This window comes from Mastigoproctus giganteus, chromosome 2, assembly GCF_048544385.1.
Source record: "Mastigoproctus giganteus isolate SK-2022 chromosome 2, ASM4854438v1, whole genome shotgun sequence".
NCBI lineage: Eukaryota > Metazoa > Arthropoda > Arachnida > Uropygi > Thelyphonidae > Mastigoproctus > Mastigoproctus giganteus.
Window position 1 is genome coordinate 181,768,529 of NC_143576.1, and position 270,034 is coordinate 182,038,562.

Consider the following 270,034-nt stretch of genomic DNA (forward strand, 5'->3'; position numbering starts at 1 on the left):
CTCAACTTTGGAGTTTTTATCAGGTCTAGAGAAGTAAAGATTTAAAATTATTGGTTTGAGAATTCAAGTATTCGTATAACTCAAGGTGCTTATACCAAAGTAAAATTTTTTGCCAAAAGGTATAATAATTGATTTTGATTTAGGACTTTTTGAATGCAAAAAACATATCAAATTGTACTCTAATGAATTGTAAACTGGTACTTGAGAGAGTTGAAATTTATTTGCTGATAAGAATATATTCAAAATAATTCCAAAATTGCAGAGTTACAAAATTAATTAAGGTTTATTGATTTATTTTATTAATTAATTAATTAATAAAGAGATTTCAACACAGTTGTAAAACTGCATTATGACAAGCATAATGCAGTTTTACAACTGTGTTGAAATCTCTTTATCAGCAAATATATTTAAACTATATCAAGTGCCAGTGTGCAGTTTTATTATAGTATGATTTTATGAGGGTCCCCCTCCCGATTTCAAAAAAACCCTAATTGTATTTTTGATATAAGCATCTTGAATTATGCAAACATGACAACACTCAAATTATTCTCAGACTATAATTTTAATTCTTCATTTTTTCATTTCTATACTTGATAGCAAACTCCAAAGTTTAGTTTAAAACTGTTTTGGAACAAGACTGAAAAAGTGTATAGAGAATGCCTTATTTATTCATTAAGCATAATAGAAATCACACATTGCCCAATAAATCTCACAATTTAAGCTAAAACCTTATATATCAATTACTTTGTAATTTTAATTTAAGTGATCTAGAAACTTTTTGTAATTTTTTTTTTTAAATTGACAGACTTCTGAGAATTCTGATTTTAAAGTCTTAGCAGTATTTAACAGTTTTTTCATTGAATGGCAATACTTTTGAAATTTATTTCACATCCTTATCAATAAGACAAAGTTTCATTGAATTTTACAGTTTGATAATTGAGTCAAGTGCCACAGGTCATAATTTATAAAGATCATTTGGCTCTTATTTTACCTATTGGTCTTTATTTTAAAATTTCTAGAAATTTCAAAAATAGCAATAAATATATGGTATTAGTGAATAGCATTAACTTAAATAGCAAGAACTGATTAAATATTGAACTTCTTTATGGCTAAAATGTAGCCAACTAAGTGGTGTATATTTTTAATGTTACACAATTGGTTTTCTGCCAATTCTTAAACATCTCATAGTGATATGATATTTAAAATTCCAAAACTGCCTGAGATAACTTCAGTGTACGATAAAGATGTGCCAAATAATTTGAAATAAATATTAGAGTTAAGCTATTACTCTATAATTACCTCATAATGTTTCTAACAAAACTTCCAGAACCTAGTGAAACAGTGTTGAAAAATACCTAGTAAATGACATTAATTGGAGTTTGCATATTAAAAATAAGACATGGTTTCCAGATTTTCAACTCAATCGATTTAATTAGAGAAGCAATAACAGGTAAGTAAGAACTAATTTTTTACAAAAAGTTGTCAGTAATTGAAAAAATAAATTAAAATTGTAGTTCAGAACAAGGATAGAAGAATTATTGGTAACCCTTTTCTTCTATACTTTTATTTTTTCATAATTTTATGTAATTATATTTGGTATCATTCAGACACCTCATATATACTGAAAACATTCCTAAGTAGTATATGAAAAACTACATATCAAGTAGAGGTATGTGCAGTTTAAACATTTTGTGGAATGGCATGCATGCATAAATTGCAGAGATATTTACAATTATGTTACCGAATTGCTGTTTAATCTTAGTTTATTCGATCAATGACTTAAATAAGAATATGACAAATAATAAAAAGGCTGCAGACATGGCATAATATCAGTGAATTTCAGCTGCTATAGTTAATATTCCAAATATTAGTACTAATTTTGTACTAATGATATATTGGTAAAAATATATTAATTGTAATGGTTGTAATGAAAATTTAATTTCAATTAAAATACATCTCAGTAGTGTATAATTGTTAATAATGATGTCTGGAGTCATGTTATTTGATCCATGAATATTTCAGCTGCTATAGTTAATGTACCAAATATTAGTACTAATTTTGCACTAATGATATATTGGTAAAAATATATTAATTATAATTATTGTAATGAAAATTTAATTTCAACTAAAATACATCTCAATGGATATAGGGAATAATTTTGACATTGTTTATTTAGATTTCAACAAAGCTTTTGACTCAGTCCCACATGAGCGGTTGCTTTATAAGCTGGAACAAGTTGGAATCACTGGGAAAATCCTTAGATGGATATCAGGATGGCTTCAGGCAGGAGGCAGAGGGTTGTGATAAATGGCTATTCCTCAGATTGGGTTGATGTAAGAAGAGGGGTTCCCCAAGGATCAGTATTAGGACCACTGTTGTTTTTAATTTTCATAAACGACATTGATTAAGGGATAGAGGGCTTGATGTTAAAATTGGTAATGATCACTGTCAAGCTGAGCTTCTTCAGAGAGATCTAGATAGACTTCAGGAATGGTCAGAAAAATGGCAACTATGCTTTAATCCAACAAAGTGTAAGGTATTACACCTGGGAAACAGTAATCCCAAAATAACTTATTCACTTGGTGGAGTTCAACTAAACCCAGTACTGGAGGAAAGGGACTTGGGTGCTACGATATGGTCAGACATAAAATTCTCTGAGCATTGTAAACAGGTGGCAAGGAAGGCCCATGGTGTCCTTTCGATGATCTATCGAACTTTTGCAAGTAGAGATAGGGACGTGATAATCCCATTATATAAGGCTTTTGTTAGACCACACTTGGAATACTGTATTCAAGTATGGAGACCACACCTAAGGAAAGACATCGAGCTTCTTGAAAGGGTGCAAAGATGGGTAACTCGCCTGGTGAGATCGGCAAAAGGGAGTCCTTATGAAGAAAGACTTCGAATATATGGGTTGCAGGATTTGGAAACTAGACACCTTAGAAGAGATTTGATTGAGGTGTTTAAGGCTCTGATAGGCATCAGTAAAATGAATGAGAACAAAATTTTCAAGATTATATCAATGATGCTAGAACTAGAGGACATAAATTTAACTTACCGTGGGGGGGATGTTTAGATTGGACTGCAGGAAGTTTTATTTTAGCCAGCGAGTTATAAATTACTGGAATAAGTTGCCTACATGGGTGGTAGAGGCTGACAGTTTGGAGAAATTCAAAGATCATCTGGATAGTACCTTCGGGTGAGGGAAATGCATAGGATGATAGGTTTAATTTCTTTTTCTTTTATTAATTATTAGGTTTTTTGTTTTTTTTTTTGTCTTGTGCAGCATAAGCCATAGGCTTTCTTGCACCATGCAGCCAATACTAATACTATTTTCCATTTTGCTTTTCTATTTATATAAAACTGCTACGTTTTGATGCATCTATTTTTCTAAATATGTTTGATATAAATTTTTAGAGTAAATGGCTGATACCTATATAGTTTAAATGTAGTTGAAAGTGTTTGAGAAACTTTCCTACCTCACTTTTTACTATTGTTTGCATTAGCATCATCTTAAATAACCACATTGACTTCCAAGTGAATGATTCCTCCTTTTTAGCCAAAATTTTATTAATAGAGTCATTGTTTAAATTTCTGCGTTGCCATAACTAATTAATTTTATTGCTTTTATTTTTAATAATGGTTTGTTTTCATTAATTAAACAGTGAATATCTTTTGGCAGTAGTTATGATTAGATCCTATACTTAATGGTTTAAATTTCTATTAAAAATATTGCAAATATTTTTAATGAATTGAATTGATCTGTATTTGAATTATTTTTATTTTTATACAGTATATTGAAAGCTGTTTGGCTTTTAAGTTTTGCACTTGTACTTAATCTGCATTTACATTTAATATTTGGAGATAAAATTCTTATTTTGTTGATAAGTTTAAGTTGTCATGTTGTTATTATTTAAATCATTCAGCTTTCAGATGAATTCAGTTTACAGTTCATTTTATCTTTTAATCTGCATTTAGATAAGTATCAGTAGTTCTAGTTATTAATGTTACTTGAAGAATTTTTAATAAATTTTAATGGCAAAAAATGTTATAGATTATAATACAGAGAACTTCTTGGAGATATTTAAATTAACATTGTACTTTATTTATCCATATTGTTAATTCCTGTACAATTTTTGCTTTACCTTCCCAAGACTAGATATCGTTCCTAGAAAATTCACAGATGGATCAGTCGTATTTCCCATATCAAAATAAGTTTCACTAAAAATACTATACTTTCCTTGCTGATCATTGAAGATTAATCATTTATCTGTCAAGTGTTTATTTCTCTTTTTATTATGTTCACAGATTGAGTTTATGGCATATTATTAATGTCCAGATTAATTGTAAATGTGTAAATGAAAAAATTTAATTTGTGCTTATTAAATTTTGAGATTTTTAATATTTATTATAATAGTCCTTCATCCCTTCTAATAACATCAGAAATCATATATGGTATTGAAGTTATATATGATACTAAAATCATATATGGTACTAAACATTAATGAATAAGTACATAAATAATTAAATAGTGAAGTGAAACTGCTTTGCTTACACAAATGTAACCACTATGATAAATGCAAATGACTAAAATCCATTTCAACTGAAAACTGTTATTGAATACAAATTATTATATTTTGGAAATTTGGAAATGTTGTTATACTTTTAAAATTATTGGTTGTAAATGGTAATTATAATTATTTAACATATTTAAATCTTACAACCCTAAAAGGATTTAAATTATAAACAAACAATTTTTAATAGCTTAATTTTAATCTATGTTTGACTAGTTTTATTTAAATAAGTTCAGAATATTTTCAAACAGCACAGTGGTCACAGCAAATTTTTTATTGTCATTTTTACACACACACACTTCATTTTGTAAAATTATATGGCAGTATAATTTTACATAATGACGTGGTAAACTGGTTCTCTGAATGGACAAGCATAAAATGGGTCCAGATTGAAATTTACTTTAATGAACACCATATATATATATATATATATATATATATATATATATATATATATATATACCCACATGGTGTGGCCTAATGATATAAACTGGACGAAGAAGAAAACTTATTATTAATTGCAGTTCTGCGTGACCATGTAGAACTCTAATTTTGAGAATAGTAATCTGAATAGATTATGCAATGTAAAATAAGAATACCAGCACTCAATGTGCTAAAAAATACTCAATAAGAAAAAAGTTTATTTTATTTTTATAACCTACAATATCTAAAAAAGTTTTTTATAGTTTTGATTGTGTGTACCAAAAGTTTAATTTTGTCATTGGCAAAATTTTATACTGTTTTTTTTTTTTTTTTTTTAATTGCTTTATTGAACAAAAGATTTTCATAAATTTTTCCTTTTTTTTAAATAAATCAGCCGGGGAAACTGTGGAAATGATCATCAAAGCATATAGTGAAAAAGTTCTATCAAGAGGTAGGATACCTGAGTGGTATAAGCACTTCAAAGATGGATGCACTATCATTGAGAAATATGGGTGTGAGAAATCTAGTGTGAGCAAATAATGAATTTGTCACCCACATTAGAAGTACCATTTGGGCAAGTCATCAAATAACTCAAGAAATAGCCTCTCAAATTGGAATATCACAGCATAGTTACCAAGTCATATCTGTTAAACATTATGTAAGGTTTGGGAGACCTTGCATAAACAAATGAACTTTTATCCTTCATTTGGACACACTATTCAAGACAGACATCAGGTAAGAATTGAAGACGTAGCCTCTTGACTTTGAATATAATATGGTAGCTGAGAAATCATATATGATATTTTGAACACAAAGTTTTTAACAACAATCAGGTGGAAAGAGCAATTTAATTTTCAAAAGAATTGGTTAAAATTTGTGATCATGAAGCAGAATGACTAAAAATAATAACAGATGAAACATGATATTATCCTTACAATGCAGGCAAAATACTGATTCACTGAACAGATGTGTCTCCAGGGGAAAAAATGGATTTGACAGTTCTAGAGGTAAAGAATTAGTTTTTATTGCAAAGGCATAATTCATTAAGAATATGTTATCAGGTCATACTGGTATTAAGACTGTACTACCAGTTACTTAGAAATCATTAAGTGCATGAAAGAGATCCATCACAATGCTTCTGCTCATCGTGCAACAATTTCCGAACACTAACTGTAACACCATCCTTATTTCCAAAACTGAAGAACTTATTAAAGGGACAACAGTTGGACTGGTAAAGAAAATTTATGTAACAAACAGTTGAGGAACTTTTGAAAAATTACTAGAATTCTTTACCATCCTTTTGCTGCAAGTATGCTGTTTTGACTATTCATTATAAAATATTTTGTGGTGATGCTATTCAATTTAAAATAGGAACAGATAGGTTTGCAGATTGTCAGAACTCCTAAAGGTTTTCTTTGCTGACCACTCAAAAATACCACTTGTCATTTGCTTACATATGCAAATGACATATCGCAAACACACACACCTATGTATGTATAGAGAGAGAGAGAGAGAGACCATATGATGTAGCTGAGGGCTGCAGCACATGTTTGAGCCCATGTTACTACTAAATACATTAGTGATTGTAATTTTGTCAAAATGACTTGTAAACTCCTCTGACCTAGTGGATGTGCCAGAGTATAAACAGAACAGTTTTTTTTATATTCTTGTGGCTGTTTCATCTGTGTATTAAATTCAAAAAAATTCATCTGGAACTTCATGAACTGTTTATTAATACTTGAGTGGGCATATTTTTTTTTTTAAACAAAAGGCAAGGTATTGTTAATATTAAAATAAAGAATGACATTACTATAGGAACAAGTAGTACAAACAGGACTTTTTATCTACCACAACGTGCCAAAATGGTGTTCTCAAAGTTAAAAAGAAATAAAAATAAACCATATATTTAAATTTAAAATATTTATTTTAAAATAAAATTATTTATTATTACTAATGCTGCTGGTGCCATGATATTCTAAAAATTTTCCCAGGGGAGGAACTCCTCTAAAATATTTTACAAAAAAAGCCCTTAGTACACATAATAAACTTTTCGCTATGTAATGTTGCTTCACTCTTTGAATGAAATAATAGAATTTACTTACATGAAAACATTTATCTAATAAAACTCTGGCCACTGGTCTTAAGTTCTGATACAATCAGTAATGCATGTCAAAGGTCAAAAACATACTAAATTTGATATTGACATTCTTTCTAATAGCTTTCTAATATATCTCCACTTTATTATTTGTTTGGTGCAGCATGCTATTGCTTTATATAATTTTTGTAAAGCTTTATAATGGAGGTATTTTAACAGTATGCTTTGTTTTAATAGAATACCTATTTTAGGGTTAAAAACACTAGTATATTTAAAAATAATTTTCATTTTAAAATAAATTCGTATTCCTTTTTATGCAGTAACATGTCAGAACATACTAAAATTTTAAAATATAGTTTGCGAAGTTTTTTTGAATATGAGTACTTTCTATTATTATTATCACATACGGATTACCAAAGGACCATGAATTGATGAATGTTTTGCATGGGGGAAGGCAGGTGCATCAAAACCCAACTGAAACTGTGGCTGTTCAGAAAATTGAACAGCCACAGTTTTTTTTAGCCAGTGCCAAACTATTGCCAATGCGGCACATATTCGGAGTGGTAACAGCACTTTACTTTTAGTATTGATAATATTGGATTGAATTCCACCGTGGCAACCCCCCCCCCTGTTTTCTTATCGATTTTTTATAATCAATTATAAAAATGCTATAATCAGTTATCTCAGCTGTTGATCATAAAAAAATATTTCAGTTAGAAATAATTTTTTATGATATATAGAATTATTTCAAATAACATAGAATGTCACAGCATATAAAAGGAATAAAAAAATCATTATACTGTTCACTTAAAAACCAAAAATTTTTCGTTCACTGGGAATGAGTAAACAAATATACAGCCCATTCCGGTTATTTGGGACACATCGGGACTAGTGCATTTTGGCCCGATTAAGCAGCTGCCTCAATTATCCGAAGTTTCACGTAAATAGTTAAAAATACAATGTACCCCCCCCCCCCTTTACAATTGGTTCACTGTACAATCAAATCACGTTACGACGAACTGAACATAGTAAAGTACCGTTCACTATACAATGTGCAGTAAGTGCCAGTCATTGTGATCACATTTGTGAATTGAATTTTAATTCTATTAAACAGCGATTCTAATTAGCAAAAATATGAGGAATATTATCCACAAGCTATAAAAGCAAAGATATATTAAGCACAAATTTACCCTTTATTACCTTACCGATTAAAAAATTAAATGATACGTGAAAATCGGAATAATTAACAAGTACTGTAATATGTACATATGAACTAGTTGACATTTCTGTTCACTGACATTTGTGGAATGGGGTTAAAATTTAAAACAGTAAAAAGATAAGCAATCAATAACAAAGAACACGGCACACACAAATTGCAAGTAACACGATACGCGTAAGTGAGAATGGAGTGACAAGTTACGAAGCTTTAAAAATAGGAATGAAGAGAAGGTTCTGAAAATTAATTTTTTTTATATGATTGAAGATTTCATGGAAGTGTAAACACATTTCACCATAATAACCCACAGAATTCCAGCTGTCGGTATTATCGCAAATTCAGTAAGATCGAGTTTACTGTCCGTTTATGATAGATTTCACTAACAGACAGGTGACTGCTAATTTATTTTTATTGTTTTATGGTTGTGACCTCCAGAACAATTGTAGAGTAATCTCCAGTGCTGCGGTCTCCTGCCCCGATTAAATGGCATGCTGTCCCAATTAAGCGAAGTAAATCCTGGCTATTTTCTCAATTGGTTTCTTTTTTTTTTTTAAGATTTGCCCCAAATAAACGGCTGCCCTGATTAACCGGTAGCCCAAATAACCGGAATCCACTGTATTTGACAAATCCTACACGTTATATTGGCATTTTATAACGGAAATATAACAGCAACTCAAAAGAACGATAACATTATTTTTCTGCTTTTATGCAATTAGGGCATTAGTTACATTATTCCGAATAGTTCTGAATTAAAATGTTCCGTTATTGGAGAAGAAAATACCTCATTAATTATTCAAGTGTGACTAATAAATGTGGGATATCACTGAAAAGCAGTTTAAATGTACTTAGTCTGTTTTCATTAATAATTTCTCTTATGTACATTGTGCATTATATGATATAGCGGTGTGTCATTTTGAAAGGTTTATTAATATTGCTTCTGGATAAAATATGTTTAGTTGAGTGTTCACTATTATTATATTTTAAATATATAACTTCTTTATAGAAAGATGTCTTACTAAGATTAGACCGTGGTTCGAGCCTGCGAGCCACCAGATACGGAGGATGCGGAAAAGTCAGGGAATGACCACCGCATATACCCGGAGCAATATTTTGATCTTGCTTATACATGTCAGATTAACAATGCTTATAATAATAATAATATATATAACTTTTTTAAAGAATTTAATGGTATAAAATATTATTAATTAATGGTTTATGGACTGGGACACTGCTAAATTTATGCAGAAAGCACCCAACGACTTTGATTTTGACCCCGGATGAAGGCAATGAAATCATAAGACACAATTAAGTATTTCTAATTACTTATTATTATCATCTTTCTCTTCTTTGTTCTCCATAATTACAATTTCAGTTATGTTAGCACTTTGACACTATCTACCTATCTTTTTTGCTCTCCACCTATATATATATATATATATATATACTATACAACATGCCCATAAGATTAGCATTAGTAAAGGATATGATGCAAGAAAGCAAGCTTATATAGCATCAGCCAAAAAAAAAAAAAAACCTTCCTGTTTCACCCATCCATTCACTCCAAAAGTTTGTCTAGTTCAGCTTTGAATTTATTTAAGCTGTCAACTTACACAACAACAGATGTAAGTTTGTTCCAGCAGTCAGCCACCTGCTGGCTAAAGGCAAATTTCCGCACATCTATCCTACAACTCTTTCCTCAATTATTCAACTAAATTTTCTCAACTAAAAATATTAGATAAAGAATGAATAATAGCACTGTTTTACGTGCAGGTTTTTTTTTTTTTTTTTGTTTTTTTTGAAAAATGCAGTCAGTAACAGTGCAAAATTTATATCTACACATCAAGATGACAGATGAGTATGCATTTGATAAAATTGGGTTATGCTCTTAATTTATTGAAAAGGGAATGGAGTAAAGATAGTCAAATTTAAAGGATTTTCTATATTTGCTTTAAATTAGAAAAATTTGTAAAAAGTAAAATTATTATTATTTTTTTTTTTCATGCCATGGACATACACCCCATTGGTATATTAGTTGTAATTAAGTTTTTGAGATGTGGATTTATCTCTTAAGAAATTAGGACAATGTTGATTCAGATAAATTTGTTATACTACAAGAAAGAGGTCCATATTTATTTACTAGCAAATTATAAATTTCTTAATTATAAAAAGCTTTAATATAGCATTACAAAATAGTGCCTTTCTTATAGAGTTATAAAAAATTGTTAATAGCAAAAGAAAAAAGGCTTTAGTTTTTAAGTGTAAAGTCTTTTATTTATAGTATAAATGAATATTGTATATTATGAAAATTTCTAAAATCAATAGAATTTAATAATGATGACCATATTCTTCATCCAATACGCGATTCTCATAAAATATGTGCAAAAGAATTTAATAAAACTGGAGAAACTTTATGATGCTATTATGAAAAGCTTGCATACTTATCACTTTTCTATTACTGTTATGTAATTTAAATTCTGTAATTTTTGATATTGTCTATCATAATCTCCCAGTCTCCACATTTGAGAAGCAGGTTCTAAAAAATATTTCTTGTTTCTTATTTTTCTTTGCACTCATATCATTCTTGCTAAAACTTTTAATTGATTTGTCCAGTCATTCTCATTTCTTAACCATCTAATGATTACTGGCAGTGCTTGAATAGAGATTTGTTTTATAAATATTTATGAATAGCATTTGAATATGCATGCATATTTTATAATTGCATGCCCAGGTAGAATCTGCAATTGATATAGATTTTTTGCATATATGCATGTATTGTCTGTTTCATCACTAAAATCACCAAATTGCAGTTTTAAATAAATTTTAATTAGATTTTGTGGATTCAAAATCTAATTAAAAATCATGGTTAATTATTACACCACATACAGAAATCAGCTGTTCTTGTAAAATTATTAATATACTGATTGATATACTGTATATATAGACTGTAAATCTCCTTTATTTTGTAATCTGCATACTTCAATGTTTCACCACTGATTAGAGTGCTTCACATATTAGCAAACTTGGTGAGTGTAATCAAAACTGCTTGATGCATTAATTCTGCTTCCCTAGTCTAACAGTTAAAATATTGGTAAGATCTATTGATTAGCCATATTATCCTGTAATAAAAGTAGATAATACAAATGAAAGAATTTCATTGCTGCATAAACATGATATTTTCATTTTAATCAGATAAAACAATGCAGCTTTTATTAGAGATGGAGGACTCATACATAACACATATATTCTATAACAATTTAGTTATCAGAAATTCGTAAAATTTTCAAGGATTTTAATTAGTTCCAAAATATTTTGAATGTGTGCGTGATGAAAGAAACTTTTGTTGCTCAATTTTTGATGTTAGTATAAACGGTTGATCAAATAGTTTGTATTTTGGAGGCAAAACGTATTCTTAGCTGACAACAATCACTGGAGGGACCAGATGTGATGATTAGCACCTGTGGTAAGTAGTTTAATCATCTATTTCTGATGAAAGCAACTAATACCTGTTGCAAACCTGCTACTTTAATGAACCACATCTTTTATGATGCTTACCACTCTCCAACTTTCCACCTTTTGCTTTGATTTTCTGGCATGTTGTAATTAACTGTGAATAGTGCATTACTTTTGTTAGTAGCTTTTGGCAACACCTTATCAGCAAGTATAACCTATTAGCATCACAGAAAATGAATGGCAAGACTTTGTATATCTGCCAATTAATATAAACTTTTTTGGGAATTAAAGTGAATTTGGTCTTTGGGATGAAATATCTCTGAAAAATAAAGTGGGGAGGCAGTCCGGTGGCAACTATTTGATATATTGCACTATTATATGTTATACTAAAGGCATTGTAAATTTCAAGTGATATATATTCCTTTTAGGTCAAAATACAAACTTTTCGATTAACTCCCTTAGCATTAATAGTATTGTAGATTTTTTTAACAGTGAATAAGTTTGAAACTACAACTAGGGCTTCCATGGGGCATGAGTTCAACCTAAATCTTAGTTTCATTGTAATTTGATAATACATGATTGTATATATATATTTTGTGTAGTGTATGCAGGGAACAGTGTGCATAAGGAACCCACAAATTCTTCTGTTTAACAGTGTATCCACTTGGATTTTCATGCTTTTTACTATGGAATTTTAATGTTGCCAACAAATGCCTTGTACAAATAATTGTAGTCACTTCAGTTATTGCCTTAGCTGTAGTAAAATAAAAACAAAACCTTTTTGTTTCTTCTGATTCAAGGGGAACATGCATTTACTGTACATAAAGAAGTCAGAGGAGTCAGAAGGGTTTGTTTGCTGTAGGAACATTTTTATCTTACGGTAATTCATCTCATATTAACTGTAGAAGATCATCACCACTGTATATTGTGAAGAAGAAATCTGTTAGCAAGTTCTTTTTTTTTTTTTTTTTTTGTTGTTTATTTTGTCATATATTTCTAAAGTGTTTGTGATCTTGATAAAAAATAATAAAATTGTACTATAGATGTTGCCTAAAATATATCATCATGAAAAAAATCATATGTACATAATATGCATTCACTTAAACCTGTTGTCATTTGTGTAGTGGTTTAGAATTGTCTGATATAATTTTACTAGTATTAGCAACTCACTTCGTTAACATAGTGTATTAAATGTCCATATAACCATAGTAGTCACTGTCTCTTGACTTGTTTAGAGTCACTTTACTGTGTTTTTGATTTTTATTCACATTTAAAAATTTGTCAATACTTAACACCCTTCAAGTAATTTTGAGTAAGTGCCTCTAAGTTGACACTGTCCATTGATATTTCCATCAAGTAATACAACTTTTATGTACTTAGAAAAAATATGCAATGGTGCTTCTGCAAATATTCAAAATTTTTTTTTTTTTTTTTATAATGCAAACATGAGTTGAGTGTGCATGAAAATTTAATACTTGAAAGAAGTTTCATTTTTTTTTTTTTTTTTTTTTTTTCCCTGCCTGGTCAGAGTTTATTTTTAATCCTTATAGAAATGTTGACCTCATTAATGTAATTTTGTTCATCTACTTGGAAAACTCAGGAAGTTTTATTATTGTCTCAAATTATGTTTTGACATCTCAGTGTTGTGCATTATACTCTGTAGATTAAAAACAAATAAATGTTTCAAGTCAATTATTTTTTTCAGTCTCTTTGTAATTACTCAGCTGTTTCGTTGAATTAAATCTAATTTCACTTGAATAGTGAGTGAAATTTATTTTTATATATCAAGTGTTAATTTTTATTTTAACCAGATAAAACAATGCAACTTTTATAAAATATAAAACCTTTACATAAATTGTATAATAACTTGCTTCCATGGAGCTTTTCAGTCCTGTAACTGCATTATATTGTCTTTCTGTCTTTTGAAATCTTTCATTTACTGGCTCTAATACAACCAAATGTTTAACTAGGTTGCAAAATATGAGTTCATTACAGGCAAGGTAACTCAGGATGCTGTAGTCGAAGATATTGGCAAGCTGAGTGATGGGAATTTTTCTTAGACTCTACGACAGCCTTTGCTGGTGTCTCTCAATACTAAGTCAAGTTATCAAGTTAGGTCAAATGCTGAAAATAATTACGAGACTGATTGTTTATAAATTTTCTTAAAACACAAGAAAAGTGACTAGAGGATGTCAGGCATCTGTCCTCTAACTGCACGTTTTGAAATTAAATTTTGGATGACCTTGAGAATGAAAACTTTTTGCAAGATGATTTCCTCATTTTAGTTTAGAAAGAAACAGGAGAGGTTTCTTGTTTCCTCTTAAACTAAAAGGAAAGGAGGTTTTGGAAATGTAAGTCAAAAAAGTTATACAAAAAATTATAAGTTGGAATGATGTAAATTGACTGCTACAAAATTGGCAAAAGCACTCACAAAAAGGAAAAAAAAGGAGAGCCGAGTGTCCCATCAGCCAGCTTTATATAAAAGCTTAGTAGATTCCTTATATTACTGTGAATGTGGAAGACAGTTTCCTAGATCATGTCAAATATTTTAAGGAGAAAATTCTTAACTGTCATTTAAAATAAAGAAAATTACAAGAGGAATTAGGGCCTTAGTCCTTGAGATTTTCTGTTCAGTGATTACTTATACTTCAACAACTTAGACTTTTGGAGTCACTAAGTCATTGATGAATAAACCTCTATTGTGCATGACAATATGCTGTACTAACTCTTACAATGATATGTAGAACTGCCCCGGAGACCTTGAAAGTTATATTTGGTAAGGTATTCTGAGACTTGGTAATTATCAAAAGAGCTCTAATTTTACTAAGATTGAATGGATTACTTATACTTCAACAACTTGAACTTTTGGAGTCACTAAGTCATTGATGAATAAACCCCTATTCTGCATAGTAATATGCTGTACTAACTCAGATTAAGAACCTGAGAGGGTATAGATTCAAATTGAGGAAAGACAGTTGTAGAATAGATGTGCAGAAGTTTGCCTTTAGCCAGTGGGTAGTTGATTGCTGGAACAGACTTCCATCTGTTGTTGTTGAAGTTTGATAGTTTAAATAAATTTAAGGCTGAACTAGACAAACATCTGGATTGACTGGAGGGGAAGGGTTTCTTTTTTTTTTTTTTTTGGCTGGTGCTGTATATGCTTGCTTACTTGCATCATATGCCTCAATTAATGCTAATGCTAACTCTTACAAATATATGTAGAACTTCCTCAGAGGCCTTGAAAGTTATATTTGGTAAGGTATTCTGGGACTTGGTAATTATCAAAAGAGCTCTACTTTTACTAAGATTAAATGGAGAGAGCTGTTAGCCATGTCATCGTTCAAAGGTGTGGAATAAGGAGTTCATGAAGTTGAAAAGCCAAATATATAGTTCAAGTGCAATGGTAATAGAACTAGATTGGAGAAGGGGAGAATCACATACAATTCAATATGGTAATGAATTTCATAAGCAGACATTCAGGACATGGTCCCTTCAAAAATAAATTGTCTTCAAACAAGCCTACGGGGCTGGGAAATTCCATACTATAATAATTAATGATAAACACCAGCCAGGAACTGAAAATTTACAATAAAATAAAATAAAATGATATACAGTAAAATGTAATCAAAATAAAATAAAATACAATAAAGATTAAATTATAGTTACAATATAGTTAAAAGCAGTAAAATTATCTAAAATAAACTGGGTTAAAAGCGATAAAACAATGAAACCTGGAGCTTTCAGAGATTGCCGTCTCCTTCAACAGCATACTACTAGTGCTAAGACACATCCTTAAGTAGCATGTCCATGGCACTCATGCACGTAATCATCAGACACATGATCTACATTCTCCATGCGCGTATCGGAAACGGAAGTGGCTCTGGAGTGTGTCAAACAGAACCGGTCATCCCTTCTGAGGACAACTGCCTCAAACGGGGTGTGTAAACGGGTTCCCCTGTCCCTATTAATAGTATTGTGACTGGATGAACCGATTCGCAAGCTCTCGAGCCACTTGCGTTCCCAAAATCAATGGGCGCGGTCAATAATGACCGCGTCTTCAGGGGAGATCCGATGCTGCTTTTCCCAGAAATGCTCTGCCACAGCAGACCTCGCATAGTTAGCGGTCGTGTGCTCCCCCAGACGGTCCTTTAAACGTCGCCCCGTTTCCCCCACATAACACTCCTCACAATCCAGGCACTTAATCTCGTAGACCACATTGCTAGTATGGTCCTGGGCTACGGGATCTTTAACTTGAGATATCACTGTGTGCAACCTCCGACCCGGAAGTTGCACACAGCGGGTCTGGCACTCCCGCAGTGCCCGTACAATGCGTTCTGAAAGGCCCGGATAGTAAGGAATGTATGCAGTAGCCACAGGGGCAGGCGACTCCCTACGATTGGACTCAGCCCTATAAATATATTTGTCCAAGACCCTCTGGGGGTATCCACATTTCCTGAGGTCTGCTGCCGTGACTGCAAATTTCCATTTCCTTTTCTTCAGGGGTACTACAGTGGGTCCCCACCCTATTCAACAATGCCCTGGCTACACTGTTTGATGATAAGCCTGTGCTGAGCTGTAATGAACAAATTGGCCACGGCACATAGGCTTTCTATAGATCGTTTTTAATCTAGATCCATCTCTGCTAACCAAGACATCCAGAAACGGGAGGAACCCAGCTTCTTCCACCTCCAAGGCAAATTGTATAAATGTGGAAAAGCTATTGAGTAAATTGAGCACCTCATCTTCCTTTCCCTTTTTTTTAAATAGTGAACGTATCGTCCACATATCTCCTCCACTCGCGCATGGGGAAATCCAACTGATGAAAAACCCTAGTTTCCAGTTCCTCCATTGTCAAATTGGCCACAATGACACTGATGGGGGCCGTGCCATGGACCTGCTTATACATAACTTTTTGAAACACCATGGTAGTGCTTGCGAGACAAAATTCAATACCTTTACAAATATCATCAATGCTTAGTGAAGATCTAGCACTAAAGCAGTCATCCCGTTCCAAGGCCAATCTTACACAATGCATCCCATGTTCAATGGGGATACATGTGAACAGAGATACCACGTCAAACGAAATCATAAGTTCATCTTCACCTATAGATTGGCTTCTTATAAAGTTCACAAATTCCTTGCTATTCCTGATTACTAAACTGGAGCGTCCCACTATAGGAGAAATGACTCAAGCTAAAAATCCAGATAAAGCATAAGTAGGGCTACCCACAAATGATACTATAGGTCTCAACGGAATGCCCACCTTGTGCATCTTTGGGAGGCCATAGAACCGGGGTAATCGACAACCTGAGGCATGAAGAGACCAATAAACTTCTTTAGTTATTTTACCAGCCTTATGCCATTCCTGTATGATGTTGTTGACTTGTCTCTCCAAACCAGCTAACGGATTTCGATGGGTAACTTTATATATGTTGCTATCCTGTAAAAGATCCAGAGCTTTTGCACAATAATCATCCTTATTCAGTACCACTGTGAATCTGCCTTTGTCGGCAGGTAACATGATATCCTCATCTTTTCTAAGTTGTCTTAATGATCTTTCACATCTGTGACTGAGATTAGAATGTGCTGTCCTGGAACGGGATGACTGCTTTAGTGCTAGATCTTCACTAAGCATTGATGATATTTGTAAAGGTGTTGAATTTTGCCTCGCAAGCACTACCATGGTGTTTCAAAAAGTTATGTATAAGCAGGTCCATGGCACGGCCATGAGTTCCCCCATCAGTGCCATGGTGGCCAATTTGGCAATGGAGGAACTGGAAACTAGGGTTTTTCATCAGTTGGATTTCCCCATGCACGAGTGGAGGAGATATGTGGACGATACGTTCACCATTTTAAAAAAGGGAAAGGAAGATGAGGTGCTCAATTTACTCAACAGCTTTTCCACATTTATACAATTTACCTCGGAGGTGGAAGAAGCTGGGTCCCTCCCGTTTCTGGATGTCTTGGTTAGCAGAGATGGGTCTAGATTAAAAACAACGATCTATAGAAAGCCTATGTGCCGTGGCCAATTTGTTCATTACAGCTCAGCACAGGCTTATCATCATAAGAACAGTGTAGCCAGGGCATTGTTGAATAGGGGTAGAATTTTTTTCAGCCTGGACTGTTCTTGTTAACAGGAGAGATTGCTTCTACAGGGATGGGATACACTTAAATAGAAAGGGTGCAAGAATATTTGCTGATGCTATCGAGGCAGTGTTAGGTTGGTCGGAAAACTGCTAGCTTGGGGGGAGACAAAGACGAATAGATTAACAGTAGCCACCGGCAGAGGTGAAAGAGATTCTTGCACTGCTTCTATTGGAATGAGCAGAAGCCTGAAAAACAAGATGCAGGATATTTCAGAGACTGCTGGGAGTCATTGCGGTACAAGTAAACACATGGGTTGTGTTAGGGTAGCTAAGAATAGAAATAGGTGCATGTATACTTGTGTGTACACCAATGCTAGGAGTTTAGTAAATAAACTTGATGAATTTGAGGTATTGCTCAAAACATCAAAGGCAGATACTGTTGGGATATCAGAGACATGGTGTCACATAGATATAAGGAAGGCAGAACTGGAATTTGGGGAGTACAACGTCTACAGAAAGGATAGACTGGATAGGAAGGGAGGAGGGGTTAGGCTATTAGTTAAGAAATACATAAAATCCAAGGAAGTGAAGCCAGTGGACATTGCTGGACAGGGCAGTGTCGAGTCAGTTTGGTGTGACATAAGCATTGGGATATCAAAATTGAGAGTAGGAGTGTGCTATAGGGCTAATGACTCTGATGAGTACAATAAGAAACTGTACAGGGAAATAGAGTGGGCCAGTAAATCAGAGAGTCTTATAATGGGAGATTTTAATTTCCCAGATATTGACTGGAATTTAGGGGCTGGTCACTCACACACTAGCAAGGCTTTTGTGGATTTATTGGATGATTGTTTTCTACATCAGCATGTTCGGGAGACAACTAGAGGGAGGAATACTCTTGATTTGATTATCAGCAGTGATTCTTCATGCATTAGGAATCTGCAGATAAATGAACCACTAGGTGGCAGTGATCACAGTGTGCTGAAGTGGGATCTACTCAAAGAGGTAACTACCATAAGGGGTAAAGGGAAGGGTTATTGCTTTCGTAAAGGCGACTACGATGGACTGAGACAGTATTTAAATTCTATACAGTGGGACCAACTGATGATGTTACCAACAGCAAATGCAAAATGGGAAGCATTCAAAGAACTTATCTTGGAAGCTACTAGGCTTTACATACCAACTAAGAAATATTGTTCAAGGTTTAGGCCTAAATGGATGTCAGATGAACTGATGAGGCATATGGCAGAGAAGAAACATGCATGGGATACATACAAATTAACACATGACACAGAAGCCTGATAGATACAAGTTGATCTGTTACCAAGTTACAAAGGAGGTTAGGCAGGCGAAGGCAGATTACGAGAACTCTGGCAAGGGATGCAAAGAAAAACAGCAAAGAGTTCTTTACTTATGTAAACTCTAGAAGGAAGGGGATGAATCAGATTGGTCCACTTGATATCGATAGGTCAACTGTTGATGATCCTGCTCAGGTAGCTAACAAACTAAATGAATATTTTGCATTGACATTCACACATGAGGAGTTATTTAGCGAGGGGAAAGCCAGAGGTGTATTCAACTCTAGCACCTAAAAGTGTCAAGCAAAAACTCTTTTTGCCTGGCCGTCTAAATGAACACCTGCATATGAGAGGGAAAAGCAGAAAGGGGACAAACTTATATATAGAGATGGAGAACAAAGGAGAGAGGTCGAGGGAGTGGTCCAGTTGGTTGGTCAGAGAGAGTTGTCGAGTCGTGGTCCAGGGGTCGTAGTCTAGTTGATTGGAGAGCAGTAAGAAGAAAGAGGCAGAGAGCGGTATTTTCCCGATTAGAAGTGAGACGAGATGATGCCAGAGATAATGAAGTCCTCACTCCGACGTGGCTCGGAACTTTGCGGTAAGTTCATCCCATTTTAATCAATAGAATTGTATATGATAGTAAGTCATACTATACCCACCTTTCTTCTCATTAAAGTAAGCTTCAAGATGTGTTTGATGTGATTGTAACAGTAAAGTAACATTATCCAGTGATACTATATTGTTTTTCTATTATTACCTTGGTTACTCATTTAACACGAAGATAGGAGAATATCTATGTCATCATTTAAAGGAAAGGAATCGTTGTTAGCCTAACTACATGAAGATACACAGACTTAATGTACCAACCAAATTTCCCTTAAACTAACTTAACAATTATCTTGATAATAGATACTATTATATTGAGTTTATTGTACGTTTATATGTAATGTTGTTGTTTAATAAACCATGTTTGTTTGCTAACTTTGCCTCATGACATTCTCTGGTTACACACGGACCACGGAATCCGAATTAAGAAAGAACCTTTATTTGCGGCCACTCTCGAGTCTCTGTTATTTCAATAGGGAATCGGAGTGGAGAACACACCGCCCTCTGTTGTTGCCAATTTTATTCCACGAATAAGATTGAAGAACACGTGAGGTTTATGTCCTAATTCAAACTGGTAGACGAACACATTAAAACCCGACTCTCTGGATATTCATTTTAGTGTTGAGCATGCTCGAAAGTTGTATGGATATTGGTGAAAGTTACACAGCATGCCCGCGCTATAACGGAGAGAAAAGGCGGCGTTACATACCTAAACACCATAATACAATCAATTTTACATTATCCGTTACGTTTGTAGTTTTAAATTAGTTTAATTAAATTTCGCTAAAAAAATGCATGGCAGCCTACGTGGTCAGAATTTTCGAGCCATTTATTTACCACAATTAAAACTCACTACCATGCGCTACGCTACTAGTAACGTGTACTGTTTATACTCGGCCCAAATCACCAATAAAAAGCTCAACGTAAATTAAGTAGTAACCTACAAAATCTCTAGCTAAATTTAAAAATAAGCTAACAAATGTGACGAGGACTGTTAACCTATTTATTGAACAGAATTTAAGGACTCAAAATTCTTTGCCTGCACACTTCATACAATCGAACCAAACAATCAAAATGATTACTAGCAGAAGATTTTTTTTTTGAGAACCTTTTGCAGTCTTCAAGACAAGACCAGATTAAAAGGATCACAAACCCCACACACACAGCTGGTTTAGGGGGTTAGTAAATTGCCAAAAGAACTGTTAGGAAATTAAAAATTTATTTTTTTAGTGCATTTTACTTTCAACACTTAATTGCAACTCATAAAACAATACATTAAAAAAAAATAACATTTTCTTTTTTTAGTAAAAAAAAAAAAAAATCTTTTTTTTTTTTTTTTACTAATTCACAGACTCAGAAGTCTGTGGCACTGAAGATTCTTTAATTCTTCTTGAACCCACTATCCAATTAAGATAATGCATGCACCATTCAAACCTCTTTGGTAGACAACAAAGATTTTGATACCTATGGCCAAATGTCAGAATGCACCTCTGCTTTCACAAATATAATTAAATTAAAATTATAGTTATATTGTAATGTTAATGAGTATTTGGAATTATATATAACATTAATTAAATTATAAAAATGATTATTATCCATAAGATGGTATTTATATATTTATATATATAGTAACAAATAATGGTATTAAGAAGCTAAACAAATAAAATCTCCTTCACGCATTCTACTATATACAGGGTGATTCACTACCAGTGTGACAAACTTGCAGGAGGTGTAGGGGGCACAAAGACGAATAGGAATCACATAGCATTGCAGGGCCCGACATGCCTTCGTCATGCGGTAGAGGATGTTGAACGGGTGGTCGCGTGAACAGCGATCCTGCTGGATGTCAGCATTTGCGAACCGGTTCCCGAGGCAGTAGGATGGACAAGTATTCAAATGTTGAACTGGCCGACATGCACCTCGCATATGGAGCTGCGGACTGTAATGGGCACGCCGCTCAGTGCTTGTACCAGGAACGTTTCCCGTACAGGCGTGCTCCTCATCATACGATTTTCCCACGTGTGCACAGAAGGTTACATGAGACTGGTTGTTTCATGAGAGGTACCATGAATTGAGAGCGAACGACAAGGACACCAGACAATGAGGAGAATGTCCTACATCTTGCAGAAGGCAATCCGAGTACGAGTACTCGAGCGATAGGCCAACGATTGGGTATTTCCCAATCCACTGTATGAAGGATACTGTCAACAAACCAAATGAGTTCATACCATCTGCAACGCATCCAATCATTGGAGCCTGCGGATTATCCACTCTGGAGGACTTTTGCTACTTGGTTTCTTCAACAGAAACGGTTCGCAAATGCTGACTTCCAGCGGGATCGCTGTTCACGCAACCTCCCGTTCAACGTTCTCTATCGCATGACGAAGGCATTTCGGGCCCTGCAATGCTATGTGATTCCAATTCGTCTTCGTGCCCCCTACACCTCCTGCAAGTTTGTCGCACTGGTAGTGAATCACCCTGTATATACATAAAAGACTTTTATAATGATTGATTTGGATAATAACAGTTGTCATGTTTTTAAAATAAATTATGAATTCAGTTAGCTGATAAAAGTTAGTTAGCTGAATTTAAGGCTCCAAATGGCTAAAGAATTCTAAAGTGGTGAATTCTTTAGTCATTTGGCGCCTTGATGAATCGACGCCTGTGGCAATGAACACACTCCGATACGCTAGTTATTTTGGAATAAGTTTCAAAACAGTGTTTTTTTTTTTTTTGTATATGTAACTTTACATGATGGCTGCTGCAAACTGATCAATTATTTCATCTTGTCCAAATTTTAGATGAGACGTTAGCTTCAACACTATGCATTGCAAGGTTTGAGAGTCTGTTTTCTGCCATAAAAAAAACAAAAAAACTGCAGCCATTTTCAACCCAATGCAGGATGGAAACCTCCTCAACAATTCATGGTGAGGGAAATGGACCATAATCTGCCACGCTGGTCCAGTGCGGGTTGGCAGATCGACCATATTTAGCAGTCAGGAGCTTGAACCCTGGTCTACTCAAAGAATGTGTGCTACTGCACTCCTGCTCCTGACCACTCAGCTACTGAGGCCCTAGTTGTTCTTAAATAATTCTTTATTAATTTCAGTTTTGAAAATAGTTTCTCTTCATCTCCATTACAGGCAATGGGATAATATGAATATATTCGTAAGGCAATCCCAATACATATTTGGAAATAATTGTGTTTCTGTGAGATTAACTAACAAAGAAATGAAGTTAAATTTATTGACTGGAAACAATATATCCTTGTACCAATCAAACTGCACTAAATCTTCTTTCAAATGTTCAGTTTTCATCAACATTTCCCCATAAACTGGAACGAAATCGACTACTGAAGCTTAATTGTGCCACAGAAAAGCGAACACATTAATTAATGTTTTGTATTCTTTGAGCCATACACTCCAATTATCTAACATTTTATAGAAAATGTTTTCTCAGAAAGCAGAATACACATTTCCCAAAAAATCAACATAATTTCTATACATTTAGCTTCATTAAAGAACTTACTTTTTTGACTGTTTTCACTTTCCTTTGCCTCTAAGTGCTGGTTCAAAATCTATTCTATAGAATTCTTTTAAAATTGATACAGTAATTCCTTTCTCAATTTACCACAACTCTTGAAAATCTCTTTAATAAGTTTACCCAATTCATATTCATTAAAGTCACTATAACACTGATCCAGGTTAATTTTTGTATTTTGTGCAGAAGTGCTGACTGCATCAGTCGTTTTCAGAATCCTTTTAATAGCAGAAAGCGCTACTGTGTATTAGTTATTTCTTTGAGATTTAGCTTCTCTTTTTCTGTTTGTTTCAGATATTCCAGCAAATCTCTATATCCTTCCTAAAATTATGCTGACAATGAGAATAATTAATTAATATACCATTAAATTGTATGGATGTGAAAGATGTCACCGTAAAAAAAAAAAAAAAAAAGGATTAAAGCTGCCTAATCAAATTCAAATTACAAGTTGTAGTTTATTTTGAATACAGTTTACTGTATTCCAAATAAATTTACTGCAACACATTCTAGAGAAATTAAGTAGGTGGCTGAGAAGTGGCAGTTGAAGTTTATCATCAACAAATTGTAAGGTATTGAACATCGGTAGCAGTAATCCTAGATTAACTTATGAATTGTGTGGGACCACACCCAAGGTAGTGGAGAATGAAAAAGATCTAGAGATAACTGTACAGTCAAAAATATTCTCTGCGCAGTACAGTGCCAAGACATCTCATGGCGTTCTATCAATGATATTCAGGAATTTTTCCGTTGTATATGGCAATGGTCAGGTCACATTTTGAATAGTGCATATAGATATGGAGGCCTCATTTCAAGTTGTTGAAATGAGTGTGGGAGAAGAGAAACGAGATTAGTGAGAGGAACAAAAGGGTGCTCTTATAAGGCAAAGCTTCATTTCTGCAGATTGCAGTCTGAAGATTGGCACCAGTGAGGAGATCTGATCTGATTGAGGGCATTTCAGGCTTTGAATGGATTGAAGTAAGGTCAGTGCATACATAATCATTCTTCACGTTTAGACTGCACAAACTGAAATTGAGGAAGCATAGTTGGAAAACAGATGTGCAAAAGTTTACCTTCAACCAGCAGGTGGTTGATTGTTGGAACAAACTTCCATCTGATGTTGTTGGAGGTGGGTAGTTTGAATAAATTCAAGAAAGAACTAGATCAACTATTAGAAGGGATGAACAGGTGATATTGGATTTTTTTTTTTTTTTTTGGGTGATGTACAATCTACATTCATTCATTGTTTTCCACTATGAATTCTACTATTATTATTATTATTATTATTATTATTATTTACATATACGGTCAGTTCTGCTATAACGCAGTACATATGTTTCTAAAAATCTCCACGTTATGATATTTTGTGCATTAAACACAACAGGGCTTATGGGAAAGATAGGGATAGGGGCAGAGCACTCAAAAAAAAAAAAAAAAAAGAGTCTAATAAGTAAAACACTAAAAAAAAATTAGAAACCCATCAAAATTGCTAACATAGGTTTTTGCTGTCATTAACGGCCCTGCCGGCCTTTGTCTCGTCTGCGAGCTTGGACATTGAACATGATATACCTTCATCAATATCATTGATAAATATACAAAACTACAATGGGCCCAAAACCGAACCTTGGGGAACTCCACCAATAACATTCGTCCACGAAGAGCAGCGTCCATTGATTACCACTCTCTGTCGTCTCCCACTCAACCATCCCTTTATCCATTGTAGCAACTTACCCTTAATGCCATACCTCTCCAATTTGTACAGCAGTCTTACATGTCCAACAGTATTAAAAGCTTTCCTGTAATACAAGTATATGATATCAAAATTGTTTTTGGCATTCAGTTCCTTTGTAACCACATCATAGTATCCAATCAAATTGGTCAGACAAGACCTCCCTGTAACAAACCCATGCTGTGTCTGAATTATTGCTGCAGTCTTGTCTAGATGATCCTGCAATGCTTCTTTAATCAGTGATTCCATTATTTTCCGTGGAACACAAGTTAAACTAACAGGTCTGTAGTTACTTGTGTCGCCTTTTGAGAACGCCCTTGTGAATTGGTGATACAGTTGCACACCTCCAGTCCATGGGGACCTCCCCTAAGTCCAAGGAAGCTTTCATAATTATGGATAAGGGTTTGCTTACTTTCTTTGCTGCCTCCTTTAATATAACTGGATAGATCCCGTCCACCCCAGGAGCCTTCCATAGGTTAAACTTCAACAATTTCTCCTCTACTTTGCTCTCAGTTATTACGAAATCACTTAGCTCCCTGTTAGCATTTCATAAACTTCTGGCACTCCCCTCATTGAATAACTCCTCATTTGTGAATGTAGATGCAAAATACTCATTCAGTTGATCAGCTACTGAGCATGATCATCAATAGTCAACCCATCTATGTTAATTGGTCCAATCTGATTCATCCCTTTCCTTCTAGAGTTTACATAAGTAAAGAACTCTTTGCTGTTTTTCTTTGCATCCTTTACCAAAGATTTCTCGTAATCTGCCTAACTTCCTTTGTGACTTGATTACAGACCTGCCATAGGCTGTTGTGTCACCTGATACTTTATATGCATCCCATACATTTTCTTGTTTGCCATGAGCCTCAATAATTCATCTGACATCCATTTAGGCCTTGAAAAGTATTTTTTAGTTGGAATGAAAAGCCTAGTAGCATCCAAAATTAAGGCCCTGAAGGCTTCCCATTTAGAATTCAATGTTGGTAACATCATCAGTTGATTCCACTGTACAGAATTTAAAAACTGTCTGAGACCTCTGTAGTCACCTTTGCAAAAGCAAAAGCCCTTTCCTTTAGCCTTGATGGTAGTTACATCTTTAAATAATTCCCACATCAGTACATTGTGATCACTGTCACCCTGTGGTTCCTTTATCTACAAATTCTTAATGCATGAATAATAGGTGGTAGATGACTCTCATCGACCGGTGCAATACCACCACTTTGCGTATTGGAGGCTTGAAGCGGTGAAACCCATGTTTAGTCTCTAGAGCAAAGTTTCCGGCATTCCCCCCATACTTCTCTTTCAACCCATGTACGGTACTAAGTACTATAGGTTTTGATACCTTTCGTGTTTGGGTTTCCATAAAAAAAAAAAAAAAAAAAAAAACACATCTTAAATTTCTAATAAATAAATATTTTGATGTTTCTGTTCACTAACGTTTTCTTTTTTTTTGGAATGTAAAAATCAAGTTTACTACCCATTTATAATTAGATTGCACTAACTGAAAAGCCCAATAAACCAGGAACTGCAAATTGTTTTATGGTACTGATCTCCAGAAATGTGCTCCTCTGCTCACACTATCACACCTCACAATATTTCTGTTCGAACTCCTGAAAACATGAGTCGGCCTACAATATCACGTGTTATCATGTGAATACAGCGAATGACAACAGTGTCTTTGACCAATACAACTACAGTAAACAGGAAATATCTCTCTTACACATTTGACGTTTGACATTTTTTAAGCTTCATAAACTTATATATATCATTGGCATCGGTAGAGGCATACGATGCAAGAAAGCAAACTTATGCAGCATCAGCCAAAAAAAACCCCTCCCATTTCACCCCTCCATTCGTTCCAAATCCCTGTCCAGCTCAGCCTTAAATTTATTTCGGCTATCAACTTCCACAACAAAAGATGGAAGTCTGTTCCACCAATCAACTACTCACTTGCTAAAGGCAAATTTATGCACATCTATTCTACAACTGTCTTTTCTCAATCTGAATCTATGTCCCCTCAGGTTCTTAATCTGAGAAAGAGGAAGAATCTCATCAGTATTCAGCTTGCTCAACCCATTCAAAGCCTTATATACTTCAATCAGATAACCTCACATGTGCCTACTCTCACAAATGTGAACATAGGTGATACGTAGTGCACGTCGCTACTTTCAGCTTGGTGCCGAGTTTTCGCAACGCGACTGATATATTAGGGAACAATGTGAGCATAACTTGATGTTCGTGTTATACTCACATTGTTTCCTAATATATCAGTCGTGTTGTGAAAATGCATGTTATAGCAGAAGTGATTGTATATACACTGAGTGATCACTGAATTATGACCACCCCTACGAAAACTGAAAGCGACCTGTTGACCACGTGAGGTACGAGAGTGCAGAGTTAGTCGACCTATGTAGCATAGATGAGGTGTCAGTGGTTCAGTAGGTAGTAAAATTCCGAGCGTGATGGTAAAAGGAAGGATTTATCGGACTTTGATAAAGGACAGATTGTGGGTGCTCTACGAGCTGGTGCCTCGATTTCCCAAACGGCTGAACTGGTGGGGTGTTTGAGAGCCACCATAGTTAAAGTGTACCAGGACTGGCATCAAAGTGGTCAAACAACGACCCGACAGCAAAACTGCAAAGGTCAGCGAAAGGTTGATGTTAGAGGTGAGTGCAGTGTCAGACGACTTGTACAGGCAAACAGGGTTTTTTTTTTTTTTTTTTTATGAAAACCCCAAACACGAAAGGTATCAAAACCTATAGTACTTAGTACCGTGCATGGGTTGAAGGAGAAGTATGGGGGGGGAGGGGGATGCCGGAAACTTTGCTCTAGAGACTAAACATGGGTTTCACCACTTCAAGCCTCCAATAAGCAAAGTGGTGGTATTTCACCGGTTGATGAAAGTCATCTACCACCTACTGTTGAAGAGTTGACTACCCAATACATGGGCCAACTCTGAACAATTTCTGGCATGACCATGCATCGTACGCTTGCTCATATGGGCTATACCAGCAGACGATCCCTACATCATCCTCTCCTAATGAAGGTTCATCGGCGTAAAAGACTTGCCTGGTGCAAATAGCATGCAAGTTAGATGTTAGAAGATTAGAAGGTGTGCTGGTTGGATGAGTCACGTTATTTACTCCCCATCGTGGATGCTCATGTATGGATTTGCCATCAACAACATGAGGCTCTTCATCCATCATGCATGGTATAAAAAGTGCAGGCCAGGGGAGGCAGTTGTATGGTGTGGAGCGTGCTTCACTGGCAGGAACTTGGACCCCTGGTGCATGTGGAACAACGTATCAGTGGTCTCCACTATTCAACTGCTTGCCAACTGTGTACACCCCGCTATATTACACTTTTTCCCAAATGGCGATGGTGTCTTCCAAGATGACAATGCGCCGAGCCATCAGGCACTCATTGTGCAGGAATGTTTGAGGAACACAGCTCTGACTTCCAGCATATTGACTGGCATCCGAACTCCACTGATATCAATCCCATAGAGCACTTGGGACACTATGGAAAGCCATATCAGGCATTTGGATATGCCAATCACCTCCATACCTGCATCGCTGACTGCATTACACACAGCTTGGTTGGCTATACCTCCCAACATCTTGTTGAATCAATGCCACGTCGAATAGCTGCTGTACTGAGGGAAAAAGGAGGACCTATGAAGTATTAGGTAGGTGGTCATAATTCAGTGATCACTCAGTGTATATTACTAGTGCTGTATACCATATATTGGAAAAAATAAAAATCAATTGGCCGTTTTTCTCTTTACTCTTTGCCAGACCTAAGATTTTGCTTCAGAGCAATAAAATTGTTAAGGCATGCTCAAATCAGTTTTAAATCTTTAAAGTCTAATTAGCAACGATTTTGTTGTTAATTAGTGACAAAATGTATCTCAACCCAGCGGTTCTTCCGTGAAGCATAAAATGACAGTTCTGTAACGATGTAAACAATATCAATACAACTTTTACACCTTTGTGAGTAGCACAGTTGGTATAATCACCATCTTCCTCTCACATTGTGTGGAAAAGACACGACTCTGAATCTGGTCAATGAAGTGAGGAAATTTTGTGGGCTTTTTTTACGTGGCTGAGTTAGTTGGTTTCAAGCGGGGGTAGCATGATTATTTCTCCAGGAACTCTGAAACCGACCACAGAACACACACAATATTCGGACATTATATACAGTGTAAATATGGCCTTAGTTGCTCATGCAGCTAAAACCCTACAACAAGAACAAAAATTTTCCCTCATTTGTATTTGATTAGAAAAAAATCAGACTACTGCAATAAAATATTATATTATGCAACTTATATGTAACTTGGTGAGTGCTCATGTTCCTCTACATAAGGATAAATTTGATGCACTAGGCTTGGTGTAGTTGAACCCATTGCACAAAACTTACTGTTACTGTGGGCCAAGGGTCGGTTAACTGTGGGCCATCTTTTTCATCTGGGCCACACACGCTTTGTTTGTTTAGTGGTTAATTAGGCACAGGCAACAACCAGTGTAGTCCTCAGATTTTTAACAAGCATAACTTGCAGTTACCTATATTAATCTACCTTTGACTCTTGATTTTTAAGGAGTCCTTATGTGCTGTATTGTAATAACTAGATCGTATGTATAGCTTAGCTTAATTTTCTCACGGAGGTGAGTGCTGAAAATTAAGCTAAGCTATACATACGATCTACCTTTGACTCCATGAATGGGTCAGCTCTTCTCAAGTTGCTGCCATGGTACTATTACATTGGAGGTGATGTGCTAAGTTTTCTTGACTCTTTTACAGTACAAAACAATCATACATCAGGTTATTCTGGTGGTGTCCAATCTGCAGTTTGGGCACATTGAATGAGTGAATCCTCTAGTAGGTATCCAGGGGTTGTCAGAAAGAGAGATATGAAGATTCAACCAAGACAAGGCAGGTGTCCAGTATTATCAAGGAAGATCCTGCCCTGCACTATGCAGGGCCAGCAAGGAATGGAAAGTATGTGCTGAGGTAATCTCACCCTAGGTATCCTTTAGATTAGCAAGGGAGGTGAAGATTTCAAAAGACAAGCAGGTGTCCAGTATAATTTAAGAGAATTCCACTATTGAAAATGCGAGGCCAGATAGAATGTAGAGTGAATTCCAATGTACTTTGTCCTATACTCTGTGTAGGATTCCAGGGTCAGCATTACACACCTGTTTTCTAGGATCTGTAAATAATTATTTTGACTGATAGTACAAGTGATGTAGAGGACAGCAGCAATGAGAGTAGTTAGAACTGCATAAAGTAAGATCCATTACTAGGGGTTTCCTGCATGTGAGGACAGCATCTTCAAGATTATAGAAAGCAGTGCTTTGTTATCGATTGCAGAAGAAAGGAAGTGTGATCACTGGCGAGTAAATCTACAGTGACTTCCAGAAGGTCATATGTCTGTACAGTGGACAGTCAAATTGCAGATGTATCCGGTCTTCATCCATGACACATGAACGTGAGGTTTTCTTGCAAATTTTGTTCATCCTGGAATGGCATGCAGGCTGTGTGTGAAAGGAGATATTGATTCAGGAGTTAACATTAACATTAGTAGTAGTATATGATGCAAGAACGCAAAGCTTATACAGCATCAGCCAAAAAAAAACCCTTCCCATTTCACCTATCCATTCACTCCAAAAGTTTGTCTGGTTCTTCCTTGAATTTATTCAAGTTATCAACTTCAAAACAATAGATGGAAGCGTTCCAGCAGTCAACCACCCACTGGCTAAAGGCAAATTTCTGCACATCTATTCTGCAACTGTCTTTCCTCAATTTCAATTTATGCCTCAAGTGCATAATCTGAGAAAGTGGAAGAATCCCATCAGCATTAAGCTCAAACCATTCAAAGCCCTATACACTTCAATCAGATCACCTCACTGGTGCCTAGTCTCCAGACACTGCAATTTGCAGAACTTAAGCCTTTCTTTGTAAGAGCAACCCTTTGTTACCTACCAATCTCATTGCCCTTCTCTGCACTCTTTCCAGCAGCTCTATATCCTTCCTAAAATGAAGCCTCCAGACCTGTATGCAGTACTCAAGGTGTGGCCTGACTATTGCCTTATACAAAGGGATAATCACCTCCTTATCCCTGCTAGCAAAATTCCTGTATATCATTGACAAGACCTCATGAGCTGCCTGGTAGCACTGCTCAGAAAACTCCATATCTGACTGCACAATTACCCCAAGGTCATTTTCCTTCTCCACTATCCGAATGTAGTACCACACAGTTGGTACGTTACTGATTACGTATTGATTCAGGAGTTAACATTAACATTAGTAGTAGTATATGATGCAAGAACGCATCATATACTACTACTAATGTTAACAATGACATTAATGTTAACAATGACAAATGCAAAGTACTGCATAAGTACCCTTATGCAGTACTTTGCATTTGTCATTGTTAAACTTCAATTGCCATATTTTAGCCCATATGCCTAACTTTTCTAGATCCTGTTGCAGTAGCGTACTGCCTTTACTGTCATTAACAACCCCACCAATCTTTGCATCATCTGCAAACTTGGACATTAAGCGTGATGTACCTTCATCAATATCATTGATAAATATAGAAAATAACAATGGGCCCAACAAGGAATCCTGGTGAACTCCACTAATAAAATTAGTCCACAAAGAACAATGTCCATTGATTACCACTCTGTTGTTGCTAATCAATGATGAAGGTTTTTGCATTTTCTCCCACTCAATCATCCCTTTATCCATAGCAGAAATTTTTCCTTAATGCCATACTGCTCTGATTTGTACAGCAGTCTTTTATGTGCGAAATTATCAAAAGCTTTCTTGAAATCCAAGTAAAGGTAGTTCCTGCTTTAAGAGTTTTCACTTTACAAGTTCCCGGGTTTACGAGTTCTTTTTTTCAATTATTAAGTATGGACAAAATCGAAAATATGAACACTAATTTTAATAAATAAATGGTAAACATTCATAAATATGACATTTCAAACCACACGCATAGCTATGCAATACATTACTACTGTGCATGCATTTATTTGTTCAGGAAGGAGGTCCAACTCTTAAAGAATTTTGAAAATTCCATATTTTAGATGCAATCAAAATAATAAAATGAGCCTGGGACAAAATTACAGAGAAAAACATGGTGTTTGGAATAAACTCTGTCATCATTTTATTGATAATTTTGAAGGATTTCAAGAACCAGCAGAGATCATACAAAATGAAATATAAGTGGTTGTTAATATTGCTAACCAATTGCACTTGAGGTTTATACAACTAACGTCACTGATCTGCTTCAAACACACACAATTGAGACCTCACAAATCAAGACCTCCTTGAAATGGCAAAATGTGAAGAAGCTGAGGAAAAAGATTTAACAGATGAAACTCCTGTTTGTTCCTATACTCTTGAGGGGCTTGATGAAGCTTTTCAACACAGAAAAAGCAATTGAGGTTTTCGAGTCACAAGACTCAAATTTCGAGCACACTAGAAAAATTGCTACAGATTTTTAAAAAATGCTTATGCATGCTATGATGAAATTTTGACTGAAAAGAGAAGACTGTCTTGGTAACGCACAACCCTTGAAGCATTTCCAAAGAAGAAAAAGACTTTTTGTGCTTCCAACAAACCAATGAAGAACCATCAACGAGTGCGCATTTAGTCTATGATAATGAAGGATAAACATTCTTTAACATTTTTATGATATAATTTCTTTATTATTACAATTTGCTTGATTTTAAAGGTTATGTTTTCATTTCTTTGGATAAATAAATCATTGTTTAAGCATAAACTATTGTTTTGTTGACCTTTATTTAACATTACTGTGGTCAAATTTCATTGTTGAAAATGTAAACCCTGTTTTTAACATCACATCTATGGGAAAAAAATTCCCACTTTACGAACTTGCACTAGGAACGAATTAACTCATAAAGTCAGGAACTACCTGTATATGATAACAAAATTATTTTTTGCATCCAGTTCCTTTGTGACTACATCGTATTATCCAATCAAATTGGTCAGACAAGGTTTCCCCTTACAAACCCATGTTGTGTCTGAACTATAACTGCAGTCTTATCTAGATGAGCCTGCATTGTTTCTTTAACCAGCAACTCCATAAAATAATGGAATTTACATAAAGGTCAACTTGGGATGAAGATTTTTGTTAATAAGCTTTGAGGAGATTCGTTCCATCATACTTGCTAGAAGTATATAATTTCAGCATGAATCATTTCCTTCTCAGGGTTCATAGTGGCTTTAAAATCCAGTTTAAAATCTCATCCAGTAGGAATGCTATATTCTACTGCACAATGTAGTCCAGCATGCTTTACCTCCAACTCAACATGACATTTGTCTATGACCAGCAGGGAAGTAGTTAACACAGTTAAATAAGTACAATAAAATATATTCACAATCCAGCTACACAGGCTAATTTACGTAAAAAAAAAAAAAGTAAACTGCAGCCATTACCAATCTACTGGAGGATGAAAGCCTCCTCAACAATTCATGTTGAGGGAAAGGGACCATAATCTTCATGCTAGTCCAGTGTGGGTTGGCAGGTTGACCATATTTAGAAATCAGGGGATTGAACCCTGGTATACTCAAAGAGCGTGTGCTACTGCACTCCCGCTGCTCCTGACCACTCAGCTATGGTGGGACAAATATGGCAAAAAAAAGTTCTGGAAATGGCGCACTATGGCCATAGTTGCTGATGTGCCTAATAAATTCCTAAACCAACAACAACTTCTAGAAAAGTTTACAGGCAAATAAAAATGATTACAGAATTAAATCAAACAGAATGAAAAAAGTAATGATTTTTTAAACAGGAACTTTTAGACTAACAAGTTAGTGCAAAGCATCATTTTATTTCATAGTAAATCACCGAAGTAGGTGATTTACTATGGTGGTGAAATGGCATCGTTTTTGTTACATCCTCGTATTGTGGATGCCTTCAGATGTTGCTTGTTAGTGTGCAGCTTTGATTCTGTATAAATTAATTAGAATTTCATCCTTATTTAATAGCTTTTTCTGTATACTTACTGTTGTACTCTGCTTTACTTCATTCCCACTTGAAGTCCAGTTTCAAACGGCACTTTTTATGCTATAATTAGCATTAGCATTAGTAGAGGCATATGATGCAAGAAAGCAAGCTTATTTAGCATCAGCCAAAACAAAAAAAAAAAAAAAAAAAAAAACCACTCCCATTTCACCCCTCTGTTCGTTCGAAATACCTGTCCAGTTGAGCTTTAAATTTGTTTAGGCTATCAACTTCAACAACAAGTGATGGAAGTCGGTTCCACCAGCCAACCACCCGCTGGCCAAAGGCAAATTTCCGCACATCTATCCGACATCCGTCCTTCCTCAATTTGAATTTATTCCCTCTGAGGTGATTATTCTGAGCAAGATGAAGAATCCCATTGGCATTGACCATTCAAAACCTTATACACCTCTATCAGATCACCTCGCCGGTGCCTAGTCTCCAGACTCTGTAATTTGCAAAACTTAAGCCTTTCTTCGTAAGAGCAACCCTTTGTTCCATTCACTAATCTTGTTGCCCTTCTCTGTACCCATTCCAACAGTTCTACATCCTTCTTGAAATGAGGCCTCCAGACCTGTATACAGTACTCAAGATGTGGCCTAACCATTGCCTTATACAAGGGAATAATCACCTCCTTATCCCTGCTAGAAAAATTCCTGTATATCATTGACAAGACACCATGAGCTACTCTTGCAGCTCGTCTGCACTGCTCAGAGAACTTCATATCTGCCTGCACAATTACCCCCAGGTCCTTTTCATTCTCCACCACTGTCAGTGTAGTACCGCAGAGTTGATACGTTGCTCTGGGGTTACTGTTTCCCATATGTAGTACTTTACATTTGTCAATGTTAAACTTCATTTGCCACCTCTCAGCCCATCTGTTCAACCTTTCCAGATCCTGTTGCAGCAGCATAGCGTCAGTAGTGTCCTTAACGACCCTGCCAACCTTTGTATCATCTGCAAACTTGGACATTAAACTTGATATCCCATCATCAATATCATTCATAAACACCGAAAACAACAACGGACCCAACACTGAACCTTGAGGAACTCCACTAATAACATTAGTCCACGTTGAGCAGTGTCCATTGATTACCACTCTCTGTCTTCTGCCACTCAACCAACCCCTTATCCATAGCAGCAATTTGCCTCCAATGCCACACTGCTCCAATTTGTGCAGCAGTCTTCCATGTGCAACAGTATCAAAAGCCTTTCTAAGATCCAAATATATAATATCAAAGTTATTCCCTGCATCCAGTTCTTTTGTGACTACATCATAGTATCCAATCAAGTTGGTCAGGCAAGACTTGCCCTTAACAAAACCATGCTGCGTCTGAGCTATAACTGAATTCTTGTCTAGATGATCCTGCAGTGCTTCTTTAACCAGTGCCTCCATTAATTTACCTGGAACAGAAGTTAAACTAACAGGTCTATAATTACTTGTGTCAGCCTTTGATCCTCCTTTGTGAATTGGGGTTACATTTGCACGTCTCCAGTCTATGGGTACCTCCCCTGAGTCCAAAGAAGCTCTCATAATTATGGCTAGGGGTTTGCATACTTCCTTTGCTGCCTCCTTTAATATAACTGGATAGATCCCATCCACCCCAGGTGCCTTTTTTATGTTTATCCTCAACAATCTCTCCTCCACTTTCCTCTCAGTTATTACAAAATAACTGAGAGGAAAGTCCAGCTCACTGCCAATGTTTACTTTACCTACATCATTCTCCTTCCTGAATAACTCCTCATGCGTGAATGTAGATGCAAAATACTCGTTTAGATTGTTAGCCACCTGAGCAGGATCCTCAACTGTTGAACCATCAATATCCAGTGGACCAATCTGATTCATCCCTTTCCTTCTTGAGTTCAAATATGTAAAGAACTCTTTTCTGTTTTTCTTTGCATCCTTTGCCAAGGATTTTTCATAGTCTGCCTTTGCCTGCCTAATCTCCTTTGTGACTTGGTTACAGACCAACTTATATCTATCATAGGCTTCCATGTCACCCATTAATTTGTATGTATCCCATGCATTTTTCTTCTCTGCCACATGTCTCATTAATTCATCTGACAACCATTTAGGCCTAAACCTTGAACAATATTTCTTAGTTGGTATGTAAAGCCTGGTAGCCTCCAAGATTAGTTCCTTGAATGCTTCCCATTTTGAGTTTGCTGTTGGTGACATCATCAGTTGGTCCCACTGTATAGAATTTAAATACTGTCTCAGACCATCATAGTCGCCTTTACGAAAACAAAAACCCTTCCCTTTACCTCTGATGGTAGTTACCTCCTTGAGTAAATCCCACTTCAACACACTGTGATCACTGCCACCTAGTGGTTCATTTATCTGCAGATTCTTAATGCATGAAGAATCACTACTGATAATCAGATCAAGAGTATTGCTCCCTCTTGTTGCCTCACGAACATGCTGATGTAGAAAACAATCATCCAATAAATCCACAAAAGCCTTGCTAGTGTGCGAGTGACCAACCCACAAATTCCAGTCAATATCTGGGAAATTAAAATCCCCCATTATAAGACTCTCTGATTTACTGGCCCACTCTATTTCCCTGTACAATATCTTATTATACTCATCAGAGTCATTAGGCCTATAGCACACTCCTACTCTCAATTTTGATTTCCCTATGCTTATCTCACACCAAACTGACTCGACACTGCCCTGTCCACCGATGTCGACTGGCTTCACTTCCTTGGACTTTATGTTTCTTAATAAATAGCATAACCCCTCCTCCCCTCCTGTCCTGTCTATCCTTTCTATACACATTGTATTCCCCAAATTCCAGTTCCGCATTACTTATATCTGTGTGACACCACGTCTCTGATATCCCAACAATATCTGCCTTTGATGTTTTGAGCAATATCTCAAATTCATCAAATTTATTTACCAAACTCCTAGCATTGGTGTACACGCAGGTATACATGCACCTGTTTCTATTCTTAGCTACCCTAACACAACCCATGTTTTTACTTGTACCGCAATGACTACCAGCAGTCTCTGAAATATCCTGCATCTTGTTTTCCAGGCTTCTGCTCATTTCAATAGAAGCAGTGCAAGAATCACTTCCACCTCTGCCAGTGGCTACTGTTAATCTATTAGTCCTTGTATCGGCGTCTCCGTAGCCAGGTGGGAAGGAGCAGCAGTGCGTAGCACACGCTTCTTGATTAGACCGGGGTTCGAGCCCGTCACCACCAAATACGGAGGATGCGGAAAGGTCAAGGGAATGACCACCGCATATTCCCGGAGCAATATGGCCTTAGTTGCTAATGCTCCTAAAAACCAAATAACAACAACAACAACAATAGTCCTTGTATCCCCCCCAACTAGCAGTTTTCCGACCCACCTAACACTGCCTCGACAGCATCAGCAAAAATTCTTGCACCCTTTCTATTTAAGTGTATCCCATCCCTGTAGAAGCAATCTCTCCTGTTAACAAGTACAGTCCAGGCTGAAAAAAATTCTACCCCTTGAGCCTTGCACAATCCCTCCAGGGCCGAATTGATCGACAAGGCTCTCATCATATACTCCCTCCTATCGTGTCTGGGCAGAATTGCAGACACTTTCAAGTTCAACCCTAATTCACGGCTTTTTTTCAACAGTGACCTGTACTTGCTAAGTAATTCCGCCGGTCTCCTACTCTTAATATCATTAGTGCCAACGTGTACAACTATATCACCTTTTGTGCCCTTAAAAGATGATATCCGCTCTACAACATCATCAACCTTTGCCTCTAGCAGACATACCCTGGTCCTATTCCACCTATCCTTTTTACAAAGCATGTTCCCCGTTTCCCTGACAATAGAGTCACCAACAACTACTAGTTCCTGTGGGACCAGCGCATTCTGCCTAGGGGGCTGCCTCTGTGTTGCCTGATGACCAAGTGCAAGCTCTGGCGTTGATGTGGGCAGCTGAGAGCTTGATGGGCCCCTCAATTTATTTCCTTCGAGGGCATCCACCCTGTCCTTCAAGCTCTCATAAAGGCCCATAACAACGCTGAGTTGTCGCCTGATTTCCTTGCACTCCTTACATCGTGCCCACACAAAGACATCCCCCTTGGCAGTATCATGTCCCGTACCCGACTGCTCCGCAAACATCAAGCAAACAGTGCATTTTAAAAGACTGTGATTCAGAGGGCAACTGCCCCCCTCAGTTCTCCCCTGAACCACAGCACTCCCATTAGCTTGAGCCTTTTGCTTTGCTGCTCTGGTCAGAGTCATGATTCCGATTTAATTCAGTAAAATTCAAAACAAAAATTAAATCCTTAAGTCATATCCCAAAACAGTTATGTTATATATATATTTTTTTGGTATCTAGTGTTTTCTACGAGTTCCTTTATACAACTTCCGTATCACGTGTACCACTATAGTTATGTATTAATTATTTGTTACGATTAAGTCGTTATATATATATAGAGTTAAAAATACAATTTAATTGACAATAAAGTTTATCAAGATTAATAGATTTACTGATTAATTGACAATATTATATTATGCACTATACTACACTAAGCTTATGCTATCGTGTAAAAATGGCGGGAATTCACGAACGGTATTTCTACGGACTCGTAAGTATTGATTAGCTTCCAAATCTCGCTATCTCAATTTAGAATAAACTAAGGATCCTAACTAGGTCTATAATCTACTTATAGAAGATAATTTGATATAACAATTGGTTAATAAATCGACTAAATTTGGTTAAAAAAAAAAAAAAAGACCTCTCGTTCAATTTGTGACACGTGGATTTGATACCGTTACCGATACTAAGTAATATCTACAAAATCTCTGTCTAAGTTAAACTTTAAACTAAGTATCGTAACTAGGAATATAAAGCTACTCTAGAAAATAAGTTAATATGACAATTTAAACTAATAAAGCAGAAAATAAATCAGGAAAAACTTCTCTGTTTCAAGAGCTTTAAGGAGCAACGCCCGCACAGGCTAATCTCGCACCCAGCAATATTGGCTGCTGTCTTGTCTTCTGCACACTGTCACAATCAAAGAAATAAAATTTTTCAACTTTCTTTCTAGAGAAACATTTACAGCTAAGTATGACTCCCTGATCCACAAATTCTGTAAGGGTAGGTAGGTAACAAAAGGTACTTGATACTGCCATTTATTTCTACATAAAATTCAACAGAAAGACATACAGATGCATTATCTTACAATGCTTTGATGTTTTCATTTGCATTTAATTTTTCTCTTTAAATGTTTAGCCCACACCAGGAGAGAGAAAAATATATATATATAAATAAATAAATAAAATAATATAAAAATAATTACTTCTTTTACAAAGTGCTTGCGAAACCATTATGAAGAAATGTTTCAGAATTGTATCAAATCTGAACTCAGATTCAACTCTACATGTAATCAAACTCAATAACACAGCTGGTATTTATGTCTCAATGACTGGATAATTTGAAATATACATTGAATAATTCATAATAAATTTTCAAAGGTCAGATATTTAAATACTTTTGGGTGTGTCATTCTGATAGTTTAATGAAAGTGTGACTCATTTTGGATCACCCTTTCATTAAATATATCTCTCTATCTTACCAATGATCACTATCATTGCACATACTGTTGGAAGAAACTCCCATCTGGTGTTGTGGAGGTGAGTAATTTTAATTCAAGGAAGAACTAGAGAGGATGTTAGAGAGGATGGACAAGTGAAATGAGAAGTGTTGGGTTTTTTTTTTTTTTTTTTTTACTATTGCATTATAAGCTTGTTTTCTTGCATCATTTGCCACTACTACTAATAATAACTTGAATTAAAATCCCTCAAATTCCATTTCTAGATGAAATGCAACTAGAATACAAAATGTAACTAGTGAATAATTTCCAGTAATGATGGTTTGTCATGGAAATAGGTCATAATAGATCAGTAATACTCAATACATTCAAGTGTGTATTTATCTTTTTTATTACTTTTTCATTAGTACTATACAGGTTTACTTGTCAAGTTCCTTTATTTTTTCCATTAGGGTTTATACAAGTGCTGCAACTTTTCCATAAGGAATAAAGTATGTAAAAATTCTATTGAAAAACTAAAGGCTGGAAGGATTATGCATCATTATACAGATTTCAGACAGGGTCTGTTTGAATTCTTATAAAGTGTTTCATGCACTCCCACAAGATACTCTATATCACCAAGAAAATGTATATCACAAATTGAGAACCACTACTTCACCTGACAATTAAGAATCACTACTCCACATGATAACTGAGAACCACTGCTCCACATGATAATTGTGATGCTAACCACTGTGGTGAAAATTATTATGATGAGTAATGAGTGCTCTTTATAAAAGTGGATTTTTACTGTGGTGATTAGTGTGCAAAATAAATTTTACTAAAAATCTGAGTAGTGGGATGAATAGAATATATTAATATCATATTCAAATATTATAACTAAATTTTGCATCATTATACAGATTTCAGACAGGGTCTGTTTGAATTCTTATAAAGTGTTTCATGCACTCCCACAAGATACTCTATATCACCAAGAAAATGTATATCACAAATTGAGAACCACTACTTCACCTGACAATTAAGAATCACTACTCCACATGATAACTGAGAACCACTGCTCCACATGATAATTGTGATGCTAACCACTGTGGTGAAAATTATTATGATGAGTAATGAGTGCTCTTTATAAAAGTGGATTTTTACTGTGGTGATTAGTGTGCAAAATAAATTTTACTAAAAATCTGAGTAGTGGGATGAATAGAATATATTAATATCATATTCAAATATTATAACTAAATTTTGCATCATTATACAGATTTCAGACAGGGTCTGTTTGAATTCTTATAAAGTGTTTCATGCACTCCCACAAGATACTCTATATCACCAAGAAAATGTATATCACAAATTGAGAACCACTACTTCACCTGACAATTAAGAATCACTACTCCACATGATAACTGAGAACCACTGCTCCACATGATAATTGTGATGCTAACCACTGTGGTGAAAATTATTATGATGAGTAATGAGTGCTCTTTATAAAAGTGGATTTTTACTGTGGTGATTAGTGTGCAAAATAAATTTTACTAAAAATCTGAGTAGTGGGATGAATAGAATATATTAATATCATATTCAAATATTATAACTAAATTTTGCATCATTATACAGATTTCAGACAGGGTCTGTTTGAATTCTTATAAAGTGTTTCATGCACTCCCACAAGATACTCTATATCACCAAGAAAATGTATATCACAAATTGAGAACCACTACTTCACCTGACAATTAAGAATCACTACTCCACATGATAACTGAGAACCACTGCTCCACATGATAATTGTGATGCTAACCACTGTGGTGAAAATTATTATGATGAGTAATGAGTGCTCTTTATAAAAGTGGATTTTTACTGTGGTGATTAGTGTGCAAAATAAATTTTACTAAAAATCTGAGTAGTGGGATGAATAGAATATATTAATATCATATTCAAATATTATAACTAAATTTTGCATCATTATACAGATTTCAGACAGGGTCTGTTTGAATTCTTATAAAGTGTTTCATGCACTCCCACAAGATACTCTATATCACCAAGAAAATGTATATCACAAATTGAGAACCACTACTTCACCTGACAATTAAGAATCACTACTCCACATGATAACTGAGAACCACTGCTCCACATGATAATTGTGATGCTAACCACTGTGGTGAAAATTATTATGATGAGTAATGAGTGCTCTTTATAAAAGTGGATTTTTACTGTGGTGATTAGTGTGCAAAATAAATTTTACTAAAAATCTGAGTAGTGGGATGAATAGAATATATTAATATCATATTGTTTGTTATTTGGTTTTTAGGAGCATTAGCAACTAAGGCCATATTGCTCCGGGATATGCAGTGGTCATTCCCTGAATGACCTTTCCGCATCCTCCGTATTTGGTGGTGACGGGCTCGGACCCCGGTCTAATATCATATTCAAATATTATATTAACAGCTGGAATATTCTAACATCATACTGTAATTTGATATGTTGATTAAATCTAGAAGTGATTTTTTTTTTAATGTAGTACCAGAAAAGTTTAAGTCGTATTCAGTGATAAAAAAAAAATTATATATATATATTTATTATTTTTTTTTCTCACTCTCTCATGAAAACTAAACTTTTTTTGGGGTTCCCTTTTACTGTATGGCTATCTTGAAATTTAAATAAATTTCAGTATTTTTGATGTATTAGTTACCTAATACATGTACACAAATAATATCTAAAACTGCGCACACAAGGGTGCTTTGGTTGACAGGTCATCTTTTAGTTGATTAAAAACTGGCAGGAGGGGGGGGAGGAGAGGGAAAGAAAGATGATGGTATTTGTTGTGCATAATGTTCCTTCACCATTCAGCGCTAGATAGATCTGTTCTGCACAAAGAAAACAGTGAAGGGGATTTCTGTGAAAATGGCTATAATCCAAAATGTGCAATCACAGGCAAAGAAACATTTAAAAGAAATATGTATTACACAATTGTCCCAGGTGTGGTAAGTAAGCCAAAATGTCTTCCATCATTAACTGTTTCATCAACTTAGCATGTACTTCAAGTCACGTTCATAAATAGCAATGAGGAGCATAATAGTTATTCCTGTAGAGATGCCTAGAAGTTGAACTATTATATGATGAGAATTGGGCTTCCCTGGTTCAGATACAACAGATCCCAGCTCTGGTAACTGAAAAGAGATATAAAGAGAAACACTTAAGAAATACATCATTCCAGCAATCCTTGAAATGAAATTCTAATGTACAGAAATGTTTCCAAGAATATATGATATGATATGATATTATTATTATTAGCCGTATGGTGCAAGGAAGTCTGAGGCTTATGCTGCACCAGCCAGTGGCGTAGGAATGCCTTGGCATTGGGGCAGGTGCCAAGAACACCAACAGAAGAAGGGTGCCACATCAGTACAGCGCCAAGCTATCTCGACACCCGAGGCTAGCTGATGAAATGGCGCCGCTCGATGATGTCGAATCAAGATGACAGCACAGGACAGGGTGAAAATTAATTTTCACATGGCGATTCAAGCCTGCATGCATCCTTAGATCTGAGTACATACTGCATAGCATCATAGATCTATTTGCTGTCCAGAATTTAACTTTGAAGGGACCAATCAGGTGATCGTTTTGTCAGCGCATGCTCGAATGCATAGTAGTTCACAATTCACACATTGTGTACAAACTGAATAAGTTATAGGTTATAGTGTTTTTGCGATTGCTATATAAACAGGTAATTGTGAATACTGTGATTTATAATTTAAATAAAATAATAAAGGCCAAATTAATTTTAGACATGCCACCAAAGGAAAAAAGTGGACATTAGTACCGCGTAGAAAGACTGCATAAAGAGGAAATTAGAAAAAAACATTCCGCTACTTTACAAAACTGGCTTATAATAAGCCACTCCAAATCTGAAAGTGACAAAGAAAATGAACATGATTCGAATGAAGATGAAACAAATGATGATGCCACTGAAATGGAAGTCCAAGAAAAAGCTCAAACAGTTGAAGTTATTTTAAAAGAATTAGAAAGTGCGGACAATAACTAACAGAAGTTGGCAGAAGAAAATGATGGCAGCAATAATATTAACATGGAATATGTAAGTCTGAATTTTAATGATCCGAGCACATGCAACTTTAATACCCACAAAAACACATCTCTTATGGTGCAAAACAGTCCTGAATATATAGTCTTAAATACGTATCCTGTCACTAATGGCCGATGTTTCAATAATTTGTGGAAATACAAAAATGAAAGGTATTGAAAAAAAAGAGAGGAAATGGTTATTTTATTGCAAAAACAAAGATGTAATATATTGTTTTCCATGCCTCTTATTTGTATCTGGCACAAATAATGTTCCATTTTGCAGCTCAGATGGATTTAAGGATTGGAAACATTCTTTTTCATGAGAATTTCACAAAATGGAAATTATTAGAAAAGGGTCTTCAAAAAGGTGGACTAATTGACAACGCTGCACAAGCAGCACTAAGAAGTGAAATTTCGAAATGTCATCATATATTGAAAATAATATTGAAATGTATATTGTTCTGTGCTGAAAATAATTTGATACCAAAGAAAAAAATTGTGGCAAATTTTTAAACTTGATAAAATTTGTCAGCCAATTTGATGTTGGTATGAAAAATGCTCTGGAATCACATATTAAACACCACACTAGTTATTTATCTCCAGAAATTCAGAATGAAGTTATTAATTTGTTAGCAACAAAAGTATGAAGCGAAATAATAAAAGAAATCAAAATGGCTAAATATTATAGTATATTATTTGATAGCACTCCAGATGTATCACACAAAGACCAATTTGCAGAAATTATTACGTATGTAAAAATATTCAGACGATAAATATACAATTGAAGAAAGGTTCATTGCTTTCATAAACACAATAGAAAAAACGGGAGAGGAAACTGCATCAGGCCATCTTGAATTAAGATAACTAATTCAAGATAGCCTGTTAATTGAAAATATACATGGTCGAGGCTACGATAATGGTGCCAATATGTCGGGAAAGTACAAAGATGTCCAAGCTATATTTCAAAAGGAGAATTCCCTTGCTCGGTATATTGCATGTTGTGCACATAATCTTAATTTGGTAGGCACACATGCAGCCAACATTAATGCAGATGTCACATTTTTCGGAACTATACAGTCATTGTACAATTTCTTCTCTTCGTCCACTAGCAGATGGGGAAAACTATCATCGGTCATAAAAATCAGCCTAAAGAGACATACTGATACAAGATGGTGTTCAAAAGTAAATGCCATATGTGCCATATATGGACAACTCAAAGAAATTATTTTAATATTAGACCAAATGAAAGATGATTATTTACTTGGTGATGCATTATCTCTTGCCAAATCATTGCACTGTCAAATGAGTAATTAGAAGTTTATTGCATTTTTAAGCCTGTGGAATTTGATACTGGAAAGGATAAATAGAGTCAACAGCATATCACTGCAAAAAAAGATCAGGATATTTAGTGATCATCCGCATTAATTAAAGGACTTGTAGATTATTTTAAAGATCTAAGAAATAACAAAATGTATGTTTTTATTGAAATTGAGGAAACTTTCAAAAAAATGAAAATAGTACAAGTTAAAAAGAGGAAGGCAAAATGAAAGAAAATTTCAAATGTGTATGCTGAAGATGAATCATCGAACTTCGATAGAATAAAAATTTCTTGTTTTTCAATAACTGATTCCATTATAATGCAGTTAAATGAAAGATTTCAATCTCTGAAAAAGATAGCAGAAGACTTTCATTTTTTGACTGGTGAAGCATTCCATTCAATGACAAGTGAAGATTTAGAAACTAAAGCTATTTTATTGTCAGAAAAATACCCTGAAATTAACCAAGACCAATTTAAAATTGAAATTAAATGCTTTAAACACCAAATAATTGAAATATTAGAAAACAAAAAATCCCTGTACAATATATCACTTATATATTTTGAATGTATTGACTAAATGGGAGTTGCAAGAAACCTATCCAAATATTTAAAGGGCTCTTAAAATATTCCTTACAGTGCCAACAACAGTAGGCACTGTGGAAAGGAGTTTTAGCAAGTTAAAACTTGTTAAGAATTTGAGATCGACATCAGGACAAGAACGCACATCACATCTATGTCTCCTTTCAATTGAACATGAACTTGCTAGCAAAATAGACTTCAATGAAATTATCACAAATTTTGCTAACACTAAAGCAAGAAAAATTAAGCTTTGATGCAAGTTAATAATTTTATGTTCCTATATAATAACTTTATGTACCTATCCATATAAATCTGTGATTTTATGTATTTCTTCTGTATTATGTTCTTATTAAATAAGAGAAGTTTATTTGTTTTACATTATATATGTATACACATATAACCAATGATATTGTTTACGTTTCAACTCAATAAAACAATGATCAAAATTCAGTCAGACCTCTATATAATTAAATCGATGTTCGCTTGCAAAAATTCATTAAACAGAAATTTCAATATAAAGAAATATGACCTTTTCAACAATTAAAAATAATTCAACATTCAAAAATACGGTACAATCAGAAAAAAGTGGAATAAATAAATTTTCTAACATTTTAAAACAATTAATTTGTTAATACATGCATGCATATTAAGAAATGATTTTTTCATTCATACATGCACTCTCTACTTAGCAATTATTTTGTGAAATATTTGGCTATCTTTTGTTGTACACTGTATTTTATTGTACATCGATCATTAAAAAATATTCATATTTGTTTTATGTTCAGGATCATTTTCTCCACGCTGAAGGCCTTAACAAAATTTCAGAAGTTGCCAACATTTCATGTTTAAGTTGATATTCAACTATTCACTACTGTGACCATGTAAACAGGGGAAATATAGGGCAATGTGTGGATGATTCACTTCCATGAAACAACAGATGACCACTTGTCGGGATAAAGGAAAACCACTCTCTTCTAAATCTCTAACAGGGTGCTTACGATAGAAGGTTGACCAGAGCCTATTGTCCAAATATTTAATACACCTTCGTCTGCCCAATGACTATGGATACACAGAAAGTAGTTAACCAGCTTGACTTCTCGGTATGTGGAACAGGTAGTCGGATAGGTTTTACGGGTCCCACTGAGTTGCAGATGGTAATCTCTTTATCTCTTAATTTGAGCACAACAACAGCACTACTGCTTGCTTGAAGGCCATGAGTGCGAACAATGTGTACCCAGTTAAGTCTCGTAATGCAGTCGTTATGTGGAAAATTGTTTCCATAAAACAAAGAAATAAAAAAATTCTAAAAAAATTTAGTAAAGAATAAAATTCTATTTAGTGAATTCTAAAGAAATTTGGTAAAAAGAAAACATTTATCTCTAAACAGAAAAATTTGCTATAAAGAAGTTTGTTAAACAGAGGTCCGACTGTACTTATTATTTATTATGATTTTTCCAATTATCGAAAAAAGGTGCATAGCCACGAATTTGCCAAAGGCGCCGAAAACCTAACTATGCCTCGGGCACCAGCCAAAAAAAAAAAAAAAAAAAATTCTCACGTTACCCTTAGAGAGAGAGAGAGAGAGAGAGAGAGAGGAGTCAGAAGTAGAAGGGAATCACCAAGAAAGAAAAGAATGATGATATCCAGCTCAGGACCCTGAGTTTGCCAAGCCCATACTCACCAGATGTGAGCCCCTGGGGTCAAAGTGTACAAGGAATGAAGCATTTAATGCTCGGTGCTTAGCACTCCATTAATAGCTATTAATGCTGAATAGGAAGAAATACTTAAGTCACTATAAAGATATCAGTAATATATATTATTTTTCTAATAAAGACTAATGTTGCAAGTGCGAGGTGCAAAGTTTTCTAGCACAAAATGGTTATTACATATCTTAAAAAATTATCACTTCTTTGTAGGCTACAGCAAAATGTGACTGATGAAATCAAGTGCTAATATACAGTTTTCCACGCAGAACACATATATATATCACTTTGATGAACAGCAGGAATGCTATACTCTACTGCACAATGCAGTCCAGCATGCTTTACCTCCAACTCAACAGGACATTTGTCTATGACCAGCAAGGGAAGTAGTCAACATAGTTCAATAAGTACAATAAAATATATTCACAATCCAGCTACATAGGCTTAATTTAGGTAAAAAAAAAAAAAAGAAAAAAGTACACTGCAGCCATTACCAATCCACTGGAGGATGAAAGCCTCCTCAACAATTCATGTTGAGGGAAATGGAACATAATCTTCTATGCTAGTCCAGTGTGGGTTGGCAAGTCGACCATATTTAGCAGTCAGGGGATTGAACCCTGGTCCACTCAAAGAGTGTGTGCTACTGCACTCCTGACCACTCAGCTATGGTATTAGGAGAAATATGGCAAAAAAAAAGTTCTGAAAAACGTTTACTTCCTTCTAGAAATGGTGCATTATGGCCATAGTTGCTAATGTGCCTAATAAATCCCTAAACCAACAATCATAACCCTCTGTCATCAGAGGAAGATAGAGGATTATGATTCTTCAGATTGGACTGTCATAAGAAGCGGGGTTCTGCAAGGATTAGTACTGGGACCACTATCGCTTTTAATTTTCTTAAGCACCAGAGTTGTTAATTACTATTACAATAATCTTTTATAAGTTGCTTTCATGGGTGGTTGAGGCTAATAGCCTGGAGAAATTTGAAGGTCAGATGGATAAATACGACTTAACTAAAAAATAAACTATATATTTGACTCTCTCCTGTAGCAAAAGCCTAAGGCTTCCTTGCACCACATGGCTAATACACTACACTGCACTGCATTATGGTTTCAAAGTAATTTGGAATAAATTAACTGAAATTTCCATGCCAAATGTTTTGGAATTCTATGGTTCTCTCATCACTGACTATAATACTAGATAAACAAACAAACCTTATTTATATTGCACTAGCAAGAATGCCAAAACAATTAAGTCAAAAGTTCCCCTATTCACTTAATTGTGAAAAGGGGAACTTTCCCTATTTTATAAAAAAATTATGAACACCAACATTTGGAATATTATATTCAGGTCTGGAGGCCTTATTCAAAAAAGCAGAGAACTATTAGGAATGATCCAAAGAAAGGCACCTAGCTTATGAGTACTAAGGGTTGTCCCCATGAGAAGCATCTTAGAAAATGTGGACTGCAGTGCCTGGAAACTAGACACTTTAGGAGTGAAATGACCAAGGTATTTAAGGCCCTTAAAGGAATAAGCAAATTAAAATAACCAGGCATGAATAATATAAAATTTGGGAAGTAACAGAAGATTAAATCTCATGAAGTTCACCTTCAGGCAGCCTATTGTTGATCACTGGAATGTACTGATGCTTGGAGTTGAGGGACAGAGGGTGAACTATTTGACATTGTTTAGCCTGATTAATACTTATACTAATAAGATATGAGTTGTGGCAATAAAGTTCCTGGACCAGTGAAATAAAAAGAATGCAAAGAGCTCAAAAATGGATTTATTTCTATTCCAAGTAATCGCCACCTGATTGAATGCAATTATTACGGCATTCTAAAATTTTTTGAAAAGAGTCAGCTAAGGCATCCAAAGAGATGACATTTAGTTCAGTGGTTACATTTTTCTTTATGTCCTCAACATCCTGAAATCTTTCCTTTGAGGGCAGTTTCCACCTTAGAAAAGAGGAAAAAATCCCCTGGTGCTAGATCAGGAGAGTAGGGTGGATGATTGATTTGTATAATTCCATGTTTTATCAGAAAAGTTTTCACAACAAGTACAGAATGGGTAGGAGCATTGTCCTGCAACAAGAAACCAGCTGCCTGTCTGTTGAAATTGCAGCCTCATCTGGGAAATGCACTTCAATAGGCTTTGAAGCAGTATATAGAACAGAGCATTGAATTTCTCCCATTCAGGCAAAATCCTTGTGAATTACACAGTTTGTAAAAAAACATGGTCAGCATCATCTTGATTCTGGCCTTTAATATTTGAAATTGCTGATGCCATGGCCCTTATGGGTAGCACAGTTGGTAGAATCATCCTCCTCCCAATGAGAGGAATTTTGATGGGCCTTTTACACAATGTGGCTGGGTTAGTCGATCTCAGACAAGGGTAATATCATTTTTTCTCCCAGAAACTTTGGTTTTGAATCCAGCAAACAGAAAATTGACCACAGAACAAACACGAAATTTACAGACAGTATACATGGAGCAATATGTCCTTAGCCACTGATGTTCTCAAAATCCGACAACAACTGACCATGCCTGGCATAAATGGAACCATTGTTTCAGCATTAAGCCACATTTTAACAATGGTGAGATGAACTGGTTTTTCATAATCAATAACAATACTTTGAAGCATAAACACTGTAACCTAATATCCTTAAATTAACTGGAAAGCAATTTACACGTCAAATCCATTTACTCATTTTTGTTCGGAAGTAAAGCATTATTGATACAATGTCCAATTTTTTAAACAATGGACTTTAAGAAACTAATAGAACTTGACACAAAACTGAAACATACTATCCATATAAATGCCATCAGCAATTTTAAAAAATAAAAACATTAACAAAGTATTACCTTAGTCTCTTTATTATTAATAAAAAAAAGTCTAACTCTGTTTTTACACATTCCATTTTGGCCAAACACTGAGATAAATCTTGATTTTTAGGAAGAAATGAAAAAAATAGATTGGCAAGCACTATACATATTGTTCCTGGCAGGTTGAATGTTGCACTTTGTGAAATTTGAAGCAAATTCATTACTTATGAGTTCTTGATAAAATAAGTTTTAATGGTCCCTCTGACATATCACCAACAACTTTTTTCGTGAAACTGTTTTAAAACACTGGAGCATTCACTTTTTCTGAATTACATTTATGACTTAAAATAAATGACTTGTAATATGGTTATAATTCAAGTTGTTTTGAAGTTGATTCCATGTATAATTTGTGAGGAAAAATTCCCACAATTAGACTGTAGGATTAAAAACACCTAGGGGCAATGAGAAGGATATTATAATCTAATTCTGACCACGTTTATTTAATTTTTGGAACAGATTATTTTAGCACTGAAGAATTCAAATGAAGTATCAGCATGGCAACAGATTATGCAGAAAGACTGGCTCAATTTGGATGCTCCAATTCTGATGATGTTTATTTTGATGGAATTATTATTTTACATAGGTTTTGACACATTAATATTTCTAAAAATTTCTATCAACAGGAAATAATTCAAAATTGTTCATATTTTAACATTATCCTACATTTCAATCTATTACAATTTCAATTTATTTCAATCAGTGGATTTTCCACAATTGTGAACATACATGTATATATATTTTTTTATATTTAAAGCATATATTTTTAATTAATTTTTTAAAATAACACCATCAAGACATGCATGTTTTCCTTTTATTCAAACTCACCCCCCCCTTCTTTACGCATGGCATAATTTGTCTCTGTGATAAGAAGCCTTGCATTGCTAAGATTAGTTGTGAACAGCACTTGTGAATATAAAACTAACATATTCTTCATAAATTGTGCTGGAGTTGTTTATGCTGGCACTTTTATTATTTTCACAAGTGAACACGAAGCTCTTGTGCTCTTTGGCACTGGTGCTCCTGCTGTTTATGCAGCCCTGAGTGCTTCAACAATTCCAGCTACTCCAAAAGCACGACAATATCATGCAGCCATGGACAGAAAGATCCACTAATTTAAAATTCATATATTTTATGATTGCATATGTCAGGCTTAATTTTATTTGTTTATTTCTTGTATTTGTTTATGTTTTGTTAATGAAAAAGTTTATGCCAAACTTTTTCATTAACAAAACAATTAATGATGCAGATCATTAATTGTAATAACTGAGAAATTACTAAAACTGTTGGCGCACTATGGCCATTGATGCGGATGCACCTAAAAAATTCCCAAATAAACAAAAAAACTAAAACTGTCATTTTCGTGGTTCTGATAAAGTTTGTTTTGTTTTGTTTTCTTTTTTTTTTCTTAATAACAAGCCACATTGCCACCCAATGCAGGCTTCAGCCAGCTGGTGGAGAATGATGGTTGCTTATGAAAGCTCTTCCCAGTCCATTTTTACTACAAAAAACTATAGTGACTTAATATATAGAATTCACTTGTATCACATTAAAAAATAGAATTCCTTCATATCACATTCAAGAAAGAAGCAAAAACATGCTGATGAACTTTTGGTATTGAACATGTTCACCAATTGTGTTCACCTCATGAAAAAACTGCCCCAATGTATTATCAGACCCTCTTGATGAAGATATAAGAGTTCTGGATGTCACTGTAGAGCAGACCTACTTCTCCTTTCAAGGAGAATATTATGCATAAATAAGAGGACCTAGCATGGAGAACCCTCCCTCTCATAGCTACTGTGTCCACCACCACCATGCCCCTCCTCCAAACCACCCCCAGTATGTCAATGAAATTCTAGAGTCAGTGTGATAGTAGTGAAGTAAGTTAAGGAGAATTACATTTCTTTCACAATAACTTAAATAACAACAATCATATTAAATTCTCTTTTAATATTACTCCTTTTAGCCATAAATATCAATTACACAGAAAATAAATTAAATGCTTTTTAAAAAATTCATACTACCCCACCTACAAAAAATCAGCCAATACCTTGTTTGTCATCAGTTATCCCACAAAACACCTGATCTTAGTCAACTCAGGGATTGTGTCTAAAAGGTACGAAACTGAGAGTTATTACGATAGGTACCCTTCTCCCATCAAAACAATCTCCTCCATAAAATTTGCCTTTCAAGCATGAAAGGCAAAGTATCTGGATCGTGAAAAGGCACTCTTGGAATGGCTAATGATGAGGCATGCAAAAAACGTTCCTGTACATGGTATTCATTTAAAGGTAAGGCTGAATCATTTGTGCATCAAATGGATATTAAAGAATTTAAAAGTTCAGAAATTTAAGACTCATCACAGCCTGTTTTTCAAAGAAGTGTGGTGAAACTGCAGCTGTGGACATTGACACCACAAAGAAATGGAAGGAAAATTGTTTAAAAAATGTTTTTCTGACATACAATCACAGCAACATCTTCAATTCTGATGAAACTGGACTCTTTTTAAATAAAACACTTACATTTAAAGGTGAGAAATGTAGTGATGGAAAAAAGGGCAAACAATGGGTTACCATTCTCCTAGCAGCAAATATGTCTAGCACAGAGAAGCTCTCTTTTTTAATCATTAGGAAAGTCCAGAAGCCTTGATGCTTTAAAGGTTTGACGACATGTATCGAGCAAACCAAAAGGCATGGATGACATCGCAAATCTATGAAGAATATATCAGCGACTTAGATCACAGGATGAGTGGGAAGAATAGAAAAAAATTGCTGTTTATGGATAACTGCACCCCTCATTGTCAAGTGAACGGTCTATGTGCAATCACTGTTGAATACCTACCACCAAATATGATGTTGGTTCTTCAGCCACTTGATCAAGGTGTAATCCAGTGTTTTAATAAAAAATATTGAAGAATGCTATTAAACAAAATTGTGTTATCTTGAAAGCAGAATTCAATGTAAAATCGACATTCTACAGGCAATGTATTTATGTGTTTCATCATGGGAAGTATGAAAAAAGTGAACACCAACTACTTCACACATGCTGGATTTACCGCCTTGAATAATGCAATGTGTGAAGTTTTGCATGCCCCTTCCTCTATTAATTGTGAAGAACAGTCTGATAACAACAAAGAAATCTTTGAGCATGTGTGTCATCTTCATCCACTTCTGCAGATTATGCAGAAGTGGATGAAGACATTGAAGACATGCATTTCGGGATATGCATGAATTAAGAGGAATTCATTGCAGACATAATGGAATTTTCTAAAATTTGTAGTGATGAAGATGAGGAACCTACTGTGGTTGAACAAGAAGTTTCAGTGAAAGATGCTCATCAAGGATTAGAACTTGTACATCGATTTTTTCAAGCACAGCTTAACTGTGAAATAACTGCTATCGTGCACCTTCATAATTCTCTTTTAAAACATGCTCTACCATTGAAAGAGCATGTTTTGACAGATTATCTTAAAGTATCAAACAATTCTCTTGATATGTAGCCTATGTAGTGAAATTTACAATTTAATGATAACCTTGCTGCACTCTACAATCAATGCAGAATTTACAATCATAATTTCCATGTTTAATACTGTAGTACATATAAATAAGATTATACCATATTGAATTGGTACAATTACATTAAATATTCAAGCTTTTACTTGTTTTGTTGCTGATTTTATGAATGATCGATATAATGTCTTTCTGATATAATGACTGTTTTTCTCATTCTCGGGGGGTTGTTGTATACAGCTTTGACTGTATTATGATTTATAATTATGCTGTTATGTATAATTATAAAATTTTAAACTTATGTGAAATAATTATCTCCTTACCATATCCACCAGTGCTATGTAAAGAAACATCCCAGCTGTTCCAGCAAAAACCCACATGGTAGCACTACTGAGATTGCCAAGGGCAACTCCTATAGTCATTCCAATAAAACATAATACTGATGACAGTCCATTGTACATCAGAGCCTGCTTTGCTTTCATACCAGTTTTCAAAAGCATGGCAAAGTCACCTGAAATGGATTCATAAATAAATTAGCTTAGTCATTATAATACATTATGTTTCACTCATAAAGCTAAATAGAAGTGATTTTAAGTGATTATCTGTTATGGTAACACTATCAAAACAAGGCCAAAAGGAAAGTTAAGTAAACCAAATTAATTCTAAAATAGAATATAACAAAGATATCTCACAATGTGAATAAACAAACAAACCTGTAACTTGTGAAAAAATAATAATAATAAACAAACAAACCTATGATAAATGACAACATATAACCTGGATATTCGTTCATAATCAACATAACTATAATATTTAGAATTAAAATAGTTTACAGATTGTAAAAAAAAATAACAACAATAAAATAAATGAATAAATGTGTAATAAAAGACTGAAATCTGGATTACAGAACCAGTCTATCTAGAAAATGAAGTAATGCTAAAAATTATTATACAAAAATAAAGTGAGAGAACAATGGCAACAGTAAGGAGAACGTTGAACCAAGAATAGTGCATTTATCCATATCTCTAAAGCTACTATTGTCATTCAGTTGAACAAATCTAAAATCTTACAAATCATTTAGATAAGATACAGATAGTTCCCAACTTTACGAGTTAATTCGTTCCTAGTGCATGCTCATAAAGGAAAAACTTGTAAAGTGAGAATTAATTACTAATAGACAATGGGTAATTAATTAGGGGTTACATTCTCAACAATGAAATTAGTTAGCTAACTAGTTTGTGGTTGAACAATGATTGATTTATCCAAAGAAATGAAAATGTAGCCTGTAAAATCAAGCAAATTATAATAATAAAGAAATTATTTATGACTTACGAATGTTAAAGAATGTTTATTCATCATCATCGACTAAATGCACACTCATTATTGGCTCGGAACTCGCTGGTTTGTTGCATAAGGCATCTTCTTCAGAAATGTTTCAAGACGCGTTTGTTTCCAAGATAATCTTCTCTTTTCTTTATAAATTTCAATAGCATGCATAAGCATTTTTTAACGGAATGCACAAATTGCAACTAACACAATTTGTATGAAGTGACAAGTTTATGAAGCTTAATAAAAAGGAATGAAGAGAAGATTCTGAAAATTTATTGATGTTTTTTATACAATTGAAGATTTCAGTAAAGGAGAAACACATTTCACCATAATAACGTAAAAAACCACACAATTCCAACTATTGGTATTTTCGCAAATGCAGGAAGATCAAGTTTACTACTCATTTATAATAGATTGCACTAACAGAAAAGCCCAATAAACCGGAAAGGGCAAATGGTTTTTATTGTTTTATAGTCATGACCTCCAGAAATGTGCTTTAGAAAAATATCACAAAGCCGTTCAAAATTGGTTCTTATAACAGAACATATGATAACGATGAAAGTGTAGTGCATTTTAATGATTTGAATTGGTAGCTAATACAATTTACACTATAAAAACAACCTTTTAGAGAGTTATATAGCAAAAATTTCAACTTCTGAGTTCGTAGAATGAATTACCAAAAAACGATGTGTTATTGGGCTCACATTATGATATTTTCGCGATATGATGGTCTCTGGAACGGATTAATACCATAAAGTGGGGTACACTTTATTGTATAGCTACCGGCGTGGTTTGAAATGCAGTATTTATGAATGTTTAACATTCATTTTTTGCAATTAATGTTCATATTTTTGATTTTGTTGATATTTGATACTTGAAAAAAAAAAAAAAACTCGTAAACCTGGGAACTCACAAAGCGAAAACTCGTAAAGCGGGAACTGCCTGTATATCCATGTGGTGATTAGGCATTGTTTAATATTTAAAATGTATCACTCTTTTGCCACGTGGATCACAATTTTGGCCAGAAGATGCTTAAATTCAAAATCACATGGGTAATGCAAAATTAGTTAATTAAAGTGCTTTGACCTAATTTCTAAACTTATTACAAAGGTAATAAATTCAGAATTATATAGGTATCCTTTAGTAATATGTATATGCTGAATTCAAAAATGAAGTCAGTATACATTGATCAGTATCGTGTCTAGTATCGTGAATTTATACCCCCACATGTGTATAATCAATATCAAATCTTGTTCAGTGGTAAAATAACATTCTGATTCCACAAAGAATACAGAATGCTCAAACATGTATCCCTCAGTACAAATTATTCTGTAGTTTGACACTACTCATTATTTTCACCATCAGTTCTTCAGAATAAAGCAGAGGTATGAAGATTGAGCATCATATCCACTATATTTGGTGATCAGTTATAAGCCAATCATCATTAAAGCTTTTATCAGTATCATCTGCACTAATTCTAAAAAGATTAATAAATCCGCATGAAATAAGGAATTGAGAAGGTGAAATGTCTGTAACAAGTTCAGGCAAAAATGGCCTAAATTAAAAAAATTTGTTTTGTATTTTTTTTTTTTTTAATGCATCTTTGTTTAAGATGTTTTACAGTTTTTATATAATCTGTTTGTTCAGATTCATCTTTAGTGCTATGCAATTTACAAATTTAAAGTAATCTAATAAAAAAAAAAAAGTAATTATATTATTGGCATATGTGAAGGAAAAAAATTTGATTGAAGGCTTGTTATTATGTTAAAATATTACTACTGAAACAGTGGAGGTGTAGGCTATAGGATAAACTGGATTTAAAGTAATTTTATCAATCGCCATCCAGCTTAGGGAAAGTTTTCTTTAGCTCTCTACTGAGCACATTAATGGTAAACATCCATTCATTAAACTTAAAAATTAAAATATCTGTTAAAGCGACATCAATTTGATGCAAATTATCATCCCATTGCAATCGCCTCTACTCTTTCCAAAGTAATGGAGAAAACAATTAACCACCAACTCTTAAACTATCTACAAACCTTCCATCTGATCAACGATCGCCAGTATTGATTCCGTCAATGACGATCCACTGGTGATATTCTGGCTTATGTTACCCATCTTTGGACAAATTCAATGGGAAAGTTTGATGAAACTCAAGCAGCTGCTCTTGACATTTCAAAGGCTTTTGATTATGTTTGGCATAAAGGTCTTCTAAATAAGCTTCCATCTTATGGTTTGCCAACTGTTTTTTGTAATTTGGTATCCAGTTTTCTCTCTGACCTGGGTGTTACCCAAGGTTCAGTTCTTTCTCCCACTCTTTTCCTCCAGTATATTAATGACCTTCTTCCATTGACCAGAAATCCTATTCATAGTTTTGCTGATGATAGCACATTGCATTCCACTTTCCAGTTTGAGAAATCTTGCTCTGCTCAAACAGCTTCAACTTCTTGAATATCCACTACCAATTCCTTAAATGCCAATCTCCAGGTAATTCTCCAGTGGGGAAATAATAACTTAGTTGATTTCAATCCTCCTCTCAGTCCTGTCTTATATCTCACAAAAAGGATTCTTCTGCTTCTATGCCCATCTTTGATGATACTCCGATTTCTAGGCAATATCATATATCTCTATTGGGGATTACCCTGACTTCTAATCTCTCTTGCCATGAGCACATTGCAAATATTGCTTCCTCTACATCTAAAAAACTGGGTTTTCTCTTTCGCTCTCTGCGTTACTTTTCTTCCAAACAGCTGTTCACTCTGTACAAATCTCAAATCAGCCGTACCATGGAATATTGTTCCCACATCTGGGGCATGTCCTTAAAACCTCTCCCAGGCTTCTAGATTCCATTCAAAAGAGAGCAATTAGATTAATTAATGACTGATCTCTAACAGAGTGTCTCCACTCTCTGTCTCATACACATTCTGTTTCTGCTGCATGCCTTTTCTATAGATACTTTCATGGGCACTGTTCTTCTAAACTGGCTTCTGTAAATCCCGTTCTCTCTTCCATGGCAGTCCGAACATGTGCCGCAACCGGTCAACATTCTTTTACTGTCCAACTTGAAACTCACAGAACCAACTTGAAACTCACAGAACCAACTTTTCATCTTCCTCATTTATTCATTCAACTGCTGTTTTCTGGAACAACCTTCCTTCATACGTATTTCCTGAAAATTACAATTTACAGAAGTTTAATGTCAACAAGTATCTTCTTTCACCTTCAAACCCATGCACAGTACTAAGTATTATAGGTTTTAATACCTCTTGTGTTTGGGGGTTTCATTAAAAAAAAAAAAAAAAAACTTGAACTCTAGTTTTCATTCACTATTGTTTTAACTTTCAATCTACATTATTAATTGTTCTGTAATTGAAGGAGTTTGGCAATATAAAAAAAATAAAACAGCATGTTTTCTTAAGCTAATTAATGCAATTATTGTAAAGTGAGAATTTAAAATTAGCAGCATCTCTGACATACAATTATTGAAGCATGTTTTCCAAGTGTTTAATGATGGTAATGGTTTTGTGTTTAATGATGGTGATGGTTTTGTGTTTTACAGTAGTCTGATTGGTGTCCAATTTATATTCAACTTATATTCACTCTTATATCTCAACTTATATACAAACAAAAAAAATATTCACGGTTAGCAATACATTCTTCTCCACAGTAATACCATCTGTAGCAACTGTGAAGACAATAACTAATACAGGCAAGATAAATAAACGTGGTTAGAGCATATATATCTAAAGCATACCAAAAGAGGATGTATTTTAAAAATTAATTAAAAGTATACATTTTCAATATAAAGAATGGATTTTCACAGTTGCGTTCATAATAGATTGAAAATAAAGGTGTCATCGAAAAGTAAATAATTTTGAATTTTTTCTTGCTGATTTTTAAATTTTATAAAATGGGGTATTTTTTCTGAGTGCAACTGCATTGTGAAAAAATTTACACACCTGCTGCAAGGTTAACAGTAAATAAAAGGATTAACAAAAACAAAGCTCTTACCAAGTTCATGAGGGAGCTCATGGCAAAAGACTGCAACAGTAGTGCTTAAACCTCCTGCTATTCCACTGCCAAATGCAGCACCTACACAAAATTTAAATTGTACATCATTAACAATAATCACTTTGCAGATATGTTATTAAAGCTATTCAATTGTAATGTAGCCCACCCTTGTAAAACCTTAAGATATCCAAAACAAGAGTGCTTAAGGTATGTTGGTTATGCCTTTATGTTGGTCTCAGATACCTTAAATACTTTTTCAACTGAAATTATTTAAAAAAAATAATACAGGTAACCACCGCATAACGCTGATAATTTGTTCTGGAAAAACAGAGCGCTAAGTGAATCCGTGCTAAGCGAGCACCGCATTCCCATAAGGTAATATCATCATCATCATCAGCCATTTTAAATCCACTGCAGGATGAATGCCTCTCTAGCAACTTTCTGGTTCCTTCTGTTTTGAGCACTGGCCATTCATTTACTACCCACAAACTCATGAATTTTATCTATCCATCTCCGCCTTTGTATTCCAGGTTTTCTTCTAGCTCCTCTTGGGTACCATTCTGTTTCTTAGTCCATCTGTCATCATGTCTTTGAGCTATGTGTGCTGCCCAAGACCATTTTAGTTCTTTAGTTTTGATAAGAATGTCCTTTACTTGAGTTTGCTGCCTAATCCATGTGTTTCTCTTCTTATCTAACAGTCTGATTCCTAATATAATTCGTTGCATTCTTCGCTGTGTAGTTCTCAGCTTCTCTTCCATTCTTTTGGTGAGAGCCCAAGTTTCACTTCCATAAGTCATGGTGGGGAGTATACATTGGTTCATTATTTTACGTTTCAGACAAACTGGGATATTGCTCTTCAGTATGTGACTATATTTCCTGAATGCTATCCATCCAAAATTTATTCTTCTCTTGACTTCCAGCCATTTATCATTATTACAGCTAATAACTTGTCCCAGATAAGTATACGACTCCACCTTTTCAATTACTGCTCCTTCAATCGTAATTTCCCTTTCTGTGGCATACTTGTTCATCATTACTTTAAACGTGTGCATAACTGATTAAGATTTTCCTCTAATTCTTTGGGATCGTGGCTTATGACCACAATGTCATCTGCAAATTGTAAATGGTTTAGGTACTCTCCGTTCACATTGACTCCTTTCTGCGACCAGTCTGAAAGTTTTCTCAAGGGCAGCAGTAAACAGCTTCAGAGATATTGTGTCTCCTTGTCGAACTCCTTTCTAGATTTTAAATTTCCTACTGTCTTTGTCTAGTCTAACAAAGGAGGTAGCATTCTTATTCTTATTTTCTTCAAAATCATAATATGTGGGGTATCTATGCCTTGTCTTTCCAGTGCCCGAAACATTGCCTTATGCTGTATGGAGTCAAATGCCTTTTCATAATCCACAAATGCCAGGCATAATGGTGTTTTATATTCATTTGCTTTCTCCATTAGCTGTGATGTTATGTGAAGGTGATCCATAGTTGAGAATCCTGTCCAAAAGCCAGCTTGCTCTTTCGGTTGATTCTCATCAAGTATTCTTTCTAATCTGTTAGTAATGACCCTTGTGAACAACTTGTATATGTGGGATAACAAGCTAATTGGTCTATAATTTCCAATTTCTGATTCATCTCCTTTCTTATGCAGCAAAACTATGATTTCATTATTCCACTGCTTAGGCGTCACACCTTTTCTAATGCACTTTGTGAAGAGCCTTGCCAGTTTTTGTGTTATGTCTCTTCCTCCCAATTTTAACAACTCTACAGTAACTTCATCTTCCCCCGGGGCTTTCTGATTCTTCATTTTCTTCAATGCAAGTTCTACCTCATCAGGAAGAATATCGGGTATGTTGTATGTGTTGCTACTTTGCAATCCATCTTCCCCACTGCTGGCATCATTCCCCTGCTCCTTGTATAATTCTCTATAGTAGTCTTCTGCTATTTGAATTATGCCTTCTCTGCTGTTTATAAGTACACCATCGCTATTCTTCAGTTTCAGTATCATTTGTCTTTCTTTATTACTGCTCATGGCTGCTGATTTAAATCCTTTGTTTTCCCTTAATGCTTGTTCTACTTTTCTTGTGTTAAATCTTCTTATGTCCTCTCTGAGTCTCTTTCTAATGGCTTTGCATAACTCAGTATACTCAATTTTCTCCCTGTCAGTGTTTTTCTTGCTTTTCATTTGTCGTCTTCGGTTCATCATGACAAGTGTTTCTTGACTAATTTTTTCTTCTTTGGATTTCTTTTTCCCTATAGTTTTCTTGGGCTTTATCACTTTCAGAAAGTTGTAATATTCCTAGTCAATATCTTGGTCCTGAGCAGTCTGCAGAAGCTCAAACTTGTTCTTAAGTTCCAGTACATACTGCTTTTTCTTCTCTTCTGTTATCTCAAAGACTTTTGTATTATTTACTCGAGTCAGTTTTTTTCTTTCCTTTCCTACATCTATATCAAGTGTACATCTTACCATTCTGTGATCACTTCCAACATTTACCTTATTCAGGACGGTAACATCATTCACAATATATCTTCTGTTAGTGAAGATGAAGTTGATTTCATTAGTAGTTAATCCATTTGGACTCTTCCATGTCCACTTTCTGTTCACCCTTTTCTTGAAAAAAAAGTGTTCATTACTGACAGTCCTTGAGATTCTGCAAATTCCACAAGTCTTTCACCTCTTTCATTTCTTTCACCAATTCCAAAATTTCCTTCCTAGTGAAGATGAAGTCGATTTCATTAGTAGTTAATCCATTTGGACTCTTCCATGTCCACTTTCTGTTCACCCTTTTCTTGAAAAAAAAGTGTTCATTACTGAAAGTCCTTGAGATTCTGAAAATTCCACAAGTCTTTCACCTCTTTCATTTCTTTCACAAATTCCAAAATTTCCTATAGTTCCCCTTTCTGCACTGTTTTGTCTTTTTTCAACCTTAGCATTGAAGTCCCCCATAATAATAGTGTAGTGGGTTTCTGCTCATCTAGAAGACTCTCAATTTCGGTGTACATTTCTTCAACCTCTTCATCATCATGGCTCGATGTTGGTGCATAAATCATTATAATCTTTAGCTTGTACCTCTTAGAAATCTTGAGTATTAGTCTTGTCACCCTTGGTGATGTACTTTTGAATTCTAAAATGTTGTTTTTAAAATCTTTATGGACCAGAAACCCAACTCCACCTTCACTCCTTTCACTGTTTCCATTGGTGTACAGCAGATTTCCACTTGATAAACTTATAAGTGATTCATTTCTTCTTCTTGTTTCAGCCAAACCGATGATATTCCAATTCACATTTTCTAATTCCTTTTCCAGCTCTAATATCCTGTCTTCACCGATGAGTGATCTTACGTTATAACAGGCCAAGTTCAGTTTCCGTGCATGGCAGCCTGGTCGTACCCAGAGATTCTTAGCACCCTCTGCTTCCACTCTGATCCTTTCGCTGCCGTAAGAGGGAGAGTGAAAGCTGCTGGGGACTGAGGGCCATTTGTATTGTTGTGCTGTCATATGCTGGAGGGTTTGGTCTTTTCCTCTTCACACTGACCAGGCGTCTTGAAGTTGATAGCCTAAATAAATTTAAGCCTGAGCTGGATAGGTGTTTGGTACGAATGGAGGGGTGAAATGGGAGCAGTTTTTTTTTTTTTTTGGCTGATGCTGCATAAGCTTGCTTTCTTGCATCATATGCTTCTACTAATGCTAATGTTAACTGCAATTTTTGCAGTTAGCATTAGCATTAGTATTATTGTTTCTATATATTCGGTTTTTGTAATTGCTTTCGGCATCTCAAAGGCTTTTGATCATGTTTGGCATAAAGGTCTTCTAAACAAGCTTCCGTCTTATGGTTTGCCTACTGTTTTTTGTTATTGGTTATCCAGTTTTCTCTCTGATTGCTCACTGAGGGTGATGGTAGATGGCTCTCTGTCTTCTAACTTCTCCACTAATGCCGGTTTCCCCCAAGGTTCAGTTCTTTCCACCACTCTTTTCCTCATTATATTAATGACCTTCTTCCATTGACTGGAAATCCTATCCATAGTTTTGCCGATGATAGCACATTGCATTCCACCTTCCATTTTGAGAAACCTTGCCCTGCTCAATCAGCTTCAACTTTTCGAAAATCTGCTACCAATTCCTTAAATGCCGATCTCCAGGTAATTCTCCTGTGGGGCAAAGACAACTTAGTTGATTTCAATCCTTCTAAAACTCAGTCTTGTCTTATATCTCGCAAAAAGGATTCTTCTGCTCCTATGCTTATCTTTTGTGACACTCCAATTTCTAGGCAAAATGATATATCTCTTTTGGGAATTACCCTGACTTCTAATCTCTCTTGGCACAAGCACATTACAAATATTGCTTCCTCTGCATCTAAAAAACTTGTTTTTCTGTTTTGCTCTCGGCGTTACTTTTTTTCCAAACAGCTGTTCACTCTGTACAAATCGCAAATCCACCCTATCATGGAATATTGTTCCCACATCTGGAGTGGTGCCTCCAAAATCTCTCTCAGGCTTCTTGATTCCATTCAGAAAAGGGCAGTTAGGTTAATTAATGATTCATCTTTAACAGGGTCTCTCTACTCGCTGTCCCATAGACATACTGTTTCTGCTGCATGCCTCTTCTACAGATACTTCCATGGGCACTGTTCTTCTGAATTGGCTTCTACAATTCCCACTCTCTCTTTCAAAACAGTCCAAACACATGCCACCACCAGCCAACATCCATTTACTGTCCAACTTCAAACTCACAGAACCAACTTTTCATCTTCCTCGTTTATTCATTCAACTGCCATTTTCTGGAACAACCTTCCTTCATACGTATTTCCTGAAAATTACAGTCTACAGAAGTTCAAGTCCAATGTCAACAAATATCTTCTTTCATCTTCCCAACCTCCAACCCAAGCAGGGTACTAAGTACTATAGGTTCTAATACCTCTTGTGTTTGGGGTTTACATAAAAAAAAAAAAGAAAAAAAAACTACTTTTCTTTCCAAGGAATTGTAATATTAATATCATTTGGTTAAAAAATACTTTTTTTAAATTCTGAATGTGAAATTTATATATCTTTCAGCTATATGTTTTGCAAATGCAAAAGACAGTTTTCCTCAGTAAAATACACGTCAATTTATGCAGAATCACTTTACTGAAGAGCAATATTTATTTTTTGTATAGTCTTTGTAATGTGTCTGTTAATACCTTGCAATTCTGAATGCATTGTTTTAAAGGTCATTTCCAAATTGCAAAAGTGCTTGTGCAGCTAACATTTCCTTCAGATTTTGAGATTTACAAGCAAATGAAAAATATTGAATACGTCTAATGAGATACTAATACCATGGGAACTCGTGCCTTCTTTCTGCTCCTCATTGTTGAGCATTCCATAGTGCTTTTCCAGCTCATTTTGTTGCTTCAGTAATGCTTTATTCTTTTCCTCTTCTGCTTTATATTTCAATTTGTTCCTTTCTTGTTTCTGTTTTTATCCTCTCTTCTTCTTCCATTCCATTTCTCCAGTTCTAAACTTTCATTTTTATATGCATGATATTCTAGAATTGTTGATGTACAAAAAAATAATAATAATAAAATAAAAGAAACAAATTGTATATTTGTTTACATCCTTAAAATTTCGTTGAAGTTTTAGAGTAACTGGTACATTGGTAGAAGAACTTCCTGACAACGTGTAATGTTTAACAACATTCTGAATAGTTCTTAAGCACTGACTGTTTTTATATTTAATGAACATGTCATTTGAGATAATAATGATTTATTTTTTGAAATTCCTCTTTCTACATCTTCTTGCTCATGTGAGAATGTCAGTACTACAATATAACAAACACGGTAGAGTGTTCACCTACTCAGTTCACTCACACTATAACTGTGGGAAAGTGAAAAAAAATAAAAATTCCACAACTATGCCAAGTAAAAATTTATCTATATATTATGAAAGTACAGAAAAATCAGAGACCTGTCTCTAACTGACAGTTAACACGAAATCATTATTTTTAAGATGTCCCTCACAGTTATAGGTGCCATTGCTACAAGGTTAAAAATGCAAATCTAATATCAAAAAATATATATTTTTTATTGTTTATCAAGTTAAAAAATTACAGATTGTTATATTTACCAATAGCCAATCCATCACAGAAATTGTGAAGACCATCTCCCATAATAACCATCCAAGCAACAGCACTAACTGATTTTGGCACGTCATGACTATGACTATGACTATGATGACCATGGTCGGATACTGTAACCACGTAACTATGCTCATCATCAATATTTTTGTATGTTACAGTTTCTTGTTCTTCAGTGATACTGGGCAGAAAAATAACATCTGATGGAACCTGAGAAGTAGCCAACAGCAACTTGTAATCACCTTTAGTGGAATCCTGAGAAATAATCTTTGTTTTCATTACATCAGATGTGGATAAATGAACTTCGTTTTCTGGAGAAGACACATTTAGTTCTAAAAAAATTAATAATAATTTTTTTATTATTAAATAAAAAAGACACATTTAGTTCTAAAAAAATTAATAATAAAATAAAATAAAATAAAAAAATTTAAATATAAAAGCATAGACATTATACACACATTATTAATACCCTTCCCATTCTCCCTCTTCCTACCAGAGAAATATTTTGGCTACATATTTTTTACACAGGGTCATGTTAATGTGGATGCCTGGAAGCAGTTGCCCACTCTCAGAAGCAGCAAAATGATCACAGACCTTTTTTATTTCTGGGATGGAGGGAGGAAGGGAGGGATACCAAACTGAGCACTGATACTCAGCCATGTTGGGAAGGTGGGGGGGTAGCATTTTGTTGTTTGCATTGAATCACTTAAATTTTAACATGGCCCTGCCTACAAATGTAACAAGCAAAATAAAAACACCTTTTATTAAACTCATTACAGTTATTGACTTTTATTTTTTATTCAGTTCACTTTTTTTTAATAAGCCATTTTCAACCGTGTTCTTGGTTATGTTGTTATTTGGTTTTTTAGGAGCATTAGCAACTAAGGCCATATTGCCTTAGTTGCTAATGCAGAAATGGAGGATGCGGAAAGGTCAGATTCCCTGACCTTTCCGCATCCTCCGTATTTGGTGGTGATGGGTTCGAACCCATGTCTAATCAAGAAGCGTGTGCTACGCACTGCTGCTCCTTCCCACCTGGCTACGGAGGCACCCATGTTCTTGGTAAGGTTCACAAATTAGACACATACACATTCATCATACTCGTATGATGAATGTGTATATGGAAACTTGCCACTAATAAGGAATTAATTAGGAGCAATTATAATTTCAGAACAATATACTGCACATTTTGTGAAGATTGACAAATAATTAGCAGGGATTTTTTTTTAATTATATGAAATTATGAGTTTTCAGTTATTGTTGTTGTTATTGTTATTTGGTTTTTAGGGGCATTAGCAACTAAGGCCATATTGCTCCGTGAATATGCAGTGGTCATTCCCTGACCTTTCCGCATCCTCCGTATTTGGTGGTGACGGGCTCGAACCCCGGTCTAATCAAGAAGCGTGTGCTGCGCACTGCTGCTCCTTCCCACCTGGCTACGGAGGCGCCTATGAGTTTTCAGAGGCTGGAAACTAATAGTTTCCTAAAAAATAAGAGCAAATCCTAAGTATGACTGAAAAGAAATGAGGTGGCTAACAAATAAATAACACCCAAAACTGGAAGAAACAACAAAATGCTGGCATATATACCATTATCTTTTCTTATATAATTAATCTGAATGCTCATCTGAATCATGAAACTTATTGCAATTATTTGAAAATTTTAATAACTATTGAAATTATTAAACCCATTACAATTCTGAGTATAAAATAAAAATAACAATAAGTAAGTAATTTTCCAAAAAATACAACTTCTTTCTTAAGATTACATTACTTATTACTTACTGTTTAAGACATCTTGGCTCTCTTTTCCAAGGACACTTTCATAAGAATTTGCTTTGTAATGAGACAGTTTTTCTCCTACTGTAATCATACTTTTATCTGTGTCCAATGTAACTGACTTTGAGGATTGGCTAACCTAGAGTAATTCCATATTATAAATATAAAAAAGTAGATAACAGTACAGATTTAAAAAAAAAAAAAACTATAAATTATTTATATGTAACATGATATATTACTAAGAGGAAATTTAGAAGTTCTGTAATGTATACAGAATCACACTGTGTATCCTGAAAATGGGTAAGTGGAAAAGAATAGGAGAGACTGTACATATAGGGTGTTATCAAAATAAATGAAACCCCTATCAATATGATTCCTATGTGCATTTACAAATCTATATATAAATTGTAAATGCACATATACAAATATATATACACTATATTGTCAAAAATATTCAAATACTCCTCAGATTTGGGAAAAATACTTACCATTCACATGCGAGGAATAGTATAAAAACAACTGTGTTCACACTAAAGTAAGCAGATGAATGAAATGTAGTAGATTTCATTCATGGGAAATCATCACAGGAGCCACATTAGCAACCAACCTGTTTGTGTCATTACAGCAAAATTGCAATGCCCTAGGATCAGCAATGGCTGACAAGCAATGAATGGAAATGCTGTGGTGCTACTAGAGCTAGGAAATAAATATTAGCCGTATAATGTGGCAAAGCCTGGGGCTTTTGCTGAACTGGCCAAAAAAAAAATTAATAAACAACCTATTTGACTCCCTCCTCATGTAGGCATCTATGCAGCTGAGCTTTGAATTTCCCCAACCTATCAGCCTCAACCACCCATGCAGAAAATTTATTCCAATAATTAACACCTCACTGGCTAAAAGAAAACTTCCTACAATCCAGTTGAGACTGCTTTCCTGTAATTTGAATTTATGGCCCATAGTTCTGAAATCACTTATAACAGTGAAAATTTCACCCTCATTTATTTTACTTTCATCTCTCAAAGCCTCATATACCTCAAACAAAACTCCTCTAAGGTGTCTAGTTTCCAAGCTCTGCAGCCCACATATTTTAAGTCTCAGGGTGCACTTTCACTTATTTTACCAGACATGTCGTATGTCTCTAGACTCTTTGAAGAATCTTGATGTATTTTTTTTAAAGTATAGTCTCCATACCTGGATACAGTATTCCAAATGCGATCTTATACAGGGGTATTATGACCTCCTTATCTCTGAAAGAAATATTCTGCAGAAATTCACAGAAAGGGACTGGAGGGCACTCAGGAGAGTAGTGCATAGATCCTATCACTCCTCATCAGTAGTGTCACCCAGAGGCAGACTGGGTCAAAAATTCTTATCGGGGAAAACAAATAGAATATATCAGCAGTCATAATGTAATATTGAAAATCACACTGATCTCCATCGGCCTCCAACACACTGGGGTTGCCCTGGTAAGCCTTATGGCCAGTCTGCCCCTGCTGTCACCCAATAGTTCAGGGAGTCTACAGGAATTGATAATTGTACAAAGAAGAGAGCTGCATAACATTAGATATTAAAGAAAAGCTTCAGCACACAACTCCAACATCACAGCATGCAATGCACAGTGCTGACATGCCTAGTGCACTACCCATTACAATTGATCCTGGGAACCTCAGAGACCTGTACTGTGGAGTGAAAAATCACAATATACTGTTTTCTGATGTGATGGCTGTATTTGGATCTGGGAGATGCCTAGAAAACATTATTTACCAGTGTATTATTCCACTGTGAAATTTATCAAAAGTGCTCTCATCTTTGTCTGAGGTTGTTCCTTGTAGTTTGGGATTGGGCCACTGGTCACCATTCCTGTAACAATGAATGCCATGTGGTATATTCACATTCTGGATAATTTGCCCAAATTATCTAGCTCCTATTGCAGTAGCACACTGCCATTACTGTCATTAACAACCCCTGCCAACCTTTGTATCATCTGCAAACTTCGACACTAAGCCTGATATACCTTCATCAATATCATTGATAAATATACAAAACAACAGTGGACCCAACACTGAACCCTGTGGGACTCCACTAATAACATTAGTCCACGAAGAGCAGCACCCATTGATTACCACACTCTGTCTTCTCCCTTCTCTGTACATGCTTAAGCAAATCTACATCCTTCCTAAAATGAGGCCTCCAGACCTGTATGCAGTACTCAAGGCATGGCCTGACCATTGCCTTATACAGAGGGACAATCACCTCTTTTTCCCTGCTAGCAAAATTTCTATATATCATTGACAAACAGTGGGAAGCATTCCTTGAATGCTTCCCATTTAGAATTTACTGTTGGTAACATCATCAGTTGATTCCACTGTACAGAATTTAAAAACTGTCTGAGACCACTGTTTTTTTGTAAATCATCCCTTTTTTAATTTTTAAAAAATATATTTTCCAGACTTCTATAATATTATCTTTGGGCTTGACTGTTGGAAAAAAAAAAACAACTTAATGAAAACAGTACTTATTGCTTGTCTCTCTTGCTTTTCTCTTGCCCTTTTGAAGCTTTTATTTGCATTCAGTGTTAAGCTCAGTACAATAATCAACTGTGAGTAAATATTCTTTCCAGTATCGCGTGCACATTTTAAGTAACTGAAATGACACTAAAATGTATTTTAGTATACTGCCTGCTTACTTTTTAAAGGCAAATAGTAAAATTATGACATGTGTTATAATGTTTTTTGCATCAGTGCTTATGCTTTAATCATAGTAATTATGAAATAATAGCTTGAAAAGCTTGTAAACAAACAGGATCATTTCATTTTTGGTAAAAGCACAGTAAGACCACAGTGAAAATACTATCACCATGGTCCTGCCCTCTTGGGTATATGTTTGGGTATTTAGAGGCACAAGGGTGAGTATGGTGAAATTGTGACTTTCCCTGTGCTCCTCATGTAGTGAAAATATAAAATAAAGTGAACTACAAACAAATAAAAGATAAGGATTTATGCAGAATACTGTAAATGTTCTTCTATTCTAATTTTACTATTCTAAACATGTGAAAAAATTTTTTTTTTTCATATGGAGCCATATATCTGTAAATGGCTCCATATGTGGAAACTCATTGAAAACTGTAAGTTGTGTACTTCTGAGAGAAGTAAAAATGTATCTATCTCTTTTGCACATCTAGAATAGTTCCGTAAAACAGTAATGTTTTTGTAACATCATACAATTACATTTTTATAAGCATTATTTCTTACTTCACAAAAACAAATAAATGAATAAAAATGAATGCATTTCTGAAAATTTCACTACATTCACTTTTTGCATTATTTCCTTATGTGAGCCTGATGGCAATAGATCAAATTTTGTAAACATCAGCATAGTGCTATGCTAATATTTCATGCTTGTCAAATGGTTAAAATTTGGTACACCATATTCATCTGATATGGAAGAATTTATTTATAATTGTTTAAATATTTTCACATTTTTATGGTCAGATCAAGTAAGATATTAAAAACTCTTGATTAGAAGCACATAACACTGCACTGTTAAACTTCTTCATAGAAAAACAATTGCAGAATAAATAAAATGATATATTCTTCTTCTTCTTCTTTGGTCCTTAGCTGGCAGCTGGGGGAGGCGGTTGGCCACGCAACCAGTATGCTGCTGTAGGTGACGCAGGGTTTCGGACTTGCTCTGTGATGTTCTTCCATACCTTACGATCCATGGCTTCAGTCCTGGCCTGGTTAAGGTCGAGATGTCGGCTCTTCAAGTCATCTTCCACTTGCTTGGCCCACGTTTTCCTAGGCGCGGTCCGTTGGATGCTCCATTGGGTGGGTCGTTGTCTCCAAAGGAGTGTGGATGGTATTCTGTTCATGCCCATTCTACATACGTGGCCAAACCATCTGAGCCTTCGCTTCTGGATTTGGTCGGCAATGGTTGGTTGCTGTTGGTATCTGGCGCGGATGGTATCATTAGTGATGCGGTCGCGAAGAGAGATGCCCAAGATCTGCCGCAGGCATCGCATTTGGAATACCTCAAGTTTGTTCAAATCTAACTTGAGACAAATCCATGTTTCCGATCCGTAAAGAAGAATGGGCAGGATCAAAGTCCGGAAGAGTCGGATTTTAGTCTTTGTGGAAATGTTGGTCCTCTTCCACAGACACCATTTGAGCGAGGCGAACGCAGTGGCCGCCTGTCCAATTCTGCTGTGGATTTCCATGGTGGATGCAACTTTCTTCTCCTGGACCAGCGACCCAAGGTATTTAAAGTCCTGCACTTGCTCGATCTGGACGCCTTCGAGATAGATGGTGGCTTGCGACCCATCTGTTGTCAGGGCCTTTGTCTTACCAGCATTGATCTTCAAACCGTATGGCCGGGCAATGCGGGCAATGTCGTAGAGGATGTCCGTGGCTTCAGCGTCGTTACCGGCAAGGATAGCACTATCATCAGCAAACATCAGGTCAGTCACATAGTGATCCTTGTCATATTGTATGCCCTGTCTGTTTCTGAATGCTTGCCTCATAATGGCGTCGACCACGATGTTGAAAAGCAACGGGGAGGCTACATCCCCTTGGCGGACTCCAGTTTGGATGGTAAATTCCTCAGATAAATCATTCTGGATGCGCACCTGGCTGGTTAAACCGTTGTATGCAGTTTGGAGGAGTGTGATGACTTTTCGAGGTACATGTTCAACCTCTAGTAGTTTCCATAAGGCAGGCCGGTGGACACAGTCGAAAGCAGACTTAAAGTCAATGAAAACAATGACGGTTCGCTGTCCACACTGGATCCTCTCCTCCATCAGCTGACGAATGGCAAAGATTTGATCACAGCATCCTCGCCCGGGTCTAAATCCTGCCTGTTCTTCTCGACTGGTTTGCTCGCGATGTTTTTGCAGTCTTGACTGGATGATCTTCATAAAGACCTTTCCGATGATGGAAAGGAGGCTGATGCCACGGTAGTTCTTGCAGTCCCGGTTATCACCTTTCTTGTGGATCGGTACAATAATAGCTTTCCTCCATGTTAACGGAATTTGTTCAGTGCACCAGATGGTTTTGAGGAGTGAGTGTAGTCGGCGAAGCAGTACATCTCCCCCGGCTTTGATCGCTTCTGTGGTGACTTGGTCCACTCCTGGTGCCCTGCCATTCTTCAGGGATTGTATGGCTGCTTTCACTTCTTCTACTGTAGGCTCAACATCGACCATGGAGACCTCAGGGGGGTCGATCGAGAGTGCTGTTGCTGGCGGTCCCTGAGGTGGGTCGTGATTATACAGAGCTTTGAAGAATTCACTCCACCGTTGCAGGCGTTCGGATGGTGATCGCACGAAGGTCCCATCAGCATTCTTGATGTTGTCACTAGTCAATTTGGTCTTTCCACTCAGACATCTGAGGGTGCGGTAGAGAGTGCGGTACTCGTTTTTGGATGCCGCCACTTCAAGGTCGTCTGCCACTTGGTTCCAGTATGCTTCTCTTTCTGCTGTCATTCTTTGTCGGACTTCTCGGTTTAGCTGCCGGTACCGTTCAAAGTCGACCAACTTTGCCTGTTTCCGTTTGTCCACGAGGTCGAGGCACTCGTCTGATATCCATGGTTGCGTTCGACGTCGGGCAGGTGGACATAGGGGCTTGGCACATTCGAGGATGGCATCAGAGATCTGCTTTTCTTCTTCATTTATATCCTCGGGCACAGCCAGCATCTCGAAGCGGTTGGATAGGGCGATCTGATATGCCTGTTTGTTGGCAGCATTCATTAGCTGCCTCCAGTCCAGCTTGGCTGACCGAGATGATCTTTTTGCATGCCGTAATTTGAGCTGCACCTTAGCCCGGATGAGGTAGTGATCAGATCCGCAATCAATGATATATTGGCTCTGGTTTATAATGAAATATAAATGAATGCAAACTATATGCCTATGGCATTTATACACAGGCATCAGACAGTCATAAAAAATATAACTATTGTCATTATAACATATTTAATTATTTTTGCATTCAGATTGCTGTTCATCAGCACTATATATGTGCTCTTTTGTACCTAGAGTGCTGTTCATAGCTAAATTATAAGAATTATCCTTTAATTTTTTTATAAAAAATTAAAGGATAATTTTTTTATAAAAAATAAGTACTACAGCTATGAATATGATATCATATTTAATTTTTATAATGATACAGTATTGCTGTCTATGAGAAATGCCTACTCATGGCTTCCATTAAAGTTTCTGAAAGCAGAGTAAAAACTGTCTCACTCAGCTAATAAAAAATACACTTAGGTTAATAAATTGTTTTTAAAAAATAGCTATATATTTCATTTTTAGAAGCCATCTGATACTGTTGATTAATAGGAAAACAAGTAATGAAACTTAATCAAATATATTTATAAACAGCCAAGCTATAAACAACCAAGAAGAAAAATGCATGGGATACATATAAATTAACACGTGACACAGAAGCCTATAATAGATATAAGTTGATCTGTAACCAAGTTACAAAGGAGGTTAGGCAGGCAAAGGCAGATTGCGAGAAATCTTTGGCAAGGGATGCAAAGAAAAACAGCAAAGAGTTCTTTACTTATGTAAACTCTAGAAGGAAGGGGATGAATCAGATTGGTCCACTTGATATCGATGGTTCAATTGTTGATGATCCTGCTCAGGTAGCTAACAAACTAAATGAATATTTTGCATCGACATTCACACATGAGGAGTTATTCAGCGAGGGGAATGCAAGAGGTGTATGTATTCAACTCTATCAGTAAGCTAGATAATTTTGTAATAACTGAGAGTAAAGTGGAGGAGAAATTGTTGAAGATAAACACAAGAAAGGCACCTGGGGTGGATGGGATCTATCAAGTTATATTAAAGGAGGCAGCAAAGGAAGTAAGCAAACCCTTAGCCATAATTATGAGAGCTTCCTTGGACTCAGGAGAGGTACCCATAATGTGCAAATGTGACCCCAATTCACAAAGGAGGATCAAAGGCTGACACAAGTAATTATAGACCTGTGAGTTTAACTTCTGTTCCAGGAAAATTAATGGAGGCACTGGTTAAAGAAGCAATGCAGAATCATCTAGACAAAACTTCAGTTATAGCTCGGGCACAGCATGGTTTTGTTAAGGGGAAGTCTTGCCTGACCAATTTGATTGGATACTATGATGCAGTCACAAAAGAACTGGATGCAGGGAATAACTTTGATATTCTATACTTGGATCTTAGAAAGGCTTTTGATACTGTTGCACATGGAAGACTGCTGCACAAATTGGAGCAGTGTGGCATTGGAGGCAAATTGCTGTTATGGATAAAGGGGTGGTTGAGGGGGAGAAGACAAAGAGTGGACACTGCTCATTCTTTTTTTTTTTTTGGCTGATGCTGCATAAGCTTGCTTTCTTGCATCATATGCCTCTACTAATGCTAATGCTAATTTAAAGAAAAATGGCACAAAGTCAGAGAACAGCATGCCAGGAATTACTATAACTACAGTATTACATGCATATAACAGATATGATGCTTACCTTTTTGCTTTTATACCTTCTCTTGTAGCTAGTAAGTATGTTTAGAGCTCGTTCAGCCAGGAAAAAAAAATAAATACCTCCCAGTGCAGCCATTCCTCTCCATACCATATCAGCTTCATTAGTCTCATGATCTACATTCCCTGCATTTCCTTCTTCATGACTGTGCTCTTTTCCTGATATCATTGCCTAAAAAATATGAGAACTATATAAATACAAATGCCATATTTCTGCTTCATCTTGTAATCATTCATGTTAAGTTTAACTGGAATATCTTAAAAAAGGTATTAGTATAATAATATATAATAATATTAGTATAATAAAAAAGGTATTAGTATACTTTTTTTGGTAAAGGGCATATTTGGTAATACTAATATCTTTTAAAAAAGGTATTAGTATTACCAAAAAAAAAAAGAAAAACATGTACTGAAAAAAAAAAAAAAAAAACATCCAATTCCACCTGTTACTTCACCCTGGCCATATTGGGACATAATTTATTCTAACGTTCTACTGCATAAAGGTAAATGATGAGAGATACAGAATCCAGTTTCTCTTACTTGATAAGATTTTATACGTATTCCCTAGATCTTGTTTCACTCATTAGTGAGAACATATCCCCACTTCCTCAATTTGTTTTATTTATCCCCCTCAGGGCCTTATACACCTCTACCAAGTGTTCCCTATGACAATTAATTTCTAAGCTTTCTAGACTGCATTTTCTAAGTTATTCTTCATATGGACATCGATTAAAACTCCTTGTCAATCAGTGACTTACACTTCTTTGAGTCTTCCTAGAAGTCCTATGTCTCAACATCCAGATCTGAATACATGTTCCAAATGTGATCTCACTAGCATCTCATACAGAGGGACAGTTGACATCCTTCTCCCTAACTGAAAAGGTCCTAAAAATTACAGGTCCTATTTGAAAAGGTCCTACAAATATCTTACACAATGGTAAATTTTATATTTGATTATATCATAACTCCCTAAGTACTTTTTGTCTTTAACTACCTTATTCGACCCCCCTCTCCCCGCTTTAACTTACAAGTAATTCCTGGATTTCTGTACTCCAAGTAATTAAATTCTTCAAAATGTAAGCATTATTTACCATTACTTATCATTAGAAAACTTTTAACAGCTTCCCTTGCACTCCCTCATCAGTGTTATTAAGGAAGTCACAAAAAGGTGAGATATCAGCACTAGTCCTCGAGGGACATCACTTGCTACAATGTTCTATCACGAAGAACATCCATTTATGATTACCCTCTGTCTCTTACGTTTTAGCCAGGCCATGAACCAACAAGGAATTTCACTAGTAATTTTAATTTGTTCTTTATACAGGGTTCTTTATATTTGTTCTTTATAAAGTATGTGTAAAAAATGTATTTGAAAACTATTTTATTTCAATTATTACATTAAAATTTCAAAAGGGCATATAGTCACAATTACTAACATCATCCTTGCACACAAATGCAACGATGATGTCACTGAGTTAGTGACTGCTAAACACACTCAAACATTCCTACAGTGGCACATATTGTTTTACAGTCACATTCTTACAGTGGTACAGATTATTCTACAGCCACATTCTATAAGTTTCTGCAGTTAGGCAATATCTACATGTTGCTTCTTGCTTCGAGAAAAATATCTTCCATAAAGTGTTGGCAAGCTTGGCTGATCAATAATTAACCATGATTAATTAATCATCAACAGAACTACAGCAAATGTTAATAGAGTTGTTCTTGATGGGCCCCTTACCATTATAAGGTAGGGGATTAGGCAAGTGAAGGCAGATTACAAGAAATATTTGGCAAAGGATGCTAAGAAAAACAGCAAGAACTTCTTTACTTATATAAACCGTAAAATGAAGGGGATGAATCGGATTGGTCCACTTGATATCGATGGTTCAACTGTTGATGATCCTGCTCAGATAGCAAACAAACTGAATGAGTATTTTGAATCTACATTCATATGGAGTCATTAAGGGAGGAAAATGCCAGAAGTTTATCAAACTGTAACGGTGCTTAATGATTTTGTAATAACTAAGAGCAAAGTGGAGGAGAAATTGTTGAAGTTAAACATAATAAAAGCTCCTTGTGTGGATGGGATCTATCCAGTTATATTAAAGGAGGTGGCAGAGGAACTAAGCAAACCCTTAGCCATAATTTATGAGAGCATCCTTGGACTCGGGGGAAGTCCCCACTGGCTGGAGATGTGCAAATGTATCCCCAATTCACAAAGAGTGATCGAAGGGTGACACGAGTAATTAAAAATCAGTTAGTTTAACTTCTGTTCTAGGTAAAATAATGGAGTCGCTGGTTAAAGATGCATTGCAGGATCATCTAGACAAGGCTGCAGCAATAATTCACACACAGCATGAGTTTGTTATGGGAAAGTCTTGTCTGACAAATTTGAATGGATATTATGATGTGGTTACAAAGGAACTGGATGCAAAAAATAATTTTGATATCATATACTTGGATTTCAGGAAAGATTTTTACACTGTTGCACATGGACGACTACTGTACAAATTGGAGCAGAATGGTATTAAGGGTAAGTTGCTACAATGGATAAAAGGGTGGTTGAGTGGGAGAAGACAGAGAGTGGTAATCAATGGATGCTGCTCTTCGTGGACTAATGTTATTAGTGGAGTTCCACAGGGTTCGGTATTGAGCCCACTGTTGTTTTGTATATTTATCAATGATATTGATGAAGGTATATCAGGCTTAGTGTCGAAGTTTGCAGATGATACAAAGGTTGGCAGGGTTGTTAATGACAGTAATGGCAGTGTGCTACTGCAACAGGATCTAGAAAATTTGGGCAGATGGGTTGAGAAGTGGCAACTGAAGTTTAACATTGACAAATGCAAAGTACTGCATACGTGTAAAAGTAACCCCAGAGAAACGTACCAACTGTGTGGTACTACACTTAAGGTGGTAGAAAATGAAAAAGTCCTGGGTGCAGTCAGATATGAAGTTTTCTGACCAATGCAGACAGGCTGCCAGAACAGATCATGGGGTTTTGTCAATGATATACAGGAATTTTTCTAGTAGGGAAAAGGAGGTGATTATCCCTTTGTATAAGGCAATGGTCAGGCCATGCCTTGAGTACTGCGTACAGTTCTGGAGGCCTCATTTTAGGAAGGATATAGATTTGCTTGAGCATGTACAGAGAAGGGCAACAAGATTGGTGAGAGGAGCGGAGGGGTCCTCTTACCAAGAGAGGCTAAAGTTCTGCAAATTGCAGAGGCTGGAGACTAGGCACCCACAAGGTGATCTGATTGAGGTGTACAAGTCCTTGAATGGGTTGAACATGCTGAATTCTAATGGGATCCTTCCACTTGCTCAGATTACAAATCTAAGGGGGCATATATTCAAATTGAGAAAAGACAGCTGTAGAATAAATGTGCAGAAATTTGCCTTTAGTCAGCAGGTGGTTAATTGCTGGAACAAACTTCCATCTGTCTTTGTGGAAATTGATAGCTTAAATAAATTCAAGGAGGAACTGGACAAACTTTTAGAAGGAATGGTAAAAGTAACTCTCGGCATTACTTTTCTCTAAACAACTACTCACTCTATACAAATCTCAAATCTGGCCTACCATGGAATATTGTTCCCACATTTGAGGTAGTGCCCACAAAACTTCTCTCAAGCTTCTTGACTGCAATCATAAGAGGATAGTCAGGTTAATTAATGAACCCTCTCTTACAAAATCTCTCCACCCTCTAAACTCATAGATGTTCAGTTTCTACTGCATGCCTTTTCCATAGATAATGTTCTTCTGTGAATTGGCATCTAATTTATCCCACTCTATTCATGCCCAATACACCCAACCAGTCTAAATGTGTGCCACAAATAGTTAGCATCCATTCAATTCCAACTCCAAACTCACAGAACCAACTTTTCCTTTTTCTCATTTATCCCCCTCTACTGCTGTTTTCTGGAACAACCTTCCTTTCCATATATTTCCCAAAAACTACAAGCTACCAAATTCAAGTACAATGTCAACAAATATATTCTGTCTTCTCAGTCATCAGTCTATTCATGGTGCAGATTCTATTATCTTTTGTGTTTGGGGTTTTCATAAAAAATAAATAAATAAACAGAAATAATAATACTAAAAATTGAGACAAGCAACCACTTTATATAATAATTAAACAAAAAACAAAGAGTACCTAATTTATGTAGCAGTAGAGGTAACTGTTTGGCAAAGAATATATTTGTTTGAATTACTATGCAAAAGGTGGACATGCTTGCTAATGGGAAATATACCCAAACTGTGAAGAGCAATTTATAAATTCCTGCTAACTAACTAGCATAAGAGATATATAGCTTTTTACTTTTTGTTCTCTTTACAGTGCAATTCCTTCTCTCCCTCCCTCCCTCCCTCCAGGTCATTGGTCAAATTCTGTGTGATGCTTTTTTGGTTTTGGTTTTTTTTTTTTTTAGGAGCATTAGCAACTAAGGCCATATTGCTCCGGGATATGCGGTGGTCATTCCCTGACCTTTCCGCATCCTCCGTATTTGGTGGTGACGGGCTCGAACCCCGGTCTAATCAAGAAGCGGGTGCTACGCACTGCTGCTCCTTCCCACCTGGCTACGGAGGCACCATTCTATTGATGCATCAGACTGTAATTTCAACTGCAGCTGTATTTTATCCAAAAATCAGTTGTGCTTACCCATCCATGGCTGATATTGCTACATTCTTACACCAGCAAATTTTCACCAACAGTTTCAAGAGGAGCCCTAGCAAAATAAATTTAGTCTTTTCCCTCAAGAATGAGTTTTTTCCTTTTTTAGTGAAATTTCCCAACAAACTCTAAGAAAAAAGTGTTTGCTAAAGTGTTTTGAACAGCATCAACAAAACATTGACCCACAAACCTGATGAACAGGTGGGCAGAACAACAAAAGCAACTGGGTCCAATGAATTCTTGGCAGGAACTGAAGTTGATGTAGTATGCAGAAGCATCACATTTTACCAATCTTTTTTTTCTTATTTTAGAACCTTAAATAAATTCCTAAATTTTTTGCATATACTTTGACACACACACACGCACCGTATGCCTTTCATGTGGAACCATATCAGAAGCTTTACTAAAATCAAGGTAAATAATGTAAAAGTTGTTTCTCACCTCAAAGATGACCACTGTCACCTTTGAGGTAGTCCCCTTGAGAGGGTAAACACTGAATCTAGAGCTTCTCCTGTGATTTGAATGCATCCTGAAAGTCCTTCTTTGTCATAGTGTTAAGCACCGCCTGTGATTCAGTTTGGATATCTTCTATGCCCTGGGTTCCTAACCTGTGGGTCGCGACGCCCAGAGCACAGCAGCAGCAGCAGTGCAAGCATTATATGAAGTTGCATTGGAAATTGCCAAACAAAAAAAAAAACCTTACATTATTGGAGAAACGGCCATCAAACCTTACATTATTGGAGAAACCACCATCTGATGGTTGAAGATGGTGAAGATGCAACAAATATCTCTGTCCAATAACACTATTCAGAGGTACATTCGGATATGTCCTAGACGTGAAAGAGCAGTCACGTAAGTTCAACAGACGTAAGTTCATGTTCTCAGTTGCTTGTCTTCGTGAAATATATTCATTCAGACAACATCAAAGAAGAGTTCTTGTTTTGTAGTGCACTTGAAACTACTACAAAAGGTGAAGATATTATGGAGAAGATAAATACCTTTTTTGAAACTGGAGGACTACAGTGGAAAAACATCTGTGGGGTTTGTACAGATGGAGCACCAGCTATGCTAGGGTCAAAGTCGGGCTTTCAGAGAAAAGTGAAAGAACTTGCTCCCCAAGTAAAGGGCATTCACTGCATGATTCACCGATATGTCTTGCCAATAACACTCTTCCAGCTCCTCTGCAAGAGGTACTTGATTCTCTGATCAAAATTGTGAATTACATCAAATCTGGAGCCCTCAACACCTATCTGTTTAAAAAACTCTGTAAAGACATGAATTCTGATCACGAGGTTTTTCTTTTCTACCCTGCTGTATGCTGGTTGTTGAAAGGAAATGTCAATCGTGTCTTTGAGTTGAAAGATGAAATCAAGTTGTTCCTGGAAGTGCAAGGGAAACATTACCTTGTGGCTTACTTTAATGATGAAGCTTGGAAGAAAAGAGTTGCTTACTTTGCAGACATTTTAGGCCAGCTAAATAAGCTGAACCTGAAATTCAGGGAAAGGAAACACACATTATCCAATTTCAAGACAATCTTCAGGCACTTGTATCCAAGCTGCGAAACTGGCATCAGAAAGTAAATCTTGGAAACATTGCCATGTTTGAAAAACTCTGCAATGTGGTAGAGGAATCTGAAGGTGAACTGGATGAGAATGTGAAGGAGCAGATTACTGGGCACCTTGTATCCCTTGAAAAGGAATTTCAGCAGTACTTCTCTGAGCTTACAGAAGAAGAAGCTGCACTGGTACAAAACCCATTCTCTACTTCCCCTTCCCCGAATGTAGCCAGCAATCCCGATGAAGTACAGGATGAATTCTTGAATCTGCGGAACGATTCCTCAGCATGTAATTTGTTTTATGAAAAATTGCTGACTCAGTTCTGGTGTGTGCTATGTATCAGTCATATCCAAATGTCACCATGCTTGCCTTTCAAGTTTTACTTCCATTTGCCTCTACATATCTCTGCCAGACCGGATTTTCAATGCTTCTTCATATCAAAACAAAGGTAAGAAACAGATTGAATATTGAGGATGACATGAGGTTGGCTTTAACAAACACTCAGCCGCGAATTTTGAAGCTGGTTGCCCAGATGCAAGTGCAACCATTGCATTAAATATTAGGTTAGAATTATATTCTGAAAAATCTATTTGTAATGTGTTTTCTTTACCCTATTAAAAATGCCTTTTTATGCAAATGTGGCAGGGGTTGCAACTCGAAAAAGGTTGGGAAACACTGCTCTATGCTGTCAAATCTTCGACCCTACATCTTGATTTTCATTCTTGGGAAGAGGAAGAAGTTTCAGGTGGCTAAGTATGGTGAATAAGGGGGGGGACGGTTGTCATGTTGTTGGATGCCAAAAACTGCACCACAGAGAGAGATGTGTGGGCTGGCATATTGTCATGATGAAGTACTCAGTTCTTTGTGTGCCACTTCTCTGGATGTTTCTTCCTGATGGCTTCCCTTAACTGCCTCAGGATGTTGCAGTAGAACTTTGTGTTGAAGGTCTGGCCAGGAGGGACGAATTCCTTATGGATAACCCTCTCAATGTCCAAAAAACAGATCAGCATGGACTTCACATTGCTTCTCACTTGTTAAGCTTTCTACGGTCGAGGAGAAGATGGGCTCTTCCACTGCAATGATTGTTGCTTGGTTTCTGGGTCATACCCATATACCCAACTCTTGTCACCAGTGACAACAGTAGAAAGGAAGTTTTGATCACTCCTAGCCAGTTCTTGAAGATCTCTGCTAACTTCCATGTGATGCTGCTATTGGTCTTCACTCAGTAAATGTGGCATGAACTTAGCCACAATCCTTCTCATGTTCAACTCATCTGACAAAATCTGCTGACACATGCCATACAATAGTCATACAATGCCACAAATGTTGTGGATGGGCTGCCTGTGGTCTTCATGGATCACTGCCCAAATGCCCAGAGTGATCGTCGTCATCAACTGACATTCGACCACTTTTAAAACAGTTAAACCAGCAGTAGGTCTGCATCTGGCCTAAAGTATTGTCACCAAAGCTCGTTCCAACTTCTTATGGGTTTCTGCTGCTGTATCGTTAAGAAGGAAACAAAACTTGATGCAAGCACATTACTCTCTAACATCAGTCATCTCAATAATCACAAACTACGCGAAACACACTGCCAAAGAACTGCACATAAATATTCAATGACTCTATCCAGCCACGTGGCACACTGATTCACAAAGGATGCATGCAGTGTTACCTAGCACCACAAGTCCATACTAGATGCAGTTCCCATGCAACATTCAAATTTCAGGAACATTTCAGTAGCACCTTGTACACTTAGACTTCAGTAAAGCTTTTGATACTTCCCCATGAAAGACTGCAGTACAAATTGGAGCAGTGTGGCATTAGGAGCAAGTTACTACTATGTATAAAGGGATAATTGAGTGGCAGAAACAGGTAGTTACAAATGGGCACTGCTTTTCTTGGACTAATGCTTAAATAAATTCCTAAATTTTTTGCATATACTTTGACACACACACAATGTATGCCTTTCAAGTGGAACCATATCAGAAGCCTTACTAAAATCAAGGTAAATAATGTCAAAGTTGTTTCTTGCATCCAACTGTTTTACAACTGTGTCATGGTGATTTACGAGAATTATCAGGAAAGATTTCCCCTTCCATGAACCTATGCTACAACTATTAACTCTTCAGTAGAGTGGAGTCCCTCAGGGTCCCTTACTGTTTTCAATATTAATTAATGATATTGATGAAGGCATATCATGCTTACTGTCAAAGTTTGTATGTGATACAAAGGTTAGTCAGGTGGTTAATAACATACATTAAAATTTACTATTTCAACAAGACCTAGAAAAATTGGAGAAATCAGTTGAGAAGTGGCAATTGAGGCTTAATATTGATAAATGCAACATACTGCATATGGACAGCAGTGATCAGAATAACATACCAATTAGGTTATATCACAGTCAAGGTGGAGAACGAAAGAGGCCTAAGGAAAACTGTACAGTCTGATAAAAAATTCTCTGAGGTGCAGCCTGCTGTTAAAACAGTTCATGGGTTTCTGTCAATGACATAGGAATTTTGCCAACATGGTCAAGGAAGAGATTAACTCATTGTATAAAGCAATGGTTAGGCTGCATAATGAGTGATACATGCAAGTCTGGAAGCCTCAATTTAGGAAAGATGTGAATCTGTTGGAATGAGTGCAGAGAAGAGCAACAACAGTCAAGGCCACAAAATATACTCTTAGATTGAAAGAATTCAGTTCTACAAATTGCAACACATGGAAACTAGGCACCTGCAAGGAGACTTGATTGAAGTGTTTAAGGCTTTAAATGGTTTGAGAAAACTAAATGCTGATGGCATCCTTACTCTTTCTTGAGCAACAAATATAAGAGGACAAACTTGAATTGACCAAGGATAGTTGCAAGAAAGATATACGAAAATTTTCTTTCAGTTATAGAGTGATCAATATTGTTAGAACAAACTTCCATTTGGTGCTGTAGAAGTTGGTAGTTTGAATAAATTTAAGAAAGAATTAGAAAAATTATTAGAGGGAATGAACAAATGAGGTGGGTTTTTTTTGTTGTTATTGCATTATAAGTTTGTTTCCTGAATAATATTCTACTACTAATACTAAATTTTCAGGAGACAGGAAATGATTATCTTATACTGAATATTTTGTTATCTTGGCATCCATTATACTGACATTTTACTGTACTTTATTTTCATAAAAAAATAAAAATCAGTCAGTAATATGTTATAGCATTGTTAATAACTTAATTGGAAAGATATAAAAAAAGTAAGAAGGAATAATTATTATTTGTCTTTCTGTTAACTAATTAAAAATATAGTAGAACATACAATTTATTAATTATTATGAATAGTTAGTAAACGAAAGAGCAACAAGGCTCATATGTCCTACGTTATTGATAAATTTTCAATAATGAGAGGAATTACCTCAATATATGCATGCAGGACATTTCTTCACTAACACGCTCCTTGAATTTAACTGAATATTAAAATAACGAAATGAATTCTACCCTCGGAGGCAAACCATTAGTGATCTAATGTACATCTGTGGTCTGAGAGCTCTAAACCCATCACCAAAATACATCAGAACTCCAACGAATGACAACACTTATCATTGCAGGTACATTGGATTGCTAATGGTTTACCTCCAAGGGTAAAATTCATTTATTATTTTAATATTCATTTAAATTTAAGGAGAGTATTAGCGAAGAAACATCCTACATGCATATATCGAGCTAATTCCTCTCATTATTTTGAAAATTAATTATTATGTTATCTATTATTATTATTATTATTAGCCATATGGTGCAAGGAAGCCTCAGGCTTATACTGCACCATCCAAAAAAAATTCCCAAGTTACCCTGAGAGAGAGAGAGAAGTAGAAAGGATTCACCAAGAAAGAGAAGAATGATGATATCCAGCTCAGAACCCTGGGTGTGCCAAGCCCGTACTCACCAGATATATGAGCCCCTGGGGTTAAATACCACATTATAGTGTAACACAAAGAATAGTAAACATTAATTCTATAGAAAATGCAGCTGTGTGCATAACTTATGTGAATTAACATTAAGGAGATGCATATAACTTGTTGGTCACATGAAATCACACACAAGATACTGCCAACTTTGTGGCACATTTTCACTCTAATCAGTAGAGACATCAAATTTTAATAAAGTACAGAAAACATGCAAAGTACTGCAAATTAAGTAAGAATAAAAAGAAGAATTTAAGTGAAAGGCAGAGCAAAATAGTAAAAACAGAGGTGGCATCAAAATGAACCCACACAACCAACAACAGGTTAAAGCAGGTGGAGAATGGATGAATAGTCACTCAATGAGTTTGCAATCAGTTTTCAAGCCTTTATTAATTTGTTCTGTAAAAATAATAATGATGTTAATAATATAATAATAATCAATTATATGTTACAGCATTTATTAATTAATTTGTACTTTGATAAGTAGGCAATTCATAGTATTTTAATTCTTAGGTGTATAGCTTAAAAACAGTTAGTTTAGTTTCAATGCTGTTTAATTTTAAGAAATGATGATTATAATGGATTTTATCACTATGAATGGTGATGAACTTACATGAGGCAACAAGTGTAAAAGAGCATCTCCAGACAGACTTCCAACAGCAAGTCCAACAAAGTATTGTAAAAGAGTTTGATAAAATACTTTCTGCATGATAGGAATGACTGCAACACTGAACAGACCACACAAGCTAATAAGAAGTACAGCTCCAGAGGCATACAACCACACTACATGGCACAAAGCACAAAACATATAAAAAAAAAAAAAAAAAAAAAATTAAATAACTGGTAGAGTTTGCAATTTCAAAAAAAAAAAAAAATTAAGTAGCACAAAATAATAAGTGCAAATTAACAATTATGACTAATAAATGTTATGCACTTTATAGTATCAATGCAATATTTTTATGCTGATAAATTAGTTGCTAACTTTTGCTCACACACAGGATTTCTGCTCTTATCCACTCTTATCCAAATGTTGACAGAAAACAATACTATCCCTAATTTGGAAGGAGTGTCAGTAGATGATTTCTCTTTATATACTTCAAGCTCCTCTCCTCTCTCTACAGTCTGTTGCCCACAGGCTTAAAAAAGCTAATTTCTTCTAATATCTACAGTCTAGATTTCGAATATTGAAAATTCATTCTCTGACCATGACTACTGAAGAGCTGTCATCTGTCAACAGTCTCCTGATGTATAATCCTCTTTTGATAGTTGTAAGTGTAACAGAAGACAATTTGCTGATGCAGCTAATGTGTTCAGCCAGTTCCAACCTCGAAGCTGTAATCTGACTACCAGCATGTTTTGGTGCTCATCCTCTTTCACATACCCATTACATATTTGTGAATATTAATTGTTTTCTTATTAGTAGTTTCTTTTAGCTTATTTTACTATGTATAGCATATTGTTATCCATCTATATAAAACCCCTGGCACTGCTGTTAAGGGCACTGCAACAGTTATCTGAATTTCTCTTTAACCTATCTGTAACACTCCCTCAGTTATAACAAACACAGTGGCAAACCCAAAGCAAGGCAGGCGAAGAATTTTTTTTTTTTTTTTAGATTCTGCTTACAGTATAACAATACTTGACTTTTTACTAACAAATTACAATATTTATTAAATACAATTTTTAAAACTTTATGAACATAAAATGTAAGCATGAAATTATTAGTCTCTTCCATTCTCAAGTAAAAAAATTCAAAATGAAGCAGCCATTTCTACTTATAGGTTATATATATATAACACACACACACACACAGAGATAGTTTTGTATTAGGAACACTCCCAGCCATGACTTCATGTACCTGCTGCTATTGCTACCATGTGGCACACTGTCTCGATACAAAGGCAAAGCCTGGCACTACAGCATTTAATAGACTGGCACTACAGCATTTAATAGACTGGCATTCTGCATGAAGAACAGGCAGGAGACATGACCTAAGTTCCCACAGGGTATGAACACTGCAACTGTCCAGTGTTTCCATACAGCTGTGCCTCATATGTATCAAAAGTGGACCAAACATAGAAGAACTACCACTAGCCGGAAGTCCCAGGCGGGGTTGCCATTTACTGTTGATCAAAGGAGCAAGGGGGGAGTCAGATTTACAGTGTTTTTCCTGTAGAACAGATCTACAACACTGGAGCAACTGACCAAATTGTAGACCAAAGGAGCAAGGGGGAGGAGTATTTAAAGTGCTGTCCTGTGGAATTGATCTACCACACTGCAGCAACTGACCATATTACACAATGACCATATTATGACCCATTTTAACTAGTGATGAATATAATCAAATGATTTCCACAATCAAATAATCAATAATCAATTATTTCAAAAATCAAAATAACTGATTATGGACATCATTCATTAATAGCTAATGAGTTTTTGATATGAGCAGAAAGATTCAAGATGTTCTAAAATTATACCAAAATCACTAAAACTATCAGCCCTACTGATGGAAAAAGGCTCAAGTTGATAAAAGGACCAACATCCTGCTCTGATTGTCAGAAAAAGAGTAATTTATGTAGGTTGAGTCGTAGTCTCCACTAATTACACGAGACAAGGTTTGGTTTGGTTTTTTTTTTAGGAGCATTAGCAACTAAGGCCATATTGCTCCGGGATATGCGGTGGTCATTCCCTGACCTTTCCGCATCCTCCGCATTTGGTGGTGACGGGCTCGAACCCCGGTCTAATCAAGAAACGTGTGCTATGCACTGCTGCTCCTTCCCACCTGGCTACGGAGTCACCACACGAGACAAGGAGTTTCTTTGGAGACTCATTACAATCACCATTTGTAATGAGTCTTGTAATGTGAGTGCTGAAAATTAAGCTAAGCTATATCTACGATCTAGTCATTATATCACAGCACATAAGGACTCCTTAATATATCATCAGTCAATCACCATTTGTAAATCATGGCAAAGAACTTTAGTTCATCAGCCAGATAAAGACACTACTGATGGACAAAGAGGAGGAGAAAGAGATGTAAACAATAAAAAATAAAAATAAAAGGAGACCTAGTTTAAGGAACTGGGAGAATTCTAAGTAAAGAGATATAGTTTAAAATTGTGGCCTTTCAGGATGTTAACGTTAAACTGAGAGGTGAATTCAAATTTCATAAAAGTGAATACGTTGAAAGGATATGAATAAGTCTATAAGACCATAATTCAAAGCATAGCTATGTGGAAATGGTATAAATATAAATTTTATTCTTCCTCTCTAATATTTATAAAGATTTTACATAAATATTTCAGCTCTCTTTACAGCAGTATTTATACAGATTTACGCAATAAGAAATAACTATAAATGATGTATTTATATATAAAATTCAAAAGTAAATAAAAGAAGAAAAAAGTAATATTTCCACATATGAGTAAGTGAAAAAATGCAGCTAAAGGTTTAACTACATTTTATAACATACTTCATAGCCTTACAAATCTGTATGTAAAGCCATATTAAAATTAATCATAAAAATTATATTTTACTTAATAAAGACATACCATCAGATGTTAACACATTATCTTCCTGTTTAGAAAGTTCTTTATGCACTGAGGTATCTAGACAGTTTTCCTGATCTAATTCATAAATAATAGCAGGACAAAGATGCAAAAATCCTACAGGAGATATCGGCTTGGAAATGGGATTAATGTCAAACGTATGAAGTATCTCAGTAGCAGTCATGCACTACAAGAAAAGATAATTACTATTATCAGAAATGTATCCTAAATAATCTGATATTCAACTTTTAATATTCTTAAATAATAAAAAATGGATACATTCTACTACATTTTCTAATTCATGAATGCTTTGAAAAAAAAGTATTCCATTTTTAAATACTTTTACCATCTCTGAAGTTAGCATAAAAGATATCATAACGATACTACTGCAGATCAACTCAAGTAAGGCGCAGTACAGATAAATTTATCATGTATGGCTCGGGCTAGAGAAGTTTATATCATTGTTTTATTGAATATACATGCCACCACTGTGCATGTATATATTTTCAAGAAAGAAAAACACTTTATTGGTTGCAATAATAATAGGTTTATTGAATTCTGAGATCTAAAAACATTAAGACTTAATATAAAATTTGGATTTAAGTTAAGACTAAATGCTATAATCTCTTTTATGAGACTTTTCTGTGGTATAAAAGAAAAAAAAACATGAAAAAATTAAACTTAAATTTTGTATCTTAGTGTTAAGTATTTAGACCTCAAAAATTTAATAAACAAATTTTTATTGCACAGAGTGAAGGGTTTCTTTCTCAATTCAGTCAACCTGTATGATTGATAGTAATGCTGTTTAAATTTCTCTCTTAATGGCTATTGGATTCCAAAATTATGATGCTGCTAGTCTCAGAAATGACAGGTATACCTCACTTAATGATAATTTAAAATTATCACCAGTAAATGGCTTGCAAGTTTCACAAATGCTGCTTTAGATCAGCAAAATCTCAAACAATAGTATTCCTACCACTGCTAGAATTAGTATAATTACAAAGTGATATATAGAGGTGAAAATTATATAGTACAGTACTGACCCTATTAGAAAAGTTTTATTGTGGTGCAAGAATATTATATTTTTTAAAAAATGGAATTCCTGCTCTATACTAGATGAAAATAAATTCTCTTTCCCTTTTTGAATAACGCCAGTTATGAAATCAAGTCATTATAAAATGTGAAAGTAATCTTTCTCAAAAGTTTCATTCAATACATATACATGCATGAGAGTGAGTAAAGAACAGTTAATTTAAAAACAAAGTTAAATAAACAAACAGAACAACAGCTCTTTTTGCACTTTATCACTTTTCTATGAAATTACCAGAATAGCTCACATAATGCTGCCACCACAACACAAACTTTTGATTAGTTCACTTCGGCCAAGGATAAAGCTGACCTGCAAGCATCCCATTTTTCTCCCAACTCATGTATTAATGATCTTGGTAAAACACCTCCCACCATTCCTAGCACGCTCCATTCAATGCCTCCTGTGGTCATCCGTCAAAAGGATGTTAGAAGGATTTTGACGAATCTTGATGCTAAGAAAGCTCCAGGTCCCTGATGGTATTTCTACACTTGTTCTCAAAACCTGTGCTCCTGAACTTACTCCTGTTCTTTGCCGCCTTTTTTCACTTTCTTATTCCAAAGGTGTTTTTCCTTCTGCTTGGAAATTTGGTCATATCCAGCCAGTTCCTAAAAAGGGTGACAAATCCCTCCCATCCAATTATCATCCCATTGCAATTACTTCTACTCTTTCTAAAGTAATGGAGAAATCAATTAACCGCCAACTCTTAAACTACCTAGAAACCTTCCGTCTGATCAACGATTGCCAGTATGGATTCCATCAGTGTCGATCCACCGGTGATATTCTGGCTTATGTTACTCATTTATTGACAAATTCAATGGAAAAGTTTGGTGAAACACAAGCAGTTGCTCTTGATATCTCAAAGGCTTTTGATCATGTTTGGCATAAAGGTCTTCTATACAAGCTTCCATCTTATGGTTTGCCAACTGTGTTTTGTAATTGGTTATCCAGTTTTCTCTCATCGCTCACTGAGGGTGATGGTAGATGGCTCTCTGTCTTCTAACTTTTCCACTAATGCTGGTGTCCCCCAAGGTTTAGTTCTTTCCCCCACTCTTTTCCTCTTTTATATTAATGACCTTCTCTCACTGACTGGAAATCCTATCCATAGTTTTGCCGATGATAGCACATTGCATTCCACTTTCCATTTTGAGAAACCTTGCCCTGCCCAATCAGCTTCAACTTCTTGAATATCCACTGCCAATTCCTTAAATGCCGATCTCCAGGTAATTCTCCAGTGGGGCAAAGACAACTTAGTTGATTTCAATCCTTCTAAAACTCAGTCTTGTCTTATATCTCGCAAAAAGAATCTTCTGCTCCTATGCTTATCTTTGGTGACACTCCAATTTCTTGGCAAAATGATATATCTCTTTTGGGGATTACCCTGACTTCTAATCTCTCTTGGCACAAGCACATTACAAATATTGCTTCCTCGGCATCTAAAAAACTTGGTTTCTCTTGTGCTCTCGGCGTTACTTTTCTTCCAAACAGCTGTTCACTCTGTACAAATCGCAAATCCGCCCTACTGTGGAATATTGTTCCCACATCTGGAGCAGTGCCCCCAAAACCTCTCTCAGGCTTCTAGATTCCATTCAGAAGAGGGCAGTTAGGTTAATTAATGACTCCTCTCTAACAGAGTCTCTCCACTCGTTGTCTCATAGATGTACTGTTTCTGCTGCATGCCTTTTCTACAGATACTTCCATGGGAACTGTTCTTCTGAATTGGCTTCTATAATTCCCACTCTCTTTTTCAAAACAGTCCGAACACATGCAGCGACTAGCCAACATCCATTTACTGTCCAACTTCAAACTCACAGAACCAACAGACGCCTCCATAGCCAGGTGGGTAGGAGCAGCAGTGCGTAGCACACACACTTCTTGATTAGACCGGGGTTTGGGCCCATGACCACCAAATACGGAGGATGCGGAAAGGTAGGGAATGGCCACCGCATATCCCCAGAGCAATATGGCTTTAGTTGCTAATGCTTCTAAAACCAAATAACAACAACAGAACCAACTTTTCATCTTCCTCGTTTATTCATTCAACTGCCGTTTTCTGGAACAACCTTCCTTCGTACGTATTTCCTGAAAATTACAGTCTACAGAAGTTAAGTCTACAACAAATATCTTCTTTCGTCTTCTCAAACTCCAACCCAAGCACGGTACTAAGTACTATAGGTTCTAATACCTCTCGTGTTTTGGGTTTTCATAAAAAAAAAAAAAAAAAAAACATTAACCAAATGAAAATGATTTTTACCATTAATAATTCCATAGTTTTTTTTTCTGAAAACATTACTATCTCTTCTTGCCACCCTTAATGTAATTTCATTCAAAAAAAAAAAAGTTTTTTCTCAATGCACTCTGGGGAAATGCCCTCATTTGAAGATGCATCTTCAAATACTGGGATGTTATTATTAGCCGTATAGTGCAAGGAAGCCTGAGGCTTATGCTGCACCAGCCAAAAAAAATTCCCAAGTTACCCTGAGAGACAGAGAGAGTCAGAAGTAGAAAGGAATCACCAAGAAAGAGAAGAATGATGATGATATCCAGCTCAGCACCCTGGGTTTGTGCCAAGCCAATACTCACCAGATGCAAGCCTCTGGGAGAAATGCTTGGGAACAAATATAAACAGGTTGTACAATTTGATTATGGAAAAAGAACTCAAATACACACATGCACAAATACATATACAGCAGGGCCATTACTGGTTCCTTGGCTGCCTGATTGCAGCAGCAGCAAGTATTTGGCACCCCTTTACATCATATTTTTAAAAGGAAAGAACTTTTCTGAAAAACTTTTAGTTTTTACTAGTAATATGAATACAATGACACAAATTTAAATTAAATTTTTACTGAAACTGATACACAAAACTACATAATAATTCTATCCTATCCCTAGGGGCTCACATCTGGTGAGTATGAGCTTGGCACACCCAGGGTCCTGAGCTGGATATCATCATCTTTCTCTTTCCTGGTGATTTCTCTTCTACTTCTGACTCTTGTTTTCTCTCTCTCTCTCTCTCTCTCTCTCTCAGGGGTAACTCAGAATTTTTTTTTTTTTTTTTGGCTGGTGCCTGCAAAAACCTCAGGCTTCCTTGCACCATATGGCTAATAATGATAATTCTTCAAGTGTCCTTCTGCCGTCTGTACCCCGGTTCCATTTTTAAAATCGTTTGACTTGGAGAAATATGGTAAACCTTGTTTCTATTCACTAGGAGGTCCCAGAAAAACTATTCTCATTTTTTAACCCCAGAAGAAAATTATGTTTCCAAAATAATAAACATAAAACTCAATTTTTCAACCTGCAGCATCATTTTATTTTGCAGAATTAAATTACTATTTATTAACTAACTACAACGGGACATGCATCATTTTAAAGAAAATTCCATAAATATTTTTATTTTTGTCATGACATTTTTAGTTTTGGCTCCAATTCCTTCACATTATGCAAAAGAAGTTGAAAGTTAGTAGAAAAAATAAGATTTTGGGTTAGCATTGCCTTGTCTACCAATACCGTACTGAAGTGCGCTCGAGATCTTCGCTACTGCTTATGAAAAAGACCGTAAAAACTGGCTTGAAGATTAGTAATTGAATAAAGTTTTTGGAATTTTGAGATGTTTATTCAGATTAGAACAACTTTTACAGTTAGAAATCTATTTAATAGTAACTCTAAACAATGCCATTCGTATTGACACTCTTACAAAAATTTTTCATTTTCATTCATTTTGGATATATAATAGTTGTTTTTTTTTTTTTTTTTTTGGTAGTTGTTGGCGCATAGGCTTCTGTGGCCATAATGCACCTCCCAAGGTTTTTTTGCAGTACATTGATCCAAGCCCGAGGCGGGAATCGAACCCGCAACCTTTGGGTTGCCAGGCAGGCACTTTACCCACCCGGCTAGCCCGGTCGGCAATAATAGTTGTAATTTTTAGATTTCTTTCCATATTTATGACTGAGAATCATGAGATACCGTATAAGAAATCATCAGATGAAGGTATTACGTAATACATTTTCATGCTGCTTAATGGACATTTTCGTAATTGCCCTCAGAAAATTAATTTTGATTAAAACTAATTAATTTTAGTAATTTCCATGCAATTAACTTTGAATACGCTCTTAATTTTCTTGGCTTTATTTAACAAGTAAACTTATGGAATTAAACGCCAGTAACCCAAGGGGCTCACATCTGGTGAGTATGGGCTTGGCACACCCAGGGTTCTGAGCTGGATTTCATCATTCTTCTCTACCTTGGTGATTCCCTTCTACTTCTGACTCTTGTTCTCTCTCTCTCTATTTCTCAGGGTAACTCGGAATTTTTTTTTTTTTTTTTTTGGTTGGTGCAGCAAAAGCCTCAGGCTTCCTTGCACTATATGGCTAATAATAATAATAATAATAATAATAATAATAATAAAACGATTATGGAGCTTCAGGATTCTGTTCTCACTGCATAAATTGTTTGATACAATCACAAGAGTTCAATACATTTTCCTACTAATTATGTTTTGTCATAACTAATTTTCTAATTGTAAGGCGTAATATGACTCTGAGAGAATAAAAAATTATATAATAAATATAGTTTACCATTTGTGATTCCTAGGAGTATGTGCACCTGCATTTTAATTTTAAAAATATGCCTTTTAAAGTAGAAAACAATAAACAATTAGCTTAGAATTTTTTAATTTCAATTTCAATAATTTTATAGTGTGGTATACATTTACAGTATTATTAACAATTTAAATATAAAACTAAAAGACACTAAACTACAAAAAAAATAATGAAACAATGTTCAAAATTACTTATGCATTCAGCTTACAACTTTTAATTTTACATAAATTTTCGTACTTTAATTGTAGCAAATTCTTTCATTAAATTTAATATCCATGTCAATGCTCTGTGAAATATCATTTTCTGCAGTAATTATTGCAAGGTCAATTAGTCTTTCTTGAAGCATTGTAAATCTTAAATAATTTTTAATGATCTTTAATTTAGAAAAAGATCTGTCACCAGTAGAAACAGTTGTTGTTATTTAGTTTTTAGGAGCATTAGCAACTAAGACCATATTGCTCCGGGGATATGCGGTGGTCATTCCCTGACCTTTCCGCATCCTCCGTATTTGGTGGTCACGGGCTCGAACCCTGGTCTAATCAAAAAGCGTGTGCTACGCACTGCTGCACCTGCCCAGTAGAAACAGAAACTGGAAGAGTCAATATAAATTCTCAGTGCTTTGCAACATTTGGAACTGCATATATTATATTACTGTTACATACCATTTTAAGAAACTGTTTTTGGATCGTCACTACTAATATTTAATGCTTTCATGATTTCAGCCCTTTAAAAAGTTCTTTGTCGCGTTTATATCACTTTCACATGTAGAAGGTTCTGCACGATTTTATATGTAAATTACCGTAATGCATTTTAAGCATTGCAATAATTTACATTTAAATCAGAAAAATTTAGTAAGAAGTTGAAACATTCATCTGTATCTATTAACGTGTCAAATCTAGTTCGGATTGAATTTATTGCAGGGTGGTATAGTCACCTTATATTTTAATTTTCTGTCTGTGATTTGGTTGTCTGGCGGCTCATAGTCAAATTGATTTTTTATCGCTCACGGATTTAATTAATTTTTCCCATCTGTATTAGGAAGAAGAACAGAAAGTGTTTAACTCTTGCACAATATCGAAAAATTGAACAATACTTCGATATTTCTCTAGTTCATGAATAAGCGACATTGTTCTTGTTTATAGAAGGCACGACCACCAGGTCAGTGGAATTTACAATAAATCAATCAGTACAAATGATAATCATATTTAGCAGTCACGAGCTTGAACCCCGGTCCACTCAAAGAGCGTGTGCTACTGCACTCGCGCTCCTCACCACTCGGCTACGTCAGGGCGGTTCTTTATCTCCAGTTTTTCGTTTTGTTAATATGAACTTCATTGTAATTATAAATATGAGAAGAAGATATTTCACGTCGTTGCAAATCTAGCATGCTTCCAATGGGAAAAAGCCAGTTGAACATAACTGGATAGTATATTTGCAGTTCCAAATATTTTACAACAAAAACAACATATACTATTTGTTGAAAGTGAATATATTAACCAGTCACGATTTGCCTTTCCGTTGTTTGCTAATATCCTTGTATGATATACACTTGAAAATCGTCCTTTTTCATTGAGAGGAAATTAAACATTATTCATTTGTTTAGGTACAATTTCCACCAACATGTCTATTAATATCTTGATAAAATTTCCACCAACATGTCTATCCACTTACTTGATAAAATTTTGAGCCAACGACCAGGATCCTTGATGGTTTATATGGGAATGTTTTCTTCCAATGCTTCTGATTTTTTACCTCCAATACAAGCATAATTTTCTTGCTCCACTATAGGCTAATATGTTCTATTACTTTATCATCATCAGAAATTGCTCCGATCCTTGCATCAAAAATTCCTGTATGGGCAATAGTTGTAGTACTTTTGCAATACTTTAACAATACTTCCTTCTTGTTTTTTTTTTTTTTTGTTTCTTCTTGTTTTTCTGTTCTTTTTTTTTTAATATTCTGCTCCACTTCATTTTTTTGCTGGGAAACATCTTACCTGGCTAATTAATCCAATATTTTTTAATGATTTTAATAATTAATATTTGCTGTATTTTGCTCTAAGATATTTGAATAATTTTAACTCTCTTTTACTTAATGAGTTAATTACCTTTATTATATGCGCTAATCAGAAAATTTTATTACTGTTAAATTAATAAAAAGGTTAGCGATAGAAACGCTTATCTAAATGATAATATTCTGTCTTCTCATACGCTGTGTCCACGCTTCTGGTCACGATTGAATCCTCCTCTTGCACAAACACACGAGTACGTTGTCTGCGACATGGAGTCACAATCATTTGATAAAAATTTCGCACAAAGTATACACAGTGTTGCCAACTCTTAATAATATTTCCCGCTAGCCGCATACTCAAAATCCGCTATTTTTAGCACTTGACCCGCCAAATTTTTAAAATTTTCATTTGTTTTGAGCTTTGAGCGTTGAGCGAAATGAAAGACCACGTGATATTGCACGTGCTACAGGCCTAAATGAGGCAACGCCGAGAATTACAAAGAATGCGGAGAAAATAAAAACAACTTTCATAGCGGGAACGACTAAAAGTGTAATTAAAATCCATTAGATTAAGACACAAAGAATTGGAAGAGATGGAACTGCTGTCATCTGTTTGGATATAAAATCAAACAAAAAACAAGTTTGCTTACGATAGAAGCAAAAGCATTAGCAATATTTTATTACGACCTTTACGTAATAAAAAAATACGTAATAATCGTAATAAAATACTTACGTATTTTATTACGATTATTTATTGTGTTTGGTAATGTTTTGGTTACAAATGTGTGTTCAATCTTGGGTGGTCGGCACCTAACCCTATTTTTCCCATACGGCCTGTTGTTTATATTGCATGATTTTTGCATTGCACGAGAGTTTCTAGGAATACAACTATCGCGCTATACGAGGACTGACTATACTAAGATATTATTACACTGTGGTTATTAGAAATAATTATTACTTATTGCTCTGTGGTTATTAGAAATAATTATTACTTATTGCTCTGTGGTTATTAGAAACGTTGAAAGAGATGTCGGTAATTCGGATCGCATTTCTTGGAAGCCAAACAAATACGACGAAGAAAAATTATCCAATGCCATTCCTTCGCGGTTTCAAAAAAAAGGCGTCATTAGAATTTTTTCCACATTTTTAGATTTGATCCAACAATTTAAAGCTATGACCCAATGATCAGGTCGTTTGACCGCGAGCGTAACTACGTAAAATTGTTGGGGTTCTCCTCAGGGAAATCCAGAATAATATAAAACCGATTCTTCACTTTATAAAAAAAAAAAACTATGAAATATGATATTCTTCTATTTCAATTATCAATTATTTTTAGTGTTAATTAAATAATTGATTGAACAATTAATTTAATATTTCTTAAATTAATATTTCTAAATTTAAATGTTACATTGCCAAAATACATAAAATGCTAAACATTTATACTCTTCCCGCTAAAAAATCCGCTATCCGCTATTTCATATTTTTATCCGCTAAACCTGAAGCAATTCCGCTAAATCTAGCGGGAAAACCGCTAAAATGGCAACACTGAGTATACACGTAACAATCGACAGTCATACACAACATGAAAAACAAAGTAGTTAGGACTCCTACAGTGGCGTAGCTAAGTTTTTTTTGGGCCCCTTAGGCAAGAAATCATTTTGGGCCCTTTATTTTTATTAAAATAAATTTTAATTAGGTATACTATAAAAAAAATGTTGAATTATTTTAATAATATAAAAAGGAAATTAATTTGAGATTTCTTTATAATTTTACAAACATCAAAACCATGAAATTAATATTACAGTACGATACTAATAAATAAATAAATAAATTCTTTATTGCTAATAAGTACAGGACATGTACTAGAGACAATAATACTCAACACGGCGACATGGCCAGGAGTTTTACATTATAAATGAAATTATAAATGAAATTAATTGGCAAAAAGGGAAAAAAAAAACATACCGTTACATGGAAATTATGAGTTACAAACATGTAAATTATAATAATGAAAAATGAGGACTAAACGTCATATGGAGGAAATTATCCTAGTTCCACAGATGGAATCCACTCGAGGAGCATGTTACTTATGACATGCTCAATTTTACAAACATAAAAAATTATACTATAACTAATAAATTTACTAAAAAAGTTAAAATGTTACTTTTCACGCTTTTACATTTGCGAAATTATTAATAATATCTTTTAAATCCATTTTAATGGCATATTTATGCTCAATAGCCAACATTGCAAGATTGCACAGTCTACTTTGACCAATAGCATTTCTTTTATAATCTTTTACTATTCATAATTTACTAAATGATCTTTCGGCAGAGGCAGCTGACATGAGCAGGGTAAAAAATAACATAAATAAAGTAAAAATTTCTGAAAAGTCACTTTCTAGGGCACTATATTTTGAATTAACGAATAAAAAAATTGTCTGATAGACATGTCTGCTGATAAATCTTGTTTAATAAGAGCAGTTGGGGAGAGAGTACAGATGAATACGTTTTATGAGATTTTACCCACTCACTTAATATATCAGCATTTCAGCATTTAACATATTAATTATTTTTTTCGGTTCTAGTATTGCAAAATATTTTTTTACTAACTTCATACTTTTGAAACGTTTTTTAATTTGTATCATAATTTTGTAAAACAGCAAAAAACAGTGATTTTAAAAAGCTGATCTCTATTATCAAACAAAAAATCTGAAGCTAATTCATCATACTGTCTTTTAGTTCTATGTTGTCGTTTGTCTTCAAATTTGGGCTCTATCTCGAACTCCTTGGCAATTTGCTCAGAGTCATATTTAATTTGTTGGTATGAATTTCGAATGTACTGTAAATTTTTACTGACTCGATCCAATACAGAAGTACATTCGTCAAGGTCTATATCATGCTTCTGTACAGTTTTTGAAGCATAATTAATTTCTCACATCACGTTATTCAAAAATATACAAATGAAAATGAAATCAAATGCCATCATTTGCTTCATTATTCTAAGCGCTTCGTCTCAGTCTGCTTTTTTAGTTGATTTAAGATTAATTTCTGTCAAAGCTTTTATAATATCCGCAAAACGAACTTTCACAGCTGTTATAGACTATAATCTACCAGTCCATTACTAGGGTTGAGTTTTTTAATGTAACTTCAGATTCCCAATAAATTTAGAAAGAAGATTCAATCTTTTTGTATTATTTCCAAAAGAATTATACAAATTTTTAAGAATTTTTTTCCCGGGACTCGAACAAAATACAATTTAGCATCTATCGAAAACCCACAAACACCGGTATGCTTCTACATTATAATAGCTACCACCCGTTCACCTACAAAAGATCGATTATCTTTAATCAATTTCTAAATGCCTATAAATATTCAACGACGGATTCTGCTTTAGACTCAGAAATACAAATATTAACTAGCAGATTCTTGAACAGGGGTTATCCCATTAACACAATAAATCGAATTAGGGTACAAGCTAAGGATAAGATACAAAATACTGCACCAATCAACAATAGTAATATCAAAAAATACTTTATTTCTGTCCCATATGTTGAACAGTGGCACAAACAGCTTAACAGATTCTTTAAAGATACCGAATTTAAAATTATAGCTAGGCCTATACGGAAGTTACACACTATACTGAACAATCGCTCGGTTCTTTCGGCGTTCGCAACACAAATTAATGATCTAGTATACAACATTTCTTGCGGTGATTGCGACTCGTCTTATCAGGGTTCGACGCGGTTTTCTCTTAATATCCGTGTAAATCAACACGAAGCCTCAGTTCGTGCTTCTCGTTCAGCAGCGTCAGAATTAGCCTTTCATGCCATTAACGAAAAACATACTTTTTTATTTAACGAGGCCAAAATACTTAACGTTCAACGTAATTATACGCGACTATTAATTGCAGAAACCGTTGAAATTAAATTACACGAGAATTCTGTTAATGTTCGGCGGCCATATTTGATCTCCGATGCGTGGACCTTTACGCGCATGCGCGAAGACACATAATCACTATTTAAGTTGCAGGTTTAGCGGGATTCGGTAATTTTCATTCCTGTGATCACGACAGTCGGTCGAAAAGCATTGTCAGCTTCAGGAAGGAAAATCGTTTTGAATATTTTCGTTAGATTCTTTTAATTGCGTTAATTTGAATTTTAATTGTTTTGAATTGATTTTGAATTGTGTTAAATTGATTATTTAATTATTTATAATTTACTTTAATTATTTATATTTTACTTTAATGTACCGGTAAGTTGTCGATTTTTTCGTTTTTTCCGTTTTAATTTCTGGAGGGTATCATACGGAAGTGTTCCACGTACTATATTGAGGTAAACCCCTCTTATTAATTTACTAATATTATTATCAACGTAGAACATATTGAGTATTTCAGCTCTGATTCATACTATCTAATTTAAATTTAAATTGTACATTTAAAACATTTAAATTTAAATGAATGTACTCTGCATTTGATTGGATCCTTTTAATGCGTGACTGCACATCATTATACACCTCACTCATGACATTATCCCCATCATATCCCTGACCATAACATTTTTCAATGGGAATATTTAGTTTGTGTAATATTTTCATTATATTATCCGTCATCATTTCTGCCGAATGATCATTCATGTCATAGAATCCTAAAAACATTTCAAAAATTTCAAAATCTTTGATTTTTCGTTTTCGTTGCGAATTATGTGAAGATGTACAATAACACTTAATTGATCTTTTTTTGTGAGATCTTGAGTAGTATCTAAAATTAGTGAATAGAATGGTGCTCAATTAATCTTGAGTATTAATTCTTTTGTTAATTTGATACCTAAACATCTATTAACTCATTTTGGACAGTGGGGCTTAAATAAGTTACTGAACCAGATGGCTTATTAATAGTTTGTTTCATTACGTCATCATAGTAGGATTTGCAATACAAAATTTCCGTTGTAATCTTCCGAAAATCCGTCCCGATGACCACGAAATTGCTAAAGAAATTTTAGCCAACATACGTGTGTTCCGAAATAACCGTTCTAGTACCATTTTCCAAAATGGTGATCTGTACCTTACTTTATCAATCGTTGCGTTCTTTTTGCCACATTTCATGTATAGTACATGTCTCGATATGATGTTGAGAAACACTGAGTTTTTATCCGAAAAGATAGATTTTTTCAATCTCTTAGTCCGAAACGCCACTGACTTTTAATATTTGAAAACAGCCAGCATGGTTGGCAATGTGCAACATCTAAAATTCGTGAGTAGCACAGCCACAAACGAAGAGCTGAACCACACGTTGAATTGACTATTAGTAGTACGTGTCATTAAAACTTTTATTTTGTTGTTCAGGATTCCCTGGAAATGGTTCTTTAGGTCTCTGAGGTGACAAACTCATAATGTTTATTTTTGTTTCATCGGAAATGTTGATATTCACGTATTCTACAAGATCGCTTGAGGGAATAAACGGTGCAGTGCGTTCAACACTAATTTCCGACGAAGGAATATCTATTATGATCGTTGAATTATTTTCGTTTGATAACCCTGCTTTATTTAAATGATCCGCAGATATATTTACACCAGCAGCATTCTTTTCCACATATTCCGATTCAATACCGGTCTTTTCTTTACCTTCTTCTGGACATAATTCATTACTGTGTTTTGTAAAGAAATTTAGGCAATTTATTGACTGCTTGTTCTTTTGCTTTCTTCATTGTTCTTTTTTGGGCTCCCCTCTTTCCCTTTTTTCTTTTCATCCATTTTTAACTAAAAATTTTATTAATTTAATTTTAAACGTTTATATTTTAAATACAAATAGCAATAATAAACAAATACTTTCAGTGTAGTAAAAACAAATACTTGTTTTAATTTTGATAATGACTTGAATTTGAACAAACTTGAATTGAAATTAATCAACTAACAACTTTTGACCACCGTATATGGCTAAATGTTCGTATACGTGGGGCATATCCCCCCACCCTGTCCTCCTGTGAAGTTGGGAAATCTCTAACACTATACGATATGATGCAGCCACATACAGTAACGGAACGATTGTCTGATCACTATACAAAGTTGTATTTGTAAAAGCAAAATAAAGACTGCCGCAGCCTGGGTTTGTTATGGTTTGGCGATAAGATATAAAAAGAATTCCTTCCTTATTCTAGACGTATCATATTGTTAAAAAGCTCAGTGAGAAATATATTTTCATTACTTGTTGCGTCTGTCTATAGGCCTTAGCGTAGTAGGGCGGCCACTACTTGCATCTGTTTATGGGCTCTTGTGAAGTAGGGCCCTAATTCACTAGGGCCCCCCCCTAGTCTTTGCCTACTTTTGCTATACAGTAGCTACGCCCCTGGCTCCTATTGATATAAAATGTATTCACATACGGTAGTGCTGGTTTTCAATTTTTACTGTATTTGCCGCCTGCGCGTTGATCACGCATTCCCCGCGCTTTTGAGCTGCCCTGATATAAAGTGAACACAGTCATCTCTTGTTTTAGAATAGAGTAATTATGTACCATCAGTAAAGAACACAAATACAAAAAAAAAAGTACACTTAAAATAAAAATTAATTAAATGGAGCACTGATAAGTGCTCCATTTAATTATAAATACCTTTCAGCAGTATCTAATGTACTGATGAAAGTTGGTCACTTTTGATGTCCCAATACAGTACAGTCTTTTTATTTTCTTTTAAACTTTATTTATTAAAATTATGCACGTTCAAGAATGCAATAATGCATGATATAACTTGATTGTTCAAGTTATGCATAATGCGCGAATATCATGTCTTCTCATATTCATTGAATATCGTGTAAATACAGTATGTGCAAATGATAAAAACTTATTTTGTTTGAGACAATACAGGCAGTTCTCGCTTTACGAGTTCCCGAGTTTACGAGTTTTTTTTCCCCAAAGTATCAACAAAATCGAAAATATGAACATTAATTGCAAAAAATGAATGTTAAACATTCATAAATACCGCTTCCAAACTGCGTGCGTAGCTATACAATACAGTGTACCCCGCTTTAAGATATTAATCAGTTCCAGAGACCATTGTATCGTTAAAATATCGTAATGTGAAACCAATAACACATTGTTTTTTGGTAATTCGTTTCAAGATCTCGGAAGTTGAAAATTTCACTGTATAACTCTAAAATGTCATTTTTAATGTCACGAGCGTGACCATAAGGCCACATAAAAGGTCGTGAGCGTGGTTTGTAATTGTATTAGTTACCAATTCAAATAATTAAAATGATTACACTTTCATCGTTATCATATATTCCGTTATAAGAACTAATTTTAAACGCTTTTGTGATATTTTTCTAAAGCACATTTCGGGAGGTCACGACCATAAAACAATAAAAACAATTTTCACTTTCCGGTTTATTGGGCTTTTCTGTTACTGCAAGTAATTATAAACGGGTAATAAAATCTTCTTGCATTTTCAGAAATAACGATAGCGGGAATTGTGTGGTTTTTTTTTAATTTCGTTATTATGTGAAATGTGTTTCCCCTTTACTGGAATCTTCAATCGTATAAAAAACATAAATAAATTTTGAGAATCTTCTCTTCATTCCTTTTTTTTTTAAGCTTCGTAAACTTGTTACTCCACCCGAATCGTCTTAGTTGCAATTTGTGTGCCATTAAAAAATGCTTATGCATGCAATCGTAAAATTTATAATTAAAATAGAAAATTATCTTGGAAACAAACGCCTCTTGAAACATTTCTGAAGAAGACTACTCCTTGTGCAACAAACCAACGAGTGCCGAGCCAATAATGAGTGATCAACGAGTGTGCATTTATGTTGAGGAAGAGTAAACATTCTTTAACATTTGTAAGTCGTAAATAATTTCTCTATTATTATAATTTGCTTGATTTTACAGGCTACATTTTCATTGCTTTGGATAAATCAATCATTGTTTAAACATATTAGCTAACTAATTTCATTGTTGAGAACGTAACCCTATTTTTAACCTTATGTCTATGGGAAATAAATTCGCGCTTTACGAGCGCGCGCTAGGAACGAATTAACTCTTAAGTCGAGAACTACCTGTATTTTAAGAAGATAAAACCTGAACTGTGAGTTTTCATTTGATTTTTAAATAGCTTTAGGGAACAATGTGCATTTGGTTAAAAAATAATTTTGAGTTAGTTTTTGTAGTATTAGTGTTAACAGTGGCAAATAATGCTAGAAAGCAAGATAAAGCAAGCATCAGCCAAAAAAAAAAAAAAAAAAAATCCAATTTTTTTAGTCCTTCCTTGAATTTGTTAAAACTATCCACCTTCCAAAACAACAGATGGAAGTTTGCTCCAACAATCAACCACCTGTTGGCTGAAGGCAAATTTCCACACATCTATTCTGCAACCATCCTTCCTCAATTTGAATTTATGCCCACCTCATGTGCATAGTCTGAGTAATTGGAAGAGTCCCATCAGCACTGAGTTTGCTCAAGTCATTCAAAGCTTTAAACATCTCAATCAGATTACGTCCCAGGTGCCTGTCTCCCGATGCTGCAATTTTGCAGAACTGAAGCATTTATTGGTAAGAGCACCCCTCTATTCCCCTTCTCCGTCCTGTTGCAGCAGCTCTACCTTTCCTAAAATTAGGCCTCCAGACTCGTATACAGTATTCAAGGTGTGGTCGGACCACTGCCCATACAATGGGATAATCACATCCTTATTCCTGCTAGCAAAATTCCTGTATAACGGTGACAAACCCCCATGAATTGTCCTGGCAACCTATCTGCACTGCTCACAGAACTTCCTTTCAGACTGCACAATTATCCCCAAGTCCTTTTCATTTTCCACTACCCTAAATGCAGTACCACACATTTCATGAAAAAATGCATGTACAGCGATCACAATCATCTCTTGTTTTAGAATAATTATGTACCATCAGTAAAGAACACAAAATACAACAAAACAATAAAAAATTTGTCTTTTCATTGAAAAGTACATTTAAAATAGAAAATAATTAAATGGAGTCCTAATAATTAATTAAATGGAGTACTATAACATTTAATTATAACTAATTTTCAGCAGTATTTAATGTACTGCTGAAAGTTAGTTACTTTGTGTCCCAATACAGCATTTTTCTTTTCTTTTAAACATGATTTATTAAAATTATACTTGTTCAATAATGCACGACACTATAACTTAATTGTTCAAGTCATGCATAATGCATAAATATCAAACCTCATATTCACCGAATATTTAAAATATTTTGTAAATATGTGCAAATGATCAAAACATTTTATTAGAGCCAATTAATATTTTCAGAAGATAAACCTAAACTCTGAATTTTCATTTGAATGACTTTTGGGAAAAATGTGCTTTTGGATAAAAAAAATAATAATTTTGAGTTACGTCAAAATTAAATATACTGTATTAAAAACACGCACTTTATGAAAACTTCACCGACAAAATCTGTTCAGTTTAATACATTAATTTACTGTCCTTAAATGTTAAGATTAAGGTATCCTTTACTTTTGCCCTTTCTCGTAAACATTATAGTCATATCAAGTAAGACTTCAAGGTGTGGAAAGATTAACAGTTAGTCAAAGATAACAGATTTATCTGCAGTTAAAACGGTAGTCCACAAAAAAAAAAAAAAAAAAAAGATCGAAAGAAAAATACTGAAAGGTCAAGTACTAGAATAAACCTAAACTAATAAAATATGCCATTAAAACTGAAGACGTGAACTTCACTTGAAAAATGAATTCTTATAGACTCATACAAAGACTTAAATTGAGCTGGAAGACACGAGGGTTGTTCAATAAAGAATAGTCATAATTTTTCTCCCACAACATGCCTAATTAATCATCCATATTTTGATGGTCCCTTTGAAAGTACTGTAGACCCTAATTGATGCAATACCCTTACTCAGTTTTTGCCATTCTACAAAAACGTGGCGAAAGCCATTATTTTACATGCGTTTGAGTATCGCCTCCGATAACTTTTGCAACTTCTGTAATCGTGAGAGAAAATAGTCGCATAACAGTAAGGTTTCACACGAGAAATAGAGAATATGCGTATCCTCATATGAAACCAGCTGTATATAGGTGGCTGATGTATCTATAGCACCATTCACAAGGAGGATTCTTCCCGAGCTCCTTCTAAAGTTTTCTATTCTTGTTTTGCTTTTTTATATTGTTTTACTATTTTCCTATATCCGAACTTGTGATAGAAGGAGTCTTTGACAACGATAAATTCATCAATATTGCACAGGGTGTCACTGCTTTGTGGGATAGATCCCACAGTGATTAGGCAAGCTAATGATTAGATGAATTCAATGTTTCCTTTCCTTTTTTTTTTTTTTTTTTTTTTTTGTACAAAATCCAAAAGAGAGCTGAGTCGACACCGTAAAACAAACAAAACTATCGGTGGTAAAGAGTGATCGACTGCGGAAGGGAGTAGTTGGTCGTGCTCCACTCTTCGGCCGAAGTTGCCCGAAATAGTATCATCCATGTGAAAGAAACGTGAATTCCGTAATCTCGGTATCCAAGATAAGCATTTCTTCATGTGAAGCCAGCCTAAGGCAACTGGGTACGAGATTACGAAGTGTGCAGACAAAGAATTTTTGAGCTTCTGGGATAAGACCAATTGTTTTTGAAATTTTTACCATTTTTGATTAACTTATGAAATTGTGCTTAACAACTAGTTTAATAGCCTTAGTCACGTTCGTTAGCTTATTATTATTTTTTAATTTAGCTAGAGATTTTTGTAAGTTACGACTTATTATTCGTAGAACTTTTGTATGGGGGATTTGGCGCAAATATCGTAGCATGTAACTAGCAGTGTAACGGAACTATAGAGTTTTAATTGTGATAAATAAGTAGCTCGAACGTCCTAATCACGTAGTTTGGCATATTTTATTATTATTTTTATTATTTATTTTTTGTTTTTACTAAGATATCATCATTCTCATTCTTTTCTTTCTTGGTGATTCCCTTGTACACTGATGTGCAAAACTTAAGGACCAATCAGGTTTTCACCTACAGCTTCTTATAGGAGTGACCTGGGTACGGGAAAAGCAATTTCTGTACCTCGCTAGGTACAGAAATTATGAAGGAAACACACAACAACGGAAACAAAACGGTACAGAGGGACTTTATTCAAAAATGGCAACATAGCACTGGCTGCCATGATACAGATGCATCACTGCCAAAGATAGAACAAAAGGGAAGAGGTGGTCCTCAGTAGGAGATATGGATACACCTAATGTCGATGCAGGCTTTGCACCGCCTGTCCATACTTAGAACAATGTTGTTGCTAAGTTCTTCCGGTAACATCGTTCATTCTTCTTTCAGCGCCATCTTCAGCTGGTAAACATTTTCTAGTGGGTGTGGACATGCCACTAGAGCGTCCCCAGAGCGTCCCATATGTGTTCGTTGGGATTTAGATCGTCGGAACAGGCAGGCCAATCCATACGAACAATGTCCTCACTTTCCAAAAGCATATCAACAGCTGCAGTGCGATGGAGGTGTGGCGTTATCATCCATAAACACGAACTCGGGGCCAATGGCATCTCGGAACAGACACACATGGGGAAGGATTACCTCAGTACAGTAGCGTGCACCGGTTGCAGTACCGTCTTCCAGTATTTGGAGTTGTGTACGTCCATCTAAGATAACGCCTCCTCAGACGAGAACACCTTGACCGCCATATCGATTTCTTTCAGTGATGTTTGCGGGGTGATACCGCGTGCCAACCTCTCGCCAGATTAGCTGACGTCTAGAATCGCTGCTGAGATTGAATCTACTCTCATCAGAAAATAGTACCTTACCCCATTGCGCTGCTGTCCAGTCCTTGTGTTCGATGCACCACTGTAAACGGTGTGTCCCTTTACGACGGCCAGTACCCTGTGTCCCTTTAACACCTGCCGATGGGCAAGAGTTAAAGGGACACAGCTTACTGGCCGTCGGGCAAAAAGTCCACCATTGTAGAGTCGCCTGGCCACAGTAAACTGCGATATCCTGCGTTCTGTGCAGCTGGTTTGCAATGACGGTCCATCACCGCTGTCTGGTGACGGTCCATCTTGGCCTGTAGGAGTATATAGCGGTCATCATTGGACGTTGTTTTTTATGGACGACCACCACTGGTCCTTCGAACAGCTGTAGCTGTCGTTCTGGCCGACCACGCACGTGATACGATGCTATGGGCGATACCGAACTCTGCATCCACACTTCTCGCACTTCGACATTCCTCGAGCTTCCCAATTATTCGACCACGGGTAAAGTCATCCAGATATTGTCTACTGGCCATTTCGTTGTCTGTAGCACTGTATGAAACCTATCAAACGCCTGTAACAATCGTGCTCACCATTCGGTAATTTGCACATAACTGCTGAACTTCTTCTTTTATCTGTTTATGTGAGTCCTCTCATCACGATAAAAATTTTTGCATATGCACGAGCTTTCTACTGAACGGGCACAGTTATGCAAATCGCCACAGGCTGTTTCATTTGGTTTTGTGGTTGTAACCTTTAGAAATAGTGTTGGTTCTTAAGTTTTGCACACCAGTGTACTGTTCTCATTTGCACACCAGTGTACTTCTCTCTTTTGCACACCAGTGTACTTATCTCTTTTGCACACCAGTGTACTTATCTCTTTTGCACACCAGTGTACTTATCTCTTTTGCACACTAGTGTTTACACTCTTTCTCTCTCTCTCTCTCAGAAAGTTTTTTTAGCTGGTGCAGCATAAGCCTCAGGCTTCCTTGCACCATATGGCTAATAATAATAAATGTTACGGAAAGTAAGGATATAACTACTTATAAAATTCTACCCCGGGGGCTCACATCTAGTGAGGATGGGCTTGGTACACCCAGGGACTCACATCAGGTGAGTATGGGCTTGGCACACCCAGGGACTCACATCAGGTGAGTATGGGCTTGGCATACCCAGAGTCCTCAGCTGGATATCATCATTCTTGGTGATTCCTCTCTCTCTCTCTCTCTCTCTCTCTCTCTCTCTCTCTCTCTCTCAGGGTAACTCGGAAACTTTTTTTTGGCAGGTGCAGCATAAGCCCCAGGCTTCCTTGCACTATATGATTAATAATAATAATAATAATATAGTATGATGTATAACTTGAGCTTGATAGCGTAAACTAGAATTAATTAAATAGTATTTAAACGGAAATCATGCCCATAATCGAGCAACACAGTAGCAGGTCACAAAGTAACGGGAGTGTTGTGGCATGGGGGACAAACCAAAGGGGGCGTTTCTCCTCCGAATAACGCCCTAATGAAATGTGCAACTCGTGCGATGTTTGTGGATATTCTAGAACAGGACATGATACCGTTAAGGTGGGTGTCTTTAGTGTATGTGAAAAAATTAGGCGCAAACTCTACGTTCTGATGGGTGTTTATGAGAGCTTGAAAAGTAAGGTGGATGCCCTTGAAGGAAGGAATTAAAATGAGGCCCATCAAGCTCTCAGCTGCCCAACTCAATGCCACAGCCCACACTTGTGCATCAGGCAACACAGAGGCAATCACTAAGGCAGTTGCGCTGGTCCCACAGGAGGTAGTTATTGGCAGGGAAATGGGAAGTATATTATGTAAGGAGGATAAGTGGAACAGAACCAGGATATGTCTGCAATGGGCAAAAGTAGATGACGTTGTATAGCAGATATCAACCTTTAAGGTACAAAAGGTGATACTGTTTTACACATTTGTTACTAATGATATTAAGAATAGGATATCTGAAGACTACTTAACAAGTACAGGGCAGTGACGGAAAAAAAGTTGCGCGTTAGAATTGAATTAGAAAGTGTCTGCAATTCTACCAAGACACGATAGGATGGAATACATGTTGAGAGCCTTGTCAATCCATTCTGCCCTGGAGAGAATGTGCAAGGCTCATGGGTAGAACTTTTCTCATCATGGTCTGTGCGTATTAACAAGAGAGATTGTTTTTATATAAATAGAATACACTTATATAGAAGGGATGCAAGAATATTTGCTGATGATACCGAGCAATGATAAATAGGTCAGAAAACTGCTAGATTGGGGATACACAGAAATGATGTATCCCAATGATACATATTAAATCTGATGAATTTGAAGTACTGATTAAGTCATCAAATGGTGACATTGTAGGGATAACGGAGACGTGTTACTCTGACATAAGAAATGCTGAGTTTGAATATGGGGAATATATTGTAAACAGGAAGGCCAGGAGGGGGGTTGTGCTCTTAGTTAAGAAGCATATTAAATCGGAGGCAGTGCATCCAGTTGACATGCGTGACCACTGCAATCTTGAGTCAGTTTGGTGTGACATAAGCGCTGGGAAAACAAAAATGAGAGTAGGAGCATGCTATAGGCCTAACATACTAGCAAGACTTGTAGATTTATTATGATTGAATCACATCCATCTTTAAACATTCTAAGCCACCTGCGAGCTGTGCTATGTGAAAGAGTAGATTCAACATAAGCATCTTTTAACAGTTCAATGCTTCAGCTGATGTTTTCTTGAGATGGAAACAAAATTTGTGAGCAGCGTACTGTTCCTCATGTGTTACGTCCATTGTTACAAAGTTAAACCTGAACCCGCATAAACTTGACTGACCGCTAAGGTCACACTATGCACACGAGTCAACGGCACAGTTCCTATATGATGCAACTTGGTTTGATCTGAAATTTCAGAGCTCGTCTAGAAATAGCCGCAGAATGTTGTTCATGAAAAATTAATGATCATTCTTAATTGTACATCCTGCGTATAATATTTTAACTAAATTTAGTATATAATCAAGTAGCATAAATAAGCATTATTAATTTTAATTGTGAATCTTTGGCAAGGTGTTGTCACTATTCACAAACATAAGCCAGTCCAACTGATATGAATAAACACATTAAAATCTAAGTACGCAAAAACTAAAATTTGAAATATGCAAACTAAGGGTACTAGAAAAAAATGGGCTGCACACTCAAAATCAGTATTAAAAATACTGTAGGCTCTGTCCATCATATTTCTATTTAAAATTTTTTTCACTGTTGTTCAGTGTAATCTAAAATAATCACTTTACTGGATATGGAAAATATGATTATCATTTAACACATACTTCAACAGTTTTAGAGAAAATCAAGATAATAACACAGTACAAAATGTTAAATTTTTATTAATTACCTGCTTTCTGACAGCAAGGATTAATTTCTTTCCTTCAATTTCTTGATGTGCTTCTACCAGTGTTGTTAAATTATCTAAAAGCTCTGGTAATGAAGAGGATTCAGCAGAGGTATCATTATGGTGATCTTCTTCTTCTTCTTTATGATTATGTTCATTATTCTGGTCCAATTGGTGTTTATGTTCATGCGTATGTATATACTGATGAGCTGTAAGTGCAAGTATAATGCATAAATATGTATATTTGTAAAATAATAAGAGAAATTTACCTCAATATAGTACGTATGATACTCTCCAGAAATTAAAACGAACAAAGCGAAAAAACTTACATTACAGTAACAAATAATATAAAAAATAATTAAAATCAATTTAACACAATAGAACTCAATTTAACACAATTAAAAACACAATTAACACAATAAAACTCAATTTAACGCAATTAAAAACACAATAAAACTCAATTTAACGCAATTAAAAACACAATTAACACAATTTAACGCAATTAACGAAAAAATTGTAAAAACGATTTTCCTTCCTGAAGCTGACAACGCTATTTTAAACATATATCTATTATGTATAATAGTTATATGTTTAAAATATCCAACAAAATATAATATTTTTTTCTGTATATTTCTTATATAATTATATTTACAAATAAGATTTGAAAGTTATTCACTTTGGTTCAAAAGTTATTCGTTAATTAAGATTTCAATATTAGTAAGCACTAGTAGAATATTTATAACCATGAATCAAGAAAAAAGCTTGTTAACTATATACTCACAGTGAACCAATTCTGCAAAGCTTTGCTGACTCCATCATGATAAGATAAGGGTATTGTTTAAATAACATGCCCGCCGGTCCGCGAATTAAATGATCAGCCCTCATACATAAAAATTGTAATACTTGTTTATTTTGCAACAAAGGTATCGAAGGTTTCATTGCTATATTCAGGTGTTCAAAATGGGTTGACGTTTCACTTTAAAATAAAGTTGAAGGTCTTAAACTCGAAAAACATTTTCAAAAGGTTAAGGTGGTCATTTCTGGTTATAAGTTCGAGCATATTCATTCATAATCATTAAAGCCATATCGAAATGCCACAGCTAAACCGTCCTCGTGGATAGCACAGTTGTAGAAGTGCTGTCCACCCCACACCGGGTGAAAAAGACCTGAGTTCGAGTCCAGTCGATGAAGTGAGGAATTTTTATGGGCCTTTTTCACAATGTGGCTGAGTTAGTTGGTCTCAGGCGAGGGTAGCATGGTTTTTTCTCCCGGAAACTCGAGTTTCATCCAGCAAACAGAAAAATCTATCTCAGAACACACACAATTTACAGACAGTATACATGAAGCAACATGGCCTTAGTCGCAGATGCTCCTAAAACCCTACAAAAGCGGCAACAACAGCCAGAGCTAATTCCAAAATATATAATTGTATACATGATAGGAATGAAATATTTACGTGTGTGTATAAACATTTATTAAGTATTTTATTATTGTTCCTACTTTTGGACTAGGACTAGGATTTTGGACTAAAGATGAATATGGCTAAAACAATAGTAATGATGAACAAGTATGCCACAGAAAGGGACATAATGATTAAAGAAGCAGTAATTGAAAAGGTGGAATCATATACTTATCTGGGACAGGTTATTAGCTGTAATAATGATAAATGGCTGGAAGTCAAGAGAAGAATAAATTTTTGGATGGATAGCATTCAGGAAATATAGTCACATACTGAGAAGCAATGTCCCATTTTGTCTGAAACGTAAAATAATGAACCACTGTATACTCCCACAACACGATTTATGGAAATGAACCTTGGGCACTAACCAAAAGAATGGAAGAGAAGTTGAGAACTACACATCGAAGAATGGAACGAATCATATTGGGAGTATGACTCGAACTAGATAGCGTTAGCTTAGTATAGTATAGTATAGTATATAATATATTGTCAATTAATCAGTAAAATCTATTAATCTTGTTAAACTTCGTTGTCAATTAAATTGTACTTTTTAACTAAATACATATAACGACTTAGCTTACAAACGTAACATAATTAATTAAATACATAACTTGATACGGAAGTTATATAAATGGAACTCGTAGATAATACTCGATACTGAAAAATATATATAGCGTTATAATTGTGTTGGGATACAAGTTTAGGGTTATAATTTTGTACTGAAATTGAAATTTTATTGAAATTAAATCGAAATCATGACTCAGACCAGAGTAGCAAAGCAAAAGGCTCAAGATAATGGGAGTGCTGTGGCTCAGGGGAGAACTGAGGGGGGCAGTTGCCATCTGAATCACAGCCTTTTAAAATACATTGCTTGCTTGATGTTTGTGGAGCAATCGGGTACGGGACATGATATTGATATGCGGGATGTCTTTGTGTGTGCGCGATGTAAGGAATGTAAGGAAATCAGGCAACAACTCAGCGTTGTTATGGGCCTATATGAGAGCTTGAAGGACAGGGTGGATGCTCTCGAAGGATCTAAATTGAGGGACCCATCAAGCTCTCAGCTGCCCACATCAACGCCAGAGCTTTCATTTGGCCATCATGCAACACAGCGGCAACCCCCAAGGCATAATGCGCTAGTCCCACAGGAACTAGTAGTTGTTGGTGACTCTATTGTCAGGGAAACGGGGAACATGCTTTGTAAAAAGGATGTCTGCGTGGGTAGCACAGTGGTATCGTCACCGTCCTCCCCACACCGGGTGGAAAAGGCCCGGGTTCGAATCCCGTCGATGACGCGAGGAACTTTATTGGCTTTTTTCACTCCGTGGCTGAGTTAGTCGGTCTCAGACGTAAATAGCAAGGTTTTTTTCCCTCAGAAACTGAGGTTTTTTCGTCCAGCAAAACAGGCAAATCGACCAGAGAACACACGCAATTTACAGACACGAATACGGGTTAATGTAATCATTTAAGGGTAACCCTAATATAGTAATTTGATTTTTTTTTTTTTTTTTTTGTAAAAAGGATAGGTGGAACAGGACCAGGGTATGTCTGCCAGGAGCAAAGGTTGATGACGTTGTAGAGCGGATATCATCCTCTAAGGGCACAAAATGTGATATAGTTGTACACGTTGGCACCAATGATATTAGGAGTAGGAAACCGGCAGAATTACTTAACAAGTACAGGTCACTGTTGAACAAAAGCCGAGAATTAGGGTTGAATTTGAAAGTGTCTGCAATTCTGCCCAGACACGATAGGAGGAAGTATATGATGAGAGCTTTGTCGATCAATTCGGCCCCGGAAAGATTGTGCAAGGCCCTAGGGGTAGAATTTTTTTCAGCCTGGTCTGTACTTGTTAACAGGAGAGACTGCTTCTACACGGATGGGATACACTTAAACAGAAAGGGTGCAAGAATATTTGCTGATGCTATCGAGGCAGTGTTAGGTGGATCGAAAACTGCTAGCTTTGGGGGATACAAGGACTAATAGATTAACAGTAGCCCTTGGCAGAGGTGAAAGTGATTCTAGCACTGCTTCTATTGGAATGAGCAGCAGAAGCCTGGAAAACAAGATGCAGGGTTTTTCAGAGACTGCTGGGAGTCATTGCGGTACAAGTAAACACATGGGTTGTGTTAGGGTAGCTAAGAGTAGGAACAGGTGCATTTATACTTGCCTGTACACCAATGCTAGGAGTTTGGTAAATAATTTGATGAATTCGTGGTATTGCTGAAAACATCAAAGGCAGCTATTGTTGGGATATCGGAGACGTATTGTCACACAGATATAAGGAATGCAGAACTGGAATTTGGGGAGTACAATGTCTACAGAAAGGATAGACAGGATGGGAAGGGAGGAAGGGTTATGCTATTAGTTAAGAAATGCATAAAATCCAAGGAAGTGAAGCCAGTCGACATCGCTGAACAGTGCAGTGTCGAGTCAGTTTGGTGTGACATAAGCATTGGGAGATCAAAATTGAGAGTAGGAGTGTGCTATAGGCCTAATGACTCTGATGAGTATAATAAGAAACTGTACAGGGAAATAGAGTGGGCCAGTAAATCAGAGTTTTATAATGGGGAATTTTAATTTCCCAGATATTGACTGGAACTTGTAGTGTTGGTCACTAACACTAGCAAGGTTTTGTGGATTTATTGGATGATTGTTTTCTACATCAGCATGTTCGGGAGGCAACTAGAGGGAGTAATACTCTTGATCTGATTACAGTAGTGATTCTTCATGCATTAAGAATCTGCAGATAAATGAACCACTAGGTGGCAGTTATCACAGTGTGCTGAAGTGGGATTTACTCAAAGAGATAACTACCATCAGAGATAAAAGGATGGGTTTTTGCTTTCGTAAAAGCGACTACGATGGTCTGAGACAGTATTTAAATTCTATACAGTGGGACCAACAGCAAATTCAAAATGGGAAGCATTCAAAGAACGTACCTTGGAAGCTACTAGGCTTTACATACCAACTAAGAAATATTGTTCAAGGTTTAGGCGTAAATGGATGTCAGATGAACTAATGAGAGAAGAAAAATGCATGGGATACATATAAATTAATGGGTGACATGGAAGCCTATGATAGATATAAACTGGTCTCTAACCAAGTCACAAAGGAGATTAGGCAGGAAAAGGCAGATTATGAGAAATCCTTGGTAAAGGATGCAAAGAAAAACAGAAAACAGTTCTTTACCTATGTAAACTCTAGAAGGAAAAGGGATGAATCAGATTGGTCCACTGGATATTAATGGTTCAACAGTTGAGGATTCTGCTCAGGTGGCTAACAAATTAACGAGTATTTTGCATCTACATTCACACATGAGAAGTTATTCAGGAAGGGAAATGCCAGAGGTGAAGCAAACTCTGTCAGTGAGTTAGATGCTTTTGTAATAACTGAGAGGAAAGTGGAGGAGAAATTGTTCAGGATAAAAAAAAAAGGCACCCGGGGTGGATGGGATCTATCCAGTTATATTAAAGGAGGCAGAAAAGGAAGTAAGCAAACCCTTAGCCATAATTATGGGAGCTTCTTTAGACTCAGGGGAGGCACCCATAGACTGGAGATGTGCAAATGTGACCCCAACTCACAAAGGAGGATCAAAGGCTGACACAAGTAATTATAGACCTGTGAATTTAACTTCTGTTCCAGTAAAATTAATGGAGGCACTGATTAAAGAAGCACTGCAGGATCATCTAGACAAGCCTTCAGTTATAGCTCGGACACAGCATGGTTTTGTTAAGGGGAAGTCTTGTCTGACCAATTTGATTGGATAGTATGATGCAGTCACAAAAGAACTGGATGCAGGGAATTACTTTGATATTATATATTTGGACCTTAGAAAGGCTTTTGATGCTGTTGCACATGGAAGACTGCTGCACAAATTGGAGCAGTGTGGCACTGGAGGCAAATTGCTGCTATAGATAAGGGGATGGTTGAGTGGCAGAAGACAGAGAGTGGTAATCAATGGACACTGCTCATCGTGGACTAATGTTATTAGCGGAGTCCCTCAGGGTTCAGTGTTGAGTATTGTTTTCTCTATTTATAACTGATACTGATGATGGTATATCAAGCTTAATGTCCAAGTTTGCAGACGATACAAAGGTTGGCAGGGTTGTTAAGGACTTACTGACGCTATGCTGCTGCAACAGAACCTGGAAAGGTTGAGCAGATGGGGTGAGAGGTGGCAAATGAAGTTTAACATTGACAAATGTAAAGTACTACATATGGGTAACAGTAACCCCAGAGCAACGTATTAACTCTGTGGTACTACACTGACAGTGGTAGAGAATGAAAAGGACCTGTGGGTGATTGTGTAGGCAGATATGAAGTTCTCTGAGCAGTGCAGACGGCCTGCAAGAGTAGTTCATGGTGTCTTGTCAATGATATACAGGAATTTTTCTAGCAGTGATAAGGAGGTGATTATTCCATTGTATAAGGCAATGGTTAGGCCACACCTTGAGTACTGTATACAGGTCTGGAGGCCTCATTTCAAGAAGGATGAAATGCTGCTGGATCGAGTACAGAGAAGGGCAACAAGATTAGTGAATGGAACAAAGGGTTGCTCTTACGAAGAAAGGCCTATGTTTTGCAAATTACAGTGTCTGGGGACTAGGCACCGGCGAGGTGATCTGATTGAGGTGTATAAAGCCTTGAATGGTTTGAGCATGCTCAATGCCAACGGGATTCTTCCTCTTGCTTAGAATAATCACGTGAGAGGGCATAAATTCAAATTGAGGAAAGACGGATGTAGGATAGATGTGCGGAAATTTGCCTTTAGCCAGCGGATAGTTGGTTGGTGGAAGTTGATAGCCTAAATAAATTTAAGGCTCAGCTGGGCAGGTATTTCGAACGAACGGAGGGGTGAAATGGGAGTGTTTTTTTTTTTTTTTTTTTTTTTTAATTTTCTTGGCTGATGTTGCTTGCTTTCTTGCATCATATGCCTCTACTAATTCTAGTGCTAAGAAATCATGGAACAGAAGTTGAGAACTACACAGCGAAGAATGGAACGAATCATATTGGGAATCAGATTGTTAGATAAGAAGAGAAACATATGGATTATGCAGCAAACTCAAGTAAAGGACATTCTTGCGAAAACTAAAATGGTCTTGGGCAGGACACATAGCTCGAAGACATGGTGACAGATGGACTAAGAAAATAATAGAATGGTACCCAAGAGGAGCTAGAAGAAAACCTGGATGACAACAGCGGAGATTGATAGATGAAATTCATGAGTTTGTGGGTAGTAAATGGATGGCCATTGCACAAAACAGAAGTAACTGGAAAGTTGCTGGAGAGGCCTTCATCCTGCAGTGGATTGAAATGGCTGATGATGATGATGATGATGTTGTCCTTACTTAAGTACCACTGAAACAACATAGACAGCATAATAAATAAAATTAAAAATATATATATATATCGGCATATTCGTTGCAATGTACAGTATTGCTAATACATTGGTGTGCAAAACTTAAGAAGCAACACTATTTCTAAAGGTTACAACCACAAAAATCTTTACTTAAGGTACTCTTTATTGATGAGAGTAGATTCAGTCTCAGCAGCGATTCTGGACGTCAGCTAATCTGGCAAGTGGTTGGCACACGGCATCACTCCGCAAACATCGCTGAAAGGGATCGATATGGTGGTCGAGATGTTCTCGTCTGGGGAGGCGTTATCTTGGATGGACGTACACAACTCCAGATACTGGAAGGCGGTACTGTAACCAGTGCACGCTACTGTACTGAAGTAATTCTTCCCCGTTTGCGTCTGTTCCGAGATGCCATTTGCCCCGAGTTCGTGTTTATGGATGATAACGCCACACCCCAATCGCACGCAGCTGTTGATATGCTTTTGGAAAGTGAGGACATTGTTCGTATGGATTGGCCTGCCCGTTCTCACGATCTAAATCCAATCGAACACATATGGAACGCTCTAGGGAGACTCCTAGCGGCACGTCCACACCCACCAGAAAATGTTCACCGGCTGAAGATGGCGCTGAGAGAGGAATGAACGATGTTACCGCAAGAACTTAGCAACAATATTGTTCTAAGTATCGACAAGCGCTGCAAAGCCTGCATCGGCATTAGGGGTGTCCATATCTCCTACTGAGGACCATCTCTTCCCTTTGTTCGATCTTTGGCAGTGATGCATCTGTATCATGGCAGCCAGTGCTATGTTGCCATTTTTGAATAAAGTCCCTCTGTACCGTTTTATTTCCGTTGTTGTGTGTTTCCTTCATAATTTCTGTACCTAGCGAGGTTCCTTTGGTATGCTTTTCCCATATCCAGGCCATTCCTATCAGAAGCTCCAGGTGAAAACTGACTGGTCCTTAAATTTTGCACACCAGTGTTTTCAATTTTCACATGATTGATATATGAACTTATTTACTTTTTTTCCATCCATCCCTTTCTTTGAAACACTGCAAAATTCTGCAACCTGTGATATCTTTAGCATGGCAGGATTACCTCCCCCCCCTTCCCACAAAGGTTTCAATCAGGTGGTGGGCCTGTGAAAGCGATCACCGAGGGGGATAAACACCACAGATCACACCTGCACTTTAAGCAAAAAGTAATAAAATCTGACTGCAAGTGCAAAATATCAACGTGCGAAAGTTTCCGCCATGGCTGCAAGCCACTTGTGCCAAAGAAACTTCAGCGCAAGTGCCTTACAGTACAAAATATTAGCCTATTGCAGTGCATCTCTTTGAAAGTTGGAAATATATTGTTTCAGCGTGTGCTCCCTGACCAGCATGACCATAGTAATTATCCAACTTGACGTCTGCAGAATTGGCAACTCTGAAGTCATCTGTTTGGGGTATTTAAGGCTTATTTTATTGGGCCATACATGCTCAAACCAGTGGTCAAATTTGATAATTAACATGATCATGCCAGTCAGGGAGCACACATTGAAACAATATATTTGCAACTTTCAAGGACTTGAAAGTCTGGAGATCTTCTTAGTAAGAACAACCTTTTCTTCCTCACCAATCTCATTGCCCTTCTCTATACTCGTTCAGCAGCTCTACATCCTTCTTAAAATGAGGCTTCCAGACTTGTATGCAGTACTCAATATGTGGCCTAACCACAACCTTATACATTTGGCAAAAACCTCTTTATCCCTGCTAACAAAATTCCTGTATATCATTGACAAAATCCCATGAGCTCTGGCAGCTTGTCTGTATTGCTCAGAGAACTTCATATCTACAGCACAAACAGAAAATCGACCTCAGAACACAAAAACCTTCCCTTCACTAAACTCTAAGTATAGTACCACACAGTTGGTACGTTACTCTGGAGTACCAGCTATCGATATGCAGTATTTTGCATTTGTCAATGTTAAACTTCAATTGCAATTTCTCAGCCCATCTGCCTAACTTTTCTAGATCCCGTTGCAGTAGCATACCGTCATTCCTGTCATTGACCACCCTGCCCAACTTTGTATCATTTTCAAACTGGGACAATAAGCCTGCAATGCATTCATCAATATCATTCATTAATATAGAAAATAACAACGGGCTCAACACAGAACCCTGGGAGACTCGACTAATAACATTAGTACACGAAGAGCAGTATCCATTGGTTATCACTCAACCTTCCGTTTATCTATAGCAGCAACTTGCTCCTAATGTTACATTGGTCCAATTTGTACAGTAGTCTCTTTTATGTGCAACATTATCAAAAGCTTTTTTGATACTGAAGTTTCTTATGCTGAATATATTTTGGAACCTATTCTATTGTTCAAAATTGTATAAACAAGTTTCGATTCTTTACGGTTACGGAATTGTTTGAATTTTAAAAAACCACTATAAAGTTGGTATTAGTGCGGTGCTCTACAAGATTAACAGAATACTTGAGAAAACGGGGTATAACTCACTCAGCTTGCGATGAAGCGGGACAAAATATGTGGTCACATGGCATCAGTATGGCGTATGATTCTTCCAACGGCTAAACAGGTCTTACAGCGGTGAACCATGCTCAATAAGGGTATCTATGTGATTCTGTGGCAACAAATCCCATTCTTCCATCAGCGCAGACCTTAGCTTACCAAATAACTGAGCAGTCGGCTGTTGGTGTGAAATGCGACGCCCAAGGGCGGCCCACACACTTGTTCAATATCAGATTTAAGTCTAGTGATCGTGCTGGCCACGGCTGTCATTAGATAACTTTAGTTTATTCAAAATATTCCTCCACCACTTGAGCTCTATGTGGAGGGGCGTTGTCATGCACGAAATGAAAATCTGGGCCAACCGCACCCCTAGAAATCTCGCATAGGATTCGAGGATCTATTCTCGGTACCTCTGCGCAGTTACGCAGAGGTACCTATCAAAACTATGTACAAGGGTGTGGCCATTGATCGTTATTCTGTCTCATACAAATACGCTGTCTCCACCCTAAGTGTCCCTTTCTCTGATGTTGGAGAGATGGTACCACATTACTGGAAATCCCCATTGTCTTGCTTTCCAGGCTGCTGCTCAATTGCATTTCAATAGAAGCAGTGCAAGAATCACTTTCACCTCTGTCAGTGGCTACTGTTAATCTATTAGTCCTTGTATCCCCCCAAGCTAGCAGTTTTCCGACTCACCTAACACTGCCTCGATAGCATCAGCAAATATTCTTGCACCCTTTCTATTTAAGTGTATCCCATCCCTGTAGAAGCAGTCTCTCCTGTTAACAAGTACAAACCAGGCTGAAAAAAATTCTATCCCTTGAGCCTTGCACAATCTTTCCGGGGCAAAATTGATTGGTCTCAGTTGACAATTCATAATAATTCAAAACAACTAAATTTGGACTGTCAAAAAGAAGTAAAAGAATACAATACATATTTATTTTATTATATTATAAAAAAAAATATATATATATAATAAGTTACTCATTATAATGGCAGCAGGAGTATACGTACCTTGATATTCTTTAACAGGTAGTGAAGTAGTTCTTCGTTTTCGATCAAAATTGTAATCATGTCCATGATGTGGATGATGGTGGTGATGGTGGTGGTGGTGAGAGTTCTTATTTTTGCTAACTTTATGTGGGGTACTCTTCGAATCAAAGATTTCTCTTTTGTTAACTTTGTTAACTTTTAGGATATCACTATGATTGTGATGCGAATGATAATCCTCAAACTTGTCTTCCTTCTTGTGAGCAGAAAGATCGTGGTCTTTAATAATAATGCCTCCAAGACCCAAGTTTTCAAGAAGATGTTCAAATCCTTCAAAGGTCATCATACCTTCATGACCATATTTGTTGAAAATTTCGTTAAGAAAGAATCGATGGTCCACAATTTCAGAAGAATATTGGGAATGTCCTCGATACGGATGAGAATCGCCTGGGTCGTGATGATTATGGTGCCCTTTTGTAGAGCAGCAACAACCCATCATAAGAGAGCACATAAGAAAACATGCTAAATTATTCTTTGTGGGTTCCATTATTATGAGTTGCGATATGAAAGTGGGTAGGTGCCAGAGCTTCAACAGAAGAAATTACAATGATTCATCTCAGTTTACAGAATGCTGATGCACTGAAAAATATGAAAATAATTGATGATAAAGTAAGTTATTAAGAGAAACTGATATAGAATTTTTGTAAATAATTGTATAAAATTTTGCTGGGGTTCTATCTAGTATTAACAATACAAAATTTGTTCTCAATTTTTAAACATGGAATGTTTAAAAATGTTTATGGCTAAGGAATTCTCAATGGCATCTCCAAGTAAGGTTATCTTTTTTGTTTTACAATATCATAAACACTGTTATTCATTCTCCATCTCTTCTCGAAAAAATACCTTTCACTATACCTCGCTTTAATTTTTATCATGAAACTTATTTCTCACTGCCTGCCTCAGTCCCTCGTACTCAACGTTTACTTGCCAGCCCCTGTTCCGTTTTCTTCAGGAATAAAAAATAATAACCATATTGATTATACGCCTAACCCATCTATGTATAAAAAAAATATATTTTACTCTGCTTCGCTAATTTTGTATGTATTTTAATAAGAACGATTGCTTTGTATTGATACCCTGTAATGCTTAGCTTTCCCACCAGAGCCTAAGATCTGCGTGTTAATTTGAAAAAATGCTAACAAACCATATATTAGTGCTAAACAATTCCTCACTAAAAGAGCGTATACAATTTCTACCACAACACCAGTGTAAAAACATCAGTTACGGTATTCAATCAATGTTAATGTTAATCCCAAGGGAACAGGGGCATCTGAAGAAACTATATGAAACCTTCATTTTTAGGATGTGGATCGGTTGTGCCACACAGATTTAAGCAGTGCAGAATTGGAATTTTGGGATTACAATGTGCACAGAAAGGATAGACAGGGTAAGAAGGAAAGAGGGATTATGCTATTAGTTGAGAAACATAAAATCAAAAGAAGTGCATCCAGTTGACATGAGTGGAAAGTGCAATGTTGAGTCAGTTTGGTGTGGCATAAGCACTGGGAATGGGAAAATGAGAGTAGGAGTGTGTTATTGGCCTAATGACTCAGTACAAAGAACAGCTGTGCAGAGAAATAGTGGGCCAGTAAATTAGAATGTCTTGTATTGGGGGATTTTAACTTTCCAGATATTGACTGAAACTTGTGGATTGATCACTCACACTCTAGCAAGATCTTTGTGGATTTATTGGAGGATTGTTTTCTACAACAACATGTTCGAGCAACCAGAGGTTGTAATACTCCTGATCTCATTATCAGCAGTGATTATTCATGCATTAAGAATTCATAGATAAAGGAACCACTAGGTGACAGTCATCACAGTGTACTGATGTGGGATTTTCTTAAAGATGTAACTAATATCAAGGGTAAAGGGAAGGGTTTTTTCTTTTCCTAAAGATGACTACAGTGGCTTCAGCCAGTTTTTAAATTCTGTTCAGTGGGATCAACTGATGATGTTTAAAATAGTGAATTCCAAATGGGAAGCCTTCAAGGAATTAATTTTGGAAGCTACTAGGCTTTTCATACCAACTAAGAAATAGTGTTCAAGATTTAGACCTAAATGGGTGTCAGATGAACTAATGAGACTCATGGCAGAGAAAAAAATGTATTTATATACTACTACAGTATAATTTATATACTTTAGCAGTATATAAATTATCAGGTGACTCAGAAGCTTATGGCAGTATAAGCTAGTCTGTAATCAAGTCACAAAGGAGGTTAGGCAAGCGAAGCTGATTACGAGAAATCCTTGGCTAAGGATGCAAAGAAAAACAAAGGCTTTTTCACTTATGTAAACTCTAGAATGAAGGGGATGAATCAGATTGGTCCACTTGATGTTGGTGGTTCGACTGTTGATGATCCTGCTCAGATAACTGACAAACTGAATGAGTATTTTGCCTCTACATTCACACATGAGGAATTCTGTAAGGAAGGGGAGGACAAGAAGTTTGCTAAACACTAACAGGGACCCAAATAATTTTGTAATAACGGAGAGCAAAGCGGAGGAGAAATTGTTGAATTTAACTATAAAAAAAAAGCACCTGGGGCAGATGGATTCTATCCAGTTATATTGAAGGAGGCAGAGAGGGAAGTTAGCAAACCATTAGCCATAATTATGAGAGCATCCTTAGATTCAGGGGAGGTCATCGTGGACTGGAGATGTGCAAATGTATCCCCAATTCACGAAGGGGGGTTCATGTAAAGTAAAAAAAAAAAAAAAAGTAAACTGCAGCCATTATCAACCCACTGCAGGATGGAAGCCTCCTCATCAATTCATGTTGAGGGAAATGGACCATAATCTGCCATGCAGGTCCAGTGCGGGTTGACAGATTGACCATATTTAGAAGTCAGGGGCTTGAATCCCAGTCTACTCAAGGAGCGTGTGCTACTGCATTCCCGCTCTTGACCACTCGGCTACGGAGGGTGACGCAAATAATAATAGACCTGTTAATTTAACTTCTATTCCGTGTAAAATAATGGGGTCACTGGTTAAAGAAGTGATGCAGGATCACTTAGACAAGACTGCAGTAATAGTTCAGGTACAGCATGGGTTCGTTAAGGGGAAGTCTTGTCTGACCAATTTGATTGGATACTACCATGTGGTCACAAAGGACCCGGATGAAAAAAACATTTTTTGATATTACATATGCTTGGATGTCAGGAAAGCTATTGATACTGTTGCAAATGGAAGACTGCTTTACAAATTGTAGTAGTATGGCATCTGGGGGACATTGACAAGTTGCTGCAATGGCTAAAGGGATGGTTGATTGGGAGACAGCAGAGAGTGGTAATAAATGGACACTGCTCTGTGGACTAATGTTATTAATGGAACCTCCCAGGGATCGATGCTGGGCCCATTGTTTTTTTTTTTTTTTTTTTATATTTATCAATGCTATCGATGAAATATATCAGGCGTAATGTCCAAATTTGCAGATGATACAAGGGTTGGCAGGGTTGTTGATGACAGTGGAGATGGTGTGCTGCTGCAACGGGACATAGAGAAGTTTGGGCGGATGGGCTGAGAGGTGGCAACTGAAGTTTAACATTGACAAATGCAAAGTACTACATATGGGTAGCAGTAACCCCAGAGAAATGTACCAACTATGTGGTGTTACACAGGGAGATAGGGAATGAAAAATATCTGGGGGTGGTTGCGTGGTTTTCTGAGCGGTGCAGGGGGCTGGGGGAGTGGCTCATGGTGTCTTGTCGGTGATGTATAGTAGTTTTGCTGGCGGGAATGGGGGTCGTTGTCCCCTTTTGTGGGGCGGTGGTCGGGACACGCCTTGGGTGCTGTGTATGGGTCTGGGGGCCTCATTTTGGGAGGGCAGTGGGCTGCTGGGGCGAGTGCAGGGGGTGTCGGCGGGATTGGTGGGTGGAACGGGGGTTACCGTTGCCGGGAAGGGCTTGTGTTCTGCGGGTTGCATCGTCTGAGGACTGGGCGCCTGTGGGGTGGTCTGGTTGAGGTGTGTGGGGTCTTGAATGGTTTCAGCGTGATGGGTTCTGGGGGGATGCTTCCGCTTGCTCGGGTTGGGAGCCAAAGGGGGCGTGGATTCGGATTGGGGGGGATAGTTGTGGGGTGGATGTGCGGAGGTTTGCCTTTGGCCGGCAGGTGGTTGATTGCTCGCGCTGACTTCCATCTGTTGTCGTACTGGGCAGACATTTGGCGTGACCAGATGAGTCAAATGGGAAGGGTTTTTTTTTTTCTTTTTTTTTGGCTGATGCTGTATAAGCTTGCTTTCTTGCATCATGTGCCTCTGGTAATGCTAATACTAATGCTAATATCAAAACACGTTCGGCGACATCAGTGGCATTTCCAGTTAGGAGTTAAAGGTGCTATAGCCACATCATGGCGACATTAGTGTGGGTTTTTAGGGTCCGTAGTCTAAGGAAGGACCTTTATAATGTCACTCGGTTGTCTGTCTGTCCGTCCGTCTGTCACAGCATTGTACCGCTGGAACCACTCAACCTATTGACTTGAAATTTTGCATGGGTTTGTACATCATGTGGGCCAACATAATGCCATATTGATCATTGTTGGCAAAAATTTGTCTGATAAATGGGGCGACAAAATGTTGTAGACAACCTATAGCTTATTATACACCGTTGAAAAGAGCTCAACGAGTAGGTTCAAAATATAATTTTAAAATGGCGGCGCCAGACAGGAAAATGTGGGTAATTTTCGTGTCCCCACCTATATTTCCGTCGTTAATGGAGCTAAAAATTTAAAAATCACATTAGCTATGCGTTATTCGATACTTATCAATGGAAAACTATTCCGATCGAAATCTATCATTTACTTTTTGTGTTAAAATTAAAAAAAAAACAATTTTTTATTGCACTTCAATAGCGTGCTTCTTTGTACTAAGTAACTCTCCTTTTGGTGAATAATGTTATAATGTTAAATTACAACAACATTATATAACGTTGTAATTTAACAGCCAGAGCTTTATTTATTATTAGTCTGGCAGATCTTGCAGAGTCTAAAACTTTGATCTGAATAGGAGTATTAAATTCTGATATTCACGAATTCGGGTTTAAGAGAGAAGAAAGAAGGATATTAGGACAGCATCGGTTGGTTACTGAATAGCGGGTTAGAATGAAAAATACTAAAGAGAACTGGTTGGGGAGATTTAAAAATTAGATACAAGTTTGAGTGATATTTTCTAAATTACGAAAAGCAGCAATGACATTTACTTTAAAGAGGAGTTCTTTGCTACATTAGGGATTTCATTACTATAACGCATTAATCATGAAATGGTAAAAATTTTTGAATTGTGATCTACTGTCAGAAATTTTCTTCGAATAGTGAGTATGCAAGTATAACAGTGGTAAATATTCATCCATAAAGTGCCGATCCAATGGACCAATAATTTTTGTTGTTATATGTTATACTTTTAACGCTTGTTGTGTGTGTGTGTGTTTTTTTTTTTTTTTTTTTCATTTTAATTTCACGATTATATAAAGATTTAGACCATATTTGTGGTGTATTGCTGCAAAAACTAGCACAGCGTGCGAATGACTTACTGCAAACTACAAAGTGACTACTACTGTAATTACTTCCAATAGATACTTCCGACTACTATCGATAGTTACTGTAGAAACTGCAGAAAAGAGAAGTTCATGTTCAGAACAGTGCCAAGTCTTTTAAGCACCTGAGTATAAATAAAGACTGTCTCCACTAAAAAATAAATAAAATGAAATGCACTATTCCATGCTTTGCAATTTGAGTTTAGTTTGTTGACAGTGAATTCATTAACTACAAGAACTACAGAGGCCAAAGAGTGGATTAAAAAAAAAAGGTTGAAGAATGCCTATTTCATGCAAAGGTAAGTAAGGCTGGTAATATTAATAATAAAGACCAGTATCGATACTAATGTATCAATATTAATACTGCTATCAGTAATAATTGTATTAGTATTAAATAATATGATAGATTAATTTCTAAATTGATAAGACGTTAGGATTCGACAAAATCGTAGTCAGTCCTTGCTTAAACATGTAGAAAGCTAGTATCTTTTAATAGTTTTTTTTTTAATAACGGACCACAAATCATTGGTACGTGTTATGTGTATTTAGTAAATATACAGTTATGCTATGTGGAATTATCAAAAACAAAAATACTTAACTAATTAAATTTAGAGAAAAATAATGGGAAGTTGGATAATGGATTTACACATTTTGTCTTCTGAACCAACTTTATGTGGATCTTAAGAATGAATAATGTCTATCAGCTATTTGTACAAATAAAACCCTTCGTTACATTGTTCATCTGGTATAATGGAGCTTCTCTTAATACAGTGCGGTGCTTTTTTAAAAGTAGCCGGCGTGGATTTTCTGACTGCTCACGCCATTTACTAATTTCCAAATTTAATTTAATTTAACTTACCATTCAAATCTAGCGGAAATTTTCATTTTTCGGCGACTTTAAGAAGTACTTGATATCATTCATGTAACATGGTATTAATGGTAAAACTTTATTTCTCTTGCGCTTTCTTACAGATGATATGCTAATTAAGTTTCAGTTCATCCGCGGGAAGCACTGTCGATTCCTAGGCGTACGAACTACTAATAAAACAACGAATAAGGTTCCAAATACTAGCGGACGAAATGAGAACGTCATAAAAGTTCAAAGTTTTCAGTGAATTGACCTTGTGACCATTGAACTTATTGGTTTACGTATTTCACAGTCGTTGCACCTCGGTATTCTGTGGTCTCTTTCTTCTGAAGTTATCTGGCCGGATAAAGTACATCCATATTTTGGGATATTATTATTTGTCACACTATATAAGACGATGAGGGCAGATATATCGTATATTCAAGAGGGCGTACTAACGATTAATAATGAAGGATGGGGAGTAACTTTAAGAGGAGAATATTTATTTCGTCTACGCTTTAATTACGAGAAAGTATTGATTATGACTCATATGTATTCAGTAACTATTCAACCTGGGAATTAACGATTAACGATAAAACAGAAAATATAACAAGAAAATGGCTTAAATCTTTGAAGATTAGATAAAAACTGAAACACTAAATTTTTGTATACCGTACATTTTGGCGTATAGTGTAAAATGTAATGTGTTCATTGTCAGATAGTTCCCTGCCCCCATCTCCGCACTCTGTTTTGTGTAACAGAACTGTGTGTAGGCCAGAGATTTAAAAAAGTTAAGTCGTTTTTGCCTTCAGAATTGGTGCTTAACCATATATTCGCCGTATAGGTTGACATCCTTCTTTTACAGTCGCTAGCATCTCGCGAATTATATGTATTATATCTACGCACAATAAAACCTCTATGCAATAAAATCTCTATATGCAAAATAACTTGTATAAATAAACTCTTCTAGGACTCACACTTGTAATCGAATTTTAAAAGCTTCAGAAATAAATCTTAAAAACCCAATAAACTTCAAAAAGCCTCTGCAGATCAACAGCAGTAAAAAATTCAACTTTGCTGAAGAACTCTGTTCTGTGACCATCGTACAATTCTCAACTAAATAAGCTCGATTTATATGCCAATACTGGCTTATAAGTCGACCATAACATTTTAGACGATTTTTCACTGCTTGAAAGTTTACGCGCAGGAATATACGGTTCTAAAATATCTGTTATGTTATTTTCTGTGTCGGGGATAAGATCTGTAAACTGTAATTAGAATAAAATACAGTAGTTAATTCTACACATTACAGTTTACAGAATAGGCATAATGTTAAGAAATCTTGCTGTTCCTTGATTATATACAAAGCTTACAAAAAATCAACGAACTTTTTAAAAGCTCTCTTTTGTAAATTCCTTCGTGCTATGAAGGAACTGACAGAAGTTCCGAATGACAGCGGATAATTCAATAGCTGACAAGCACCAGAAAAATTTTCTCATTCATTACAGGATTCGACTCCCAAACTTTTCACTCGGCTGAGACGAACATCCTACAGATGAAGATAAAAAATGCAAAGAAATTTATTTAAATGACTTGTTTTTTTTATTGTATTTAACAGCACATTATACTGCTCGAAGGACTGAACGGTTCAGGGTTTTGCAATTTTGAAATTGACCAAAGTATAGCAGCTGGCCAGTGGCATTTCCCCCACCCTTCCACGCCTATCAAATCCGCATTAACAGGAAACAATCGATGCCTGCAACGCTCTAATCTTGTCAGATTTGCTTGGCATACTGCCCAACAAAACAGCATGTCAAGCGCATCTCATTAGTTGCCCTGAAATATCGACAAAAGAAGCGTGATAGAGGAACACACATGCAGTTCATTTTACACACAATTCTGACAAAGCCTTCTTGTAAACTTTTTAAATTCATTTAATATAATTAATTTAATCTCACATAATACGTATTGGGTAATTCTCAAAGGCATCCTTTTAATACGCAGTAAACTCGTGAAGAAAGTAAAGAAGTTTGCAATACGGCATCATTACTATAATATTCATATTGAGATATCCTTTACAACGAGTTGCCTAGCACTTTCGAATAAGTAAATTATATAATTAATTTAGTATATTGTAGTATATTTATATTTAGCATATTAATTAATTTATTATTTATTAATTTATTTATTTATGTATTTGGTATATTTATTAATTCAGTTAACTGTTATTAATATAGTTAATTATTATAAATAATTAGTATAGTTAATTAATTAGTATAGTTAATTAATTAGAATTATTACTAACTTAGTAAATTCCCGCGGTCAGAGGCATGATAAGGCCATAAATGCACCACTATATATTAAAATAAAATATTAGATTAAAATCCATATTTTTATTAGCCTAGCCGTGAGCTGTATTAGATTAATCTGTTATCTGAGATGGCTAACGTTTAAAATTAGAAAAAGTTGCAGATGTACCCCCGATAATCGAATCCCCAATTAATATGAAATGATTAAAAAAGAAAAAAAAAAAAAAAAAAACCAACGGTTTCGCGTGTTTATTGACACCTGATATTGTCGATGTTAAACCTAATATCTCGATTAGGTGCATTTTTAATTTGCCATTTATATTTTCGAATTCCTAGCCACACTGCCGCGATTATTGGCATGGAATGAAAGGTATTTTAATGAGATAAAGTATAAATTGATTTCTAAAGATCAGTGGGTACATATGGGGATAAAACGATCACGTGAAAATGGTGATGTGCAACATTCTCTCCTCTAGTTTGTGAACGGTGTATTCATTTTTTTCTACAGTCAAAATATAAGTCAAAATATAATAGGCCCAGAGACTTTTTGCACACACTATCTGGGTGTGCGAAGGATCTCTTGTGCAAGAAATGGCGGGCTAACAACTCATATAATGTACTTATTGATAAATGCTTTGTTCTTGTTAAATAGCTTGCTTTACTAAGTTTCGGCACATTCGTTGTCTGATTTTTAGGTGCATCATCCATTTAGACCACATCACGCCATTGTGTATTATGTCTGTATAACAGTGTGAACCGAAATGCATTTTGCTTCTGCTAAAAAAAATAAACAGGAATAACTCACGAGGGAACCCTATTCTCTCTGCCTGAGATCGGCTAACTGTAGCCCCGATTGAAGATATTTTTAGAAATTCCTCTAATTTATGACAGTACTCGAACTCAGGTCTCTCCGAGGAAGTATCAACTGGAGAAACCACTATACTGTCACGGAGGATCAAGACATTCGAAATGAGTATTTGAAGGAATTTGTAGAGTTAAAATATGTATGTATATATAAAATATTTATTAAATATTTTCTAATTCGAGGGAATTGGAATTCAGTGATCATCATAAATGACAACGATAATTCAATCAACATAAGAAAGCAGATACCATGTTTATTTCAACAATAAGGGAAATATTACCTGCGCATGAGCAAGAGAATACCAGAACAAGGTGAAAGACAATTGCGAAATGTTTAACTCATTTCATCTTTTTTTTTTTTGTCTCCTGTTTAATTTGGAGTTATTATAATTCAAGTTACACCCTCTTTCTTATGCAGCCAAGGTCAGTACTTTGACGCCTTATGCTAAATCGCCCTATATTTCGTGTTTCCTACGCCTTGAAAGCAGTTCAATGCGAGTTGTGAAGCGCTGATGTTTATCAACTAATTGTCAAACTGTCTTGTAATGGAAATAGATGAAACAGCACTTCTCAACCCATGAAGGTAAGAATACTACTGGTGGTATGTGCGCTATTGCAAAAAACGAAGTAGCTTTTTTCCCTATTAGAACGCCTGATAGCCTTAGTTTCCTTGCTAACTGAAAACAAGTACAAGAAAACCGTTTTTTCGACCTTGGTACTTAAGTGAACAAACGTTGGAAATCCCCAAGGGGAAAAATTCAAGACCGTTTTTCAGGAGAAAGTAAAAACATTGATTAAGTGTTCACTTCGCCAATTTATTTCAAAAATATCTGAATATTTTATTTATTATTATAATTTTTTTAAAAAACTGAGTAATTACTAGGCTCATCTTATTTAGTGCTAATATGCTTTACAGCAATTTCTTCTGATTGAAGGTCCTGAAGACGTTGATGACATAAGGATTCCAATTACGATACTAGTATTATGCCAGTTGAAAGCGCAAAAATATTCTTAGTTACTTATTAATTAATTTATATATTTTTATTATTATTCGAGTATCACAGGGAGTTTCAACTGCAATCAACTCATCAACGTGGTATAAAAGTTTTTTTTTATTTCAAAAAAATCGATATTGCTCTTTATTTAAAATATATGCGAGTAAGCATATATTTAAAATAAATTTCTCGTAAGGCGGTTTTAATTAAGGAATAATAATAAAAAAAGACTCAAAATAGAGCTTTGTTTGGTAGATAGCAGAAAACAACAGTTTTCATAAGAGAGAGAGAGAGAGAGAGAGAGAGAGAGAGAGAGAGAGAGAGAGAGAGAGAGAGAGAGAGTCAAAGGTGACCCTCGGAGTAGACGACCTGCCGCGATCACCAATCCCCGAATTACAGCAGGCTATAGGTATCTCACATGAATAGTGCAAAACATTCTAAAGGGAAATTAGGTTTATCAAATGTTTTCTCAAAGTGAGGCCTATGGCTTTCTCAGAATTGCTGGCAAGTTAAAAAGCAGACGCGCAAAGAAAATTTGGCAGATTTTGTAATCATGGGCGAGACATGGATCCGCAAACTAACAGGCTGAGTAAAAGCTGCAGTGCAACAATGGGAGTTTGATGGACCAACAAACTAAACAGTGTTGCGGTTAGTGAATCACTCTGAGATAACAGGCAGTGTTTTAGACAAAAGGAAAGTTCATACAGGCTGACCGTTGTTAAGAACGGCAGAGAGGTTGATGAAGCCCTGGAAATCTTGCTGCGAAGCCCAAGAAATAGTTTGCGCAAAAAGATGAGAACACCTTACAACAAAATATGGGAGATTCGTCGAAGTGATGTCTGCATATCCTACAAAATTCAACTCAACCAGCCACTAGTACCCAATGGAAAAGAACGGTGTGTTCAGTTTGTCACGAAATTCAGTGTACTCGTAGAGCGAAACCTGACATTATAAACAAATTTTGGTTTATTGACGAAGCACATATTCATTTAAGTGAATATTTTCACGATTTTGGGCTCTGAAGAATCTGGAGAAGTCCACACGTTATTGTTGACAGTCCATTATATGCACAGAGGGTGACAGTGCAGTGTGCATTCTCTGCGTTTGACATTTCTGGATAATATTTTGGAGACCTCATCTGAAAAAAGACATTGAGCTTCTTGAAAGGGTCCAAAGACGGGCAACTCAAATGGTGAAATCAACAAAAGGACGACCATACGAGGAAAGACTCCGGTTACGTCAGCTACAGAGCTTGGCCACTCAACCAGGCACCTCAAAGGTGACCTGACTGAGGTTTATATGGCTCTGAGAGGGATTAGTAAAATGAATGAAGATGGAATTCTCATTATTATAAAGACTTCCAGAACGACGGGCCATAAGTTCAAATTACAGTGATTGAGGTTTAGATTAGATTGTAGAAAATTTTCTTTTAGCCAGCAAGTTGATTGCTATAACAAGTTGCCCTTGCAGGTAGTTGAGGCTGACAGTAAGGATAAATTCAAAGATCAACTGGATAGTCACCTGTGTGAGGAGAGAAGCATATAAATGAATTGTAATTTCTTATCTACTTGTTGGAGTTTTTTTTTTTTTTTTTTTGTCAACAAAAGCCTGTGGCTTCCTTACACTATATGGCGAATACTATTACTATTATTATTTTTGATACCGAAGTAGACATCACAAGTTATGCATTTTTAGAAGCGCTGGCATATATGCATAATGCGCGCCTATTGTCTTCATCATGTCCGTGCGCCCGCCCACATGTACTAACTTATACCCTAGCGGCTGGGTTTTCATGAAATTTTATATTTGAACCATTTAGAAATGTTTATCAAGCCATCCCAAATTTCATTGATATTTGGGGGGAACTCGATTTCATTAAAATTAGACCAATAGAAATTCATTAAAACCAATAGAAATCCCACAATTATTATTTCTTTGTCCGTCCGTCCACATGTAATAACTCGACTCCCAATGGATGGATTTTCATATTTTATGTTTGGCTTGGCGCGATTTATTGAGCCTTCTGAAATTTCTTTAAAATGGACGAATATAAATCGGACAATTATTATTTATTTATTTTTATGTATATCACATATGATATGCACATACCGTATATTGTAGCTAAAGCACTGTTTTTATCCCCCTTTTTTTTTATAAATCATGAATCATTTCTATTTGTTAAAGCGCCTAAAATGTAACGCCCAGCGTAACTAACTAACTTGTTTTCCTAAAGAGTGGGAAAGAATAATGTTAAAAGCGATTACTAGAATGGACAATGAAACCTTGATTATTCTAAAAAGGGTGTCGTGCTGTTTTATTCTGTAAATTTCACAAAAACAAGTTAACAAAACGCATCTCAAAAAAAAAGCGAATAATGCAACTGATGCTTCAGTTTATAAAAAAACAATGCAGAGCAAAATCTGGATGAAATGAAAGAGAGCGTTACTAAGCATTGTGACATACGTGTTCTTAAAGAACTCTGCAAACAAGGTTGTAGTCCGATCGCAGGAGAAGCGAGTACCGTTTTTCAGCCAGCAAATCGGATTTACAATGTTAAACTTGTGAAACGGGCTATTCGTTTATCGCCTACATATTTTATGAAAATAATGATAAATGATGATACTTAAAGGCAAAACAATAATATAAAATTTAAATAAATTTCATAACTTATACTAACCTTCACAAATGTTGATGGTCACAAGATCACTTATTTTTATTCAAAGGGGAAAATATATAAAAATACTAAACATATTTCTCTCAGTAATGCCAATGTCTGCATACTATTGTGCACACAGTATGGTATATTGTGTATACACTAGTATGGAGCACCCCCCTGCCCCCGATAACCGTTTGTATGTCCCATGTGCACTTCTGAGTTTGATACCCCTTACTCTAGAGAACAGAGGTCTGCATGGGCCCAGTCTTGGGCCTTGGGCCGATTCGGGCCTGGTAGCACAAATCATAATTGGGATTGGGTTGGACCGAGTAGCACATTTTAATTGTGATTTATCTTTCGATGTATCGGCGGCTGCATCCCCGCTGTTTCATGTCCAGCATACAAGAAGCACGTGAAAAGGGAGGAGGGGACTCCTGTGTGAACTGCACCCTTCTAGAGGTCATTTACAATTGTTAATATTTATCACCTATATCAAATCGAAAAACTTATGACATGATACACTCGTAAAAATAACTCTAACCCTTGCCAAAATATTAATGAATTTTAGATTAAAAATAAAAAAGATGTTATTGCATTTAATATCAATTAATTTAAATCTCACTTTTAAATTCCTATTAAAATTAGACTATTATCAGATAAATAAATTTTTTATCAAAAATGTTCTCAAGACTTAATTCAGCGAACTTTTTATGTGGAACTTTTGTCCTTGGGTGAAAAGAAAACTTTTTATTAAAATTTTGATCGTCAGAGAGACATAACAAGTACCAACCAACGAATGGTGTAGCTTTCCCTATCCAAAATCCCAGTAATGAATTTATTGCGCGTTCTTCATAAAAGTCATTTTTCAATCGGTCACCAGTTATTCAAGTTGCAAATGGGATCGTTTACAAGATAGTAGTATGGACAACTTTGAGAAATAATGATATATTCTTCACATCGGTGATTCTTAACTATTTTAATTATTTCAGAAGCATTTATGGCTCTTTATGGATTACATCCTATAATTAACTGAATCCAATCGAAAGAGCAGTGATCTCTGGTTTTTAAACCACTGAAATATTAGATGTCGCGATTTCTATTATCGGTTCAGTGAACCATAAATTTACTCTCTACCACTTTGTTAGTAAAGCAAAGGCGTATGTCACTTACCTTGGGCTATTGCTCTGTTTCTCCTCTGCCGTTGGTATTTGGCAATCATTACAGGATGAACAGCATCATAAAAAAGTAGTGTCCCACATCTGCACCAAGGTCGCAGACAGAAACATGGCATTAGTGACAGAGATGTCCTTTAAAAGTCAGTTTCTTTGTCTTTTCACTGTTTATGAGTCTATCTTAAGGCCTTATATCTGTAGACTTGGAGAAGATGGGACAATGGAGAGGAGGAGGATAAAGAAAGAAATGTAAAAGGAAATCTATTCAAGGAACACCCGTAACGTTACATTCCCCAGGGTTGCCACTTTACTGAAATAATAAGAAATCAAATGATGCTAACTACGATCACCTAATGTTGAACGTAGAAAATAAGAAGGAAGCTTTTGTTGTTAGCTAACCTGACATCAGCAGGATAATGACATGGGGATTGCTTGGTTCCATAAAATGTCCTTGTTTTTACATAAGGCACGGCAACGCACCGTTTCTTGTGTGTGACCTGTTTTCCGCACGTAGACAAGTCAGGGGCTGTCGCCACTCTACGGAAGAGAAATGAGTAAACATTGTCAGTGTCGACTTTCCCTAATAAAGGATCCCCTGCCTACTGTTGATGACGAAGTTAACTCGTGGTTGGAATGCCTAATTTTTGTACCGGAACATTGGGCGAGGCATCTTAATTTCAAGGTCCAGGAGCTTCCTTGGGACTTCCGCCATCCTGATGTTTATTATCAGGATGATGTAATAGATATGGCAAATGCATATCAGGGTTTATATGAATATTCAAGTAAGTAATCTTTCAGCTATCTTGGAGGAAGGAATGTTAATAATTAAGCTGTGCAGTTAGGAAAGCCAGGGATTTATACTGTAATTGTATCTAAATAAGGATGCGGATATTTTGTATCACAATTTTCGAAATGATAACATAATAATTTTAAGCACATGCATCAAATTTTATTTACAGGACTAATGGCTGGAAATTTATATGTTCAGACCAGTTATGGTTTTTGTGATTAAGTTCAGCCTTAGGTTATAGCTGATTAAATTCCGAATCACGCCATACTACTGCTGTGGTAGCAGTAAGTGTAGTACAGTACTTCAAAAAACTGGCATTTAGCCAGTGGATGCAATATATAACGGCAACTGCCAAACCCTGCTGTTTGGACAACAAAGTGCTTGATTAACGAAGGTTGACCATTGTAGTTATTCAATATGGCACTGAATAACTACTGTGTTTCTGGTCACTGAACAAAATTAAAGAATGCAGAAATGAGCCATCATTTCTGCATTCTTTAATTACATTCTTATATTCATCTAACAGACCGAGATGAATACAAATGAATCAATCAACATGACTGATACGGTCTCTGAGTGGTAAAACGCAAGGGCATGTTAATACACGCGTTCCAGTTTTCCTCGGTTCAAGTTTGAGGTTCTTGCATAACCTCGCGTTACTGCTGAATACGATAATGTTTGTTGCTGTACTCTCTCTCCGGAACAGAAAATTATTTTTTATTTATTTTAATCTGAAGTGATAAGGTTTGATGATTGGTTCTGAAATTGGTCTTCATATAATAGATATAATAGCTTGAGATTGTTCTTGAAAAGAGACCGTTTTTGACTGAGCTGACATATATCGTTAATAAACTCAGCTGATCAGTTTTTTTTTTCTTTTAACTTCGTGTTTGGAATACTTATAGATAGCTAGTTTACAGTAGATACTGCAAAGAAATCGAAATCAAACCACTGTAGTCAGGTCGTCATCTTCTGTAAGTCCTCATCAGTTGAAAATTTATTGGTCGACGGAGGAAGGCCTTTGGACCATCGTTTCAAAGGTCGAAATAGACGATACTCCCATGGGAGGCTGGATTTGATGGTACTAGTGGCACTGTTTGAACCATTGCTAGGTCTGTATGACTGCCTTGTAGGTGGTGTTGTCATGGAGCATAACCACAAAAGTCTCTTGCCACGAAACACGACTTTACAAATTTATGAAGTGTGAGGCAATAACGGACGGATGATGGGTTAGTATTTTTCTTATCACCGTGACATATTAAATACGAAATAGAATATTTTAAGAAACTGAACAGAAGAATAGTTATGAATGACATTGCCAATGCGTATCAAGAACTGGGACGGTATTTCGGTGCGTTCACTTCCACTTCCAGCCTTAAATATGTGGAACGGTTTGCCAGCTGTTATTATTATTATTGTTATGCTCCCTTACCATGTCAGGAAAAGCTTTCTATTGTATGTATTTGTTTTTCTCGACAATCGTTTGTAAACATACTTTCCGGATATCCTTCAAAAATTTAAACAACAGCAATCATATAACGGATAGGAAAATCATAGGGAACAAATTATCAGTTTGAATTTGAATTATCCATAATTGCCAAAATCTACTGTAAGCACGAGTAATTCCTGAGCACTGTCAGAAATCCTGATCAGCGTGTTTGAGTCTTGGATAAGCAGTCTCTCATGAATAGAGTAGAACGCAATCGTAATAACAGAACGACAGTTTTCAGTGATTATTTTTTTTAAAATTCCAACAGCTACAGCTCCATAACCATTCAGAATCGAATACATTTTTATATGAACTTTGTTACTTGTTTCTCTACGTAAAACTCTCCTTAAAATTTTGTTGGCGTAATTAAAAAAAAACATGTAGTATTTATTATTTAAATATTGGAATCAATTAATAAACATATACAGTATATCTCACAAAATCAGAGTGCTTTATTACTATTAGACAGTTATTCAGCATCTTAAATACTAAAATTTGTAATAAACTTAATATAAATCGAGTTTATTTGCATTAACAACACCCAGTTGTGTAGGAATGAAATGGTCTGTGACGTGGTGAAGGCTCAAAGTCGGGAACGGCAGATAAAGAATGGGTCGGCGTAAAGATCTTTCTGACTTCGAACATAGAATGATGGCGGGGGAAAGACGCTGTACTATTCCTTTCGCTTCAAAGGTGATACTTGTGCGTATGTCCGCTCTGATATTTCCTGCCAGAGACTTAGTAATTTGGAATAACTTCTTTTCGATCTTCTCTGGCTTAAAATCTCTTTACCCCATTCTATCAAATTCACCTGTGGCCTCTACCGTTCTTCCAATTCTGTTAACCACTTGGAACTCTTTGACTTCCTTTCTTTGATGATTATCTCCAGCCCAACTTTCCTAACAGTGAGGTAAGTTTCTTTGGCGATTTTAACGTTCACAACTCCAGCTGACTTCAATTTTCTAGTCATACTGACCCAGCTGGTCAAGATGCTGAAGCTTTTGCAATTACTAATGACCTCACATAGATTGTTCATTTACCTAACAGAATTCCAGACAGTTCTAACAACACAGCTAACCCTCTTGATCGTTTTCTCACCAACAACGCTTCCAAGTACACGATCGAGATGAGCGGTCCTCTAAGCACCTTAGATCACAACTTGGTGATGGTTTCTTTTCCACTGGGGCTTTTCTCTCGTGGCCGTTCTCAGCCTCATATTGTTTACATTACAAGTATGCAAAATGGCATGGCGTGTGAGATTTCTATTCTTTTTTTTCCTTAGTTGGATTACTGTTTAAATGTTTTGATGTCAATGTTTGCTTATATCGTGTCAGTGAAATTATTCTTGTAGGGAATGAAATCCTTTATTCCACACGCCACTTTAAAATCTTCTCCTTTATTTTACCCTTGTTTTTTCAATAAATATGTTAAGGGGGTTCAAGATAATAATGTTGTATATCGCAATTGGCTTGCATCCAAATCTCCGGGTTAGTTTTCTGCCAACGCCAAAGCTCGCAACAATTGTAAAGCAGTTATTAATCAGTCCAAACTAGATTTTGAACAAGCTAAGAGTAGAAAATTTGCTTCTTGTCCAAATGGTAGTCGAGCATTCTGGTCTCTTGCCAAAGATATTGGCCGCAACTTTTGCACATCTCTGTTACCACTTCTGTCAAAACCAGATGATTCAATCACGGATAAAGCCGACCTACTAGCATCCTACTTTTCTTCCAACCCGTGTATTGATGATCTTGGTAAACTACCATTCCCAGTACACTACATTCAATGTGGTCTTCCGTCAAAAGGATGTCAGAAATATTTTGAACAATGTTGATGCTAAGAAAGCTCCAGGTAGGTCCTGATGGCATTTCTCCACTTGTTCTCAAAACTTGTGCTCCTGAGCATCCTTCTATTCCTTGTCGCCCTTTTACACTTTTTTATTCCACTGGTGTTTTCCCTTCTGCTTGGAAATTTTCTGATATCTCGCCAGTTCCTGAAAAGGGCGTCAAATTCCTCCCATTCAATTATCGTTCCATTGCACTTACTTCTACTTTTACTAAACTAATGAAGAAATCCATTAACCGCCAACTCCTATCCAAAAATCGTCCATCTGATCAATGACGGCGAATATGGATTCCGTTAGTGTCGATTCACCATTAATAGTGTACCCATCTATGCACAAATTCAATGGAAAAGTTTGGTGAAACTCACAAACAGTTACTCTTGACAGTAAAGGCTTTTGATCGTGTTTGGCATAAAGGTTTTCTAAATAAGCTGCCATCTTATGGATTGCCGTGCTGTGTTTTGTAATTGGGTATCCAGTTTTTTATCTGACTGCTCACTGCAGGTGCAGGTGATTGTAGATGGCTCTGTTTCATAGACGCCAGTTTCTACCGAATTGGCTTCTCTCTCTCTCTCTCTCTCTCTCTCTCTCTCTCTCTCTCTCTCTCTCTCTCTCTCTCTCTCTCTCTCTCCACAGTACTAAGTAATATAGGTTTTAATATCTTTCGTGTTTGAGGTTTTCATTAAAAAAAAAAAAAGAAGAAAAAGACCGGCAGGTGCCAATATTCCGACAACAGCCAATATGGTTAAGCGCTCACGTTCTGTGGTATTATGAGTCTATCGTGACTGACGGAACCAGCAGCGGTCGAATAACCAACCAAAGGTCATACGTGGCTGTCCCATGTGTGATCGACGCAGGTAGTGAGCGTAGTGTGTCTCGTGTCACAACACAGCACAGTTGCCCAACTAATCACCCAGTACAACGGAGGAACAGCAGGGGCAATATCTTCATAAACTATGTGCCAGACAGCGTGTAAAGTCTATGCCAGTTGATAGCCGTCGGCCCGTCAAAGCTGCCCAAGCTCAATTGCCAGACACAGGAAACTGCACGTTGTATGGGCACTTCAGCACCAACACTGGACCACTGACTTGTGTGGATCTGTCGCCTGGTCTGAGTAATCCTGTTTCCAACTCTTCGTGCTGAGAAAGCAACATGAGGTTATGGCATCTGGATGCATCATAGGTATTATTTGGCAGGCTGGAAGCGGTGGTGTTATGGTTTCGGGACTGTTTTCGTGATGTGCCCTGGGTCCTCTGATCGCCATTAATCAACTGATCGATGGGAATGCCTACCTTTCTATCATTACCGACCGAGTACACCCCTTCCTGATGACAGAAGGAAGGGGTGTACTCTATCAAGAAGAAGAGGCCCAGCAGGTTGCTAACAGGTTTCAGGAACATGACAATGAATTCTCTGTCTTTCCATGGCCGCCCAACTCAACCGATTTCAACCCAATTGGGCACGTTTGGGTCTATAGAAAAGGATATTCGATGCTACGACAATGTGCAGGCATTAATGGACACGGTGGACAACGCATGGGTAGCACTACCGCAAGACATCCTGCACTTTGTGAAATCTATGCCCAGTTTCCGAGCTGTATTACAGACAAAAAGTGGCCCCACAGAGAAGTGGGTAGGTGTAGCTAATGCAAATCCAACTTAGTGTACATTGGCCTTTCACCCGTTTATCTTCTCATTTGATTTATTCATCTTGAGCTAAAGAAATTAACTACAGAATCTTGAAATAACTGGGAGTAAAGTGGAGGAGAAACTGTTGAAGATAAACACAAGAAAGGCACCCGGGGTGGATGGGATCTATCCAGTTATATTAAAGGAGGCAGCAAAGGAAGTAAGCAAACCCTTAGCCATAATTATGAGAGCTTCCTTGGACTCAGGGGAGGTACCCATAGACTGGAAATGTGCAAATGTGACCCCAATTCACAAAGGAGCATCAAAGGCTGACACAAGTAATTATAGACCTGTGAGCTTAACTTTCCAGGAAAATTAATGGAGGCACTGGTTAAAGAAGCACTGCAGGATCATCTAGACAAACCTTTAGTTATAGCTCGGACACAGCATGGTTTTGTTAAGGGGAAGTCTTGCCTGACCAACTTGATTGGATACTATGATGCAGTCACAAAAGAACTGGATGCAGGGAATAACTTTGATATTATATACTTGGATCTTAGAAAGGCTTTTGATACTGTTGCACATGGAAGACTGCTACACAAATTGGAGCAGTGTGACATTGGAGGCAAATTGCTGCTATGGATAAAGGGGTGGTGAGGGGGAGAAGACAGAGAGTGGTAATCAATGGACACTGCTCATCGTGGACTGATGTTATTAGTGGAGTCCCTCAGGGCTCAGTGTTGGGTCCATTATTGTTTTCTGTATTTATAAATGATATTGATGATGGTATATCGGGCTTAATGTCCAAGTTTGCAGACGATACAAAGGTTGGCAGGGTTGTCAAGGACACTACTGACACTATGCTGCTGCAACAGGATCTGGACAGGTTGAGCAGATGGGCTGAGAGGTGGCAAATGAAGTTTAACATTGACAAATGTAAAGTACTACACATGGGAAAAAGCAACCCCAGAGCAAAGTATCAACTCCAAGAGTAGCTCATGGAGTATTGTCAATGATATACAGGAATTTTTCCAGCAGGGATAAGGAGGTGATTATTCCATTGTATAAGGCGATGGTCAGGCCACACCTAGAGTACTGTATACAGGTCTGGAGGCCTCATTTCAAGAAGGATGTAGAGCTGCTGGAATGAGTACAGAGAAGGGCAACAAGATTAGTGAATGGAACAAAGGGGTGCTCTTACGAAGAAAGGCTTAAGTTTTGCAAATTACAGTGTCTGGAGACTAGGCACCAGCGAGGTGATCTGATAGAGGTGTATAAAGCCTTGAATGGTTTAAGCATGCTCAATGCTGATGGGATTCTTCCTCTAGCTCAGAAAAATCACCTGAGAGGGCATAAATTCAAATTGAGGAAAGACAGATGTAGGATAGATATGCGGAAATTTGCCTTTAGCCAGCGGGTGGTTGGTTGGTGGAACAGACTTCCATCCCTTGTGGTGGAGGTTGATAGCCTAAATAAGTTTAAGGCTCAGCTGGACAGGTATTTTGAACGAACAGAGGGGTGAAGTGGAAGTGGGTTTTTTTTTTTTTTTTTGGCTGATGCTGCATAAGCTTGCTTTCTTGCATCAAATGCCTCTACTAATGCTAATGCTAAAAAAAAAAAAAAAATTATGAAACATCAAGAAGAACAGGAGTTCATAAAATACCGAGAAGAAATAGTGTTTTAAAATTTCATTGTTTTATTTGTTATATTTTCTTATTGAAGCATTATTCAATCAAGTATTCTTTTCTATAATGACTACAATAAACATGTAGATTTACGTTAGAAAAAAGATAGTTTTATAGTAAACTATCTTTGATAATTTTTAATTTTGAAGAGCGTTACGTTATAGATTACTTTCAACTCTGGGATTCTCCTTCCTCGAATATAACTTTAAAATTTTATGTAACGCTGTGCAAGTTAATGGTATAATGATGTTCAATTATTATTTTTTTTTTCGATATTTACTTCTTTATATCACGGCAGAACCGGCCCCAGGTCTATTAGCGCCCTGTACGGGATTTTTTGGTGCGCCCTCTACGACTTGAAATTTACAGCAAATCAGTGAATTTTCGGGACATTCTTCCCCCTTCCCAAATTTTGGCACCCTGTTCAGGGGGACCGCTCGATCGTGCCTTAAGCCGGCCCTGTATCATGGAAAATGTTTAAAATGTTTGTTTTCTCCCATTAAAATTTTACAATGTATTTTAGTACAAAAGAATAATTATACATTAATTCAACATGTCAACTCTTAATTAAGACAGAATTTTTTGATATGCGTACAGTGATTACCACTACTTAAATTAAAAGTTATCGAAAATAATTCTTCAAATAGGCCTCTGGGGTTGGGAAAGTTACTACTCGTACTACGTAGATGCAGTTGAATATGCCACTTACATGACAAACACTTTATTAAGATAAATTAAAATAAAATAAAACAGGATAAAATTTTGATTTAAAATAAAAATGCACTGGGAACTGCATAGTTAAAAGCAATAAAAACATAGATGAATATAAAATACATAAGATTAAAAATACACAAGAAATATTACAAATCAAATAAAACAACACCGTAGCTTTCAAAGGCGACCGCCTCCTTTATCAACAGTTACTGTCATGGCACATCCTTAATTAACATTAGCAAGATCACAGCTCAAGGCACGTGTTACTGTAGGAGCATGGGAATTAACCTCCTATCTTTGCTCCTACAGTAGACGAGCAGAGCACTATCGAAAGTAAACGACCAAAGCATGATGGTAATTTGACCTTGATCATAACATAATGACCTTGACATAACATAATATAGGACACAAACTTCAAAACAGGAACAGCGATAGATTGGTTGTTTATGGGTTTTATGGCACATTGCGTCTAATGCTATATTGCGATAGGAATTGAATTTGATTGAGGATGAAATGGTGTTTATAAAAATATGAAGTGTGATTATAAACGCTATTCCAGAGAGAGAGAGAGAGAGAGAGAGAGAGAGAGAGAGAGAGAGAGAGAGAGATAAATCATATTGTTCATTAGCTATTTTTTAAATAACATATACCGTACACTTTTAAATACACTGCTTGACAAAATTTAAAGAACAAAATGAATATTTTATTGAGAACAGCTTCGCCCAAGGCGAATAACTGATATAATAGGCATCCTGGTATGCATATTCAGAGTATCCAATGAAATCGATCTACCACCTTATGCAAATTATTCATGCCTATAAAAACACGGTTCGCGACCACACCTTCATTCATTCCCGATTGTTGGCTTGATCAGTGGGATAGCCATACCTCCGTTACTCAGGATGGCAAGTCGTCGTTGTTTAGAATTCAATAGGTCGCAACCTACTGAGATCTACGTAACCTTTCAAAAATCAAAAAAAGTTTGCAGACCCCTATATACATGTACACTGGTGTTCAAAAAATTGCGTCACCCCTTGAGAAATTGTAATTGACGTCCGAATAACGTAAGTATATGGCAATATTTCTTAAAGATTGCATCAGATAAGATTGGCACGCGTAGGTGATGACGTATTATTGCATCAGCTGTTACTTTCAGCTATATAAGCACGCTCTGCAAGACTTGCAGTCATTCCTTGCTTGTGTCAGGATGGCGAGTTAATGATGTTGATGAAGTTGATACCACGAAAAAGAGTGCTGTTGTTGCTTTACGTGAGGAAGAGTGTTCTTCCCGTCATATTGCTTATAGAGTGTCTTGTATTCAGTCGACACAGTGAGTAGATTTCTTTCCAAACTCAAGAATACTGGTTCTGCTGATAGGAAAAAAAGGAACCGGACGCAAACGAGTCTCTATGCCAAAACAGGACCGCGTTTTGAAGCGCTTATGCCTTAAAAACAGTGGAGCTTCTTCGTCCGTCTGAGCTGAAAGAGAATGGGAAGAACAGAGGAGTGATAAGAAGTGCAGTAACAGTGAGAAGACGCCTCTTCAAAAATGGACTTGTAGCCTGTCGTCCTAAGAAGAAGCCCTCCTCACACAAAAAATGAAAAAGGCCCGATTAATTTGGTGTAAGGAGCATGTCAAATGGACCCCCGAGCAGTGGAAGTCACTTATTTTCTCGGATGAGAAGAAATTCAACCTGTACGGCTCTGATGGGAGGGGAGACAAACGAATCTGCTCCTTATCATTGGGCGAAAAGTGTAAGACTGTAGTTACTTTAGCTTCATTTCTGCATTAGAGGCTCGACAGTAATGAGTTTACATTTGTTACAGGTGAAAAAAATGGTTGGAAGAATGGTCCATTACAACTCTTAGCTGACCAGGAAACAGCCTGGTCGGACCCGAATCCTATAGAGAACTGTTGGCATCGTGTGGAATCTGCAGTTGCCAGAAAGAAACCAAAGACCCTTCGTGAACTTCATAATTCGTGTTTGAAACCACGAACTATCAGTTGATTATCTTCAGAAATCGATCTTGTCAATGCCTCGACGGTGTGTTCATGTCATTAGAGCCACAGGCCGTTCAACTAAATATTATTTTGCACCTGGTGAACTTTTCATTTTGTTTTCCATTTAAAATGATAAACTGAAACAAACTGAGGGCTTCTGATAACATTTCAGCCATAATTGTCGTGTTTACCAGAACTGTTGTATAAAGGCTCATTTTGGAATATTTTGAGAGCACCTGTCAAATATTACTTAGCTTTGCCTTAACTATTAATAAATATCTTTTGTTTATATTTCTATTTGTGATGCTAGTCATTAATGTAACATACCATCGCGAAATAGTGTTAGTAATGTGAAATTCCTAGGTGATGCACTTTCTTTGAACACCGGTGTGTATATATATATAAGCATATAACTTTAAAACAACTGAACTATATACTTATTTTTACATAAATATATAATAATGACTTTATTTACCATCAATTTGCTATACATAGAACGAATAATTTGACCAGTTCCAGAGGTTCTTTTTCTCGGACTCCCTGGAACTAGTCTACGGACCGCAGTTTGGGAAACGCTGGTTTAGATTATTCTGTGAGATGGCGGGCAGTCGCAGGCGGAGGTGGCACGTTGGCTTAACTTGAAAAATTGTGTTGCACCATGATTTTCAACAGTGGAAACCCTTGGTAAGATTCTTTAGATTTTCTACTAGGTTGCTAGTTAGATCTCAGCGTTAATCATCTGTTTCCATTGTTGCCAGACCGCAATGACCACCATGTGGCTGACAGCAGGGAAATAGACAGTCGGCCAATATAACGTGGCTGACATGCTGAGATCTGGCCCTTGACTGGGGAGGTACCCAAACGAGTGTGCTTTTGGACCGAGACCGGGTCCCAAAATTTCCAACGACTCACGATCAATTACCGCAGAGAAACAAATAAATAAATAAATAAATAAATAAATCTTTAAATAAATTAGAGAAACTTTCACAATGACTTTTGTGTTCTTCTCCCTCTGCCATAGACTGTTTGTTTGTTTGTTATTTGGTTTTTAGGAGCATTAGCAACTAAGGCCATATTGCTCCGGGATATGCGTTGGTCATTCCCTGACCTTTCCGCACTCTCCGTATTTGGTGGTGACGGGCTCGAACGCCGGTCTAATCAAGAAGCGTGTGCTACGCACTGCTGCCCCTTGCCATAGACTTTCCATGAACAGAATATATCCTTGTTCCTGCAAGTCCTATTAGAGAAACTTTCACCATCGTCTTCCGCGTGAAAACACCAGAAAAAAGTAGCCGCATCTTTTGTGGCAATTTCTCAAGTGGGATGTTTTCTCTCCTCACCATGCTGTGGGGGACAGCCCAAACCTTACCAGGACATTGTGCTGCAACCAAAAATCGCACGGACTTGTGTGACGCACCAAAAATCTTCTATCTTATACCTCTACCAGAATTTACCTACTGAACCCCGCAAATCCGGACACTCCGATTATCCAAAGTCCAGAATCTATGGCCACTGCTGAACTAAACATTGATGAGGAAACGCAGTACTCCACGCCTGAAATTATCCCAGCCGTTGACATGCTTGATGACTGAAGAGTTCCTCTTCTTAGATACACGCCGGTCTCTAAGAAGAGGAACAAGTGAGGGATCGCCCTCAAACAGAAAGAGAGTTACGATCGCACAGTGAAAACGAGGTGCCTCAGGAAAATATGAGCCAAGTAAATGAAAACGCGGACGACACCCACAAAAATGCTGTCTCCCCCCCCTCCCGGAATCCTCGCTCCCTGAAGGGCCGATACCGGACCAGATGTTAGCCCTGTGACTCCAATTGGAGAATAAGTTAAAGGAATTCTCGAATAGGATAACCGCTGCTCTCAGAGGGGAAATAGTGACCATGTGGACTAAGCTGGAAACAATCCTACACGAAGTTCACGTGGAAGCAGGAGCGAACAAGGCCAAACTGGAGGTCTACAAAAAAAAAAAAAAAAACTATTATTTTTAGACCAACCGAATAATTAAATTCATCTGCCTTGCTGTATGTCATACATCTGTTAATTGCACGTGTTCTATGGTCGATTTGTCTGTTTTGCTGGATGAAAAATCCCAGATTCTGGGGGGGGGGAACCTTGCTATCTATGCCTGAGACCGACTAATTCAGCCATGAAGTGAAAAAAGCCCATTAAAGTTCCTCGCGTCAAACTAGAGGCCTACAAAGAGAGTGGGACAAGACAAATGCAACAGCGCACCCCCTCATATGCTGACGTGCTGAGGATCAAGAAAAACAAAGGAACAAACCGCAGACAAAACCAGCCAGAGTAGGAAGCCATCCCTGCTGAAAACTCCAAATCTGGTGGTCCTGAGACCCGCTGCAGGAGAAGAAAAATCACCAAGCGAGGAAATCAAAACAAAAGTCATAGCGAACATGAAGGAAGACTTAAAGACAACCAGAATACGGAAAACGTGCAACGTCGGAATTGTCATACAGACGGAGACCAACGAAGAAGCTCAACAAATCATAAGAAATTCCAAAATTGCAACACTGGGCCCCCCCGCCGAGCCCCCAATGAGAAAAGGGCCAACAATGATAATTTTTAACCTTAGCCACGACCTCACACCAAAACAACTGAAGGATGAGATATATAGACGAAATCTGCAAGATACCTTACCAGGTCATGACCAAGACCAACCAATAAATACTAGATATTCCAACCAAAGCAGAAACAGTGGAAACACTAACTGGATCGTGGAACTGGGCCCCGAGGCCTGAGGTGATCAAGGGCAAAATCGGATCTTCATTGAATGGGGAAGTCATAGATTCCGGGACCATGTGGTCATACCAAAATGTTACAGGTGTTGCAAATTCGACCACACTTCCCACATATGTGCCCAATTGGAGCCAAGTCGCTCGGAGAAAGGGCATCCCTACACAAACTGCCCATACAAGACTAAGGGACCCGTATGTGCCAACTGCAGGGCTGAAAAATTGACCACGCTCATTCTATCAGGGATTCCAAATGCCCTATATACTTAAAAGAACGAAGCACATACCAACTAAGAACTGATTATGGGAACACGCCCTAAAGGTTACAACCACGGAGTCCTAAGCATACACCAAATAAATGCACAGCGAGCCCGGGCAGTGGTCGAGCAGGTGAGGACAAAAGCAGATTATGAAAATGCAGATATAATAGTAATACAAGAGCCTTACACACACATGGGAAAGGGCAGAGACTACCCACTGGCCTACCAAGTTATATAGACGGACGAAGGCGCCCCATGGGCGGCAGTCGCGGTTCGCAATTCGGAGATAACTGCCAATAAGATCCCAGAACTTACTACAGCTTGGGCGGCATGTGCCCACATCATCAATTCAGTGGGAGAAATCTTTGTTATTTCACTCTACAGTCAACCCCAAGAGAAGACATAAATCTGGCCAATACATACCTACAGGCAGTTCAAAATATCCTCCAGGGTTGTAGAGTTCTTCGTTGGAGCCGATGTTAACTGCAGATCTCCAGCGTGGCACGGCAGAACGTAGGACCGGTGGGGCACCAACAATGGACTCCAACTAGGAGGATTCCTCTCAACCTCATCCTTCACTATTCAGAACCAACAATTCCAACTACCTACCTACTGCAACACTCTATGGGAAGCCACAAGAAATGTTGCAGCATATATCACTGATTGGCAGGTGAAAGACGCTTGGATAACATCCGACAACCGGATAATAACCTACTGGATCACGAAAAAAATGGCAAGAAACCCCATAAGCAGACTGATGCTGAACAGATTAAAGGCATAAACAGCAAACTGGGAACTGTATAGGGAACACTTACAGTCAAACGCGAACCAACTGAAGAACAGGATGACCATACAAACCGGAACAAATCACGCTGCCATCGTACCAGATCCAGATGTCTTGCAGCAGGACATAACAGAACTCATAACATCCTCATCGGAGATAGCGATGAGAAGGAAAAAAACAGCCACCGGAGAAAAGACCTGGTGGACCCCTGAACTTAAAAGAATGCGGAAGGAAGACTAGAGGAAAAGGAAACAATTCCAACGGGCAAGAAGGACGCGGCCACCAGAGGAACTGGAAATCTTGCGACAGCGCTATGGAGAAAAGAGAAATGCTTACACTTAAAAAATCAAGAAAAATAAGAGGCAATCGTGGGAGAATCTCCTCTCCACAACAGGCAACACTAATCCCTGGGGAGTGGTGTACAAAATCACCACAAATAAGTTCCCTGGGGGGGAAGTGAACAATGCCACAAGGCACAATAACGAAGACATGGGGGAGTCCACCACCAGTATTCTAAATGTAATGTTCAGGAACCACCTACACTAATGCTGCCTAAGCAGCAGGAAATATGTGATGCAAATCAAAATTACACAACAACGGCAGGAGCATCCTTTCACTATTGATGAGCTACAGGCCGCAGCACTGAAAATTAGGAATAAAAGATGATCTGGCCCGGACTTGATAGAACCAGAGGTACTCAAAAAGACTGTGGAATATGAGCGAAACTCCTCCTTTATCTCTTTAACACCTGCCTACAAGCAGGGAAATATCCAACACACCAGAAGACAGCCAACCTGAAGCTGATCTTAAAAAATCCTGCTACACAACCTGACCAACCAGACTCATACCGTCCTAAAGTCCTTCTCTCAATTCTAAGTAAACTGTACGAAAGATTACTTCACAGCAGAATACTAGCCCACTACACTGCGGCAAACCTCATAAACCCTAATCAATTTGGATTTAGGCCTGGTCTGTCAACCATTGAAGCCATCCAGAACCTTCAGACTGAGGCACAACAATGTACCAAGAAATACTTCCTTGCCATCCTGGTCGACTTCGCTGGGGCGTTCGACTCACTTTGGTGGCCGAGCATCCTCGCTAGACTCCAGGTGGCAGAGATCCCCCCTTAACCTCTACCAGAGTATAGTGACCTACCTGAAGGATAGGAGGATAGATGTAGTCACACCATTCCAGAAAGTGACCAAGATCATCCACAGAGGCTGCCCACAGGGATCGGTCCTGAGGCCGCTCCTGTGGAACATAGTTTTCGATGAATTTCTTGCAATGGACCTGGGGAGGTTGGATCCCAGGCCTTTGCTGATGACCTAGCTCTGACTGTGGCGGAGGACTGGAGGCCCGGGCCAAACACGAGCTGGTGATCCTGCAGGAATGGACGACGACTCGCTGCCTAAAGATATCAACGATGAAGGCTTGCTCTACTGAAGGGCATGCTTGATATCAGAAGACCACCCCAAATTAACCTCCAAGTGAACACGATAAAACTGATGAAGCAAGTGAAATATCTCGGACTTATCATAGACAGCAACCTGTCCTTTAAACCGCACCTCCTATACTTAAAAGAAAAAAAATAAGGAAATACGTGGCCATGATTGCCAGGGTGTCAAGGCAAGACTGGGGGCTAAAAAGATGTACCCTGTCTCTGTACTACAAGGCCGTTTTCATCCCAGTGATCACCTACGGAGCTCTCATCTGGTACAGGAAAGTGATCACCGTGGTTTATAGAAAACTCCTCGACACTATACAGCGAACCACACTCCTTACCATAACAAGAGCCTGCAGGGCAGTGAGCACGGACGCCTTGCAAGTCCTGGCTGGGGGCCCTGTCGCTGGACCTGGAAGTCGTGCACTGCGATATGTTATACCACCTTTCCAAAGGGAAAACAACAAACCTGATTGGATATATCACAGACCCGGAAAATGCCTGCAATACACAAAAGAAGTGACTGCTGACGCATTTACAGCACATGTGGCAGAACCATTGGTCCACATCTACAAAGGGAGAAGTAACGAAAAAATTCATACTGCACGTAGACAGAATTCATCCCAATCTCCCCCTTGTTTTCCCCAGGGCTAAATGCAACCTTCTTGCTGACGGGGCACGAACCGATAAAGGCCAAACTTACAGCTCTTGTGATCATTGAAGATGAGGCATGCACCTGCGGTGAAGAAGAATCATGGAAACACTTGATATACGAATGCACATTATACGAAGATCTAAGATGTACACTTATTACGCAAATAATATACCTGCCTAAAAACAGGGAACACTAACTCCTTGAATCCGAGGATGAATATAAAGCCTTCAGCAAATATGCACAAAAACTATTTGCAAGAAGAAGACAGCGAGCGGTCCCATAAAACAACACGCAGAACGCGCTACCAGCTCACCGAAGGACACAGTCAAGTAAATCAGATAGAATCATGGAGCTGACAGAAGCTGCTACCTGATGACGCAGGGAACCATAAAGCAGAACTACAAACCCAAGGACTAAGGATTAAAGTGCACCCATCTCGTTGAAAAACACCAATGAACTCAAAGGACAAAGGTCCCATGAGCGACCACAAGACTGACCCTCACTGAACTTTGTCTTTCATTGAGCTATATCAGAGTTCTGACCTCCACTCACTCTCAAGTAATAACCGGATGAGGGAGGACACCAGCATGAGGACAAAGAACTTCCCAGGCCTCACCTAATACAATACGTCCACACAGATGAAGATGACTCCACCTACAAATGGATGAGACCGCATCTCAAGTGCAACCAAAGTCTATATGGTCCTGATCATACCAGACGGGAATCTGGTCCCATGAGTGACTCCCAAATTCTGGTGACCCGGAGAGGAAAAACATAACGGCAAAAGAGAGAAGCAGCTGTATGGCCAATTTGGCTTTCCTGACTGCAGTCCCTTGTGTGGTCCTTTCTTTTCTCTCCCCCTGGCAGGGGGTGGGAGGAGACAGTTTCTGCAGTCTCTTCCCTCCCCTGCCGCCTCCCTGTTCTTTACCTGGTGAGGAATGGGCCTGACAATCTGGGGACTCCTCCTCTGTCGTCCCCATACTTCTGCCTTTCACTCCCCAGCCTTCATCCCCCCACTCTATCTACATGCCAGCACATGTCTCACACTGTAGAACTCTAACAATGTCTAAATTAAACTAACTACGCAAACTTTTAGGCTTTACAGAACGTAGTGTTTGCCACTACGATGCTTTTTTTTAAGGCCCTAGCCACTGAAATCCAAGAAAATTAGGTGGCAGGTCCTGCCAGAGTAAAATTTCAAACTACTCTGTACCAGATCTGCACGAGGCCAAGTGTGGGCAACGTTGGGCCCCAGCAGGTGTGTAGCGGCTAAATGACCAGATGAACAACGATACATAACACTACACTTACAAAATCCACACACTTTTAAATCTCTTGCCTTTGCAGTGAAGTGTTACACCCACAACGAAAGCAATACAGAGATGGGGGGGGGACCCCTGCTGCCGTCAGACACGAATACACTTTACACTTTACACTTTATGGAAGCAGTTTAAAATTCCAAATTCAGTCATCCCTTTTGTGTATCATTTCTGGCTTCTAACCTCCAGCAGATTAACCCTACATTCGCGTTGTTCCCTTTTTTTAGGTCCTAGCCAATGAAATCTCAGGAAATTAGGTGGTAAGGCCTGCCAGAGTATAACTTTAATCTACCTGGTTGAGTACCTCCACGGGGCCAAGTGTGGGCAACGTTGGGCCTAAGCAGGGGTCCAGTGGCTAAATCACCAGATGAATAACGATACACAACACTACACATATACAAAATCCATACACTTTTCAAATCTCTGGTCTTTCCAGTGAACTGATTCACCAACAATGAAAGCAACGCAGAAATGGGGGAAACCCTTGGTGCCGCTAGACATCAACACACTTTACTTTACACTTATGGAAGCAGTTTTAGGAGACAGAAACCATTACAACAAAAGCTGGCTGAAGTCGCCCGAGGGCTATGTCAACCAGAACAGACCGCTGTCTGGCTCTAACAGCAAGACAGAACCATACGATGTCCTGTCATCAACTGCCTCTTGAGGTTGCTGAGGCCACAGGTGAAAACATTTCCAACCGGATTGTGTTAAGAAAGCTCAAGTGGACTCTACGCAAAGAAGCCAGTGGTTTGTATCCCATTAACCCCGAACTACTGCAGAGCTCGTCGAAAGTGGTGTATGAACAAGTGACTAACAAATGTGGTACAGTTCTGTTCTCTGAGTCCCGTTTTAGCCAACAAACAGATTTCCAGACCTTATTTCATCTAGAGACAACGATGAATGCGGAACCATCCCTCCAACATCAGCGAAAGGGACCCTTACAATGGAGGCGGTGTTCTAGTGTGAAGCAGAATAATGATCGGCGGCCGTATCCCTCTTGACATTTTTGATAGGGGTACCGTAACTACGCGGAGGTACCGAGAATAGATCCTCGAGCTCTATATGTGCGACTTTTTAGGGTTGCGGTTGGCCCAGATCTTTTCATGCATGGCTATGCCACTGCACATAAAGCTCAAGTGGTGTAGAAATATTTTGAAATTGAAGATATCCAACGACTGCCGTGGCCATCGCTATCATCTGACTTAAATCCGATCGAATATGTGTGGGATGCCCTTGGGCGTCGCATTGAACACTGACAGCCAACTCCTCCGTCACTTAGTGAGCTAAGGTTTTAGCTGGTGGAAGAATGGGATTTTTTGGAGATCTTATAGAGACCCTTATATCGAGCACGGTTCACCACTGTCAGGCCTGTTTAGCTGTTGGAGGGGATCATACGCCGTGCTAATGTCATGTGACCATATTTTCTTATATCGACTTCTATAATGTGACCTTTTTAGTAATTCTTATACAACTCCTATACATGCCCGAAGTTTCTCGCTGTTTCCTCATTTCATCGTTATTCTATGATACACCACCATACCAAATTTTGTCCCTCTTTATCGGCAACTGCACGAGTTACACCATTTTTTCTACGTGTTTTGTTAATTCGAGCAGTGTAGTCAAATTCGTCCAGAGATAATATTATTTGTGTTATTTATTGTAGCCCTAGTTGGCAGTAAAGTTGGTATAATCACTATCCTCCTCACACCAGGTGGAAACGACCTGAATTCGAACCCAGTCAATGACTCAAGGAATTTTTATGGTAGATGTAAAATATCAATTTTTATTGATATTTTAAATCAACATTCACACGTGAGGATTTTTTTAGGACGGGGATATCAAGAGTATATTTAATTCTATTAGGGCGATAAATGATTTTGTGATAACTGAAAGGAAAGTGGAAGAGAATTCTTTTGCGCAAGCTAAAAAATAAATAAAACACTTGAGGCTGGCGGAGCCCTCGCGGTTAGCACAGGTGCTGAAATCACCATCCTTCCCACGCCCGGTGGAAAAGACATAATTTTGACTCCCGTCAATGACTTGAGGAATTTTTATGGGCTTTTTTCACAACACGGCTGAGTTAGTCGGTCTAAGGTTGGTAGCGTGGTTATTTCTTCCGGAAACTCGAGTTTTTCGTCCAGTAAAACAGCAAGGCGACCACAGAACAAACGCAATTTACAGACATTATATACGGCCCAAATATGGCCTAAGTTGCTAATGCGCCTAAAACTCTATAACAAACAAATAAAAACATCTTCACGAACAAATCAGGCAAAGGGAATTTATCATTTTATATTAAAATAAGCAGCAAAAGAGGTAATCAAAGCTTGAGCCATAGTTATGAGATCATCTTTGGATTAAAAGGAGGTCCATCTGAACTGGAGATGTGCAAATGCATATCCAATTCATAAAGGGCGATGTGAGTAATTACTGACCGATAAACTTCACTTCTGCTCCAGGGAAAATAATGAAACCACTGGTAAAAGAAGAAGAAATGCAGGACCATCTAGACTGGAATGCAGTCTAGATGATCCTGCATTTAAGTCAGTCACAGCATGATTTTGTTACAAGGGAGCGACCCTGTATGACCAATTTGATTCGGTACTATTATTATTATTATTATTATTATCTATATGGTGCAAGGAAGCCTGAGGCTTATGCTGCACCAGCCAAAAAAAAAAAAAAAAAAAAATTCCCGAGTTACCCTGAGAGAGTAAAAGAGAGAGAGAGTCAAAAGGGAATCACCAAGAAAATGAAGAATGATGATATCCAGCTCAGGACCCTGGGTGTGCCTAGTCCATACTCACCAGATGTGAGCCCCTGGAGTTACGATGCAATAGAAAAGGAACAGGATGCAACAAAAAAAAATTACATCATATACTTAGGTTTTAGAAAAACTTTTGATACTTTTTGATACGTTGCACATGAAAGACTGCTGTACAAATTGAAGCAGTGTGGAATTAGGAGGAAGTACTGCTGTGGATAAAGGGATGCTTGAGTGAGAGAAGGTAGAGTTTAGTTATCAATGTAAACTACTCTTCTTGGAATAATGTTATTTTAGTACAGACCCTAGACTTCAGTGCTGAGCCTATTATTGTTTTCAGTACTGTATTTATTAGTGATGTTGATGAAGGCATATCAGGCGTAACATACTAACCGTGTAGAATACCCTCAGCGTAGTGAAGATGAAAAAGACTTGGACTAATTGTTCAGTCAGACATGAAGCTCTCTGAGCTGTACAAATGGATTGCTGGAGCAGCTGTTGTACGTCAATGATATACAGCAATTTTGAGAACATGGATAAGGAGGTGATTATCCCGTTGTATAACACAATGGTTAAGCTACGTCTAGAGTACTGCATTCAAGTTTGTATCCTCATTTTAGCAAGGGTGCGCATCTGTTGAAAGTGGAATGAAGAGAAATGAGATTAGAGAGGCAAACAAAAAGGGCGGGGGGGGGCACTATTACCGGGAATTACTTCAGTTCTGCAAATTGCAGCCTTTGGAGACTAGGTATCTGCGAGGAAATCGACTGAGATGTTTAAGGCTTTGAATAGATTGAGTAAGATAGAGTCCTCTTGCTCAGAGCACACATGAGGGGACACAAATTTAATCGAGGAAGGATGGTTGCTGGATAGATATGAGGAAATTTGCTTCCACTAGGGAGTAGTTGATTTTTGGAACAAAATTTCATTCAGCGCTCGGAAGTGGGTAGTTTGAAAAATTAAAGGAAGATCTACACATATTATTAGAACAGGTAACGTAGAAAGTATTTTTTATATTTTAACTAATGCTGCATGTGCTTGCTTCCTTGCATCATTTGTCACTTCTAATATTAATAATATAAAATTAATAAAGTAATATTAATTATCAGGTTTAAAAGTTCTACCTGAAATATTGTTCGCAATAGAAAACAGGGTACGCAGCAACCATTATCAGTCCAGTTTAGGATGGAAGACTTCTCAACAATTCGTGTTGAGGGAAATGAATCATAATCGGCCACGCTGGTCGAGTGCGGGTTGGCTGATCGACCATATTTACCAATCGGGGGCTTGAAACTCGGTCTACTCAAAAAGCCTGTACTAGTGTACGCCCGCTCCTGACCATTCGGCTACGGAAGTCGTTCATTGTTTGCCATACGACACTTCAATCTTTATATACTACCACATAGGGTGTTTAAAACTAGTATTGCACGTTATTCATTGTGCCCATTGTACATGTTATTAAAGTCTTTAAAAGAATGAGATTGCTTACTCAGAACCATTTTGAAACAGAATACGTCACCGTTGTATATTGCTTATCCAGTAACACGATTGCTTCATGTCGTGCCATATTCACCAAGGACTTGATAATTTAATGACTTGATTCCAGACGCCAGTCCAAGCGACCTTTGGTAAGGATATTAAAAATACAGAAATCTCAATGAAAATATTCAAGATCTGTTGATTTTTAGGACAGAATTACCAGCCTGTGTCAAGAATTTTACCAGTTGGACAGGTATATGAACGTAGAAATAAGCAATTCTAATAAATACAGATATACCATCGGTGTGCCGTAGCAATTTTTTTGCCTGGCTTGGCTTGCGGATGCCTGATCTATGTCATATTCAAAGTGTGCCTGTCAAAACTTCATTACATAATGATCAAGCGATGAGCACTGAAATTAATAAATCTATAATGAAATTTGGCAGACAGCGTCAGAAGACTGTTTTAAATAAGTCTTGAAATTTCATAAAGGATCGGAGATGCTATTTCAGATTTATAGAATTGTTCTCTGGTGGGTGGGAGGGGAGATAGCGGGCTATGAATCGGGATCGAGTATTAAACATTAAAGTGAGCATAGTCAAATTTAAGTCAACATTATCCCCCTAACGATAAATAGCTAGTGTCCCGTTAGAAACTTTGTGATCAAGAGAATTTTTCTTTTATGTGCAAAGTCACGTGTATGTTCATAGCAACATAAAACTTCTAATTTGGTGGCTGGCCATTTATCGTTAGATTGCAAAACGCTGGCTTAAATTTTACTATTCTAGCACTTTGATAGATTAATATTAGGGCATACAGTATTAAAAGTATCGAGACATATACTGTATACATATACAGGGTGTCTCAAAAATACACGGAATAACTTCAGGAATGAGTTCCTCATGTGTAGACAAGAAAAATATTTTATATCAACATAGTTCCGGAAATGCTTAGTTCCCGAGTTATTAACCGGAATGTCTTATCTCCCGCCGGTGATTTCCTTCATCACAAGGTACTGATAGAATTTGGTGGTTTTCCATTCCGACCATGTACTCAAATCAGGAGCAAGCGGATATGCACTTTATGTACGGTTTAGCGGACGACAATGGTCTGGAGGCTCGTCGTTTGTACCACGAAAGGTTCCTAGTACGAAGATGTCCAGACAGGAACACGTTTGAAGGTATCCATCGCCGCCTTTGTGAACATGGGACCTTGACACTTCGTGCTGCCGACAGAGGATGACCAAGATCCATTTACTGTCCAACTTCAAACCCACAGAACCAACTTTTCATTTTCCTCATTTATTCATTCAATTGCCGTTTTCTGGAACAACCTTCCTTCATACGTATTTCCTGAAAATTACAATCTACAGAAGTTCAAGTCCAATGTCAACAAATATCTTCTTTCGCCTTCTCAACCTCCAACCCAAGCACGGTACTAAGTACTATAGGTTCTTATACCTCTCGTGTTTGGGGTTCACATAAAAAAAAAAAAAAAAAAAAGATCTACGACTCCTGAAGTAGAGGAGGCGATTCTGGATGTTGTGCATGCCACTCCTGGAATCAGCACACGCAGAATAGCAATGCAACTGGCTGTTCAACGTTCGACTATTTGGAGAGTGTTGCGAGAACACCAACTATATCCTTACCATCTGCAACGGGTACAGGCTTTGTCACCAGTAGATTACCCTGCGCGAGTATTATTCTGCCAGTGGTTCTTGCAGCAGCGTGGTACAACTCCTTACTTTCCTGCCTTAGTGATATTCTCAGATGAAGCACAGTTCACACGAGAAGGAATCCAAAACTTTCACAATCAGCATGTATGGGCTGAGGAACACCCACATGCAATTCTTCCATCACATCACTAACAGCGGTTCAGCCTCACTATCTGGGCTGGTGTTTTTGGTGATACGTTATTTGGGCTACATGTACTTCCAAACAAACTCACGGAGCAGGCGTACAGAAACTTTCTGGAAAACAACGTGCCTGATATCTTGGACGACACACCACTGATCATTCGTCAACAAGCACACTTCATGCACGATGGTGCTCCCGCACATTTCAGCGCCACGTAGCCCGCAATTACCTGAATCGAAGGTTTCGTGGTAGGTTGATAGGTAGAGGTGGACAAACTGCCTGGCCTCCACGCTCACTGATTTAAACCCACTAAATTTCTTCTTGTGGGGCCATTTAAAGTGATTGGTGTATTCGACTCCGGTAGCTGATGTGGAAACTCTCCGCAATCGAGTTGTGGCAGGTTGTGAGACAATACGAAACATGCCAAGAATTTGGCATCGTCTTCACGAGTCCATGAGACGTCGAGGTGAGGCCTGTATTCAGGCAGAAGGTGGACACTTTGAACAATTACTATAAAAAAATAAGGTGATGTGAAGAGTCAAGTGTCATAGACAGACCTTCAAAACTCGGAAACCAAGCATTTCCAAAACTACGTTGACATAAAATATTTTTATTGTCTACATATGAGGAATTCATTCCTGAAGTTATGCCGTGTATTTTTGAGACACCCTGTATACACAACATTCTAAGTTCCGGTATCACTATATCCCGGTTAGTTCCTAATTTATTATTGTTATATTCATTACTTTTTAATTATTTATTACAATAACAATTATTGTTATAATTATTTTCATTCTTTACGCGTGCACTGGAATTATGCGCTCTGTAATGCGCGACCTGTTTTAATGAAATAAAATAAAATATAGTCAAAAATAGCTGGAAATCTGTATGTTCTATTGAACTTAGTGACTCTCGCCATCTCGTGGTTAGAGGCCCTCTACATATCTGCGGAGTGTTCAGCCATCAATAGTAATGCTAGAACCTGTATACGTTCTGTTATGAAGGGAGTTATTTTACAACGAGATGAGAGAGATGGTGACCTAATAACTTGCCTAACGTACGTCCCAGCAACAGTGCTGGGTCTGACAGTTAATGTCCTCTTCCGTTATTCCTGCTCTTATTTCTTTTCTTTTCTTCGTCAAGCGCGGCAGCCGTATATCTGTACGCATGTGCAAGGCTACCTTTCTGTTGACTTGCTATCGTAGGCTTCAGTAAGTTAACAAAGAGGCTCTTCGCCTCGAAAGCTACTTGCCCCATTTGCTTGATTTTATGTTTTTAATCCAACTTTGTATTTAATGTTTCTAATTAACTGATTTTAGTTTTTTAGCACAGTCTAATTTTTAATTATACACTGGTGTTCAAAAAAGTGCATCACCCCTTAAAATTGTAATTGTCATCCGAATAACGTAAGTATATGGCAATATTTTTCTTACAGATTGCGTCAGATAAGATTGACACGCGTAGGTGTTGACGTAATATTGCATCAGCTGTTACTTTCAGCTATATAAGCACGCTCTGCAAGAGTTGCAGTCATTCCTTGCTTGTGTCAGGATGGTGAGTTACGTGCATTTGACGCCACAAAGAAAGAGTGCTGTTGTTGCTTTACGTGAGAAAGGATGTTCTTCCCGTCATATTGCTTACAGAGTGTCTTGTATTCAGTCGACAGTGAATAGATTTCTTTCCAAACTCAAGAATACTGGTTCTGCTGATAGGAAAAAAGGAACCGGACGCAAACGAGTCTCTATGCCAAAACAGACCGCGTCTTGAAGCGCTTATGCCTTAAAAACAGTAAAGCTTCTTCGTCCGTCTGATCTGAAAAGAGAATGGAAAGAACAGACAGGAGTGGTAGCAACTGCAGTAACAGTGAGAAGACGCCTCTTCAAAAATGGACTTGTAGCCCGTCGTCCTAAGAAGAAGCCCCTCCTCACACAAAAAAATGAAAAAGGTCCGATTAATTTGGCAGTGGTGTCAACCCAGGATTTTGCAGTTTCGCTGCAATGCCAAGAATAGATTGATTGCTAATATCGCCTCCTATAATGATTTCCCATTGGAAGAACTTGCTAAATTAAGCTACTCGACCAATCTTCTGCATTTCGTTGATTAGCTTATTTCTAGTGTGAACTGTTGCTTTTATATCTGTTCCTTATACGTGGATGGCAGCAGGCTTGGGTAATTTTTCTCAAATATCAGGGGAGTTCAGATACTTTGGTAGTATAGCGTAGATTTTAGTAAAATTGAGAGGGATTCTAGAATATATGGCTGCGGCAGGTTTAGTAGATCGGCAGCTTAAATCACAAGCCCGGGTAAATGGTGAGAGTTGACGTCAGGAAGGGCATCCGGTCGTAAAAACTATGCCAAAACCAATAGATGTGTTCCGGTTGAGAAGTTAATCCAACTAGAGGAGAGGATGTAAAGTGTGAACTGGGAACATTGAATGCCGACCCCATATAACGTGGGAAAAGGCGAAGACAAAGAAGAAGAAGAAGAAGAAGAAGAGAGGGATTCTAGAATCATCAGACAAACAAAACATTTGCTGAAAATATAGTATCGATTGGAAGTTTCCCTCTCGAGTAATGCCCGTACATCTGAAAAAAATTTAATTAATATATAGTTTCTTTAAGAATGGGATACGATTCGGAAATCGCCATTGATACCAAGAGCGTCCGAGGGAATAAAAGAAAATAAAAATATGGTTTCTTTCTAACTTGAATTTTTCTAGAATGCTAAACTATACCTTCGTTTATATAGATTTTGGAGGGGGCGACTCTTCGGTACGCAATGGTACTGGAACTGATCAAAACAGATTTTACCATCCTCTAGATTTTCGTCTGAATGCGTCGATATCTATGGCTCTGACCATTACAAGGCATACATAAGGACAGCCTTCATCAATGTATAGTTATGGCTTTTTTGTGTTTCGTTTCCGCATGTTATGATATTTTTTATTCAAAATAATGATCCATTTGCTGTCTACGGACTTTCAAAGTTGGGCATTTGAATTATAACCCCAATCTATGACTTTAAAAGTAATCTAAATTAAAAAAAAAAAAAAAAAAAAAAAAACAATATATTGCACTATCGTTAATGAATTCAAGTAGGAACTGGCGCAGTTACAAAGCTCTAAAAATCCCTGCAGATTTCCAAGCATTCAGTATTTAGGATTTAAGATTATATATATATATATATATATATATAGTATTTAAATGTTCAATTACTTGATATTCAAATGAGAGAGAACAAATTTAAAAAGTAAACGCTTAGCATGCCAAAAACGAAGAAAAAAAAACAGGCCTTAGAGAATGGTTAGTTTTTGTGCAGAATATGCTGTTTTCATGATTGGTATGAATGCACTAGAATGACCTTCGAAAAAGAAAATAAAAACAGGTCAGAAGTCGAGGAGGAACTGGTTTAGTGTACAGTTATTCATTCATAGTAATGAATCATTACAGTGACAAAAAGGGACTTTGTGCATATATCTTCATCTTCAAACAGAATGAATTCGAAATAGATAATAAATATTAAATTGCTACAAAAGAAATGCTGATATCTTCTTTTTATTGTACTTATAGTTTTTATAGAAGAATGAAAGTTTAATTTACCATGCCTATTTAAATGTAGGCTAAATATGGTTATGTACATTTAAATGTAAAACATTGTGTTCTATTCATTTTCATCTCTATTATTTTATTTTATTGTAACAGTTCATCCTCCCCCCCTTCCCCCGTAAATAAATTCTTGCCATCCTCAAGAAGGGCATCCTCCACTTTGGGAAACGCTACCTTAAATGAAAAGGGGCAATTACTCGTGATAAAATTCTAACATCACTCATCAAAACTCTATAAATTCTCACATCACGTGTTCACAAAATTCCACATCATCAGTACTGGAAAATTCTAGACAGGCAGCCGCTAACAGATAGTTCGCATCTAACTTTCTTCATTATTTCTATCCGTTGATAAGATTGGTTAAGGTTGTTTTAGAATATGCATTTAAGCAACTAAAGTAATGAATCTACAGTACAATATATCGTCTATAATTTGGGTTTTTCGGATTGAAGAACTCAAGTTTCCCGGAGAGAAACCATGCAACCCTCGCCTGAGGTCCACTAACTTGGCCATAGTGCGTAAAACCCCACCAACGTTTCTTCTCATTTGGACTGGATTCCAGCCCACACCGCATGGAAGGATTGTGATTGTAACTACTAAACTAGCAGCGAGGGAAATCTTTCACATCTGAATAAGAAAAACCGCTTAATTTACGAGTGGTTTGGACACAGTGTCCCTTCCCCGACCAACGCATAATTCCAAACTCAGCACATTTGAGTACCAGCGAAGCAGCATTAGTAACAGAATGGATAGGATCATTATTGCCTTCATGTGTTCCACGAAGTAAAAAAAAAAAAAGAAAAAAGTTTGTTTATACTCTGGCATGACCAGTCTAGCGGGCTTGAACCGCGGTTCACTCAAACGCGTGAGCATAACCCTAACTCTCGCACTATAAAATGCGTATGCTACCTCTTTTCTAGTTATTAGGGAGGACCCCTTTTCAGTTTGTGTCCTCTTCTCACTGATCTTAATCTAGTTGCTCTAATTGCTGGATTAAAGCCAATGGAAGAGGAAACAACTTAGAATACATCGTGAAGAAAGAGGCAATGACCTAAAAAGCCTATGAAATATTGATTTTTCTTCGTGATGAATAAAACGGATCACTCCAATACTGCAGAAATATCCAAGGAAAAAGATCTGCCAAAACTAATACTGTAATTTACAGCTCATAGAAACCTAACGCCTAAATTACCACAGATCTATTTATATGGGAGAGTGTTTTCAGCTTTCATATGTAAATACTTTTCACAATGTATATGAATTATACAGGAATAAACTTCTTTCAAGAAAGGACACATTCATCTTTTCAACGAAAAGTGATTTTAAAGAGTATTATTTACTAGAACTATTGAAACTTTTATTTTCGAAAACTGCAGTTAATATAAGGCCATAAGATAGCAGAGAAGACCTGGTCTTCTCTTCTGTCCCGTCCCGCCTCAAGTATCAAATGGAGGCTCCCAGAAAACAATCAACCGCTGTTTTTAAATTGCTTGTATTCGCAAGCTGGTATTCTGTTTACAGGATGAAACATCTGAGATATTCTCCTCAGACCAATTAAGTCCCGAGCGAAAGGAAACAAAGTTAAAATCAAAAACAACTGTTAGAACGGTGGAATGTAGTGCAGTCCCTATTCTACTGTTTACAAAATCCATGCCCTCGTGGGTAGCACAAATTGGTATAATCACCGTCCTCCCCACACCGGGTGGCAAAGACCTGAGTTCGAATCTCGTCGATGACACCTGGAATTTTTAAGGTCTTTTTTACAACGTAGGTGAGTTAGTTGGACTCAGGCGAGAGTAGCATGGCTTTTCTCTCAGAAAATCCGGTTTTGCGTCTAGAAAAACAGCAGATCGACCACCTAACACCCAAAATTAATAGACATTATATACGGTGCAGTATGGCCTAAGTTGCCGATGTACCTAAAACCACACAACAACAAAATCCATTTCACACATTGCAAATAAAATAATAATTAACATGATTAACACTTCATTAACAGGGCCGAAAATGAATTAATTTTTATTAATTATAAAGTATAAAGCGAATTAATTTTGGTTGATTTTATGGTTTATCAACTCGTTAACAATTCATTATCAAGGATTAAATATTCAGCTCATAAGTCATAAATCAACCCCTCCCTTCGGTGCCACCATAAATAAAAGTACTACATTTTCTACAACTTACCTAATGTCATTCAAACAAGAATTTAACCACCGGTTGACTGATAACGTCGCACTCGTCCCGAGAATAGAAAGCGATGTAATTAACCACACATTTCAGTTTCAGTAGCAGTTGTTGCATCATGATCATGGATGAAACTTAACAAAGAAGGACAACATAATCTTAAAATATCCGACTTTGCCAATCAACAAAAATCAAATCACCATAAATAAGACCCTTCTCGTATTCTAATTCTAAAAATGTATTCGTCTGAGATCGCACTTACATCCATATGATACTGGTAATAAGTTTGTCATGTGACCTGCTTGTATTACGGATGTCTTTAACGGCTTCCCGAATTGAATTAACCACGTGTGCTATGAGCAGTGTCATTACATGCACGACTATGATAAATTAAAGTAAAAGTTTTCGGTCATTTGCTCTACAGGAATGTGACCTCATAGCTTATGTGCTGAAAATAAAAATGGAGGGCAAGCAGTTACGTGTAATATTCCTGCATCTGCAAGACTGAAGATAAAGTAATTATTATTATTAGCAACATAGAAATAAATATAAAATCACTAGTCAATATTGCGCATAATTTTCTGTGCTAGAATTTTAAAGGAACATCCTGTGGGATTATATTGGTCCAAGAATTTGGACAGTTTTGGCTGTGTGGTAGCATGAGTGTTCGCATGTTTCCAGAAGCTGCCTATGAATCCAGACTTTTTGACAGTTCTTGTATGAATTAGCCATCCGTATGACAGTAACCTTGAACTACAAAAGAGTTAACTTGCATCAGCATCGTGAAATCAGTTATTTTTATACGGATAATTTTGTTGTGTAGTAGTGAGCCCACTCTGTCGAAAGGCAGTCTTTTATGAGACAGCCTTTCGACACAGTGGGCTCGCTACTGGCTATTTTTTTTGGACAGTACTGTATTGCTTTCGAAATCTGTCACCAAAAGAGAAACACATTTTCTATACGATTTATATGAGACGTGGAGTAAATCAGTTCCAGATGGAGAAGCCAAACTTTCTTTTTCTTCAACTAGAATTCGCTTTTTATCTATCAAAGAAGCGAGTAGATCTTAGCATATATGCCGTTAACACAAAAGGTGTTTTTCTTCAAAGGTCTCGTCACACTTCCAAAGATGAAAAAAGGTCCGGAAACGATTCCTTTTGGAGTTATAGCCTTTTCTTTCTCTCTTTCTTTCCATTTTTTAATAGAGCGAAGGCAATCAAGCCTGTCAATAAGGAAGATGTTAGATAAATAGGAATCATTTGTATATCTGTTGTACCTGCACAAATTTTTGCAACAAATCTATCTATTTCTTCTGGATGAGGCAACTGTTCTTGAAGTGAGTCATCGGTTGTTCTGGTTTTCATTTCTTTTAGTGGTATGGTGCGCAGATAAATGGAAATTATGTGCGTAATAAGCGCCAAAGCAACTAAGGCTCTGAAGCATCCGTTTATGATTGTGTGTTTTCTGGACGAAAGTTTTCAGGTTTAAAAAAAAAAAAAAACATGCGACCGTCGCCTGATCTTATAGAGATGAGAGTATAACGGTTCTTTCTCTCTTCTCGTGACTTGTAGTCAAGGTCAGTAAATAGTTTGAACAATGAGAATATGCACGGGTTTTAATTTAGTCACATTGCTAATAAAACCAACCTCAGAATGGGTTAATTTGATGTATGATATTTCATCGAGCGTGAAACTTTTTAACGCGATCCCTTAATTGCACGGTGAGCAGGACGAAATAGATCTTCAATAGAGAAAAACCTTCATTTCTTATGTGTATAGGTTTCCAACACACACAGTCAATATTCCTTGTCTGAAAATTGTTTGATCAGCTCGCCAGATTGTGGAGGAAAAACGATCTTTTGTCAATCTCGATTGACGGAATCGAACTCACACTTTTTCTATACGGTATGGAAAAAACGCCTAATTTTTGTCCCCATATCAAGACTTTTTTCGATTCCCGAAAAAAATCTTTTAACAGCCCTAGCCGTAGCACGGAGGCTGGCTGTTAGGACCACACGACAAGGAGTACAAACTTGCTGTATTCAGTTTGTTTTTGTTTTCAAGTTGAAAAAACGGTCGCCTGGAAGGGATACCTTACAATATCCATTTGATTGATGCCGAATAACTAAACAACGGTTGAAAAGCCCTAGAAAGTCCATCCTACAGCGATCGGATACAGCGCCATGTAAACATTTACGTCAGGCTTGTAGCAAACCGACTACGCCACGAAGGCGACAGGGAAATTATTAGTGAAACAAATGAGGAAGTTCTTTCTCTATCATGTCAAATAACAACAAAGGCTGCCAAGAAATAATTCGTAACTTACAAGACTTTGTTTGTTTAGTAATTTGCGTTTGATACGTTGACAATTTGTGATTTGTTGTAGTCTACATGACTGATTTTCCTTTTAAGCAGGTCTTATTTATCAAGCCTATTGTATTTATCAATTATCAAGCACCTCAATGTGTACTCGTTTATATTCATCACCTTCGCAACGCAGACACAATCCGTTGCCGATTTCTAAAATTAGATCGCAGTTCTTCCGTTGTGTGATAACGTTAAAGAAAACAGCCGAAATCGCAATGACAAGTACTTACATGATTGGCGATTCGAACTCTGTTCCAACCAGTTTAAGTGGTTCTGATAAATTAGCTGACCTGAAGCAGCTACAGTCTGAAGCTGCCCTCGCGGTAGTACAGTACATATAAACAATTTCCATCGCACCTGGGTTTGAATCCCGCCGAAGACGCGAAGAATTTTTATGGTCCCCTTTCACGACGTAGCAGAGTTAGTCGCTCTCAGGCGAGGATAGCATGGTATCTCCCCTCGGAAACACGGGTTTTCGAGAGAAATCGTAATTAATGAAGAAATCTATTTTTAAAACTGTTCTTTTAGAATACACTGGTGTGCAAAACTTTAGGACCAGTCGAGTTTTCACCTGTAGCTTCTCATAGGAGTGGCCTGGATATGAATAAAGCATACCAAAGGAACCCCGTGAGATACAGAAATGACAAAGGAAACAACACGGACACAACAATGGAAACAAAACGATACAGAGGGACTTTATTCAAAAATGGCAACATAGCACTGGCTGCCATGATACAGATGCATCACTGCCAAAGATGGAACAAAGGGAAGGGGGGTCCTCAGTAGGCAATATGGCCACCCCTAATGTGGATGCAAAGTTTGCGCCGCCTGTCCATACTTAGAACAATGTTGTTGATAAGTTCTTGCGGTAACATCGTCCATTCCTCTGTCAGCGTCATCTTCAGCTGGTGAACATTTTCTGGTGGGTGTGGACGTACCGCTAAGCGTCTCCCTAGAGCGTCCCATATGTGTTCGATGGGATTTAGATAGTCGGAACGGGCAGGCCAATCCATACGAACAATGTCCTCACTTTCCAAAAGCATATCAACAGCTGCAGTGCGATGGGGTGTGGCGTTATAATCCATAAACACGAACTCGGGGCCAATGGCACCTTGGAACAGAAGCACATGGGGAAGGATTACCTCAGTACAGTAGCGTCCACCGGTTACAGTGCCGCCTTCCAGTATCTGGAGTTGTGTACGTCCATCCAAGATAACGCCTCCCTAGACGAGAACTCCTCGACTGCCATATCAATCCCTTTCGGTGATGTTTACGGGATGATACCGTGTGCCAACCTCTCGCCAGATTAGCTGACGTCCAGAATCGCTGCTGAGACTGAATCTCCTGTAATCAGTAAAGAGTACCTTACCCCATTGCGTTGCTGTCCAGTCCTTGTGTTCTATGCACTACTGTAAATGGCGTCTCCGATGGGCAGGTGTAAAAGGGACACCAGCTTTCTATTGAACAGCCTCAGTTATGCAAATCGCCACAGGCTGTTTCGTTTGATTTTGTGATTGTAACGTTTAGAAATAGTGTTGGTCTTTAAGTTTTGCACATCAGTGTATAAGATACATATATATGTGTCCCGTGTTCTCTTTTCAATTATATTTTCCTTTTTTTTTTTTTTTTTTCAAGATGTTTAACTTGAAAATAATTTCCGTCTTTTTCTTAAGAGTGCGAGTCTGATTGCCTTGCTTAAAGTATCAGATAGCACCAAATTTATTTATCTTTATTGTACGGCTATTATTATGAAGTTTTAACACTGAGCCTTTGAGACATACGGTTCAATAACCTATAACTGTCTGCTTACGAAAGATAAGACAAAGTTTACGTTTCCCCACCATACCTTCAGTAAACTTTCAGTCAAGGATAGGCGTTCACTACATTAAAAGAGTCGTGCTGTAGTTCAGCTCTTCTAAATATCCTTGAGTAGTTGTTTCCAAAATTTCCAAATATTTACCAAAATATATATTAAAATTTCAATCATAATCAACTAATATATCAGGTTACTAAACAGAAATCACGTGAAATGTCTGCTATTCAGTAAGATGCTGAAGTATAATTGGTCTGAATGGAGAGAAAGAAAAGATAGAGTAACAATTGCACTCAAAGCCGATTTTAATTAAAATAAATTTACGGGGCCGAACTACAAAAATTATTTATACAGAAAGCTCAGGATTTAATTTGTAAATTGTTTTCCTTGTTATTGTATTCTTAACTTCTGTAAGATTGCGCGAAATGTGCTGCATCCATTAAAAATACGACTTTTACACCCCCCCTTCCCCTCCAAAAAAAAAAATGGTGATTTAGTGATGACGACACCGTTCTTGCTATTTTATATTTTTGATGGAGCGTACTGCCCACCTTCGTTTTTTTAACGCACATTCTATTTTTTAAGGGAGATTCTATTTTAAAAAAAAAAGTGCCACAGACAGGTTAAAGATGGAGATACAAGAGAATGTTGTTCGCACCTTACTTTCCAGTCTTTAAGTTAAATTTTTTTGTGTAATACACATTTGGGGGGGGGGGGGATAGTTGTTCTAGAGACCAAAAGTAGAGATCATTAATGGATGCTAGCTGAGTAATGCGCATCTTCTGAAGTTCGGTTTGTAACCCGCGCTATAATTTTTATTGAAAAGAAGTTATAGTAGGCTAGAACCGTAGATGGGTTAAGGGTAACTTCCCTAAAGATTGTGTATGGGTAACAAATGGAGTCCGACTCCCCTACATGGAAAGGCTGCAAGAAGCCAACAAAAAAAGAAGAAAAAAAAGGAAAGAAAAGAAAATAACAAATGAACTATAATAACTTTGTAGTTTCTCTGTTAATAACTTTCTTTTGGTCTTTCTTCTGAATTCCCAACCTGCTAGAACAGCACAGGTTCCGTAAACCTCAAATAAATAAATAAAACAAAATAAAATATGATAAATAAAAAAAATAGCAGTCTGATAACCTTCTTTTTTTTTCTGTGTAGTAAATGTTTTGAAACTTCCAAACCTTCACAAATCCATATTGCTAGAACAAAGAAGACTGTGGAGTTCTCCATAAAAGAAAAAAGAACCAACTTTCCTTTCCTGTGGTTTCTGTGTAAATGAGTTCCTTTTGGCTTCGCAACCCTCGTCCGGTCCATGTTCTATAACAGCGTATTGGTTTTTTTTTTAAGTTTTCACAGTGATAATCTTCATTTCTGTTCCTTTCACCTGATTTCTACGCACCAGTAATTTTTTTCCAGCTTCCAAACCCTCAACTAACTCATGCTCCAGGAAAAGCAAAGGATTCAAGTGAATAGATTTGTTTAAAAAATAATAAATAATCTTATCTGGATTAAAGGTGTTACAGAGTCATGCTGAAATAGGCAATTACTCACTTTCTAACTTGCTCTATGAGAAGGATCGGCGTGAATCCTTTCACACAAAATAAATGGTTAAAAAATATATTGCTTTATTTATATTTTTAAATTTCTGAATTCCTCCTTTCTTAGTCGCCAAAATTTCTCTCATTTCCTAACCCTTTAACTTCATTGATTATGTTAATTTCTGATTTCTGTGTGACGCACCAAATTGTCGTACACCCTGTCATCGAATCGTCTCGTAGATCGAACTGTCATACACTAAACTGTCGTATAACAAATTGTCTTGCAACGAACTGACTTGGACCCTTTTCTGTAATTTCACCTTTCGGCATTTATTCATTCATTCGGTTTCTTTTCGTTTCTTCATCGTAAACTGTACTTTCCTAATCGACAGAGTCTTCACGTGTAGCGCAGCGATTATAATTGCCATTCTCTCTCTCAACACCGGGTTCGAATCTCGTCAATGATGCAAGCAAACGACTTTTTTGAATTATTTTCAGTCCTTGCCTGAGCTAACCGGAGCCCGGTTCACTCGAGTTTTTCATCAAGCAAAACCGGCATACTGACCACAAAACACACGCGATTTACAGACATAATGCACACACAGGTAGATAAGGTATGATAGGTTATTACTATTTTCCCATTCGACAGATAAAAGCACTCTTCTGTATGCGCAAAAACGCAAGGATCTTGGGACACGCTTTGTCTCTGACCTCAAAGTTATAATTTCTTACTCACCTTAACTACATCGTGCCTAGTGCAATGCGATCTCATCAACAGATCATCAAAAGATTTTCCGACAGCTTCAAGTCCAACAGAACCCTCATCCAGTTGATACTCCCCGTCCTGGATTACAGCAGTGCCGTTTGGTTGCCACAACAGATATTTTAGTGAACGGAACTAGTCATTCATCTTTATTCAAATGTTTTCACACTTCTCCTATTTCATCTGACAAACTTCAGATAAAATTATTACTAATTAGGACGAGTGATCCAAATCTGTTTCGTTCTGCAACGAGCAATCTTTTGGCTGTTTTCACTGTTTTTATTAGGTGCTAATCTCTTTCTTCCTCTACTATTTTTAATTCGTTCCCTCTAATCGCATAAATAATTTTGGAGTTGTTATTTACCAATAAAATCTTGTATTTTTTTTTTGGATTAAAGCTCCTTATCTGACCATCCCGAAGCCTCTGTTCTACTATGCTTTCTTAGTATGCCTGCTCACTACGTATGTTACTGTACTCTGCTTTACGTGCATTGTAATTTAGGATAGGCATGTAATATACGTTATAAACTCAACTAATTATCTTTTCAATTAGAGACGTGTTACTATTTTAAACGTAACCCTCACTGTTACAGTACCATTCAGTTATCAGTTCTTGCCGTAATTTTTCTAAGAATATCGAGCAGTTCCTAATCATTTGGTGTTCTGAGAAGTTATTTTCACCAAACTGCTCTTCGCTCGAAACTTTTATAGAGAACGAATCTCTTCCTCGTTTCAAACACTCTTGTACATCCGTTGGAATAGTCACAAATTTAATACGTACTCTGCTAACAGAAATCGGAAAAGAGCGATGATAACAGTTGTTTTAAGACCTACAGATATGACAAATTTATTGGTTACGTTTGGTCAAATGCAGTTTGAGCAGCCTTCGGGATTGTCAGATAAGAAGCTTTAATCCAACAAAATACAAGATTTTATTGGTAAAATAACAACTCCAAAATTACTTATGAGATTGGAGGGAACGAATTAAAAATAGTAGAGGAAGAAAGCGATTGTGGAGTTACCATTTAGACAGACCTGAAGTTCTCCATGTATTGCAGGAAAAAGGCAAGGAGAGTCCATGATGTTTTATCGATGAATTTTCGAACAATTGCTTGTATGAAGGTAATAATTCCACTGTATAAAGCAATTAACCATACCTGGAATGCTATGTATAGGCGAAGAGACTGCACTTTAAAAGACATTGGGATTCTTGAAAAAAGTCCAAAGACAGGCAACCCGCGAGTGGTATTAAAGGAGGAATATACGAGGACAGACTTCGAGAACTCCATTGGGAATTTGATTTGGTTGATTCTATGGATGGGTAGTTGGAGGCTGATGGTGTAGTTTTTTTTTGTTGTTTTTTACTAGCCTCAGTAAAAGCCTGGCTTCCTTGTACCCGATATCTAATTAATACTAATGTCTGGAAAGTGGAGCTGGTTGGTTAATTGTTGTTCTAGTAGAGTTTTAGGAGCATCAGCGACTAAGGCCATATTGCTCCGTGCATATTGTTTGTAAATTGCGTGTGTTATGAAGTCGATTTTCTATATGCTAGACAAAGAAAGAGTTGTGTATTGCATTCCTTGACTTTGTGATGCCATTTGTTCAAGGAAAAAAAAGGGATTTTTATGAATGTGTTTACTATTCAGGTTTTTTAAGGGCACACAGAGTATGTGATGTAAATGTTAGATAGTAGAATACCAGACTCCATTCCTCGTGGGGGCACAGTTGGTATAATTATCGTCCTCCCTACACCGGGTGGAAAAGACCCAAGTTGAAATCCCGTCAATGATGCAAACAATTTTTATGGGTATTTTCACAATGTGACTGAGTTAGTCGGTCTCAGACGAGGTTAGCAAGGTTTTTTTCTCACTGATACTCGGGTTTTTCGTCCAACAGCAAATCGACCACAGAAAGAACATACGCAATTTACAGATCAATATGGCCTAAGTTGCTGATGCGCCTAAACCCTACAACAACCGACCCACTGGGGAAAGGGCTGTAAATAAGTAGGTTTTAGATAATGTAAAGATAATGTAAAGTATGGATGAACGAAAGCTCTGGCAGCATTATTGTCTATGCGTATCTTCGATATGATGATGATGATGATGATCGTCCCATTAGGTATTATGCAACATGCACATTCTTCTTGTGGATAATTGGAAGTTACTTGGAATATTCTATGACAGTTGAGCATTGTAGCTACTTAAGAAATGTCTTGGAGCTTTCTAGCATCAGGCTTGTTTATGTGAATTTTTTTTTAAGTCTGTGAATGCAGTTTTTGTGATTATAAATTTTATTTGTAAATACAGTGGATTTTAGATATGGAAATAATGTAAATTTTCCGCTTTTAAATTATCCGTGTTTTAAATCTTGGCATGATCCACGTTCAGAGTCCTGTTATTAACATGTTGTGTTGGTGATGCATAAAGAGTGGAAATCCGCCTCCCTGTGGAAGGGGCGGTACCCATGCCACAAGGCCTGACTTGTTGGGTAGTGGCATGGCGCTAACTGATCAATTCAGTAATAAAATTAAACGTAAAAATAATAAAGCGTGGATAGATCTGTGGTCCAGAAACGCATTTGCTTAAGAAAAGTTTAAAGATGAAGATACTCATCCCATGAATCTGGCTCTAACGATCATACCCTGTTGGAATTCCGTTAGGTCACATTCTTCGTGCTAAACACGGCACGGATGAATGCTGTGGTACCAGATTGCTTTTGTGTAGAGACAGTTCGATACTTGGCGACGGAAGTGACAGATGCCGCGCAGGCTTGAGGGTGTTCCTTATGCAAAGCTATCTCAATGCTATAGAAGGGAAGAAGCATTATTCTGGGAAGAAGCATTTTTCAACCCCCAACAACTTGATTTTTATCTTTTGTCACGTTTTACAAGATTGCAAAGTCTGTTATGTAATTCAAGGTCGAGGGCATCATCATTAAGCTCGAAGTCGACACACCCATAAAGTTTTTCTTTTCTCAATGTGTAAAAAACGAGCGCCCATGAACCATCCCCAATTGCTTAAGTCGAGCTGATTTTGAATAGATTACAGGAAATGCACTTGGTTGAATGATATGCAGCGAACTGTAAAATTAAATTAGAAACAAATATCACGCTGCTGACCAAAAACAGATAAGCAATTAAAGTCACGTTCCATTGCTGTTTTCATAATTATAGCAACCGTTGCAAAATTAACGTTTAGATATTTGAACTGTGAGTGATTGAGAAAGCACTCTTTTTTTAGAATTACTTATTTTGTGGGTTCTAGACACGGGGAACATTTTTTTAGGAATACCATTTTAGAAACATGTAGAACCTCCAGTCTCTACCGAAACAGGTGCAGTTTTCTTTCTCTCACTCACTTTCTGTGGGAAGGATAAATTTCTAAAATAATCTTTCGGAGAATATTCTATGAAATGAAAAAATAGCCACTGCTTTTGCAGTGATACAGGAGCCACCCCCTTCTTCCTTCCCACTATCATTCTACGTTCAAAATCTGTTAGGTCAGATCATTTTCCATTTTACAACAGAAAATCGAAAAAATGTACCGCAAACATGTCAGAGATGGTACCCGTGAAAGACAGAGCTGATCTCACCGCTCAGGTGTGAGACCAACACATAGCAATAAGTTCATGTATATATTATCTCATGCTCGTACTAGGTGTTCGTTTTAAGCGTCATGTACAAAGTGGTTATAATTAAAGTGCGTCACTTTGGCCCGCCTGTAAGCGGCTACCATCAATTCATGTCTTTGGGGGAGCAGAATTTGTAGTTTCGTCTTTGTTTTGTAACGAAAAAATTAATTTATTAGATGTCATTTAGCGATAACTCCTCCAGCGACTCAGGAAGGAAGCACAGGAAAGAAGAAAGGCCTTCCAGCGAGCCAGGCGCTCCTGGCCGATGGCGGAAATTGAAACCCTACGACAGAGCTACAAAGAGGCGAGAAACGCCTATACAGCACAAATTAGAGAAAGCAAAAACCAATCCTGGGAGCGCCTGGGCTCCACCACTGGAAACAAGGACCCTTGGGGACTTGTATACAAGCTCGTCACCAACAAACTTCCCAGAGGGGAAGTAGTTGAAGCCACTAAAACACCTGAAGGATACTTGACTATCACTTGGGAACACACCATCAACAATATCCTTGACGCTGCCTTTCATCCAGGGATACAAACAATGACAACAGAACAGAGCCGAGTTTGCCAGGCCAACGAGACTCATCAAACGGCAACAAAAGAGCACCCTTTCACCATGGAAGAGATCAGCAATGCATCAGACCAAATAAAGGGAAATAGATGCCCTGGACCGGACCTTCTGGAACCCGAAATTATCAAAAAAACGGTAGAGTACGCTCCGAACTTACTACTAAACCTATATAACCTCTGTCTCAGAGAAGGTACCTTCCCGAATTCCTAGAAGATGGCAAACGTTAAACTCATCCTAAAGAATCCAACAGAGCCACCACACCTTCCGGACTCCTACCGGCCCATTGCACTTTTGACAGTTATCAGTAAGCTATTTGAACGACTACTTTACACACGAATCCAACATTACTATGATGAGGCAGGCCTGGCCTCAGCAAACCAATTCGGCTTCAGACGGGGAACCTCCGCAGTGGACGCCTTAACTCACCTCCTGACCAAAGTTAACAGATGTAATACAAAGTACTTCCTAGTGATAGCCGTGGACTTCGCTGGGGCGTTCGACTCACTTTGGTGGAAAAGCCTCCTGGCGAGGCTGCGCGAAGCCAACATGCCGGAAAACCTCTATAACACCATCAAAAGTTACCTAAGCAACAGAACCATCAAAGTCACCGCCCCCTATGGCACACTCTCCAGGCATGTCCATCGGGGCTGCCCTCAAGGTTCGGTCCTTGGCCCACTACTGTGGAATATTGTCTTGGACACCTTTCTTAACATCGATCTCAATGAAGTACAATCTCAGGCATTCGCGGACGACCTCATTCTGACGATACAGGCAAACTCAAGAGCCGCGTTAGAGGTCCTCGCAAATCGGGCCCTAACCACTCTCCAAGAATGGGCAAACCGAAATCAACTCAAAATATCCCCCACAAAAACAAACTCCATCCTACTAAAGGGACGTCTTGATCTTAGGCGGCCTCCGCAAATAAAAATTGGACAGGAAACAATCAAATTCTCCAACCAACTGAAATACCTAGGCGTGATACTGGACCAAAACCTGTCATTTCAGGACCATCTGAAATATCTCCGTAAAAAAATAAGACGCTACGCAGCCATGGTTGCCAGGGTCACGCGTAAAGAACGGGGCTTGAAAAAGCGAGTCCTCAAACTGTTCTACAAAGCTATCTTCACTCCGATCGTCACCTACGCATCCGGCGCATGGTTTCAAAAAACTACAACAGCAGTAAACAGACGTATCACGGACCAAATTCACAGATCCATCCTCCTAACCATCACTCGCGCTTGCCGCACGGTGAGCACTCACGCCCTGCAAGTGCTCGCAGGCACTCTCCCGCTGGACTTAGAAATCATACAACGCGGCCTACTATACTACTTAGACAAAGGCACCCCACAGACTTTTCTGGGGTTCACTATTGACCTAACCAGCAACAGAAATGTGGAAAAGAAGAGGATACAAACTCACTTGCAGCAGGCATGGCAGGAAAGGTGGTGCAACTCTCAAAAGGGAGAGATCACAAAGAAATTTCTACCCAATATTGAAAAAAACTACCCAACCTCACCCAACTGGTTCTCCCCAGGTCTACAAGCAACGTACCTCTTAACTGGACACTGAGCGATTAATGCCAAACTGTCTCTACATGGGATTCAGGTTGATCCAACTTGCACTTGCGGGGGGGCTGGAGAGCTGGCAGCGCCTAATGTATGACTGCAGGCTCTATGGAGACCTACGTGGTGTTTTACTCACTAGAATCCACTGCTTACCACAGGGACAAGAACATCACCTCCTAGACATGAAGGAGGAGTATCAAGCCTTCTCGGATTATGCACAGGCACTGTTCACGAGGAGGAGGACGAGGAGAAACCAAATGGCCGCAGCCCACAACCCACTACCATTATAACCAAAGAACATCTGTTCTTCAGCTCACCGGGCTCCCTTGCCTGGTGCCTTTCCACCCCCTCCTCTGCGCCGGTGGTGGGACGGTCCCCCCGGCGCCCCCTACTTTCTGCTGATGAGGCATGGGCATGCCTCACTGACTTCTGGGGTTGCCTACTCTATCATCCCCATATTTCTGCCTTAACCCCCCAGCCTTCAGTCTCCCACCCACTCTACAAATCTTTATGCTAGTGAATGTCCCACACACAAAAACTTAATTATGTCAAAATTCCCGTTCGCCCATTCTTTCGGCCTTTTTATGCAAGCATTATCCCCCTCACCTAATGATCATCAAACCGACGATGATGGATATATGTCTCTGTCTGTACGTACGTGCATATAAAAGAGCGCGCGCGTTTTTTTTTTTTTTTTTTAGGTCCTAGCCTCTGAAATCTCAGGAAATTAGGTGGCAGGACCTGCCAGAGTGAAACTAAAACTACTGGGTTCCTGGTCTGCCTCCATGGGGCGAAGGTGGGGCAACGTTGGGCCTTATCAGGGGTCCAGCGGCTAAACGACCAGATGAACAACGGTACACGACATCATACAGATACAAAGCCCACACACTTTTAAATCTCTGGCACTTCCCAGTGAACTGGTACACCCACAATGAAAGCAACACGGAGATGGGGGAAACCCCTGGTGCCGTCTGACCCTAAATACACCTTACACCTTAGTGATAACTATTTACTTATACTCTATTTACTTGTACTCTATTTACTATTTACTTGTACTCTATTTACTATTTACTTGTACTCAGGGTGTACGAAAAGTTCCGTTGCTTCGGCAAAAACAAATGTATTACTTGTTTGCGGTGGAAGTGAAAATTGATAGGTGTAAGTAGGCCTAATTCTGGACAAACAAATTTTTAAGACTGTTACTCTAAGATATATGAGTACCGTCACTTTCGAAGCAGTCTTTTATGTAATATAGCGTCTTGTCTTTAAGTTTGGAATAACGTTTTTAAGTTCTTCCGTTGAATGGTAACGTCTCCTTGATATTTTCTCTTTTGATCAGTTCGCCCCTCTCCCCATAAAGCATAGTCACAACATAACCGATCTGGGCATGGGACAGCCCAAGTTCCTGTGCTGACAAACTGAAGGAATTCCAAGTTCCTGTGACCGTTTCCACAGATGCACTTATACTAGCACATTACACTGCCCACGATGATGGTTCCCCGATCTTGGTTTTTCTCCTTTGTGAAACTTGTTTCGAACAGCTTCTTCTACAGCGTAATCTCTGGTGGTACATCTTTATTGAATCTGGAGATGAAATTAGTTTGAATATATTTCAATGTTTTGCCGGTATTGTGGTCTTTCGTGAGCTAATATGGTCAATATTGTCCTTTCCTGTATGATGTACCACGACTCGTCAGCCATTGTTTAGATAACAACACCAACTCCAAAGAACTGCATTGGAGAACCTGAAAGTGTCTATTGAAGAAACTACAATTATTTGATGTGTGGGGGAGGATAAGAGAACTTTTCCCATACGCCCGGTAGATTTCTAATTTCTAGTTAAGGACCTTAAGAATGCCATTGTTTAAAACATTTGTGATACAAATAGCGAATAGGTCTATAAGTTACATACATTATAAAAAGAAAAAAAGAATAAAAAATATGTATGCATGTAATAACATACGATAATATTACATTCGCTTCAGAATAGAATGGAAATTTCATTTTTTCTCTACCATTCTACAACCCGAAGAAATTCAACAAAACCCGGAACTCGAATATGGAATGCCTAAACCCAAAAAGGTGGTACAATCACATGTCCGATGAATCAACGAGTTCAATGAGAAATTAACTGAACTTTTGAGCGACTCATATTTAACACATTTTTGTCTGTTAAGCATGAGGCAGAAATACACTGTGTAATAAACGATACATATTCTGACTCATGGTTACAAAGGTTCATTTGGTACACAGCGTATACGGTAGTTTAATTTAGGCAAATAGTAAAAATCTAAGTTCAACCTGCGTAGAGTAAAATCTATATTTAATTTCTTAAATGAATACTGATAATTCTCAGACGTTGTGTGAAGTTGACGTAATAAGAACAACAGTTCCGTCACTGAATAAGTGATACAGGGATTAAACTTGGATCCGTCAAAGTGAAAAAGCTCGTCTTGCTTTTCCTGGCACATCGACAACATTTCATGTGCACATTGTGCCCGTTCCTTCTTATTCTGGTAAAAGGTCAGAAGTCTGGGAACCCATCTAGTAGACACTTTACCCATATGCAACTGTTGATGACCGACGTTCTCCACAGAACCTAAACTCATTTGGAGCTCTGAGGCTAGTTCTTTGACGCCAATATGGCGATCTTCCAGGATTAATGCCTCATTTTTTGCAATACTCTCTTCTATTACGGCAGTTGCTGAGGTCCTGGTATTTCTTCATCACGTACTGAGATTCTTCCACATTTGAATTGTTTGTACCAAATTGCAACAACAACACTGTAACCTGGGCAGTTTTCTCCATAAACTGACCATTTATTCGTGGATTGTTTTGGGTGTTTTCCCTTGCAGAAAGAGGAACCGAATCACTGATCTGTATTCCACTTTATCCGTTGTTCGCATTCATTCAGCGCTGCAAAGAACAAAAATTGAATTGTCAGATCGAAACCAAAATTTGGTTTCGATCTGACAATGGGTCAACTGGTTGCTATAGAGATTTAAAGCTATTTAAAAAAATCACGTTTTCTATCACAACTACTTCTGGGTGAGCAGAAATCTTTTTTGAACCCAGTCCTCCTCGTACTTAGGTTAAGGTGCTTAGACTTTCACTATTCTTTATTTCGATTTACCTGAGCATCATGATACTAAAAGAACAACTTGGTGTTATTTAGTGTTCTAAATTAGTACGCTAAATACTAATTTAGAAAATCAGTATTTAGTATACTAATTTTTTTGCTGGTCTTATGGCCAATATTACTTATGAATTTTTACTAATAATAATTGCCTTTCATGTTTAGAAATGTTCAAAAGAGACACAATTCGTAGAACTTCATAGCTGTCATTTTCTAAATGAATAGACGCGTGCAATATATTAAAAAAATAATAAATAAAATAAAATAAATATATATATATATATATGACGTCGATATTTCCAAATCAATGTTAAAAATATAACAACAGATTTTCCCAAATCTTTAATGCAGCATATAACATAAATTATTCGGTTGGGGAGAGGAACAGTTTCATTAGAAACGTGAATTGACTTCACAAACAATAATCCAACCTTTTCCCACGTTATATGTCAATTAAATTTTACTTTTAAGATAACTACTATTCCCATGCTTGATCACGTGCCTCAGCATACAAGTATATGCAACCAGGTATTCCAAAGAGTTAGAGAGGGAGGGAGAGAGAGAGAATGATTGTTTAACATCAATTAGAATCGTCGCCCTGCTTTGCTTTATTCAATATCCACTGAGGATGAGGGAATATTTCTACCTGAAAGCTTATTTGTATTTAATCAATAAACTAATTAATAGGATTTGAATAATGCTTAGCGGAATTACCATTATTACACGTATAAAGTGAATGACTGCGATCAAAATTTATAACCAAAGTATCATTCTGTTTCTAAAAATAAAGTCCCCTTTTATAACATTTCGGATGCAATATTCAGGAAGCCTTCTTCCTAAACAGAACTACGAAATAGTAATAGGAGCACATTTCATCACTGTAGGCATTGCACATCTTTGTTTTTATCGGAAGTTTGGCTGCGTTGCAATATGAACTGGGTTACATTGGGTCAACTGTTATTGATATTTGAAAAAGAAGTCTGTAGAGCTTAGTTGGCGACTGACGCTTTGAGCTGTCATCCGAACCATCTGGCAATTCCCCTGCAAGCCACGACAGTTTTAGCAGAGACCATATGTGAGAAGAACCCTTTCCATCTGCTGCCTAACAAGAGACCATACTCTTAGAGAATCGCCTTTCCGAGATTAATGGTAGAAGGGGGAAAGCCTTTTACCATTAATCTCGGAAAAGCTAAATATTTAAATTACATTTTATATTTAAAAAATATATAAAAACATCTCCTAAGCATTTTAAATTTATCTCGCGCGTTGATAAACGTTTTTTAACAGTATGTACACAACAGTGAATCAATAACAGTGTACCTTTAACAGAATCTTCACGATTTTTATATTTTTGGCCATTTAAAAATACATAATAGCTTACCGAAAAAGGCGAAAAGTTAAATCAAGAAAAAAATAAAATGAACTTTATGGAAAAAAAAATGATGAATTAATAGTGAATTTTGAATTTTAATGAATTTTGATAATTAATGAATATAGAAATATTAAAACAAATCATGCCATTCAGTCTGTGAAAGACATCGAATGCTATGTTCCGTCCCCACATCACAGAGCAAAGCGCTTGAACGTTGTAGACAATGTTAAAAAGACCAATGGAGGGGTGTGTGTGTTGTTTACCGATGAGGATAGATTTTCTTTTTCTCTACATAGTGATTTGATATGTACATTAATGTGAATAGAACCAGGGATATGCCATTTTCTGCATGATACCGTTGAATGGGGAATGTGCTGATTTTGGAAAAAGGAACAGTATGTTGATTTTGGGTAGTCATCTATTTTGGTGGACAACTTTCAGAGTTATTTATTTATTTTTTTATATGTACTTTCAGGGGACTCAATGACATCACAAAGGTATTGAGATGCCATCCTGAACTCCTAAGTGAGACGTTATGTATGCGTAATAGGGGACAATTTCATTTTATAGAACGATATTGCCAACCCATACTTCTACAGACATAATACGTATACACACACACACACACACACACACACACACACACAGATGCGAGGCACGCCCGGGGACCTTACAAATATTAATAATAATAATAATTATTATTATTATTATTATTATTATTATTATTTAAAGATGAAAACATTCCCAGACCATGATGTACCCTTCTCCAAACTTCACAAATATGACACCACATTCATGGTGCAAGAGTCACGAAACCTGAACTGTGGATCCATTGATCCACAGTTCAGGTTTCGTGTTTCTTGCACCAATGTCAATCGATGGAGTACATTTGTTTTCGTTATTAAAGTCGTGTGGGTTGCAGCTCTCTGCGTGTCGTATGGGGAAAACGTACTGGTTTGCCCGTGGCCGCTCACAGCTTCAAACTCAGATTCTGCAGAATTTGATAGCGAGATGGGACAATCAGCTGTCCTAGGACGCGTCGGTTTCTGTTACTCAGCATTTTGTGCCTACATGATTTCTTGGACTTGATGTCACCTCTCTACTTCTATTTCTTCAGCAAGTTGAGAATAGTCCACTTGAGAACCTTTAGTTCCTAAGTAGTATACAGCCATTCTTATATACAAAACCCCATTAAAATCAACCAACCTTCTCACATGACATTCACAAGTTATTCCCCTTTGTAACTGTTAGTTATTTCGGTGAGCTCATCATTCGGCGTACATATTTGAATTGAATTCCAGGCTAACTTTTGTTCTTGTTTATACTCCGGCATGGCCACCAGGTCAGGGAGTTTACAATAAACCTTTAATAAAATCGTTAATCGTATTTCGCAGTCACGCGAACTTAAACCGCGGTCCACTCAAAAAGCGTGTACTACTGCACTCTCGCTCCTGACCAATCGGTTACGTCAGCTCGGGCAGTTTTTGCAACAAGAGAGAGAGAGAGAGAGAGAGAGAGAGAGGGGGGGGGAGGGGTGTTTCAATGACATTCGATAAGATAGCAGGTATTAGACCTATGAAGATTTTAATATATGTCTAAGTATAATATAAACTACATGAAAAATGTTCCACTGGATCTAATTTAATAGCTGGAAAGGGAATGCTCTTTTGATGTGAAAAATGTGCAGTTTGCTTCTTCCATCTAATTTGATATATTTTAACAATGTTATATACGTCGATTTGTAAAAGGGCTTGTATTTCTGCTCCTTTTTTTGAATTACCTCATTAATCCACCAAAAATCGTAAAAATATGATTCAATCCACCTCTAACACCGCTGTAACGAATCATTGACGATATTACATTTAAATTGCTATAATTCTTTGAGTTTTTATTATTATTTTTTTCTTCCCCCCATCTTTTTTTATACAAGAAAGGTGTCTAGTAATTTGACAAACCATAATGGACCAACTTCCCTATTAGCTTTCTGTCCTTTATTATTATTGCGCTGCTACGCAATCAAACAAAGTGAAAAGGTCCATCTTTTTCTTACTTGTACTTTTCACAATATAATTTCCACCCAAAACCAAAGAAAAAACAATAAAGCCCACTTGATATAAATGCACACGATGAAGAAATATCAGAGGAAAATTCTTCTTCCCTCCGTACCAGGTGTGTTGTCGGTCAAGGTTGGGGGTAGAAAGTGAAGTAGATCACCTTGTACCTGGATACATCTGAGAGAAAGTCCAAGGTTAATCAGTCTAGTGAGGTGTGGTGGGTTTCAGCAGGTGTCGGATACTTTTCTTTGTTCTTTTGACCTTTCTTTCTTGCTTCACACCCAGATGCGCTACGGTTGAGGTCCATTAAAATCAACCTAACGTTTCCCAATCGAAAGCGTTTATTTAAAAACGTTCAAGGATTCACCCGAACGGTAAATCACAATTTTTGGAGAGTTCACTGCATTTATTTTCTAAAATTTTAATAAGAAAGATTTCTGTTTAAATTTTTTTCTCTCCCCACCCAGTTATTTATTGATAATTAGTACTTAAAGTACTTCTACATAAGGAAAAGCATCACTTTTTTTTTTAATTCGGGTATATAGGTCGAAACTTGCAGTCACTCCAGGTTTTGATGGTGTGAATTATATTACTTGTTTGGTGATTTATATTAGGACCAGATAATAATGAAAGTGAAAATTCCATTTTTGAGAAATCTTACGGAAATATTTAAGGAATACTCAATAAAGACGGACGAGAAATGTGCAACCAAATCATTGACCAATTTTGCAAACAGCCATTAATAGTGTCATTTAACTTCCAGAAATATGAATGATTCGATTTTTATTCGATCATGACTTTAGACCCACAGAATTATGAAGAATCGAGAATAATGAAATAAGTGCTAAACATTACTTGTTTACAAAACTTTCTGTTTTAAAATGCTTTAAGGAATCAAAATTGCAATGTTTCCCAGGGTAACTGCTGTTGCTATTTCTGATTTCAGTTCTGCTATTGCAATAACGGAAACACACTTATATCTAAATAAAAATTAAATGATAAACATTCAGTCCCTTTCGGAAAACTTAATTGAAATAAGTTGTATATTTCCTGTGAATACTGTACCTGATTTTTTTCTTCTTCTAAAGGATTTGTATTTTAAAAAAATAAACCACAACAGATATGGATTTTCATTCGTGCCTTTTCCCCCCCATTATACTGATTGGATATACCGAATATAAACGGAAATGTATATATTTTTTACTTATTATGAAAGAAAAAAATTCCGTACCATAGTTTTTTGATGGTATTGGTACTTGATCACTATACAGGAAACTTGTATTTCCAGATACCAAAAAAATTGATGTTGTCCACCTTCTGGGCCAGGCTTTCATCGACTCTTGAGAGAAGGCCAGAAAATGAGAAAAATCCTGAAAAAGCAAATAATTACCAACCATTTTATCTGAAAGCTTTGGTTCACACTGTTTCTAGCAACAGAAAACAGTTTACAGATCAGATCTGTAAAAAATCTAATTATAATGTTTGAACGTCACATTGCCTAGGTTATATTGACCCATATGCTTGAAATGAAAGCAATTATCACTGCAGAAGCTCAGAAGAAAACAGCGAAACGTATGATTTTTAGACTCTATAAGTAATAAATATATTCTAAACTTTACGTAGGTGAGTGCCTTCATTTCAAGTATTCATATAAAATCTGTTTAGAACGAACCAGCTTAAAAATTTGTCGTGGAACATTTTTAACCAGCCTTTTAATGGATGTCCCCTTTAAGAATTTTAAAAATTTCCTATAGATCCATGCATTTGGGGTTTCGCTACGTTATCCTCATGACAGTCAATTTCAGAATGGCTTTGAAAATAACGATATCCAATAATCGACTATCAAATAAAAGATATTTTATAGAATTCTACGTACAAAACGCAAACTCTTACTCTAGTTGGAATTTTAAATTTTAAGTTTTAACATTTTAATAGTTTAATGTATAAAGCCTATTGTTTTCTTTACATCTGCCTATATGCAATTATACAACACAAATACACAGTTTTAATATACAAATTTTTATTTATTTATAAAACTAGAACTTTTTTAAAGAATATTGTAATTTAAATATGAATATGAAAAGTATATTTTTATACCTTATAAAAATATTTATATTAAAATACATGCTGTTAAATTTTTATAAGACAGCAAGAATGATTACAATGTAAAAAGAATTAACTGAAATAAACGTTGGCAAACATTCATGAAAATAATGGTGCAATAGAAGTTGACCTTCTTTCTCATTTTCAGGACTACTATTGGCTACGAATTCTATTATGACAAATATCAAACCGGCCAAGAATAGATCTTGTCGGTAGAATTCCTAATTGATTGATGCGAGGCTAAAATTTATTCCCCTTTCCTTTACCATATTTGAATAAAAGGTGTGAACAGAAACAGAACATTTGTATTCCAGGACCGTAATGAAAACCTAAGGTTCCCAAACAATTAAAAAACATTTGATGTCTTTGCAATGGGTAAATTCAGTATGAATAAAAGTATATATCGTAACCACCTCTTTGGACGAGTGGCTTTTAATGATATTTGGAATCGTGGTTTGAAGGATATTAATAAAATTTATTGCCTCAACTAATTTTGATCAACCTTCGAAAATCTGGAGTACCGTGAATCCTCAACTTTTGACTTTTTAACAACAACACTTCGAAAGGAGTGTTGTTATTAAAGTTAAAGAACTATGCTATGACGTTTGATATTAGTTCTCTTCTAAGAAGTAAACCACGTTTTTTTTCTAGTTTCCCCTTGAAATCTAGTCCTGTCATGCAGTTGAGGAATTTCTAAAGACCTCCTCAATCGGAAAAAAATCCAACTCCTCAGCCTGAGTCGCGTGAATGGAGTAAGATTTTTAAAATCCACTTTTCTACATAATATAAATTAGCATTTTTTGCTACTCTGTTCACTTTCTATTCGTGCTCATATTTTAATTCTTAAAAATAATTCTTAAATTTAAATTCTTAAAAATAACGAAGAAAGAGACAAGATCCTTAACTACATTTCTGGTGTATAGCCGCAGTTTTAGCGGCTATTATCTTTGAAGTGGATCCAATGATTAAATTTCTTACACGTAATTTTTACAGATTTGGAAAAGGAATAATTTTTAAGCATATCAAGTAGGCTGCATACTACGTCCATATGTGTCACATGATGTACACAGTCTTTGCGGCTAGCACAACGGCTACTGTAGCTGTAGTGATCTTGTACATGTTGGAACCAACGATATTAAGAATAGGCTGTCTGAGTATTAGCAGTTGCAAAGAAATGTTAAGGAAAAACCTCGAGTTAGTATTAAATTTGAAAGTGTCTGAAATTTTTCACATGATGGCGGAGTACATGATGAGAGCCTTGTCAATCAGTTCGATCCTGAAGAGATTGTGCACTGCTCATGAGGTAGAATTGTATTCCGTATGACATGTACTTGTTAACCAGGAGAGATTATTTTTACATGGATGGAATACAGTACACTTAAATAGAAGGGATGCAAAAATATTTTCTGATGCTGTCGAGGCAGTGTAGGTGGGTCAGAAAACCGCTGGTGGTGAGATGATGCAGATTAATAGTTTAACGGCAGCGTGATTCTTACGACTTCTATTGGACCATGCAGAAACCCGGAAAAAAGGTATCAGAGATTATAAAACCTGCTGGAGGGAATCGGATAGGCACACGCATATATGGATGGGCTGTGTGATGGTTACTAAAAACAAAAACACTCAGCACTCACAACATAACGAAGTAGATTTTACAAACTGTACAAACTGGAGCAATGTGGCATTAAGGGCAAGTTACTGCTATTGATAATGGGATGGTTGAATGCGAGAAGACAGAGACTGGTTATCAATGGACACTTCTCTTCATGGCCTAATGTTATTAGTGGAGTTCCCACGGTTCAGTGCTGGGTCCATTGTTGTTTTTAATATTTATCAATGATACTGATGAAGGTATATAAGGCTTAATGTTTAAGTTTGCATATGATACAAAAGTTGGCATGGTGGTTGATGACAGTCATCAGAGTGATTTATTACAGCAAGAAATAGGAAAATTGTGTCGATGGGCTGAGAAATGGCAGTTGAAATTTAACATTGAGAAATGCAAAGTACTGTGCATGGATAGCAGTAACCCCAGAGTAACTTCAACTGTGTGGTATTACACTCAGTGGAGAATGAAAAAGACCTGGAGTAATTGTGCAGTCAGATGTCGAAATTCTCTGAGCAGTTGCAGGCATGCTGCCAGGACAGCTCCTGGGGTTTTGTCAATGATACACAGAAACTTTCATAGCAGGAATAAGGAGGTGATTATCCTTTTGTATAAGGCCATGGTTAGGCCGCATCTTGAGTATGGTATACCGGTCTGGAGGCCTCACTTTAGGAAGGGTGCAGAGAAGGGCAACCACTTTGGTGAGGGGAACAATAGGGTGCTCTAGAAAGGCTTCAGTTTTGCATATTACAGTGTCTCGAGACCTGTGGGGAGATTTTATTGTGGAGTTTAAAGCCTTGACTGGATTGATTAAGCTGAATGTTAATGGTATTTTTCCATTTGCTGAGAATTTTTACATATATACATATATGAAGGGAATTTTTTATTATTATTATTATTTAAACATGAACAGTAGATACATTTTCAACAAAATCCATTTACATTTTATGTACAAATGAAAAAATTATATATATAAAGAAAGAAACTTTATATAGAAAAAAAAAAACATTTCTACATTTGAATTTCGGGAATTCAGACAGTTTTTTGGCATTGGATCAGTCTCATATTAAATGTCACACGTTGAAAGCGATGGCCTCTTCAGTGATGCGGAAGAGGTGACTGCCACTGTTCCATTCACTCTTAAGGTCATTTAGAGTTTCAATTCTTTTATGGTAGAATTCGAGCAGAAGTCTGCTCTGCAACTTTCTCCGTAGACTCCACTTGAGATATTACGCCGATGTGTCAACAGGAGGCACGCCATTCACTGCTTCTTGTGTACTTCAAGTAGAAGTTGTAAATGACGGCCTTGAAAGCAATGAATAAGAAGTTGCAAGTGGTGTGGTGCTGTCTGCTCAGAGTGAAGCAGGTACCAATAGTCCTCCGGAGTATGGGAATGGTTGCAGGCAAGCTTTGCAGCATCCAAAGCATATTTGACCAGTTCCTTGTTCACAGGGCATGTCAGGTATGTGTGTTCCAGGGTACCTGGAGTGGCGCAGAAGAGGCAGTAGTTTGAGATGCGTAACCCGAAGATATTTAGCTTGACTGGGATAGGAAGGATGTTGTGCCAGTCTCCACTGGATGTCTGCATCCGATTTGAAACATTTCGTCCTGTATGGAAGGCTCCACTGAAAGTTAAATGGTGTCTTGTGGAGAGGGGTATAGGGACAGCTTGGCAGGTGGATGATGAGAAAATCGTGGCTGTATGGCGGACATGATTAGTTGGTAGACTTTTTTGGAGGGTGTAGGAAACAGAGGTACCATGTCTTCTGATGATGTGATGACAAAGGTTGGTGTAGGTGAGGATCCGGTCACATTTCCAATCCCTTTAGCTGCAGTGATGTCTGAAAGAGCTCGTGCGATCGCTGATTTTAGATGTCTGTATTGCTGCTGTGCATTTATGGTTTTAATGGGCAAGTCTTCTGATCCTTTCCATTCAAGGCTCGGTGTCAGAAGGTCGTCGATGGTTCTTATTCCTGCCCAGTTCCACATAGGAAAGAAGAGAATATCATCAGTTGCAGGGTCTATTATTCTTTTATTGTATACATTCTCAATATTGTTGAAAGAGATAATCCTCTAGTGGCCGCTGCTGGTAGTTTATCCGTAGTGTCGGACGGAATGTGGGTATTTCGTTTGCAGTGTCTTAAGAAGAAAGGTGATCCGGAATGCTGTGATTTTGTCATTAAGAGAGACCAACCCCTGACCCCCGTGAGTGAACGGCTAGCTGAGTTTGGAACAGATGTATTCCCTGTCTTGAAGAAGGCTATTGTTGAACGTCCAATAAGTACCTCCACCTTTGAAGTGATTGGGTGAGAAGGAGAGCTATAATTTGATAAAGGAGTGATCTGAGATATAAGATGGCAAATGTGTGATGCTTCTGACCAGGGGAATGGTGTGTTTTAGGATGTAGTATCTGTCCAGTTGGGCTTGGTAAGGTAATCTTCCAGATGCTGTATTTGCTGATCTCCAGGTGTAGGACTTTTCTTCTGGGTGCTGGTGTCTAAATGTGTCGATCAGTTCATTGTTGTTTATCAAGGCCTGCAGGTTGTTGATTAACGTTGTGCAGTTTTCAGTGCATCGCTCTCTGTCCATTTCTGGGTCAAGGGTGCAGTTGAAGTCACCAACAAGAATGATGTGTTTCTGATCTATAGTAGAGAGATGACTTTGTATGAAGTTGGTTATTTGAATAGCAAGTCTGTCCTGCTGTAGCATATAGATGTTAAAAATGTGCAGGGTTCCTTCTGGGGTGTATCCAGGAAGGCGTAAATTGCATAGCCAGAAATCTCTGCTATAACATTGAGCTTACAGATCAGACTTATGATGAAGGCGAATACTCACTCCTGCTCCATGATGTTGTTGTGTTGGAGAATGATGGAATACATGTAGCCAATCTGCTCAATTCAAGGATGGCCTTGTGTCTGCTTTAACATTTGTTTCTTGTAGGAAGAGTAGGTTGGCATGATGTCTTTGGACCTGGTGACGGGTCAGCTTATTGTGTAATGCAGAGGTGCATCCTCTTGCATTAAGTGATAGCATGCTGTGTCAGCATTATCTGCAGGAATAAAGGTAAGGGTTTTGCAATTTTTGGGGCAGTTAGCATCCTGATTAATGATATTGCTGTTTGAGCCCATTAATCAAGTAGTACAGGTGCTTGGATCTATTCACATCTACCCTGTCCCTTTTTCCTTTTAGTTTAAAACGCAGGACCTTAAGTTGTGAGATAAGCTCTGGTATGTTAGTGATGAACTTTAGAGCTGTCACCAGCTTCTGGGGAGCCACGTACTTCCTGTAGAAAGGAGCGTAATTTTTCCAAAAATCGCTTTTCCCCTCCTCATCCTCTGAAGCATATGAATCATGGGAATCATGGCTGTTCTCTTCTTGGGCCCACAGAAATTCAAGTTCTTCTTCATTTGAGTCGTTGGTGGTTTCTACCTGCTTATTTATTTCCATACTTGATGGTATGATGGGCTTATTTGGGATCTGACCGTTTCACTTCTGTGGTATTCTGTATTTATTTTTATCCTTAGTGTTGTTTGGTTAGTGGTTGGCTCTTTTCCTACCAGGGTATGCGTTTTCTTCTGTTTTGTGACATTCGATATGGACTGCCTTGGGGGTTGATTCTGAGAAAATCCTTTGTTTCGGTTGGTGGGTCTTCTGAGAGGGATCTGTCCTGGTCCTCTGTGATCTTTGAATTTCTTTTTCTGACATGCTTGGTGTGGGAAGCATGTCAGACTGTTTGATGGTTTCTTCTGTATCCCCATTGTTTCCAACAGCCAGCTCGCTTTGAGGATCGAGCCTGCCCCTTGTTGGTGCCGCCTGAATTTCTGTATTACTTTCAGAGGAGGTAGAGATATGAGGGCAGTTTTTCCTGATGTGGCTCTCTTCATGGCAGAAGAAACATTGAGAGGAATGGAGGTATAGAAGGTGTAAGTGATTCCGCTTAAATCGGAGTTGATGAGTTTTGGGATGTTTGCTGCATCATTGCTGGTGAAGTGCATAAGTGCTTGCCTGCGAAGCTTTTTATATGCGCAAATTCCGGATTCGTGGTTGCTGCAGAGTGTGCGTATTCTCACCATAACAGATCCATATTTGGATCAAATTCCTCTGAGAAATTCATGAGGAATTTCAGGTGGGACGTTTGATATTGTAACTTTCGTTGGTGCTAAGGCAATTGGCGCCGCTTCCAGGTGATGAAGACTGATATCTATTCCGTTTTGCAGGATAGTTTGCACCCACGAAAGGTGACTGGAATACACTTGCACAGTTTCCGCCACATGGGAGGCGTGAGTAATATTTTTCGGTGGTACTTTCTCCGCGATCGCTGTGAGGTACTGCTCTAAAGGAGTATTTTTCTTGGTAGCAAAGATTACATTTCATTTTCCCAGGAAGTAACAGCGGTTGTTGCTTCATTTGTTGGAGCGTTGTTCGACCGCGTGTGTGCTATTGTGGGTCGCGAGAGAGGGGTTTTCGCTGGCGGCAAGCATAATCCATTAGATAAGACACGACATTAGCATAAGTATTAAGAGTTACTGACCTTTTGGACCTTGAGGTATTCACCTGTCGTCGGAGGGTGTGGCTTCCGGTGTCAGGGTCACTGCTGGCAGTAGCTGTAGGATCCGTTGCTGTGGTTGTTTGACCTTCGCTGGCCATAGCTGGGGGAAATGGATGGGGTGGGTGGGGAAGGATGGAATAAGCGGTTACTGAAATGTCCAGCCTTCCATGGCTAAAGTTGAAAATTCAAATCTAACCTAACTCAAACTCCGCTAAATTTACACAAACGAAATTATTACTACTCGAAAGCTCTTCCGAAGAGGAATCGAATAATATAACTCTTGAATGGGGTTCTAGCAGACTAACGGCGAAAAGGGACAAGAAGACAGTAGCTCAAAAGCACGTGTCCGACGCGACTGATTGCCTGATATGAATGGGGCATAAATTCAAGTTGAGGAAGGATAGTTGTAGAACAGATGTGCGGAATTTTGCCTTCAACCAGCTGGTGGTTGATTGTTGGAATAGGCCTCCATCTGTTGTTGTGGAAGTGGATGGGTTAAATAAATTCAAGAGACAACTAGACAAATTCTTAGAGGATATGGTTGAACTGTTCTTATTTTTTTTATTATTTTTTTTTTTGCTGATGTTATTCTAAGCTTTCTTGCATCATTTACCATTACTACTACTATTTGTTCTTCTAGTGCCGTCATCAGTCATTCTTTCCATGCATAATAATTTATTCCTAAACCTGTTTCATTTGAAGGTGCTTTATGAAATATACAAATATATAAATAGCTCTTAATCATAAATCGATATAAAAAAAATAAATTTTCTGTTTCTGCTCCGGAGCTACAAAAGGATCGGATGAGTTCACAAGGTCGTCTATACACCTTTAGACATACTGTATAGTCTGACGCATTGGGGAAAACCCGGAGGAATTTGCAAGTTTGGTAATTAACATTCGCGCCAGTTGTAGGGTTTTCACACACACACACACACACACACACACACATACATGCATATGGAAACATTAGCACTGAAAGTGGGGAAAACACCATTGACCACATTTTCAGTCAGGTTTTCTTTTACTTGCTTTGAGAACAACTAATCAAATCTGATACAATCGACGTGTGAAAATTTCTGCCGCCTCTGAAATATGCTCTTTGAGAATAAGTAATATAATCTGATCGCAAGAGTGACAATGGAAGTGGAGATTTCGACCGTGGCAAAAATTTTCAGATTTATATTTTATTTCATGTTCTCAGAGAATAAGTGTAATCAATGATATTTCCCCTACCTCGGCGATCACTTTCACTGCCTATTCCTCCAGAATGCTTCTTCAGCTTGCGTGTGTGTGTAACTGCACGAATATGTTAATTACCAAACTTAACTTGACTAGCTGAACGAGTATTGCATAATAAATAAATAATAATAAAAAAAAAACATCAAAAATTTTACTATTCGTCATAATAATATCCCTTTCGGGATTTATGCTTACTACTGTTACAATAGACTAAGCCGCAGCGGTTCCCAACCGGTGATTCACGAAAGTGTGAAGCCGTTTGAGCAGGGTAAGGTTTCTTACACTGGAAGGTGGAATGCAATCTGCTAACATCAGCAAAACTATAGATAGGATTACCCATCAATGGAAGACGGCCATTGATATACAAGAAGAGTGGGAAAAAGAACTGGACGTTAGGGAGCATTAGTGGAGAAGTTAGAAGACAGCGAGCAGTCTACGATCACGCGCAGCGAGCGGTCAGAGAGAAAACTGTACACCCTATTAAAAAGAACAGCTGGAAAACCATAGGAGAGAAGCTTATTTAGAAGACACAAGATCGAAATGTCAAGAGCAATGGCTTGAGTTTTACCGAACTTTTCCATTGAATTAGTCCATAAATGGGTAACATAAGCCAGAATATCATCAGTGGATCGACACTGACGGAATCCATACTGGCGATCGTTGATCAGACGGAAGGATTCTAGGTAGTTTAAGAGTTGTCGGTTAATTGATTTCTCCATTACTTTAGAAAGAGTAGAAGTAATCGCAATGGGACGACAATTGGATGGGAGGGATTTGTCGCCCTTTTTTAGGAACTGGCTGGATATGAGAAAATTTCCAAGCAGAAGGAAAAACACCTTTGGAATAAGAAAATGAAAAAAGACAACACAAAACAGGAGTAAGTTCACGGGCACAGGTTTTGAGAACAAGTGGAGAAATACTATTAGAACCTGGACCTTTCTTAGCATCAGATTCATCAAAATCTTTCTGACATGCTTTTGACGGAAGACCACAGGAGGCATTGAATGGAGTGTACTGGGTATGGTTTAAGGTGATTTACCAAGATCATCAATACATGCGTTGGAAGAAAAATAGGATGCTCTCAGGTCAGCTTTATCTTTGGCTGATGTGGCAACAGAACCATCTGGTTTTGATAGAGGTGGGAACAGAGATGGGTAAAAATTGCGGCCAATAGCTTTGGCAAGAGACCAGAATGCTTGGCTACCATTAGGGCAAGAAGCAAGTTTTCTACTCTTAGCTTGTTCGAAATATAGTTTGCACTGAATAATAACTGTTTACAAAGTATAAATAATACTTAATAATAATTTTTATTATTACGCAATGTCGCTTATAAAAGCATAGTATGGAAATATTTTATAATGAAAATAAAAATTCAGAAATATACGATTTTAGAGAATATAGGCTTAGTGGTTCGTGTTTAAAAATATTACGTTGAAAGGGGTTCGCGAGTCAGAAAAGTTTGGGAACCGCTGGACTAAGGATATCAAAATTACAATACTTTTAAGTTTTTATGGGATTTTTTCAAATTGAAATAAAAAGTATAATATTTTTTACATTTTTTTTATAATCGAGTTAATAATGATTTTCTTTCTTTTAACACTGATATCAGCTGTTTAATATAATTAAAATATAGATCAGAAAAACAGATATTTACTCTGAGGGGACTGAAAATGATTCAAATGCAGGATGATTGCATTTTATAACGTTTCTTTGTGTTTTTCTAGAAAAATAAAGAAGAAATGCCCATTAAAGAACGCATAGTTTTTCGTTAATTATGAAACTCACTAATGCACTTTCTGAAGATTATAAAAATCAGTACAATGTAGGAAGCACTTATGCTTTGACGTCGATCCAATAAGCAAACATTTATCAAGATTTAAACGTACTTCAATCTAATAAATAAAAATCTGACCTTTTACACTCCTTTCATTAAGTACTGGCTAGTCCACTTCAGAGTCTCTGATCGTATTTCCTGATTTCTTCAGTTTTGATCCAACGTTATAAGGAATGTATAAACGTCTCAACCCTTTTATTTATAGCTTCCAGTGACAATTTCAAATCCAAATCACTATTCGTTAGTTTAATATAATTCTTTTTTATTTTAATACTCCGTCTCTATTGAGATAACAGAGGCATGTTTACCCAACTGTTATATTCTGCAGCATGAGCATGGTGTGACTAAACACATTAGGATAGGTCAACACGATTACCATGGGCGTGTTTAAGTGCTATTTTGAGTGTTAACGACACGGAGTTTATCTTTTTATCGTTAAGACAGTTTAGGGTGTAGTTTACATTCTCCCCCCCCTCGTTGTTTTTCACGAACAAAAATCAGGCCTCTGAAAGCGAAATTGAGAACAATAAAGTTACAAATTGAAGATTGAGTCATTAAGTCAGGAAATAATATATAGAAGTATAACTAAGTCGCGTATTCCGATAACCAACTGCTTCATTATTTCTCACTGGGTGGTGTCACATGCTTTATGGAGCGAGGTTTTCGCTCCATAAACTTGGGATTTTCTTCCAGCAAACAGACTATAAAACACAAGTAATTTATAAATAGAATAAGGTGATGCCTTATGGCCTTACTTGCCTTTCCTCAAAATCAAACAACCACAACCGACCAAAGCCGAGGTTCAGTTTCCATGGGTGGGTGGGTGAGGGTCATATGTGTACTTGTGAAAATTAAATGCATTCTTGAACTAATTTAGTGGTATGATCTATTATCAAACAAATTCGATGCTATATGTGAGTCTCGCTATGGGTCAGGATGCTTATCGAATCATATCATCAGGCCAGTCTCCATGTGGATTGTGATAGATCTTTTTTTAAGTTAACAGTTAAGAGTATTTAGGTACTTTACGGCTCTTGGTATTGGGTTGCAGACAGGATTCAGAAGAATTATGAAACATAGTCAGAGATAAATTAATCTTTTATCTGCTTGATATTGTATTGTATTAATCTTTCGATTAACATAATTTTCACAAAACACGCTTGAGCTTAGTGTGAGCATTTCTAACATTCCATGTGATTAAATAAAAGAACACAACCCAACATGCTAGACCACTAGAGGAAAGCAGCGTATTTTAATCAAATGTGACAAACTGAGTGTATTATTATAGAATTCAATATGTTATGAGAATATATTTTGGCCTTTTGGTTGGTTGGTTGTTCTAGGCGCCCAGAAATTTAGGCCATATTGTGCCGTATATACTGTCTGTAAATTGAGTGCGTTCTTCGGTCGATTTACTGTTTGCTGGATGAGAAACCCAAGTTTCCGGGAGGAAAAAAAAAAAAAAAAAAAACATTACTCTCGCCTGAGACCGAATAACTCAGCCACTTTTGAAAAAAAGACCCATAAAAATTCCTCACGTCATTGATGGGGTGGGAACTTGGGTCTTTTCCAGCCGATGTGGGGAAGACCGTGCCGTGATTATACTAAATGTGCTATCAACGACTTCTGTCTCTTCCTCAGTGGCTAAATAGCATATACATTAATTTAAACTAGAAATTAAAGCATCATGGTTGGCTAGTCTACACCTAGTTCATGAGTTAATGACTGGCGAGCTGTTGATAATGTTTCTTTGTTTTGCTTTTGTTTCTCAACCAAAACAGCTATGGCAAGGCGTCGATGAATTATTCTGTAAATGTTTTTTTATCAAAATGTTTTAAATCAAAAGCACTAGTTTGCGAGAGGAAAACTGCAAACACGCAGAGAGCGACTAACTTGACCACAGCGTAAAAGCTTATAAAAATACCTCCCGTCTTGATGGGCTGAGAACTCCGCCTTTTTTTATTATTATTTTTTTTTTATTTCGCACAATACGGAAGAACAGCAAATGTACCGATTTGTGAATAAAACCATTGTGATCTACATTAAGAAACATAATGTTCTGAACCAATGGCAGCATCCAAACTGCAAGGAGGGAAACTCGCTCAGTCTTTTCTTTGAATCCAAACACGAATGAGGACTGAGGGTTGTCCTCACTCCTCTAAACCCTTTCTGCGACCTGATGGAAATAGCGGTTACTGTTGTAACTGCTACTTTGTTACCAGGGAGCAGCAATCGCCAGAAAGGTTGCTCCTCAGTGCCCCTCTACACCACGAGGAGGTGGACCACAACGATACGCGTACTGTCCTAGATGGAAAAAAAAAAAAAAACTCGCACCCACAGGCAAGTAAGTACAGATCCTATGGGTGCCAGCAGATTCGACATCACTAGAGGAAGCAAAGAAAGGTTCACCCAGAGATGCCAGCGTCCCACCTCATCCGGGTGTCTAACTATGGTAGAGAAGCAAATGAAAGAAATTGCTGTGCTTGTTCTTGTTCCGTTTTAAGTCTAAGTCCTATTTAGCGACTTAGACCATATTGTACCACATGTGATGAAAGACGCCAATGAAATTCGATTGCTCAAATCAGGCGGTAGTTAGGAATAAGTTTCGGAATAACAGATCATTTCTTAGAGTGAATTTAAAAATGACGTCCGTGCATCATTGAGGATCTAATAATTGGAATATTTGGCGCCACAGAAAACATTCATACAAATTTTAGGACAGTAAGCAATTCTACTGGCGCCGACTTTTGATTTTTAGGAACGAAATACAGTCTGAAAATATTTAAAACTAAGCGGGGAAACAAAAGCACTTCCTCCAGTTAGCATATGACGAGGGTGACCCTCTGCTTTTCTCCCTCCCACATAATTAGTAATCATGTTTGCAGTGTAATCGATATCGATGATGAACAGAAAATCAAATCCAAATGTCAATAAATTTCTTCCTAATTTTCAACCATCAAGCAGTTCAGAGTATTACAGCTGCATTTGTTCCAATAATAACTTTCCATTTTTGGGATCACCATAAAAAGCACATTTCTATTATTAAAAACAACTTTTTTTTTTCGTCAAATGCAGTGAAATTCATTTTTTTGATTTGCATACCGTAATAAAAGGGTAAATTTAAAAGAACTAATGATAATAATATCCTCTAGAGATGACAAAGTACGTCTCTTTTATGATATGCTGTAGTGATCGGTTCACAATTTGAGAGATCAGCGCCAGTATTTGGTCTTTACTAAGTGCTACTTCATGTGTCATCATATTTTACGATAAAAACAAGACACAAATACTGCTCATTCTAGATAACAATAGATAATGTCGACTGGTGGAGTGTTTCTTGTTGTTTTTGAGAACAAATAACCTTTTTTTCCCTTATTATGATTCTTCCTTTTATCTTAACGATGAGCCATTCAGGAAACAGATATCACGAGTCTACCCGATCTCCTATTTGATTAAATGCAACATGATCTTTGCAACCTGAATGGGCAGGAAGCACATTTCAATTTCTTGAATAATGTCCCGGTTCGGGATATGTGGCTATATAAATAAAGATTTGGAGCGTATAAAACATATCGTGAAATAAACCACGCTTATACTATGCTTAGCCTTCGCGGGTAGCGAAGACTAACCATGGTATACCATGGTATAAGTGTTTCTCCACATACCGAAAAGGCTAAAGTTCGAATGCCGTCAATGTCGCGAGGAATATCTGTAGGCTTTTTTCACCCCCTGGATGAATTTTGGTCTCAAGGTGAGGAAAGCAGTGAAAACTCAAGTTTCCAAACGGAAACTTGGGTTTTCGTTCCAGCAAAGTAAGCAAACCAATCAGATAACACACATAATTTATGGACATAATTTATGAACATATACTCCGGTAAATGAATTTCGCGGATGGCCCTAATATGACAGTTTTTTTAATTCATTTATTTTTAATACCATGCTTATACTGTGATGATTAAAATATTTATGAAAATTCTACAATAAAACCGAAACATTTCAAGAATCCGTTGAATCTCGTCAGGCCTAGAAAAAGTTGAGAGAAAGTCTAATAGAAACAGGAACGGAGAAAGTTTTCTCGGTTATTTTTACGCAAAAATAGTCATGTATACAGTACTACGCGCTTATATGGTTGGAGTGTATTACAAATAATGGTGGACATCTGGAACAGTACGTGCATTTTCGTCTTCGCTATTCAACAACAGCAACAACAGAAAAGTTCATAGCTACAGAACTTAATGATTCTGGCCATGAGCTATGGTCATGTACTAGCCACTAGTGCAATGATAGCTCAATGGCAAATAGCGCAGCCTGAAAAACATTGTTTTATGGCTGCATTAAGCATTGTTTCAAATTATCAGCATCAAATTATTTCCTATAAATAATATTAGTTTGATTTATTTATCGGATTCACTTAGATTTAACATAAGTTTAATTATTTAAAAGAGTAAATAAAAATTTTAGATATCAAATCCGATCACAAGTTCGATCGTTAAAACATACATTTATCTATTTTGAAGTACTTACAGTATGAGTCAGATGTTTAAGTTCTCAAATATGATATAACGACGTCAACTGCAATAATTTTCTTCAGACTCTCGAAGTTTAACAGTGAAACTTGCATTCTGAATATCTCTCAGAGACAAATGTAAGTATTTCTGGCTGCTTAGGGTTTCCAACCAAATATTGGACAATCTCTTTTCCTAAAATTTGGAATCTATGATACAGAGTATTTCACCCCAGAATATTTTTGCTAATTATAATATCTCTCATTTCCTTTCGTCATTTCCTTTTTTTATAAAAGAAAAAAAAAAAAAAAGTTCGAATGTGCGTTCCAGTGAAGCAGGCTAGGTGGGTGCACCACACATGAACTGTACTCCTAACTGGAACTATCATTATCTGTTTCCTGCCACCAAACTTAATTTATCAATAACGGAATCGCATCGTATCTGTAGCTGATCTGGTAATTTCATTAATGTCTATCACCTAAGCATTGGGAAGTGGTTGGCTTTGTAGTTCAATAGACGGATAAAAATAAGAATCAAAAGAAATTGAAATCAGAACACCAGATTACCAAATTAGGAAACGCAATCAGTCAGTATCTCTGTTGAAATGTCAGGATGAAAATGTAGGAAAAGGAAATAAACATTTTCGACAGAGAGGAAAATGGGAGCCACATTTGCAATATTCTCAAAAGTAGTTTGAAGGAAAGAAAGTTTTTGTGTGCTCTCTGGATAAGTAAACCACAAGAAGAGTGGCAACAGTTAAACTAATTATGGTGGTGCGTTGTAGGGATTCAAACATGTACGCCACCATACAACGAAAACTGCTGCTGCTGTTGATGATAATAATAATACCATTTATTCGTTTAAAAAAACAGTAATAATAATTAAATAAATTTTCTCTTTATACTTCTGGACTTCATAAGGTCAGTGAAGCTCACAATATAGATATAAGAACATCTCCGTATTTAATAGACATTTGAGTTTAAACCAAATCACGGAAAGCGCGTGTACCCTGGCGCTTTTCACTCGGCTGCATCTGCCTAATATAAATATTTTCTAAATAATTATGTATTAGTACAATTAATAATTATTAATTATAATAATTACTTATTAATTATGCTATATTAGTAATTAATAATTATTAATTAGTATTAGAGGATTCCTTCCCCATCAGACAATCAGAAATTTAAAACACTCAAAATATAGTGTAATAAGTTGTCAAATTAAATTCCTTCTTAACTTTTTTATGCGCTTAACTTTTTTAAAACCAAGATGACAGTAGGAAGAGGTTTCTCCAGACGTATGCAATTCTACTCTCTCTCTCTCTCTCTCTCTTTGTGCAGAGAGAGTAGAATTGCTAGGATTAAGCCCAGTGCAGACTATGATGACCACTGCTTGTAGTTGGTGGAGGAGCGAAATCGGAGCGTAAAATGACTGATGATGAAATCCAAAACAGAGTCCTCCTTGATAATATTGTGGTTTCACGACTTGTCACTCATTTTGAGAGGGCTGAATTCGATTGCCGACGTCTAAAGTACTCTTCGATTAAAGCTGTAGTTAGCTGATCTTAGCCGGAGGAGTGGAATAAGTGATTCTCAGTAAGGTTTTTCGATAACTCTCATAAGTTATTCCGGGATTTTTTGCTTCTCAACATGCAAATAGGCCCATAAACACACAGTTTTACAGACATAATACACTTATACGGGTACAAGTTATGTTTTTTTAGATAATAATAATTATTAATTAATAATTATTAACTCCTGACTTCACGACTGGCTTGTAGTCGTAAAGGGTGTTGTGTACCGCGTGTGCCTTGTGTACGCAATAGAGAGTTCTTCTATTACTATTACCACTGGAAGTGGTAACAGTAAATCAGAGACTGGTAAGCAAATTCTTAGAGGAACACTGCAAAAGCATGCGAGACGGTGGTCCTATCTAATTCCAATCAACTAAGTGAGAATCGAATCTGTTACTATAGTTAAAGGTAAAATAATCGATTAGAACGGAGCCTTTGACGCACATGACTGATATTTGTGCATTGGAGAGCCCAAAGTAGATTTTCAAAAGAATTAAACAGGATATTTAAATAAAAGATACTAATTAATAGCGTTTAGAATTTAAAAAAATAATAAATAAACACAAATTGGCCTGAGTTATCCATTGTAAAGACAGCAGATTAAGAGAAGTTCTGCAATGTCTTACAATTCTTAGTTCTCCTGGACTGTTCAGCCAAAACTGAATTTTTTATTGGTTTTTCGAGCCATTAATTTTTACAATGGTGTGTGTGTTCTAGGGCGGATTCGTACGTTGTGCTTGGGGAAAATCTGAATAATTAAATCGGGAGGGACCCTGATCCTTCGCCTTAATTCGGATTGAAGACCACTAAAGAATTCTTCCAGTCAGACGGGGAACGAACCTTTCTATGCGAAGAAAGCTGCATTAATATAACGTACGAGGATATTTTAATGCTATACTTCAAATTAAAGGGAACTTAATCCCCGTGGTGCCAGATAACAAAGCTTTTACTGTACATCCTTGATTAATATTAAAAATAAGATATTTTATTAAAGAGCATTTTCTTTCTTATATTTTTTCATTTCGACCTCTGCCGTTAAAATGAACCGAACTATGCTTATTCTGGAGATACACAGTATCAATTATATTACATTTTACATTTATCGTGTTTAGGAGGTGCCTGCCAATCTTTGGTATCGCCGCCATCTATCGTACAGATCATTTGCTAAGGAAGCACAGCCCTCGTGGTAGCGCAGTTGGTAGAATCGCCGGCCTTCCCACACCGGGTGGAAAAGATCTGAGCTCGAATTCCGTTAATGACGCGCGGAATTTTTAATTAACTTTTTGACAATGTGGCTGAGTTAGTTGGTCTCAGGCGAGGTTAGCATGGTTTTTTCTCCCAGAAAATCGAATTTCTCGTTCAAGCAAACAGCAAATCGACCACAGAACACACGCTCATAGACACATTATATACGGCGCAATATGGCCCAAGTTGCTGATGCATCTAAAACCCTACAACAACAACGACCAAAGAAGTACGAAAAGCGACCACCTAGTTCAGTCACTAATGCAGCACAAATAGGCCATCATCCAGGAGCAATCGCTAAAGCAGCAATAAGCCACACGATCTAAGGCGGTACAATGCGCCTTGGCGAATGCGCCGCCATCAGCCTCTTAGGTTCACTTATATTGATAAAGATGCTGTAGCAACGTAATAACAGCACATTATGGACTGAAACAAAATACCATCAAATCAAACAACAATCAAATGTAAACGAAAGAACCTTCATGAAATTTAGGAATGACTGCAAAAACCTGCACATGAAATGAGATTTTGACTTTTGAATTGCATGAGATGGTGATCAATTTTGGCATGTCTTCCCGTAGTCATCGTTGGTTGGTTGTACGGTTTAGTGCATCAGCAACTTAGGCCATATTGTGCCGTATATAATATGTCTGTAAATTGCATGTGTTCTGTAGTCGATTTGCTGTTTGCTGGACGAAAAACCGGAGTTTCAGGAAACAAAACCACGCTTTCCTCTCTTGAGACCGACTAACTGAGCAAGATTGTGAAAGAGGTCATTAAAAATTCCGCACGTCATTAACGGAATTGGAACTCAGGTCTTTTCCTGGGGACGGTGATTGTACTAATTGCGTAATCCACAAGGGCCTTCCAGCAATGTATGCCACACACACAGAGAAAAATTCAGCATGAGGCTGATAAGCAGACGTTGATCTCAGCATCTTGCAACAAACATTGATTAGAGTATTTTGCAAAGGATGTGGATTTGAATATTTTGCAAGAAATATTCTACTGCCTGTTTCCAGAGTTTGCAGGTGGGTAGTTATGTAATTATTTTTTTTTTGCCACCCCAGGCGAAGAAAGCTCTGTGAGAAGAGAAAGCGATTGACTCTGTGGGCGCCATCAGAATATCTGAGAAACTGTGAAGCATTAATGATTTCACCACCTGCCACGCAGATACCAAATGTCAATCAATTCTTACATGTTTATTTAATGTAAAGGGTGAGACTTTCGACAGAACTGTATTTTGTATATGAACAGGAGGAAAATTCCTGTATAAATCAATAACATTTCAATAACGAATTTCAATTTTTCAATAACGTGACATTAAAGATTAATGAAGTCGACAGAACAACTTTGTGTCCATCTCACCGGTTATTACGTATTTTTGATAGGTGCATGTTATAGATGTTTGAACATTGGAATAATTGAATATTTAAACACTAGAATTCTGCATTCAACTAATGGGGTTTCACTGTGGACGGATTTTTCGGTTCGCTGAAGCTGGGTAGTTAACATGAAAAATCTCTGCTCTTGTGGGGGATTTTAATCCTGATTCTAGAGCCCTAGACGAAAATCAAATCGATGTACTGTTGATTGGCCGCTGAACACAGATCTATGGCTACTCTCCATATTTGAAACACACCAAACCTGGCATAAAAATTCAAATTATTATTTTAATCGCACTATATACGCATGTGTATTATGCGAAAAACCCGAAATAACAATTCCCTCCACATGAGATTGGCTAACTACAGCCTCGACTGAAGAGGACTTCAGAAATTCCTCCAGTCATAGATGGAAATCGAACCCAGACATTACCAGAGTTAGTTTTTTTGTTTTTTTATTTCACTAGCTGGCTGAGTTAGTTGGTCTCAGAGAAGGTTAGAATGGTTTTTTTCCCGCGGAAACTCAGGTTTTTCGTCCAGCAAAGAGGCAAATCTACCACGGAACACACGCAATTTATAGACAATATATAAGATGCAACATGGTAAGTCACTGATGCGCCTGAAATCACTACGACTACAACAGTTAAGTCACTTTCTTACAAACTCATGATCCTTTATTTCCTTAGATATAGTTGTTACGCCCAATTTCAGAAGAACAATTTGAGGTACTCATTTCAAATAAAAATTTGATGGGTCTTAATAATTCCGATTTTACAGCAAGAAATTTCGTGACATTAAAGCTTAAATGAAGTATTATTAAACCCAGGTGATATTAACAATTGCGCATACAGATATTAAATAAAAATATATAAATAAATTTTTAAAAAATACAAAAGTAGATAAATAAAAATATATAAATAAAGAAAAGAGCTATATATTTGCTGAATTTAAAGTTCGATGACCTATTGACAAGTGGAAAACGAATGTACACACTTTTTAAAATATTCGTTATTCGAATAATCTTAAAGTGGGCAGGTGGTCGTTTGTTGGCTCTGTGAACCAGGAAGATGGCTCCTCACAGTACATAGGAAGTCGTCCTAAAAAGGAAGTACCAGTGAAGGAAATAACCTTTTTTTAAAATGAATACGTGTAGAGGCATTCGTAAGAACCCAGATGCTGTTTTTAGACATAGTCATTCATGTCCTAGTATCTGTATGTCACAGTTCGCTTTATGTATTCTCATTCCATATTAACTGAACTTCAGATTATTGCACGTATAGAAATTTGGAAAAAATATTATAGTCAGATAAGGAAATAAAAAATTCATTAAGGACTATAAGTTATAAGTAACTATATGTCACTGATAAAACGAGTGGAACTAATCAAAATTTATGGCAATGGGACTTTGATTACCTGATCAGTTGGTTTGGTCTTGATCACAACTGTAATAACTATTAAGGATTGAGAAATATCCCTATCTGAAAGACGAAGCAGGAGGAAATTAGTAATATCTTCACCTTTAAAATGCAAAACACAGAAACTGTATTTTTCTGTAGATTTCCTATATCTGCGGTCGGTTTTCGTAAATTTGAAGGGGAAAAAACTCAAGTTTCTAGGGGGAAGAAACCACCCACCCCTAGTTCCAAAAAAAAAAAAAAAAAAAAGAAGAAGAAGAAATAAAATATAAAATTCTCTTCCGTTTCATTGGGAATGGAACCCAAGACTTTTCTCCACACCATGTGGAAGAACAGAAGTCTCAATTATCACTAATCTATTCGGGAATGCTTGCAAGAACAGGACTAGTTCAGCAGGAATGAGAAACCCTAGGGAAAATAATTCCTAATTCTCAACTGGAAGTAATCCACTGAATTTGAACTTAGTATTTTGTCTCGTTCCTGCTTTGAAACTTCTCTTAGAAAAAAACTGAGTATTTAGATGAAATGATTCAAATGGCCATTAGAGTTCTGCTTGCTAATTTAGAGAGAGAAAAAAAAAGAAAATGCGTTTTGAAGCCAAATGCATTTTACTCATGAAACAGCCATAGAAAAGGACAAAAATGTGTGACTCTTAAAATGAAAGAGACTGGCGAACAGCTCCATTAGCAGAATACGTATATGCTAATGAGCACACTTTGGTTTCCATTTCGGAAACCCCAAACATGGGGTTTCCGTTCTAGAGCGTAGAAAATATTAGACAAGAGATCAAGAAAAAAGCAATGGTAATGCCATTAACAGTTACATTTAGAGTAATTTCCAATCAGCGAAAATCTAAAGAAACAAATGTTTGTAAACAAAGCTTTTCGAATTCGAACAGACCAAAAGAGCCTTTAGAAGAAATATAAAAATTCTTTCAGAACTTAGACATTCTCTCAATATCGAAAATTCAATGACGAACTTTATGCGCCTGCACGCTTTGAGATCTCAAACCTAACTATATCCTCCAGTGGTGCGTGACATAGTTTTTTTGCCTTCGAAAGTGAACTTTCTAGTTTTTTTCAGGTTCTACTTATATCGGCGAAGAAAGGGTGAAATGTAGTGCGCATACCACTATCATTAACAGCAACCCGCATGACTGCGCGCGTTTCCACATTTGAAACCGTTAACTGAGGGTTGCTATTTAAATCCGATGCGTTTATCTAAATGAAAGTGCTCCCATGTTAATGAGTAAACGCATAAAAATAAACTTGAAATGAATGGCTTGCAACAAATAACCAAAATCGGCATAGACAAACCACAGAAATAAGATTCCAAGTGTAATTACGCTAATTATTGCTTAATAACTAAATACAGTATTTATTTAATTATCTTTCTAGAACAAATTGTTCGGAAATATTTCATTTTCTGGAAAGTTCGCATGCGTGTCCGACTTGCTAGGTATCGGAAGTGTGATTTGTACATCTCAAAGTAAATGTTTCACCCTTTTACATGGCGATGATTTTAAATGGCATTATTGACTCAAACTCAAAACAAAAATAAAATTAAATATGTAGCTAACAGTTACCTAAAATGAAATTGAGGAAGTTATGAAGAATCTGTTGGTGGTCTTAAGACACTAGGATCTTAAGGTCTTAAGATCCTAAGGCCTTCCTTCGGATCCTAAGGACCCTAAAGAAGTCCCTAGGAATACCCGATCCTTAGGATCAATTAAACCGGATCCTAAGGATCGGGTTTAATTGATCTAATGTGGTGCCACTACACAGATGACTGTTTCGATGGTCGCTGCTGTGTCACTGATGGGTGTTTGTGGTGTAGCAGTCAGATCGGTTACAATTATGAACGTTGTTGGGATGTCTTTGCAGTGTATGAAGAGATAGCAACCTGGTGGAATTTCGAATCTGGGAATGGCAATTGATGAATAATCTTTGCCAATCTAATTATGGAAATTCCTCACAACTAGTGTTGTTGTTGTAGGATTTTAGGTTTATCAGCGACGTAGATCATATGCGCCGTATAATATTGTCTATAAATTGTGTATGTTCTGCTGTCCATGCCCTCACGGCAGCACAGTTCGTAGAATCTTCATTCTTCCTACATCGTATGGAAAAGACCTGAGTTTGAATCCCGTCAATGACGTCAGGAATTTTAATTGGCTTCTTTCACAACGTGGCTGAGTTAGTTGAAAGAAAAGCTCATAAAAACCTTGGCGTCGTTGACGGGATTCGAACTGTAGCCTTTTCCCCGTATGAGGAGGAAATGATTACAAATATTATGATACCCGCGAGCGCTCAACATTAGGATAGCTCGTTGAAACAGCATTAAAACCTGTTTGGGGGGGGGGGGGTTTAAATAAAAATGTTATTTTTGATTTAATTTGAATTTGAACCCTACTGACGTCTTAAACAGCCTCACATTACGCAAATCTGACTGCAATTTACATAAAATTATAGATTCTAGGGTGTGTAAAGCGGGCGTTAGCAGAACATTAAAGGCACACATTTTTTCAATAAATTTACAAACCTTTAATGAACATTATATACAGTATTTATATAAAAAAAACAAATACAGTAATTACATACCAGCATACCAATTTCCATATATTTGAACCATACTACAATACAATACACTACCTCTCTCTCTCATTAACTATTCTTAATTTACAAATTGTTAACATCAGTTTGTATCAGTTGTATCTTACTTAATATGAATCATCAATGTTTACTCAACCATTCTCTTACATTACCGGTTTTTATCAGTAAACTCATTTCAACTGATATTACTCCCTTTATTTTTTCTAACCTTTAACACATGAAGGGTATTGCACCTGATGTCCTCTTACCTCAATAACATTCACTATAGATCACCCATTCTGCCTTAATTACTCTCTAGTTATCATCTTAGTCATCTCTCTTTATTCATGAGGTCTCTCTATTAATAAAATTTCTTTCTCTTTACACATCATCTGGTATGTTATCTTATGTTGGCACCTGGCCTAATTTAATGGTATAGGTTAACACCTAATTGGCTTAATTTAATGATATAGGTTATCCTTACAGTACTACTCTTATAAATATAATTGTTTTGTTAATTCCTTTATACTATTACTTTCTTTTTATTATCCCTGTACCACACTTTCATTATTTCATAATCATTTAACATTCATAACAAATTATCTCAACCTTAGTAACTAACTTGCCTAATACAACAGGAATGTTACTTTTTTAAAAGGACTATCACTCAATTCCTTACAGAGCTAGGTTATGAGTCCTTGAGTTCAGAATTCGAGAAAAAAAAAACAGGAACAGACTTACGTTCCGGAATGGCCGCTACTTCCAATTTCCTTGTGTTCAGGCTTCCTTCCTGGCAGATGGGTTTTCTTCCATTTCTTGGACACTCTGCTTTCCGATGCAGGACAAGGCTTTCTTTCTCCTCTTGGCTCCCTTATTTTCACAACTGGCCATTATCACTGCCTTCCGATGCCGGACCAGGCTTTCGTTCTCTTCTTGGCTCACTTATCCGCGCAACTTTCAACGCGCATGTTCCCACTCTTTTATATCTCCAAAAAACCATCATCACTTTCAGTCCGCAGTTACTCGTATCCTCTATGCCTCACTACCCATTTCTCTCACATTTTTTCTTCTTCATCTTGCTACCACGAGATATGAACTTCGACCACCAAAAAATCTACTTCTACTTTGATCCACAAATTCACGACCTTTTCTCCTTGACCACAGAGAAGTCAGATACAGAGTGGACACTTGTTCCATTTCTCACTCCCCCCCCTCTTTCCCACAAGTTTGGAACGCTTCCCCCAAGGACTCCAACCAATCCCCATACTGTTTAATTTTTTCATTCCTTCCTATTTGCTAAAACAACTCATCACAGCTGTCTCCCTAACACACAAACCAACCGTTCTCTAGAAATTACTTATTTTTTTCACATGGCAGTATGGCCCTTTCATGTTTGCTGGTCACCTCCAAAACACTCATTTTCGTGTTCACACGTTCTCTGCTAAATATGGCCAACTTATTCAAAATTCAGTCACACTGACGCCGTTTTCTTTTGACGCGAACACTGGACGTCCACTAATTTCCTGTTTACATTCTAATAGTGGCTTAGATCAAAAGAGACGTTTCATAAGCCCGTTTCACGGTCCTATTGTTCTTGCCCTCAGCAACCCTTTCATGCCTGTTCTCGAATGGCACCCCCTTCTCTGGTGCTGCTGTCCCTGTTTGCTCTTTTATATTATTCGAAATTACTTGTTTCCATTTAGCCGCTATTTAACATATTCGTCTATAACTTTCCCATTCCCAAATCCAGTATTTCTTCAAACTTTAACCTTATTTACATTAAAACTAAATATCCAATCTTAATTCTTACTATCTTTAACTTAATACTCATTTTCCATCGCCCTTCCTGGATTTATTTTAGCTATATAGATATTTCTATTATATTTGTAAGATCTACTTCTTACATCTGACAGCTACATTATGGTGCAAACAATAGACTAGCTTATAGTCGAGCTTTTATATAAGCCATCTCATTTTTATATTAGAAATAAGGGCTTTTCCTGTAACAAAATGCAACAAACATCTCATAATAAAAAAAAAAAAATCATAACAAGTTGCGTCAGCCTTACACTACAATGGGTGAGTAGGCTCGATCGGTGGAGGGACAGTAACGGCCTAGGTAACACATTAGAAATGAATAGCAACACACTTTTCTTTGTGGCCTCTGTAGCCGAGTGGTTAGGGGTGGGAGTGCAATAGCACACACACTTTGAGTAGAAAACTGACTGCTAAATACGATCGATCTGCCAACCCATACTGGACTAATATGGTAGATTATGGTCCATTCCCTCAACATGACTTGTTCAGGAGGCCTTCATCCTGTAGTAGATTGACAATGACTTGTAATGTTTTTTGTAGCTCAAGCCTGAGGCAACTCATAATCAATTTTCTTCGCAGTATATGAGATATCTGATTAGCTTTTCAGTAAACTTCTTTGTTTTTTCGCCACGTATAGAAATATGGCTTTCGTTCCCTTCTGTATGTCTTGTATTTCTTGTATGCCAGAAGCCTTTAGCTCAAAATTTATCTGAGTCTATAAATTGGCTTAAAAGTCTTCCATTAAATGAATTTAAAAGTTAGGCTGAAGTGCCCTCCATCTAATAGTTTAAAAAAATACGATAAAACCAGCAGTCGTTCTAAAAAAATATGTTATCATGGCAAGCATAGTGGCTACGACTACTGTTCTTTAATATCGTTGAAGAACAGCAGCGATAGAGCAAAGTTTTAGAGTTTTCATTTACACTTTGGCCGAGTTAGTGGGTGACGGAAACGGATGACTGGATCTTTTATCTCTCGAAAACTATCTCAGCATTTATTATACTCAACTTAAACCTTAAATTTACCGCAGGGTTACCAAATTTAGATTTTGCGTAGTATAGGTTAATGGAATAAGAAATAATACAAAAAGAAAGTTATCCATTATAGTGGAATAACTGTTAAATAAAAGTCGATGTTTTTCACAATATCTTAATTTAAATACCTAGTTGAAAATAGAAGAGTTCAAAATAAGTATTTTGAACGATCAACCCATATGCATGGGAATGCAGCAAAATGACCAGAATAATTTAGCATTTGAACTATTGACTCGTTTGCCTTGATTCCTCGGGTTAACTCACCTCCATAAGTATGCACTCTGCCTGGATTAATGTGTGACGCTTCTTAGGCTTCTATACCCATTGCCTAATAAAGTGTAGGACGATGTCAACATTATCTCTTTACTGTACATTTTTACCGTTTTGATCAAAGTGATGTATGGCTGTTGCATTTATCTTCATAATCTATTGCATTTAAACTGAACGTAAATCCTCTGGTGCTGCTGTCGTGATGAGCATTGCAAGAGTCTCTTGCATTTTCTCCTTTGCTGTTTTGCAATAAAGATCTAATAAATAGTTACAAAATAGCACAAGGGAACGATGGAAGAGACTGTGCTGTTTTGCAATAGTTTCACTTTAAATCTATTTAACATACTCAATTATAAATAAATGTGATGTCAATAAATAAAGGCAAATGCATTATGGAAAACTGTAAGCTTTCCTATCAAAGCCAATTATATGCAGGCATAAAGGCTTTGTGTGCTTTTAATAAGGATATTAAGGCAAAGTATTCCTCTCGACTATCACATTGGCTATGTTCACTTCCCTTCCACTCCCGCGTGAAGAAGGCCTGGATTCGAATCTTTTAGAGAGGGGAAGAATTGTTATTGGCTTTTTTCTCATTCTGGTTGGATTAGTTGGTCTCTGCTGAGTGATGCACGATATTTTCTCTTGGAAACTCGAATTTATCATGCAGAAACAGATAAACTTACCACATAATACACGCAATTTACCTACACAGTACACTGATGCATCATGGCTTTAGTTTTCTTAGGGTATAAGAAACAAACAAACCATGGTATCATGTGTCTGAGTGAGTGAAAGATAAAAGCAATAAGCATGAATTTTTTAAAAATATGTCAACCGATATTAAAATCGATACACATTCAATAGCTATCAGCGATTGATTTTAATTGTTTTTTTAATTTCTTGTTAATTCATTTCAAAGTAGTTTGAGGCATTAATTATTTCAAGTCCATATCCAAGAGCTCTATTTTAAGCATCAAAGACCCACGTAGTTCGTGAGACATGGCTTGGGCGACTCTGATAAAGTAATTGGTATTTAAATCCACGCTAGATGAACTTATATTGTGAGATTTATTCGATTTCTATTCCACCCAATAACTAATTGAGTAAATGAAGTATGCTCTGTACTCAAGTACTCTGAAAATCTTTCTCTAACAATGTTGATGTGTTGAACTCAACTCTGGAGTTTGTTATCAAGTCTTGAAAAAAGCATCTGCTATATTGTGAAGCTAAAGATTACATTGGTGTTTTACGTTATATCGGAATTTATTATTCTTGTTTAGTGATATGTGACAGTAATAATAATAAAAGAATAAATAAATGGGATCGTAGTACCTTATAGACTCACCTGAAGTAAATGTTCGGAAATTCACTCCACTAAAGTTTAAGATTTGAAGATGTTTGCCCTTAACGGAGTTGTGAAACCGAAAGTAGAAAGAAATATGAAGTGTTATTAGCGATAAAAGTAAACGGAATGTTCACCGAAATGAACCTCTGGTCTCCTTCTTTACATATGCAAACATATACCCAACCAAGAAACTTTACTTTTGCAATTAACTAAAACTCGAAGACGAAAGATATACTTACTTAGCAATCCCAGAAAGTGAAAGGGCTGGCTGATGGCTGCATAATATCCATTTGCTTTCTTAAATATAACGCCCATTACGTCAATAATATACATGTGCGCGTCAGTTCTGACGAAAGGATGGGTTCTTGAAACTTACTTATTTCACTCACCAATCGGTCATCAATTATATCAATAAACACTTATCGAGTATCCCCCGGCGTCAGACTTAGTAGGGGAGAAGACCTATTTCTTTATATGGCTACCCTTTCTACATCCACAGCAGAGAAAGATGATGGAAGAACACCGCATGTGCAACAGGTGTGCAGAGAGGGCACATGCTGGGAGAGGTTATTTTGTGAAGCAAGAGACCCTGACTCCAATGACGTCAATACTTGGTTTTTCCATTCATTTTGAAAATTGCAAGGAGCAACGTATGAATATGTTACACTTGCAGATACTTCAGAACTGTCGGAGTACAACCTCAGCAGACCACCCTCCTCTAGACTTAAATCGTATATTTTGAAACCACGAACTGATTAGAATGTAGCGGAAGGTGTCGACCTCTACCACATTTTGAAAGGACATGGAGTGGTGGTGTAAAGAATGCACTTTTGCTAACAAAAAAAAAAAAAAAAAAAATTGAATTAAAAGTTTTTAATATTTACAAAGAATATACATAATTACTGATAACTTTTGGGTTAAAATTTCCACACAATTCTTGGAAGGCACTTCCAAAAGGTGATTGGAAATCTGAATTAATTTTGATAAAGCGATAGCAAAACTCTGTTTAATTCACATTTATTATTATTATTTAATCAAATTATTGCTTGTGCTTCACCCGTGAACAGCCTTCGGCTAGTAAGGGGCCTATATACAGTTGTACAATATAACTTAGAAAGTAAACATACATAAGCATTAGTTTCTATAAAATACAAATAGAACAAATAACATCCCATACGAGTAAATAAAGCACGTACACTCACATATACAGTGATACAAGCAAAAGGTAAAGACATAAACACATACGCATTGCAATATATATAACTAACATACATAATAATTTAAGACATGAATTCTCCTCAGCAGAGGAGCAAAGTAGGATTATTAAAACAGAGATTCCATCCTCCAGGGGATAATCAGGAAGCTGCTACAGCTATATGTGATGTTACATGTCCTGTATCTTCTGAGACCTGTACGCTTTATCATCACAGAATTTGCCGGGGTCAATCTTCTGAGATTGACCCCAGCAAGTTCTGTAATGTACATTTGAAGAATGTTAGCCGGAAAAAAACTTCGAATCTTGGTTAAATTCTGTAGCGAGCTTCTTAGGGGAGTCCACGAATCACTGCAAAAGACGCGGGACAGCCTACAGCCGGCAACAAGATTGTGGACATTTGGGGAATCAAGCCTATCGGTGAGGAACTGACAAAGGTTGCGTAGCTTTCCTGCCATGAGCAACTGATTCCAAGAGGTGCAACCAAGGTTTGCATACATTATAGAAAGCGAGATGGTGAAAGAATGGCCATTAAGACGGTTCAACCATCTTAAAATCCAATACTCGATACCAATGAATTTTTTGATGTTAGTGAAGGAAGCAGAGGACCAGATCGTTGAAGTATGCATGGGAATCGGAACAAGATATGTTTGTATATAGTGAGTGGCAAGTTTGTGATAGTTTACACCAGTAACACTTCCGTATGATACTCTCCAGAAATTAAAACGAAAACAGTTAAAAAATCGAAAATCTTACATTACAGTAAGAAATAATTAACAATAATTAAAAATCAAATGAACACAATTAAAAATCAATTTAACGCAATTAAAAATTAAGTCAAAAATTAAGTTTAACGAAAAAATATGCAATGACGGAATCTTCTTTGGCCTCAGAAATACAAATATTAACCAGCAGATTCTTAAACAGGGGTTACCCACTTGCTATAATAGACAGAATTAGGGTACAAGCTAAGGATAGAATACAAAAAAATACACCAACCAGCAATAGTAATATTAAAAAATACTTTATTTCTGCCCCATATGTTGAACAGTAGCACAAAAAACTTAACAGATTCCTTAAAGATACCGAATTTAAAATTGTAGCCAGGCCAATACGAAAACTACACACTATACTGAACAATCGCTCAGTCCTTTCCTCGTTCGCAACACAAATAAATGACCTAGAATACATTTCTTGCGGTGATTGCGACTCGTCTTATCAGGGTTCTACGCGGTTTCCTCTGAATTTTCGTGTTAATCAACACGCGGCCTCAGTTCGTGCTTCTCGTTCAGCAGCAGAATTAGTCTTTCATGTCGTTAATGAAAAACATACTTTTTTATTTAACGAGGCCAAAATACTGTGTCCAACGTAATTTATACGAGAATATTAATTGCAGAAACCGTTGAAATTAAATTACATGAGAATTCTGTTAATGTTCGCCGGCCATATCTAATCTCTGACTCGTGTCCTTTACGCACATGCGTGAAGACAAATAATCCCTATTTAAGTTCCATGCTCACCCCATTCGGTAATTTTCATTCATGTGATCACTACATACAGTCGAAAAGCATTGTCAGCTTCAGGAAGGAAAATCGTTTTGCAATTTTTTTGTTAAATTAATTTTTGACTTTATTTTTAATTGCGTTAAATTGATTTTTAATTATTGTTAATTATTTCTTACTGTAATGTAAGATTCGATTTTTTAATTGTTTTCGTTTTAATTTCTGGAGAGTATCATACGGAAGTGTTCTACGTATCATATTGAGGTAAACTTCTCTTATTCTTTTACAAATATTGATATCAACGTAGAACGTATTGAGCATTATAGCTCTGGTTCATACTTTTAAATACATGTATTCACATATTCACAACAGAATTGTAATGAAAATTTTAATTGTTTTCTGTGTATATAATTTAAATAATTTATTTTTATATTTTGTATTTTCACTCTCTGGTTAACGTAGTTTCCTTATTATCCCAAGTTTTCTCCAGGAGACAATTTATAAATCATCCACCTGCTCGTATTTAATCATCTCTGCAACATAACATGATTTTCTTATGTAGGTTTGTGGATGATGGTTGGAATAAATAATGTTTCTTAATGTACAGGTCGAGACAAAAGTTTTGTCCCCCCCCCCCACTTTAAGATTTTATTTATTTTTGTTTTTCGCATAATAATTGTGATTTTTCTCCTTTTTCAGATTACATAAAGTCAGGGATGATGGACTCCAATGAATTTTCTGTCGAAGAGTGTATCATTTCATGCGCTCAGCTTAAAGGTAACACGGACAACAGGAGACTTAAGATTCCCCTTACAAGCACACTTGGGAAGTGAAACTCCTCTTAATTAAAAGAGCTCTGCTTTCTTCGGTTAATGCAGGGCAACCAACCTTTTTTTTTTTGGGTAGGGGCAAACACAAATAACATGCTGAAGATCGCGAGTATTTCCTTACCACTAATTATGCAATATTCAAAATAGCATTTCAGTTTTGTCGATCAGCATTTATGTTTAATTTTTTACATGTAATAATGCTCTCCCAGGTAGCAGGGTGCTTATAATCACCGTCCTCCCCACACTAGGTAGAAAAGGCCTCAGTTCGAATCCCAGATGTGCTTTAAAACATTAATTACGAGGGGAATTGTTATAGGCTTTTTCACACGTGGCTGAGTTAGTTCTTAGGCAAAGATTGCATGGTCTAGCAAACAGCAAACTGACCGAAAAGTGCACTCAATTACAGACACAATACATTGATTCCTCATAGCCTTAGTTTCTTTGGCGCTTAACACACACACACACACACACACACACACACACACACACACACACACACACACACACACACACACACACACACACACACACACACACAAACTTTGCCCTGATGGACCAGTTGTGGATTGCAGCATTTGAAAGCCCATTTCATTGATCACTACGAAGTTCAGGTTTATTCAAACATTGCATTTCATCGTGAGATTTTATTAAGAAACGTAGCAGACATTATTAAGCTAACTACTGCCTGAAGCAAAGGATTGTTGATTCAAAAAGATGACAAAAATGATTCTGCAGAAGGGCAGTAAACATGGAGAAGAATCATCTCTGTCAAGAAAATGAAAGCTAGTGTTTTTTATTAGGATTAAGAGTATGTGTGAAATACACATAATGTGCATATTGTGGAATACATTACATATACATATTCTATGTATTTTGTTTACATAAGTTATCCTATTTTACAAAGAAATGCCTATACTTTGATCCACATCTGGGTGCAGACCTAACTCCACTAGCACATTTGCTAACTCCGGTTGAGGTTCCATGTCTCAAACTGAATAAAATAAATAAACATATGTGAGTATATGTGAAAGGAAAGCATACTGTCTAATAGAAAACTTGCGCCTCCTTCTCTGTAGTAGGAGGAGGATCAAGTTCTGCGCATTTGCTTTCTTTTTTACTCAAATTAATGCTTTATTTTAATCATACGAGTATGATTGGTATTATACTCCTCTCAAATACACTTTTATCTGAAATGAATAATCCTAAATAAAATACAGGTATGCGCAATTTTTCCTTTCTTTTCCTCGTATGGTCACATGCATAATAATAATAGAGTCAATATTTAGATTTCGCAAGAGACACTTTTTCAGCCTTTCATAGAGTTGCTCCACTTTAAAGAATTCATACCGGAATTGCAGACATATTTTAGCTTGACCAGTACGTGGCTTGACTATTGAAGCAATAAATAGTTTCTAAACTTACTGGAAAGAGTGATATCTAACCGGTCTTCCCAGTTCTGAAATGGCACATTGTACTAGGAAACAAAAATGTCCATTTGAACTTGAAAAAGACTTTTTTAATGGTCGCTTCGTTTCTGGCATGAAAATCAATTCCGGTTTGGAGTTGTGAATACCTTAAACATTTATGATAACGATGCAGTTAAAAGCCTGATAAATGAGTTAATATTTCTCTGTCAGATGCTTGTAAATAATGGCCAGCCATGGCCTTTTTGTTATAGTGCAGATAAGGAGTTGTGCTCGTCACAGACTCGTTAAACAGTGAAATGGTCATTCTCGGCTATTTGGATTAAAGACCATACAATAAGGTGTGGGTTGAATGTCGTCAATGTCAGGAGCTTTTCTTTGCGTTTTTTTTTTTTTTTATCCAGTGCAGAATTAATTGGTCACAGGAAGATGCAGAGCTTTCTCACTTGAATGGTTTGTTATGTGCGTTCCTTAAATCAGAAAAAAAAAAAAATTTTCATAAATTCCATCTTTCACAAATTATAAATGGCATCAGACTACTATACACAAACGTCATGGCTTAATTAATCATATAAAGCAAGTAGATTACTATTTAGTACTTTCTAAGATATAGTACGCTTATCAGGTGGCGATTTTATTGCCTATTTGTGCTCCATTTAAATGACGTCAGTGGAAAGCAACAAAAGAAGCGGATTAAACCGAATGCAAGTATCTTCCGAGTTATTAGTATTCGGTAAAGGCAAATACACCGCTTGTTTTCTTCCGAAATGGCCTTGTCTACTTCCATGGCCACACCTTTAGTTCTTAAATCTGTGTTATGCTTAAAATATTTGTATTTTAATAGTCATCTCATAGTTTGATAGTCATGTCAGATTGGCTACAGAATGTGGAGTTGATTGGTCTTTGTACTGTTATGAATATATATATTCCATACGACAGGGTATAACGATTTGAATGGTCTAATCTAGTGCAATCAGGGATTTTTTCTTTCGTTCCCAAGGTTATTGATTCATTTAGTTGGTTTCCATGGATGTGAGGTATATTTTAAAGTTCGAGGTTTCAACTTCATTAAAGAAATGAATGTCCAGGATATTCAGTTAACAGGGAAAACCAAGTTAGGTATTATATAAACTGTTAGTTTTTAGGCAGGCTCAATTATCAAAAAACTTACTTAAAACCTTCTATACTGTATTCAAGAAATATTTAATAACCTCACAACCTCATGGTTCCCCATGTGTTGAATCCAGAGTTTTTTCACCGGGGGTAGGGGGGAAGAATAAACTTTGGGAGGTACATGTAGTATATATTTTTATTATTATTTAATATTTACAACATATATACAAGTTACAAACAAATCTGTATATTTATGAATGTTATGATAAGAGAATATGAAAAAACAGAATAGGAAACAAAAGGAAATGAATTATTATTTAATATCTAAATACTAATAGTCAGTTCACGAAAAACACATTACTGACAATAATCACAGTTTAATAATACGAAAATCACTGATTAAAATTCGTACAAATTATAATCAAACATGCGAGTATTATAATAATCTTAATCTTTGCTTTTTCTTTGCATATGTATCAATCACTTCGCTGTAGCCGAGGCGCGAGGGTGCATAAATACACGTGCCTTGAGTGACTGGTGTTCAAACCTATGACTACCAAATACGGTGCTGTTTCTTGTATTCTCTGTATCTTGTGAACTCCTTTGACTGTGTGGTCGTCCCGGAGTATAAACAGAAAATTTATTTATTAATTTTTACGATAACTCATTCGGGCCTTCTAAGCATATCTTCACGCAATCTTGAAATTTGAGAGTACAGATACATATATAATAAAAAGATTATAAAATATATTGTTTATAGGCTGCGACCAAACCGTCTTGTTTTGCGGTATACAAAGGAAAAATTAGCCACAAGTAGACTCTTGCTGTGAAAAAAAAAAAAAAAAAACAAATAAAGGGAATGTGAAAACCATAAAGCGAAACTGCCGACAATTGAATTAGTGGCTGCAATAGACTCCTCTCTCGTTTAGCCCTTTCCCTTAAAGTCGCGGGACACTCTTTAATTATAATAGCATCCGTCAGTGAGGAACCACTTCAGGCGAACCTATTCACTGCCTGCGATCTAGTCGTTATCTTGTTTGCGATATGTAAACAAAGAATTAGTCGCAAGTAGACCGTTTGTGTGAAACACTATCAAGAGATGGTTTGCGTGAAAATTTTATTCCATCGGGGGTGAAACTCACCCCTGGTCATTCCCCTTGCATTCAACACTGGTTGGGTTCAATTCACGTATCGTAGATTGTAGCAGAAGCACTGGATATTACGTTTGTTGCTGCGCGCTGATTGGAGGAATGAAAGGGTATGCGGCAGATGCTCAGAAACGAAACGTTCTCGGTTCAGGCATAAAAACCATTGCTTTTTGAGATGTTCGCGTTTCCTTATTACTTAACTACTGTTAAAGGAAATGGCTTTTTCTTTTGTAGGGGTGACTACAGTGGTCGCAGAGAGCTTTTAAATTCTACATAGTGGGAGCAATTGACGATGTCACCAAGAATAAATTCTGAATGGGAAGCATTCAGTGATTGAGGTAATCGTAGAATCGTGAGTGAGGTAATCGGCGTTTCATCCATACTCGAGAAATACTGTTCAAGGCTTCAACCTAAATGGATGTCAAATGAACTGATGAGACTTGTTGCAGAGAAGAAAAATGCATGGGATGCATATAAATTATCAGGTGATACAGAAACCTATGGTAGATATAAACTAATCTACAATCAAGTCAGAAAGAAGGTCAGGAAAGCTAAGGCAATTACATATCTTGTCTCTGGCAAAGAATGCAAAGAAAAACAGCAAAGACTTCTTTACTTATATTACAATAGAAGGAAGGCGCTGAATCATATTGGTTCACTTGATGTTGTTGGTTTAACTTTTGATTGCTGACAATCTGAAGAGATATTTTACATCTACATTCGCAAATGAGGAATTCTTTAGAGAAGGTTATGACAGACGTTTATCAAGCTATAAGAGGAAACCAGATGGTTTTGTGATAACTGAGAGGAAAGTGGAAAAAATGTTGAAGCTAAACATAAAAAGGAAATTATGAGAACATCTTTGGATTCAGGGTAGGTCCCTATGGGCACAATATGTCGAATGTGTCTAATACAGGCCTATTAGCTTAATTTATATTCCAGGGAAATAATGGAGTCACTGGTTAAGGACGTAATGAAGATCCAGTGCCGGAACAAGGTATTTCCGCGCCCCTGGCAGAATGATTTTTCGGTGCCATTACTAATGATATATATTTATTGCCTCATTGTTCTTCTATTTTTGGCGCACCTTAAAGAATGACACCTCGGGCAGGAGCCCTGTTAGCCCGTACCTTAATCCGGCGCTGGCAGGATCATCTAGACAGGAACGCAATTATACTAAAGTGGCAGGATGGATTTGTTGAGACAATCTCGTGTGACAAATTTTATTAGATATGATGTAGTAACAAAGGAACGGGATTAAAAAAAAATTATTTTCATATCGTATGTACTGCTTAACAAAATTAACAGAACAAAATACTTTTCATGAATATTTTATTGCGAACAGTATCGCCGAAAGCGAACATTTAATATAATAGTCATCCTGGCATGCAAATTATGAGTATCCAATAGAAATCGATCTACCACGTTACATAGCCGCACAATATGCAAATTAATCATGCCTATAAAACACGGGTTGCGCCCACATCACTTCATTCCCGTTGGATTGCTCAGTGAGATAGCCACATCTCCAGTAATCAGGATGGCAAGTCACTGTTGTTTCGATGATTCTTTTTGATGGCCGGTCGTTGGACGACTTGAAGCCGATTTTCTGTTTCGCTGTTGTTGTTGTATTACGATTTTAGGGGCATCAGCGACTAAGGCCATATTGCTCCGTGAACATGGTCTAAATTTGAACCCATAGGATAACATTTTTCTTAATTCAGTGTGAGGAACTATGTATACTGTCTGTGTTCTGTGGTCGATTTTCTGTTTCGCTGGACGAAAAATCCTAGTTTCCGGGTTAAAAAACAATGCTACCCTCGCCTGAGACCGACTAACTCAGCCACGTTGTGAAAGAGGCCCTTAAAAAATTCCTCACGTCATTGACGGGACTCCAACTCAGGAAGTCGATTCTACCAACTGTACTACCCACGAGGGAACGGGCAGTCGCAGGCGGAGGTGACACGTTGGCTTAATGTGTCATGCAGTGTCGTCTCGGCAATAGTGCCGATATATAATACTGCTAATATGATAATGCTGCTTCCCTGTGTAAACAGTATTAGCAGTTTCGTCTGCGCTGGTAGCATAGTGGTATCGTCACCATCCTCCTCACATCGGGTGGAAAAGGCCCGTGTTCGAATTGATGACACGAGGCCCTTTTATGGGCTTTTTTCACTCCGTGACTGAATTACTCGGTCTGAGGCGTAGATAGCAAGGTTCCGTCCCCTCCCCCGGAAACTCGGGTTTTTCGTCCAGCAAAGCAGGCAAATCGACCAGAGAACAGACGCAGTTTACAAACACAATACACATGGACAGGATAAAATAACTTTCGGGGTGACCCTAATATAATACAGTAGTTTTTTTTTTTTTTTTTTTTTTTAATGATAGTATGGAAGCAGTTTCAGAAGACAGGAACCATTACAAGAATAGTTGCCCAAGGTCGCCTGAGGGCTACGTCAACCACAACAGACAGCTATCTGGCTGTAACAGCAAAGAAGGAACTCTATGATGTCCTGTCATCAACTGTCTCTTGAGGTTGCTGCGACCACAGGTGAAAACGTTCCGAATCGGACTGTGTTAAGAAGGCTCAATTCAAGTGGACTCTACACAAGGAAGCTAGTAGTTTGTATCCCATTAACTCCGGCTTTTTTTCACTCCGTGGCTGAGTTAGTTGGTCTCAGGCATAGATAGCAAGGTTTTTTCCACAGAAACTGGGGTTTTTTCGTCCAGCAAAACAGGCACATCGATCAGAGAACATACAAAATTTACAGACAAAATACATATATGAGTATATATTAGAAATAATGGGTGGCCCTAATATAATAATTTGATCTCATTAACCCAAACCATCGCAGAGCTCGTTGAAACTGGTGCCATGAACATGTGACTTGGAGCCCTGACAAATGGGGTACAGTTCTGCTCTCTGATGAGCCCCGTTTTAGCTTACAAACAGATACAAAATTTTGTTCCGCGTCATCGCAAGTTGCGCGAGTTATACCACGTTTTCTACGTGTCTGTTCATTTTTTCGAGTAGTGTACTTGGATTTCAGGAAGGTTTTGAAAAGGGCGGTTGTGTGTGAGAAGACACACAGTAGTCATTAATGGGAACTACTCTTCGTGTTAGTCGGGATCTCCCTGGATTCAGTGCTAGGTCCAGTGCTGTTTTCTATATTCATTAATGATATCGATGAAGGTATATCACTCTCATTGTCTAAGTTTTCCGATTATGCAAAGGTTGGCACTGCAACAAGATCTAGAAAAATTAGGCAGATGGGCTGCAAAATGGCAGTTGAAACTTAATATTGATAAACGCAAGGTACTGTGTATGGGTAGCAGTATCTTGCGTTTGTCAATGTTAAGTTTCAACTTAACTTTGACAAACGCAATTTCTCAGCACATCTACTAATTTTTCTAGATCTTTTTGCACTAGTTTACCTTGATTACCGTCATTAGCCACACTGATATACGTATAAGTGCTTAACCACTAATGATAAACAAGAACTTTGTTAAGAGGGATAAGGATGTGCTCATTCCGTTTTACAAGGCAATGACAGTATGCTACTGCAACAGAACCTATAAAACCTTGGAAGATGGGCTGAGAAATGGAAATTGAAGTTTAACATTGAAAAATGCAAAGTACTGCATGTGGATAGCCGTAACTCCAGAGATACGTGCCAACTGTGTGATACTACACTCAGGGTAGTGGAAAATGAAAAGTACCTGGGGGTAATTGTGCAGTAGGATATGAAGTTCTCTGACAATACAGACAGGCTGCTAGGACAGCTCATGGGGTTTTGTCAATGATATATTGGAATTTTTCTAGAAGAGATAAGGAGGTGATTGTCCCATTGTATACGACAATGATGAGGCCACATCTTGAGTAATGCATACAGATCTGGAGGCCTCAATTTAGGAAAGATGTAGATCTGCTGTAACGGGTGCATAGAAGGGCAACGAGATTGGTGACGAGAACAAAGGGGTACTCTTACCAAGAAAGGCTTCAGTTCTGAAAATTGCAGCATCTGGAAACTAGGCACCCGAGAGGTGATCTAATTGAGGTATTAAGGCTTTGAATGGATTTAACAAGCTCAATGCTGATGGGATTGTTTCTCTTGCTCAGAGTACACAGTGAGGGGACATAAATTCATATTGAGGAAGGATGGTTGCAGGATAGATGTATGGGTTGGGTTGGGTTTGGTTTTATTGGCGCATTAATAGATGTATGGAAGTTTGCGTTCAGCCAGCAGGTGGTTGATTGTTGGAACAACAAACTTCCATCTGTTCTTGTAGAACTAGAGAAACTTATGGAGGGGATGGGCAGGTGATGTGGAGAGTTTTTTTTCTTTCTTTTTTTTTTTTTGGCTGATGCTTTATAAGCTTGCTTTCTTGCACCCTTTGCCACTACTAATGCTAACACTGATATTGATTAATATAATAATAGAAGATTGCGTTTATTTTTTTAAAGGTCATGTGTGCTTATTATAGTGATTAATATAATAATGGACTTAAAGTCAGATGGACAAACCGATATAAATTGTGAAGACAATAGGCAAGTATGCCTATATGCAAAAGCACTTTTAAAAAAAAAAAATAATAATTTCCGCCTTAGGCTAGCAGGCAGTGCCCCCTCCTTTTATGGAAAGTGGGCGTTTATAATTTTTAGCATGGCAACTAAGGTGTCAGTGTATTACGTCTATAAACTGTAATAAGTTCTATAGTCAGTTTTCCTTTTTTTTTTTTTTTTGATGAAAACTATGACTTTCGTTGAAGAGACTGGGACCATGCAATACTCGCCAAACTAACTTGGCTAGTATTGCATGGCCCCCACTGTGCATAAAAAAAGATGTTTTTTTAGCAATATCTTTCACCATCGGGTAGCGACGATGGAAAATTGTGAAAAACTAAGCATACGGCGTTATTCACATGCTACCCGCTAGGGCGGCCAATAAAAAAATGATCATAATGCAGTAGTAGATTGCAGAAGCAGATGAATTTATGCATGTCACTGGCCATGTGAAATTGCAAAAATCTGTTGCAGTGCTGATGTGTATAATGATGAATCATATTACATATAATCGCACTTAATATTTGCACAATTATAAGAATAATTTATTTGATTTAATGTTTATTCATGCAAGTGACATAAAATAAAGTCACTTATAGCTTTTAAACCATGGAGTGGTGTAAATAAGAACCTGTTATTAGAGATGTTACCTGCAGCTTTGATGCAAAGACAAATGGCAAAACGTATTGCCGAACTACACTGGTGTGCAAAACTTAAGGACCAACACTGTTTCTAAAAATTACAACCATACAATCAAACAAAACAGCCTGTGGCGATTTGCATAACTGTGGCCGTTCAGTAGAAAGCTGGTGCATATGCAAAAATTTGAATCGTGATGAGAGGACTCACATAAACAGATAAAAGCAGCAGTTCAGCAGTTATATGCAAATTACCCAATGGTGAGCACGATTGTTACAGACTTTCGATTGATTTCATACAGTGCTACAGACAACGAAATGGCCAGTAGACAACATCTGGATGACTTTACCCGGGGTCGAATAATTGGGAATCGAGGAAGGTTGAAGTGCGAAGAGTGCGGCTGCAGAGTTCGGTATCGCCCATAGCATCGTCTCACGTGCGTGGTAGGCCTTCAGAACGACAGGTACAGCTGTTCGAAGGATCAGTGGTGGTCGTCCATGAAAAACAACGCCCAATGATGACCGCTATATACTCCTACAGGCCAAGAGGAATACCACACAGCAGGATCCATTGAAAACTAGCTGCACAGGACGCAGGATATCGCGGTTTACCGTGGCCAGGCGACTCCACAAAGGTGGACGGTTTGCTCGACGGTCAGTACGCTGTGTCCCTTTAACACCTGCCCATCGGAAACACCGTTTACAGTGGTGCATCGAACACAATTACTGGACCGCAGCACAGTGGGGTAAGGTACTCTTTACTGATGAGAGTAGATTCAGTCTCAGCAGCGATTCTGGACTTCAGGTAATCTGGCGAGAGATTGGCACACGGTATCACCCCGCAAACATCACTGAAAGCGATCGATATGGCGGTCGAGGTGTTCTCGTCTGGGGAGGCGTTATCTTGGATGGACGTGCACAACTACAGATACTGGAAGGCGGTACTGTAACCTGTGCATGCTACTGTACTGAGGTAATCCTTCCTCATGCGTCTGTTCCGAGGTGCCATTGGACCCGATTTCGTGTTTTTGGATGATAACGCCACACCCCATCACACTGCAGCTGTTGATATGCTTTTGGAAAGTGAGGACATTGTTCGTATGGATTGGCCTGCCCGTTCCGACGATCTAAATCCCATCGAACACATATGGAACGATCTGGGAAGACGCCTAGTGGCACGTCCACACCCACCAGAAAATGTTTACCAGCTGAAGATGGCGCTGACAGAGGAATGGGCGATGTTACCGCAAGAACTTATCAACAACATTGTTCTAAGTATGGATAGGCGGTGCAAAACCTGCATCGACGTTATGGGGGGGCCATATCTCCTACTGAGGACCACCTCTTCCCTTTGTTCCATCTTTGGCAGTGATGCATCTGTATCATGGCAGCCAGTGCTATGTTGCCATTTTTGAATAAAGTCCCTCTGTACCGTTTTATTTCCGTTGTTGTGTCGGTGTTTTTTCCTTCATAATTTCTGTACCTCACGAGGGGGCGCCTCCGTAGCCAGGTGGGAATGAGCAGCAGTGCGTAGCACACGCTTCTTGATTAGACCAGGGTTCGAGCCCGTCACCAGCAAATACGGAGGATGCGGAAAGGTCAGGGAATGACCACCGCATATTCCCGGAGCAATATGGCCTTAGTTGCTAATGCTCCTAATAAAAAAAAAAAAAAAAAGAAAAAGCAAAATAACAAACCTCACGAGGTTCCTTTGGTATGGTTTTCCCATATCCAGGCCACTCCTAGGAGAAGCTACCTGACTGGTCCTTAAGTTTTGCCCACCAGTGTACCTTCACACTAATGAATGTATAAATAAGTTGTGAAACCAAAGCCATTTATCAGCTCTGTGCATCCGTTGTCTCCTCTCGTTATTTAAGAAAGCCATAGACTGCAAAAGTCTTTAACCATAGACATGCAAAAGTCTTTAACATCTTTAACACCATAGACTGCAAAAGTCTTTAACAACAGTCATTGAACAAGAAATCCTAGGCTTTTTATCGAAAAACGCACTAATAACTGTTATACCATACTGTTATTTTCAATATGTAGGTTATAGAGGAGAACCTGAAAATATTCCTGAGAATCCTTTTTGTAGCGTGAATCTCAGTAGACATTTTCCTTCTGGTTCTTGATTTCAGTTAATGAACTTGTTGTTAATAGTATTTAGTGTACGCTTCAAATGGGCTAATTCCATAAAGTTAACCAAGGCTTTGATTTTGTCATTTATGTAATTGTATGGTGGGTTATCCCGTTTGAGAGATGAAAAGCCTGAGTTTTCGTGAGAAAAATGCCCCTCCGTACCAAACCTCATCTACCTTTTGGAAAGAAAAAAAAAAAATCATCCCGACGTAAATTAAATCAAGACTTCTTTCGTGTGATGTCGAATAACAGTTGCCTTAGCCACTGTGCTAGCAACATGGGCACCAGTTTATCTGATTGAATGAAGCAACGTATTGACATGCGTTTCAACGATGAAAACACGATTCAGTAAGAGCCTAGTAAATGCATGCGTTTGATGCAGCCCTCACAGTGCACCTGTATGATGCCACCACTTGTATTAACAGCCTGACATGTGGTTTGACCTTTCCCAGTCATAGATAGATAAATTGCTTCGCTATTCTGAGAATTATTTTAAAATGCCTTAGTGTTATATTATGCTGCTGGCTGTAATTCTCTTCCATGAACAGGGAATGAATATTTTACGAAACATTCCACTTTGTCAGAGAAGGAGATATTTTATCCAGGTGTTTTACGTAAGTCTTTTAATTTACGTGCGTGAAATTTGGTTTTACCAAGTTCCTTTCATTTGAAATGGATATTTTATTTTATTATTTTTTTTATAAAACCCCAAGCACGAGTGGTATTATAACCTATATATAGTATTTAGTACAATGCATGTGGGTCGAAGGCTGAGAAAATGAAAGAAGATATTTGTTGATATTAGATTTCAATTTCTGTAGATTGTCATTTTCGGGGAATATGTATGAAGGGTGGTTGTTCCAGAAAACGGATTATGAAGATAAAAATGGGGAAGAAGAAAATTTGGTTCTGTAGGTTTGAAGTTGAACAGTAAAAGGATGTGAACTGAAAGGATGTGATCCAAATAAATATATTATGTGAGATTCGTTTAAAGTCATGATTAGAGATGTCAGGTGTTTGTGTGTTATACGAAGAAGAGTCAGTAAGTAAGTCACAAAGTAAGGGTAAAAGGAGTAAGCAGGAAATTGATTTAAATATGGTATTTATTTTTCAACATGTTCACCGAAAATATGTCTTTATCCCATTGCTTTTTCAAATTCGGGAAACCCCTTAAGTAAAAAGCAATCGGTCGCTATCGTAACTAGTGATGTACATCATTTTCAATATTCGCATCGTCAGAAAAATGTTTATTAACAAGCTCTTGTTTAAGTGTACCAAGCAAATGGATATCCCTAGGAGTGAGATCAGAGCTGCAGGGAGGAGGATTAATGATCTCTTGGATTGCTGGCGCTCTATGGAGCCTTGTGTTCTCATGCAACAGCATAATTCAACGTCTCAATAACCAGCATGTTATCCGCGAATTGAGTTTTCTAAGTTCTTTCCGAAGGGTGCAGTCTCTTTCTTTCTTTTTATTTTCTTCTTCCTACAACATAATATAGGTATGTTACGAGGGTCAAATGAAAACGAAAATTATTATTTTCCTTTTTAAAAATTACTGGTACTTTATATTTCAAAATAATCTGCACCACTTAGGTACTTATTCCATTTGTATGCTACTTATTTCGTAAACCTTCTCATAAAAGTCTTCTGTTTGCTGTTGACACCAGTTGTCGATGGTTCCTTTCGCTTCATGATCAGTGTGGAATCGATGTTCTGCCAAATCAATTTTCAGACTTCCAAAAATGTGTTGGTGTGGGCAAACCCATGACTGATATCCGGCTATTTACATCATGAAGTTAGTCGTATACTGATGTGCCCTGATGACTTCATGTGTCAAGACAACGCTTTCTATTTTTAACAACAACATGAGCTTGTTCTTGGTTTAGATCATCATCCAGAGTTATTAATCATTCATGATAACCATTTTCCATTCATATACCCATGGGGAAGAAATACATTTGTCGACACCCTTTCCTTTCACTGGCGAATTTCTGATGGAAAGGTACTTTGTTGTAAGAAACTGAATAACACTGTGATGTGCTAGCTTCGGCGCGCCCTTCGCAGTCAGCGCCATATTGTCTCTGCTACTACGCATCACTCCCAGCGAACAGCCAGCCAACGTGCTCTATTGTTCTGTAAATACTTCGTTACCAATCCCTAAATTTAGACCCTTGGAGGCATGTAAATTTAGACAATCGAAATCTCGTTTTCATTTGACTCACATCCGTACAGTATAGTGCTCCCAACTGTAATTCTTGACATTTACGAATTACATCCGTATTTCTTAAGTATGGCACGGTATGTATACACCTGTTTACATACCGTACTTTCTCAGGTACTGTGTTTAAGCAATTAATTCAACTTTTTTAAGCGCTCTTACAGGTAGAAAAAATAATAATAATAAATAAATAAAATGAAATTTGAAATCTGTTTCGAAACGCGAATTTCAAATCCTATTCAGAAAATTATAGACATGTTTTATATCCCATCTGTGACCTTGGATGGATATTAGAAATGCAGATGTTTAAGCGGCAACACTTTGATATTAATGCCAATCGGTGTTCATCCTACAGCGAGATCCGGGTATAAAGAGGTAAAGTTGTTATAAGCGCAGATATTCAGTGATTATTACACTTTTGATGCGGCGCATTTTATAACCGATCAACATTTTACAACCACATAATTTCGTGCTGTAAATGATAATCTTTCCTTTTTTTTTTCTGAAATTTAATTAAAAATTTTCCAAAGTATACAGACAGTACCTTATTCATTGTTTCAAGGCACAGCAGTCTACAGCACATTCGGAGCAGGTTTAGTGAGCTATCAGATGCTCACGAACACGAAATGGAGAATATATGATTGAATATATGAAGAACGAATTTTCAAGGAAAATAATTGAAGTCGACTTATACGCCGGAATATACGTTCGAGGTCGCATTAATTGAGGTCTATGAACTTGAAGTTAAATAACATGTACCGTATTTTGAGGACTATAAGACGCACTAAGTTTTAGAGAGATGAATTAAAATATATATATTTTTTTCTTTTTTTTTATTGCTTTTATCAAAAACACAGTTCACACGAGACAAAGTGTCAGTGAAGATTGAATTTATTCGTCGTAGAAATCCCACAAACCCGCTACTGTCACTCTCGCTGTTACTGATGTTATGACATTAAATTTCACTTCCTTCAAAAATGTGCGTCATCTTCAGCGCCATCAAGAGCCTTGCGGATCCCGCAAGGCCCTTTATCGAAAGACTAATAGAAAGAAGGTAGGAATTAATTAATATTTTTTTTAGGGAATAAATGACGAGGTTTAGTGACACATGCGTAAGTCTTCTCTCCGATATGCTAAGCAACAGCAATATACAGCCCAATCTAAGGAAAAAAATCACTATATACACCCAGTGTACCTTCAGACCACAAGATGCACAGGAATTTTCGGCAACATTATTCATGTTAAAAAACAGATGCGTCTTATGGTCAAGAAAATACGGTAATTGTTGATTTTGAAAGACTGAAAGCCTTTCTTTTTTTTTTTTTTTTTTTTTTGTGTGTCCAGTTGATATCTATTTAGGGATCTCTTATTAATAAATTTATGAAATAGGTAATAGAAATAACACGCAAATGATTAATAAAACCGATTTTATAATTTTAAACTTAAAGAATAACCGTTGTTATTAAGCTTGATAGCCGTAGATTCGCGATACCTAATAGATTTGCGAATCTATCGCCCATGTGCCATGCACACATTAGATTCTCCTTGGCGTGGCTTGGTTACGTGTACCTCTGACCTGGTCTCTATTTAGCCATGATCTTACGACTCAGAATAATTCCCCCACCCCGGGATTTTTATAAGTTTCAGCAAAACATCAGGATAGATTACGAATTGCACGTTGTTGTGGTTGCTTTCAATACCCTAAAATTTTCAAATGAAACTATAAATACAGAAATACAGGGGCAAATGTCCCAAAGAAATTTAGCTTTCATTTCGATGGTGCTTGAATAACAGTGATATTCATACAAACATGGATGACCGCAGTAATACGACTTTTCGGCCACCAATAGAGATAATATAATTGCTACACTATTCAGCACTTTAAAGCAGGAATAGTGTGGATCCCATCTGGCCGAGTAAATGGAATGAACGAGAAAAAAAAAAAAAAAGTGGAAATGAATACATTTTTATTGTTCCTTTCAATATCCTGAAATATTCAGGAATTTTTTAGGAAAGAGGATGCCAGAAGTTTATCACACTCTAACAGGGAGCTAAATGATTTTGTAATAACTTAGAGGAAAGTGGTAAGTAGAGAAATTGTTGAAGTTAAACATGAGAAAGATACCTGGAGTGTGTGGAATCTATCCGATTATATTAAGGGAGGCAGCGAAGGAAGTAAGCAAACGCATAGCCATAATTATGAGAGTATCTTTGGATTCAGAAGAGGTAATGGGGACTGCAGATGTGAGAATATATTTCCAATTCACAAAGAGAGATCAAAGAGTGTCACTGGTAATAACAGACCTGTTGGTTTAACTTTTGTTGCAGAAAAATAATGGAGTCGCTGGTAAAAGAAGTAATGCAGAATCATTTAGACAAGGCTGCAATTATACTTCAGACACAACATGGATATGTTAAGGACAAATCTTGTCTGACCAATTTGATTGGATGCTACGATGTGGTCAGAGAAACTGGATTAAAAAATTTTTTTTTTTTTTTTTTTTGATATCATGTACTGTACTTGGATTTCAGGAAAGTTTTTGATACTGTTGCACATGAACGTGTGACATTAAGGGTAACTTGCTGCTATATATAAAGTGATAGTTGAGAGGAAGAATGGATAAAGTAATAGTTGATAGTTGAGAGCAGTGTCCATTGATTACCATTCTCTGGAATCAATACCATTGATTACAGAGAATGGTTTCAATGGACACTGATCTTCGTAGCCTAATTGTTATTAGTGAAGTCCCCCAAGGTTTTGGTGTTGGGCCCATTGTTGTTTTCTATACTTATCAATGATATTGATGAAGGCATACCAGGCTTAATGTCCAAGTTTGCAAATGATACAAAGGTTGGCAGGGTGGTTAATAGCAGGAATGACATTATGCTACTGCAACAGGATCTAGAAAAGTTAGGCAGATGGGCTGAGAAATTGCAATTGAAGTTTAACATTGATAAATGCAAAGTATTTTATATGAGTAGCTGTAACCCCAGACTGTAACCCCACCACACGGTTGTACCAACCGTGTGGTGCTACATTGAAATGTGGTGCTACATGAAATGTGGTGCTACATTGTGGTGCTACATGAAAATGAAAAAGATCTGGGGATAATTGTGCAGTAGAAAATTACTGTCCCATCTGCTTTCTGAACTCGCTGGCAAAAATTCTGGACACTATCATTCACAACCCATTAATGAAATATTTTCAGCACTTCATCTGCGACAGCCAACATGGCTTTTCCAGGTGCCGATCAACTAACACTAATCTTATCACTATCTGGCAGCAAGTTCTAGACACCGTCGATATGGGAAGACACGTTGATGTGATCTACACCGACCTAACTAAGGCTTTTGACACTGTCCCACACTATCAACTTGCAAAAAAACTAAGCTAGTATGAAATATTTGACCCGCTACATTCCTGGTTGATGAGTTACATATTGTGTCGGAAACGTAGAGTTATCATCGGACAGGAAATTTTAAGGGAATTTATTCCATCAAAAGGAGTTCCGCAAGGGTCATCTCTTGGGCCTTTCTTATTCACCATCTTTATCAATGATCTACCGCAATTTGTAGAGAGAAGTGATATTAAGATTTTTATGTTTGCTTTACTCACTAATCAACAGTTAAGCTGATGTAGACACTCCTCAAGCTGCTCTCATCTCTCTTTCTAATTGGGTTGCTTTAAACGGTCTGGAAGTATATCTTAGGAAATGCAGCTCGATTTCCTTTGCATGTTCAAGAAAATCTATGACTTTAGTAAATCAATACTACATCAAGGATATTCCGATTACCAGAGTTGCGATGTTAAAGATCTGGGTGTTACTTTTACCGCTGGATGTGCGCTTGATAAACATATTAGAAATATATTACCCAAGCTAAAAAAAAACAAATTGGATTCATCAAATGGCAGACATACAGATTCAAAGATCCTCAGTTCTCCGTTCTTTTATTCAAAGCAACTATACTCCCTATACTGGAGTTTGCGTCTCCTATATGGAACCCGCACTATATTTGATACAGCAAATTGAATTACAAATGAAGTTCATCCACTATCTTTCCAGACGTAATCCCATGTTCTACCACCGAATTTTCTACCCGAATCTTTGCTCTTACTTCAAGCTTCAATCTTTGGAAACTCGGAGAACTGTTCTCGAACTAAAACTGTTGTATTATATCTTTACTGGTTTAACCTACCTTCCTGATCTTTTATGCCATATTGATCTTCACGTTCCATCGGTGGCTACTAGACAGAAGACGACATTCCACATCAGTAACTGCAGGTTAGAGATATCCAAGAACTCGTTCTTTAAAAGAACCATGGCTCTTATGAACAACTATAATCTGGATATGGCTGTGGACAGGAAACAGTTTCACAGAACTATCTGGAGCAAGTTGGCTGGTTGACAGTTGGATTCAAGGTGAAAGTTATATTTAAATAGTATGTATTCTTTTATTTATTTACAGGTTAATGTACAATCTTTGTATTTTCTGTTCTATTTTCTATATATTTAATACGGAAGGCGTTTACATTCGACAGTCAGTGTGAACGATAGGCTTAACCGATCGGGCTGGAAGTGGTCTCAAATTGAAGATATTTCTTCCTAGGTGTGCACAAAGTTGTTAAAATTTAAAAATTCTGAATAGTTTATTTTACGGAACGAGCCATTTTGTACTACAAACGAGAAGAGTTCAACATTCACTTCATAGATGGAGCCACAGGAAGATGTTAACTGTTAAACAAATAATTGTCTAAGTTGATAATGCATTTTTTTCTGTTTAACAATTTGCACTTTAACTATTTAAATGATTAACAATTTGCACATTCGCACAATCGTGTCCTTTGTTCCGAACAAAAAAAAAATAATAATAATAATATGCATAATAATAATAATAATAATCTGCTACCAATTGTGAAGTTGCCTACCTTAAAAGAAAGAACTAATCGTTAGAGTTCCATTGCACTGTTCGTTCAATATATGTCCCCACGTTGCACATGCTAGCTCATACACTCATTGCCATTCATTGCGTTTAATACGTTTAAAACGTTCAGAAGTCATCATTTTATCGTTATCGCTATCAACTTCGAGTTTATTTGTTTTTTGTTTTTTAAGGTGAGTAATAACTTAAGGATTTAGAATTATGTCACCGTCAGGAAGACGTGTTTGCAGCCATGCTGCTACTATAATTGGTCGCGTTAAACGTACCATGCGGCAAAGAAGATACACGCCTTTTCGTGTTACTGCAAATATATTCAGGAATCGATCTGAAATGGTGAAATCAAAGAAAATTTATAACTTTCCTCAGATACAAGAAATGACAAAATATTCAGCGCGTAGTGGCTTACCTGCTTACGACATGAGGATTCGACGCGTACTTGCTTACGACAAAACACGCACTACATTTCTTTAGAACAACTAGAGAAAACTCTAAAGAGAACAACTAGAGAAAACTCTAAAGAGAACAACTAGAGAAAACTCTAAAGAGAACAACTAGAGAAAACTTTGGGCCGTAACATGATTGTCACCGTATATTTTTACACTTCCACATTTGGAAATATAAGTTAAGAACAGGGTGAGAGGTTTAAACAGGACATTAAACACGTGGAGATAAGGTACTAGGGGAGTTGAAATGGGAACATCAGGACTGATATTTTCTGGATACTGAAGAGGTACTGTACAACAGAAGCATCAGCTAGAAAACGAAAGAAACGAAAAACACAACACTAATAACGAAAGTTTGACCGAGTTTTTAAAGTGAAAGGTGAGTTTTTAGTGTAATTTTTAATATTCTGCGGTTTTCAGTAGTATTTTATAGAGATGAAAATGAATTTTCTGAAAAATTTCGGGAAAATATCAGGCAGTAAAAACGAAAAAACACGGACTACATTTCCTTAAGACAGCTAAGGAAAACTCTGCTATTGATTGCGAAATTTTCGCAATGGGTACTGCTGGTTCTCTTTAACTGGGCGTACGCCTGTTGTGTATATTATGTGTTAATAATAAATAAATGAATAAATATGAAATTTTCTGAGCAATGCAGACAGGCTGCAGGGACAGCTTATGGGATTTGCCGATGATATACAGGAATTTTGCTAGCAGGGATAAAGAGGTGATTATTCCATAGTATAAGGCAATGGGCAGGTCACATCCTGATTACTGCATACACGTCTGGAGGTATCATTTTAAGAAAGATGTTGAGCTGCTGAAAAGTGCAGAGAAGAGCAACGAGATTAGTGAGGAGAACGAAAACGTGCTCTTACCAAGAAAGGCTTTAGTTCTGCAAATTGCAACGTCTGGAGACTAAGCACCTGCGAGGTGATCTGATTGAGGTGTTTAAGGCTTTGATTGGTTTGAGCATGCTCAATGCTGATGGGATGGGATTCTTACTTTTTCCCCGATTACGCACTTGAGGGGGCATAAATTCAAACTGAGGAAAGACGGTTGTAGAACAGATGTGCCGAAATTTGCCTTTAGCTATCGAGTGCTTGATTACTGGAACAAACTTCCATCTGTTGTTGTGGAAGTTGATAACTTAAATAAATTCAAGGAAGAACTAGACAAACTGTTGCAGGAAATGAGTCTGCGCGGGTAGCACAGTGGTATCATCACCTTCCTCCGCACACTGGGTGGAAAAGGCCCGGGTTCGAATCCCGTCGATGATGCGAGGACTTTAATGGGCTTTTTTCATTACGTGGCTGAGTTAGTCGGTCTCAGGCGTAGACAGCAAGGTTCCCCACACGCAATTTACAGACAAAATAGATATATATGTATATGTAATCAATTACGGGTGACCCTTATCTTATCTTCCTTCATGGATTAGGCGATCCGCCTGTTCCCATCTCGAAGAGGTCTGCCCATCTTTTCTTTGATCTTCCTCTGTCTCTTTTTCCTTTTGCTCTATATGTATAAGCTAATTTAGGGAAGCTATTATCTTCCATTCTTTCTACACGTTCTTTCCATCTTTGTCTATATTCTATAATTTTTCCATTAATTGAATAAATCTTTAATTTCTTTCTAATATTTACGTCTGGTATTTTATCTAATTTTGTACATACTGTACTTTAACATATCTTAAAAATTTCATTTCTGCAGCTTGTATTCTATTAATGTCTCTTTGTTTCGGTATCCATGTTTCAGAACCATAAAGAAGTTTTGGTATTGCCATTACTTTCTAAAATTTCAATTGTGTTTCTTTCCTTGTTTTCTTAGCCAGGATTCTTTTTATTGTTCCACATATATTTTGAAATTTCGCCAATTTCTGGTTCATATCTTCTTCGACATCATATGTTATATCACATCCTAGATATTTAAAATGTTTTACTTGTTCTAATATTTTATTGTCTATAACTATTTTTATTCTCACCGTATTTTTCCCCTTAAAAGCCATTGTTCTAGTTTTCATCATTGATATTTTAACTTTATATTCTTCTGTTATTTGGTTTAATTTAAATACTGCTCTTTGTAAATCATCTTCACTATCTTGAATAATTACTTGATCATCTGCAAATAACAGTGTATTAATCCTATTCTTTGTATTTAAATATATCCCTGTATTAATTTCCTCTTTCCCTTTACATATCATATTCTCGATATATATGTTAAACAACGTTGGTGACAAGCTACATCCCTGTCTAACTCTTTGATTTATTATACTTTCTTCTGTTAATGTATTTCCTGTATCTAGTACTATTTTTGTTCCTTGATATAAACTCTGTATTATTTTTGTAAGATGCTTTGGGTATCCCTTATTACTCAATATGTCCCCTAGTTTTCGTCTGTTTACTCGATCAAATGCTTTTTCATAATCTATAAATGCTAAATGCGTTTCTAAATTAAACTCTTTTCGTTTTTCTATTATTTGTTTTAATATAAATATATTATCTGTACATGATCTTCCTCTTCTGAATCCTGCCTGTTCTTCTATTAATATTTCATCATAGATCATTTTAATTCTATTATTTATTATTTTGCTATACATTTTATATACTGTATTTAGCATGCTAATCCCTCTATTATCATTTGTTTCATTTCTATTTACTTTTTTAAATATAGAAATAATTTTTTCTATCTTCCATTCTTTTGGTATTTTATATTGTTCCCAACATTTATTAAATAAATTTAGTATTCTGTTTTTTAAAAAACATCCTCCATACTTGATCAGTTCTGCATTTATACCATCCATTCCTACTGCTTTCTTATTTTTTGCAATGCCTTTTCCAATTCTTCCTTCGTTATCGGATCTATGTCACTAACTGGGTCTAACTGCATCTCTTCTGTTTGATATCATGGGTCTTTCCACAATTCTTCGTAATGTTTTTTCCATTGTTCTTCCTTTATTATATTTATTCTTGAAGTGTCTTTCTCTGTGCTATTCAAGTGTTTCATCATTTTATATGCCAAATTTTGTCTTCCATGAACATCTTGTTCTATTATGCTTATAAATCTATCCCATGACTCTGCTTTAGTCTTCCTTATTATATCTTTAGTTTTATTGCGTTCTTGTTTATATATTTCTTCATTCTCGCTTGTCCTGTTTTGTATATATTTAAGATATTTATCTTGTTTATCTTGTACTGCTTTAGCTATTTCTTCATTCCATATCTCTATCCCCCCTTCTTCTTATAGTTTTTCCTGAATTGTCCTAGTGTCTCTTTTGCTATATTTTGAATTATATTTCGTATATTATTCCATTTTTTCTTCTATCTATTTCTCTCATCGGAGAGAGAGAGAGAGACTCTCTCTCTCTCTGATGTTTTACTTATTTCGTCTTTAATCCTTTTTTCATATAAATTTTGTATACTTTCTTCTTGAAGTAGATATACTTTATAACCCAACTCATCCTTCCCCTCTTCAATAGCTTTTCTCTTCTTCCATTTAGCCCATAACTCTATTTTTGAAGCCACTAAAAAATTATCTGAATTAATATCATATCCTCTAAACACCCTAGTATATCGACCCTAATACGGCTCAACCTAACGGGTGACCCTAATATAATAATTTGTTGGAGGAAATGAATAGGTGAAATGGGAAGTGTCGCTTTTTCATAGACTATCTGTTATTTCTCAATAACAACGATCTGGAATTTTGAACAGAGTTGAATAAAGTTGGTCAGCACTGTTAAATATTAAACATTATTCAGGGCTCTTCACGGTTAACATGCAATGGTAATAATTTCTCTACCGTGGAAAACGTCTGACTTCGAATCCCAACTCAAGTATTTTTGTGAAAAAATACTCGTAAAACATATACAGACAAACATTTTGGTATAGAATAGGTATAGAATTTTTGGTAAAGAAAAACACAAGAAATGATCAAACATCTGAGCAAAATATCTCTTTTTGTGGAAAACCAGCGTTAATTGGTGTATAAAATATTATCTTTTTCTCTTTCTCCTTTTCATGGAGAAATGCAGAAATGGCACAGAATCAAAATAGTGCCTGATATGCTCTTGAGGAATATCCCTTCGTGCGTTGGTTAACCGTTCCCTTAACACCACTGTGATTTGAGCTGGTTGAGACATGGTTCGAAGTTGTTGCCCCATCAGGTCTCAGATATGCTCACTAGGAGACAAATAAAAAAAAAAATTATGATATTAGGCCACCCGAATATTTTTTCATCTGCTGTGCATTGTGTTATGTCTGTAAATTGCATGTGTTTTCTGGTCGATTTATCTGTTTGGTTGGACGAAAAACTAGAGTTGCCGGGGAAAAAACATTGCTATCTACACCTGAGACCGACTACTAGGAGACAAATAAGGAGACCCAACAAATTAGAGAAGCATATCTGCATTGTAGAGAAACTGAATGAAAACCAGGATTGATACATGCCGCCCATTTCTGGTGATCAGAATGTACGGTTTTCCTGGAACACAGGCAGCATTGCTTGTTTCACGAGCTTCGTCCTATACAAATTTCTGTCATTACTCCACAAAAAGAACTTGGCTCTCACCAATAGCAGCCCCTCGCTATTTCTATATCTATATCTTCATTCCAGAGGCTTTGTCTTTGTATAGGACTCTAAACAGAAAGTTTTGTGAAACGGATTGCTCATCGGGATAAAAGAACAGGTCATTAACGATAACAGAACAGAAGGTCGTTAACAGAGGGAACAAAATACAGGGTGGCCATAATTTAAGTATCTCTAGTCATAGCTCTCTGTAGCTCTAAGTAATAAGCGGAATGCCACCAAAATTAATAAGTAAACTATTCAAGGCATGGGGAAAAGGATCACGTGAAAACAAAAATTAGTTGCAAAATCTGATAGGGGATAATATAGCCCTGTACAGGAGGAAAGACATGACAAAGTACCAACAAATAAATAACTAAGACAAACCTTAATGAAATTACATATTTTTAATTGTATCCTTTGCAAAAAAACAGAAAGAAACAACTACACTGCCAGAGGAAATGGTTTCACAGCTCCAAACTCACTCGCACTTTATTCCTGATGGTCGATGATATCGCTGATGTCGATGATTGTGGAGTTAATTTTCATTACCATTGTTCTGGACCAGAAATTGCATTTGATGCACAGTTTCCTCCACTGCGGAATGCAAAATCTCTGGAGTAATGTTCCGCACATGTTGCATTACGTTGTCCTTTAAGACAGTCAGGTTAGGGACACTTCCTCGATCGACACTGGCATTGAGGTGACTCCACTGCTAAAAATCACACGGTGTAAGGTCAGGTGAACGTGGTGGCCATGCAATGGGAAACAAATTACTATAATGACTCTTTCTGCAGTAAAGCGATGACGGAGAAGCTGCTGTACTGGTCATGCGATATGAAGAGAAGCCCCATCTTGCATAAAAATTGTCTCATCCAGGCATACTCTTTGCTGCAGTTGAAGAATAATGTTAACAATAAACTTACAGAATACGCTTGCGATGTTTGCGTTATACCTTTATAGCCCTCTGCTGCTGGGAAAATTAAATTAACTCAGATTTATGTATTTTCTGCTGTGTTATGTGTCTTATTTTTTAGTTTGGATTTAAAACTTTAATGCAATTCAGTTTATTTCTGTTTTTTTTGCAATGAGCACAAATAAAAATTTGTAATTTCATTAAGGTTTGTTTTAGTTATTTATTTGTTGGTACTTTGTCATGTTTTTCCTCTTCTACAGCGCCATATTATCCCATATTGGCAGATTTTGGAACTGTTTTTATTTTTTCACGAGATCCTTCTCCCCATGCCTTGAATCGTTTACGTACTAATTTTGGTGGCATTCCATTTATAACTTAGAGCTACAGAGAGCTCTGAATAGGGATACTTAAATTATGGCCACCCTGTACATACAATGCGAAAAATAGACTCTATTTAGAATCAACAGGAGAGACGTAACGATAATTTCTCCAGTTACTGCATCAGGGTGGTAACTTTTGTCCACCCCCCACCCTGGAGTCTGTGCCTACGATCTTGACATCTTAAAAGCTATTTCGACAAAAGTGACTCACAAATTTGTAGAAAGGAGGACGCGATCCCTCCCCTAAACATCGGCATATTTGCCATAGCCTTGATTGTTATTATTATTAGTAGTGGGATATGATTCAAGAAAGCACGCCTATAAAGCATCAACCAAAAATAAAAAACCCACATCATCTATCCACTTCCTCCAATAATTTCTCTAGTTCTTCCTTGAAATTATTCGAGCTACCCATTTCCACAACAACAGATGGAATTTTTGTTCCAACAATCAACCACCTGCTGGCTGAAGGCAAACCTCCACACATCTATCCTGTAATCAACCTTAAACAGCTCATTCAGATCACCTTACAGGTGCCCAGTCTACAGGCGTTGCAATTTGCAGAACTGAAACCTTTCTTGCTAAGACCACCCTTTCGTTTCCTTCATCAATCTCGTTGTCCTTCTTTGCACCCGTTCCAGCAGCTGTACATCCTTCCTAAAATGAGGCCTCCAGACCTATAGGGATGCGGTCTAGCCATTGTCTTGTACAATAGGACATTCTCCACCTTATCCCTGCAAGCAAAGATCCTGTATATTATTGACAAAACCCCATCAGCTGTCCTGCCACGTGTCTGCATTGCTCACAGATCTTCATATCTGACTGCACCTTTCTCTAACATAGGATAGGGCCACGGTAAACAAAAATCAATTGCATCTCCATCTCTCCCTTTCTCTAGCCTCCTCTTCCGCTGAAGATTCTCATCAGCGTATATCAACTTATCTAATATACCAATTTATTTCAGACTCTCCCACATTGCTTTCCCTTCGATTAAACAAATTCTCTCTGCTCAATACATATCCAAAACATTTTTTTTTAAATTTTTCTTATAGCTGTTATTGTACTTCAGTTTTCTCCTACCTTTCTCCTAATCCTGAAATCTTCCCATTTCATCCTTTCAATTCTCCACCATGCTCGCATCTCAAAAAGTTTCAAATTTTCTGATATCCCTAATGCCCATACAAAACTAATCTTTTCTTAACTTGATTTCCATTCCACCTGTAAACATCCACGACTTCTTCTGGAAAGCTATCTTACGATTCTTATCCACTGCAATTCTAATCCTAAATTTCAATTTTCTCCTCACTTTAGCAGACTACTAAGATAGCTGTAATTTTTCTACTTTAAATATCCTCTTATCATTCAATTTAATAGCTGTTTTCTTTTCATCCCTTTCTGTTCATAACTTTTATGAGCAGATATTCTGTTTAATAAACAGATTTTCTGTTTGTTGGACGAAAACGCCCAGTTTCTGCCCTCGCCTGAGACCGACTAACTCAGCCACGTTGTGAAAAAGGCCCACGAAAATTCTTCACGTCATCAACAGGGCTCGAACTCAGGGCTTTTCCACCCGGTGTGGAGAGGACGGCAAGTCTACTAACTGTGCTACCCACGAGGACACTGCTCATAACTGCAGTCTACTCAAAGTTTATTCTTATCCTTCTCATTCTTCACAGCTTTCATTAAATATAATGAGAGCTTTACGTGTAGTCCGAAAATTCTGTTTTAAAACAGCATGACATACAAGTAATTTTAAAACTTAACAGTTCTAAAACTAGTCTTAAGTGAAGGCTGACACGAACTGATACGGAAGTGAAGCAATTCAAAAGAAGCAACTGCTTATTGCGTCCAAGCGGTGAATGTAACCTGTGATATTAAGTAGTTGGATTAGTTTCAACAAATAAATTTTAAGTTCGTCCAAAAAGAAAAAAACAAAACAAAAAAATATTAATCTTGGATTCAAGACGGATCTACTGCGTGGGTGCTCGTTCATGACAGTCATTTAGTAGGAATAATCAACCCTAAAGTCCATTGGCTTCTCATGTGGGTTATGACCTCGACACGTCTTAACCGCGTACACCATAAATCCACCAGGCCTTCGCTGAATATAGGCAAATATGCATGCATTGTATTCCATGAGTTCATTCTTCGTTTAAACCGTCTAGTACTTTTTTTAATTAAGTAGTTTCTCCGTGTTTTATAATACGGCCATTTTAATTTTCATTTCATGTTTTGCATGGGTTCAGTGTGTATTCAGTTTAAGTCTGTTTAGTGAACCGAAGAACAGCCTGGCATCTGAATCATTTTGTTGGCATCTTTGTATCTTTTGTTGATATCTTTGTATTGTTTATATCTTTTTGCTGTTTCAGATGGCTAATTCATATTTAACAGCCAGAAAAATGCAACCAGTTCAGATTTATGATAAATGCCACATTTAAAAAGTGCGGCCTTAATCTTCAGAAATGGCCAAAACTACGAGCAGAGCAGGGCCGATACAAATATTTTTAAGATACAGCTGCTCTTTTTTAAAGAAGCATGCAGTTTTCCCCCTCTCCTCTCCAACGGTTCTCTTCAAATATGCTAAATGTATCGATGCAGTACATTTAGTAAGGTAGTAACGTTTATTAAACTGGTGTGGTCTTGATGCACAATATTGCGGCCCCGCAAACTGTTGAGGCACGACTGTGAAACCCACATGCACTTCTGATTTGATACCCTGTTCTAGAACATCGAGTCGTTATATTTTTAGATCGATCTGTGCATTAAATTTTGCTTTACAGCCGTCATCTCACTTCGATTCTTTAATGTTCAAGTGCGGATCCAAGGTATTTTGGTGCCTTCGCGTTTGACCCTGTCCCTTCCTTTTAGTACCAGAATTATTCGTGAAGACATTTTAAATATTTATGATAATTTATTAGTCTTCCAACAAGTTATAAAAATTGAAACATAATATCTAGAAAAGAAAATATCATGTACTGTACATGTTAATAATCTTATCATCACTACAAGAAGTTCTTTTAAAAATGGAAAAAACATTGTTGATTTGTAATTGCTTGGATTTGTAGCAATATACCCCTCCACCATTAAAACCATTTCTTTTTTAAATTTCTTATAGCTTCATCGATGGTATGGCTCAATATAGCTGGTAGGGTAATTTTTTTGTTCATTCTGGCGAAATTCTGAAAGAAATATTCAAACGCTTATACAAAACATTTATTAAATTACTGCAGGTCAGAGAGAATGATCTTTTGTTGCATGGTAAGCTACATATACCTAGGCGCTTTATTTTAAATTCTTCATTGGAATGTTGTTCAGTAAAAGAAAGAATGATTATTATGAAGAACTTGCCCTGAGACACGTGTTAATATGAGTCCTGGGAAACCATTGCATCTAGGCACCAGCTGTCATGGAACGTCAAGGTATTACGAGAATCGTTTATGTAGTGATTGAACACCGTTTATTTGTTTTGCAGATGTTTAGAAGGTTTGACATGGTCCCACGCTGTGTTAGTTTTGCTTATGTTTTTTTCATTTTAAGTGAACTTTTATATCGGCATGACAACCACATCCGAATAATGAATGAAGCGCATGTAACACATGCACTTCATTCATCTTCGTCAACAAGGTGGACTTTTTTCTGATAAACGTCCATTTATTCGAATATTCTTCCTAACTAGAAGACCAGAATGTTTTCCGTTTTCTCCCCATTCAGTATTTTTTTTTCATTAATTATAAAATGATTCGCCTTACCGTGATTATTTTTAGCACGAAAACAGTACGATGTAATATCAATTAGAACAAAATAAGATTTTCATATTCATGCTTTATTATGTTCTTTCAATTCGACAAAGTTAGATGTAAAATGTATGACTGTTGAATTTTAATTACAATGTTAATCTATGTTAAACTCACGAAGTAATGTATTATTAATTTTCGCCTCATATATTTTAGTTCAGAAAAACAGGTTTACACGAAAAATATAGGACAGTGTTACCAAAATAAAATTTAGGGACATCCAAAAGTGGGACACTTCCAGGAAGAGGGACGTCTGATCATCCTAATCTTGTTCATCAAAACTAGCTACCTGGAAAAAGTAGCCAATCAAGAATCGTTTGATTAATACAACATTTCTCCAGTAATCACCGAGTACTTTTTCCCTTAGGGAATGATTCAACGATTAAAAAAGATAACATTTCACCCAACAATTCAACGCTTCAAACAAGTAACTATTTTTGATTTTGTTTAGTTCAAAAACGAACCCAAAAAAGCTGTTCCTTCCCTAGTGGATGAAGTTTGTGGAGAATCATACACAATCAGTGGTTTATTAAGTACACCTTCGTAATAGTGATTAGGTCCACCTTTAGCCTTCAGAACAGCAAAGATTCGTCGTTGCATGGACTCAGCGAAGTGTCGAAAGCGTGCCGCTGGGATGCTGATCCATGTTGACTCAACTGCTTCTCACAGTTGTGGAAATATGAATGGTTGCGGATCACTACTCAGTAGAGCTCGTCTCACCTCATCCCACAGGTATTCGATTCGATTGAGACGGATGACTGGAGAGGCTCCTACAGTAGGCCACTACAGTCACTCTCACATTGTTGGAATCAGTTACATACAACTCTGGCTTTGTAACATGGCGCATTATCTGCGGAAGAGACATTCGAAGTTGAACACACTGCAGCCATGAAAGCATGCTCCTGGTCAGAAACAATTTCCAGACAACCTATGGCATACAACTGTTGTTCTATTAATATCAAAAGGGCCAATGCGTTCCCCGAAAACGCTCTCCATGCCGTTACATCGCCATACCAGCCAGAATTGTTCACAGCTGGCATGATCCACAAATTAATGCTTTTTTCGCCATATTCTAGTCCCCTAATCATGAAAAAGCTCAGGAACACTACACTGATTGGAAAAACCAGACAATGTTTTTCCAATCAGTGTAGTGTTCCTGAGCTCACTGTAACTGTACCTTCTTGTTTTTTAAGGTCCGTAGTCTCACGAAGGACCCTTATAATGTCACTCGGTTGTCTGTCTGTCCATCCATCTGTCACAGCATTGTACCTCTAGACCCACTCAACCTATTGACTTGAAATTTTGCATGGGTTTGTACATCATGTGGGCCAACATAACGCCATGTTGATCGTTGTTGACAAAAATTTATTTGTCTGAGAAATTGGGGTAAAATGTGGGGAAACAAAAAATGTCGTCGCCATTATACATCGTTGGAAAGAGCTCAACGACCAGGTGTAAAATTTAATTTTAAAATATTTTTAAAATTAAAAATGGCGGCGCAGACAGGAAAATGTGAGTAATTTTCATGTCTCCCTCCTCTGTTTCCGTCGCTAATGGAGCTAAAAATTTAAAAAATCGCATTAACTATGAGTTTATTCGATGCTTATCAAGGAGAAATCTATCATTTACTTTTTGTGTTAAAATTAAAAAAAAAACAATTTTTTAGTGCACTTCGATAGCGCGCTTCTTTGTACTAAGTAACTCTCCTTTTGGTGACAAAAAGGTTGCTAAATAGTTAGTTAATAATTTTATAAATTTTGCGACGAGAAGTATTTTTCAAAATTTTCAAAGCTGGAGTTGTCCCGGAAAGGAGGTACTCAAAGAGCCAGTGTTGAGGCGGCGGTGGTGGGGAGACGCCTGTTCGGAGTATTGCACAGCCCTCACCTGCTAGTCGCTTCTCCCCGAAGACTTTAATCGCTTCTCCAGGAAGAAGTCGGAGTCGCTTTTCCCACCCTTGTTATTCGCAACAACTGGAAAGACTCAAATAGACAAGATTTTCGTTAGTTCCTCAGTTTTAGGCCAAGCCGGGGTACTATAAACTTTTTTCAGTTACCATAAAGCTCTCTATTTGAGATACTACATTAAAGACCATTCGTGACTACGGACCCTTCATCCTGAGTGCCCGCCACTCAGTAGCTGACCGATTTTTTTTCCCTAATTCGAGTGGAATTCGGTTTTTTCCCTAATTCGAGTGGTATCCTTGACAAGGTGCGAAGAGTTGTGCGTTCTCGAATGCTTCTTTGGAGCAATTTATTGGACATTGTAGCCTTTCTGTTTCCCTGCACAAGTCTTCGTTGGCTTTCGCATCAATGAGCTGTTTCCGACCACAGGATTATAGTTGGTTGGATGTTATTCGTTTATTGGACTAATCTCGATATACCCATGACACAGTTGTACGTAAAAACCACAGCAGAGCTACAGTTTCCGATACTCATATTGGTGCGTCTGGCGCAAACTACAATGCCGCGTTTAAAATCGCATCTTACGTTTAGCCCATTCTGGTACTGACTTTCACGCATAAGAGTCACTTCTTATCTGGCTACTTGTTTTATATCATGTGGTACGAACACATGATGCTATTACTGATGAAGACATTTTATGAAAAGAATAGGTATTCCTAATAAAGTAAAGTGCAGCCATTATCAACCCACTGCAGGATGGAAGCCTCCTCAACAATTCGTGCTGAGGGAAATGGACCATAATCTGCCACGCTGGTCCAGTGCGGGTTGACAGATCGACCGTATTCAGCAGTCAGGGGCTTGAACCCCGGTCTACTCAAAGAGCGTGTTCTACTGCACTCCCGCTCCTGCCCACTCGGCTACGGAGGCTTTATTCCTAATAATGTGGCCACTTAGTGTATACCCTATATAAACAAAGTTTGGAAAAGTTGCTTATTTATACATTTTACCTTGAAAGCTTGGCACTAGAATCATATTTCCATTCAAAATAAAATACAGCTAATATTTGTAATACTTATAGAATACCCGCGCGCCTAACCACTAGGCTACGGCGGCCTAAATATATAGCTGAACGTAACAGCTGATGCAATATTACGTCATCACCTACCCGTGTCAATCTTATCTGATGCAATCTGTAAGAATATCGCAATATACTTACGTTATTGGGACGACAATTACAATTTTTAGGGGTGATGCACTTTCTTTGAACACCAGTGTATGTATAATTTACGATTAGCCAACTTTGCCGAATTTTATTACAGTATTTTGAACGTGTTAAAAATATGGGTAGTCGCCTAAACTTCTGAAAACTAGTATTTGTATAAACCGAAAATTTCTCAACTTAATTATGCAAAAAGGCGTTAAATGAGTTTATTTGTTTAAACTTTACAGCGTCGTCTACAGTCTGCTCACGGAAGTCTAAATATTTGAAGCGTTTACATCCTACATAAATTTAATCCATAAGCTAGTGAATCGTTAATAAAGACACGCGTCTATTGTGTGTCATTTCTCGGAATGGCAAAGCCGCAAGGAAAAATACAATTACAGTACTGTATTTTGAAACTTTACATAGTTTTTTTTTTTTTTTTTTTTCTCCACTGCAACGAATACCAATTTCACGCTCACGCCCAAAATTTTGCTCTTTAAAAGACTCGTTTCTATGCTGAAGGCGTTTTAAACCTGCATCCAGGGTGTACCTTAGAGACAGTAGAAATTAAGATTCTGGCTTAAATGGAAATCCCCAACATTGTTTACTTCGCCTAACACATTTCTATGGACAAATAAAGGCAAGATTCCGATCTTGCATTTTTATAATATGTTTATAAGATACTCGGAAACAGAACCAAAATGCTCATCGACAGGAGTGCACCTTTGGTTGTTATCGAGTTTTGTTATTGAGTTTTTATTTAATGAGGGTGACTCCACTCCCTTCTCGGCAATTCCCTGTTCTGCCGTCAAGGTAATGAATGTATTTTGAACCTTGATCAATAATTTACAGCGAATTCTGGATTCAGTAAGGGAATTAGTATCAGAATAAAAATCGAATAATAAAAGATAACTTGAAAAGGTGAAATTTATATTAACCTATTTTAAAATTTATTTCTTACCCTGTGGATACCTTGCTCAAAACTTCTTCATACAAAATCTTGCGAATCGTATTCGTATTCCACAGGGCGCACCCGAAAACGGCTCGTACGTTCCAAATTACTGTAGTAGTTTTCGCAGAGGTCAACACGAGACAATGCAATTATATAATTTTTTGGGGCATTTAGCCTCCTTCATCTCCCCCCCCCCCCATTGCGCGCCTCTGAGTCTTCGTGAGATTTTTCGTGGGTATCAAAATTCAATAATTTGAATTTGATACCTGCCATAGTTCTACATTGAAACAGAGCCAAGTATAGACGATCGTGCCTGAAGAGATCGGCTTATTCTGATTATGGGAAGACCAACTCAATTGAATGTTTCCCATGACATTTGCTGACTGTCAGAGAAAAAGCTAACTGTAAAATAAATGATGGCCGCCTTTCGTGTTCAGTATTATGAGTGGAATGACGAAGATGTTACCCTGTTTATCGCAGGTTTAGAACGAACTGTAAACAATTGAAGTTTTCGACTTTCTGAACAATCAACCAAGTTCAGATTATTCAGAAAGATAGGTTCTAGTTAACACATATTTCGTATCAACATCACAATAGTGTCTGCCTTCAATTTCAACCTATGTGGTGGTAAACCAGAAAATGAAGAAGAGACGATTATTCGGATTGATAAAAGGACATCATTGCGTCGTCTTCTCTCCAGTATCTAGTTGGTTCCTGATTGACTGTCAGTAACCGATGATCTGCCTGAATTATTATTAGCCCGCATTGCCAAAACCATGCCCTATCATTAGTTAGTTAGTAACACAGTAAGAAAATTATAATATAGGGAGACGTGTACAAGTATATTACTAAATTTCCTGTAATATATTACTATAATTAATTCCTGTGATACATTTCCTGTAATATATAACCTATTACTGGATTAAACATAATGGGATTTCCTTACAAATTTGGTGTGAAAATATCATGTCATGTCATGAATCATTCTTATCCTTTCTTTAAATGAAATATGTAAATAATAATATTCTGAGGTTATTTTGTAGAGTTTTTACTGTTATGTGATTCAAAAATGATGAAACCCGGCAAATTATTTTCTTGTTTTTTGTTGATTCGATATTCCGGAAGAAAAAGAAATTATCTGCAGTGTTGGCAGGAATCAGCAAACTTCATTTCCTTTAAGTTAATATCAGTAGAGAATAGTTACTGCTGTTCAGTGTTCCTTAGTTATACCGACTCAGAAGTTTCTTAACAGTTGCCATGGCATTGTGCATCACCACAAAAGACCATTGGCAAAGTGTCTAGCGAAAACATTTCTTCATTGGCAGTATCTCATGATGAAGAATGATACATTCATGTCCACAAGCAATGAACAGTGTCATCTTAACACCACTTGGTCCTTGCTGGATTTTTTCTTTCGACGAACAAACAAATGGTAAATTCACTAGTCTTTTTCATTTTCCACTACGCTTAGTATAGTACCGTAGAGATGTTATTTTACTCTGGGGTTACTGCTACCCATGCAGTGCTTTGTTTCTGAATTCCACACTTGATCATTGCCTGCATGATTTTCCCTACCACTGAAGTCAGACTGACAGGTCGATAATTTCCCACTTCACTCTTAGAAACACCCTTATGTATGGGAGATACATTAGCACATTTCCAATCCAACGGAATCTCCCCAGAGTCTTTTTTTTTTTTTTTTTTAGGTAGTTGTTGGCGCATCGGCTTCTGTGGCCATAATGCACCTCCCAAGGTTTTCGCAGTACTTTGATCCAAGCCCGAGACGGGATTCGAGCCCGCGACCTTTGGGTTGCCAGGCAGACACTTCACCCACCTGGCTAGCCCGGTCGGCCCCCAGAGTCTAGTGATGCTCGCATAATTAGTCTCATTGCATTAGCATTAGCATTAGCATTAGTAGAGGCATTTGATGCAAGAAAGCAAGCTTATGCAGCATCAGCCAGAAAAAAAAAAAAACCACTTCCACTTGACCCCTCTGTTCGTTCAAAATACCTGTCCAGCTGAGTCTTAAACTTATTTAGGCTATCAACTTCCACGACAAGGGATGGAAGTCTGTTCCACCAACCAACCACCCGCTGGCTAAAGGCAAATTTCCGCACGTCTTCCTACATCTGTCTTTCCTCAATTTGAATTTATGCCCTCTCAGGTGATTATTCTGGGCGAGAGGAAGAATCCCATCAGCATTGAGCATGCTCAAACCATTCAAAGCTTTATACACCTCTATCAGATCACCTCGCTGGTGCCTAGTCTCCAGACACTGTAATTTGCAAAACTTAAGCCTCTCTTCGTACGAGCACCCCTTTGTTCCATTCACTAATCCTGTTGCCCTTCTCTGTACTCGTTCCAGCAGCTCTACATCCTTCTTGAAATGAGACCTCCAGACCTGTATACAGTACTCTAGGTGTGGCCTGACCATTGCCTTATACAAGGGAATAATCACCTCCTTATCCCTGCTAGAAAAATTCCTATATATTATTGACAATACACCATGAGCTACTCTTGCAGCCCGTCTGCACTGCTCAGAGAACTTCCTATCTGCCTGCACAACCACCCCCAGCTCCCTTTCATTCTCTACCACTTTCAGTGTAGTACCACAGAGTTGATACGTTGCTCTGGGGTTGCTGTTTCCCATATGTAGTACTTTACATTTGTCAATGTTAAACTTCATTTGCCACCTCGAGCCCATCTGCTCAACCTTTCCAGATCCTGTTGCAGCAGCATAGTGTCAGTAGTGTCCTTGACAATCCTGCCTACCTTTGTATCGTCTGCAAACTTCGACATTAAGCTTGATATGCCATCATCAATATCATTTATGAATACAAAAAACAATAATGGACCCAACACTGAGCCCTGAGGGATTCCACTAATAACATTAGTCCACGACGAGCAGTGCCCATTGATTACCACTCTGTCTTGTCCCCCTCAGCCACCCTTTTATCCACAGCAGCAGCAATTTGCCTCCATTGTCACATTGCTCCAATTTGTGCAGCAGTCTTCCATGTGCAACAGTATCAAAAGCCTTTCTAAGATCCAAGTATATAATATCAAAGTTATTCCCTGCATCCAGTTCCTTTGTGACTGCATCATAGTATCCAATCAAATTGGTCAGGCAAAACTTCCCCTTAACAAAACCATGCTGCGTCCGAGCTATACAAAGGGTACTAGGAAAGTTTTGCAATACAGCTTTGTTTATTTAATTTTTTCAAAGTAATTTCCTCTACATTCAATACACCTCTCCATCCTCCGAAACCAATCTTTAAACCAGTTCTGCCAAGTTTCACTAGGGAGTAAAGCACACTCGTTGTCCCAAGCCCGTAGAAGGTCCTCATCACTGGAAAACCGCCTCCCTTTTAGCTTCATTTTCACATGCGGGAACAGTGCAAAGTCGCAGGGAGCAAGGTCTGAACTGTAGGGAGGGTGCTCGAGAAGTTTCAGTCCTGTCGTGGTCAAATATTCGGTGCAGGCTTTGGCGCGGTGAGCTAGAGCATTATCGTGATGGAGGTACCAGGTGTCCATTCTTGACTTTGGCCGCAGGTTCTTCATAGATCCAATGACTTTAGGCAGGCATTGTTCAGTATACCACTTAGCTGTGACTGTCTTCTGCGTGTCCAAAACGACACGTTCCACAATTCCACTCGATTTGAAAAATACAGCTATCATTTTCTTCTTTACAGATCGGGATTTTCTGACAATTACGGGTGTGTCGTCATCATCAAAGACCCAAACTTTGTTTTGAGCCTTGGTCGGCAGATCGTAATAGTACGGCCAAGTCTCGTCACCTGTCACGATGTTGTTCACATACCGAGATTGTCCCTTATCAAACTTTTTTAACATCTCCCGGCACCAAGTCACACGTCGTGTCATCTGCTCTTCAGTCAGTTGATGCGGCACCCAGAGAGAACAAAGTTTCTTCACGTGCAAATGATCTTGCAGAATCGAACGAATTGCTGGTGCATTTAGGCCCAAAGTATCCTCTATATGTTGGTAGGTCACTCGCCTGTTTTCGTCAAGCATTTTCCTCACGGCAGTAACGTTTTCCTCCGTAACTGACGTTCGTGGCCTTCCCGGCCTCTCAGAATCCTCCAGAGTGAAATTTCCCCTTTGGAATTCTCTATACCACCTGAATATCGTTGTGCGATGTGGACAATCATCATCTAGTGCAAGAGTCATTTCTTCTAAGCACTGGTCTATGGTTAAACCACGCACGAAATTATACCGCAAAACTGTCCTTATCTCATTTCGTGACCATGATGCCATCGCAAGCACTTTACACTCTCACTACTAATGAATAACTGAGCCCATCGATTTGGCGCGGCGGCTACTATGCACGTATGAACATGTCTCAACATGCAGCAACAAGCAGCTTCCTGTGATTCATTGTTGCGTCATATTGCAAAACTTTCCTAGTACCCTTTGTAACTGAAGTCTTGTCTAAATGATCCTGCAGTGCTTCTTTAACTAGTGCCTCCATTAATTTTCCTGGAACAGATCAGCCTTTGATCCTCCTTTGTGAATTGGGGTCACATTTACACATCTCCAGTATGTGGGTACCACCCCTGAGTCCAAGGAAGCTCTCATACTTATAGCTAAGGGTTTGCTTACTTCCTCTGCTGCCTCCTTTATTATAACTGGATAGATCCCATCCACCCCGGGTGCCTTTCTTGTGTTTATCTTCAACAATTTCTCCTCCACTTTACTCTCAATTATTACAAGATTCTCCAGTTTACTGCTAGAGTTAAATACACCTCTGGCTTTCCCATCGCTAAATAACTCCTCATGGGTGAATGTCGATGCAAAATATTCATTTAGTTTGTTAGCTACCTGAGCAGGATCATCAACAGTTGACCCATCGATATCAAGTGGACCAATCTGATTCATCCCCTTCCTTCTCGAGTTTACATAAGTAAAAAACTCTTTGCTGTTTTTCTTTGCATCCCTTGCCAAAGATTTCTCGTAATCTGCCTTCGCCTGCCTAACCACCTTTGTAACTTGGTTACAGATCAACTTGTATCTATAATAGGCTTCTGTGTCATGTGTTAATTTGTAAGTATCCCATGCATGTTTCTTCTCTGCCATATGCCTCATCAGTTCATCTGACATCCATTTAGGCCTAAACCTTGAACAATATTTCTTAGTTGGTATGTAAAGCCTAGTAGCTTCCAAGATAAGTTCTTTGAATGCTTCCCATTTTGAATTTGCTATTGGTAACATCATCAGTTGGTCCCACTGTATAGAATTTAAATACTGTCTCAGTCCATCGTAGTCGCCTTTACGAAAGCAATAACCCTTCCCTTTACCCCTAATAGTAGTTACCTCTTTGAGTAAATCCCACTTCAGCACACTGTGATCACTGCCACCCAGTGGTTCATTTATCTGCAGATTCTTAATGCATGAAGAATCACTGCTGATAATCAAATCAAATCAAGAGTATTCCTCCCTCTAGTTGCCTCTCGAACATGCTGATGTAGAAAACAATCATCCAATAAATCAATAAAGGCTTGCTAGTGTGTGAGTAACCAGCCCCCAAATTCCAGTCAATATCTGGGAAATTAAAATCCCCCATTATAAGACTCTCTGATTTACTGGCCCACTCTATTTCCCTGTACAGTTCCTTATTATACTCATCAGAGTATTAGGCCTATAACACACTCCTACTCTCAATTTTGATCTCCCAATGCTTATGTCACACCAAACTGACTCGACACTGCACTGTCCAGCGATGTCCACTGGCTTCACTTCCTTGGATTTTATGCATTACGTAACTAATAGCATAACCCCTTCTCACTTCCTATCCAGTCTATCCTTTCTGTAGACGTTGTACTCCCCAAATTCCAGTTCTACATTCCTTATATCTGTGTGACACCACGTCTCTGATATCCCAACAATATCTGCCTTTGATGTTTTGAGCAATACCTCAAATTCATCAAATTTATTTACAAAACTCCTCGCATTGGTGTACACGCAAGTATACATGCACCTATTTCTATTCCTAGCCACCCTAACACAACCCATGTGTTCACTTGCACCGCAATTGGTTCAATGCACTCACTTGCCGCCTCGCTTAAGATTATAGAGTATATTTCATCAACTCCAGGAGCCTTACTGCCCTGTAGGTTCGTAAGTTTTTTCATTAAATAATAAATTTCAATATCATTAATTACATATTTTTCAACTTTGCTCCCATAATTTTCTATTGCCACAAAAGGTTTTTCATCTCTAAATATCGATGCAAAATAACTGTTGAGTTCATCTGCAACGGCAGCTGGTGTATTTACTACTGTTCTCTTTCCCAAATGTAAAGGTCCGATCTGGTTTGTCCTGCTCTTCTTAGCGTTTATATATGTGAAGAATTTCTTATCCCCTTCCCTCTTTGTTCTGTTTGCTAGCGATTTCTTATAAGCAAAGGAAGTAAGCAAACCCTTAGCCATAATTATGAGAGCTTCCTTGGACACAGGGGAGGTACCCACAGACTGGAGACGAGCAAATGTCACCCCAATTCACAAAGGAGGATCAAAGGCTGACACAAGTAATTATAGACCTGTGAGTTTAACTTCTGTTCCAGGAAAATTAATGGAGGCACTAGTTAAAGAAGCACTGCAGGATCATCTAGACAAGACTTCAGCTATAGCTCGGACACAGCATGGTTTTGTTAAGGGGAAGTCTTGCCTGACCAATTTGATTGGATACTATGATGCAGTCACAAAGGAACTGGATGCAGGGAATAACTTTGATATTATATACTTGGATCTTAGAAAGGCTTTTGATACTGTTGCACATGGAAGACTGCTGCACAAATTGGAGCAGTGTGGCATTGGAGGCAAATTGCTGCTGTGGATAAAGGGGTGGCTGAGGGGGAGAAGACAGAGAGTGGTAATCAATGGACACTGCTCGTCGTGGACTAATGTTATTAGTGGAGTCCCACAGGGCTCAGTGTTGGGCCCATTATTGTTTTCTGTATTCATAAATGATAGTGATGATGGTATATCAAGCTTAATGTAGAAGTTTGCAGACGATACAAAGGTAGGCAGGGTTGTCAAGGACACTACTGACACTATGCTGCTGCAACAGGATCTGGAAAGGTTGAGCAGATGGGCTGAGAGGTGGCAAATGAAGTTTAACATTGACAAATGTAAAGTACTACATATGGGAAACAGCAACCCCAGAGCAACGTATCAACTCTGTGGTACTACACTGACAGTGGTAGAGAATGAAAGGGTCCTGGGGGTGGTTGTGCAGGCAGATATGAAGTTCTCTGAGCAGTGCAGACGGGCTGCAAGAGTAGCTCATGGTGTATTGTCAATGATATATAGGAATTTTTCTAGCAGGAATAAGGAGGTGATTATTCCCTTGTATAAGGCAATGGTCAGGCCACACCTAGAGTACTATATACAGGTCTGGAGGCCTCATTTCAAGAAGAATGTAGAGCTGCAGGAACGAGTACAGAGAAAGGCAACAAGATTAGTGAATGGAACAAAGCGGTGCTCTTACGAAGAAAGGCTTAAGTTTTGCAAATTACAGTGTCTGGAGACTAGGCACCAGCGAGGTGATCTGATAGAGGCGTATAAAGCCTTGAATGGTTTGAGCATGCTCAATGATGATGTGATTCTTCCTCTCTCTCAGAATAAACACCTGAGAGGGCATAAATTCAAGTTGAGGAAAGACAGATGTAGGATAGACGTGCGGAAGTTTGCCTTTAGCCGGCGGGTGGTTGGTTGGTGGAACAGACTTCCATCCCTTGTCGTGGAAGTTGATAGCCTAAATAAGTTTAAGGCTCAGCTGGACAGATATTTTGAACGAACAGAGGGGTGAAGTGGAGGTGGTTTTTTTTTTCTTTTTTTTTCTTTTGGCTGATGCTGCATAAGCTTGCTTTCTTGCATCAAATGCCTCTACTAATGCTAATGCTAAACTGCTTTTGCCTGGCGAACCTTTTCTGTGGCTCTATTACAGATCATCTTGTAGCTGTTATAGGCTTCAGTACATTTTATTGCTCTGTAAATTTTCCATGACACCTTTTTCTGCTCAAGTAATGTGGCAATTTCACTATTCATCCAACTTGGAACTCTCCTCGTGGAGTATTTTTTTAAATGATAAATACGCATTCAAGGCGTCTGTGATTAATGTTTTAAATGTATACCACAGTTCAATTGTATTCGTTCTCTTTGTGATATCTACCCAGTTAACAGAGGCTACGTTGCACCTTAAAGCATCGTAATTTCCTTTTCTGAAATTATAAGCCATGAAAGGGTGTACCTCAGCAATGATGTTTAGGTAGGTGGTTAACGTCAGAGTGGATGACTGGACCCAGAGTATCCCAGCACAATATCGCCACCACTGGCCTGTTTTCTTCCCATGGTGCCTCTAGGTGCCAACACTTCCACAGGTAAATGACTCACACGTACCCAGCCATCCACATAGTGCAATAAGAAACGTGATTCATCGGACCAGATGACCTTCCAATCACTCAAGGTCGTGTGCCCATTGTAGGCGCTGTCACCGGAGAACCGTGGTTAGCTTGGGTTCTCGGAGCGGCATGCTGCTACGCAGCCCCATTTTCAGCAGAGTTCTATGTACTGTGTGTTGTGACACATTACTCCCGTCACTGGCGAATTGTGCCACAATCGCCCTTCTGTTACGGATGAGATGAGGACAGCCTGCCCTCATCTCGAGCATCGATGAACCGTGGTCATCCAACACTTCACCGGCAGTCCGTGGGTTTTCCCTCCTCAGACCACTTTTGGTAGGTACTGACCACGACTGACCATGAGCATCCTACCAGCCGTGCTGCTTCGGATATGATCTGACCCAGTCGCTTGGCCACTACAATTTAGCCTTTGTCAAACTCGCTTGTCTGCTCCCTTCCCCATCTGAAGAACAAGAGTAACACTGATTAATGGAGCAGTATCAGGTGCTTTTTATACCATGTGTTAACCCGAACACGTGCCGTATTTCACCTGCAGTTGCTTCGATTTTCATAACGACTCGCTGGTCATAATGTTTTGGCTCATCGGCGTGAGTACAAGGAGATAATCACCTCCTTTTCCCTGCTAGAAAAATTCCCGTATATCATTGACAAGGCACCACGAGTTACTCTTGCAGACAGTCTGCACTGTTCATAAAACTTCATATCTGACTACACAATTACCCCCAGACCCTTTTCATTCTCTACCAACCTCAGTGTAGTACCACGCAGTTGATACGTTACTCTGGGGTTACTGCTAGCCATATGTAGTACTTTACATTTGTCAATGTTAAACTTCATTTGCCACCAATCAGCCCATCGGCTCAACTTTTCTATATCCTGTTGCAGTAGCACACTATCATTAGTGTCATTAACAACCCTGCTAACCTTCGTATCGTTTGCAAACTTAGACATTAAGCCTGTTATATCATCATCATTAATAAATACAGAAAACAACAGTGGACCCAACACTGAACCCTGGTCCCGTAGGGTTCAGTGTTGGATAACATTACTCCATGAAGAGCAGTGTCCATTGGACAGCACATTCTCTTCTCCCACTCAACCATCCCTTTATTCAGAGCAGCTAATTGCCTCCAATTTGTGCATCAGTCGTCCATGTGCAACAGTATCAAAAGCCTTCCTAAGATCCAAGTATATGATATTAAAAATTATTTTGTATCCAGTTCCTTTGTGACCACATCATAGTATCCAGTCAAATTGGTCAGGCAAGACTTCTCCTTAACAAGCCCATCCTGTGTCTGAACTACAACTGAAGTCTTGTCTAATTGATCCTGCTGTGCTTTTTTTAACGAGTGCTTCCATTACTTTCCCTGGAACAGAAGTTAAACTAACAGGACTATAATCACTTGTGTTACCCTTTGATCCTGCTTTATGAATTGAGGTCACATTTACACATCTCCAGCCTGTGGGTACCTTTCCTGAGTCCAAGGAAGCTCTCATAATTATGGCTAAGGGTTTGCTTACTTCCTTTGCTGCCTCCTTTAATATAACTGGATAGATTCCATCCACCCCAGGTGTCTTCCTTATGTTTATCTTCAACAATTTCTCTTCCACTTTGCTGAGTTATTAAAAAATCATTTAGCTCACCACCAGAATTTAATACACCTCTGGCATTCCCCAAACCGAATAACTTCTCTTATGCAAATATAGATGCAAAATAATCATTCAGTTTGTTAGCTACCTGAGCAGGATCATCAAAAGTTGGATCATCGATATCAAGTGACCAATCTTGTTCGTCCCCTTCCTTCTAGTTTACATAAGTCAAGAACTTTTTGCATCCTTTGCCAAAGATTTCTTGTAATCTGCCTTTACCTGCCTAATCTCCTTTGTGATTTGATTAGAGACCAGCTTATATCTACAATAGGCTTCACCGTCACCTGTTAATTTATATGTATACCATGCATTTTTGTTCTCTGCCACGTCTCATTAGTTCATTTATGCCTAAACCTTGAACAAATTTTTAGTTGGTATGAAAAATCTCATAGCTTCCAAAATTCTTGGAATGCTTCCCATTTAGACTTTGCTGTTGGTAACATCAGTTGATCCCACTGTATATAATTTAAAAACTGTCCACACCACTGTAGTCACCTTTACCAAAGCAAAAACCCTTCCCTTCACCCCTGATAGTAATTACTTCTTTCAGTAAAGCCCACATCAGCACACTGTAATCACTACCATTTATCTGCAGATTCTTAATGCACGAAGAATCACTACTGATAACCAGATCAAGAATATTACTCCCTCTAGTTGCCTCCCAAACATGTTACTGTAGAAAACGATCATCCAATAAATCTACAAAAGCCTTGCTAGTGTGTGTGTGTGACCAACCCACAAGTTCCAGTCAATATCTTGGAAATTAAAATCTCTCATTATAAGACAATCTGATTTACTAGCCCACTATTTCTCTGTACAGTTCATTATACTCATCAATCATTAGGCCTATAACACACTCCTACTCTCAATTTTGCTTTCCCAGTGCTTGTCACACCAAATTGACTCGACACTGCACTGTCCACCCATGTCAACTGACTGCACTTCCTTAGATTTTATGTTTCTTAACTAATAGCATAACCCCTCCTCCTTTCCTGTACAAAGTGTATTACCCAAATTCCAATTCTGCATTTCTTATATCTGTGTGACACATCTCTGATATTCCAACCATATCTGCCTTTGATGTTTTGACCAACACCTCAAATTCATCAAATTTATTTACCAAACTCCTGGCATTGGTGTACACACAAGTATACATGCACCTGATCATATTCTTAGCGACCCAAACACAGCCCATGTATTTACTTGTTCTGGAATGACACCCAGCAGTCTCTGAAATACCCCGCACCTTGTTTTCCAGACTGCTGCTCATTCCAGTAGAAGCAGTGCAAGAATCAGTTTCATCTCTGTCAGTGGCTACTATTGATCTATTAGTTTGTATACCCCCCCAAGCTAGCAGTTTTCCGACCCACCTAACACTGCCTCAGTAGCATAAACTAATATTCTTGCACCCTTACTATTTAAGTGTATTCCATCCCTGTAAAAGCAGTCTCTCCTGTTAACAAGCACAGACCAGGCTGAGAAAATTCTACCCCATGAGCCTTGCACAATCTCTCCAGGGCTAAATTGATTGACAAGATTGTCATCACATACTCCCTCTTATCATGTCTGTGCAGAATTGCAGACTCTTTCAAATCAACCCTAACTCACTGCTTTTTTTCAACACCGACCTGAATTTGTTAAATAATTCCGCCGGTCTCCTATTCTTAATATAATTAGTGCCAATGTGTACAACAATATCACCTTTTGTGCCCTTAAAAGATATTTGCTCTAGATCGTCAACCTTTGCCCCCAGCAGACATAACCTGGTCTGTTCCACCTATCCTATTTGCACAATATATTCACTATTTCCCTGTCAATAGAGTCACACACTAGTTCCTGCAGGACTGGTGCATTCTGCCTTGGGATTGCCGCTGTTGCCTGATATTCAAGTGCAAGCTCTGGCATTGATGCGGGCAGCTGAGAGCTTGATGGGTCTCTCAATTTAAATCCTTCAAGGGAGATCTACCCTATGCTTCAAGTTCTCGTATAGGCCCATAACAATGCTGAGTTGCCTGATTTCCTCACTCCTTACATAGAGCACACGCAAAGACATTCCCCTTGGCAATATCATGTCCCATTCCTGATTGCACCACAAACATCAAACAAGCAGTACATTTCAATAGGCTGTGATTCAGAGTACAACCCCCGTCCAAAGTTCTGCACTGAGCCACAGCATTCCCACTAGCTTGAGCCTCTTGCTTTGCTGCTCTGGTCTGAGGCATTATTTCGATTCAATTTAAATTCCAATACAACTAAAAAAAAAAAAAAAAAAACACTAACTTATATCCCAATGCAGTTATAACACTATATATATATATATTTTGGTATCTAGTTTTATCTCCAACTGAGTTACGGTATATGAATTTTATACCCCCAATTTATAACGTTATGTTTTTAAAATCTGTCATATATATTAATTTAAAAAATTACATTTGTAAAATCTAAGTAGTTATAATAGATGATAAATTTAACTATGTATTGCCACCCACATGGTTTGAATTCTCATGCTAGCTATCTATGCCAAATCACCGATTCTAAATCTACGAATATTACTGTCATATGCTACGATCGATGTGACAAGTTAAATTATTAAATCACGTAAGTAGTGCTATAATTTAAAATTTATAATCCTCTGCTGATACTGATTACACTACTACAAGTTTCATAGTACTATCAGTATCTGCTATATGGATACAAAAAACAATGTGGCAGATTCAACTGCTACAATGCTGGCAAAAATAAACTGGTTTTTATGCAATTACAAGGCTGAGTAAAGAGTAAACACACCAATTTAATCAGAAAATCACAAAAAAATACTATACTACTAAATCTAAATCAAAAGTTATACAAAAAACAATAAATATTCACATGAATAAAAAAAAATCTAGTTAGCGGCTTTGAACAAATCTGGCTCCCACTAGCCTCATCAGCAATGGGGATGTGGAAGAACCTTGGCACCTATGGCAGTGATAGCTGCCTGCACAATATTAGCCATATGCAGCCTAGCATTGTCTTGATGGAGGTACCATTTTACACTGGAATATAGCTGCCCTACCATGACACTCATTACCATATGCTTCATTCTTTTCTTTCACTGTTTCCAATGCATTTAAGCCTTGTCTTACACAATAACAAATCACATATCGTTGTTCAATCTGTACGTCCAACATGATACTTGCTTAAACACGATCTTCGGTGACACTTGGCTAAAAAAAAACTCTTCACGCAACACTAACTCGACAAGTACTAGCATGCAAAGTCTGCTCAGTAGAGATCAGGGAGAGTACCTCTAGCAGCAGTTATAGAAAGTTTGCATGGTAAACAAAATCTTGCACTAGTCTGCGAATTAAGTGATCACAACTCATATATTAAAATTATTTTTGCAAAAGTGTAGTATCCAATCAAATTGGTCAGACAAGATTTCCCCTTAACAAACCTATGCTGCATCTGATGTATATAATTGCAGCCTTTTCCAGATGATCCTGCATTACTTCTTTAACCAGTAACTCTTATTATTTTCCATGAAACAGAAGTTAAACTAACAGGTCATTGTCACCCTTTCTGAATTTGGAATAGATTTGTACAGCTCCAGTGCGCATGGAACTCCCCTGAAACCGGATACTTTCATAATTATTGCTTAGAGTTTGCTTACTTACTTTGCTACTTCCCTTAATATAATCAGATAGATTTCCATCCACCCCAGGTGCCTTTCTTATGTTTAACTTTGTAATTCCTCTTCCACTTTCCTCTGTTATTACAAAATCATTTAACTTTCTGTTAGAGTTTGAAAACTTCTAACATCCTCTTCCGTAAAGATTTCCTCACATGTGGTAGATGCCCCCGCCTGGTACGATAAATAGTGGGCAATGGGCCCACATGGAATAGTGTTCCATGGGCCCCAGGCTGCGGCCAGATGAACAGCACATCTGTACACTACACTACATAAACCACATATCACTCACTATTTGGCCTTTACAGGGTACTGTATTCAAAGCAAGAGAACTGATTGTGGAAAACCACCAGTATATGCAAGGACTATGGAAGTGGAGACACAACCATAATAGGTGCTCTATGCATTTGCAAATGCTCAAGTTGAAACAATATTTCAAATATTCAGGTTATTCAAGAAGGAAAAGTGCATTCAACACCAAGCTGATTGTGCTGCAGCTGTAGCATTTAATGTTAGAGAGGACAGCTATTCTCATAGTGAAACAAAAACTGCCTTTTATCTAGTTATGCATATAGGAAGAAATTGCTGACATAAGTGCACTGTGCATCATTCTTCATTTGCCATGTCATCAGTAATAGTAAGTGACCACAGTTCAGAACAGCTGTTACAAGAATAAATAGAATGTTTACAAGGTTGCTTGTCTGCTATACTGGATATTATTGTTCTGCAAATCTTGGAGACTGCCGTTATGCAGTCCTGCTTCTAGCCAGTCAGCTTTATTATTAGATGATTAAATCCATAACAATGAAATGACTTTTCTGTATTGTGTATGTATTATAAAGAAGTGATCGGCTTTAAAGATTACTTGTTTTTGCTTTAAAGCAGGGATGGGTAACCTGGAAATTCATATCCCTCTCAAATTTTTGGCTTTCTCAGCTAGCATTGTGGTTATAATCACTCCTCAACACCAAGTGGAAAAGGGCAGGGTTCAAATTCTGTCTTTCAGTTCTATTTTTCAAAAAGGGAAAAATAAAATTTTTTGGGAAATTTACTTTTTTAGTTTAATATTTTTAACTTTTAGTTAATAGAATTCATTTATAATGGAGTCACATATGGCCCACTAGTGATCTACAACCTGGTCCTACATACAGCAAATTAAGGTGGAATAGATAATTCACAGTGATAATGATGATTGCAAGAACATAAGATATCATTCAGTATAAGCACAAGACATCTAAGAACAGATAAATCAGTTACTGCTTCTCTATATCATGCAAGATGTAAAACTAATCTGCAAACTACATCTGGAAAATTTCGACTTTTAAAAATTGGAGATCAGGTATGTAAAGCAGGAAAAATGCAAGATGTTTTCATAAAAAAAGGAGTTTTTTTAAAGTCCTGGACTTTAAATTAAATTTCACTGATAAACATGTGCATTTTATATTAAAATAAAGTGATAGGATGATTTACCAGTGGAGTATGGTACTGTACAGTACGCTTTCACATCTGCTGTCCTAGGAATGAAATGATCATTTCTAAAGCTTCAGAAAAAGATCTGAACTAAGTTTTGTTTCTTTAATCTGGCTGAATATTCTTACATACTCAGCACTGCTATAAGGAACTGTTAAAATGTCAAGTATGGCCTAAGATAATTTCTTATATTTCCTTGGCACTTGTCAGTTGTTCCCTAACCATGGACCACTGTATATCAATTCTTTCTTTCTTTCTTCTTTTGTAATAGCTTCTGGCAGGTTCTCACACTGAAACTGCTAGAACTGACACAACGAAACATCTATTTATTTATCTTTAATGGCCTCAAGAAATAATGGAAACCTATCCACAAAAAATTTCAAATTTGGATATCGAATGCACTACCATCTAATGAAATTTGTACTATATTGGTATTTTTCAGTGACCTCATGCACCATTTAGTCATATACAGCAATGAAGTACTTCCTAATTGAACAAAAGAATAGAATATTCTTGTTTAGCCAATGACTAATTCAGAATAATCCGTCTGATTTAATCTTTTATCGTAATCGACTACCAAAGAAGAAGAAAAATATTTAAAAACTGCTGGTAAACAAATTTGCACATAAAATTCTTCAATGTATTTTGGAGTAATCACAGTACATGGATGCAAGGTATGTTGAAGTCAAGAGCTATGTTGGCATTAAAAAAGAAATGTTGGCATTTAAAAGAAAAAAGCAACTTATTTTATTAAGCCAGAAGAGGGGGAACACAAACACATTTTCCTTTCTGCATGAGTGTGAGGATAACATTACTAGAGTTATTTAGTTTGTGTGGCCCGCAATAGTAATCCTAATATTGCTATTACCAAAAATTTGCAATTCATAAGGATTTTGGGGGTGGGGAGAAAATTTGGATATTTCAGTGCATTTTGTCCAAATTATACAGTATTGGTTACAAAGATACTTTTGTATTCCAGGACTTTTTTTTTTTTGTAAAAAAAAAAGTGCAATGTTTGTAGTACTTTTCAATTTGGTAACTCACTGGTTTTTCTCATAAAAGTGCTCACTGGTTTTTCTCACCACTTTTAACATCTTTTTAAAGACTTGTCAGAGGGTGCTACTGTTCTACCAGCCTATTTAAACACTTACTCAAAGATAGTTAACACATGCTTCAAAATCTTTTTGATTCAGCAGCATGCATTAAAACATAGATTTAAACATTAAAAATATAGATTTAAACAGCTTTGTTTAAGAAACTGTTTAAATCTATCCTTTTCTTTTAGCACTTCTTTCTAGATAATAGTAAAAGGAATATTATAAAAAAAAAAGGAATAAAGCAATATTAATCTACTTTTGCAGGAAGGCATGCAAGCCCTTGTTTTCAGCATACAAATTAACGAGATAACAAGAATTGCTATTAATGAGATGACTAGATAGATCAGGTTATAACTGCTATTGCATCATACTACAAAGTGATTGACAGGTCTGTCTCAAAGAAAAAAAAAAAAAAACATCAAATCAAAAGCAGCTTGCTTTTATTGACAGCATTATAATGGTGACTGCAGGGTATCTTCTTCATCTGAACTATCTGAAAACATGGGGATTCCTTTAAAAAATAGTCTTTCACTTAATGTTGATAATGTCACTTATGGTTGGCCTAAAAAACTTCAGTAGAGTATTTCATCTAATACTCTTTCTACTCAAGTTTTTTAAGCCAACCATAAGTGACATTATCAACATTAAGTGAAAGACTATTTTTTAAAGGAATCCCCATGTTTTCAGATAGTTCAGATGAAGAAGATACCCTGCAGTCACCATTATAATGCTGTTAATAAAAGCAAGCTGCTTTTGATTTGACGATTTTTTTTTTTTTTTATTATGAAAGCATCACAATGGGATTTAGCTTGGAATTACTGATTGCAAATTGTCTTTATGCTTATTTGTTAGCATGTCTGATCACATCACATTTCCTACCACTTAAAACTGAAAAATTACATCTACATACAGTACACAAAGCCAACATGTTAGTTTTCTCAAATTTTATAACAGATGGAAATTCTACACATCTAAAATTTTATGCTGTATTTTTTTGGCATCTTACTAAAGGACACCGTCAATTATCTTTGCACCACCACCACCACACAAGTATGATGAAAGGCTGCTGCCACACTAGAGAATAACATTGATTCCCATGTTCCAGCTTCCACATGTTGTGTGGAAGCTGAAACACCTCAAACAACCAACAGCAATGTAAATTAGTACACCTGATAATTCTTTAATGAAAATAAGCTTAAATTCACAGAATTTTTTTTTTAAGATTCTAATTTTAATGTAGTTCAACTTTTTGCAAAAAAAAAAAAAGATAGAAATAAATTATGTTATAAAGGTGAGATGGAGAAGGGGTAAAAAAAAAAAAGGTGGATTCTCCATAATAGATTCTGATTGTTGGTAGCTATACATACCTGTCCTCTGGCCAGAATATACCAGAATGTTTTTTTTTTCTAAATAATAAATAATTAATGCATACCAATACAATGTAATGTGTAAATTATGCTTGCCATTATGAAATGCAAACTGCCATTTAAAATTATTTTCTTTGCTTAAATCTATATATAAAAGAATATTTTGCTTTTTCACATGCACACTTTTTGCTTTCTGCAAGGTGGGGCCTAACTGCTATTACATCATACAACAAAGTGATTGACAGGTCTGTCTCAAAGACGCTTTTATGAACTCTTAATTTTTTACAGTCTAAATTTTTCTATATATAAAAGAATATTTATAGCATTCTTAATTTTTAGAATTCTACATGTCTCAAGGCAATAATTCAGTTTTTTCAAAAGTTTCTTCAACTATTAGCAATGTTGTTAATAATGGCAGTAATAAAAAAGAGCAAGATTGTATCAGAAAAGATGAGAAGAAAAGAAAGCGATTATTGAAAAATGTTGTTATTTGTTATTTGGTTTTTAGGAGCATTAGCAACTAAGGCCATATTGCTCCGGGATATGTGGTGGTCATTCCCTGACCTTTCCGCATCCTCCGTATTTGGCGGTGACGGGCTCGAATCCCGGTCTAATCAAGAAGCGTGTGCTACGCACTGCTGCTCCTTCCCACCTGGCTATGGAGGCACTACTGAAAAATATGAAAATAATAAGTTAGAGGCTTCACAATTAAGAAAGGAAAGAGGTCAAAAATGAAAGACTATGTGTAGCAGAAATAAGGAAGAAATGTTTGGTTTGTGAACACTACAGGTGACAGAGCTGGATCGAAAGCACATATTCCACGGATTCATATGAATTCAAACAAAGGGAAATATAACTTCATTTTCCAATAAACACAGTTTCCTGTGAAATTGGCTTTAAGTATGACAATAAACAAAAGTCAAGGTCAACCATTATCTAAGGTTGGTGTTGACTTAACATTACGTTTTTCGCACAGACAATCGAAGGCAGCTAAAAATCTCTTTGTATTAACGGAAAAACGAATCAAAAATGCTGAAGAATAGAGTGTGGGGGAACTCCCCACTCCATTCTCCAAAATCCCCACAAAAAAATGAAAATATAAAAATGTATAATTCAGGTTTGTGTTTTAAGTTTTTTTTTTTTTTTTTTTCATTTTCCCAAATTTTGTTCAATTATATAGTATTGGCTATGAAAAATATTTGCATCAGGATTTTTTTTTCATAAAAAAAGGATATATATATATAACACAAAAAAAAAAATTAAAATCAATTAAAGATACTTATAAAAAAAAAAATTAAAGGATATCTGACAAACAACTTGTCAAAACAAATGCAAAATATATTTCTTCACCATCCTGATGTAGAACACCTTGCTTTTCTTTTCTTTCCCAGGAAACCTGAACTAACAGCTGTTCATAACAAAGCCTAATTTTCAACGTTTTAAAACTGAAATAGGCTTGAATGTTTTAAATGATGCTTATGATTTGAATTTCACTCTGCTCCATTTTTGAAAATAATACTTCTTACTTTTATCTCCTAATACTGTTGCATTTGAAGTAATGCAATTAACCTCACTTATTCTGAAACAACACAAATTCGCAAAAATGAATTCAGTCGACATCGCTGGGCAGTGCAGTGTCGAGTCAGTTTGGTGTGACATAAGCAATGGGAGATCAAAATTGAGAGTAGAAGTGTGCTATACCCCTAATGATTCTGATGAGTATAATAAGAAACTGTACAGAGAAATAGAGTGGCCAATAAATCAGAGAGTCTTATAATGGGGGATTTTAATTTCCCATATATTGACTAGAATTTGGGGGCTGCTCACTCACACACTAGCAAGGCTTTTGTGGATTTATTGGATGATAGTTTTCTACATCAGTATGTTCGGGAGGCAACTAGTGATTCTTCATGCACTAAGAATCTGCAGATAAATGAACCACTAGGTGGCAGTGATCACAATGTGCTGAAGTGGGATTTACTCAAAGAGGTAACTACCATTAGGGGTAAAGGGAAGGGTTATTGCTTTCGTAAAGGCGACTACAATGGACTGAGACAGTATTTAAATTCTATACAGTGGGACCAACTGATGATGTTACCAACAGCAAATTCAAAATGGGAAGCACTCAAAGAACTTATCTTGGAAGCTATTAGGCTTTACATACCAACTAAGAAATATTGTTCAAGGTTTAGGCCTAAATGGAAGTCAGATGGGATATCTGGCAGAGAAGTGAAATGCATGCGATATATATAAATTAACAGGTGACACAGAAACCTATGGTAGATATAAGCTGGTCTGTAACCAAGTTACAAAGGAGGTTAGGTAGGCGAAGGCAGATTACGAGAAATCTTTGGCAAGGGATGCAAAGAAAAACAGCAAAGAGTTTTTTACTTATGTAAACTCGAGAAGGAAGGGGATGAATCAGATTGGTCCACTTGATATCGATGGGTCAACTGTTGATGATCCTGCTCAGGTAGCTAACAAACTAAATGAATATTTTACATCGACATTCACACATGAGGAGTTATTCGGCGAGGGGAATGCCAGAGGTGTATTCAACTCTGGCAGTAAGCTAGAGAATCTTGTAATAACTGAGAGTAAAGTGGAGGAGAAATTGTTGAAGATAAACACAAGAAAGGCACCTGGGGTGGATGGGATCTATCCAGTTATATTAAAGGAGGCAGCAAAGGAAGTAAGTAAACCCTTAGCCATAATTATGAGAGCTTCCTTGGACTCGGGGGAGGTACCCATGGACTGAAGATGTGCAAATGTGACCCCAATTCACAAAGGAGGATCAAAGGCTGACACAAGTAATTATAGACCTATGAGTTTAACTTCTGTTCTCGGAAAATTAATGGAGGCAATGGTTAAAGAAGCACTGCAGGATCATCTAGACAAGACTTCAGTTATAGCTCGGACACAGCATGGTTTTGTTAAGGGGAAGTCTTGCCTGACCAATTTGATTGGATACTATGATGTAGTCACAAAAGAACTGGATGCAGGGAATAACTGATATTATATACTTGGATCTTAGAAAGGCTTTTGATACTGTTGCACATGGAAGACTGCTGCACAAATTGGAGCAGTGTGGCATTGGAGGCAAATTGCTGCTATGGATAAAGGGGTGGTTGAGCAGGAGAAGACAGAGAGTGGTAATCAATGGACACTGCTCATCGTGGACTAATGTTATTAGTGGAGTCCCTCAGGATTCAGTATTGGGTCCATTATTGTTTTCTGTATTTATAAATGATATTGATGATGGTATAGCAAGCTTAATGTCCAAGTTTGCAGATGATACGAAGGTTGGCAGGATTGTCAAGGACACTACTGACACTATGCTGCTGCAACAGGATCTGGAAAGGTTGAGCAGATGGGCTGAGAGGTGGCAAATGAAGTTTAACATTGACAAATGTAAAGTACTATATATGGGAAACAGCAACCCCAGAGCAATGTATCAACTCTGTGGTACTACACTGACAGTGGTAGAGAATGAAAGGGACCTGGGAGTCGGTGGTTGTGCAGGCAGATATGAAGTTCTCTGAGCAGTGCAGACGGGCTGCAAGAGTAGCTCATGGTGTATTGTCAATGATATATAGGAATTTTTCTAGCAGGGATAAGGAGGTGATTATTCCCTTGTATAAGGCAATGGTCAGGCCACACCTAGAGTACTGTATACAGGCCTGGAGGCCTCATTTCAAGAAGGATGTAGAGCTGCTGGAACGAGTACAGAGAAGGGCAACAAGATTAGTGAATGGAACAAAGGAGTGCTCTTAAGAAGAAAGGCTTAAGTTTTGCAAATTACAGTGTCTGGAGACTAGGCACCAGCGAGGTGATCTGATAGAGGTGTATAAAGCCTTGAATGGTTTGAGCATGCTCAATGCTGATGGGATTCTTCCTCTTGCCCAGAATAATCACCTGAGAAGGCATAAATTCAAATTGAGGAAAGACAGATGTAGAATAGCTGTGCGGAAATTTGCCTTTAGCCAGCGGGTAGTTGGTTGGTGAACAGACTTCCATCCCTTGTCGTAGAAGTTGATAGCCTAAGTAAGTTTAAGGCTCAGCTGGACAGGTATTTCGAACGAACAGAGGGGTGAAGTGGAAGTGGTTATTTTTTTATTTATTTATTATTATTATTTTTTTTTTTTTGGCTGATGCTGTATAAGCTTCTTGCATCAAATGCCTCTACTAATGCTAATGACAAAG

At 37.1% G+C, this 270,034-nt stretch overlaps 1 protein-coding gene across 4 annotated transcripts; it reads right to left on the minus strand.

Annotated features, from left to right (window-relative positions):
- Positions 1-42,207: 42,207 nt before the first annotated feature.
- LOC150089811 (metal cation symporter ZIP14-like) lies at positions 42,208-212,525 on the minus strand. 4 transcript variants are annotated; one of them, XM_090389658.1, is made up of 11 exons: positions 212,494-212,525; positions 121,263-121,877; positions 110,915-111,120; positions 88,104-88,287; positions 85,166-85,335; positions 74,368-74,553; positions 66,883-67,015; positions 65,089-65,430; positions 58,997-59,077; positions 53,980-54,167; positions 42,208-42,749 (listed from the first exon to the last, which is right to left on the minus strand). In XM_090389658.1, exons 2-11 carry the CDS (start codon positions 121,783-121,785, stop codon positions 42,603-42,605), a joined length of 2,160 nt encoding a protein of 719 aa, XP_090245784.1. In that variant the 5' UTR covers positions 121,786-121,877; positions 212,494-212,525; the 3' UTR covers positions 42,208-42,602. The 4 variants fall into 4 exon arrangements, with proteins under 4 accessions (XP_090245784.1, XP_090245780.1, XP_090245782.1 ...); XM_090389654.1 differs by lacking the exon at positions 212,494-212,525 and adding an exon at positions 164,928-165,179; XM_090389656.1 differs by lacking the exon at positions 212,494-212,525 and adding an exon at positions 135,668-136,188.
- Between the last annotated feature and the right edge of the window lie 57,509 nt (positions 212,526-270,034).

Bases quoted from the DNA above. Each gene is read 5' to 3' on its own strand.
- LOC150089811 (XM_090389658.1), bottom strand. From the start codon at position 121,785: ATGGAACCCACAAAGAATAATTTAGCATGTTTTCTTATGTGCTCTCTT. The intron at 111,121-121,262 runs GTACGTATACTC...TTGCACTTACAG, and splicing joins ACCTGTTAAAGAATATCAAG to CTCATCAGTATATACATACG. The intron at 59,078-65,088 runs GTAAATATAACA...AATTTTGTGTAG, and splicing joins CTGTGATGGATTGGCTATTG to GTGCTGCATTTGGCAGTGGA.